General features: G+C 39.6%; 1 protein-coding gene across 11 annotated transcripts; it reads left to right on the plus strand.

Annotated features, from left to right (window-relative positions):
- The first annotated feature begins 58,339 nt into the window (after nucleotides 1–58,339).
- COBL (cordon-bleu WH2 repeat protein) lies at nucleotides 58,340–242,181 on the plus strand. Of its 11 annotated transcripts, none has more exons than XM_063399241.1 (16): nucleotides 58,340–58,438; nucleotides 76,622–76,866; nucleotides 125,962–126,168; nucleotides 135,163–135,373; nucleotides 136,076–136,304; nucleotides 140,774–140,868; nucleotides 144,217–144,300; nucleotides 167,710–167,904; nucleotides 189,469–189,607; nucleotides 192,605–192,775; nucleotides 216,097–216,406; nucleotides 228,905–229,008; nucleotides 230,257–232,265; nucleotides 232,881–233,000; nucleotides 235,274–235,525; nucleotides 240,896–242,181. In XM_063399241.1, the coding sequence occupies exons 3-16, from the start codon at nucleotides 126,095–126,097 to the stop codon at nucleotides 240,911–240,913; spliced, it is 4,011 nt and encodes a 1,336-aa protein (XP_063255311.1). In that variant the 5' UTR covers nucleotides 58,340–58,438; nucleotides 76,622–76,866; nucleotides 125,962–126,094; the 3' UTR covers nucleotides 240,914–242,181. The 11 variants fall into 11 exon arrangements, with proteins under 11 accessions (XP_063255311.1, XP_063255328.1, XP_063255253.1 ...); XM_063399258.1 differs by lacking the exons at nucleotides 58,340–58,438; nucleotides 76,622–76,866 and adding exons at nucleotides 83,687–83,934; nucleotides 84,190–84,252; XM_063399183.1 differs by lacking the exons at nucleotides 58,340–58,438; nucleotides 76,622–76,866 and adding an exon at nucleotides 83,946–84,252.
- The last annotated feature ends 46,177 nt before the right edge of the window (nucleotides 242,182–288,358 follow it).

A 288,358-nucleotide genomic window follows, 5' to 3' on the forward strand; every position in this document is an offset into this window, starting at 1 on the left:
TTTATTTTGTAAATACTACTTAAAAATTGTACAGTTTGGCAGGTACATTTTTCTTTTACCCTTTTCTTCTGTTGGCACTAACTTATGACAACAAATTTTATCAAGGTGTCAGTTCATAGTAGGCCTGATTTTTACCCCTGTAAATATTTTAGTCACCAAAATTCTGTTTTGATTCCAAGCTCTTTCATTCACACATTCAATAGGACATAATTTGAAATCTGGGCAAATTGGAGGAAAAAGACCCCATTATTCCAATTGTTTCTAGTTAAAAGACTAAATTATGGGAGACACCTCAATGCTGGAGAATTCCCTTCCTCTACTGAAAAGCCCTTGAAACCCAGGACTGGTTTCAGCTAGAAATCCGAGCAGGTAATAAGACATCATGGGACATATCTAACACAATTGGAAAGATGTCAGACTCCTCTACCTTCTAGTAAATCCTTTGCTCTTTGAATTGTCTTTTCTCATGAGTCATTTTTCCAGTATGCTGAGTTGACAAGTGGAGCAAGAGGTCAGAGATATACTCTGTGTTGTTTTGCTGATGCTGTCTTATATTTCAAATATATATATATATATAAAAAAATTGCTCAAGGTGATAGTCCGTGAAGTATCTTAACCCTCTGGGCTAAGAAGTCTTTTTTAACTCACTCTATTCTCACAAATTGTCCTTTGCTACATTTCTTTCTGTGTAATGTTAACCAAGTTTTAAAAATATTTAAAATTTATTTGGTATTTTAATATTATATTTTCAATTAATTGTAGAATAACAAAGGTGATTTTTTCATAGAGATTTGAACAAAATTACTCAAACTGGCCTAAAAACTGTGTTGAAAAGCATACCAAAGATTCTCAGTGCTGAACACTGAATCAGGGAAGCATGACACAAAACACAAGATATCCACAACAGTCACATTTTGTTATATCTCATTACATGGTCTGGCCACACACTGAGGAACAAGGATGTGTAATACTGGTAGGCAAGTACAAGACAGTGCACAGATATCCCAGCTCCTGGGCAGAAAGATGGGGAAACAATTTTTCTTAGGTGATAGGAGAACACAAATGTCAGTCATGTAACCACAGGACCCATTTGCCAAATCCAAAAGAGATGACAGATCTGCACTCATCTCTTTGTCAGTGCTTTAAAATCATGGGTTCTTTCAGCTGCAGTATCTGTGTGTGATTTGTCAAGGTGTTTTTTTTAAAAACATGGCTGAAGGTCAGTCTCCACAAATCCATTATCACATCAAAATGACGGATTGCTTTGAAGCTGGCCTGATTCAGGAGTCAGCAATGAGCTGCATTTATCATGACAAGGTGTGTGTGTGTAAGATGTGCGGAACCAATAACATGGAATGTAAACTCAAAAGTGTGTATGGGCTTCAAACTGTGACAAACACTTTTTTGCCAATTGAGAAAATACACTTAACTCTCTACAGGCCAATTGATTTCATAACACAATCAAGCATGGAGACATTCAAAAGGCTCCTTAGTAGTTGCAGAAAGAGATAATATATGATAGCCAGAAAACAGGAATATCCAATTACTTTCTGCATATTTTGAGGAACAAGCCCTCTGAAGAAAAGCGAGGAGAAACCTGCTGGTTTAGATCTTGACACAGCTAGATGTAATATCATTCTTCTGCAAGTTCCATTTAAGAATTTTGTAACTATAATATCCATATTTGGAATTTGTAGCCAACTTTTATTGTCTATTTACCTTAATCCAACTTGCGCTGCAAATGATTTCAAGGTCCCAGCAACATGACAGTGTCCATTCTGGCAGGTCACTGATCCTTGTATCAAGACACTGGACAGGACGGCAATGCTGTAGAGCACTCCCAACAGATCCAACAGACAGCTCCTCCCTGGTGGATCAGGGAGATGGTAAACATGGAGTCTGATGTGGTAGAAATGACTTGTGGCACTTCTGGAGTCAGCCTGGTGAACATAGAATAAGCAAAAGTGTTGGGAATTATGAAATAGGAAAGCCTTATAAATATGATTGCTTGGCAAAAGATTTTAAGAATGTGAAACCTATAAGCGAAGTAGAAATGAAAGCTAACTTTAAGATGTAAGATGCCAAGCTATTAGTTACTGAACAACTGGAAAACAATGGTTTAGCCAGCTGAAGGAGAATCTCTCTTGATTGAACAAAAACCCTTGCCAAATAAAGGGATGCCAAGAGTCCAAACGTTGGGGAGACCCTGCCAATGTGGCAGGGAAGAAAAAAGGGGTCTAGAAACTAGCTTTTAGAGTTTAAAATGTAACACAATATGGTAATATAGTAAGTCTTATAGGCTGTAGGTAAATTCTATAAGATTTTTGTCTTTTACTGGTTGGATGATTGTAAATTAGCATATTCAAGACAAAAAGAGATGTAATGTAATAAGAACTTGCTGCTCCTCTGTCTTCACCTCTTAGCCCTTTCTTGCTCTGTTTCTCTCTTACTCTTGCTCTGTCTCTCCTAGGCATGCTCCTAGCTGTGGCTGGCAGCTTTAAGCAGAGCTCTTGTACTCATGACCCTATGCAGTAAACCGCACGTTTCAAGAGCTGCCCACACTCCAGAGATATCTTGTGACCATCCCCGAATCTCCTACACAATAGGACAGTAGTCCAGGTGTCCTTGGATCCCAGCTACCCTTGTGAGTTCACTTCACTGGGGAAGTGTGTGAAACAGCTGCTTTATAAATTAAAGCAGTAGAGGGTTTTTAAAAGTTATAGTACTTCTAACTACCACCATTTTAGAGTTAGATGTCCTTTCAAAAAGTTTTAAGAGTATGTTGGGCAATTTCTCCTTGAACTCCTCTCCTTTTAGATTAATATTAATCCAAGTATTTTAAAATAATCCATCCATTATTATCTATCACTTATGAAAGTCCAAAATATAAAGATAAATCTTCAGCAATTGCTTATATACAAATGGATTAAGACAGAGGTAAGATTTGTGCTGCACACAAAGGGCCTGAACATATCAGTGAAGAACAGTTATGAGACACAGCATAATCCCACACTTTCTCTCTTTACTGGAGAAAGGCATGTGATGTGACCTTTGAGACCTATCCACACTGTTAAGTAAAGATTGAATGTGTGCCCTTTTATTTCCTTATTTTGAACCTCCCATCATCTTAGTTGCTTCACACACAACAGCTTCAGAGATTATAACCTAGGAATTGTCAGAGAAAAAAAAAAAAGTCATGCGGCAGAGAAGCTGTGTGCTTGTACTACAAACCTGACTCTCATCAATCACTACTTATATATGTATGCATATGTGCATATAAATGAGTATGTAAGATAGAGGAGGAATTAAAAAATTGTATTTACTACAGTTTTAAGTACCATACTTTAAAATAAAATCCCATCCTTAAATATCATATCATATCATATCATATCATATCATATCATATCATATCATATTATATCATATCTCATATCTCATATCTCATGTATCATATATCATATATATCATATATCATATCTCATATCTCATATCTCATATATCATATATCATATATCATATATCATATATCATATATCATATATCATATATCATATATCATATATCATATATCATATATCATATATCATATCATATTAATGTAATTAATATAATTAATATAATTAATATATATATGTTTTACTCTGCTCCTCTGGTTAGTATATTCTGAAATTAGAGGGCTGAGTCTTTTGAAAGATCAAAGGAGGGTGAATAGGTGGTTTTATTTATTTTCTACATCTAACAGAGATTTGTTTTTCAAAAAACAAGCTACAATTATTTCAATTATTTATTCTCCCTCTGAAAGCTGTTAACCACTTATCTTACTACTTAAGCAGGAACTGCTTGCCATTTTTATTTACTCTCATCAGTAATTATAGCAAACTCTCTATTCAGTGCAATACCCCCATTTCACTAGCCTGCCTTCTGCTTTGTATGGTTCTGTTCTTTGTAATATTTGTGTATCAAAAGGAATTTTCTTTTACATTGCACCTGAACTTCCTATAATTTTTGTTGTTGTTGTTGTTGTTGTTGTCTCATAACTATCCTCACAAGGGGAAAGTTGTCACAAAAGGTTAAGGTCTTCACAGTAAAAATCCTAGATTTAGGTGCACACAAGGAAAAAGCATCCATTTGCAATCATCCATCTTCAGTAATTGGCCATTTAAAGGAAAACCAACCCTTAAATGATAGATCCAAGTGTTTCTGATACTTGACTGAGCCCACAAGTTTACTTCTAAAATATTCTTTCTCATGTTAAAATCGTAATGCTACCAAGAAACTGTTTTCAGTATCTATACCACAGATATTGTATTCTTCTTTCTTTTTCTTTCCTTTCTTGCTTTCTTGCTCTCTTGCTTTCTTCTTCCTTCTCTTCTCTTCTCTTCTCTTCTCTTCTCTTCTCTTCTCTTCTCTTCTCTTCTCTTCTCTTCTCTTCTCTTCTCTTCTCTTCTCTTCTCTTCTCTTCTCTTCTCTTCTCTTCTCTTCTCTTCTCTTCTCTTCTCTTCTCTTCTCTTCTCTTCTCTTCTTCTCTTCTCTTCTCTTCTCTTCTCTTCTCTTCTCTTCTCTTCTCTTCTCTTCTCTTCTCTTCTCTTCTCTTCTCTTCTCTTCTCTTCTCTTCTCTTCTCAAATCTCCTCAAATCTCCTCAAATCTCCTCTCCTCAAATCTCCTCAAATCTCCTCTCCTCTCCTCTCCTCTTCTCTTCTCTTCCCAGAACTTCCCTTCTCTCTACTTTTTCTCTCACTTTTTTTTCATTCTCTCTCTCTCTCTCTTTTTTTTCTTTTTTTTTCTTTTTTTTTTTTTTCCAAGAACAAGCACAGAATTTGGATTTTGGATGGTTAAAGACCATTAATAGGACAATACCTGCATTCAGAGGGTCACGTAAGTGCAGTGATTTTTTAGTGGCAGTAGTGATAGAACCTTTATTAGGTTCCTGTGACAAAAGTTATAGCAGTAAAGATGGATTGCAGGCACTGATGATATTGGAACAGGATTTCAGATAGAATAAATCAAAGCAGCTGAACTGAGGACCTAGTCCATTATTTCAAAAAGCCTGTGTTCATTTTCTGTACCTTTGGTCTATTGCCAAATGCACTTAAGATTACATTGATAACTGTTTAAATTCAGCTGAACAGCAACACAATACCAAAGCACAACAGGTGATATAGAAGAGACAAATAAGAATATCTGTAGAGTACATATGTGTGTCTACAAAGTATGAATCTACCTATAAAATATCAAATGTAGTTGCTATCAGGATGTTACAAGCAAGCATGTGATGATGTGTGTGCTCAATCACAGTGTGTAAAAACCCGGAAGCAGCAGGTTTCCTAAAACACATCTTTAGTTGCTTTAATAAGTGGGAGCTCACAGAATTACCAGAGAGGAATGTGAACAAGAGCATAAAATACTCTTTTTCAGTGTAGATGTGCTGTTATGGATTCCTCGTTTCCCCTTTTCTCTGGGCACATCCTCATCTGCTAGCAACCACAACACAATGATAATAACACAAACATTTTACATGCAGTGATGTTGTAAATAAAAGTTATTGTTTTGCTAAGTTGAAAATGCTTAGATACCATAGTGAGTCTACAAACTGAAGAGAGTTTCATATCACTGAAATGAATAGAGCCTGTATATCCAAAATTTCTCTAAAAGCTTCAGCTTTGTTTTCAAATATGTGTTTATGACCTATACACTTACTAGGAGTAATATTTATTTTTTAAATATTAATGTAAGCATTAATATACATTATTCTTTGATTACTGAATTTTCATATACAGAGGCTAACAAATAATAATAAATTCTCTGGAACATATGGCTTAGATATTCTACAGGTATTTGTGATACTGCATTGAATTGATTGAATATTTTTATCTCAAAAAAGATATTCCATCATAGAAAACAACCTCAGAGGGAGATGTGTGAAAACTTCAGAAAGCCTTGGTGATTGTGTTCAACGGGGGAGGAAAAGAGAGGGATGCAGAGAGAATTGAATGGCAGTATTAGGAAGGCTCAGCTCAGACTTATTCCATGAAACTTGTTACATTTTTCCAACAAGGCCACAAAATACATTATAGAAGAATGTGATTAGTATAAGGAATTAAACCTGTTATAAGAGCAAGCATTTCTGAGTAACCAGAGAGGAGTGTGCTCCAGTGCACATTTAAATGCTGGTATTAAGCTCTGCAACATCAGGACAGGGAAAAAGAATGCAGGGGGTTAATCAGAACAAAATACTGCACTGGTTTTCTCTTATTCCCCATGTTCCAGTGTCTGTGTGCCAAGGCTACTTCTCTGTTCACTTTTTCTTCCTTGTTGCTTCCAACAAGAAAATATTTGAGAATATTTGTTTTACCAACTGGTTAAGAGGAGCAGATCAACTGTCCTTTATAAACTGCTTTGCAGATCAATCAATAATACATGCAGTTAGCATCCCAGTAACTAAAAGGAAGTAATCATTTTTGCTTCAGTGACAATTAGAGGCAAAAGCACCATATCTGCAGCAATTAAATATTTATTAGTAAGTAACCATGCTCATGTAAGTCCATTTTTCAGACTAAATACTTGTTCATTGTGCGTATACATACAGACATCAATACATACAATGTAGGATGAAATAACCATCCTAAGTCCTGTCAGTGTTCTTATAGCAGCACATGACATATTTATGAAGCAATTTCAGCAAGGCTAAACTAAAAAATGACCACTCGGACTACGATTTTATTATGATTGCAAAGTCATTATTGCAAACCATGGGCCCAACCCTTCTGTTACACCAAGACTATCAAACATGTCCATGATAGCTGCTCCACGCTAACAGTGATGTACCTGTCAGACAAATGAGAGCCTCTTTTTCTCTGACAAGCTCCTGTACTACACCATGGTATGCCAAAACCCAGTAACTGCTATGAGCTCAGAGCAGCGGCAGTGATGCAAATGAGGAGATGCACAGCTCTGCAGCCTCTGATGTATGACAGCTTAAAATCATATTGATTGCTCCAGGGTAGTAACAACTTGAAAGCATAGCTCTATTCCCCTCTACCCCTCTTACTGTATATCTTTGCCTGGATTTTAAAAGCTAAAACTGGCTCTTTATAGGACCTGATTCTCATTGAGGCATTGAATTCAACTATAATATAAATATCTAGTAGAAGTAATTTTAAAACCTCTATGAGAAAAACTTACAGTAGGTACAACACACATTTAACTAAATCCTTCATATAATTCTGTAGTCAGTGAAGAATTTTACTGGCACTCAGTTTAAAGTCTAATGAAGAGACATAGTTCAGCTTCATCTTGGCCTTTCATACCTGTGAGATTTCAAGCAAACTGCAGACTATCAGCAGCAGAATCTTGAAGCTCATTAATCAAGGTGTTAGCATATTCCAAAAGGTTGTTCACAAAGCAGAGGCTGAAATATACAAACCATCACTAGAAAGGAGAGATTTCAGCATACTTATGTTCTGCAAATGCTAAATAGCACTCAGAAAGCAATTGAAGATCTCGGACATAATCCACACATCTTGTTCTAGTATTAGATGTGAATTGTGGTGAATCTTCATCTCGGGAACAGGCTGATTAGGATTTTGTTGCTAAAAATGAAAGACTCATCACCTGTTGCAGTTGTCTTATGCTTATTTGGCAGCTGCTAATCCTTTATATAAATTTCAAGTGAAAGGAATTTAGCAGTCAGAGAGGGTCTGTGCAGCTGAGTCTGGTGGAAATGTTTATTAAAGACACTCCAGAAGGTTTCCAGCTGTTTCTTCCACCTGCTTTACTCTAAAGCCTGGTGCAGAATAATGGAAACAGCTGAGTCCAGATGCCCATTCTGGGATTCATTTCACTTTGGATCAGCACAAAAGCTCCTTGGAAACAGGAAAACTATGTGCCCATTGTAAGGGAACTGCCAGTAACTCATTTGTGTCCTTCAGATGGCACATTCTGATGGCAGGGAACAATAAATGGAAATCTTAGCTGCTGGTACCAAAATCTTCACTATATTGACCTACTTCAATGTAGTCTTGATATTGCAGATTAATACCCTCCTAGTGTAGTCTGGAGGGTAAACTTTGTTTCCCAATATGATGAGAACAAGAATGTCAGTGGCATGTAATCTTTTTAAGGAAAGAAGTAAATAGATGGTCCTAAGGAATACGCAACCTGCAGAATAGAGAAGGAGCCAAAGAGTGTACGCCACCCCTCAGAGTTGGTTACAAAGCCATGAGTTCAGAGTGAGGTTCTCACTAACGAAAACTGTCAAGAGTAGCTGAACTTAAAAGGGCTCACCTGGGTGCAGAGATCTCTCCCTTGAAGTTAAACTACCTGAAAGTGACACCCATGCAGTATAAGGAAAAGTGGCGGCGTCCTTAGTTCAGCAGTCTAGATTGTGTGGCTCTTCTCTCTCCAGAAAATCAAGTCAATTAGTGAAACTTAGAATGGCTATTGGCATGGGCTATGTCATAATCAGGTTGCTGCAGAAAACAATCACAATTGCCTAATCTAAGGGGAATTATTAAAACAGATGTGTAACATCTGGAGCTTCTTGGGAGGAGAAAACCCACAATACAGGAGATTAGAAATATGGAAAAGAGAGCAAAACAATGGTTTTCATCTGACAGAAATTGTTTTTCATGATGTCATCACAGGTATATATCTTATTAAAGAAAAAAAGGAAAAAGTGATCCTTGCACTCTTGTCATGGTTTAACCCAGCTGGCAACTACCACTCTCACTTCCCCGCCAGCAGCCAACTTTCCTAAACCACAACAATTTATCTTTCCTATCAGCACGAAAAATACCTCATTGCTACCACCAGTAGAGCATGGCAAAAGTTTTCCTTTTTCCTAGGAATGAAGAGACTCTCCCTCAGATCTACTCTCTCCTGCTTTACAATTTCTTTCTCTAGGTTTGTTATTTTCCTTCTAACTTTGCTTTTGACTCTCCATAATTAGCTGTTTGTTGAAGTTTCCTTTTTTTATTATCAGTCTTCTGTTCCACTGCCTAGTATTTTCAACTCTCCTGTTGACTCAGCATCTTTGTCTTTGATTTTGCTTTCTTATCTCAGTCTTCTCTCCAGTGCAAAGTAATCCTTTCTATACATAATGAAAGAGGGCTTTAAACTCAAGTTGCTGGAGGAGGGAAACCACATTCCAATCCACTCTTACCACTTTGATGCTATTGTCAGAAAGAGATTCCCAGAGCATGGAGAGGGATCACATGTCAGGGGGAGAGCACTTGAGAAACAACACGAAGGAATTCCAGCCTAGGTCAGCCTGGGGGGAGGACCAATTCAAATGCCTCTACGTAAACACATGCAGAATGGAGGATAAACATGAGAAATTTAGAGACATGCACACACCCACAGGGCTATGATCTCATTGACATTGGGAAGATGCGGTGGGAGGACTCCTATGATTGAAGTGTTGGAATGGAAGGATGCAGGCTCTTTAGGGAGGACAGGCTGGCCAGACAAGGAGAGGGTGTCAGTGACCAATTGGGTGAATAGGGAGATGAGAAGCTGGCTGAGAACTTAGGGGTGAGGGACAGGTGACTTATACTGGGGCTCTGCTACAGGTCACCCAGGAAAACTGAGTAGATGACAGATATAGACAGATAGGAGAAGCTTCACATTCACAAGTCCTGATCCACATGGGTGAGTTCAACCACCCCGAAATCTGTTGAAAGAACAATCCATGAGGTTCCTGGAATTCCCTGGTGTTAACTTTCTTCTGCAAGTGAGAGGAGCCAATGAGAAGAGGTGCTGTTCTGGGCCTTCTTCTCACCAACAGGGAGAGTCTGGTGACAAATGTGAAGCTCAAGGATAGCCTGGTCTGCAGTGGCCATGACATGATGGAGTTCGAGATCCTAAGAGCAGCAAGGATGGCACTCACCAAGCTCCCTACCCTGGACTTCAGAAGAGTAGACTCTTCAGAGATTTGCCTGGTAGACTACCATGGAGTATAGCCTCCACTCCTATGGAGGAAAGAGAGGTCCAAGAAAACAGGTTAATATTCAAGGATCATCTCCAAGCTCAGAAGCAATGACAACAAAGAGGAAGTCAGGCAAAAATGCCAAAAGGCCTGTGTAAATGAACAAGGAGATCCTGGACAAACTCAAACATGAGAAAGGATCCTACAGAGGGCAGAAGCAAAGACAGGTAGGAATATAGGTAAATTGTCCAAGAAGCCAATGATGAGGTTAGGAAAGCTAAAGCATATATTGAATTGAATACAGCCAGGCATGTCAAGGGCAACATGAAAATATTCTATAGGTACATTGCTGATAAAAGGAAGGCTAAGGAAATTGTGGGTCCTCTCTAAAACGGAGCAGGACTCCTGAATATAGAGAAGAATATAATCCATAATATAGAGAAGGCTGAGGTACTCAAAGACATTTTTGTCTGTCTTGTCTGGAAAGTATTCCAGCCTCACCATTGAAGACACAGAAGGCAAGGGCAGGGACTGAGAGAATTTCCAGCTGTAAGAAAAAATCAGTTCCAAGTCTATTTAGGGAACCTGAAGGTGCACAGGTCCATGGAATCTGATGAGATGCATCCATGAGTCCTGACAGAAATTATGGATGAAGTGGCTAAACCACTGTCCATTACATTTGAGAAGTCATGGCAATCTGGTGAAGTTCCCAATGATTGGAAAAGGGGAAACACAACCCCCATTTTTTAAAAAGGGAAAAAATAGAAAGAACCAGGAAACTATAGGCTGGTCCACCTCGCCTCAGTGCACATCCAGGTCATGAAGTAGATGCTACTAAAAACTACTTTCAGGGATATGGAAAATAAAGAGATTTGTGACAGCCAAGAGTGATTTCGCTAAGTTACAATAAAGACAGGCTGAGAGAGTTTGAGCTGTTCAGCCTGGAGAAGGGCAGGGTCTGGGGAGTCCTTACTGCAGACTTCCAGTAATTAAAGGGGGCCTACACAAGAGCTGGAGAGCACTGCAAGGACCTGTAGTGATGGACAAAGAAAAATGGTTTTTAAGTGAAAGTGGATGGGTTCAGATTAAGTTTCAGAAAGGCATTCTTTACCATGAGGGTGAGGAGACACTGGAACTGGTTGTCCAAGGAAGCTGTGGATGCCCCATCTCTGGGAGTGTTCAAGGCCAGTTTGGATGAAGCCCCCGTCTAGTGGAAGATGTCCCTACCCTGGAGGGTTGGAAGAAGATGAACTGTAAGGTCTCTTCCAACCCAAATCATTCTATGAGTCTATGGCAACCACTCCCCAACTTCTAAATATTGTTTCTTATTCCCTCTCATTTCCTTTGTCTCTTATATTATTTTTAATGTTTTCTTCTCATTGTAACATACTCTTTCCCTAGTATCCTCCACACTACCCTGAGCTCTTTGTATCTAGGGCATTTACTTTAACCTTACCATGGGAAAGGGTTGTCCAAAACTTACTAATTTTTACTTGCGAGTAAAACTTTGTTAATTGCTTGTTTTATTTAAGAACAAGGTGCAACAAGACTGCAGATGTAATGAAAATGCAGATATTCTAGTAGGCATAGCAATTTTATTAAATAATATGCTGTCTTCCCACTCCTTTAAATATTTAAAATCATTTTGCAATTCTTTCCACATAGTACACAAGCAGAAAGCAATTGGGCAAAAATAGCAGTCATTAACTTTGTAGATGCACTAAGCACAGCAGGTAGTATATAGGATTCAAATTCAAACCACCACTTCTCAGAAGCAAAGTCTGGAGGGGTTCTGCTTTCTGCAGTAGACAGAGGGAGTATCATCTGAATGCTCATTAAAATAAAACATAAGGACTGATCCTTATATCTTTATTGATATGAGCTTTAAAATTTATTTGGAACTCAGGACAATTTTGCATAAGAGGTGAAAAAATCCATAAACAAAACCTATGAAAAAAATTCTAGATTAATGAAATAAACAAAGTATTAGTTAACTTTGTACAGACTCTAAAGGATGGAAACCTGACTTTTGGAAATGTGTGAGTATGGTAGGTAGAAGTCCATAAAAGTTATCTGGTACTTTTCAGTATGCAGAAGTGCAGTATGTAGTAATCCAATATTGCCTTTAATGTGTTTGATATCTCTTTGGGGAAAAGGTACATAGGTCATATTTGTAACAGAACATAAAGAAAAGTATGCTATTGATTGGTCTTGCTGGCTGCGTACTCTGCTTTTGCCATGTTAATTACAGCCACCTTCCTTTTCCACCTTCTCCATGAAGGTTAAAAGTTAAATTCCTGTCCAACTGTTGACAACTGCAAATAGAGCCCATTGACAACTAATAAATAATCTTCTGTGGAGGCTAAGTTCAAGTCTCTTGTACCAGCAGGTGGGACCACAGTGCAGATCACCAAACCTGCGCCCAGACACCACAGGATTTTTGGCATGAGTAGAGTGACTCCACATAGTTGCAGATTCAGTAGTGCCATTAATCTCTCTGCGACATCCAGGACACAGAAACTCCCAAGTTTCCTGGGTTTTTTCTTCACTGAATGAGAAAACCAACCAGGTTTTACTGCATTTCATATCACTTAATCTCATGTGATTTCTATATTATTAAATTTAAAAGCAACTATCATTGAAAATTTGTATCCACTGTGAAAGTAATCATGGCAATGTTAATGCGACCGTACAGACTGGACCACAGGCATAGGTCAATGCTTACAGAGGTGTACATGCCACTCAGAAGAGATTTTTGCATAGCATTTAAAGACTTCTCCTTTGGGTATGTGAGTCCCTCCTGTCCCCAGGCACAGAAAGAATGTGTTTTTTGTAGTGCTAATTCAACTGGTCAAAAGATTGTCTACTACCCTGGGCTGAAATAAAATGTGGGAAAGGGCAGGTTATCTTAAAGCTGCTTGCTATCCAGGGAGCTAAAAAAATGTGTTGACTATCAATCTTTGGAAACCTTCCTGCTAACAAGCCCTTTGTAGTGTCCTCTGTTATACATGAAGAGTTGCTGGTTTCCGTCTCCAGCTTTGTAGACAGCTTTCACAAGGAACAAAAAACCAACACAAAACTACTTCACTTGGTTGCAGCCTTAATAAAAGGGCAAGGATTAAAGATGGAAAAACAGAACTAACCTTCTTGTTGCAATGGTGCCATGGCTACATATGGGCAAAAGGATGATAGGCAGTGGGAAAAAGTTCACTCATTCTTATCCCATATCTGCAGAAATAATCATCTCAAGACTGAAGGACTTCCATGTGTAGGGACTTCAATCATTCCTCTTTCATGAGCACTTCATTTTCCCTAGTGAGTTTTGTAATTAAGTAGCAACATGCCATTAGCTAGGCATCATGCAGTAGCCTTCCCCAAGTCAGGTCTTTCCATCTGTATCAAGCAGGTTAATATATTTCAAAGTCAAAAGGAAAACGCATTAGGTAACATCATGGCAACTGTAACCCTTCTGAATATATTGCACCATAAATACTAGAAACCACTACAGTAGAGCTTTTATCAAATCCTGGCCCTGAATGTAAGAGACTGAGGCTTCTACAAATCAGAAAAACAATAAAATAAATCAATCTTCCTGATGTCATATTATTGCAAGCTGCCATTCCTAAAGAACACAAGACAGTCAATAGTTGGTGTGACAAATGGATGGGCCACTGCTGCAGCTTTGAGACATACAGTGATCTCAGGCTAATCAATGTGAAGGGAATAAAATACTCAATTCTTTGATCTTGTTATTCAAAGCTCATATTTGGCAGAGTACTAAAATATATATGGCTACTCTGGAATTCAGATAGCCTTCACCAGCAGCCCTTCTGTGCTTAAAAGTAGGCACATAGTAAAATGCCTTACAAAAATGGAACTTAAAGGAGAAATGGGCTAATAAAGATTTAGGAATCTGAGCTGACAACCCAACCAATTTTAAATTCACTCAGGGATGGTGCTTTTCATGTTAGAAGAAGGAAGGCACCTACTGTTAGTGTTTGTTACTTTGTAAACAATCACACTTGCTCAGTTGACACTGGCATCCCATAATTATTTCCCTTATCCAATTAAGGCTGCAGCTGAAATTCCCCTCATAAATCTTCCTTCCTCAAACAATTCAATTGGTTTTACTTACCTCCACTATGATTAGCTGAGTGTGCATTTTCAGATTCTGTTTCTTCCCCCCATTTAAATGTGGGGTCACGTGCTGACTTCGAAATTGATTTTCAAGGAAAACATTCCTTACTGAGCACCTCAGCTTCCATCAACAGGTGGGACAGGAGGTGTGGCAAAGCCTGTCATGAAGGTCACAGAATGGTAGTGATATGACTAAAAAAAGCAAGAGGGAGAGCTAACATCTCCTCCTACGTGAGCACTGTGTGGCAATAACTGGCTGCCTCCTCCATGGCCAGAGATGAACTTACTACTGAAGAAGGCTTAGAAATGACTGTTGTATGTACATGTATGTTGCCTGAAACAGAATTGCCTCTGCAGATGTGCAGGCTATATATAATAATAAATAAATAAATAAACATTGGCCTAGAAGCTGAGAACCATCATCTTCATCTAACCATATCTAAATTCATAGCAGCTGTTGTACATCTGACCTACCACTCTTCAAATTGCTGGTGTAATACCAAAATGTGATCCAAAGCACACTGAACCTAGTCTGTTATTTTGCTGCAGAACTGAGAAAAAACTACAACTTCATCACAAACATCACTTAGCAAAAATTCCAAAGACAATGCTTTTGGGAAAGTCCAAGTGAAGTTTTGTTTAATATAAAGCAAACTTTGAAATTGCAGGAGTCTATGAAAAAGTAAAAACCATTCTGTTTTATTTATAGGAGCCAGATAGAATTGAGAGGGAGGAAGAAATAACATTTGTAAATTTATATTTAGAACACAAACAATTTTATAGAGTAAAAAAATGCATGAGGTGAGATGGTATTGATTTAAGTGCTTTTAAAAGCAGACCCCAGCTAAGAGACAGATTATGTAAAGGGACATATACCTCACCACAAAAATTTTATATATGTTGTTGTACAAAATGTAGTATCACTGGCTGATTTTTCTGAATTTAATGATAGAGTAAGAACATGCCTGCTTGAAATAGTCTTCAACTCAGCAAAGAAAATGAAGGGGTGCTGAGACAAACACAGAATCCTGTGTTTCACTGACAGCTCCTCCTGGTTTCAGGCACCACCACAGCTGTGCTGACACTAGCCCCTACAAATAGAAAGATTTTGATATTTTTCACCCTGTTTCAAGTAGGGAAAGTTAGATAAAGAGAGAATCTTATTATACCTTAAAAAAAAAAAAAAAAAAAGAGGGAGACATTTCTGCTTTGTTTCAAAATATGAGGTAAACTAAAGAGTTTTTTAAAGGAATGATACTAATTCTAAATAAGCTTTACAAAATATGTTCTTTTTCAAAACACAGCTGGAAAAATAGCTGTTGCTAGCAGTAATTCCCACTTCATTATGTTCCCACTGATGTAGAGTCATCTTTACCTGGAGTGAGGTAATGCTCTCATTGAAGAATAAGGAAGGATTGACTAGAGAGCAGTGTGCTTTGTGTTGGGCTACAGCATAGTCTTCAATTCTTTCAGCATTTTGCTCCAGTGGCTATACTTTCTTGCTATTTATGTGTGCTTTGCTCCTATTTTGAATTGACCAGTCTTTAACTTCCTTTTTTATCCATTATTCATTGGTTAAAAAGAAAAAACTAAGTCAAATGGTTCTGTCTTTGAATAGTTCTTTTGTTAACCTGTAGTTCTGAAAATAATTGTTTTATTAATAAGGGGCATTATGCTGTTTGAATATCTCAAGCAACTACATATGTTTTGTAAACATATGCAATTATTTGTATTTTTATCAGTGACTGCTCTTTTTAAAATTACTTTAAAAGCTAGTCAAGTATTTTATGGGTTAATGCCAAAGTACCTTTCCTCTGACAAAAGCAATTTTGTCAACATTGAAATGCCTGGGGATTTTCAAGTCTGATACAACCAAGCCTTTAAGTATTCATTGAGGCTGAATGTTGTAATAGGGAAAAGAAGTGAATGTATTCCCTGAAAGATCACAGGAGCACAGAACAGGAGAGGAAAAGGTTACACTAGCAACTCTAAAGATTTCTCTGTGACCATGGCAGAAATCTTGTCTCTGGTTTTGGAGTCCACAGTTCAAGAAAGATTTTTAGGAAAAAAAAATAAACGATGATACATATTGTACGAGTTGGTAAATTGATCCATATTAAAAAATTCAAGTGGTCAAATATCAGATGCAAGTGGGAAAATTTAGATAGTGAAACAAGCAAAGTCCAAAAGGAGAACATAAAAGTGGTAGCTCAAGGGGACAGAAAGAAAGACCATATGTAGTGTAACTCGATAAACATACAGGTTATAATAATTAATCTTAAATTAAATATTTTTGAGATTGTAGTGAATGCTTTGACTGTCAGTTTTTCCCACCAAGGTTGTAAGTGTTAACTATAACTTCTGTTCTTTGTGCAGTGTCCTCTGGCTCTTTGTGGTATCTGTTGTTTCAAATAGTGTTCCTTAAATACATGTGTTTCAAAAATCCTGAAATGGAAGTATTTAAGGCAAACTGGTTTTTAGTAAATGTTTTTCTAGAAATCTCTGTGTTCTTGACTCGAATTCTTTGTATTTACAAAGTAAAATCGCTGAAAATGTTCAACTTCCTGTGAAAACAGAGTGTTGGCTTCCCTAGTTTTGATAAGCCCTTTGAAGGAAATATCCATTAAAAGCTGTATACTGAAGACATTTTGAAATACAGATTTTTAGAACCCAAGTGAAGCAGTCATGCACTAAATATTCAAAGAATGTATCCTCTCTTCACTTGTGTTGTATTTATTGGTGCTCTAACACTTGCAAGAGTAATTTCAAGTATGTTTGCACTATACCTACAGCTTTATGATGCTTGATCTACTGGACTTCAATGATATTCTTCTAATTTATTCATGATATAACCTCATTCATATCTGTTGTATTTGCAAGGATTAGTGGAGGGAAGCCTATTTGAAGGATTAGGATTATCAGTCCCCAATACATTCAAATACACAATACATAATCTCAGGCCATAATTATTGTGGGTAATTTCCTTTCTAGGGGGTTCTCTCTTACTTCACCATAGAAATCTTGGCACTTTCCCTTTTGCTTATTTTAGAGATTTCTATCATGTCAGCAGGTTCTGTGATTTTCTAAAAAAATTAATTGATCATTTTTAGATTTCTGCCAACCTCATTCCTTTATGTGCTCCCTAGTTTGTGTGCTGGAGTTCAGAGGCTTACTCCATATTTGTTGTTCATACAACTACTACATCTTACCAGTCTGTGTTGCTTCTTGTTAAAATAGTTTCTCTTTTCCACAGCAAGGTATGCACCCACAGTAACACCACCCCAGATTCATCTGAACTCTTGATTTTTATCTGATTCCCAGATCCAGATGCTCTTTGGAGAAAATTTAGGCTAGGTTCTGCACAGTTGAGTTTGGTTATATTTAGGTTTCAAGTTCAATTTATAAAAGCAGTTTATATTCCAAATAATATTTGAGTCTTGTTAGATTTTACACTGATTTGCCTGCTACTCCCTTTACAGTAATTCAGGTGCAAATATCTGTTGGTTTGCCTGTTTAGGGCAGAATTTAACAGAAGGGGCAAAACAGCTGTTCCCTGTCAATTACTTGCTATCCAAGTAGAAGTGTAAAAGTCTTTGAATGAACTGGTAGAGAAGCCTTCTGGAAAAGAGATCTGTGCCCTCTCTGAGATGTACAGAAATACTCCCTTAGCTTTATATGGGTTTTGATTTAAGCACTCACAGCTATGGAGGTTCCTGGAGCTTTGTGAGTTAGCTAGGGGTTGCAACTTTCTCAGCAGCAGTGCTGAAAACTGAAATATGCGTACAAGAGGAAAATGGAATTAAATGAAAGGGGCTCAGAGAAACCACAGCTGACTCTTCTGGAGCAATTTGTTAGAATATGGAGTATTAGGCTGTCTTTAGCTCTGAATCAGGATGTTATGCAACATAAAACAGGATACAAAGAGGGCAGAAAACTCATTGTCCAGTTTTAAAAATGAGCAACAGTGCTACACTGTGGTGTTGCAGTAACTGAATGGGCTTCTTTGCCACTGATGTAAGGAAGGAACAGGATCTGGTTACAATACTGCTAGCTCCAAATCCTTCAGGAATGAGACACAGGCTGTTACTAGTGTATCGACTGGAATTCTAGAAAGACTACCAATATGAGAAGAGATTCTTCTTTTTTTGAGCACGATTTCAAGGTTATGAAATTAATTTCATTCCAATTAAATTTTAAATTCTGAAATGAAAAAAAAAATCAAAAGTGTTACATCCCCCTGGGGAAATGGTTTCTTCTCCCTCAGGGACCCCTGGAACTCCTGTCATGTAGTCTGACCCTTCCTTCCCCTTCTGACCCCATTGGCTGTGTGCCAGCTAGCCCCTCCCTCAGAGACCCTAAGATAAAGGGTCCCCTGTCCCCCGGGAGCGCTCTCTCTCCCGGGACATCAACCTGGAATAAAGGACTTGCAGCTAAAAGGGTAAGAGAGCCTCTTTTGAATCCTTGTCCTGTCTTTCTTGATATAATCCTGTTAGGCCTGAGAAGGGCTGAGCTAGCTGAGACCCTTGGAGGGATACAGGATTGCGTCGGTTGGCGCCCAAGTGGGTTTAATTCTAGAAACCCATGCGGAGCTGGAGACTTTTATGGTCTTGAAAGCTCTTTGGGAAGTTCAATTACCCTAGGCACTTTGGCCACATGTTGTTGCTATAGGTGGGTAGGGATAAGCTCGTAGCTTGTGGTTGCCCAGTCACGAGTGAGCTAAAGACAGGACCTTCAGTTGCTTCTGACTCAGCATATGATACCACGGACCAGGTAAAGTCCTCCGTTTGATCGGTACCGCAAACTGGGAGGGCGGAATTTTACCTTTGCTAGTAGCAGCGGGTGGGTTTTAGGACCCTGCTGCGGCGATTTTTTTTTCTTTTTTTTTCTTTCGTTTCTGATTGCCGCAGCCCGCGGACCCGTGGGGCGGCTCCGCACAAGGAGCCCTGCTTTTCGGGGAAACCCCGGCCCGGGTACGTATCCCATCGGCCAAGCAAGGCGGCGGGGACCCCCCCGGTGCCACCGGGGCTGGAGAAACGGCGCGGACGCGTGACCGCAGCCCCGGAGTTTTCCCCGCCTGTTCTCTCTGGTTATAGGAGACACAGGAGTTACATACAGCTGACTTTAGCAGCTGGAGGCTGGATTTTGAGCTAATAGCTTTCAATAATATCGAATCATGGGCATGCAGCTATCAGCTCCTCAAAAGAGTATATTAAAACAACTCCAGGACCTTTTAATTAACGTTAAAATTTCCAAAAGGCTGCAAAAACGTTTTGTTCGCTGGTTAGAACATGAATTTACTGAAGCTGAATTACTGCAGATAGATACTGTTTCATTTTGGGATTACGTGGGTACGGTAATCACAGATAAAGTCCAAAATAATGATCACGCCGCTTCTGTATTTATCCCAATATTTTTGCAAGCTCGTAACCATCTGTTAGAGTTAAACAAACCCAGCCAGGAGCAAAAACTTACCCCATGTAATCCCCCCTCTGATCCACCTTTATACCCGGGTTTACCTTTGTCCCGGGATCCTTTTAACAAAGCCAGTTTCTCTCCTCAGGATCACGGCGGGGGGGCAGGGGCGGCCCGGGACTTCTGCGAGGCGGCAGGGTCCCTTAGGGACCCCCTCCACGTGGCTGATAACAATGGCGGCTGCCATGTGCCCCGACCCTCCCCCCACGACCCCTTCCCCTCCCAACCCCCTCCCTCTGCCCCCGCCCCCATCCCATACCCCTGTGCCAACCCCTGCTGGCCTCCGGCAGCCCCACCCCACCCCTCCTCCCCATGCCTCCTTCCCGGCTGCTGCGGCGGCTCAGGGGGGGCCGGCTCCTCCTCCTCCTGCCTCCCCGGCTGCAGGGAGAGGGCCGCCCCCCCCACCCTGCACGGCCACAGCGGGGGGTATGATTGCCACACGGCGGGGGGAGGGGGACAGCCTGGGCTGCCCAGCCAGCACGGACAGAGCACGCTTTTCCTTCCCCACCCACAAGGGACTGATAACACTGTAACCCCGGTATCCCCAGACACGGGGGGTCCGGCAGCAGCTTCCAGACCCTTGGCAAATGCAGATGAACCCATTTTCTCTGTAGCTCCAGTAGCATATGTAGGCAAAAGGCAGGGTTCTCGGCAATACCAGCCACTCTCCTACCAAGACAAGAAAGAACTATGTAAAGTACAACGTGAGTTTGGCAGGGACACCCCCATCTTTAAAGGGATGTTTAGAGCCACATTTGATTCTAATGAAATGGTCCCTAATGATATTAAGGACTTATTCAGGTGTCTGTTATCTCCCTCAGAGTATGATCTGTGGGACAATATGTGGAAAAGAGCTTTAAGAACACTTTTACAGGAGATTCAGCAAAACCCTAATATGGCTAAAGACACTGAGAATAATGATATTACATTTGAACATCTTTGTGGTGAAGGTGTCTGGGCTTGCCCCGAAAAACAAACCCGAGTATTATCCAAACAAATTTTACTTAGGATTAGCAATGTTGCAGAGAAAATGTTTTATCAGCTACCATCAAGGGAAGGGAAAGGAAGTTATGTTAATGTTAAACAATTTCCTACGGAGAATTTCTTACAGTTTGTTGATCGTCTGAGGACACAGGTGGAACACCAAATACCAGATCCCGTGGTGCAGGCAGAGCTGATCAAAGAGATGGCTCAAAGAAATGCTAATGAGACCTGTCGTAGAATTATCCTCACTCTCCCCTTGGACCCACCACCTACTCTGTCCCAGATGATAGAAGCTTGTTCCAGACGGGCAGAACTGTTCTGCACTTCTGAAAGACACCCTGGAACAACACACCCACAACATACAGCCCCTGCTGGACCACACCCCAGCAGGCAGCAGATGCCACCAGACCAGCTGCAGCGCATCATCTGCCTCCGCTGCAAGAAACCAGGACACTTCGCCAGATCCTGCCCCCAGACGCAGAAGCAGAAGAAATCCAACAAACAAAAAAACTGAATTTACAGCGCGTGCCCGCGGTTGATACTACAACGCGCAAAGATACAAATGTAGCGGGACTCACATTGGCAAAAGCTTCTCTCTTAAAGAAAAAGGGGGGGGAGGGCAGGTCACGGGGTGTGGGGGTGCAGAAAAATGTAAATGTTAAATGCTCAACTAACAAGGTTTGGCAGCCACTTGGCCGTTTTAGACTTGTAACTACCAAAGGTTTCCATTTCAGATCTACTGAGTGGATGGTTATAACAGTTGACCTGTCTAACATCTCACAGGACCTGACGGTTTACCACATGGGATTGGACAGTGAGTATTTTGTTATTGGGGACACAGCACACACACCCTTGGAAATTGAGATAGCTCCCATGACCATAAAGGGAAAAATAATAGGCCTCATGTTGTTGGCTCGTTGTTTGCACCCACCCTTTTATCTGATAGCGGGGCAAATTCTTGCCCAAGCCATTCCGGTTCCAGCAGAGATCACAGCAGACGGTAAATCACCAGAGGTCTACTGGACAGAGGTGGTGGGGGAACCTAAACCCTCTATGATGTGCAACATTACTTGTGGATCAGAGCGCCTCCAAGTGGCGGGAGTACTCGACACAGGAGCTCAGGTCACCGTATTGCCACAAAGCATGTGGCCTTCAAACTGGGAATTAGAGCCGGTGGCAGGCAAACTTCAGGGCATAGGAGGAATCTCAATGGCAAGGATTTCGAAAAACGTGGTGCAAATTGAGGGACCTGATGGAAAGGTGGCGAATGTCCGTCCTTTCGTAGCAGATTATAACGCCCCACTGTGGGGGAGGGACACCATGTCTCAGTGGGGAGTCCGATTGGTCATTCCTAAAACACCCCAGGATTTTTGCAAGTAGCCACTGTGGAGCGCCCTACCCAAAAGTTAAAGTGGTTAGAAAACACCCCCAGATGGGTAGCACAGTGGCCTTTGAGTAAAGAAAAGCTCAAGGCGCTGGAAAAACTCGTGGAAGAGCAATTGGCTCAGGGACATATTGTGGAGACAACTAGCCCCTGGAATTTCCCGATCTTTGTGATAAAGAAACCGGGAAAGGATAAGTGGAGGTTGCTCCATGATCTAAGAGAAATTAACAAAATAGTAGAAGACATGGGACCCCTCCAACCAGGGATGCCCACTCCAACAATGCTCCCCCGAGATTGGAAATTGGCTGTCTTAGACATCAAGGACTGTTTTTTCCAAATTCCATTGCACCCTGAAGATGCCCCTAGGTTTGCCTTCTCAGTTCCCACTGTCAATAGACAGGCCCCAATGAAGCGTTATCACTGGAGGGTCCTTCCCCAGGGTCTCAAATCGAGTCCTTTTATATGCCAACAATATGTAGCCTCATTACTGTCTCCAATACGCGCACAGAGGAAAGAAGCCATCATCCTTCACTACATGGATGATGTGCTAGTGTGTGGCCCCAATGACTCTATACTCCAACACACGCTTGACCTAGTGGTTAAAGTTTTAACCTCTGCTGGATTTCAATTACAGGAGGACAAGGTTCAAAGGATGCCACCTTGGAAATACCTGGGCTTGCAAATCAGTGCAAGGACTGTTGTTCCACAGAGCTTAGAAATTGGTTGCAATCCAAAAACTCTAGCAGATCTCCACTCCCTGTGTGGGTCCTTGAATTGGGTAAGACCCTGGCTAGGCCTCACAAATCAAGATCTAGAACCCCTCTTCAATTTATTGAAGGGGGAGAAGGAGCTGACGTCTCCCAGGGAGCTGACCCCAGAGGCGAAGACAGCAATCGAAAAGGTACAAAAAGCCTTGTCAGAGAGACAGGCTCACCGGTGTGAGCCAAAGGTGCCTTTCCAGTTTATTGTTCTAGGAAAACTGCCACACCTGCATGGCTTGATCTTTCAGTGGATCGAGGAAGAGAGAGATTCACTGTTGATAACAGAGTGGGTTTTCCTCTCCCACCAAAGATCCAAGACCATCACAGAGCCACAGGAGCTGATAGCACAGCTGATTCGGAAGGCCAGGGTAAGATTGTGTGAATTGGCAGGTTGTGACTTTGCATGCATTCACCTCCCGGTCAGACTTTCAGAGGAGGGAAAGAACTCTCCTGAGAGATTGACCAAAGAGATGTTTGAGCATTTGCTGCAGAGCAATGCCAGTCTCCAACTATCTCTGGACAGCTACAGGGGACAAATATCAGTCCATGCCCCGTCCCACAAGTTGTTCAATGAGGAATTCCACCTTATTCCTCATGAGAAAAGGAGTCGGAGACCACTCAAAGCTCTCACAGTCTTCACCGACGCATCGGGTACTTCCAACAAGTCCGTCATGACTTGGAGGAACCCACGGACTCAGCATTGGGAAGCTGATGTTGAGTTTGTGGAGGGATCCCCCCAAGTGGCTGAACTGGCCGCAGTGGTAAGAGCTTTTGAGAAGTTCTCAGAACCAATCAATTTGGTAACCGACTCTGCCTATGTGGCGGGAGTAGTGTCCAGAGCGGAGCAGGCTGTGCTCAAAGAAATAGAGAATGAACATCTCTTCAGGTTGCTTTCAAAGCTAATCTATTTGGTTTCTCATCGACAGCACCCGTTTTACGTGATGCATGTGAGGTCACACACTGATTTGCCAGGTGAGATCGCAGAGGGGAATCGCCAGGCAGACTCCCTTGCTGCCCCAGTTGAAAAGGCACATCTCCCTGATGTCTTCCAGCAGGCAAAACTGAGTCACCAACATTACCATCAAAATGTGCCAGCCCTGATCCGACAATTCCAACTAACACGGAGCCAGGCTCGAGCCATTGTAGGTACCTGTCCGAACTGCCAGCTCCAGGTCATGCCATCGATGGGCATGGGGGTTAACCCCAGAGGCCTGGGCAGCTGTGAGGTATGGCAAACAGACATCACACACATTCCTAGTTTTGGTCGCCTCAAATATGTTCATGTGAGCATTGACACATATTCAGGTGCAGTGTATGCCTCTGCCCACGCAGGAGAAAAGTCCATACATGCCAAGCAGCACCTAGTGCAAGCCTTTGCAGTGTTGGGAATTCCAAAAACAATCAAAACTGATAACGGCCCAGGGTATGTGTCCAAGGAGTTCCTAGAATTTGTCCAGCAGTGGGGAGTGGAGCATAAAACTGGCATCCCTCACTCCCCCACAGGTCAAGCTGTGATCGAGCGCGCACACCAAACGCTCAAACAGGTTCTGGCTAGGCAGAACTGCTCGGCTTCGTGGATGACACCACAGCAGAAGCTCTGCAAAGCCATGTTCACCATCAATTTTCTAAACTGTTCATTTGAAAACATGAGTCCACCTGTGGTACGTCATTTTAACAGTGGTGATCAGTTTAAATTGTCTCAGCGTCCACCGGTTTTGATTAGGGATCCTGAAACTTGGGAAACCAGAGGTCCCTATGAGCTTGTGACCTGGGGTCGTGGCTATGCATGTGTGGCTACTCCCTCAGGCCCTCGGTGGATTCCCCAGAAGTGGGTGAAACCTTTTGTCCCCAAAAATCCAGCTCCAGCAGAAGGGGACGAGAAGCAAGTGACTGATGCTTCGAAGAGAAGACGCCGCCGGATGGAAGAGAAAGATCCTCCTTAGAGGTGGATTCCTTCTGGCAGAAACAGGAACTTTTAACATGTTTTAAAAATGTTTATTTTTCCCTTCCAGAGAAAACCTACCTCCCACTCAACCCTATGATGAACCCCATCCAAGTTGTCATCCTGCTAATGCTGAACAGTCTGGCAGCTGCATGGATCATCCCTCAGCCACGTCAGAACGTCTGGGTAACCCTGGCACAGACACTTCAGCAAGAAAACATATGTTTGTCCACTGCAGCAGCTAAGAATCCTATGTCTACCTGTCTGGTAGGAATTCCTTTGCAGGCTGGAGAATTTCCAGCAGGCTTGGACAAATACAGGTCCAACGAAATTCCAGAGGCACACACCCCACAACCACACCAAGATCAGCAAAAGCAAGGTGTGTTCACCATGAACCCCTTAGCGGAATGGGTGCAGGGTTTGCCCAGGGTAGCTCATGAACCCCAGGAGTTAGAACTATTGGGTTCCTCCCCTGCCACATACTGCATCCATTTCTCTGTCATCCCAAAACCCTCTAGCACTGACGAGTACCACCTTATAAAGCAGTTCCGGGGAGAATTTACTGCAAAGAGGTGGTGTCATAATATAAGCCACATTGCATCAGACAACCCATCCCACTCCAAACCCAGGAGCCTCCCTAGAGGATTGTTCTTGGTTTGTGGGGATCGAGCATGGGCAGGAATTCCATCCCGGCTTTTCGGAGGGCCATGTACCATAGGGCGATTATCCGTGTTGACACCCAACCAAACTTTAATTCGTGAATGGACACACAAAAACAAATCGGCTGACAAAATTCAAAAAAGGAGTGCTGACAATTTGGACCCAAATTGTAATTCAGACATTTTTCATTGGGCAAAGTCAAAAAGAGTTGCTGTATCCCTGTTTCTTCCGTGGGTAGCAGCAGCCAAAGCTCTAGGTGAATTGGGCCACCTAGAGTGCTGGGTGGTCAAGCAGGCTAATTTAACATCTATCGCCATCAGCTCCCTCCTAGAAGACGAGGAGATTACCAGACAGGCCACGATCCAGAACCGTGCCGCTATCGATTATCTTTTGCTATTGCATGGACATGAATGCCAGGAATTTGAAGGACTCTGTTGCATGAATTTGTCCTCAAAGGCTCCAAACATCCATGCTGCCCTCCGAAGCATGAACAACATGATCGGACAAGTGAAGCAAGAATCAGAAGATTGGATCAAGGAACTGTTCAAGGGCTGGGGACTCACTGGGTGGTGGACTTCTGTAGTCAAAACAATTTTGTTACTTTTTGTTATCCTTTTCCTTGTAACCATAGCATTCGGAATCCTACGCTGTTTGATTTTCAAGGCTATTAATGGCCTCATATCTTCTACCTCAGAAGTCAACCATATAGAGTTGGCAAACCTAAAGCGGACCGGTCTCCCTACCAACCATAAGTGGTGGGAAACCCACACTCCGTGTTAAACAGAATGTGAGAACTTCTCTCTGTATCTTTTTAAACAAAAAAAGGAGGAGATGTTACATCCCCCTGGGGAAATGGTTTCTTCTCCCTCAGGGACCCCTGGAACTCCTGTCATGTAGTCTGACCCTTCCTTCCCCTTCTGACCCCATTGGCTGTGTGCCAGCTAGCCCCTCCCTCAGAGACCCTAAGATAAAGGGTCCCCTGTCCCCCGGGAGCGCTCTCTCTCCCGGGACATCAACCTGGAATAAAGGACTTGCAGCTAAAAGGGTAAGAGAGCCTCTTTTGAATCCTTGTCCTGTCTTTCTTGATATAATCCTGTTAGGCCTGAGAAGGGCTGAGCTAGCTGAGACCCTTGGAGGGATACAGGATTGCGTCGCAAAAGAAGGGTCTAAAATGAGAAATTTAGAGGTGGAGGTCAGGAAAAGTGTTACTGCTTTTTCCTTAATTATACCTATGGCATCATCAAGGGACTTTAAATACCCCATGATCATGAAGCAGTGCTGTTGTAATGCATTTATATACAACACTTTAAATTGACAATTAATGTTTTTTCTTAGTATGTCTTTTCTGGCATGTGTGTTATGTGCAAGAAGTCCATTGAGTGGGTGAAACTATAACTACAGCCTGGCTTGGTTCAAACTACCACTGTAATTGCAGATTTTGCTTTCAGTTTGCAGGATCAGCCCCCATTCTCTGGAAAGTGTTCAAATTATGCCTTTAAAAATCAGAGTCCATAAATGGAAACAACAATACCACATATCACAGAATCACAGAATTACAAGGTTGGAAGAGACCTTCAAGATCATCAAGTCCAACCCATGCCCTAAGACCTCAAATAAACCATGCACTGAGTGCCACATCCAGTCTTTTTTTAAACACCTCTAGGGATGGTGACTCTACCACCTCCAGGGGCAGGCCATTCCAGTACTTTATCACTCTTTTTGTGAAAAACTTTTTCCTAATATCCAACCTATATCTCCCTTGATGCAGCTTGAGACTGTGTCCTCTTGTTCTGTCAGTTGTTGCCTGGAGAAAGATATCTTTGGGGGTTTTACATTTTCATTTAGTTTTGTTCAGAACTTCTATCCTTTTTTCAAAATATTTGTGTCCTAGTGAGCTGATAATCTGAAAAGGATTGCAAACTTCAAGAAAGAGCAAATTATTCCAGTTAATATAAACATCTTTTTTTTTCTCTCATTGTATTCAAAAAACTGTCCTGATGATTTATTACAAAATAATATTTTATCTTTTCTAAGCTGCCAGAAAAATAAGCCAGTGTAAAGAAATTAGATATTTCAAAGATATCATTTTGCAAGCAAAGTAGAAAGGTTTCCTTGGAACTTGTGATACTAATAACAAATGGTGTTTCTTGAACAGCAATTAAGTATTTTCCCAGTGAAAATACTGCAACTACTCAGAGCTGTTGCAGATTATTTTTAGTTCTCTCAGACCTCTGTAAATATCTATAACATCAAAAGGCAGTCAAGCAGTGACACCCAGTGGTTTCAGAATTCTGTTTTCAGACTGTTACCAGTCTCTATTGCAGAGAAATCTTTTCTTTAGCTCTCGGTTTCAAATCCAGTGTTACTCAAAATGGGTAAATAATTTCCTGTTGAAGAGTTAGTCAGAATCCAGTAGTGATCCATGGTAATCCAGACTTCTCCATCTCACTAGGCAACTCTAGAGTAAATTATTTAACTAGTATGGATATTAGTCAGCTCCATGTATTCAATGAGTTACTCAAGAAATGCATAGAAATAAAGCAATTAAGTTAGCCTTTGAATAATCAAGGGTACAAAATTCTGTGCTTAAACTTGTTTAACTGTCAGAAAAAGAGCATTTTTATTAATTTTTAAGCCCTTGAAATTAATGAATGGAAAACAAAGTTCTATTGAAAAATTCTATTAATATTTATGATAATAAGAAAAATAAGACATGATATTAGTACTGGCTTTGGGATGAAAGCTTGACATTCTCAAAGTTGCCTGGAATTTAAACTGCAAATTAAATCAAAATTCTGCCAAAAGAAGTTTTCCTATCAAACATGACTGAACTACAATTTCCTCAGAGGCATATGTTGAAAAGAAATTGTCTGCCCAACATAAGGAGTGAATGCAAGAAGTCTCATTTTCTGACCACTGTCTCAGAGATAAACAAATATGACATTTTTGAGTTTTAAATCAATAACTTTGCCTGATCAAAACAAGCAAAACATCTTAGTCACAGAGTAGTGATGGCCATAAAAACAAATCAGATCACCCAGCCTTTTAAAATGTTCCAACAGCCATTCTCAGGCTCTGAGAATGTCTCTGCCAGTCGTGCCAAGACGCTGTAGAAGAACCCTAGCAGAATTCCTTGTTTTGCTTCTCTACCAGTTCAGTTTAACCAGCTGGGTGTATGCCAACAAAGAGAGTGTAGAAATGCATTACAGCTATTTCATCATAACAGCTCTAAGATTTAACCTAAATTTTATTAACTGAGCTCAGGAAGAAGATATGGAAGTCCACGTCCATCACTCTCATGCATCTCAGCATTCCCTCAAGTTGTGGCTGACTGTCCACTGCAGAAGATGGTGCAAGACAGGTATGTACCACAGGATTCCAGAAAATATTGACGCATGTATATTTTAGTGGGAATTCTGCAAGCAGCAGTTATGATTGATAGTCTGTACTCCCACAGCAATGGGAAGGTGTAATGGCACCTACTTAGAAATTCATAACAACTCCCAAGCCAAGGTGTTGCTGGAGATCCAGCCAGACCCTACGTAGCAGTCCATGAGAAACAGCGACAGATGAAGATAGGAAGTGAGGGAGAGCTGTCCATCTGGAAAAGTAGGAGACTGCAGTTCTGCCAGGAAGAGCTGCCCTTCAGTACCAAAGTCCCTCCCTATAACTGCTTCATTCAGAGTTCTTTTCAAAACTGGACAATAAACAATTGAGTAGGAGCACTCAGGGGCTTGTTAGATAACAGCTCCAAGGTTAGAGATGTTTCAGGCTAAAGACACTGCTTGCTGACTGCGCTCTTCAGCTTTCTCCTTTACTCTCTTCTCATAGCTAAAGGCCAAGGGAACTGGGCCTGTTTAGTGTGGAGAAGACTGAGGGAGAACCTTATCAATGTATCTAAGTATAAGAAAGGAGGGAGTTAGGAGGATGGAGCCAGGCTCTGGTGGTGACAAGCAGTAGGATGAAAGTCAGTGGGCAGAAATGGACAGGAGGTTCCATCTGAATATGAGGAAGAACTTCTTTACTGTGCAGGTAACTGAGCACTGGAACAGATTGCCAAGGAAGGTTGTGGAGTCCCTGTCTCTGGACATGTTCAAAAGCTCTTTGGACACAATCCGGCATAATGTGCTCTAAGGAACCCTGTTGGAGCAGGGGTGTTGCATAGTTGACCTTCAGCAGTCATTTCCAATCTTATCCATTTTTTGATTCTGTGAAATGGCAGAAGAGACTGGATTGTCTTTCTGTAGCAAGGTTTTGGTACCTGGGGAGCTGCAGGTGAGAATATACCAAAAGTTTGCCCCCTGTTGGGCAGACCCAGGACCAACTGGCTCCAAGACAGACCCACCACTGGCCAAAACTGAGCCCAGAAGCAACTTTGGTGGCATACCAAATGGGAGGCAATAGTTACATCTACTTAGAAATTCATTAACAACTCCCAAGACAGAGGTCTGAATAAAAGAGATATTGTTGAGGTTTTTCCCAGGATATTTCACCCAATTTTTTTTCTTTAAAATATACAGTGAAGTATTTCCTTTGGACAACAGATGCTGCTATGGCTTGTTTTATACTGAGGTGCCAGCTCTCCCTTATGTTCCAAAAATTATGCCAAACCTGCTGGCACAGGACTTACTATAGTGTCTTTTATACAATGTTAAGTTGTTCCAAGTGGGCAACTCTTCCTGTTAAAGTTTTCCCTCTTTTTAATAGAGACTAGTTTTTATGCTGTAGGTCACTGCTGCTATCATTACCTGTAGTGACTGGATATTTGGAATAATAAGCCATATGGGAGAACTACAAGTGATGACCAAACAAACCATGGAGCAAAGAGGGAAGTATTTCCATAACTGTATCTACATTTTCAAGTGTATTAATTCTACAAAGGTGGGGATTGTTGTGCAAACACTGCTTTTAGGGAAAATCAGTTTGGCTTAGAGGAAGTGAAAGCTTTTCACCCTGTTCAGCAGTGCTCTTCCACCAGAGCAGTAAGACAGAACTTGTGACCTTGTAAGCAAAGCATCACCTCTGTCTAAATCTTCATGAACAAACATCTTGGAGAAAGACTTCACAGAGACATTTAATTGATCCCATCTCTCATTGCTAACCCACCCCCTGCCTCAATATCATTTATACAACAGGACAATTTGTGAGCTCAGTTATCTAACAGCAAGAGTTTGGGGCCCTTCACAATATATTAGCATGATCCATAATAACTGCCAAGTTACCTGGAACGCTTGAATGTTTATTCACAGTCTGGTCACTCCATGAGAATGTACCTCAAAAGCCTCGTCCTTATCTAGAGGTAGGTAAAAATCTCCCCAAACCAAAGTTCATAATTGTGTCTCTTTTGTGGGAGTTCAAAGCATCTTTATGTGTATGCAGCTGTTCTAGGGAAGACAGCTTTTGTAACATTTTTGGCTCTCAAACTTGTTCCTATCAGACAGTTCATGATATTTCAGGAGTTTCCTGAGTGACTTGCTTTTTCTATTTCCCCATCAAAAAACTTTGCTTTCAAATGGAGAGGATGTATTTTCTCTAGGGATGGCATAAGGGCAGGGAAATACCAGCATAGCAGACACTAATAACTATGAAGTCAATATTACTGGTGCACACTTTTCTATAACACCTGAGCACAAATGTAGGATGAAAATGAAGATGTTTATTTGAACAAAACACAGCCCAGCAAACATATGATCCTGATCTGCACAGCTCTCTAATGGAAATGACTTGGAAATAGTGCTGTGAAAAGACTGTAAATAGACAGCAAGACATGGAATTGGTAAAGTATAAAACTGGCTAAATCACTGGAATTTCTCCTGCTTAAACCTAGGCTGCACTTTACCAATTTTATTTGATATTTTCTCAGATCACAAAATGAAATGCTGTCACTGAAAAGACTCAACTAGCTAAAGATACAGTTAAGACCTTTTATCTGAGGTTTCATGAGAAAGCTTAGATATGACCTGATCGCAGCCTTCCAGTACCTGAAGGGAGCTTACGTAAAAGCCAGAAAGGGACTTTTTACAAGAGCATGTAGGGACAGGACAAAGGGGAATGGATTCAAACTCAGAGTAGCTTTAGATAAGTTATATAGAAGAAATTCTTCACTGTGAGGGTGGTGAGGCACTGGAACAGGTTTCCCAGAGTTTTGGATGCCCCACCCCTGGAAATGTTCAAAGCCAGGTAGGATGGAGCTCTGAGCAACCTGGTCTAGTAGAAGGTGTCCCTGTCCAGGGGCAGGGGGTTGGAATGAGATGATCTTTAAGATCATTCATGATTCATGACCAATAAAATATTCTCCACATTTTCTGCAATATATTTTCTCCTTCCTTTAAATGTGAATATTTGAGCATTGCTGGATCAGTTTAAAATATAACACGTTTATAATTAGGATGATCACTAGCAGTATCCGCTTTCAAGTTAGCATTCATTATTCATACTGACTTTACTTCTGTAAGAAAACTGCACTGACATTCAATTCTTATCTTATTGTATGCTTGCAAGAAAATGGATCAAAACAGAATAAAAGTGCATGTTCTGAAAAGAGACAAACCCCATTATTGTCAGGCAATTCACCATCATTTCTTTACAACTTTGCCTACTTTGCAGTGCTAATGTAAATCTTACAAACCACACATTCCTCTGGGCCACAAAAGACTTCAGGAATTTTTAGGGTCTGTATGGAAACACACACCAACCCTTACCTGAACAATCTCTTCTAGCAACACAGTAGATATATTTAAAAATGCAGCTTTAACATATAAATAGAAATACCGTAAATATGACTTGTTATTTACAATATATTAACAACTTAGCATTTGGTGATGGGAAAGTATTTTTTAAGGTCATGTTTCCTTCTCAAACAGTAAGGTTTTGTGCTTCCTGCAAAATGGAAAGCTGCACAGTAGTATGTGGTTTACTGAGTGACATCTACAACATGAAGAAAGGAATTTTTGGCAGTTAAAATGCTACTGTTTCAAATCTGTGGGCATTGTCAGATGGCTGGAGCAGGCAGCAATCAATCTTTGTTTAAACACACCCCTCAAGTTAATGCTATTAATTAGGACAATTGGCTCTGGCTGGGATAACCAAGATCCTAAGCTCTTTCTGAGCAGCAAACACCAGTCAATATGAATTATGAAGCACCGAAGCAAGTTTGTTTGCTGGTAGATTGTTTAACAAATGAGTCAATAGCTCATGCATTTAAAATCAAGCTTTCTTTGTCATAATAAGTCACAGCCTCAAACACACTGCACCACAGCAGCATAAGCTGAAAGCACAAAGATGTGGCCAAGTGTAAGGAAAGAAAATGCTACAATGGAGAAGAGAAACTTTCACTGGACATTCACAACTATCTTTACAAATTCTAGTATAAGGAATCTAAACTGGTAATAAAACAAAGAGCTAGGTAAAGGAAATAACACATGAAATCTTTTCCAGTTTCTCCAGGCAAATGGTGCTATTGCCTCTGACAAAGAAAGTTATGTTTTGTTAATTTAATGTAAGCTCCACCTTCAAGCCTAAACTGGAATTGCTACATTTAAGTCATGTCCTTATATCACTTGTGTGCCCCAAGAACAGTGCTGCTCAGTATTTTCAGCTATGTATTATGCACATACTTACTAAATTAATGAAGGGCTTTACTTCATCCAATTTCTTCCAAAAAGATATAAAAATAAAATACTAGAACCCTGTTGCCTCTAGTTATAAGGAGCTTTCAGATGAAAACCCTAATGCTTGCTATGACAAGTTTCTCAAACATGTCTGTTATCCACTGTGCTGAATGTGGGTCAAGAGGAACTTTGTTATTACAGAGTTTCTGATACCAAATGCAGAGTTTGGGAAAAGACCATGCAACTGTAAGTAGATTAGAAAGGAAAATACAGTCATATAGGACACTCAGCGCCTGATAGTGAGACCTTTTAGTCTCAGTATATGGGTTTCTGAAGTTCATGTATCATAGCACACAGTGAAAGCTCCACGAATTATCTGGAAAATGATGAGTTTGATTTGAGAAAGGTCTTAGAAATGGGATGTTCTGGAGAAACTTCTTTTTTTGTTCTGTACCACAGTGATTTAAAAGGCTATCATTTAGAGGTAAGAAAATCTCAGTCTTTTATAAAAATAATATTACTTTAAAAATAAGATGTTTTCTTATTTCAATTTTTTTTTGTTAAAAATACATAAAATCATCTAGAAGACCCGTTTGTTCCATCTGAATAGAAAAAAAGAAAAAAAAAAGTCTAATTGGAAAAAAAAAACCCAACACACAAGAGAAGGGCATTTCAGCGAAATCAGCTTAGAGAAAGCACTGAATCTTTGTTCTCAAGTACTTTGTAGGCCAGAGTTTCAGGTGCCTGTTTCCTAATATTAGCTAGAAAATGCTGCATAATAAAACCTAGCTACAGTGCCATTTACTTGTATGGTCTCCCTTGTGGGTAGCATACAGACTTCTTTTTATCTCTTAATTTTTGCTTAATGCAACCCTAAAATCTCTTAGATTAAGTACACGACACAGGCAGTGATTGTTTATAGTATCTCTATTGCTGTTTTTTGAATTGCCTTTGTTCTCTGTAGTGAAAAAATGGTCACGTTTATCTGCGTTCATTTACTTATTTGCCTCTTCATTCTTTTCACTTCTAGCATGTCTAATTGTTCTTGAAATTTCTTTTGTTGATTATTCAGAAACATAACCTCCTGTACCCATTTTAAAACAACTGTTTCCAATGCTTTGTGTTCTTTTATTGGCTATGTTATGAAATCACAGAGATTAAAAAAAAAAAAAGAGAGAGAGAAAAACCAGTTTATATAAACAGCTTGATATTTTTAGTGCATGGGGTCAAGCAGATCAGCTTTTAATTAGAAACAGATTAAACTTTGATCACTCCTGCAGAGCTCTACAGCATTGACTGAAGGTAATCCCCACAAGCTTTGGAATCAGTGTAGTTGAGATATCTTGCCAGTGACTTTGCATTTAAAAACTGAAGGTCAGGAAGTCAAAGCAAAATGCTAAAGCTGGTAGAATTCTAAATCCTACTGGGGCATTGACACAAATGATGAGCTGCTGGGGAACACAAAAGAAGAGCAGTCCAAACTACAAATCAAGTGCTAAAGTGCTCCTAAATTCTCAAGTTCATTGATTTATGGTAATGTATGAATATCTCTTTTCAGCAAAACTTATATAAAAATAGATAGTATTGTAGCTCATAGCTGAGGAAAATAAATAATATTTTTTGTTTTGGAAGGTTTTGGGCACAGAAGCTAATGGTAGCATCAAAATGCAATGGAAAGGCTGATGGGATTTGAGTATATAACCATGGAGCTGTTTATGGCATTTCTATAGTGATCAACTTATTTAGATTGTCACATCCCAAATGTTTAAACATTCTCTGTGCTCATGTAGATGTGCATCTCTTAATATTGCTGACTATTGTGAAATAGTCACCAAAGTTCTCTTCAAAGCAGTGCAGCCCCATGAGCAAGCCAGCAGACTTAGATTCTCTATCCAGCTCTGGAGAATTCATTTGAAAATCCTTTTTGTTTGATTTTACTCACATTTTTACTTTTAGGGCAATATCTTGCCCTATAGGAGTACCATAGGTATTTAACTTATCAGAATGATCTTATTCCTTGCTGGTATACATTACAGTGCCTTATTTGGATCTACATTAAGGGCATAATCATCGGACAGCACAAATGAGCAGAGGCACTGGCAACTGCTGTGACTATCTGGACATCTGCAGGAGAGGCAGTCAGAAATACAGTCAGGGAAGCACTAACATTATGGGAAGCTTTTAACTTACCTCTTCAGACTGCATTGCATTCAAGTATTTGAGATTAAAAGAAATTACTTTTGGAAGAAGCCTACAGTTAATAATTAATTGAAGTTGTGTCTTGTCAAGTTACCATGAGATTTAATAAGGGTACGTGACAACTATCTGTGTACTACAAGAACATACTAAGACTAGTCTAGTTTTCAACTTTTTTCAGTCTAGTGTTGCTGTTTTATGCCTAATTTTTTCCATGCTAAATAGGAGTGAATTTACTTTTTTTTCTTGTGGGGTCATTTTTTTGTTTTGGTTTGGGGTTTTTTTTGACTTCCAAGGTATCAATCTGGGAATGCATAATACATGAGTTAGTGTATTTCCTGGGGAAAGCTTCTCTGTCAAAAATGCAGAAATTAAGACATATTGAAGTATATGAAAACCTTTTCTGGAGGAAAAAATAACTATAACTTTTAAAATTTAATTTTTAAGCATAATGTTCACATTTTTCCTAAGTGATTTGATTGAATGCAGTGAAAATTTGAATTGAACCAAATTGAAACTAAAAATCTTGGACGTCAGGGAAGCCAGATGGCCTGATTATTGAGAACTTTATTTTGCAGGATTCCTCAAACCTGTTTTTTCAGGAAAAGTTGAGACAGCCCAAGCAAAGTAAATGCACTAAGTTCCAACTTAGTTTTTCAGTACACATTATACAAAAAACTTCGGATGAGTAGACGGATGAGCTGAATTTTTTCACGCTTTTGCAGCTCTCGGTTGTCCCTGCTCTTGCTGAAGCTGGTGTGCAATGATGCGCTCTCTGTGCTTTACGTTTTTGGTTTTGGCAGGCTTTCCTGGCCCTAAGGCTTTGCCACCATGGCAGCACCAAGCCTTGATCACGCCCGGTGTGGCGGCAGGTGACTGTCACTAGAGGGCGCTGCACATCCAGAGTTTTAGGAACTTTGTCCCTTCAAAGGAACAGACAGGTAGCACTGCGGGTTGCGGTTCATCCAACACAACTTGCTGCTGCTGTGGCTCTAAATGTTCTGATTAGTTGTTAGATATGTATGATAACGCTGATAGGAAAATACAAGAATTTGGGAAATGGCTAGGAGATCTCTGTCTGGAGTTTTACTGGAGTTTTAGTGAAGATGCTGTGTCATTTTTATGAGTACTTTTCTTGCTGAGATTTGCTTAAATATTTCTTTTCCTGTGGCACCTCTTGGCCTTTTTTTTTTTTTCCTCAAAGCATGCATGGTTCTTTTTTTCTAATTACTTTTTCTTTAAGTTATTGAAACATAAGTGGGTTGATTTTTTAATTACATAAGTTCATACTTTCTTCCAATGAACTCAGAAAATATCTTTTGCACATATCTGACCCGTTGGTAATATGCAGTGGGTGGGCAAAGCAACAACTCATGCTAATTGTAATGATCTGTACATGTAACTTTTGTTACTTAATTGCTATGAACACCTACTGGCACTTTACAGCAAAAGCTGTTGTATCAGAATAACGTGGAGTACAGTGCTGTGAAAAAAACAAGCATCCAGCTAGAAAAACACCAAAACCCCAGCATTGTTTTAGTTCTTTTCTGTCACCTTTTAGAGTGAACATTTGCTCTTGCAAGCACACCTCAGCAGCAGCATGAACATGCCCTGTGCAGCACCATCTTACAAGGACACACAAGTCAACTGTGAAAGGAGCGGGCTAGACAAGACAGGAGCTCCTGATGAACCAATTCTGGAAAATTTTAATGTCATTTCCTATGGCTGGGAAACTTGGCTTCTAGTAAGATTTGTCACTTGTCTACAAGTAGTTTTATTTTGAGAAAAAATTGTCATACTGCAAAGGTAGAAATTGTGGCACTCAGGTTTCCACAGCTGCAGTCTCTTTTTTCATTTTTAGGTTAAACTTCTTGGAAGTTAGGGAGTTATCTGAGTTCGAAATGGTACCCCACTGTCTCAGAGCTTTTGTCATCATTTAAGAATTAAGAGTATGCAGTTATCACAGGATCTTTCAGGAAGTCAGGCAAGGGGTTTATTTCTTTTGTTGCCCATTATCCTAACCAAGGAACTGGAGGGATAGGCCTGCCAAATGTTCAGTTGAGAAGATATACCTTTTCTACCCTCCAGTTCCCCTAAATGGAATGAAGAACCTGTTCCTTTCTAATCTTTAGGGCTTTTCAGAAAAATTTATTTTGATCCCAGTATTAAGAGTCCTTGTTGAAACCTTCTAAATCAGAAAAATAGCAGTGACAAGCTCATAGTTTTCATCCAAGAAAGAGGAGGTTGGATATGTTGGTTTGCTGGTATTTTCTCCCTAAGGTACCATATTGCATCACTAGCTGAGAGATTTGGTGACTTTGTGATGACTGGTGCAATGGGATTCCCAAAGCTCAGATCTTGGTATCCTGCCTTACATTGGACCATTCTGGGGTGCACCATCACTGTGGGGTGTTAGAGAGAAAATACTTGGTTTTTCTCTAGCTTTTTTCTTTTTGAGTATGTTCTTTTCTAAACACTCAGCTTGGCTGGAGAGCCATGTTTGGGGAAAGACCACTTCCAGTATAGTCAGAAAAGATATGTTTCCTTTTTGTATGTACATGAAACGGGCATTTATCCAGTGAACCTAATGCACAATTATTTCACTGATGAAGTACAACCATGTCAAGATGCATCCCTGCTCACCAGTTACTTCTGCCTGGTCCCCCTGACAGGACTGTCTGAGATGAGAGAAAGCTGTTCCTCTAGACAAATGCTTTAAAGTTAATTAGCTCTAATATCAAATAAACAGAGCTCCTTTTTGGTAGGGCCCAGATTCTTCCACCTTCCAAGGGCCTAACATTTTGCATATCTGTTGTGTACCCGCACACAAGCTGTAGGATGTTAGGCCTCTTCCTTTCCACATAAAGAACAATTAAATGCCAGAAGATTTATTGCTTACTTTCTCTTCCTAAACCCCAATATGGAGTCCCTGCTTTATAGCAATTGTTGTATCCTGTTTCCATGAGGTCTGTGATACACAAAGCAGTCAGGTGATGACCTTGAATCTGAGCAGACGTCATAGTACCATGTATTTGTTTCCAGTGCTATTTAACATTTGCTCTTTGCCCTAAGATAGCAAGCTGGCTTTTCTTATGGTAGTTTTTTTTATAAGCTGGCCTGCAAGAAGTTCCAATTTAAACCTGATCTGATGTAAAAAAGTAAGCTAAACCACAGAGAGGTTGCAGATTAAGTGAATTCAGTTTTGGTGCCAAAAGGAGCTTTGACAGGATCTACATACCAAATCTTCTTGTACCCTCATGGCTTGCAGGCAAGAAAATACTTTTTGGTGTTTGACTAAGATTTGTCTTTGAAGAAACACCTCAGAGAAGAGAGTCACCTTGATTTGCTCTTGCAGTATGAATTCTAAGGAGATTATGATCTAATGGTGTATTCTCTGAACACTTGAAACTTAATCAAGGAGGAGAAAAAAGTAGGAACAACTCATGGTATGCACTGTTTTGACACTTGTCTTTGAGCATTCTGTTCTGCGCTAAGGTTCAAGATCTGAATTCTCAGATGCTTTCCCCCCGCCCTGTCAGGTGGGCCTGACACAGCTAATTACATTTTCCCCTGAACCTGGATTTGGGATGGAGTGGTATATGCTGACTACTGCCACAGCTTGTAGTGATATTCACATTTGGGAACAGAGAAATAAACTGAGGTTCAGAAATAAAAATTGAGGAAAATCTCTGATTTGTATGGCTGAAACTGTGGCAGAAAGTCCTTCTTTAAGGTTAGGAGTTTTAACAATTATTGATCTTCATTACTTAAATTTTTCCTCAAATACTTCAGGATATTGGTGATTCTGTCAGTGAAGTTTTAGCTTGGTTGGTTATTGGTTGATTTTTGTTACCCTTAGCATAACAAATTTTGTCTACTTAAGATCCTCTCAAACAGAGGCTTTTAAATCCTAGGCCTCAGATCTCATTCAGCTTTTCCCATCAAGTCCTCTTCTGCTAAGAAAATAAAATTTGAGGAAAGTGACTTTCTTCAATACCCTGTTATAATTGTCACTACTCAGTAAACATCATAACGAACCCACATCTGAGTGGCTGAAGCATTACAACTGCAACAGTGGCATTCCATGATTAGAAACATGAGCTAATACACTGTAGGTCAGGTCAGTCTGCTCTTCAGCTTCAGTTTTCTTACCCAAATATAGCTAATTCTTCTGGTCATTAGGGTACTTGCAGAAATGCAGAAGGAATGGTTTTAAATACTACTGCAATGGACATATTTAAGTGTCAAGCCTATCTTGGCATCTCCCCAGACAGGTAACTTTGGGCCTTTGAATTGAAACCTACTAAGAAAGTGTGTCACATCCATGTCTGGAATTACAAATCCGTACCAAAAAATTCTTCATAAAAAAAAAAATTATCTCACCTAAGAGAAAAAAAAATAGTTGACCAAATGTTCTTGTGACCAATGTAAGCTCACTTACTTTCTTCCACGAGTTTCAATGTATTTTGATGTTCTTTCATTCCATTACTAGGACCATTAAAATATCCAGTCTACAGTAAAATTAAACAATCTCTACCCATTTTTTCTGCTCCGATGTATGGACAAAGAATAATATATGGGAACTATTTATTGGTGTCTTTGTCAAGAATTCGGACTAGTGGTACATGTTTCAAGAACTACCTTTATTTCTTGTGTACTTTGAGTAGTTGGCATTTTCATGATGCCTTATGGCAGCATGTTACCTTACTGACCTCTTTTGGAACAACACACCACAATTCCTTAATTACTTTTAATCTCTTTTTAATGTCATTAGTGCAACTAGCACATTTTCTACTGCCAGTGGAAGTGACCAGTGATAATCTTAAAATAGGTTGGCCTGACTGTGCCCACTGCCTTCTTTTATCATCCATTCTTTTTTGTGGAGCTCTTAAAATTGGGACAGGTAAGTGTCACAAGACCTGTCTGTCAGCTGGCACGGGAAGAGTCGAATTGCTCACAGCTACAAAGAGTGAAATTAGCTGTGCCTTGAGAAATGTCAGCTGCTCTGCGTGTGGTTCATTTTGCAGCTGCACTCTCCAGAGGCAGGGAGTAGTGCCATGTGCATGAGGCAGATGAAGGTTTTTGTTTCACTATATTATTATTAATTTAAAGCTAAGACATAACAAGTTTTGCCAATCTCTAGAAGAAATAAAAAAAAAAGCAGTTAATACTTTTCTGTCATTCAAACTTTACACTTCAGATATTTATTAGGTGTTAGAGCAGGCTTATTTTGACCAAACCCATATAATTTCTTTTAAAGAATACACTGGTACACCTCAGTGAAAGGTGCTTTCTTGTTGGTTTTGGTTTTTTTAATAACAGCTGCTGCTTTCTTGTGGTTTTGGGGTGGTGTACATTTTGTTTCTGTCTTCAAACTGTACCTTTACAAGAATGACAGAGCTGAGACGGTTTGGAGCATCACCAAATCATATCATCAAAAAACCTCAGGATCAATGTTTTAATTATCACCTCTCAAGAGGAGATGGCCAAAATATGCAGTGCCATCACCTTTATTGGTTTGGTTACTGAAGGTTGATGATACAGCAATTTTGCATCATTAGACTAAAAATAACAAAGGGAAACAATCTTCTCAGAGCAATTTACTTTTCAAAAGGAAGACCTCTATCTCTTCTGATGCCTGCTGCATCTCTAAATTTTTAAGATACTTTGGTCTCTTTCTTCATGGTAAGATTGCCTTATAGGGAGGGACTGGGTTAAATTAGACTCTGCTCTACCCACATGTCTCTGTCTTTTTCAGTGTGATAAGCTTTGGTTCAAAGTGATCCCAGCCAAAGTGTAACACAAACCTAAGAGGAGAAAGTGTGGAAATGTCTCAGCAGGAGACCTTGTACTGGGGAAGGACTTGCTTTGCCTGCTTCTGTACACTTCTCTGAAAGGGAAAAATCAAAAATCTGTTGTTCTAGCTCTGGTATCTGAAGCACTGGTGAGGATATTGCCCCCTCTTTTCCCCTTGCTACCCCCCTTCCCCCAGTTTACACATGCATTCATTTATGATAGCACATAACAGCAAGAAAGGAAGCTGTGAAAATGAGATCCTTTTATAAAACGAAACTTGTAAATTCATCTCCTCTAGAAATCCAAAACATGATGTAATTCTGATCACTTTGTTGTCCTGTGAAAAGATGTCTTTGTTCTTCATAGCACTCTGGAAGCCAAAGGGTATAGGCTGAATTGTTCGTATGTTTCTTCTCAGGCTAAATCTTACCCAAGAGATCAACTAGATCCAGGCATTGTGTCAGAAGCCCTTGCCATACAGGATGAGGTCAGCTTGGGAATATGTGAGAAAAGCCATGAGCTAAATGATTCATAGGAGTATGAGAGAAAAAGAAAGATTCTTTTTAGCATCTAAATACTAAATGGCAAGTGGGGCCTGAGTACAGCATAAGTCCTGAGTCTTTAAAGTTCTTTGTGCATTATCTTGTTTATTAGACCAAGCTGGGTTTTTTGTTGTTGTTGTTGTCGGGGTTTTTTTTTGTTTCTGACTGGAATGGCACTTGTGCCATTTAAATTTGTTAGAAATTGCTGCATTACTATTCACTGAAGGGAAGACATAATGATGGGAGTTAGTCACCATCACTTTATTTCTGCTTTCTTTGGGCTTCAGTGCCACACTCAGCCTTTTTAGAAGACACTGTATATGTGTCTAGGTAAATGATCTTCAGGTAAGAAATCTAAGATTTATATTTAGAACTCAGCTGATATTTGAATTCCGATAAGCTGCCTGTACTCATGTGCATGTCTTCAAGGCCAATCTTTATTTCAGGTAGTAGCAAATAAACTTTGAAGGTGAAACTTTGCTTCGTAGCATTTAGTAGTAACTGTTCTTGCATTAAGTGCATCTTTATTTGTATTGTTGTAGAGTCTCAGCATTGGACCAAAATAATAAATTTGCCCCATCCTTTGAAAACATTTTAGTATATTTGACTAGATGATGTTTAAGGCCCCTTCCAGCCCTAACCATTCTATTATTTCTGGAAATGGTCCTTGGGGTAACCCTGTAACTAAGGCACTCTAATTTTCTGCCCATATGGCTTTCTGTCATGAAATAAAAATAAAATCTCTTCTAGAATGTTCAAAATGCATTTAGGGAAAGGTCTTTTACTATCAGAGAAACAGGATACTTGCCAATTGCATCCACCAACCGCTGCTCTGAACTTTTCATGCAGCATTTTCTGAAAATTGTGTGTTAGGTTGTGTAGGACTATGCATTCTGATCCAAATTCTGATTTTCAGAGCCAAAGTAATTGGTGAGATTAAGAGTACTGTTAGCACATAGAGTACCACTCCATTAGCTTGTTATGCAGCCCCTTTGCATTAAGCCTAGAGCTGGAATTCAAAGAAGAATTGAAATTAAAAGGACAGTTTGGAAGAGGTAATGGTTTTATATTTGAATATTTTCCTTTGTCTTGTGAAATTGTATATTATAAGCAGCTTACCTGCATTGAAGCAGCTGCCCACATTGGAGAGAAACTGTGAAGTGGTGTTTCTTGATGGGATTAGCCCCTATCTAAGGAAAAGTGAGTTTGTGAATATATTTTTAAAAAACATGTTTGTATATTATATTTATAGGCCCCAGCTGTCATTTCACTCCCAGAAGTCTAATTGTTAAAAGTTTAGCTGAATTGAATCTGTCTGGAAATTCATTATTCAGCAAGTCCATGTGCTATTGTCATCTGCACCTGAACCTGAATGAAATGCTTACATGCATGAACATCATGAGTTTTGAAAACTGAATCTCTAGCAAAGTTCACAGTCTCACTTTCTCTTAATGAGAGCAAGAGAGCACAAAGCACTCTGAGACCAGCAGGTGTTCAGTGCATTTTCTGGAGTGTCCAGATAACACATAATTACTCAGGGCAGTGGTAAACCAGGGGCTTTTAGTTTGCACTTAGAGGAGAGTTGTACAATGGTCTGGGTTGGAAGGGAGTCTACCTCCCTACACCCCCCATGTCATGGGCAGGAATACCTCCCATTAGAAAAGTTACTCAAAGGGCAACTTGACTTTGAATATTTGCAGGGATTGGGTACCCACAATTTCTCTGGGCAACCTGTTCCAGTACCTCACCAAACTCATAGTAATCGCATTAAAGATCTGCTTCCTAATGTCTAATCTAAATTTGTCCTCTTTCCATTTAAAGCCTTTCCTCCTTGTCTTACCCCTATGTCGCGGTGTGTGACTCTCTCCAGTCCCAGGGCACACAGCGGCCAGGGGTGCGACACCTTCCCCCCGGGGAGCTCTCACCTCCCCACCTAGGGACTCCGATGTTCTCGGCAGTGTCTATTTCGGAAGCAGAGATGGAGTGGAGGCGAGACGGGTCTTGGGGTGAACTGAAGAGGTTTATTAAGGAGATGAGCAACTAAAAGACAACACCCCAAGAAGCCCCGAGCAGGGCTCGGGCAGTGGGTTTTATACAACAGGCTTAGGGGAGGGGTAAAGGGAGCGGTAAATTTGAAGCAACCAATTAGGGTCTGTATGTAGGGTGTTGCATCCGCGAGTAAAACTAACAGAAACCAATCCAGGATGTGTGGGATGGGTTTACACAAGGCGGGAAAGATAATAGACAGATAACTGAAAGTCACATAACATAACAGGTGCACGCATGACTTAAAGCAACTGAAGGAGACAAAGGAATACTAATGAGGGGGATAGGGGTACATAGAACTAAATTAAGGGCACATAAAGAAGGAAAATGGGGTACGCAAAACTGAGTTATTACAACAAATATGAAATCATAATAAACTAAAAATAATGCACTGCCACATCTCCTCCTTTCTTTTTTCAAAAAGAAGAGTGTGTGGTGTCTAAAATCATATTTACTAAGAAAAAGAAATTCAAGGGAACTAACATTCATAGCATCCAGGAACAGTATTTGTCCTTATAAAATACTTTGCACTCTAAAGAGCTTTTCAACTTCAAACTCCAGGCCAATTTAAATGCCAAATTTTCATTTGGTAATTATGGGTTCTTGGATGCTATGCCTTTACAAAGTAAAACTTTTTTATCAAAATGACAATAAATCATTTTTATCAACACAATAACACGATAGAAGTACTAGTCTTGCTGCTTGCTTTGCAATCACTTTCTTTGATTCTCTCTTGGGCGGCTGGAGAGCAACAGGGTTGTTTCAGTCTTTGCAGTCTTCACTGTTAGCTGATTGCAAACTCCTAGAAGTTCTGAGCAGGTGCAAATGCGGCAACATGACTTTCTTTCTATAACACAACTTGACAAATAATTTAGAAATAATCAAAAATATAAGAAACATCCTGGATTGGATACAAGGTAGGAAAAATGAAATTAAAATTATGTGGGTTTAAGGTTTAACTCAGCTTGTATTTCAACTTGGGTTACTTATTCTAAAATACAAATTAAAAATACAAATACAATCTAAAATACAAAATACAAAATCTAAAGTAGAGACTTGAAATAATTCAACATATTACCTCTGCAATAATACTATAATCAAGATATTAAATCGAAAATAAGTTCTATTATATAGAAAATCAAATGACTTTAAATAATATAATATTTAAATTAGCTTTCTATCACTAAACTATGAACATTGACCTTCTGCTGGGCCCTTGCAAGAAGACAATGGACAAGGCTTAGTAAATAGATATATTAACTTATATTTAATCTCATTAAATTAAAAGATATTAATAAAATTGTTATAATAATAATATTAAACACATATGTAATATACATATAAGTAATAAATATAATAAAATATAATAACTAATGTAGTAAACTAGAATATAAGGATAATAGGAAATCAAAAGGAACTTTGGGAAAGGTATGACAAGGAGAATGGATGGGAACTTGTGCAGTTGCTACAAATGAATCATTAAACTTAAAACAATACTAAAGAAATGCACAGCTTATTTTGGCAAAATAATACAGAATTTCTTTTCGTTGGGATGAAAAAATCTTACAGACTGGACAGGCTTTCTCAGAGGTTGCGAAGGATCAAAACTTTGCGGGATGTCATTCCAAAAACTGAACATCAGTGACTGAACGCAAACTAAACGAGGAAAATGCTTTTCAATAAAAGAAGCAAAAGCATTCGAGTTAATGTGTGGAAAGCTAAAAGAGGCAGAAAGGGAATTAGGGATTGGGCAACTGTCACAAGTGATTTGGGGTCCCCGGTAAAGGGGGCGACCTGGGCGCTGCCATCTTCGGGGGAGGCCAGACGACAACCCCGAGTCCGGGTTTCCGGCTCTTCCTCCTCCATCTGAGGAGCAGTGTCCCTCCTTAGAGGAGGGGGCTGTAGGGCTGGAAGAAGGAGTGGGGTTCACGGTTCGGCGTCCCTTCAAAGGAGCTGACCCCTCCTCTCCCGCCCCTGGAAGACCCCTCGAAAGAGGGGTATCAGGGTGACGACGGAAGGGAGGGCGATTGAAGGAAGGCGTGGAACCGGGGACAGATTCAGGGACCGGAAAAGAAGGAGAGGCATGGCAACGTGGGTTCCAAGTGGCGTGCGCATCGCCATCTTGGAGGGGAGAGCCTGCCTGACCCAAGTTAATGGCGGCTGGCTCAGGGGACAGACAAGGGTTGAGGAAAGTCGGAGGGATTGGGGTTACGGGGGGCTTCACAGAAGCCACAGGAGAGTCTATGGGAGAGGGGCCCGACGCAACCGAATTTCGACGCAGTGCGTGGTGGTAAAGGGCCTCCTTAATTATAATACAAACAGCTTTTAACTCATCTTCTAAAATCCAATTTTCCCAAAAATTCCAAAACTCAATTTTAAAGAAATCATCGATTGGGGTCCCTGGGAAAACCCCAAAAATTAAAATTATTATCCTTTTAAAATCCTTTTTCTCAAATTCTCTCCCATAATTTCTTAAAATAAATTTAAACCTAACATAAACGCCTCGCTGTCCACTCAACACTCTCTGCTCCATTATCTTTTTTTCCTTCCACTCTCCCTCCTCCCCCCAAAGATGCGCCGCACGACTTACTCCCAGTTACAGGGGGTGAGAGTGAAAGGAATGGGGTTGGTGAGCCTACTTCCCTCCCCAAAGGCTTTCTCTCAGGTAACTTACTGCAGTTCCCCCATTGGGGCTGAGCAGGGGCAGTGAGGACTCAAAACACTCACTCAAGCTGCTGCTTTATCTGCCGCAGACATCCCGTAAGGCCTGGACAGTAAGCTACCGACAATCCACCCTTTTTTCCTTTGGGAGAAGGATTCCCCACCGGCCTGGCCAGTTCCCAACCGGTAGGGACCTAAAACCTGCGCGCTGCTGGGGTGCGACCCCGGAGCCTTACCCGTTCCAGGCACTCGGTCCTCGCAGCACCTCAGCTCCCCGCAAGCTCAGCTGGTGCTAGTCCCCCCAGGCGCACCGCCCTGGCGCTGGATCTAGCTCTTCTTGGCTCACCACGCCTCCCGCAGCTGATCGGGTCGCAGGTCTCGATGACACGTGCCGAGGGCTCCCTTTCTGTTCTCGGCTCACCTCCCCCATGACTGGATCTCTGCGAGTCACTTACGCCAGAGACCCCAGCCACGGCGCGCCTCTGCGCCTTCCCTCCAAGGCACCGTACCTCGCGAGGGCCTTCTCAGCGAGCTTTCTCCTTCGTCCTCGGGTACACACCCCCACTGGGGGCAGGTACGAAGGAGTCTGGAACCGCTCCTGCCTTTCGGTTCCTCCCCGGAGTCAAAGAGTCCCGTGCCGCCGATGTTCTTTCCTCCCTTCCTCTCCCTCGGCGAGGCGGGCGCCCTCGAATTTGCCCATTTGGTTCCTCAGAAGAGGCAGGGAGGCCCCTCGTTGAGTGCCAGGATGTCGCGGTGTGTGACTCTCTCCAGTCCCAGGGCACACAGCGGCCAGGGGTGTGACACCTTCCCCCCGGGGAGCTCTCACCTCCCCACCTAGGGACTCCGATGTTCTCGGCAGTGTCTATTTCGGAAGCAGAGATGGAGTGGAGGCGAGACGGGTCTTGGGGTGAACTGAAGAGGTTTATTAAGGAGATGAGCAACTAAAAGACAACACCCCAAGAAGCCCCGAGCAGGGCTCGGGCAGTGGGTTTTATACAACAGGCTTAGGGGAGGGGTAAAGGGAGCGGTAAATTTGAAGCAACCAATTAGGGTCTGTATGTAGGGTGTTGCATCCGCGAGTAAAACTAACAGAAACCAATCCAGGATGTGTGGGATGGGTTTACACAAGGCGGGAAAGATAATAGATAACTGAAAGTCACATAACATAACAGGTGCACGCATGACTTAAAGCAACTGAAGGAGACAAAGGAATACTAATGAGGGGGATAGGGGTACATAGAACTAAATTAAGGGCACATAAAGAAGGAAAATGGGGTACGCAAAACTGAGTTATTACAACAAATATGAAATCATAATAAACTAAAAATAATGTACTGCCACACCCCTACATGTCTTTGTGAGTCCCTTTCCAGCTTTCTTGTCCTGCCTTTAAGTACTAGAATGTGCTCTGATAAGGTTTCCCTGGAGCCCTCTTTTTTCTAGGCTGAACAGCCCCAACTTTCTCTGCCTATCTACATTGGTCAGAGGTACTCCAGCCCTCTGACCATTTTTGTGGCCCTCCACTGGCCTAGCTCCAGCAAGTCTATGTCCTTTTTAAGTTGGTATAAATATTAGTAAGGATGATCACAACACAAAGTAAAAGGCACTGTTTGTGCTGCTCTCCAACTCTTAAGCTCCTTGGTTCAAACCTATTAAAAAGATATAGTTTCATTTTCTTTCTTTTGAAGTCTTTTGGTAGGAAAGATATTTGATAAGTGTGATAATTTAAAAAGTCTCTGCAGGTAGCAAGACATGATTATTAAAGTCAGGGAAATAGAAACAAAAACTACACTAAACCATATGAAAAGTCAAAATAGCCTTTGTTTGAGTTTTAGGGTAGAATGGCTTATGATATTAAGCTTCTCAGGCTAGCCTTGTTGGGGTGTATTTTCCATCAGAATCTTGTGCTGTATATACAGCACAGTAAACAAGGTAAGGCTTGAGGCCCAATAGCAGGCTGATGTTTCAATTTGGCAGACTAAATCTGTGTCTCTTATAGTTCTCCTATGCTGTGAGCACAGTGTCACAGTTTCAGGTACCTATATACCTGTGCTTGTTTAGGAATTAAGCTATTTCACCATTTCTATACATAGAAGTGTACAGAAGACACAGCATGAGAGACATGCTGAGAGTACCTCTGTTTTTTTTCACTCCTTTTCTATGAAACAGCTCTTTTACATAGGAAGCTTCCCAGGCTATCAAATGGACCTAGTTTTGAATTACTGTTTCTCAATATTTTCTGGAGTTTTTTAATTTTATTAATTTAATTCTAATGAGTTAAATAAAATTTAATTTTATTAATTTCATTCTAATGAATTAAATATGCTATGGAAAATCAAGCAGAGTCTTCCTTCTTTACCCAGAAGAACACTGTAAGCTTACAAGACTGCTGGCCAGGCAATACATAAATAATATACTGGGCAGTTGTTTGTCAACAGACTTTATTAGCAGTCATGAGTTTTCTTATAAGTCATGAGTTGCTCTGCACTGTAATTTGTTGCTGTTGTATCTTGTTAAGCCTTGGGGCAAGGTATTGTGTCTAGGACAAATACTGCTTTATGCCCTTGCTGATGTCTGTCATTTGACAAACTTACAGTGTTTAATCAGTCTCGGCTTGAAGGACGGGTTCTGGTCAGGTGTTGTGTTCAAACATACAGGCAGAGAGTCCCCTGGAAAGAAGGAGGAAGAGAATGGCAAATTCGTCATTGTTTCTCTCCTGCCAAGAGATACAGGAAAAATACAGAGAATAAAACCCATGTGAAAGTCTTGACCTGTTCTCTGTCACCCTTGCCCCACAGACATTTAAACAAGTCTTTTACTCCCTAAGCACTTGTGCTAGATACTTAATTTCCTTCAAAAGCAAGACTTAAGTTATCTTCCATCCTCAGAAGAGACCAGAGATTTGTTTTCAATATCTTTGCCAAAGCATGCTGGCTGCCAGTTAGTCTTCAGGTACCTGGAATAAGCAGAAAAGCCAAAAGATTATGTGAGCTCATATACCACTTCATGTTGGCTGCAAAGTGTAAAAGGAAACAGGGAGAAGATTCAGAAACAAGTTGTAGAAAAGTGCATATTCAAGTAAGACAGGAAATACACTTGTAATAGATAAATATTCTTTAAAAACAAGTAAACGACAACAAAAAATGCTTCTTTGGGGAATTACTACGGTCTAGCTACCTGGATAAATGTTTTAGAACTTCATATCTGTGATAAGAATGGACTCTGCTTTTTCAGTCGGGAGCTGAGAGCATCTCACTGCAAAGGGGTTGTCCCCCTTGGGTCAGTGCCTGCTCCTGCAGCCTGCCAGCAGTGCTGAACAGCAGCATTGGCCGACTGGTACTCATCGGCCAGGGCCAACCCTGAAAAGTGAATGGACACTTCTTGTCAACAAATTAGATAATGGACCATTCTTGTCAACAAATTAGATAATATCACCACTGAAATTCAGGAAAGACTACCATGTGCCTGCATAAGCTGTCAAAAGGTTTGCATTTAGAGCTCTGGAGTCTTGAAGCAATGACACCACGAGTTAATGGTCTGGGCAAACTCCCAGTTTGCTGTCTAAAGAGACTTTCATCTTTTACTCTGGCTCTGGTGTCCCTTATTTTTTTCCTCATTATTTAACCAATTTCTGTTCTGACAATGCTTAAATAACCAACTATTGAATCATAAATACAGACTGTCATTTTAACAAGTCTTGTTGTTTAGAACAACTATGTCTATAGCCTAAAGGTAAGTACCTACTGAAATAACAAGGTAATGTCTTATTTCAATAAAATTTACACACTTAAAAGAAAAACAACAAAACCTGACTTTGGGGTCGTACTAGTACAGGTAACTTTTATGAAGGGGATTTCCAGGAAGTAGAAGCTAACAAATTAAATGGAAAAAGCTGTCAGTATTTTAAAGGATAACTTTCTATTTGGAGAACCTTGTTTTTGATCCCTGATTGAGACAGTCTTAGGAAAACTGTACTATGAGGAATGTCAAACTGTCAGCATCCAAATGTTTAAGGGAATATGAAAATTCAACAAATCACTAGTTGTTCTTGAAGTATCTATGCATGTAGTGCATGGGCAGGATTTGGAATGACCTGGAGAGTTGGTTGTTTGCACTGCAGTAGGGAAGAAGTGATCCAGATCAGAAAAAAAGCAAAACTGAGACACACATGAAATTGTTAGACATGATGACATCAAAATACCACAAAAATGAAACAAAATATCTTGCTTACTTATAGCTCAGAGTTATGTAAATGGTTAATTATTTGGACTAACATAAGATCATTTATGCAAGATACCACCAAATAACTCATCTTCAGCATTGCTTTTGTACCTGGGAAGTATTGTCACACCTTGTCTTCACAGGACATGCGAAAATAACAGTACATTTCTATGGATACCAGTCAGTATTTCTGAAGGGACATAAGAGGTGGTACAATATAGAAGGAATTTTTATTTCACTAATATAGATTTTTATTTTTAAAGTTTGTTTGTTTGTTTTAAACTCCTGGTCTATTGAGTGCTTTTGTATAAACCAGTAGTCATACACATAGAACCTGGAAAATGAAGACATATGCTTCTCTGTGGATTATACTGTCTTGCCCTGAATTTGTTTGTTTTTTCTTAACACAATATCTTCTGAAGAAATAGAATAATATATGTAGGTGAGGCACTAACAGTAACAAGCTTGCCTCTTGGACTGAAAATGCAGAATACCTTTCACAACTCTCCAAAGCTTATGCTATCAGCCAAATCACTAATCTTCCAATTAAATCTTCTTCAGGAAGAATTTCTTCACTGAGAGGGCAGGCAGGCATTAGAATGTGTTGCCCAGGGAGATGACACATCCCTCGAACTCAAGTAGATGTGGCACTCTGTGATATGGTCTAGTGAGAGTGGTGATGTTTAGTCAAAAGTTGGATTCAATGACTTGGAGGCCTTTTCTAACCCTAATGATTCTATGAAAGCAAAAAGCTACATAGTCTAGCACATTTCACATTCTTGAGACCTTACTTAAAACAATTTAGAAGTTTCTCCACAGTTGCCAGTGCTCAGTGGCCTGAACATGCCAATGTGCTGCAGACAGTGAGGGGAAATGGTGACTCCTCCAACCCTTGCCACTGACCCCATTTTCCCTATCCCAAACTGACCTTCCCTCCTAGGGCCAAAAAAAGTTCTCTAGTTTAGGGATTCTGGGACTGTTTTCCTGTGGACTTTTTGGGTATTGGAGTGTTTTTTTTGGTTTTCTTTTCTTCCAGCAGAGGTAATGCCCCATAATTTCTTCAGTTTGACGCTTGAAGGCAGAGACGCAGTTCTGAGTATCCAGACATAAGGGAGGTGCTGCCTTTGGACACCTAAACTTCATTGTGTTGATGCAGAAGCACACCTTCCTTAAGCCCTATGATGTGAATTGAACAGTTCTTGATTGTAGGACACACAGCCTGACAAATCTTTCCACAAATATCGTTCTGAATACTTGTGGGCTTTGTGCTTAAGTTCTGTTTGTCTTTCCTTTCAGCAAGCATTCAAGCAAGCAGTATTACTTGGAAGTTTTAATTTTAAAGCAGTGATAGGAAAAAGTTCACAGAAAGCAAGACCTGAGCTCAGGAATTTAGCATTTATAAAGAAAAAAAAAATCAACTTGTGCTTGTGTGGATTTTCAAAATACTTGGTATTTTAAGTATGGTTCAGGAAATAATGGCTGGAAAATTATTATACATGATTCTAGTTTAAAAATTACTTATGTAAAAAATCTACGAAGAATTTGACAAGAAAATATTGTTCTGAAATTATCTATATAGTTATGAAATCCCCAGTTTAATGATTTGCTATCTTGAAATATCAATGCCATCTTCCCCATGTGAGGAAAGCTACCTCTGCATAAGCTAAATATCTGTTCTCAGACATTAGCAGCAGTTTGATATAGTTGTAGTTATCATTCCAAGACATCAGTGCAACAAAAGCCACGAGAGGGCAACACTTTTGCATAGCTTGTATAGGAAGCTGGGTTTGGATGATTCCGCACTCAGTGTCCATTCCAAAAACTACAGGGCAGTGCACGTTTCTTTAGGATGAGATTAAACTCCTTCTCCACTAGCAATGCACCTAAAAAGAGTATTTTTTCAGACTGCTCACCTACACTTCAGAACTGTTTACAGTTCCAGGAGCAACCATGAAAATACTGACAGAAGTGTCTAATTGGAGAAATACTCAATTATGACCTAATTTTCAAGGGGAAAATTAGTAAAGTGAGTTCAAATGAACAGTGTGTTCTATTCACACTCCCAGCATGGGAGCAGATTTGGCACAAAAATGAATACATAATTAAAGGTGAGTTCACCATCTGGATTGGTCCAAGTTTGAGCTAATTTTCTGCCTTAAACACTGCTTTAGACCTCTTACTTTTTCTCTTTTTTTAAGTGTTCAGATTCCAAATCACTGCATTTGCTGAAAGGATGTATTGTTTTCAAAGATTTCAGAAGTTAGTCTTATTTTCTACCTGCACATCATTTGGTTGAATTATTTTGAATTGAAGCTGTCAGAAAATAGCCTCAGATCTCAAAAGAAATCTTGAATTTCCACAGGTATCTCACAGGTTTTCATAATTTTTTTCCTTTTCCTGTAAATCTGTAGATGAGGATCCTGGCTCCAGAACGAATCTGACTATGCTTTCTCTTAATGAAAATAATTCAGTTAGCTTTTTGGATTAGGTTTGATTTTGCCTAATCTAGTCATAAGGCCTTTTAAAAAATAACAGTTAAAACTATAGGCCTTTCCATGTTAAGAAGAAACTTTTTCTGATTTCTTTGCATTTAAAAAAGAAAAAAGGTGTCAATTATTTGAACCTTATCTCTAGAATATACTGTGTGGAGGGAGGAAAATAGTGATAGCTTTTTTGTTCTTGGAAAGAAGAGGCTGGGATTTTTCATTTTTCACCTTGGTCAATGAGATGGGGGAGGTGGTGGTGTAACAAATGTTGAGCTTTGTGAAATTGTATCGATTTACAAATCCTAGTACCTGAATGATTTGCATACAGCAAAAGAAGTAATTGCAAACTGTAAGAAATAAAATGGGGTGGGGAAGGATTAGGAGGAATCAGTGGAAAACAAAGACTCTTTGTGGGATCTACAAAAGTCAAACACAGTTTCTTTAAACCAGTTGGGCAAGTTAAATGTAGAGATGCCATGTCTTTCAACAAGAAATCCCCTGGAATTGTCAATTACTCTTCAACCTAGACAGTGTTTCATTGTCCATTGAATAAACCAAGTAAAAAAGCAGTTGTGAACATCATGATAAAAACACCTTTGAGAAAAGTCCAGAGCCATGAGGGCTGAGATCTCAGTGACGAATTGAGATCCACCTCCAGCCTCAGTTTTACAGTAGCTCCCAGTTTGTTCCCAAAAGGGTGCAGGAGTTCTCTTCACAAAGCACGATATTTTAGCATCTACCTGACTAGGGCTGAATCAGCATGCCCTGGGGTGGGGGGGCGGGAAATGACCAGGGGGAATACCTTTTAAATTGAATTGAAGGCTTTAGAATTATTCCAGCTCTTAGTTCACTAACTAGGTTCCTGGTGTTGACTCAGTGAAAACAACTTTTATTGTATATTAGCACAATGGTGCTGAGTGGAAAAAAAATATCTCCAAATGAAATTTCCATCTCAAAAGCAGCCTACTCTTATCTGAACTTAGCTGTTTCCTATTAGTTGATTAGTATTTAAGTCTGGTGATAAAAATGAGATTGAAAGAATGAGCTGTGCCTTAGTAGTCTTGATATAGCTCCTGTTAAGTGTTCTAACTCTGGAAGAATACAGAGTACAGTAACAAATCACTTTAAAACTTCTGCCGCCTCTCAGGTGGAGACTACTTCTTCGCAAAAGGAGGAAATGGTCTTACTCAGGGGCTGGGTTTATTAAGGACACTTAATAGATTACAAACATAAAGGTTATTTTTAGTCCAAATTACACTGTCTCTTTGTAATCTCTACTGATGTAGCTAGAAGAAATGAAAACATTTGTCAAAAGAGCTGTTATACTGGGAAAATAGGAATATGTATACATATTTCCTTGCAAACTTTTCAAAGACTTCTGCTTATTACTTCAACAGAGAAAGTAAAAAAAAATACAAAAAAACCCCAAACCACCACCAACAACAACAAAAAAAAGGAAAAAAAAAAAAAAAAGGCAAAAACCCTCCAAAACCCAAAAAACCTTCTGACTAGACCTGATGCTAGCATAGCATGTGAATTCACCCTTACTTTGAGATGAAATAGTCTTATTGTACATAGAGTTCCTGCCAGTGTTTGAAAGCATCTATTGAAAACAAATTGCTAAATTAATCCAGTGGACAGGCTCTGTGCACATAGCACAAATTTTCCAATAAACAGCCACATTTAGTCAGGACCCATTATCAATGAGGTGATCTTATTCTGGCAAAACTATCAGAAAGGTTTAGGGTGAAAATTGTGACAGGACTGGAAAAGATCAAATTGCTTCCTCTCATGGCAACAGTAAATCATAATGTGCATGGAAGTGCAAATATTGTTGACCAAAATTTCTTAGCAATTACTGGTGTCAAAAAGAATGAAGAAGTATGTAAAATAAGGGAAAATAAGTACTGATGAAATACTCAAAGTTGTGTTGGGAAGCATGACTATTATCGCTTAATTCCCGATTCATCAGTCACCTTGAGAAAAAGAGCTCAGAAACATGCATTTGACCTGTATATTTATTTTTACTTTATAACAAATCCAACTCGGAAGAGAAAGTTGGAGCAGAAGTTTGAGCAGCTACTATATGAGATTTTGCTCAAAGTATGTGATTGGGTTAGTAGAACACTACTTTAATAAATCCTGCCAATGAATAACAGAATAATGGCAATAAAAACTCAGTATGAAAAGCTGCTTCAACCTCCAGACATGTCAGTCTTTTGATGAAATAAACTCCTCTACCCTACCCAAATTGTATAGTGCCATTAAATAATTTAGCTCTTGTTGTGGCTAGGTTTTAAATTATAAAGAGAAGTCTGGAAGACAATATATAAAGACTGAAACAACTCTTTCAGTGTCTTGCTTGGGCACTGCTTACCAGCTGATTTACTTATGCCAAATTATGTAAGTTTATGTTGAAGAGACAGGGATGTTTTTTCTTGGTACTCATGACTGGTTACAAACACACCCAAAAAAGTTTCTTAAGACCCAAAGCTGTATTAGTTTCTCTTTGCAGCTGAGGTGAAGAGCTTTTATTTCTAACAGTAAACTGTTTGAGGGGGATGCAACTTTTTTTGTTTGGTGGAGGCAGAAGAAACTTAATGCTTTAAGATGTTTTCTCCTTGCTTGCAGACTAGCTAACAGAAACCCATACAATACTGACCTCTTTAAAAGTCATCACCTTCAATAGGTGGTATTTTGTTCATACTTGAAGAAAAAAAAAAAGAAATATTTAATATGTGCATACAGGAAGGGACACACACACACACACACAAAACCCTAAAACCTAAAACAAAATCCCAAACTAAAACCACTGTACCCCAAAAAAACCTTTCTGATTTTTTTTCACAATGGCTTGAGAACCTGAGTTCTCCTCTGCTGGCAGCATCAGTAACTGTAACAATTAAAGCAGTACAAATAAAGTAAGTTATTACTTTCTGATGCTGATGCTGGGGAAGACCACAGAACACTCAATCAGATGTTTCCAGGTGCAAGGTTTTTGGGTCAATACTTGAAAGCTTACAAACCTCCCAAGGGTTTAGATGCCAGACTCAGTTAAACCCTAATTTAAGATCATTTACCTTCATTTAAAGCGCTGGCTCAGAAAATCCTAACCAGAGGTAGGATTTTCAGAGGTACATAAGTATGGATGTTGCACGCAGTCAGAATTGGTTCAGTGAAAGCCATCTCTGGCCAATACATAAGAGAAGCATAACAGGGGTCCAAAGACTGATTATGAAAAGGGCAGAACAGCAGCATGTTTGGGTTTCTTCTTTCTGTCTTTGTATTGCTTGAAGTCCACACACTCCTTCATCAGTTCTATTTCAATTTCAGGAAACAAGATATTTACTCCCAGTGCCACTCCTTAAATTGCATTTTTTTCCATTCTTCTGCCACTTCTGTTTGGGAAATGTGCTAATTGCCTGTCCTAAGAGAAACAGCTAAGAATTCATGTTGCCTGATCCCATTTTTGCTGGTATTTCTTTTGGCCTGGGGTGATTAACCTATTTTTGCTGGGTCACTCTCCACTTCTGTAAAATGGGCATAATTCTCAATACCTCTATTATTTCATAAGGGTGTTCTAAAACTTGGGTAAAGGTTTAATTGATTTATAAAGCATATTTAAAGATTTACCAGTGAGGAGTGCTATATTCATGCTAACATTTTGAAGACTATCTGTGCTTACTAAGGTAACAAGCCAGTGAGCTGAAGATTAAAAGCTAGTAACAGAGGTCCCATTGACATGTGTTTGTCTGTAAATGAGTAGGAAGGAATAGAACAACTAAAGAAAACAGATAAAACCGTATTTATCATTCCTTAGTGTTTCACTAGATATCAACATCTACTCACAGCTTCTATTAGGGTAAATTTACAGCAAAAATTATAACATTTTCAAAGTTTGTAGGAAGAATTAAGTTGCTATGAGATGAGATGGATCTTTGCTTCCAAAACTGGATTTCGGTGTGGATGAATAGTAGTTGCCTTCTTGCTGCTTTACCAGGAAATAATTGCTTGCATTTCTGGCAGTTTAAAACTGTTTCTGTTTGTGACCCTGGTTTTTATCCAAAACTTAGTATCTGAGTGCTATTATTCCAATACAGGACTGCCAGTTAAATTTTTATCCCAGGGAATTTTTTTTCTTTCACTCTTTTTTTTTTCACCACTTAAAAACCAATAGCTGGTTTGAAACAGTCACTTCCAGCTGAACAGATGTGACCATCGCATGAAAGCTCTGAGGAATGTTCCATGGCAGCATCTGCTGCTTCACTATAAAGTTCATTTTTAACATGAAATAGTTGTGAGGGTTCATTTGTAGCTGAAATGCTGCCTTCTCAAAGCAATGCAGTTAGGTCTGACCCTTCAGCAGAAGGGGAAAAAAGTATGATGACATGGGATAGAACTGCTGCAGGCAAGCCGGTGACTTTGCTTTGTTATTCATCACATTTATGCAAATCTATGTATCTTATTTGCTAAAATTTCCTTTGCAGTCAGGTTGTGTCATGAGAACTGCATCTTCAGAAACAAATCTTATCAAAAGCTTTGGCAAACTGTTTTTGGGAGTTTTGAAAGTGTTTATTATTCTAGTTTACAATCTCCTTATTGAAGAAAATATTTTGGTTTAATACAAAATTATGTCCTTAATGTTTGTGTGACATCACAGTGTCATTGGAATAATTGCTGTTATTTTTGTGCATAAGACTGATGTCACAATGATAGGTATGATAGCATAAGATGAGTTCCAAGCTTCCAGGAGGCAGAAGGAGGCAATACCAAAGGCTTTTCAGTAGTTTACAGCCCCTGGGGAGTCAGCATGACTGGAGCACTGGGGGAATGAACCACTGGGGCTGCCAGGGTGGCACAGAGATGCTCCTTGCCATGCTCGCTCAGGGTTGTGAGAGAGAGAGGGTCACTTTACTGCCCAGAGCCAAGTGGCAGCTCACATCACTCACAGGGGAATCCTGGATTCTGGCTTACAGCAGTTTTACACTCATTTGGTGGAGTAGGAGAGAGTCTCTTGCCCATTATTTCCAGCTATGCAAAAGGTCTGGCAGGAAACATACTGAAGCAGATGTTTTGTGTTTGAACAGAACTTCAGTGACTCATCTGCATGCCCTTGGGCATTTAATGCACCAGACAGCTTTCTAATGACTGTGGCATCTTGCTCACCATCTAATATTATGCACACGTTCCACATAATAAAACCCCACATCTTCAGCTAGGGAAGGTCCATGGTACTTTGTTAACCCTGGTAAATTTGCTGTGAAGTGGAGGACCTGGCAAAGGAACGCAATACTCAACACAACCTTAATCTGATTTGTTGTTAAGAGCCAGAACCTGACCCTGGCCTGTTAGTGGCGTTGCTGTAGCAATCTTTTGTGACATGAGCATTTGTCATTTTCAGACAGCCCATGCAGACAAAGGGTTTTTGTGAGTTGGCTGGCAGCCTGGGAGATACGTATATGGCCATGTGCTACCTTAATTTTCCCCTTCTTTGTCCTGACATGCCCTTGGGGACTGACTCAAAGTGAATTAAAAGAAAAGAAAGATGTTTCAGCTTTTAACAGCAGCAAGCTCTTTTTCTTCTATGCGTGCAAAAATGAATGTCTTATATAAGGTAAGTCTTGATCTTGTTACACGTGACAATGTGATGTAGCAGCTACTAAGGGCAGCAGGGAAGTTTCTCTTTTCCATCTGTCCTTTTGATACTCACCTGCATGTTCCTTTTCCCCCTAGCAAAAGAAATAAAACCCCATGTGCTGTAGTCTTCAATTAATAGTATCTCATTGATCATTTTCATTGTTGGATTGAAGCAGCAGAGGAGGACATGCATCCAGGTAACAATTTACTTACTGCAAAGTCAAGGAAAATACTTGTGCACAACCATGCACAGCTGATAATGAACAGCCCTGTCTACTTGGTCCCACTCTTCTGGCCTGCCACTAAGCCTGGATGTGAAGTAGTGATTTCTACATCAGCAATAGCAAAGCCAAGCCTCATCTTCATCACCTTCTTGGATGATTGCAAAATGTTTGCACATCTGCTCTGTGTTTCATACACCTGATTACTTGATGTCATGAACTGACATGAAACCATCTCTGGGAATAAAACCTGGGTAAATCAAAACGTGTTGCAGAACTACAAAGAAATGATTTAACAGTGACAACTAGTGTGGGAAATAGAGACATTTATGACACTGTATGTCTAAACTGAATCTTACACTGTTGCAGAGCTGACCTTGGATTAATATAATTTGGAGTTTCTTATAAGCCTGTTTTTTCTGTTCACACAAACAGTTCAATCATTTCCTTTTAAAAGACAAACTAATGTTTTTTCCATTCAGTCTCTCCACTTATTCTGTAAAAATAGTTCTCGTCAAATGTCATTTTTACTTATGATTATCATACCAGATTGTCTAAAGACACTTATGTATGCTATGCTGGAGGGGGAGGGATAACTTTAGAGACTGCTTTGCAAGTGCCGCTGTTTGGTTTTACTCTTTATGGTTTCAAACAATGTATATTGCTTTTTTGACAAAGGTCCATCCTTTTTATCAGTGTACTTATGTACTGCATATAGTTGGTTCATCAGCCTCAAAACTGAGAGTTATTTCAGGTGAATCAAACAGCAGGAGTGTTTCTTCTCCTGAGAAAAAAAGGCCTTTTAGTTTTACCCTTTGATTAATTTCAGAATAATTTTAGTAGATCTTGAGCTTTGAATACACTGTTCTTTGAACTGTGTGAAAACACTGCATTGACTTAGGGCTGCTGAATTTCTGACATTTGATTTCTCAGATTCTCTAATGTCCTGCAGAGAATTCACATTGAATCCTAAACTGATGAAGAAGTGATCTCACTTTCACCTGTGGTGGTATCAGACCTTTTCTCTTTGAAATCTCAACCTACTGCAGCCTGTTCTGAATGGCTTTGACTTGCAAATTCAGTTCCTATATTGGAAACTGAAATCTTGCCATGCAAGAGGCTGGCTTGTCCTGCTATGCATACTTTAACTTGCCTTGTTATCATGGAAAGGCTGAAAAGCGCAAAATCAATGTAAAGAATCTGGCTTCTAGCAATCTAGTTTATTTTTGTTTGGTGAAACCAAAGAAAAATCATGTCATACATACCTGATTCTGCAAAGTTTAATACATCATAACATCTGAGGTTACTTGTATGAATGCACCATGCCAGTGTCCTGTACCAACAGTAATGGGAAATGAATTAATGTGACTCGGTAACAACATTGACAGAAAATGAAGCCTTCATTATTGTTGATCTGCTACAGGAGTGGGAACAACAATTCTTTCTTGCCTCTTGCTTGTGAGTTGTTCTCTGGCTATGAGAAAGAGCATGTGTTCATGTTGTAATTAGGAAGCATGCAGTGTAACTTCTGTGCAGTGTATTCCTTCACCTTCATTCTTTGGTATAGAACTAAAGGAAGTACCAAAGCTCCTACAGAGTGCAGTAAACAAAGGCAATAGAGACAGTGATATACCTGACTATTCAAAACATGGACCTGAATGCACTGGAATGTGACATTAGTCACTGTGGCTGATCAAGGGCTTCATTACATCCCATGCCAGAATTTTAGATACCTTAGCTTATCATAGATGTATTTGAATTCAAGCATTTTGCATTGACAGAAATCTATATAAATTTTTTATTATAACTCTGAAGATAATCAAGAAACTTGGGTTTGCAGGTTTTTGGCTAGAACTTATTTTCTGTTCATTCAAGACATAAATTGCATTTACTCTGAATAGAAGCTTGCTTAGTGAGGTTCTTGAGGACACTGTGGTTATTCATTGAGTAGGGTGATACTTCGAATGTGTAACCCCATCTTTTTCATATCAAATGTGGGTAAAGAGAGTTTGCATCTAGCCCACTAACATCCTTAATCACTGAACTCCTGCTAAAGAAAACTACAGCTGATGGAAACAGGGTCTTTGTTTTGAAAAGAGAACGAAGTGGCCACACAACCACACATGCAAACAAATACTGGACTAGTTCAGCAACTAAAAGATGTATTTGAAGCCTGAGGTATCAACAAAACAGATATGAATGAGGAGAAACTTCCTAAGGCATCTCTTACCTCCTTCTTGCTTAACAGTTATGATACATAAAGTTCACACAACATAGCATGTAAGTACCTCTACCATTTAGGGAACATTCCTCAAAGAAAACTCTCTCAGTAAGTGACATGAAAACATCAATAGGAATAGTAGTGTGCTTTAAGAAGGCTAAGAGAACAATGGAAATATTGTCAAGTTTCAGGAAAATCTGAATGATATAAAGATATTAGTAAATTATGCCCCGTGTTTGAGTTCAAATGTTTTTGTTCACACAATGTTTAGTGGAAAATAACTAATGCAAGATGCACCATGCTGATTTTATCTGTTGCATAAATTACATTATCTATGCAATCTGTTAACAGCATTGCAGTGAATTGCAGGGAAGAATTATATCATCTGCAACATTTATTCTTGGACTGTTAGGAAACTAGCTGTTGCTGGAAAATGTTGACTGGGAAAGAAATTCTGTACTAGTTTTGATACATGAAAATGAAATAGTATCTTGACTGTAGAATGAACTATATAAACTAAACTTGCCATGAAGGGCTGACAAAACCAATGCCAGACAGAATGCAAAAAAACCCACCAACCCAAATCTAGTTATTTGGGAGTGAACAAGTAGACTTGATTTGAGTAGATCTGAGCTTACAATCAAGGTTTCCTACCTTACTGTGCAGCCTTAAGCAATAAGCTGGTAATTTTATGGTGGAATATGTCCCTCTGCTAAGTTTTTCCTTTGAAGTTGGAAAGGATTAAGTTCCTAACTAGTGTAGAACATGATTCAGGCTGGACATTAGGATGAATTTCTTCACTGAGTGACTATTAAACATTGGAATGCACTGTCCAAGAAGGTGGATGAATCACCATCCTTGGAGGTGTTCAAAAAACAACTGGATGTGGCACATAGTGCCATGGTCTAGTTGACAAGGTGGTGGTCAGTCAAAGGCTGGACTTGATCTCAGAGGTCTTTTCCAATCTAAATTATTCTGTGACTCTGACACATGGTGTCTAGAAGCTCCACCTTTGCGAATTTGCATTAGAAATCTCTTTCATTTCTCTTTTTTTCTCCTCCTTGAACATGTTCAATAATTGGTGTACAGACTCTTCTTGTTTTGTATTATTTGAACAGGTATCCTACGATCCCGTAGGTCTGATGTTCTGTGGATCCTAATACTCAACAATAACCAGTTAACTTTGTGGAGAGGCACAAATTTATATTTTGGCGTTCCCTAGCAGAACTTCTGATAGTCATCTTTGAATTAGCACTTGTTGAATTCTTCAGGGAACACTGACATTTGCTAAACAGCAGATTTGGTTAATAATTCTGTTTTCTTCAAGTATTTTAAAACATGATTCTCATATTTATGTGTGATTTATTTGCAAACCAGGCCAGCTGACATAGAGTGTCTTTTGTCAAGAAAACCCACAATGTAAGAGCAAGGAATGCAGTTAGTTGAAAGATGAGAAGTTGAGGTAAAAGACTGCAACATTCAGGTTGTAGGCTTGAAGGCACTTGCTTCTCTTTCTAATGGTCTAAACAATTTTTTTGCCCTTCATTTATCTTGCACTATTTGGATTATCTTCCTTTCCATTTGATATGATTGCAATTCCAAGGACATTTGAAAGTGCTGCATTTTTGGCAAGTGACTTGCCCAGAACTTTTCCCTGCTCTTCACACTCTTCATCAGTATTATGTGGACTAAATTTTATTTGTCAGCTACAAAGAGGTCTTGATGCAGGTTTCTGCCCTGTCTGACATATACTTTCTCAGCTATCAGAATAACATTCCCCTTTATACTTGAGAAAGAAGGAAAGAGGGATTCATATTTCTATACAAATCAAGAAACTGGAGTGCTCTGAACTCAGCTCTCCTGGAGGCAATGTCTAAAGCAAGAGCAGATGAACTCAGATACCCAAGTTAAATGCCTGAAGGTAACAATCCCAGCTGAGAGTATTAACTAGCGCCAAAGAAGCATTCAGGTCTTTGAGAGATAACTCCATCTGCTACTGAATAACCAAGATAACCAGCAACTACCCTACAGCAAACAAAGCAAACAAGACTCAGAGCACTTGTGCTTTACACATATGTAAAATCCTTCTTTGCTATTGCTTTTTTGGGTTACAGGGTTAGGTTACAAGAGAGATGAAGAGGGACTTTTCACAAGAGCATGTAGTGATGGCACAAGGGGGAATGGCTTCAAACTGAGAGTAGGTTCAGAATTGATATTAGGAAGAAATTCTTTACTTTGAGGGTGATAAGGCGGTGGAATAGATTATTCAAAGAAGTTGTGGATATTGCATTCCTGAAAGTCTGCAAAGCCAGGCTGGATGGGACTTTGAGTAACCTGGTCTAATGGAAAGCATCCCTGCCCATGGCCAAGGGGTTGGATTATAGATGATCTTTTAGGCCCTTTTCAATCCAAACTGTTATGTCAATCTATAATTAATCACTGAAAATGAGGTTTAGGGTGATAATGCAAATGATCCCACCCTGGTGTCTGAGAGCTGATCAACAGTTTACCTGTACATGTGATTTCTACATTCAGCATGTGGTCATTTGCCTAGAGGTATACAAGTGATCATTGTTTCTGTGAGCGTGTTACAGAGAGCTGACTGGATTTTTTGTGTTATTTTACTCTTTTCCCCACTATGGGTTTCCCCATGAAGAAAAAAGACAGCTGTCTTATTGTCTATGAGCACAAGAAGCTGCTTCTCCTTGACAGGCAGCAGCTGCCTGCATAGAGATGATAATGCTGGGTTTGAGTTGTAGAGCTTGAAGTGATTCTGTCCTGACAGTATGGGCAGCCTCTCTATTTACTAGGGCAGTACCCTACTGATGTTCTTGAGTTCAGACTTAAGGGTTTGCCTGTGCAGAGAAAAATTGAAGGAGAAAAGGCAGTTGCCGAGAGAGCGTAACTTTTGGACTCAGCTAACATGCCTGGGAACCCAAGGATGAATAATTTCAGAAACAGTATGAGTACTTCAGAGCTAAACATGCAGACATGAGCAGAGTGTGATGTGATGTCTGCACATGATCTTATCTCAATGCTCTTGGAAAGAAAGGGGGATTTTTTTCAGTTGATGGGAATTTGATACCTAAGTCTCATGGGTATTTGTTGGAAATCTTAATGTGAGGCTTATCTGTTTAGGCATGCATTCAACGAAAATTATTTTTGTTTGGGGGGTTTTGAGGTGGGATTTTATCTGAATAAGGATTGGAGAGGGCTAGGTTCCAAGTTTTAAACAGATTTTTTTAAATGTTTTAATAGATTCACTCTACTTACTAGAAAATGTAAAGAAATGCATTTTAATGTACTTTAAATGAACAGCTGCCTCTCTGAAGAATTCTGACACCAATTATAAAAGAAGGCTACTTATCTTGTGGACACCTAAGATATGGGGAAATCATATGGCATGGCCATAGCACCTTTTTTTCTCCCATAATGGACAAAGTTTTATTTTGCCAGGGGGCAAAACATGTAACCTGGTTGCATTAGTCAAACAAAGGAAATGGAAGTATTTCCACTGGACATATAAAATATCTTATATATACTGTATCAAATATGCAGTCCATATTCAAGTCCATATTCATATTCTATAACAAAACCTGAGAGATTGGTACTACTTCTGTGAACACAGTAATACAAAATATTTTGTATTATCTTTGGTTTTCTTCTCCCATTTGCTTCTGGTCCTCTCTTTCTTGTTCAAAGCATAACTTACTGAATTGTGTGTATGTCTTTTTCTACTATATAGAGAATAAAGAGGTAGAGACCCTTGAGCCCCATCCAGCAAACAGCTTTTAGATCCTGAAAGTGAAATAAGGAATTTGTTCTAGCCATGTCTGCAGCTTTTGAATGAGGCAAAAGGACTGCAAAGTGCATAGTAAAAGGAAAGCATCTCACTTTTTCAGTTGCATTGGTTGCCCAGACACCAGACAAGACTGGTGTATGCAAGGCTGTTATGACAAGGCTCCAGTTTAAATTTTGTTCCAGTTTTTTTCAGAGTATTTCTGGTGACTGACAGGACATTTTTCCTTGAAATTTAAATCTCCTGGCTAAATGGGTTCCATTTATCTTTAAGTGCCATGAAACATATGCTGTGAATGTTATCAGTCACAGGAGATTATATTTTTAATTGAACTTAATATTTTCAGGCTGCTTGAGTATTCTGTGATGCTCTCGAGTGCTAATGTTTGTGTAAAGACGTCGTATTAACACATATGCAATGCTCTCCAACCCATCCATCATACCATCAGGGCGTCCATCTGCCTGGTAACCCTTCTCAAAGGAGGCAGCTGAGTAGCAATTAAATTCAGATCTCATTTCTGCCTGAAAACAGACAAGTATAAGATGGTCATGTGCAGGGGTTTTAAAAATGAAATCCTCTTTGCATCAGACTTGCCACCTTTGTGGAGATTCACCTCCTTGCAGAAAATAGTGAGCAGCAGCCTGAACTCTTGTCTGCAGAATGGAAATATCAAGCTGATCAACATTTCCGCATTGCTTGCAAGATAATCCTTCATTTGAGCTGCTTATCTGAAATCTGTCTCATGAATCTGATGGGAGGATTTGCCCTAAGTAGTTAATTATGGTGCTGCTAAATTTCCTCCTCTCTACTTATTCCTTCACTTTAAGAAAAATCATGAAGCTATAAAGACTGTAAACTTCAATTAAAAACAAATGAAACATTATCTAGCTGAAAACTTATAAGGCACCTGAAATTATCATTTTACCTTTCATTCTGATCTTGCTTTTCCAGAGGCTCACTGTAGGTGGATTTTAGCTGGAGCTGATCTGGCTGCTCTGACAAAATTGTGGGGCTTGAGGGTTTTGTTTGATTCGTTGGTCAGTTTTTAGTATGTTTGGAGGATTTTTTTGTTTCCTTGAGTTGTTGAGGTTGTTGTTGTTGATCTGATTTAGAACATTTAAATGGAGAATTCTTCTATGTCAGGCTAAGCCCTGTCTGTTGTCCCAACCTGAACCTGGCTGGGAAGGAATTGCAAAGACAGAATAAAGACATTGCCAGATTAATTCTTTCTAGGGCATGTGAGACTCTTACAATGTTCTAGTCTAACTTATACTGCAGAGAGGAACCATGGTTTTGGTATTTGTACCTAACTGAGATTTATGAGAAAATTTAATACGTTTTGCAATTTAAGTGCCACTTCTGACCCCTGATGTGATGGTGATAAGGGACTGCAAAGACATGTTAATATGGAGGATGAAAAATTACCATGGTAATATGGGAAATTGTTGAGTCATTTCCCACACACAGAACACATTTTGTCTATGAGGAAACATTTTGCTGGTTATTCAGATTTCTCAACCAACCTCTTTAGGAAGATCTATTCAGCTCCTATTTACACACAAAATTTCTTTTCCCTCTGGATGAGGTCAGTATATTTTTCCTGACGCAGACGCTGAATGGAACTGGATGTTGCCTGTGCATGTGGGTCTGCCTTAAGGTGGGATTTGTTATGTGGTTTAGTAAAACATGCATCTGTTGAGACATGTGAGAAAAGGACTTGAATTCAAGTAATAAAAGCTATTTTCCTATCTAGAGAAGAGATACCTGTAAGAGTTAAGTTTTACTCAAAAAGTTATGAAAGTTCTCATTCTCCTTTCACTGAGTTGCTAAACATGACAGCCCTGGATTTCTTGTGGTGCCGCCTTGGCCTCTTGGGAAGCTGCTGGGCACAGCCTTTGTCCTGGAGAGCTCTCCTGCCCAGAGCTGGGTGTGTTGCTTTCTGCAACAACCCAGTCCCTAGAGAAAATGGAGCACAATGTACTTAATTGTTCTTGCCATGAAAAATTACAATCTTGGAGGGAAAAATGGCTCCCATCCAACCTCTTTATGAATTCCTAAAAGAGGCTAAAATTTCTCCCAGGAAAGTTTAAGATTTTGGGGATATTGTCAAATTGCCTTTCATTACCTTTCCATAGCTTAATTGTGGATGCATCCCAGAAGTTCCCACTTAATCCTCAGGAAGTTTTGGTCTCTACTATTTCAACAGCAGGGGCATAAGTGTTTTATGAAGACACCTGCTTAAGCATTTTTATGATTTTTTTTCCTCTTTATATTCCCTTCACACATTGACCAGGACAGGTGTTACCTTACATTTTTCTCATGTTTGTGGCTGTTCAAAAAAAATTTGGAGCCTTTCAGTAAGTGGTCTATTGAAGTTTGTCAAATGTGAACTTATTTGAACAAATAAATGCTTTCTGCTAAATACTCCAACCAGGCATTCACCAGGACATGCTGCAGTGCTACAAGAATTGTGCTTAAACCATGGCCATGAGCTTTTTTCTTCTCCCACATGGATTTTAGGTGTTTTCTTGCACAGCGTGCAAAGAAACTTCATGCAGGTCCTGGTCATTTACATCATTATGTACACATGACCAAGTACTGAATTATAACAGATTCAGTATGAGGCATAGCTTCAAATTTTGTTTTGCACTTAGTTTCTGCTGAGACCTGTGCTCAGAGGTTCTACCAGCCCCGAGGCAGTAGGATTCTCTACATGTGCACAGTATTTTGATGCCCAAAGAAATCATCATGGAAGCCTGTGTAGGACTTCCTTGAAGATACAGTTTTCGAGTCTTTTTTAACTTCTTTAGGCCCTTGCTACACAGAATTGTTTTTTATCGTTACATTTCATAGGAATTTTGTACCTTGAGCAACAGTGCCAGCAAAAAGAATGTGAGGAAACAAAATGACTTTTCTCCTGCTTTCTTGTATTAGGAAGCTATTTCCTAAGGCTATCTACTTAACTGCAGCTGCTGTCTGTGCCTGGAAATGTTAGAAAAAATGGCATTATAGCTCAGAACAGCAGCTTAGTCTGGTTTTGATTTCTTCTGTGTGTACTACCAGACTTACTGGGGCCCTTACACTACTGAGATGGAGTAGATTGTTAAAACCCAGGTGGTGGATGGTTTGTTTCCCCTTGACTGTTTTCATGGTTGGTGGCAGGAAAGTTTCTTGCCACTCCCTTATCTGAGGTTTATGTAATGAATTGATCATAGGCAGTGCTCGCTTTGAACTTGTTCCAGTTTGGCAGAGCTTGGCTGTTCCTGAGTCACTGTGACTCCCAGAGGAATTTTTCCTGACTTTAGATGTAGGTAGGTGATTTATCCCTACCACGGGCATTTTGAAAAATGTCCCCCAATGTGAAATCAGGCTCTTAATGGGATACTGAAATGGCACCATTGTACAGGCACACAGATTTAAGAGTCTAAAAATACAGGCCAGCTTTGACTCCAGGGTCCATGCTGAACTCTCTGCTCTGTGTGTTGTCCTCACTGAAAGAGATACTCCAAGTGCATATTTTTGATACCTCTGCCTACTAGGGTCAATTTGCATCTCGTTACATGAGTGTTTTAACACATGTTGTTATTTCTGCACTCTGTGTATATGTGTGCTTTCTCATGGTCACTGACTTATTTTCCCACAGACAAGATCTAAGTGTATCCCCATTATCCTGGGAAATAACAAATTAAACCTTTCACCAAGAGGTAATGATACCAGATGTAATATTTCCTAACAGATAACTCTGCTTTTCCTGAAAGGCTCTAGATAGTGAACAGAGCAATCCAGAATTATAATGACAAATAGCCAAAGACAGCAAATTGGAAATTTTTCTTAGTGGTCACAACATCAGGTAAGCAAAAAACAGAACATACCATAAAATAGCAAGCAGTAAGTCCTCACAGCTGCTAGAGCTGCTAGAGGATGTTGTACCCTACTGACAGTCTGGTGGGCTCGCTTCACAGGTAATGGGTTTCATTAGCTGAAAAACACTGAAACAGGATGCCCAGAAAAGTGACAGATGCCCCATCCCTGGAAACATTCAAGGCCAGGCTGGATGGGGCTCTGGGCAACCTGATCTAGTTAAAGTGTCCCTGCTTATTGCAGGGAGGTTGGATCAGATGACCTGTAAAGGTCACTTTCAACCCAAACTATTTTATGATTCCATGAAAACACTCTAAGATAGCTTGATCATACTGCAAATCATCCCCACGGCAAAAAAGACTTCACCCAAAAACTCTGCGTATTGTATGTACAATGAGGTGCATTTGCTCAAGCATCTCTCCCAAGCTGTCTCTGTGAGCCAGGCAGAATTGCCTGCTGACATGCAGGCAAATCCTTTTTTTTTTTTTTTTCCCTCGAGTCCTTTTTGGAGTCTCTGTTTCATTTCTTTATTCTCTAAGACACAGAGAAAACCATGTGAAACTGGGACTATTGCTGCAGACTCCCTGGCAAACAGGGGTGTTATGCCCTCTCTCTGTTCTCTCTGCAGAATTTTCCTTTTTCTTTTCCACCAACAGGTGGAGCAGAGACGTCTCACCTCTGCCACTCTCCACAGGAACCTTGAAGTAAAACTAGTACACTTACTTGTTTGTCTCCCCAAAAATTATTCCAAATCTGGATATTATTTCCCTAGACTTTTTTGCCAACTCACTTTTACCACTTGTGTGCCTGTTCTCTTTCACTGTCAGAATGCAAATATACCAGGTGCGACCAACTGGCAAAGTTGCTTTTGCTCTCCTTTTAAATATTCACTGGCTGTAAAACAAACCTGTCTCTTTTACTGAAGTAAATGAAACCAATAAAAATTACTTATTCATTAAGGTATTTATTCCTATATTTTTGTGTAAGAAACTCTCCCAAACCTGTGCTTTGCTCCTAAATTAACTGAAAGTGTCCTTTCCAATTGCTAACAGAGCCAAATAGCATGTGTAAAGGTTGCACAACATACACATAAGAATTAATGTTTAACAATGGAGTGCCACTGCTGAGAAGGTATCTGTAAACAGTGCTTGTTTATATGAGAACCCTTGGCATATCTCTGGCGGTGAAGAGCAGATCTCAAAAAGGTTTGCACCTGAGTGACTGACTTACAGTCATTCAACTCCTCTAATGAAGAAAAAAGCCAGCTTCCTGCAAAATAAGCACGACCTCAGAAATTTTCCCAGGAGACCCTGTGCTCACTGCTCCCCTATTTGTAATTTTTTTAAAGTATTCCAAATGAGGCTGATGCATTTGAGTTGTATTTTGTGTTGTGCAATTACCTTTAAACAAGCAGAGAAGTTCAGCTGTGGCATTGAGGCTGCACTTCAGGAAGAGTGGAATTAGGTGTACACATATGAGCACATACTGTGGCTGCATTTGCTGAGTTCAGCTCGGGCTCTCTGACATAACAACTCCAAAGTATTAATTGATACAAATATCTCATTATAGTATTCAAAGACAAATAGGGATAAAAGGGTGTTGCTATCTTAATGGAACAAACAACTTATATATATATATATATACATGTATATGGAAAAAGAGCCTTTTTTTCCTCCACAGCTAAAATAAACAGCCTATATTTACTTGGACAAGTCACCAGCGGATCAGGGCTGCTGGGCTGTGACCTCTAGAAGTTAATATGTTACACAGCAATAATATAAAACATTATTAACAGTATTAAAGTAGCAAGTGCTGGAATTAGTGCCTGCTCTAGGCATTTCAAGTCCACGTGTCTTGACTGCTGCCCTGTTTCACAGTACTCGAGGTATGTCACTGTACTGTCATCACAGCCTGAAACACCACTGCACCACCCTCCCACCCCACCCCAAACAAGGAAACCTATCTGGCTTAGCAGAAGCTTTCCCTGTCATTCATGGAGTATTTCCTAGTTGTAGTCAGGATGGGTGTAACTTGGATGGATGGGGGCATGGGGAGACTGAAAGTGTGTTTGGGGAGCAGCAGGGTCATCCCTCTGGGCAAGCTGCTTGCCCCAATCCATGCCACACAAATAAAGATGCTCTGTGTGTGAAGGGGTGGGAAGAGAGGAAAAAAGAATAGCTTGGCTGGGGACAGACAGGCAGGCGAGATTCCTCCTTTCATAATCTGTGCCAATTTAGATTAGCTTGAAGTGACTATGAAACTGAAGTCTAAATTAAGTTTCATCCCATGTAACCAGCATTATTCATAATTGCTCAGACGCAAGGAGTCTGTTGAGTCTGTGGTGGTATTTAGTTATTTTAATATACTGTCCTTTTTTCTTGCTGGAATCTCTTTGTTCACTTAATTTTCAAACTAATGAGATAGACTAAATTGCCTTAGTATATCCTCAGACTTCACATCCTCCATACTACATACCAGTGGTAGCAGGGATCCTCTGGAAAAGAAAAGTTTAGTCATTTTATTGAAACACTGCTGCTGTTGTTCCAAAGTAACCCTCCTGCCAGGACATGACTGACAGCAACAAGGTCTGGGTTCAAATTTAAGGGAGTTCCTCCAAATGTGGTGACTTGAGGCCACACCTGGAAAACTGGAAAAATTATACCGAACTGTAGTATTTCAAAAGCAGAGGCTTAAGTAAGAGGCAAACATGAATCAAACAGCTCAAAAAGATTTTATGGGGTTTTTTGTTTTCGGTTGGGTTTATTTGAGGGGTGGTTTTTGTTGGTTTTTTGTTGTTTTTTTTTTTTTTTTTTTTTTTGTAAGAGAGAACAAAAATCTGACCACATAGATAAACAGTGATAGTAACTGACTGTTACAGTTATTCTTTAACTATAACAGTTCATAGTCTCTTTTCTCTAAGTAAGTAATTTCCAGGGTAGAATTTTTCCCATCATCTAAGTGAAAGTAAGTGAAAACTAAGATTTGTTGGGCAATAAACTGCTGTGTGAAGCAATGCTCTGGTAGCTGCTTGGCTCCCTGATGGTTGTGCCTCTGGCTGCTACATCTTCATTCATGGGCCTTGGCAGCTCTGCCAAGAGCCCTTTGCTCTTGGCTGGCTGCTCCCAACCTGGCACAGCCACCTGTACGTCTCCTGCAGCTCCTGGACTTCCAGTGCTCTAATGCTCAGAACTACCCACAGCCAGCCGGCTGAACTGAACCAAATGAGGAACTGGAGATGGATTTCAAGAGGGCAGGGAAATGTTCTTCGCTCCCCCCTATGCATATACAGTCTGGTGCACAAAATCCTGTGAACCCCCTGTCCAAGCTGTCTAAGCATGGCCACTGACCTTCCACTCAAAGCACTGTACCAGCTGTTGCCTTAGGCTTGGACAGCCATTTGCCCGGATACAATTCCCAAATCTTCAAATAAATTTGAACACTATAACTATCATTGTTATAGCTGCAAACTTTTCTCCAGTTTTTAAACTCCATTTCTCAGCAACGCCTCTCCAGCATAGTAACACAATGTACAAAAAAAATGTTTAGGGCATATCTGTTTGGGTGCTCTGTTTACCTCCCTCTCATCCCTCTGAAGGGAAAAAGAATGTCCTCTGGGGGGGTCCAGAGATGTCTAGGGGGAAGGTTGTTCTTAAATTTTCAGGGTAAGCCATCAGGTTCAGGACTCAAAGGGACTGAGTTAAAGATTGTTCTGCTGCCTAAATGTCCTTAATGTCCTTCCTTTTTTTTTTTTTTTTTTTTTTTTTTTTTTTTTTTTTTTTTTAACATAGAATATCTGGGAATACAAAAGATAAAAATACAAGTCCTTCACACTTGGCTGAAATCACTGTCCCATTGATGGTGGGTTTAACCTGACATCTTCAGCTCTTCAGAGCAGCCATGAGCTCAGAAACTCAAAATCCTTTGTGTTATTTTTGTACTTCTCTCTCATCAAAACTGGAAGCTCTGATAACAAATCTACCCAGGGTGTCCTTTCAGCTTCCTGCTGCAGCTTTGCTCTTATGATGATGTTAGCAGGATCTTTCATCATCTACCTCCTAAGAGCATTCCCTTCATGCCCACGCATTTCACTCTCATTTTAAGAAAAAAGTAAAAGCTGTTTGGCTTTGCTTAGAGCATATAGGGATTACAAAAGCAGATATCATGATTAAAATAAAGCCATGTTATTCTCTTTTCCGGGCGGTAGTAATGGCCTATTTCACCACCTTAGGGAAGGAGGTGACCCCTCCTCCTGCAGATGCATAATGGGACTATCAGCCTCAAGTCCCCAGGGAGAAGTGACAGAGGCCTCCCAGCGGAGAGGTGCTGGACACAAACATTTGAAACCCTTATTTTGCAATAAGACCTTGGGGATTTTTTGTTGGTTTGTTTTGGATTTGTTTTCCTGCTGATTCCTCTCTTCCCTTTCTTAATCATTAGACTTTTCCAAGTTTTAATCCAATAATTGAAATGTTATTAACACTTTCATTGGTCATTTTCTTGTAACAGATTGTCACAAGACTGTTGAGAAAACATGCTCATTAAAATTTCCTTCCCCAAGCTTTCCACAGCATGTTTTCTGATCATACTGTTGGATCACTGTGGAACCATTGACTTGATTTTGAGCTTCTACAGTAAAAATTAAACTAGGAATGAGTTTCTATCTGTTTTGTTGGCTTAACTGCTGGATTCTCTTTCCCTTCAAAAAAACTCCATTTAGGCTTCTGAATCCTGGAGTTTCATTATCAGCTGATCTCAAATATCCTTAGCTTGCCAGGGATGAATCCTATATTCTCACTTGAGTCCACTGACACATGTTGTGTTTTAGATTTAAGGGGGGTCCCCGGGGAAAGTTCTCCGGGAGCCCCCCGGGCTCTAGGGTCATGGGTGTTCATGTGCTGGCAGGTAAAGAGACTCCAGATGGCTGCTGAGGTGCTGATGAGATGAGGGTTTATTCAGAGTCTTACCCTGGGAAGGCAGCATGGTCACTGAGGGAGAGGGGAAAGGGAAGGAGAGAGAGGGAAGGGCAGAGAGGGAAAGGGAGCCTCCGGAGACCTCCAGGGGAAAGAGGGGCAAAGAGAGTGAGCCCTCTCCATTTGCACTCTTAACAGGGAGGTTCAAAGTAGACGTGGTAAGATTCCTCAGCCAATAGAGCTACAGATACACGATGCTGCAGGGAGGGTACAGACTTGGGATAAACCATACAATTTCCAGGGGTAAGCCAGAGCATACCATTTCCATAAAATGCAATTCCACAAACACAGACACTTGGGCACTCAAGAATCAAAGAGCAGTTTGGGTTGGGAAGGTCCTTTAAAGATCATCTATAGTCCAACCTCTACAGCATTGGAAAGGACATCTTTAGCTAAACCAGATTACTCTTCCTCCCCAACCAGTCTATGAACATTTCCAATGATGAGGCATCCACTATTTCTCTGGGCAGCCTGTTTCAGCCTCTAAACACTCTCACTGTAAAGAACTTCCTTATGTCCAATTTAATTCTACTCACTTGTAGTTAAAACTGTTACTCTGTTCTTTTATCACTGTATGGCCCTGGTAAAGTCTGTCCACATCTTTCTTATATGCTCCCTTTAAGTATTGAAAGACTGCAGGAACTTTCACTTCTCCAGGCTAAACAACACAAATTCTCTCATAGGGGAGGTGTTGCAGGCCTCTGATGATATTTTGTGGCTCTCCCCTGGACCTACCCCAACAGTTCCATGGCTTTCTTGTGGTGAGGGCCTTGGAGTTGGATGCCGCTCTTCAGGTAGGGTCTCAGAAGATGCCACAGGCATCTGGAGCTTCCAAGTAAGTCAGAATGCAGAAATAAAACCCCAAAACATAAAACCCTATCACAAAGGAAACAAAACTCTAGAATCATACAATCATATATATATGTTACAGTCTATGTTACATCCATCTGAAAATTCCAGGTTTAGCCATTCCTAATGCTCATCCATCAGGAAAGAATGAGGAATTCATAAACCAGTAGGGTAAAAAATGTAATTATCAAGATCAATATTAGACAACAGTTTGGGAATGCAATTGTAATGTATAAATGAAGCATATTTTGTAATTGTATAGGGAATCACCTTAAAATTGAAAACAGGGTAGCAAAGTACTGTTAATTTTCAGTAGCCATGACCCAAGGCTGCTTGGGCGAGGGCCTGGGAGCTTCTGTCTGTGGCATGCCCAAGTGTCTGCAGGTGAGAGGCCACTCCGGTTCCCAGACTGGAGTAGGACGCAAGGGTATCTTCTGTACATGCAAGGACAAGAACAAGCAGGGGCTGCTCACACCAAGCACCCTGAGAAACCTTCATGCAAGTAATGACTTAGGCAGCAGAGGTTGCTGCAAGCCTCCCAGCTGGTTACTCTTGTGTGCACAGTCTGACTCAAGCAGACACTTCCTTCAAGTTCAAGAAGTGTTTGGACAATGCTCTCAGACGCATGATGAGATTCTGCATGTCCAGTGCAGAGCCAGGAGTTTGACTTGATGGTTCTTGTGAGTCCCTTCCAATTCAGCATCTTCTGTGATTCTATGAAACACCGAGGTGATTTGGCACATCAAATACAAAGTACACATGAACAATAACAATGTCACTCTCTGACTTTCAGTTTTCCCATATAAGCCGTAGACAGGTTTCAAAATACATTATCAGTGAAAGTTTGTAAAGATTTCCATGTGCATTTTGGTTCAGCAGTGATCAAGAAAGTTAATGTGGCTTTTGTGACATACTTAAAACACAGGCCAGTGCTGTGAAAGCACCTCCATAGTTATTGCAGATGTTAGTCTAATGCATTTTAAGAGGATTTAAACCTTCATTTGTCACCTTCTAGTAAAAGAAAAAATTGCATGTAAATCTATGCGTTCCTTTAATATTGCATCAGATTATGAACAACTATAAAACCAATCTATTCCTTTAAATCTCAATGGACACATGCTTATTTACTGAAGAGTTTGTGGTCTTTTTCCTAGACCCTTCATGGCCACTAAGACCTTTCTGTGATAGATAGAGAAAAGAGGAATCTCTGTAGCATTATTGTTTTCCTCCCTTTCCTCCTCTGCTGAGAGAGTAGAAGGTGGAGAAAAGGTGGGGCTCTGGCTCGCCACCCACTCTGCTGGAAAGGTAAACTGTGCCAACAGGCTGGGCAGCAAGCAAGTGCTGATCCAGACACCAGCTGCTGCCAGCAGAGCTCTTGCCATGGGGGTAGAGGAGGAACTAAGCACAGATCGTGTCATCACAGTTTGTTTTCTGGGCAGTCCCTGAAGCCACACAGTAGTGAACCACCCTGTGTAGGAAATTCACAGGAAGTCTTGAAATGTTCCTAGTTTGCAACTGTGAACAGCAAGACAGTATTCTCTCTATTTTTAAGTTAGAGGTGCTCCATATTTATTTTTCCTAAGGACAGCTAATGAGCTACTTTTGTATTCTTAATGCCTTGAACCTGAGGTAATTGTCATACTGTACATTTTCTGGATACCTGCAGATGACTCATCTGAAAAAATGTAGTGTCGTTTCATTTTAATTATGTAACACTTTATACCACATCCCTAGACTGAGATTGCAGTGTAAGGAGAGCTGGCAAGCCAGGGGAAGACAGGCAAAAAGATTCCAAAGCCTCATCAACGTCACCATGTACGGTACAGGGTGTTTAAAGGGTGTTGAAAGAATGTGGCAGACTTTTTACCTTCATGTTGTCTTTTAGGAGACAATAAACAGTAGATGCTTGGAAAGATTCACACAGCACCAGTACCACTGGCGAGAGGTAGAATTACAACTTGATTAACATCACATTCAAAAGAAAGAGGGAAACAAATGAGAGAAGAAAAGATCTGTAGAACAGACAGTCATTCCTGCCTGTGTTTGCAAGTGATATGAAAGATTTGGTAAATGCAGTTGGAATCAGTAGAAAACCTCTCAATATCAGTCAGCTTCAGTTCATTACAATAATGTTGTCCAGATAATCCATACTTCCTCCACCCATCTTCGACACTTCAATCCCTTCCTGGATAATTCAAGGACAGTTTTTCTGGTTTCTAATTCTGCATATTGCTCACAGGAGCAAGGTGAGGAAGGTGACCGCAACCCTTCATAAAAAGAGAAGCTCTACCCTGTCTTGTCGCTGCGTGACCACATCAGTTCAGTGATACTGTGGTGAAACAACTGTGTACTTCATCTCAGACCAGGATCTTCTGGATTTGTACCACCAGACATCTTTGAAAGACAGCCCTTCCTCTTCTTTAGCCATACCTACCTAACCCAAATCTTCTGGAACAAGACATAAGCAGCAGGATTGGTCTCAAGGTATGTTAGCAAAAAGAAAAGTATTATTATTTTGTCACTTACTGGTATCAAAGTTGAAATCTAAAATGGGAGAGTTAAGAAGCCTTTGCTGGCTTCAGAGGCTCAGGCGGTGGCAAAGTCACCCTTTACACCACTGATCATATCACGACATGATAGTGACTAGAAAAATTTTATTGTACAAGATGTCAATCTAAATAAGCTCACAGAGAATTCCTCAAGGTAAAGAGGTAAGTTATTTTTTCATTTACCCCCTCGCACTTGTAACCTAAGTCTGAATAAGGTTTTATGTATATCAGAGTTCATCTGCCTTCTTCATATGCTTTCCTGACAATAGCATCTGTTAAGGCTCATTCTTTCAGGGCTGTGAGTCTCATATTAATTCAATTTAGTGATTTCAGCATGTTCATGAGGTCTCTATTTAGGGTAGGAATGAGTAAAAGATAGGCCTTTGGGAGTGCATGTAGTAATTTAACAGGATGCAGCTATTCAGGTTCTGGAGAATTGTAGAAATTATATGATATGTCAAAGGTCTTTTTTCCTAAAGAATTAAGGACTATGGTGATAAAATATTGGTGAGCTTTCTTTTTAAATCTTTGTGTGCTTTGAATTATTGAACTAAGGCAATCACAAATTAGGTAGCTTAATAGAAACTGCAGCAGCACCAAGTCTGCTACTTTTGTATCTTTGCATAAGTAGATACATATTTGTCTTTATCTGTAGTGTATTAGTTTTAACTTAAACACAGAACCAAAACCTGTTTGCATTTATTTTGCTGTCAATCAGGATTAACTGAAAGGTGCATCAGAGGATGCAGGTATGAAATGAGAATTATGTATGTAACTGAGATTCTATAAAATCTGTGTTGTAATTTATCCATCCTGAATCTTGAAAATGAAATCTGGAGATAACAGTACATCCTAACCATGGAAAATTTCTAATGGCTCATGAGAATTGTTTTCTAAAGGCATTTGGGACTAAGTCCAAGAATGACTCCTGGAGTTAGCAGCTGAAGCCCCACCTGATTTTCAGGGTTTAAACGGCAGCGGGTCCTCCTCACTGCCATTGCTCCCAGCTCCAGCCGTGCTGCTGGCTGGAGAGCTGGGTGTGATGCATGGGCGGGGTACAGGCTGCTGCCAGTGCTGAACACGTGATGTTTTGTATGCAGTGTGCTGCACAGGAAACACTGGGAATGTGCCACATCCACAGCTAACAGAGAGGAGTTTTCTGCTTTATTTTGTCACTAGACCATGCATGGAGTGTCCTTTCTGCAGACTTCTTCTCAAACCTGCCTGACTCTACAAAACCTTGGCCTGTCTGTACCCTACTAACTGGAAAAGCATCAGCCAAGTGATGTGTTACAACTTCACAGCACTTCTAAATGAACTGGTTTGGACCTGTGGAAAGTTATTTACACAGGAAGCTCATAAAGTTTCCCTTTCTGATAGTTCTGATGGCTGGATGACCCAAGACCTTTACTTCTGTTTACACAAATTCTGAAACAGAGGATAATTCTAGGAGTACAAATTACTTGCATTACAGGAAGAGGTAAGGATGAAGTGAATTTTAGTGGCACCAGTGTCTGTGAGGCAGTGAGTCGCATCTCTGAAATGCTGCTTTCACAACTTCAGATTCTCTTTGGCATGGCAAACAAAGAGCAAAAAACCTCCCAGAGAAGAATGGCTGTAGCTGGGTCACTCTGACCAGCAGGCCAAGCAGGATTACCCAGCTCAGTACAATTAAGATAATTTGACATAAATTAGCTAGTGTTTTGAATCAAATTTGTTTTGTTAGGTCGCCAAGATTTCCCAAAGGCTTTTTTCAGTCATATAATATGACACAGTCTTGAAAATTGATTTTGAATTTTCTCTGGATAGTACTATTGCCTTCTCTGACACTGCTCAGAGAAGTATGTTCTCACACTTCAGATAAGTATGAGTCATGCAACTATTAATTTTAGGAAGCCACTTATATTATCATGTTGCCTAGGAAGTTTCTCACCACAGCTGGGCCCAAGAACATGAGCTTTGGCCCACTGGATCTGTCCCAGTAAATATATTTTCATTCATGTCAGTTCAATTGTAACTAGGACTCGGGTTTCAAATCTTGAAAAAAAAAAGAGGAATAGTAGAAAAGAGAGGAAACTTGCCCAAAACACACAGACCAAAATGGTAGGGAAAACAAATGTTGGGGGGAAAAAAGGAATACATGGAAGAATAAGCATGAAAACAATACCCAACCTTTAAAACAAAATCCCCAAAGTTGTATGGTTTTTACATGCATGACTGTGTCAGTGTCTTATAGAGATCAGCTTCAGTCTGGATTATGTGGTTGTCTGCTGTGTCCACTTTTAAAATAACCCAGCTTTAATGTTCTGATGGCTGCACTGTCCATGGCAATTCCTCTTGTTCTATTCACATTGTGGGTTTAAATCATTTCCCCACCTCTTTTAATGTACATCATGTTCCTCACCCTGCATATGTGTTCTGAGATACTCTCTTAGGCAAAGGACCCTCCCTTTCCAGAGCATTTTTACGTGGCATGATCGATCTGCCCTGTGGCTCCTGAATGTCGGTGCTGGGCTAGGACTGCATCATGCACCCTCTTGTCTCCAGTGCTGCTCCATCCCTCTCTCCACCACTTTCCAGATCACACCACAGTTTTAAGGCAGGAGTGAAGGGTCAAGCAGGGGTTTCTTCAGCAGCCTTTGCCATGCAGGGGGTGGGCAAGAGCCTCTAGTTTTCTTCACCATACTCATGATGCTTTTTTCTAGGTTTTAATGCCAAAAACCCACAAAACTCTTCACTGACTTCAGTAAGTTTTGGGAGATAAAAGAAAAAAAAATCTCTGAAGTGATCTGTCTTTCAAAACAGAGTGGGTTGAGAGATAGCAAGACAAGGACTAGCTTCAGTATTTCTATATACACAGAAGACAATTACCCAATAACTCAGAAACAGCGTGAACTATCTCAGCAAAATCTGCAAAAACCTGTATCTTTATCAATATCCATGTGCTCTGTCAGATGGCTTGTCATGTTTTCATATGATTAGTATTTTTTTTGGTTCTTTGTGATCTTCAGTTGAGATCACAGACATTTTACATGTAAGTTTCTAAAAGAGGAAGAAGACCAAAATCACTGTTCCAAAACCCCCAGGTTGTCCAGGAGAGGAACTGTCTCTGCTCTCCTGCAGATGCTGTGCAAGTGCAGTTTGGCACTGAGTCTCAAAGGAGGCTTCTCAGCACCACACAAGACAAGTAAGAAGAACAAAAGATGAAGCAGAAACCTGTTGGCAATTTGCTATGTAAGGGCAGATCCAAGCCTCCTTTTTCCTTGTTCCCCCCTGAGTGCTCCACTCATCCAGCCATAGTGCCATTCTGAAGCCAGTTCAGCCTCTTCAGTGGTACGTGATAATGTGTGAGGCTGTTATGGACCAGCAATGACATGACACATGTTCAAAACCAGTAAATGTTTTTATTTCTTATTTTGACTGGTTCTTCTGAAATGCATATCATTTGCTCTCAGCTATTTCAAGTTCCTAACAAAAAACAACAGGATGTATTCCCAAAACAAATTTCTGAAGAATGAGTGCTCTGGGACTTAAGGAAAAGGCCTGAAAATCTAACTTCCTGTCTCTTTTTTCCTTTTCACTCTGGATAGAAAAACAGAAGAGTTTTGTGAGCTTGAGGCTACATAACCCCAATTGCTATAATTATATAGCCAAGAATTTTACGATTGTACAGTAAGTCAAGTCTCTTACAGGGACTAATGCTTAAATTGCAACTCCTAGATTGCTTAAAATGGGAAAAAGACTTCTGTGGTTAAAAAATGTTTGCTATTAACAGAACCTAGCCACAATAACTAACTTCTGTTAAGAATTTCTTCCTGCTATAAATTTGAGGTTGTTATTTTTCCTTTGGTCTTTAGGCTCAAACCTGGTTTTTGATTCTAGGATGGTCCTCAAACAGCTAAATCATAAAAAAAAGATTATGTGTTGGACTAGAAAAGAGGCTTGGTTAACTGGTGCATCTTAGCTAATGCTGAGCTCATTTTAAGCTCTTTTTGCTATATAAACAAACTCTTTGGTATTAGACTTGTCTTACTAGATTCCTTACATGTTCAGTTACGTTTATACTACAAACTCAAATTCCTGAAATATTGCAGGCCAGTTTTAGCAGAAGAAAAATGTAGCCTTAAAGGATTGATTCAGTAATACTACTAGCAGTGAAGAGGAAGAAAAATAGGAATAAGGTTTTGAAAACAGTACGAAGACATAAATGTGAAATCGCACTAGAGAATAATTGATTTTTTATATTTGTAAAGGCCTAAACTAATTTACAGCAAGGATTTTGTCATCTAAGTGAATTGATTTGCTTCAGAAATATATTGAAGAGGCCCATCAAAACAGAGATGAAGCTGTACAAACACAAAAGGGTTAAACAAACTGGGAGCGCTGAACATGCCAATCTCACAATTTTCTGACATTAGCAAATACTTATATAGCCCCTCTCCAAACTAATGCCCTTTGCCTAAACAAAGGAGCATAGCACCCTGATTGTGGGGATTACAATGCACACCAGAAATAGCACCTTTGCCCTTTTTAAGAGCAGCACGCAGTGCCAAGCAGCCTAGAGAAAAACAGATTCCCATGTTGCATCACACAGTGTACTCCTCACATTTCACTCAGCTTTTCCATCAGATATATGTGACTAAAGAATGGGGGACATGGGCACTTGGCCCCACTGGTGCGCTGGAAACGCAAGATCATGAGTTTGGTAATTAATAGGCTTTCACTCTTTTGATATGCTGTACAAAAAGAAGGGAACACAATAAGCAAAATACTAGTTTGATGTTTTGTACTTTACACCTCTGCTTAGGAGTTGCTTAGGCGAGACAAAGGAAGTTCTTTTGGTGTAGTTTGCTAATGATGTAGATGGGGAAACGTTTGGGTGTTTCTGCAGAGGTTTTTGTGCCTGTGCAGCTTTACCAATTGTTCTAGAACAGGGAAGAGTTTATTAAGATTTAGGAGTAAAAGCAGGAGATCTAAAATGATGGAACAGATGATGAACAGAGCTGTGAAATCAAGTTCCCATGATTTAATAGATGACCATTCATTCCTGGAGCTATGGAAACTGACAGCATGCAGTGACTGAACCAATCCACTTGCAAAATAAAGTATGTAGCCTAGCCTATTTATTTTCATAAAGGCGCAAATTAGGATCATGCATGTGGCTCATTACCATGGCATGTGGCTCAGATGACCGGGGTAATTACTGAACAGTGGTGACTCAGTCAAATTCTACCCATGGTAACAGGAAAATTAGAGATCAATGTTTTGCTTCTGCGAATTCGTGGTTTTGTTTCTCTGCATACAGCTAGGACAGGCAGCTGCCTCCCTTTGGCCATCTGCACATGTTGGGTTGGAGAGAAGGGAACCAAAGCCAGCATTCTTAAATCTCTGCTGAGGAGATGGGAATTAAGGGTTTAGGTTGTCAAAGGGAGAGAAGATAAAGCATGACTATAGCACAAGAAGTGTTCTGTTATACACTGGGGTAAATACATAGAAACTGGTATTTTGATTATAATGCACAAGCCTTGTTAGAAAAAGGTGGGCATTCACAGTGACCTTCCACTCATGTAGCACAGAAAAGATGAACGTGTCTTTCACTCCTCTTTTACTTGCAAATTAATCCAATGTCTGAATGTTTCAAAGCGTTTTCAATCTGCCTGGGATAGGGTTTTCTTGCATATGGCAATGCCATTAGCCACACGCAGCTTCTGACCCCTATTTGCCAAGTCTTGCTTGCTGAGGAAGCAGCTCTCACTTTTGGAGCCAGAGAAGCTGCTTGCATCTACTCTGTGTGGTTCCTGCGCTGGACAAGACACTTTCTGATGGGCAGAGTATGCAGAAATACAAGCTCAAGACCAAAGGGATAGAAGGGTTTGGGGAAAGAGGTGACCATTAAGCAGAACCTGTGTGACCATCACCAAGGCAGCCAGGTGAAAAGCCAGCTAAGGCAGCAGCTTAGCTCATTTGAGTTTCTTGCTGTAACTTCACTCAGCCTGCTTGCTCCTGTCTGCTGGTCCCAGTGTTGGCTGCTGGCCTGACCTGTTTGTTGTCTCTGCCATCCTCCCACCGTGCCCGGGAAAGCAAGGTGACACAAATGGAGAGAAGCAGAGAAACTCCTGAAATACCTGGAGAAGCCAGGCTGCCCAACCTGCCTCAGCCTGGAGCGCCGGGCTGAGGACACACACAACAGTGCCGGCCAGGCTCCCCCGCCTCCAGCCTGGTTTTGCTTTCGCACATAGGTGCAGCAATCGATATTCCAGGGAAAAGGCGTGAGGGGGGATATTCCTGAAACAACACACACAGATTTTAACGTGATGCCCACGTTTCCACGAAGACTGTGCCGTTGTGCGCCCCGCGCCGCCGAGGAGTGGGGCTGCCTCCCGAGCTGGGCTCGCTCCGCAGAAGGAAAACCCGGGCAGAAGCTGCCTTGCCGTGCCACGGCCCTCTAGCCCCTTTCCCTGACCACAGGCGCTGCTAATTTTAAAAGTTGTTTGTGCCGCCTCTGAGAGAAGAAAAAAATGTCTGTGTGAACAGAGGTGACGAGAAACAAGCCGTAGGTGGCAGAGCCAGGGCTGGGCCGGGTGTGAGGCTGAGGAAAAGCCTCCGATCCCCGCGGGGCTCAGTCTCGGGCACAGTCGCCTGACAAGCACTGGGTTTGCCAAGCAGCAAAAGAGACGAAGGAGGGTGCTGGGAGCTGGCGCTGGCGGGGGGTTATCGGTTTGTAGCTCCTCTCCCCCGCCTGATACCCCATCCCCTCCTCTCCCACGCCGTGGCGTGGGCGGCCGCCCTGGCAGTGCCCGCGGAGGCGGCCGCCGTGTTTGCGTTGTGCCGGGCAGTCACATGGAAACCGGCCGGCAGCGCCCCCGCGCTGCCCGGGCAGCGGCCGGCCGAGCCCGCCGCGCCGGGAGCTCCGCCGCCTGACTCTCGCCCCGCCGTGCCCGGCTGCGCTCTGGCCGGGCAGCGCGGCTGTCAGGGCACGCGGAGCGGCTTCCCTGCCGGCCCGGTAAGGCGGGCGGGGGCCGCCCGGCAGCGTATCCCCGCCCGCAGCCCAGGGCCGGGCTGGGCAGCCGTGGGCGGCGGCGGCCCGGGCAGTGCCGCCCGACAGCGGGGCGGGGAGCCGGAGGAGGTGGGGGCGAGGGAGGGGGCGAGGGCGGCTCTCACTTCTCTGCTCTCTTCTCTTCCCTCCCTCTCGGTACCCCCGCTTCCGACCTTCACCGCCGCCGGGATCGCGTCTCGCACCGGCCCGTCCTCTGAGAAGTGGCGAGGGGGGCCCGGCCATGGAGACCCTCGTGCGCCCCGGGGCCAGCAAACCGCCCACCGGGTAAGCTCCGCCGGGACCCGGCCCGACCGGCCGCCGCTCCTCTGCAGCGGCGGGAGCGGCTCCGGCCGGCGACAGCGGCCGTGCTGGCCGGCGGGCCCTGGTGCCTTCCCTCCGTCCCGCCTGTCTCGCTTCCCTCTGGAGCGCCGAGCTCGGAGCGGCGCGCAGGTGTCGGCGCCCGGCCCGCTCGGAGCACGGCCCGGGGACGGAGGGGGCACGGCGGGGAGCCGGGGGCGGCAGGGCGGTGAGCTCGGGTGCAGAAATGTCAGGAGCAGGAGAAAGTGCCTGTCTCGCCTATGCCCTGCGGGAGGGGCGTCCCGGCCCGGCTGCCGGCGCTGCCCCTCCGGCTGCGAGAGAGGAGAGCCGGTTCGGTTCGGAACTTGTTCCCCTCAGGGGGTGGTCCGGGGCGGCCCTGCGGGACGAAGGGCAGCCGCTGCTTGCAGCTCCCGACCCGGGCCACCGGGGCTGGAAGGGACGCTGGCGGGGAGGGAGCCGGGGCCGCGGCGGGGCTCGGGGCAGACCCGCCCAGCGGAGGGTCCGGGGAGCCCCCGCGGCCGCAGAGTTCTTGCCCATACGCCCGTCTGCCCGAGCGCCAGGACGCAGCTGCTGAAAGACTTTGAAAGGTTTATTCAGACATGGGTCCAGACGTAGGTCTCAGCCCCACCGCACGGCCGCGGCAGAGGAAGGAAGGGCACTGCCAACCGCGAATTAAAAGTGCCCAAAATTGTCCGAGGTTGGTGGAAGACCGCGGTGGCTACTGCCGGTGCCTCCTCCTTTGGTGACAGGCACCGCTCTCGCAGCACTATTGCTAAGCAGCGGTCAGCCCGAGTGCAAACCGCGGGAGGGTTAGGGGTTTTTCAAGAGAACAGACGAGTAGAAGATATGCCAGCAGTGGAATTTATTAGTCCGTTAATTAAACGAGAGCAGCAGCACGATGAGGTCCTAAGTGATCTCTTTTGTCAGAGCAAAAGCTGGGCAAGTTTTAAGAGCTGTGCTGTCTGCTCGCTGCAATTTACTGCTCTACTTCACACTGTCTGCACAGACTGAAAGAGACTGTGATTACTTCAGCAGCTTTTTTATTTTTAGTTCTAATGTTTATATCATACATTTATTTTCAACAAAGTAGGAAACAGCTCTAAAGTACGTGCTAGTGGGCTACAGTAGTTTTGTTCAGTTTTGTTTCCTTACTTTGTGTTTATTAGGGAACCTTGCAGTTCACAACCTGCAGTACACAGAAAAGTAGTACAGGGAGCAATGAGTGAAGAAAAGATGCCAATGCTAGTGCTGTGGTAATGAAACAGTGTGTGCCATGTTTCTTTGACTTGCAGAGTCTGATATAGCTTGCTGCTCTTTTTGTAAATAGAATGCTTAATTCCAGCTGCAATTGAGCCTGTTTGATCGTGACCTTTTCGGCTAACCTTCCAGGAAGAGTGGTAGATGTAAGGTGCCTCCCCTCTCTGTATTTAGTTGATGTGACAGTATAGCTGCTTTCTAAAATCCTGATGAAGAGATGTATGGTGCCAATTTACATGTGTGCTTTGAAGAGTAATGCAGATGCAGTGCTGATTAAAAATTTGTCTCAATTGCTAGGTATCCAAAGATTCATTTAAAAAATTGTTTTGCAGTGGGAACACATGTCATTGGTGCATCTCAGAGAGGACCACTAGGGCCTGGGGGCTTTTCTGAATAAAACTCCCAAATCCTTTGTAACCAGTTCCATCTATGCAAACTTGTCCACAGCCAGACTTGGATATCACGTACATGAACAGAAGTTACAGTAACTGCATTAACTTCAGTCATATTGCTCCTGACATGGCTCAAGGAGACGAATCCGGTGGTAGGGTGCAGATGCTCTTGTGATATTGTATAACAAAGTGTGTGGGTGCTAATCTGCTCATGTGGAAGCTGATGGCAACACTGTCGTGTGCACCAAGGGGTGACTGCCTGTTTTATCTGAACTCATTTCAGCCTTGAATGACTTTGTGTGGCCATTTCTTGCATGTCAGACCTTCCCAGCCTGGATGTGCCAGTGCTGTTAGCAGGTGACTTCACTGAGTGGTTCACAGTTCCCAGAGTTGCTATCATCCATATTAGACACTGGTGGATGTTTGATCCCTGATCAGATTTTACTCACTCAGTGATGAAATCTGTTAGGGTCAGGAAAGTGTAGCAAGAGCATAGCTTTGTCCTTTTTGGTTTCCATATGAATCCAGACATGAACTGCATCTGTGGAGCGTGGCTGAAGACCTCTGGCTGTTAAGGCTGTTGTGACAGAAGTACATTCCTTTCCTGGCAGAAGATGTGCTACACGCATTTCCAGCTTCTTGACTGGCTTAGCTTGCAGTTATGAAAGGGAGGCTAAAATGACCCTACCTTCACAATTTTTAACAAAATTTAGGCAGAGCTGTTTTGCCTCTATGTAAATCATTAACAGCAACATTGTGACCCTCCCTTGTTAAACAGTGAACAAATTTTAATATACCATTTTGTGCAGGGTAGAGCAGCTCTGCTGTGTGCTTACACAGAGAAATTGACTGTGTGTTCCATGGCACAATTCCTTGAGAATTACACATTTAAATGTAGGATACTGCTGGGGTTTTGTTTTTTTTTTTTTTGTTTTTTAAATGGCAAAGGAAAAACTGCAGTTTGTGCTGGTGTTGCAGGGTTTTCCCACTTTTTCAGTTTCAAAAATAACTGTAGACCTCAGAACCAATGATTTTATTATTACTGATTGCTAGGTATAAGTTTTATTAAAAGCTTTACCAAGTTCATGATGCTTTATTTAATGAACATTTATTTTGGTTTATGAAAGTGAATTTAAGACAATCAGTTACAACAGCAAAAATTACAACTTACTCTGTGATTATGCCATGGATACTAAAAGAAAATACACTTTTTTAGTATCTTTCTGTTTGTATCTGTCCTTGTTTTGTTACGGAGAGCAGAGAGAATCTTCTCTGGGTATTTCAGTTGGTTTCCCTTTTGATCATAGTATGGCATAACAGATATACACTGGTTGTAAATGGCAGTGCAAGCTCAAGGATCAGTTCTGTTCTGCTCTGTTAGGAGCCTTTGAAAGAGCAGAGCATCTTCCCTGGCCACTGAAGGCATCTCCATCTTCCACAGAGCCAGCAGTTTATGGATCCATCTTCATGCCTGTGTCTGAGCACAGAAAAGCTGCCTCTGGAGTCTGGAAAATCTGGGAAAGCCTCTGTATTAAACTGGATGTATGACTGCTTTCTTTAAGTAGGACCTTTATTTTCTGTACTTCAGCTTCCTTCCCTGTCTCACAGGGCCTTTTGGTACTAACAAATACAGGCACATCTTAGCACAACTACTTTGGAGTGACTTCCCTGCTGGATTGAGGTGTCCCTGGAAGTCAGATAAGGATGTGAAACATCAGTAAGGTTTACATGCAGAACCGGGGAAAGCAAACCCCCAGCTACAGAGCAAGTTGCCCATCCCAACTTGTTGCAACCTTTTCTTACTATTTTATAACTACTACACATAGTTAAGTGGGTTACTTCGTGAAACTGCACAACCAGCTTTAAAAAAGTATTATGATTGTGTTTAGGGTTTTATTTTCTTGTCTAGAAAAGCCTGGAGAGCACTGTTGTGCACAGAACATCTACTAGTCTGTGTAACACTAGTTACATTATATTCTAGCTCACCTCCAGGTGTTGCAAAGTTTAGGGTAAAAAGAAACAACGTGTAATTAGTTTCTAATTGAAAGACAGAGCAATTTGTATATGTTTTCTATGTTTTGTACTTATATGAGATTGTGTGTAATGTGCAGACTGGTGGATGGCAAACGGCAATGACTGCAACCAGAAATGTAGAGTAGCAGTGTGGTAAAATCGCAGAGTGGTTTGGGTTGAAAGGAACCATAAATGTCATATCATTCCAGCTCTTCTGCCATAGGCAGGGACACCTTCCACTAGACCAGGTTGCTCAAAGTCCATCCAGTCTGGCCTTGAGCACTGACAGGGATGGGATATGCATAGCTTCTCTGGGCAATGTGTTCCACTGTTTCTCCACATACTAAAACATTTCTTCCTAATATCTCATCTAAATCTCCTCTCTTTTAGCTTAAAGCCATTTCCCTTTGTTCTATCCCTGCATGGTAGCAACTTTCAAGACTGCTGCCTTGACCAGTTACAAAACTGAAACTTGTGCTTTTGGCATGGGCCTTCACATTGTTTCATTATTGGTATCTGCAACACTCCTGTAGAATTCAGTTGATTCACTTCAATTCACTTATGTGTCCACCTGAAACAGGGAGCTTCCCTGTGATGCATTTTTCTGGCACCACAGACAACATTAACCCTGTCTTCCTCTCAGTCTGGGCTCAAAGTATTTATTTCTGTGCCAGTGGAGATAAATCACATTAAATAAAACTCCGGTAGTAATGACAGATGCTTGCTATTGTATAGAATGAATCAGGGCAATTTTTTCTGTGTTTGGCACCTCCATATGAACATAACTGTTGAGCTAATATACTCTAACAGATTTGTATTTTCAGTCATGACTAATATCTCAGGATTGCTGAAGATAAGGATACTAATTGTAAGAGTAAGACAAATGGTAAGATAAATGCAATGCAGTCCAGCCCTGACAGCTGTTCTTTCTGAAGTCCAGGTTCCTATTTCTCATATCTTATTTTTCCGTTTTCTTTTTCCCCTTTTCCTTTCTTTCCGAAATCTGCCAGAGAATGGAGGTGTTATAAAAATCTCTTTTATTTCTGTACGGTCTACAATATTCAGGATTTGTTTTAACTTTCCCAATCTCCCAGTTGTCTCTCATTATTTTTGTCCTATGGATTCTTTTATATTTTTTCATCTTGCTATTTTATGCCACTCCTGCCACTATTAGATGAAATTGAACGTTCTCTTTCTTACTGTCACCTGTCGTAGTTGTTGTTCATGTTCTTTCCCTTGTAGTTTCAGATTAATTTTTCTTCAGGTTTTGCTCTAGTAAATTTACACCTCGGTCAAATTGCTGGTTCTTCATGGAATCATTTCATTGCTCTGCAGGAACATTTTGGGCTGGCTATACCAGTAACAGTCAATTTCGGAAGGCTGCTCTAGAGAAGGGGGCTTTAATTACAGTTTCAAGTGCACTCCTGGGTATACTTTCAGAAGACGCTGACCCTTAAAGAAAAACAACTTCCTAAATATTTATATTGAAGTCAGTTCAATAAATACATGGCTGCTTTGTGTGTAGTTAATCTTGCTGGAGAAGTGGTATATTTCTTTTTGCCAAGTAATTCAAATCCCAATGCATGCTTACACCCAGAATGAAAGAATTTTTTTTCCCTTCAAAGGAATGAGAGTTCTCTTGAGTACATGTATTTATTCTTAATCATCTGTCCTCATGTAGACTTCTGTTGTCACAGACTTGAATTATCTCACAAGCATTTATGAAGACTTCCTAACAATATTCATTTGACTTAAAGAAATACATGTAGACGATTCCAGGCAAAAGTGTGAACACACTTACATGACCAGCTCCAAAAGCATCCAGGAGGCCTGTGACAGAGTTAGGGAAGTACCTCACTTCTCCTGAATCGCAATTCAGTGCCTTAACAAGTGCTCCCCTGTGTCTGGGCTTTAGCTACTCTGTTAGCATCAGCAAACACTTGATTTTCTGGCAACAACTGTGTTCTGTATACTGCAGCTTTTTGTGTTGCTCTGGCATTGAGATTTCCATGAAAATTGACAGTTTTCACACTTTAATGCTGCTTCTAAGAGAATGACAGGCCTTTAGAAATTGTTTTTTTTCCATAGTGGGTTAAGCCAGTTTATGCATGAGAAACTGGGAACTGGAAAAGACCTACAATCCATGTTTCCAGCTAAAATGACGATTTAAGGGTCATTTTAAAATGGTTGCATTTCCAGATCATGGAATTGCATTTATACCTTATTAAGGTATAAATCCTCTTAATACAGAGAGTGTTTCCAGACCTGTTAGTTGTTCAGTGAGTCAGGCTGCTTATCATTAAATAAGTGATGCTTGGAGTAATGTATTGTTATCATAGTTTCAGCATGAGAGTTCCAGCATGAGAGTGATGAGGCAGGGACTTGACCCTGCTAAGGAGCAAATCACAAAGCTGTGTGGCAGGGCTTGCTCTGATGGCACTGATGCAGACCACTTCATACCCACTTTAGTCCCCTCATACCAGAAATTATGTCTTTTCAGTTTCATTAATCCCTCAGCTAATATTAGGTCTTGCCTCAGGTGCTGTGCATTTGTGCAGAGGAGTTGGCATAACCAGAGAAAGGGAAAAAAATGGATTTGGAATGGTTTTTCTATGTTCTTTTGTTCTTACTAGATTCCAGATTCAGAGTGCCTATGGGACCATAAAATGAATTTCTTATTACTGTAAATTCAATGTGATATTTGTTTGTTAAGCTCTGTTTTGTGTATCCCTTGTATGAAAGAGAGTTGTCAAGAATCCTTTATAGTTTCAATGATGAAACGTGAGTTACAAAGCTTTCTCTAGTAATCAAAAAATTATGCAACCTGGGTACACTTATTTTTGGACATGGTGAGCATCATTAAAGCAGGTAGGAAAGGTGGAAATGAAGTGGTGCAGTCTGGCCTGAGGTGTTTGCAGATGTGCAGTCTGTCTACTACTGCATTTTTGGGTTTGGTTCTGTGTTCTCCAGTGTCTTGTTCTTATTGAAGGTGGTTGACCTGTGCATAAGTATTTAAGGCTGGTCTGTGAGCTCTTCTGCCTTCTTCTCTCTTAATGTTGCTGTGGTGTATGCAACATGGAACAGCTCACTAAAGTGTGATGGAGAATCCCTCACCTAAGTAATCATCAACCAGGTAATTAGGGAGCTCTTACACAAAACCCACATTCAAGGATCTACTTGGCAAAGGAAGGGCTGAGGATTAAACTTGCAGTAGCTTTTACTACATCAAATTGCTAGGGCCATCCCACAGCCTGGACTCCTCCTTTTTCCTTTGAGGGAGAAGCCAGACAGACGTGAGCCTCAGTATTCCTGAAGCTGTTGTGTTGTAGTTGGTGTTTCTGTAGCAAGCTCTACTAGTGACTCAAAGGCTAGAGAATATGTGGTCTTCCTCAGCTGTGCTGGTGTTGTGGTGCTGAGAGTGAGAACTTCCTTTGTTCAAAAAAAAAAAAACAACCAAAAAACCAGGTAACCTGCAAAATCATCCCTCTGACATGGAGCTTGAGCAAGAAAACTACATTTTTTAACATCAGTGTTCTAAATATGGTCATACTGTAAGGTTCCAACAGCAAGTACCAATCCAAAAGTACTTATTCAGGTAAGTGTTGCTTTACGTTTTCACCAAGAGTGGCTGACTATCACTGTGATTCTCTGCTGTGCCTACTTTCCTTTCCTGTGTGTTGGGTTCTGTTTAAATAAATGTGTGCTGATCTCATTGACTGTTACTGGGGTGTTATTGGAAGTGGAGCTAAAACTGTTGGTTTTCAGTAATCAGGGGTTAATGACATTGGTTTTTTTGAAGACTGCACAAATAGAGATTTGAAATTGGTAATATTAGTGGTTGATGAGATGCTTTCTGAATTTTCAAATGTTGTTTCAATAAGCATTCTTGTTACTATTCATAGTAGGATGATATAAAACCTCTTTATATTACTGCTTTTTGGTAATATTTCAGTGGTTTAGGTAGATGAAAGAACAGTAAAATTCAAAAGCCTGAGTACAAACACGTCCTTGATGATCAGTTGTTGCCGTTTCCAAAGTCTGATGGTCATTCCTGTTGATCTGCTGGTTCTGGTCCCTTTTCTCTGAAAAGGCAGGGTTCTTGTTTTTTGGTGGGAGGAGGGGCAAATGTTTCTCCTTTTGTAGTTGTGTTACATGATGCCAGGAGATGCTTGGAGGTGGCCTGAGCAGGAGTTTGTCCTCTGAGGTTGTGTGGAGGTCTCCATGCTGAAGTATATGTAAATCCACCAGTTACAGAATCATCTCAGTCAAGGCTGGCATCTCCAGGGACACAAGAGGAAAGCTCTGGTTTAGATTATCTAGATGACTTCTGTTTTAAAAGCTAATTTCTTCCTTCTTGCCCCAAGCATCCCCCAGTGGGCATTCTCCAGTGCTCACCCTGGAGATTTGTCGGGTGCTATGACAGCAGTTTTCTGATGAAAGAGAAAATTAAATAGTAAATTCTCCTCAATGCCCATTAAAACACTCATCTTTTGTTGTGTAGAGTTATTTTGTTTATGATAACAACTTTTTTCCCTGCATTAGCAGGTTCCAAAAGATAAATAAAAACTCCAAGCTACTTTACAAAAAAAATATTATTTCTTTTTTTTTTTTACTTCTGTGCTTAGATGACTTTCCTTTCTGCACTTTTTATGTTTGAAGTCAGTATCTTGCACAGGCAGCAAAAATACCTCCTAGGTAAATACATAAGCATGGCACGTCTGCTTGTACTGTGCACAGGACGTGTATTTTCCCCTCTGTTTTTGTCTCAGTTTGCCAGGAGGGGAGCCTCCAAAATCAATAAACAGTTACATACAAATGGGAAAAAAAAAGGTTTTCTGTGCTTTTTTCTAATATCTGCTCCTGTGGCAGTGCTTTGTAGTGATTCAGGATGTTGAGGAGGCAATATCTTGGTGCAAATCCAGATTCCTTCTGTTTCTTTTTGTGGTTTTGAATTTGGTTTTATTTTTCTGTTGGGTTGGTTTTTGTTTTGTTTTGTTTTTTCTTTTGAATGACTTCTCATGGTACTTCTGGAACCAAGCCTACACTTTTATGGATAATAAATAAATGATTGCTGGTTTCCCTGGGGGTACAGCTCACGTTTCAGTGTCAACACAGCTTTCTGTGCTCTAAGGGGGCTGGTCTAAGGGTGTTGCCTGTGGTCGTTCTGAGGAATGCTTACTTCTAGGAGAGGGCTTTCTTTTTGGGAAGGAAGCCAGCCTTTGGCTTCTGCTGTGTTTAATATCTTGGTACTGTGACACCTTCAGGTGCTCCTAAGCCTGACTCTCCCACTTCATTAAATACTGCCACAATTAGGTCAGATCATGTTGCTTAACTGACCGTGTTGTAATTAACAGTTATTTATTGTGGGTCCTTTTACTTACCTGTTTCTTTTCCTCTGCTGAACTGGAGAGTCACTCAGTCATGTCAAAACAACAGAGCAGCATCCACGTGCTAAAATAATGTTATGTTGTCAGATGTGCATAACCTTGTGCTTTCTGAGACATGCAGTCTTTTTGCTGTCTTATTTTATGACTTCTGAAGGTCTGTTTTGCAGCTTCATTCCCCAGATTGTGCCTTGTTCTGAGGAGGAAAACTGGGACCACTGTTTGCTTAGTGGGTCCCCAGCCCTTCATTTACCCAGGGCAGCTGCAAATTGACCAACACTGGGCTGCGTGTCGGAGTAGACTTGCCTGAGCTCAGGCTGACATAGGGATGATAGGGAGCAACCAGAGTGTGGCAGGAAATCTTTCTCCAGCTCCATCGTATCTCTTGTAAACCATAACATATTTTTGTTCCTGCTCTTACACTAGCAAGTCAAGGATTGCAATCTTCTGATCAAGTTTGTTATTCCTAAATATAATGTGTTAGTGCAGAATTACTTTTTATTATTACACTATCTTCTCTGTTGTGAGACAAACACAGATGTATCCATGTGTGATGAATTGAAGGTCCAGGATCAAACTTAAGATAAAATTCTGTTAGATAATGACTCATGTAAAAGGTGACTTCCTTCAATTTTAAGTTCAGAGATTCGTGGATTTTCCAAATTATCTGTGTAGGTAGGAGGAGGATAAAAATTTACACTGCAGTTTTAAATAAAAAAATTAATTGGCTGTTTTTCTGCCTTCACCTCAAGTCCTGTGGATTGCAGCAACTTTGTAAAACAGTTCAGAAAAGACTACCTAAGCGCACTCCTGTTGATGATTAAACCATGTCATGATGACAGTAAAGTTGCTTTTCTTCCTAATTTCCTAGAAAATAGTTCAGTTCCCCTTCCAACTTTTACATGGATTTGTAAGAAACAAGAGAATATCATCCTGAAAGAGCAATTAGTTACTCTGCAACAAGTATTTAGTCAGTTGTTAACTTCACAGGTATCAGGAAACATTACTCTTCTAGAGAACATTGATTACAGTTGTGTAGAATTTTTTCTGGAGAAGACAAATTGTGAATTTTGGAACTATTTGAGTATCAGTGGGTGCAAGCTCTATTCTTTTCTTTTAGTAGTTCTATTTCACAAATAATAATGTCTCAGGTGGTTTTTAGCACTAGATGCCAGGATCAAAATATGGGGTCCTCCCTCTCCTGGCTCAGATGTAGTATTCTTTTCTATTTTTTGTAATATTTACTGTCTTCCAGCCCCATATAAGACAAACCAGGAATTTAATTTTTTCTTAGAAGCAACTTTTTTTTTCCCCCTTAAATTTTTATTAAGGCTGTCGTGTAGTATTGTACAAAATGACTGCTAAGGACTGAGCAGACTTGGAGTCTATCTGTCCCCACTGTCTACTGGACTCTCTTGGAACAGAGTTGGAGGGTCTGCTTGTACTTGCCAGAGAATGAAGAGCAGCAAAAGCACTGGCCAACTGTTTAATGCAAAATTGGAAATGAGATTTTGATCATGTGCTCTGAAGCAGCATGAATTTATCTGACCTGTTCAGCATGGAGGAGACTGGGCACTGCACAATGCTCCCATTGCCTTAATATTCACATTCTGAGCAAAGGACCCTTTGGATTTGGTCTTGCTCTGCTTCATTTGCCAGGCTGAGGTATGCAGATCCCAAGCAGCTTGGCTGAAATCTCTGGGTCTGCTCCTGCCTCAGATAGGTGTGAGAGGGACCCATGTGGTCTTCAGTTGGGCAGATCAGGAAAATACTTGTGAGTGTACACTGATCTTGGTGCTTTACAGGGGTTCAGGTTTATGTTTTATATTAATGTAACAAAAAAATTGGCATCTCATTATAAAAGGTGGTGGGTGTTTAGGTAAGGATGGGTGATGAGTGTAGTCTGTACATTCCTCTGTGTGTTCCTTCTGTCGCTGATTTTCTTTACACGATGGTAAACTTCAAAGTGCCTTCTTTCCACCAGTATTCTAGAGCTAAAGACCTCTTGGACACTAACAATATATTGTTCATACTGGTTAAGGATACAGAGGTCATTTGTTTCTGTTGCCACTTGTTCTTTTTGCAAGATCAGATATTGCTTAGATTTTTTATAAAGCCTACAGCTTGTCTTGCTATTGCACCAGATTTATTTAAGAGTACTGCTCAAATATATAGTTGTTGTTTATTACTGAGTATTCTCAAATTAGCCATAGTTATTTTGGAATGAAATACCTTTGCATTCAAGTGGTTAAATACCACACTTTCTCCTATTAAAAATGAGATCCAGGTCTACTGGAAAATATTTTACACATATAAAACTGCCTGAAGTATAAAACTTGTTTATACAGATACTATGGATTTCTTGCCATAAAAAGCACCGTAAATTCCCCGTGCTGCTTCATTTTCATAAGGAGTTACTTGAAAAGAAATGTTGCTTGCGGTGAGTTGCCAGTTATTTATATACTAATTTGCTACCTGAGAATAATTTCAGATTTTTAAATTCAGTTTGGTATTGAAGTGATAGAGAGAAAAAAATGTTTGAAACTACTTCATACTTTACAGTAGTATAGAAGTACTAGTATTGTAGAAGTACTTTAGCTTAAATTTGCCTAGAAAGAAACAGACATTGATTTATTAATTTTTACATTTTATTAATTTTATTTTTTTAAGGGAATGAGTTTATGTTTTAATGAAAGTATCTGTGTGCAAAACTTTGGTTCCAGATTTGAATAGGAAGCTGCATACAGTGGCGGGGAGCAGAGAGCTCTGTTCTGCTGTCATTTGACAGGACATGCACGTCAGCCTGCAGTACAGATCAACCTTTCAAGCAAATGATCCAAACACTTAACAAGGGGAAATATATTCTCTTGCTTCTCTTTTAAAGGATACCATTGCTGTGTGTAGGGAAAAAAAAAAAAAAAGGCAGTAAAGAAGTTCAGTGGCATTCAGCTGTACTACAGGGATACACTTTAGAGACTTTAAAATAGTATTGATTTATCTTCCAGCAATGAGATGGTTTTTCTTACAAAATTTGGGGAACTAAGTGAATTTGAGACTTTGTGTTCCTTTTGTGCCTGCTGAGGTACCTCTGATTCATCCCATAATGCTTAACAGAAAATACCTCAATTTTTCAGAATTAAATTGTGTGGGTGTAGAGGAGTCCACGCAGGAAGCTGTTTTGGAGGCTTCTTTGCATGACGTTTGTGAGTAGCACCTGTACAACTGCTTGGGAGTGGTGTAAGGAGGGATTAGGCTGCAGATGCTCCTGCACAGCTCTAGTTTTTGCATGCAGGTGGTCTGGGTAGCAAGCCTTCTTACCCACGGGTAGCACAAGGGAGAGCAAGCATGTGACTTAATGCTTGTAGAAAGAAATAGATCTTTCTTTTATCATACTGGTTTCGTAGGCTCTCTTGGCATTTTAAAGGAAATGTGTGATTATTTTAGGAATCTTTGAAAATGGCAGCTTATCTCTGAATTAATATGTTCGTATTTCTCACTGAGTTGCAGATGGAAGATTCAAAACTGTGGTTTGGGCAACATATGTTGATTAATACTGGAAATAAATGCTACCCTATGGGACCTTGCTTCTGAAGCAAGCATGTCCACTGAGTTGTACAGCTGTGCCATTCCTTCCAGAATCGTTCTGCAATCTATTTACTTTGAACAAATGTTGCAGTCATGGATGGATTTATGAGGATAATGATCTGACAGACCATGCAAGCTTATAGATTATACAGTTTTCTGTACACAGGGAAACCAAGTGTTTGCCAATTAAACTCTCCTTATACAGAGGAGTGGTATTGTTGTGTTCCTCAAAACACATGCAGAAGATGGGAGGTGAGGAATATAATTTTTTATTGCTGCACAGTAGGGTGCAGGCGTGTTGACTCCTGATGCAGACTCAGAATTGCCTGAAATTCTCTATTGGCTTGTATAGCACAGTCAGCATGTTTCTGTGGTTGGCAGTGTTGCCTTCAGATTTCACAAGTGGCAGAGTTCGGGTCTTCATGGATTTTTTTTAAATGTTAGAAAGTATGTGCACGTTCCTGGGAGCTCAGGGTAAATAAATCTCACTCAGAAAAACACTTGGAAAAAATGAAACTGTCCCTTGATAGTGGAGTCTGTTCTTCCTGGCCTTTTTTATTAATTCTCTCTAGCAAGTTTGTAATTCTGTGGCATGACAGAAGAGGAGAACTGCGTCTTTGAATTTGTATCTGGAGTAAAGTTATCGTTGCTTGGGGGTGCGTTATACAAGCATTGGAAGGAGTTTTCTTTGCCATGGCATGTCACCTGACAGCCACATTCTGCTTAGTCTTGTGCTCCTTGGTCCTTTCAGGTCTCGTCTGCAAGCCTGTATCTCTCAGCAAAGCTCTGATTCCCCATAGTTGAAGCAGCTCTTTGGTCTTCTAAAATTGTCCTTACAATGACAGTGAGGCAGCAAGTCACAAACTGAGCAGACCCAGGAGTACGTGTAAAGACACTGCAGGGCGTATGGTAAAGGAAAGTTTTAGAAGTCCAAAGCTACATATATTGCTTTCCTCAAACCACTTGTTTTTTGGTTTTTTTTCCCCTGACACCTTTCAGTTCTCTCTGCTATCTTCTTTCACTGAGCATTACTGTGCCGCAGAAGAAGAAACGGGGAAAATGTTATTCATGAAATAATAAGTTAAATTGTGTAGGCATAGTAATAATCATAAAGGTTTACATGTTTAGATACAAATTTTATAACCAGTGAAACAGCTAAACCCCATTGATTTATAGGTATCCTACCTATAAATAGGCAGGAACAGAATTACTATTTTTCTCACTTAATCTAATTCCAGCTATTTTCAAGCTCAGACAATACCACTGTATTGTCTACTGTATACCTTTGTAATTACATAAAACTTATAACAAGATGTATGACCTCTGCATACAGATCTAAATATTGCCATCAAATCATTTATTATGTCTGATTATGTCTCTGTGCTTAGATCAGTCTGTAATTCATAATGTGCCATATTTATGACTTTTTACATAAGGAAATGTATTGTAATAGAACAGTACGTCAATGAACACTTAAATGAGAGTACTGAGTATGTGATAATGGACTTATTTTTTACAGTGAAAATGTATTCCTTTTTCAATAGCATTTATTACTTCATTCCATTATTTCTATCACAATGTGAAATTTGCATGTGCATTCTCAAAATGTGACGAAATATGTATGTACAGATTGAGTAGACAGAGTTCTATTGATATAGCACTTCACTATATTACCTTTTTCACCCCATCTCAAAACTTCCTAATAATCAAAACAAGTGAATGTTGTGTAACTTTATGATATGGTTATATAAATCAGGAAGTTTAGTTTTAATAACGAAATTAAATGCAATATGCAAACAGCCGGGACCTTTTTATCTACAAAATCGACTCAGTCTTGAGTGAAAGTTCAGAACTTTACTGCTGGCAGTTTACTTTCAGCTTTGCTGGAAAATTAATGTTTTAATGACTGAATTCAGTTTTGAAAAAAGTACCCTTGTGAAAATATGAGATTTTTCACTTTATACAACAAAAATACCTATCATACCTTTAAAGTTTTGGCTTCTTAGGGGAAAAAATCTAGTTAAAATAAAGTGCAGCAAGTTGTCTTTTAGGGAAGGGGGAGGGTAAAAAAACCCTTTTTTCTTACAGATAAAGCTTTATAGCTTTTTTCCCTCCTTCAAATTTTCCCTGAAATGACCAAATCAAAAAGACTTTTGTTTTATGAAACCTGCTTTTGATTAAGTTGATTGGGTTTTATTTACCTTCTTAATCTGAACCATGCTTCTTCCTTATCGTGTAAAGTCGCTTACTGTTGCTAAATATACCCGTGTATTTTAAAGAAGCAAAGCTGTGCGTGAGTACGACCCATTCAGAGCAGGGTTGGAGGGTAGGGAGGGACCTGCTGGTAACCTGAGAGCAAGAGCAGATGCTAAATTAGCAGCTGGATCGTTAGTAACGAGTCCACAAGTGTCTGCTGGGAAATGATCTTCTTTGGGCGCATGTAGCGTGGGTGTGTGGGTTATTCAGAGTTTCTAGCATCTAGTTGCTCTTTACCCATGACTCAAAGGAAAGTCATGGAGCCATAAGGATTTTTATTTGTGAAGTGACTGGCTACTTGTTTTTATTGAAAGTACAGGCTGCATCTATAAATTGTCATTATTGTGCAGCATTTTCTATTATGAAATGCAATTGGAAAATGATTGGAAAGGCAAGGAGATTGCTTGCTGGCAGTATTTAGTTACAGAGTTAAGTGAAAATCACAAAAGATCTGTGGAAAAGCAAATCCCAGGGTTACATTCATTTTCACCATTAATATAAATAGAATTAGTTGAGATTACAACTGGATGGGACTCTAAAATGTGACCAGGGACTGTCAGATGATGTGATTTAAGTGGTAGCCAAGCAGAAAAATCCAAATAAAAGATCTTGAAAAAACAAGGTAATTAAGAGAGTTGTAGGAAAAGTGCTGAGGAGTCTGGCTTTACTTCATATTGAAAATGAGTGTATTTCTTTACATCCTAAGCTAATAATTATGTAAATATGTGCTTTGCAGGTCACCATTTCTCTATAAGAGCATGTTTGGATTGTTTTTTTTAAGCTTATCAGTTTGGTGAGGATGATTCAATTTTGTAGTATAAACAGACACAAAAATGATACAGGCAGATAGAAACCATGATATATGCATACCATGGTCCTAATGTCACCAAAAGGTTTTGTGATTTGTTTTGTTGTTGTTGTTGATTGGGGGGAAAAAGCCTTATTATGGAAGGGAAACAAGCCTTCCAGCTGACAAGTGTGATTCTGCATAACAGCAACAGCCTTATCATGCACACAGAGTGAGTCTGTGGTGTTTTGAGGCAGTGACTATGATCTAACCCCCCCAAAAAAAACCAAACCAAAAAATCTCCACATGGACCCCTTCCAGACTCACGTCTAGACGCCCACGCAGCAGTGATTTAACGTATGAAGGTGCTGTATCCTACTCAGTTATCCTCCTCTGGTAATTCCACTCCAGTACCAGGTCTGACTGAAGGTCAGTCAAAAGTTAAGGCTTTGGGGCTGGCAGTGAGGTTTTCAGTTAGGTGTCAAGAAGAATTGGAAAGATGATTCTAGAAGGCCCCCTCTAGACACAAACATCTTGACTATTTCAGAGAGGGATGCACAGGGCAGGTTTACAAGCTCTGACTTTCTTTTTCTGGGAAAAGACGAAGAAGAAACATTCAAACAACTGTTTTTATTTGAGAATCCTTTTCTGCTCAACAACCCAGCAACTAGACTAGATCTTTCCTCCTTTTTTTTCTGAAGAGTTAAGCATCTGTGTGAAAGATAGGGAACAAGTTACTGTCAGTGCGGTTTTGTGCGAGTAGAGAAGTACCCTCCCCCAGCCCCCAAAAAAGCATAGCCAGTTTTGGATTGTGTAGTGGCTATCTGTATTAACCTAAATATGGAAAAATGTTGACTTCATGTAACTTTTCAGAAAAAGGCAGACATATTGCTTCTACTTGCATGCATATATGTATATAGATGTTATATTATGAAGTTTTGATTGACATGTTAATGCCTTGGTAGAATAGTGCATATGTGTGAAGACCATATAATGTTACTCTGTTCCAAGTACAAGCATGGGGGTGGGTTTATTTCGGGAAAAGGAAAAACAGAGGTTACCCTCTGGTAGCTTTTTTTCAGGGAAATTAAGGAGTGTGATTCTTTAGTTGCCTTTTGGCAAGGAATTGCTTTTCCATCTTTGTACACAACTGTATTTAGCATTAATGGAGAAACAGAGTAGTTTGGTGTAAATCCTCCAGACAGTACATCCCATTCTGGTAGGGATTTAAAAATGTTCTGCTGCATAGCTGATGTGTTGGTTGAGACTGCTGTTACATAGCAGCTGGGATGGAAAAGGAAGAGGGGCAATTCTTTGTGATCACCAGACAAAGAGCAGCTACAAGTTTGATGTTTGGGATAATTTTGTTAAAAAATCTTTTATGTAGTGTAACATATTTTTAAAATAAATTAGTGTCTCCCCTATACAGCAGTTTACTCTGAACCTTTGTCACTGGCAAAGTCACTAGCTTGTCTAACAATTATGTTCTCTTTGTAAACAGGACTTAGATATTTGGGACTTATTTGTCTAATTCTCCTCAACTTGTTTGTATCAGTGTGCCTCATTTTGTAGTGCTTCCTGATCGTGTGGGTGATGTGTGGTAAGGACAACGTGAATGATCTGCAAAGCTACAGATCACTCTCCTGTAATTTTGTGGCAGAGTCCTGTCCATAGCATATATAGGGAAGAAAGCAATCATAAGCTTCACTCTTTGCTAATTGGAGTATTTCAGTCTAAATTGCTGATTTTTGAGATAAGTAGCCACTGTTTTTTGTGAGATGTGAACCTTTAATACTGCATTTTAATATAAATTATATAGTAATTAAAAAAACCTATTAATACAGAGAAAATGTTTATAATTTATGGTAACTTAATATCTGTGTGGGGATTGTGGGAGCTAGCGTGGAAGGGCTAACCTGTCTGAGGCTTTGGTCTCCAACCCTGAGCTGGCGTTGTGTACAAGAGCCAGTGAGGTCAGTTGAGGAGTCTGCAGAACAGACCTTTTATCATGTAGACATGACCTTAAACAGCATTTGGGATTAAACTGTTATTTAGGTGTATGCATATTCTGTCAAATTTTATGTCCTTTGGAACCGTGGTTAAAACAGGCTCCTCCTCTGAAGTTGCTGATTTAAGTAAAGTATCTCTTTGGATTTCTATGTAAAGACCTGGAGGTTGCTTCAGTGCAGCATCTTCTGGGAGAGAAGCACCCCAGAAGTCATTGCAAATGTGTGGTTTGAGGCCTCCTATATCCTTATTCTAGTTCCTTTGCTGCTGCAGAAGCTGAAATACCTTGGGTACAAGTTAGAGGAGCCTTTTGAAAAATTTAATTTGTACATCCAAACTTTATATATATATATCAATCTTCTTTATTTTTTTTCAGCAAACCATTTATGTTGTATTTGCAGTGAGAAATATCTTCCCTTAGTGTATGGCCCAACATATCTTTATAAAACTTCTTTGCAGAGCAGAATTACTACACTCAGAAGTGCAGTCAGTTCGTCTCCCTGTGACAGGTAAATTCTGCAAACAGAGGTGTAACTGCAAATGTCCCAACTGGGTGAAGTCAGGTCCTGCAGACAACACCTTCCTCTCTCTGAGTTGCATCTTGCTGGTTGTGGATAGGGCATGGGTGATGCAGTCACACAGTTCTGTAACTGCAAGGCTAAATTAAAATACAACAATACCAAGCACAATTCAGTCCAGTCCACCCCTGCTACTAAAAAAAAGGAGAAACAGTTTCCCACTGCATGTCTTTTGGTAATATATTCCTTTTATTACAGTATTGTCCTGGACCCTGAGCACACAGTAGGCATTGGTAACAGATGAGCAAAGTTGATGTTTTGTGACATTGACAGTGGATTTTTCCAACAGATCCAGCTGTTGGAAAATATGGTTTAAGCATTCAGACAAAATCCTTTTGTTTTTTTAACTCACGTGAATGGAGGTATTGAAGACTGAAGTAAAAAACTGGAGGGTTTATGCTATTTCTGAGTTTGAGTTCTGATTTGGTTTTCATGGCATAGGACAAAGAGCCTTGGTGAGGTGGAAGGATATAAAGAAATGCTTGTGAAAAGGTGTTGTACACCTTCGATCTGTAAGGGGGCCCTGCCGATAGCCCCTGCCTAACAGTGTTCCACTGCGTGTTTTAACCCAGATCAGGTACCACGGAGCCTTTCTCCTCTTCCCCTGCTCCCGCCAATGCGTTTCATACACTGTCAAGTCTGCCTTTCCCTCTTTTCTCCTGCTGGCTACACCTACCTCTCAAGGCTCTGTCCTGCTTGTGCTGAGCTGTGTCTGTCAGGCTGCACCCTGCCAAGTCACTGCTGTGACTCGGCTGCCCTATAGGAAAGCCCACTGCTGCTGGCTCCAGACCGCTGGGCCAGGTTACATGTGTGTCTGTGCTGAGCAGGCAGGTGCAAAAAGAGGCTGATTCTGAGTGCTGGATTATTCTTGGCCAAAGTGTTTCAAAGATAACATAGGTGTTCCCATTTACATACCCACTTCAGAGGGAAGGACGTGAGCAGGTTTAAAAGAAACGGCATAAGCAAGGCAAATCCTGAGCATTTCTGTGGCGTTGGGATCCCATGAAACCTGACCAAAAATGAAGCATTGATTCGTGTTATGTAAACTGAGGTTTGGCTCCAAGAGAGAATTCCTTTTTCCTTTTTTTCTTTTATTTTTCTGGGCGGGGAGGGTGGGAAAGGTAGCAGTGGGGGCATTTTCTTTTCATATCCTTGCCGAATGCATAAAGAGGACCTGTTGTAATTTAGCTACCAGGACTCACTGATGATCAGCTGCAAATATAAATCCAGGATCAAGAAAAACAAAACAGGGCTCTGGTCCCTCTACAGAAATTGTTTCTCCTTTATTGCTTTAGGAGGGTAAATGAAGGTGGCAGGACACTTAGCAGTTTGAATTAAGGTGCTGTTTGGAGTGATTTCACACAAAACTCTCCCTAGGCAGATCACATGGTGTACTATGACTATCTGAAAATGCAAATACTGTTACAGAGTGAGTGTCATAAATATACAACTTCATATAGGTTGTTTCAGAAGAGAAATGTGGCATAACTGTCTGGATTTTATATTTGAAGAAACATGTAATGATACACCCAAGGTAACAAGAGAAAGAAATCTATCTTCCTACTTTTTCACTCACAGTTTAGTTGTGATTTTTGGCTTTCAGATTCTTACCACTTTTTGTGCCAGTTTCTGTGGCAGATAGGTCGGTGCAGATGCTGGAACTTGCAGGTTCGTGTTGAAATAAAGTGAAGGCATGAAGGGAGGGGTTCAAAAGCAGGCTGCTGCTTGTAACAGTACATGTGCCTTATACCTCTTAGATCTCGAAGTATGTGGAATTTTGATTTGATCCTCTGACTGGAAAGGATAGTTAAAAGCAGAGACTTTACAGATGGGGTCACTTGACAGTTTGATTTGATGGGAAAGCAGATAGTTAGCACTAGAGACCATACACTACCACAAAACAGAGAGATAATTTTTGTCCAGTCTCTTGGTGACACTGTGATGAAAAGCTAGGGATTTTATTTTTTGGTGTTGAATCTTTGTATGAGGCAACATAAATACCTTTCTTTTACATTTTTTAGATATGAGTTGTTTCTGCTTTGAAAAAACAAAGTATATGTTCTGTGTGTTTAATAATGTATGATACTGAGTTGTCTGTCCTTAATGCCAAATTTTCATCATGAAATACCAAATTACAGATTATCTTTGCGATTATGACAACTGGGGACTCTAAACTTTATTCAGAAATACAAACTTTAGGAGCATTTCAAAAGTGGCAGTTTTCTCTGTTTAGTCTTGAGACCAAACTGATAATGGAATGGAATGTGGAGCTAATTTCCAAGGATTAAATCAGACTAATAGGAGCAAGGTTACTGTGCCCATAGGAGAGTATCAGTGTCTATTCTGTAGTAAATTTATAATGATATAATGTATATTAAAAATATACTTCAGTGAGACTCCTTTTTAGCTCTCAGCAACAGCTCATTATTACCTCATTATGATCTGGGAATCCTTTTAGCATATGGTGTCCTTAGGTGCTTGCATGTGCTTCACTTGCTATGTGTTTTCTTGGTGAATTTACAATCCAACAGTTGTTACTATGAAAAAGCAATTACTGCCTTTTATTTTTAAAGAATACTGCAACATGCCAACAAGGTTCTTGAGTTTTCGAGAACATTGTCTCATCTTGGACAGATGTCAGATCTCTTTCCTTCTATTAAAAAAAAATTCATCCCCTCTGCTAGTGCAACATCTTAAGTTTTCTTAAGAGGTCTGATTGCAAGAGCTAACATTAGAATAGGAAAGAGTAGTTTGTTTTAGAATATTCCTGAATGCAGAAAGTATTAATGTGCATGCTTTTTTCTTCTCCTTTGAAGCTCATATTCAAACTTGAGTGTTCACTTAGTTTTTTGTCATAGTAGTTGGCATCAGATAGAGAGATTGTGAGAAATCATGGAATGTAATACTGATTGACTTCAGGTCAACCACTGGCACTGCCAGGATGTTTTGCTTGTCTAGAACAGAACAGAGAAGGAGTTCAGGATATCTAGTCAAGAATTAAACAAGGATGAGTAAATTGATGTGACCAAAAAAATTTCTTTTCTAAAACAACTTACATGAAGTTGTATATTTATGACACTTATTCTATAAAAGTATTTTCATTTTCAGATAGATATAGTACACCATGGGATCCACTTAGGGAGGGGTTTGTGTGAAATCCCTCCAAACTGCAGCTTAATTCAAATTGATGTGACAAAAAACTAATGTGAGGAAAACAGCCACTGCTTTGAGAACTCTGGATCAAACTACAGAATGATTGATGTAATAGTATTTTTTCTGTCAGGAAGTTGAATATGCCTAAGGCATCTGGTTTTATTCCATGAATTTATTATTTTCTGCAACGTGATGCATAATCCCACTATCACGACTGTAAAAAACCTGCTTCCACTTCTCTTTCTGGCTCCAGAATGGGGTACTGTAGCTCCAAAATGGGGTACTGTAGAAAATTGACTGTAAATGCGACAGGAGTAGAGACAGTGGTCTTTTTTCTTTTTTCTTTTTTTTTTTTCCTTTTTTTTTTTTTTTTTTTTTTTTTTATGCGGACAATGCCTTACTTGTGATACTGAAGATTAGCTTTCAAGAGATTACTGGAAAAAAAAGAACAGATACACTGGGTATGTGGCAGTACTAGATTTCTCTGCAGACCCTTTTCAGCTGGAAAGCATGGGCCTTTGGACAGCCTTTGGATAAGTCTGGGTAGAGTGTTACTGCTATTTTAAAAAAATAAATTAAAACGTTAGTGAGTTGTTTTAAACTGTGGGCTGAGTTGCAGAATGGCAGATTTCTCAGTATTAACTAACAAAAATATCTATAGATTCAGAAAACCCCAGCTCTGAATCCCTCTGTGTGCACAAAGCAGCAAATCTAGTAGTTCATACATCTAATTCTTCCAGCAGCCTTGATGCTGCTTTTTGGAGGGAGTAGGCATTTGCTCTCTGCTCCTCTCGATTTCTAAACAACTTCCATACATGGAGAAGTTGTTAATGGTTGTGAATTTTTCTGAAAATGTAAAATGTCATTCCTTATTATGACACATTAATTAATAGAAGTAAAGTGTGGTGGTTCAGGAGGAATGGGTAGTGTAAAATAAAGACCTTTTTCAGAAGAAGGGGTGTATATCCTCTTCCTTGTTTCCCAACTGGATTTAGACTTTTTCATCCTTTTATTAGTGTTTTAGCTCTGTAGTACTCCAGTTTTTAAGCATATGTTCTTACCAACAGTTGCCAAGATAGGATGTATGTGGCAGGCCACGTCCTTCTCCTTTTGTCTTCTTTATTTTTCTTTGTTTTATTTCTACAAGTTATTTTTCTGTTTTTTTTTTCCAGTTTGTACAAATATGGCTTTCACATTTGTTCTTTTTCTCCTGATGCCTTCCTTCCTGAAGATGCAATAACTGTGCTACTATTCTGTCCCAGGCAAAATTTTAGAAGGATTAACATTACTGCTGTTGTTTCTTGGATTTACTGTAAAATCAGGAAATGATTGTGAGAAATCATCTACACATTTCCATTTTCTAAGTCAAAATAAAACACTCTAAGTACTTGTAATACATATTTGCTTACATTTTAAAAGTTTTAGCTCGGCGTAATGGCAAGTAGAAACAGTTTAAAATCTCCATGCCTTGGCCATGGGTTTTGGTTTTTTTTTTTTTTTTGTTTTTGTTTTTTTTTTTTTTTTTGTTTTTTTTTTTTTTTTTTGTTTTGTTTTTGGTTTTTTGGGGGTTTTTTGTTTTTTTGTTTTTTTTTTGTAAATTCTGTGTGAACTTTTTAATAGAAAAATATAAAAGTTCTCAGTTTCACTGATAGTAGCAACATCACACAGACGTTGCTCAAAAATGAACTTTGGTAATATCATATGTATGTTAAAAACGTCTTGGAAGAAGGTTGTTTCATTGGTTAAGGGTTATCCCTTTAATGGAATAGACAATGCTGATTCGCACACCAAGGGAATTAAGCATTTATCAGTTTTATTTCTCTAAGGATTGTTACAAAATCAGCCAGACAGTTGTTCCCCCAGGCCCACAGTTAGCCCAGACGTCTTTTGTGATTCGATTAAGTTCATTCTCTAATGATGGCGTAATTAGCGCAGTTTTGCCAGAGGAAAGGGGATTTCTCTTTTGGCTCCCGTGTTTGTTTTCCATCGTGAACAATAAGAAGGCAAGCGCTAAAAATAGCGGTTAAAAGCACTATTTTAAAAAGTAGTCGGAGCGTTGCCCTCCGACACGCCGGAGTAGCGCGGGGAGAGGGCAGCAGCTGCCCGGCTGGGCGCAGGTTGAGGGAGGGAAGGGAGGAGGAGAAGGAGGAGGAGGAGAAGGAGGAGGAGGAGGAGGAGGAGGGAGGCTCCGACAGCCGCAGGAGTCAGGGCTCCCCCGGGCGGTGCCTGGGTGTCTCCGCTCCCGCGCTGAGGGCAAAGACCCGCCCTTGTTCATTCTTTAAAAACACCGGCATCGGCAAACAGGTGTTTGGGATCGATACGGAAAAGGACCTTGTTTTTTCCTCGCGCTCTGCTTTTCTTCCTTCCCAAGAGAAACGTAACAGTTCTAAAGATCCGGAAACAGAAGCGATGCTGTAAACTGAGCATTAAAGAAGGCTGGAGCGCCTCCCCTGTGAAGACCCGGCAGAGACACTTGGGGTTGTTTAGCCAGGGAGGCCTTACAGCAGCTTCAGTGCCTAAAGAGGGTTAAGGAGATCTGGAGAGGGACTTTTTACGAGGGCATGTAGTCATAGTACAAGGAGGAATGGATTCAAACTGAAAAAGAGTAGGTTTAGATTGGATATTAGGAAAAATTCTTTGCTGTGGGAGTGGTGAAGCGCTGGAACAGGTTGCGCAAAGAAGTTATGAATGCCCCAACCCTGAAAGTGCACAAGGCAAGGCTGGATGGAATTCTGAGCAACCTGATTTAGTGGGAAGTGTTCCTGCCCATGGCAGGAGACCTTCAAGCTCAGTCAGTCCAACTGCCCATCCAGTCCTATCACCGTGACCCCCAAACCACAGCACTCAGCACCAGATCCACACACTTCTTGACCACCTGCAGGGATGGGGGTCTCCACCACCTCTCTGGGCAACCTATTCCAATACCTGACCATTCTAACAGTGAATTTTCAATTTTAATCTCTTCTGCATCATCTTAAGGCCATTTTCTCTTTTCTTTTTCCCATAGTCATGGCAGAAGGTAAGAAGACTGTCTTTAAGGTCCCTTCCAACTCTAAACCATTTTAAATTTCTACATGTGAATCATTTAAATAGATACATATTTCTTGATGACATTTTACACACCCATTTTGCCAACAGGTGACCACAGCAAATGGCCAGGAAGCTCTTGAACTCAAAGTTGTGTTCGCACCACTGTAGTTCTCAAAAAAGGGTGTCAAGGTGTGAGCAGAAGAAAGTCTGAAACAGTGCAGATGCCTTGCTAACAGTGACAGGTATCTCTATGACATGAGTCGCTTTTTTTGCCTTTTTTTTGAAAGTGTTAGGTTTTTGAAAATCCTGTGTTTACTAGGACTATTAGAATTTGGCTAATTTGGCTCTTTGTTTTTAAGGCCATTGCTGCTAATGTAATCTGTGTGAAAAGCTAGTATTTTAATGATTGCAATCCTTGCCTTACTGGCATGTATTGAGTAACAAGACAATTGAAAACCTGAAGTAAAAATGCAGGAATGGAGTTTTATGTTTCAGACAGTACACAGAGCTTGTCTGCCACCATCCATATGTGTTGCTGCATTCCAGTGTGGTGATACTGTAAGAAGAAGCTGCAGAAGGTTTGCTTCATCATTTGACATTGAAGGAGGATTCCCTGAGCTGGATTTAAGAAACTGCTGTTTATTTCTTTAAACATTTGATTTTACTGGATGTTTGTGTGGCTTATTTTATCTTTGTATTAATGGAATTTTTGTGAGTTCATTTTAATTAAATAAGAGGTCTAGCTTGTTTAAATGGTAGACTTTCAAAGTTTGATTGAGGTTTCTTCTGGTGTACTGCCAGCCAAAGCTGCAGGACAAAGGTAAGACTGAAGCCCTCTTGCCAAATCCTGAGGCAGCACGTGATCCCGTGTTGCTGGCCTCATGGCAAGGAATTCTGCCATCTCTGTGCTGCAGGTGAAGCTTCTCACTGGCCTTCATCATTTTCTTGTGTAGTTTCATGAAGCACATACTGTGTTTGACATGGGGTGAAGGCGACCTGGGTGGCTCAGGGCAGGGAGACATGTATTAGCCTGAGAGTTTTTCATTGTTTTTATTACGTAGCCTTTCTGGGTCTGGCATGAACCTGCAGTTTAGTGAGATCTGCCGATGTTGGCTTCCACACTCGGTTGCTTGGTGTTCTGTAGTAGAAGCTGTATTTTCTCACACACGGCTTCTTGCACTCAGCCTGATGCTTAAGTCACTTCTGGGTCTTGGACAGCCCAGGTCAACTGGGCATGTTGTAAAGACACTTCGTCTCTTCCGTGGTGTCTTCTACATGCTGTAGTATGTGTGTTTCCAGAGAAGGGCAAACTGGATGAGCTTGAAGAGGTGGAGGGATCTGTCTGGGTTGTAGAGGAATAAATGGAACCTTCCAGTTGCACAGCCTCTGTTTGTGCCTCAGGTGCGGATTCCCTGGCAGTGGTCCTAAACTGAAGAAGTAGAACGTGAAGTTATGTTTCTTCTCAGCATCTTCGCTTTTGTTGGTGTTTTTGATTTTTAACTGTATTGTGCATCACTGGCAGGTGGTGGGGCAGCCCCAGTGAGGAGTGACACAGCCTTTCCATTTGGCTCCACTGCAGAGCATGACTGAGCCCCTGTGCAGGACTGGGATGAACCCAGCTGGCTGCTGCTAGTTGGGCACTTGGGGGAACATCCACCTTTCTTGTTAGATGTGCTGCACACCTGTATACCTGTCCTTTAAATAGTCTTTCTCTTGTCTCATCTCCCTCCCCCCTTCCCCAGTTTATATCAAGAGACTGTCTAGGTAAATACTTGGAAGCACATAGCTGTGTTTGGGCCCTGTATGTCTGTGGCTTTTCTTCCCACTACCTGAAGAAAAGACTGCAAAGTGATAGAAATAATAACCTGGAAAAGTTAGTTAATACCAGTGAAGGCAGAATAAGATTTCTTTTAATATCACTTGTTTCTTCTTTCAACAATGACAATGTTTAGGGATTGAGAGAAATTTCTTTTTGTATATACACATAAAGAAAATGCAAAACCACATTGCATGTCTACTTGACAGCAGTTATTTGTGGGTGTAAGTTTGTTGATCCAAGGGAGAAACTGCTAAGTGAGGTTAGGGTTAGACTACTTAATTTTTATTATGTGTTTTTTCTATTCTTGCTAGCACTAATTCTTCAATATTAATATCACATATAGATGGGCTTTTTCATCCTAAGTCTGTTCCATCCTGCTCTGCAGCAGAAATGAAAATCAGTATTATGCAACATTCTATTTTCTCATCAATATCACTAATATAGCAAGATTTTCCTTTTCTTCTTCGGCTATTTTTTTCCTTTCTGTTTCAAATTTCTTCTGAATCTTCAGATTCCTTTCCATCATTTCATGCCACCTACTTCTACCAACTATGCAGACTGAGTGCACAGCAAGGGTGTGTGGAATTCATAAGCCCAACCCAGATATTTTCAATTATTCAGACTCTTCCAAGTTTAAAAATAAGTGGTTAAACTTGTTATGTGACACCATTCATATATGTTTAATTCAGCTGTCATTTGCCAAGACTATCAACATGCCAGGTATTCATTCAGTCAAAGATTAAACTTTTAAGTCATTATTTGCTTTGAGAGAAGAAGCAGTAGTGAAATGAAATTCTCACTGTTCCTACCCTGTCTCTCTGGACCTAATCCTGTGGTCAAGGACATGTGTAATAAAGCACAGCTTGCTTTTAACAACAGCATGGTCAGGATAATTTGAATAAGGCTGATGCATTAATAAGTCTTTGGATATTAACAGGGAAATGAGACTGCATGCAGAGAGTACTTTCTTTAATGCCTGTATGCATGGCTTGAGTACATGGAAGGGTTTGATTCACTCAAAGTTGACTTTTTGCTGCTTATGTCAAGCTTATGTCAGGAGGCATCTGCTTCTGGGCATTCATTTGATGCTTCATTATAAGTACAAAGGATATGTGATTTTTTATATCAGTGAGCATGGTTTTTGACACATGCCAGGCAAAACCTTCAGTGTACTTTCTGCTTCTGGACCTAGCAGACTAACTGCTCTGTCAAATCTAGGGCATCCTCATGTGAGGATGTGATATTTATATTATAGCCAACAAATGACACCATCAGAATCACAGAATGAACTAGGTTGGAAAAGACCTTGGAAATCATCAAGTCCAACCTAAGGCCTTGGATACCACCTTATCAACTAAACCATGATGCTGAGAGCCACATCCAGTCATTTTTTAAACACCTCCAGGGACAGTGACTCCACCACCTCCCTGAGCAGCCCATTCGAATGTCCAGCCATTGCAATGAGCTTCTCTCTGTGAAGAATGTTTTCTAATGTCTAGCTTGAACTTCCCCTGGCACAGCTTAAGACCATGGTGCACAAATGCCTCCATGTCTGGGTGCATGAATGCCTCCATGTCTGTTTCTCTGGCCCTGAATGTGGTCGTGATAATTCACAAGTGGTTACGATCTCTCATGTCTTCCATTATTGCTTGGTAATATTTCTGTCATATAATTTTGTCACCCCCTACTCAGAGTGGGGAAAAAAAAGGTTTGGTCAAGCAGTTTCCCAAACACATTCATCTTTTGCTGGCTGATCTGTTCCCAGATGCTGTGAGATTGAACTTTGCTTTCTAGGAGGCCTGGGGTGGCTGCAATCTGAGTTGGAAAGGCACTTGCTTTGGAGTCAGCATTTGGTGGCTTCCTTTTGTAGAGCAACAGAGTGATCAACCAGATCTGCTTGTGCCTGTGTCAGTAGATGTCCATAATAATTTCTTTATTCGTGTTGTTGTAGAGGAAGTTGATAGAAGGTAAAGCAATGCTGCACAGAAGCATCTGAATCTAAACAGTGAATATAATTTATATACTGTTAAGTCACACTTCTCATATATTACTGGCTCAGAAGCAGAAACGATGGCATATAGCTTGATAGCATTCTCTCTACATCAGATATATATGCATGATATGCACTTGGGTAAGGGGAGAACAATCTTTACATTCCATATGGCATGTGAAGGTGTGAAGCAGGACTGCTTTTGTCAATTATGATGTGCAGCAGCTGTGGCTGTGGAAATGCTTTTGTGTTCCTGGCAGGAGAGTGCCCTCTTTCTTACCATGCTGTTGTGAGTAGTCTGTACTAATTCAGCAGCATTTATCCTGAAGTGCAGGGGTCAGGTAAGCTTGCAGGAATTGCTTGGATTGCACCACTGTTGTTTCTTCAGGGCAAGAATTAGAACACAAGGGAGACAAGTCCCTTCCACTTTTGTTTTGGTAGGTGTAACTCTGGGTTTTGCCTGCCTTGTTGCTTTGCAATTTATATTGGGTTCAGAAGCGAATTATTTGGAGGAACATGACTCTAATCGCAGGTAGGATTTTCCTTTCTGGGAAGTCAAATAAGCAACAGAGGTGATGCTAGGTCTGCTTGCTAGCATTTGAGAGTTCTCATCTCTCTTTGGGAAGCACAGTGCCAACATATGTCAAGTGAGCAACTGTGAGGCCTGGCTCAGGGAGTGCTCTTTCTATGCTGGTTATTTCACCAATTATCACTATGCTACTGGCCTTCCTATTTCAGAGGAGGTGACCAGAGAAATTGTGGTGTGTCAGTCTGACTTCATCTGGTGTCCTCAGATTTCCTTGACCTCTCTAACTCATTTTAGAATCAGAAATGGTAAAAAGTTTGGGTGGTAATACACGAAGATAGCCTTGTTTGCTTTTTAATTGATTTTTTCCCTCACTCCCCTTTTATTTTTTGACACATTAATTGTATTTTTCTGGTTTTCTGTAAGATGTGGTAAGAACATTTAAGAGAACTGTGCCTTTGCGTAGCTGAAAGGCAGCTGGTTGAATGCCCAGGGCACTGCCATATATTTGCTCTTCACTTCCCAAACCTGCTAGTGATGCTCCATGGTCTCCTGGTATCTGCAAGTTGCATTCTCCCTGGGGGAGCCAGCAAGTGGGGCTGTCAGCACAGAGGTAAAACTGAGCTCTGATGAGGTTCTACCAGAATGAAAACCTGTCTTTCTGAAACATCAGTGGCAAAAGTACCACGGGACATCACTGAGTCCAGGATATCATTGTTCTGGTTTTCATTCAGTTGTGAGGAGGAAACTCTGTAGTCAAACATTTCCAAACTCATGTTTTCATTCATCATTGCCAGGTAGGTTTCAGATGGGACAGACATCCTTATTTCAGCAGAGTCTGCCAACAGCTTGTGTGGCCATGCAGTGCTAAATATAAGATGAAGTTTATTTCATGATGCACTATGCCTGTATTTTTTTTGAAAAATATTTATTTTTCAGTGGTTAGTTTTGTTTCAGTTAAATTGATGAGAAAGAAGAGCCTAGTGTACTGGCTTTTTATAAGTGTCTGGAAAATTGGTGGTTGGTAGGGAGTAGAGGCCTTGTAACCACCTTGAAACCAGTGAGGTGACAGCTGCAGGATAAGATCCGGAGTTGAAGGCAGTCATTAAGTGCTCCAGCACTGAAAAGAGCTTGTGAGTCTTGTCACCCTTTCTGATATGAAAAGCAGGTCAGACAAGACAAGGAACCTGGAGGAAATTGGATGTCATTAATGCTGCTGTTTCTTTGTTTTTGACAAGGAGATGGAAGTTTTTTCTTTTGGTTAAAAGACCAGCTCCAAATCACCGGTTTTTTGTTGCTTCCATTTGAAGTGTTTGTACCTCTTGCCACTTCTAGTAGAACTATGGCAGTTCATGTTATAAGGTAGTCTGCTATATCCTATTTCTTCCTGTGTGGCTGTTGTAGGCTCTGCAGAGTGTGCAGCTGGCTCGGGCATGTCTACGAAATCTTGCAATCACTGCCGTAATGCCCCACCAGTACTTATAGGGCAGCCTCAAGCATGTTTGCATTGAGTTATCTTTTGAGCAGCATTTAAAGCTCCTCAGCTGCAGATGTCTTCAGTTTCTTGGTGATTTTTTCTCATGGATAACATGTGGTTTTACTCTGTAAAGTCCATAATGGTCCTGCCTGTTTCCTGTGTCCTGAGCCAGTGCCACCATTTTTACCATTTACATCAGTAAAATGCCCACATTAATCATCCCTGATTTGAATGTGTGTGATAAAGAGGGAGGGTATTTGGCTGCTTCCTCTCTCATTTGATTCTGTCTGGGTGTGTTGACATGCCTGATTTATCAAGATTTTCGTCATTATGTGCTCTAGTTTGCACTGCATGAGGCCTCTATCCTTTTTGGTTTTGAGAGATTTAAAATCCATTAAGTAATGCATATGCCAACAGGATATATTAAACAGAATTTTTTTTTTCCAGAAATGGAAAGTAACTAAAAAACAGGGTTTTCTGGCATATAAAAATCATTTAAACACTTCTTTTCTTACTTAATAAATCAGGATTACACTTCAAAGTCCTCCTGTTTGGTGTTGTAAGTGTGCTAACATCTGCAGGGTTCTTTTCAGTCAGACTTTCTGGTTTTTATATTAACGTAGGTCTTTCACCTCCATAGTAGAATTGGAGTGGCATTTCTTATTTAAATTTACGATTTGCTTTTAATAAACCAAAATACTTGAATCTTAATTTTAACCAAGAAGTACCTGATTCCTGTGTCGTTTCAAAAGAAGACACTATCATGAAAATGAAAGTGAAATACTTGTGGTTCTAATAAGAAATTTAATTAAGCAAATCAGCACCAGAAAAATACACAGAAAGTCAGCTGAAGCTGTGAGATTTCCTGATAAAAGCACATGTGGCATTCCAGAAGTACAGGGTCTGACAACAGTTTAGACTGGTTGTGTCAAAGTTGGATTTTTCTTTATCTCTTTGACACTGCATTTTTGCCTCATTAGCCTTCATTTCATATACGTTAACCTTCATTTATTATATTAAATATCACATACAAGCATGTGATTCCTTGCTGTGTGATGGAGTGTGTATTAAGACTGAATTATAAATGCTAATGAAGGTGATTAGGGAGGGTAAGGAATGTCCTGGCATCTCTGATTCTTTTTCTCAGTGAGTGAATGTAAACTGCATCTCACAAAAATGCATTGTTAGATCTTTTAGGGGATTTTATTCTTGCCCTAAAGAGAAGGTTAACAGCCTTGTAGTTCAGGTGCTGGCTTCTTGTATGATATGTAGTTTTCTACAGTTAGAATTTACAAAATAACTGTAGGTGAAAAAAAATAGGGTAGATTCATGCTTTTTGTCTTTTAGATCAGGCAATCCAAAGTAAGTTGTCTTCTTGTTTATCTTCCAATATGTCAGCAGATGTGGACTTTTGAATATCTAGGGAACAGTGGACACTGGACTTGGATACAGCTTTCCCTTCTCTGCCCCAGGAAATTTGATGTAAAGTCAGGCATGATAAGATCATGAGTGCTTCTCCAAGGGCAAGTGAAGTTGAGAGGAAGCACAGAGGAACTTCACCTTTTAGGAAGGCTCTGTGCAGCTGGAAAATAAATGGCTTTTGTAGTCCTGCCTGCTGTGTTTTGTGTCTCTCCTGCCCGGGTCCTTGTAGCTGAAGAAGTTAAGCAGATTTCAGGAGCACAGACACCTTCTAGCCTGCAGCCTGTAAAGACATTGGGGTAGTTGCTATTGATTAATTTAATTTCTAATTAATAGAAGTACAATTAATAGAAGTACATCTTTCTAGTGTTTTGAGCAGCCTTTTGGGTCCAAGGGGTGCTTTGGAACTGGGCCATGATGACTCTTTACTGTGGGCAGAGCTGTTAACTTTTTGTCTGTGTCCTTTCCTTTGGTATGTTAAAATTTTCTGAGGTACCTGTGGTCTTGTTGCCATTTGCAGACAGATGAGTGGAGGTAGATTGAATAACATAGGTGTCATTCTGCAAATTCTCCCTTAACGACCATTGCCTGCCTGTTTTTGTGGGATCTGTTGGTGTCAGGGTGAAGAGGTGAAATGAGCTTAGGTGTTGTCACTGAACAAGGAATGATGATCTGTCAGCTCACAGTAACAGGTGTTAGTTTTCACCACTCATGAACTTATTTAAGCAGGTAATCATGCTAAACAATTCTTCCCCATCTGCACCTCAGATGGACACTGCTCTAAGGCTGTTTCTAGTTGAAACAGGTATTGGTAGGAATAATATTCTATAGTAATGTTAGTGGTTTTCCACTGAATTGCTGACTGGCTACTAAGCATATTATAAAACTTAGGAATTAGCCAACACAGTAAGTCACATCAGAATTTCATTAATTATATATATTGTTTTTCCTTGGTTTTTTCGAAACTATTCCATCTTCTGTGGGAATAAAGCCTTCAGGCTTTATTAGAGTCTTCAGGACTCTAGAGAGTGATTCTCAGTGAGTGGTAGTGAGGTTAAAAGCTTGTGGGCACAAAAAATAGAGCGTAATCTGGGATACCTTTGCTCAACAATACAGTGCAAGTGCACCTTGAATATGCATGTTAGTTGACAGTACAAGCCATTACAGGAGACTTTATAAATCAGTGTTGCTAAGCAGTAAATTTTTATTGAAGGTGATTGTTGATAAGAGCTTGAGAAAGGACAACCACACTGAAATCTAAGCAGCACCTATCATTTCAGGGGACATAACATGCAGTACAGGTGTTTCTGAGGTAGCCTCAGGCTTGAAAAGTCATTCCTTTAATCATTGACCCCTCCAAAAACAAATCATCTGCTCATCGTGGTCATGATTCACTGTTAATAAACATGATGAAGACTATTGTGTGTTAATAAAACCTATTAGAACTGGCAAGGAACCTTTCTAGACCTAGAAAGCTTGTCATGGAGTTGTGGCATCCTCACAAAACCACAGCTGACAGGTAGCACACTGAGTGCATCTGAAGGAAGCCCATTTGCCCACAACATGCAGAAGGCCACCAGTGCTTCCAGCCTGCTTGTAAATAATCTTGCCTTGTCTCATGACAGTGTTTTCCACAGGTGAACATGGTTAGTAAGAGTCTCAGTTAGCCAACATGAACCTGACTATAACTTCATGAATAATGCTGAGAAATCTCATTACTTGTCTCGCCAGAGATTTTAACCTCGTGATTTTCACAGTTCAGCCATAGTGTTTGCCGTCTGCAGACAATTCAGCATGCAGGTGGCTTGTCTGTGTGGTTGTAGCGTGCTATCTGCTTAACTTTAACAGTTCAGTGATTTGAGAGCACAGAAAACAGAATGGAGTGCCCTGGCAACAGGGCTTGGGCATTTTACAGTATAAGCATCCATATTTTGGTTTTTCTAAGTACATTTGGGACATTAGCATGGATGGCTTTGCCATTTTGTTTGTTTGGTGTATTTTTTTAACTAACCAGTGCCATTATGCTTATGTCTCAATAACATAAAAGTAGTAGATTTCTCCTTTCCCATTGAAGCGTGCCATGCAAAGCAACCTGATTTAGTCACAGATGAAGGAACTGGATAGTATTTCAGCTGAGCACAAGCAACGTAATGTTTTCCTTAAGCGTTTTCTTTATTTTAATATTATTGTTGCTTGGCATGGAATGAGACTAATAGCTCAGTACTTGATAAATGGGGAAAAACATTGTGACTTTGTGGGTAAGGAAGGAAGAAGTCAAAAATACTGGTGAGGATAGGATTGGATGGCTGTTCACTGAATGCTTTGCACTACTGCATCACTGTTTTCTCTGAAAGCCAGTTTAACAACAATCTTTTGATGTTGGTCAGCATGAAACTGGCAGGCAGTTTTAGCTGAGATGATGATGGTTAAACATATTTGAGTCCCAAAGCCTAAATGTTTAGGCTGTTTAGGCTGTTCATGTTTTAGTTCATCTGCAGCTTCTCTTCTGGCAGATGTCATTGTGAAAAGAGCAAGGCTTCACCATCCCTACCTAGAGTGCTGTTTTACTACTTGGCTTTTCCAGACCACATTTTTTTGAAGGTGAAGCTTCTTACCCATCCTCCAGCATGAACTGTTGGTGGCATTTTGTTTGGATCACATCTCTCAAGCTAAAGAGTTTAAACTATTTGTGTATCTCTGACTGAGAGATGTGGTATCACTGTAGTTTAGATTGCAGAATTTTGGCTTTCCAAAATAGAACTTATCTGTGCTTTCTTGCCTCTAGCCTCCGAAGACTCCTGTTTTTGTTCAGCATGTGATTCAGCAGATTAGGTAAATAATTAAATTACATTAACTGCTCTCCCATTTCATTTCTCTGTACTGATATGCAACCCAGTGGAGTTGTACAGCGTGGCACCAGCTCGTAGTGTGGTCTTTGCCACACACTGAACGTGTGGGTGGTATCTGAAAAGTCCTATGATATGGCTATTAGTGATACAGACCTTACAGTGCTTATTCAGGCAGTGTTTTCATTAACTGCAGCGGGCATGTACCCAAGTCTTGGGATTTGGCTGCTTTTTAAAAGATTTTCTTCAGGGCTTGTCTTCTGCTTTGTTTTGGGCACTGATACAGGTAGATCTATCAGGCTCCCTAGCATGGCTGTGGTTACTAAGTCTAGAAGCATTTGTAGGCTCCAGTGTTACTCCGTGATCAGTTAAAGCCCCTGCCATGTTCAGGTCCATCCCTGCTTTCACTGGGAGAGAGGCTTTCTAAAGTAGCAGTGGGGAGCACTGCATGGCCCATGCACGACAGGAGGTAAGGTTAGAGGGCCTCTGGGTTCTTCTGGCCCTAAAAATGGCTCTTGTGAAACTGGTATGTCAACTGCTCTGTACCGGATCTTGAGGGAATGCCTTAGTGACTGGAAGGAGAATTAGGCTTTTGTTGGAAGACAGTACACTATGATTCTTTATCAAAAATGTGGGTGATGTATAAAAATACAATTATTTAGGGATACCAGCCACAGGCTAACAAATCATTTGGCCTTCCTGTCAGAGGGTGCACACTCAGTAGTTCAGCCACCTTGTGCCAGTGCAGGAGTCTGAGTCCAGGCTGGGCAGAAGCCTGTTTTCTCATCTTTGGCAGATTTGCAATATTTCCCGAGGACCAGAGCGGCCAGGTCTGTGCTGGGTGTTGGAACACATTTCAGCCTCTCATGAAATGGGTCCTATATGGGGAGATGTCCCTGGTAGCAAATTTTAAACAGTTATTCACTGGCACATCCAAGACCAGGAAAGTGCAGCCCAACACTTTAAAATGATTGCTTGGGTAAGTTTGTGAGAAGTTTGAAATTAGATGATACTAGGAAATCTCACCTTGACTTCTGTTTATATTTCTTTAACTTCACCCTTGGGCAACCATGATTGTATACTTCCATCTCTGCTTCCTCTTTTACAAATGTGCTTCTTCTATTTGCTTCTGGTTATTTCTTTTTCTTTTCTTCTGGCATAGAAACTTTATTTTTAAAATACATGAAGCTGTAGGGTTTCTCATCAGTAGAATCAAATGGAAGATCAAAAATATAATTAAATAACTTTCATTTCTTTGCCAGAAACAAATTACTTTTTCTTGTCTATTTTGGGTGACTTTATCATGCCCGCAAGGAAAAAAATTTCGTTGTGTCTGTCAGTGTGTTCCTGCTTTAAAAATGGACTGATCTTTTACAAATACTATGAAATTCAAATAAATCTTTGAAAATATAAAAGCATAAAATAATTACACTATACTAGCCATGGAATTCAGAGTAAAGACTGCTAAAACAAAGCAGCAACTTATTTAAAAAAATAAAGTGGAGAACCAATTTTTGCCTGAGCCATATCCACTAGTAATCTAGTTCATTCCATCTAAGTGTCTGCTGAAGATTTCAGCTCTTTAGAAAGTGTAATATTTGTGTAATATTATTAATTTTACCAAAGTAATGTAAAATAATATTGGAAACAAGTTACTACAGCAGTAATGCATGTTAGACCTGTAACCTGTGGGAGAAATTAAAACGTTGTTGCACATAATTGTAACAAATTGGTATATTTAGTCTGTGATAGAGTAAACTTGAGAATGTTCTTTGATATTTTTGTTTTGTTTTTAATTTATCTGGTCAATTTAAATGTTATAGATGGCAAAGTGGAATGGAGTTCTAGCTTATGTTGTAACGCCGTCTGAATGAATTTGTGCCTCTAGTAGTTATGGATGCTACCACACTGTCCTCATATCTGCTCTCAATCTCTCTGAGATTCGTCTGACTTTTGGTTTCCATATCCAGAATTCTTGAGGTGCCTTTATCTTGCGGCTGATCTGTTTGTATTTCCTTTACATTTGTGTTGTTTTACAATTTTTTTTTGAGCTGCTGCATCAGAAGCTGAAGGGATTTACTTACGAAGAGGAAGCTTAGTGTGCTTATTCTGATATAATGGTTTTCTCTTTCCTAGCCAGTGATCTGGGTTTTCTTTGCTTTGTCATAAGCCACAAGCAAAGAATGAAAAGGAAATGTTCTCTGAAAGATATCTCCTTCACAAGTTAGGTCACTGAGCATGAATGACTTCTACTCTGCTGTGTCTTGGTGGTTTGGAATATGAGGCGTATGCCTCAGGGCTGGGCTTCTGGCTTTGCTGTGCAAGTTGCCAGGGGAAAGGGAGCCAGTGAATGAACATACTCATCTGCATGGGTTTTTTTCTTGCCTATGTCAGATTTCTGCTCAAAAGACTGTAGGAGTCCAATCACCTGAAAATCAAGAATATTTATTCTCATGTTTCCTGGTTTTCACCCAAGGGATGTTGTGTCTCTATTTGCTCATCACTGAGCACTCGCATGTTGGTTTATTTCTCCTAATTATGAGATGGGGTGTACAAACTGTCACAGAAAAGCCCTTTGCACCTGTTTGAGCTTTTTGATCAGACTGCAAATTGATCAGACTGCATGAGTTGGCCATTACATTAAAAAAATTATTGTAAAAAATAATTCTGCTATGATCAGGGATGGTTGAGTTTTTGTTTTGTTTTGAATTGGATTTTTCTTGGTTTTGTTATTGGGTGGGGCTTTTAAGGTTTCTTGGTGGGGTTTTTTTTCTCCTTTTTTTATATACTCTACATTTTTTCCTGCAGTTTGCATGTTTGTGTGTGTGTGTGTCTGTGTTTGTGCTTTTGTTATTGTTCTTGTTTGTTTAAAATGAATGGTTAGAGAGAGACTTGGTATAGAAAGGACCAGATTCTACTAACTCATGAATCACAGAGCACTTGCAAAAGTCCTGCTGACATGCATGGAATAAAGTCTGTTCTGTACCTGTTAAGTTACCTTTGTTTTACAAGGCAGAGAGGATTATTTATTGGGAATGATAGAAATAGGTGTAGCATTTCACTGTTTCTGGTTTTTTTTTGTGTGTGTGTATGTGTGTTAGGCCTTATGTGAAGAAAGGCAGTCTCTGCATAGCTTTGCCATGGGCTTGGAAGTCCCAGGACCTGTGCTGCTCAAAAGAGAGATCACGTTTTTCTAGGATGGGATTGTAAAGTCCAGGTTACATCGTGTTGCTTGGTAGTTATATATTAATAAATTGTAGGTCGAAAGGGCTTGTGTTACCTTGTCTTGGAGTTCATAATCTGATGAAACTTCATTTCTCTTGCATTTCCTCTGTGCTGAACTACAGAAACACTGATCTTATTGGTCAGTTGTCTTGTTTTTCTTTTTCCATCTTGAGAAACCTGGTGCTTTTACTGAAAACAGTGCTGCTGGTAGGTGATTTATATATTCTGCCTAATTATTTCATGACTATATGTTTTTTTCCCATTTGCAGTTAAGTGAGAATAAGTAGCTCAGGCCTCAGTAAAAGCCACCGTACATGTGTGTATTAGATTCAGCTGCTTGTTTTCACTGGATCTGTACCAAGGACTGGATGGAAGCATTCATGTAACCATGAGTTAAATCTGATCATAGATCTGAAGTGTTCCCACTTGTAACTCCTTCTGCAGACTAGCAAGAGGTACAGGGTCTTAAAAGGTGTCAGTGGAAGATGTTTGTGGAGAGAAGATGGCTGTTGAATTAAGTTTAGGTGGAGTTTATCTCACACTGAAGAATGGTATGCAACTTTTTTATAGTATGTTATGGTTGTAGCATGGAAAGTACCCTTGCTTCCCATGCTTAAAACAGGCTTTTAAATCACTCACTTTCTTTGTGCATTATTTTAGTGGGTTGACAATAAGGCTTTTATTACAGAGTGCTTTTGTATTGTCCTTTATAACCATTGTTGCTCTGACAGAGAGAGATGAATTCTTTTTCTCATTCACATTCAATAGTATGAACAGCCTTCTAGGCACCTTCTGACTGCAGTTGCTGGAGCCTGTCAGAAAAAGCAGCTGCTCATGTCAGACCTAAGGTAGAGCTAGATCTGTGGATTTCAGTCTGCGATTCATGGAGCTACATTCTACTACAGAGATATTTCAGAAAGTTGGCTAGAAAATGCAAATCTGAGCCACGTATCACTCCACAAATGTGAACTGCAGAGGGATCTGCTTCCACTGAAATAGTTTGAGATCTGTTGTTTGGAAAATGTTGAAAACCAGGAATTTCAAGCAGTCACAGTGAGAATATGTAAGTCACTATTGTGGAAAAGTTCGTATGAGGTCACCTGAACTGTTGCTAGGTTAGATAGACTGCAGTGGGAATGTTTTCCCTTTTTCTTTCTTTGATGTCCCTGAAGGAAACAGACTTGCCCTGTCCGTTCTGCACAAAAGAAAAGGAGGATTGTAGTATCTAAAAGGCCCTGTCTGCATAATGCCAAAAAGAATATGCATTGTTAGATGTTATATGGAATTAAAGTGATCATCGCTGGTCAGTGTATGGCTGCTGCTTTTGTTGGTGTGATGCCTGATTTGCTGACACACTGCTCACACTGCTCCCTGCTCACCCCTGGCCTCGAGCAGTTTTATACAAGATCTGTAACTGCAGAATTGACTGAGGAGTACTTAAAAAATTTTAAAAATATCTAGTAAAAAGATAAAAATCAGACTCTCATTAAGGTGTCTGACCTTGCTTGTTCTCATGGAAAACCTCAGGCACGTTTATGTTATCACCAGGGAACAGACAGAGACCTTGTGTAGCATAGTTCTGATTTATTTCCAGCTCCTTCACTAGCTTCAAAACTCAGTCTTTCTTTGCTTCTTCCCTGAAGTTTCAAGCATCTACAGCTTCAGCTGATTTCAGTTTCATGATTGTTTTATTACCATTGCTTTATTTCTTTTACCTTTGTTCACTTTGAGATCTGGAATTTATAAGGTAAATCATAATTGCAACTAGTTCTGCCAGGCTCAGAACACTTGCCTGCTTCTTTTCTTCCCAGCCCTTTTGGTACTTTGTCAGGAACACTGTGTTGGAATTATCTCCCAAATTATAGAACAAGCTTCAAAAACAACAAAAAAATACAAGCTTGTTTTATGGAACAGGTTAAACTCTATAGCCACTTCTGTTGATGTAGTTGATATTATGAAGGGCAAGAATTACATGATTTGTAAATTGATGTGAAGTCCTTAAACTGCGTGATTGTAAGGGTGTGTTGGCATGAATCTGGATGTATGCAAAATTCCCATGTCTCTCACCACCTGCTTACAAATAACAACTGTAGCTAAATGTAAAGGGATCTGAGCAGAAGATGAATCCAAATTTTTTTTTTTTCTTCAGCAGGCAAATAAATTCAGTGTTTGGTTTATGGAGAGTCAAGGTAGTTAATTACTTGTCAATGCTTTGAACTTAGCATCACCTCACTGGGGAGGAGCGTAGGAGCTGCAAGTCAGTGACTGATGACTTCATGCCTCATTCATATAGGAGAAAATGAATGTTCAAGGAAATATCTGATGGAAGAAAAATTTGTCTGTACTAGTAAATAAGGCAGTACGTCTCCCTGCATGTCTGTAGAGAATGCTATTTGTTAAGCACACAGGGAAGGAAAGGCAGTATCTTCATCACTGCTGATTTAAAACTGCCTTGCTGAGGTCTCACTGAAATTAGCATTTTTGAGGAAGTGTAAAGGATTTTTGCAAGTTGAGAAGTGTCACAGAGATTGCTGGTCAAGTGCAAATACTGATTACAAAATATGGAGGGTTTGGGTTGCTTCTGAACACTTTTTTATTTTGTTGGTCGGTTGGTTTGGGTTGAGGTTTTTGTTAATGTGATAAAGTTACTACTTTTTTCTTCTACAAGGAGCTTACAGTGATAATCCAAACTCTATATTTAGTCTTTTTATCTGTGAGAATAGAGGTTATCTCTTATTAAAGAAGAGTTTGATTTGGTATTTCAGTTCAGTGTTTATTTTTTTTCCCCTAAACACAGTTTTGCCCTTGGCTGATTTGACCACTAAGCTTTTCCGGCTTTTAAGGGTTAGAATGCTTTTTCTGTGTTCTTCCTTTCTGGACCTCAGTTCATGTTGCTTGCAGGGTGAAAATCGTGTGAAGAATCATAATCTCTTCCTGCACCCTAAAAACAGGCAGATTAAAAGATACAGGCAGTAGGCCTCCATAATAATTTCTGAGTAAATATTTTACTGCTTTTTTAATCTGTTACACTAAAATCTGACTTAAACTAAGCATAAATCTAGTCAGAAGAGGTCACTAGAGTATTAATCATCAGAGTTAATCCTCTTAGACATGTGTTTGGTATGAGGCCAGCTATTCAGAAATTTAACAGCACACATATGTTGCTTATCTGTCTGGAAGCTTGCCAAAGAAGTAAACTTCAAGTCTGTGGTGGGTTTATATCTCTGTAAAGTATGCTGCTTGTTTGGCGCAAGCTGATGCAGCTTTTCTGTATATCACACATGGTGCATAGCCTGCTACTGAAGAATGAGTTCCTTTCAGGGTGCTTTCAAAGAGCTGTAGTGTTGGTGTTGCATGGTAAGAAGCGATATCTTTCACAGTTGACCTTTTCATGGTGCTTCCCTATGAAGTACGATGAGCCAGATTAAATACTACTAACTTGGAGCAGAGGAAGAGACGATATTTCAAGTAGAGTAATACTGTGGAACCCAAATATAGCTGAATGAAACCTCACCCTGCTTCCACTGCTGCCATTCTGACTTGGAGGAAACATTCGTGTACATAAATACAACTCTTTCTTGAGTCAGGTCTGGACTAGACCCAGCATTTCTGTTTCTCACTTCATTGCAGTATGCTTTATACTCGACAGAAAAACGATTATATCATATCCTAATTATGGAACTGATTCATCCCCTGGGGCATGGAAAGCAAACAGTAGGAGTGAGTGCATCATTAAAAAATTAGCGTATTTTTAGAGAGGAGGTAAAAATAAAAGTGCATCTCCGCTGAAAAGGTTAATGATGAAGGAAAAAAGTATTTGCATTAAAGGAACTTTTTAAAACAATCTGAGATAATTGCCAAAGGAACATATGCAACATGTTTGGATTTTCTTGCAAGAAATTATTAATTTTCTTCTTGCCTTTTTTCTCAAGGAAAAGAGTGAAAGCTCGTGCTCCCCCTCCACCAAATCAACCTTCTGCAGCAAGTAGAATTCACAGTGAGCACAAGTCACCTGCAGAGACCGCTGTAATTTCTGATCAGAACCTTGTGAGTGTGAAGGAGAACATGATAAACAGACTGGTGGACTTCACAGTCATTTTACCCAGCGGGGTGGAGCAAAAGTGCACAGTGCAAGGAAGGTAAGGCCTTGATTAGCTCCCACTTTTTGGAGCCTTTTGTTCCCTGTGGGTTACTTGATGATGCTGTCTTTCTGAGTTTATGGGGCTTCTCTGTCATGCATTTTAAGCAGCTGTTGCACAAGAGTCCTGAGCGCCACGTAGAAAGGACCCTCTCTTCTGGGGCAGGAAGGATTTAGCAGCTATTGGGTCACTGTTTTCCCCATGGATCAGCCTGTGTATGGATCTGTCCCTTTCATGTAGTGTCACTGTGCTTAGGTTGCATCACATCTCATAATCCAGAATGGGCTCGCTGCAGTGGAAGTAGGTGCTGCTGGCACACAGTCCTGACAGTATGAGTGCCTGGAGGCGTGCCAGGAAGCAGGCACGGAAGATGGATGATTCATCACATTCAGAGATCCCGCCTTCACAAATACGGTGCACTTGTGTGGACAGCAAAGCATCTGCTGTTATTTAGGAAGCCTTTTATATATAAAAGTGTATTTTTTTTTTTTTTTGCATGGAAAGAGACAAGGATTTTCCTTGTTACTTACCAGGTACAATCAAGAGCAAATTGTATTGGAAAGGTAATTTTGAGATAATTCTCTTCACTGTGGGAGCTCTTTTTATCCTCATTCTTTCTGTGTAAGTTGTTTTGAAAGAGGGAGACATTACTTTAGGAAATAATATGGAGAAGTTTCAAAAATTGATGAAACCATAGCAAACAATGTTTTGGTCAAGAGTAGTCAAGAAACTGTAGAAAGTGTAACGCCACATTCAAAAGGTATGTAGGTGCCTGTTGATAAGTCAGATTCTGTGTTTATTTTACATTTGATATTTTCAGTAGTTAGTCTGTGTTCCAGCAGAACTACTTTCTGGTCTGATATATTAGTCTGTGCTGACTGTTCCCCTCGTAGTGCATTTTGATGGCCAAGGAGGATGTGTAAACTGCTGTTTGGTGTCTGGGACCTCTTTCTTCCCCCTATTTTTCTCATAGAAACTAACATTCACTTATCCACTCCCGGGAGACGAGTGCAGCTTGTGGGTGTCCACCCCAAAGCCAGCGTGATGTTAAAGGTTTGAAAGGAAAGCAGTGCTTATCAGAGCTCTGAGATACGACCTGTAGGGATAGAGTTCCAATAGGGAGATTTGGACTTAATGAGAGGAAGAAGAGAACAGGCCTGGTAAGTGGAACAGGACATGAAACTCACTGGCCTTTGGATCCCAAAGAAAGGTGGTATTTCATTGGCAAATACAAGCCGTGTGGGAGCTGACAAGAGGTTAATATTCATGCAGAATTTTGTATTGAGACATAGATAATTGCCATGTGGTTAGAAATTTCTTTTTCCTTTGAAAGCAAGCAATCCTAGAGCACTACAAGAGTGGTCTTCTAGTGTGACTTTTTGAAGAACATAAAAGGTACAGGAGCAAAGAACAGGTAGAAAGTCCCTGTATAGTAAATATTTTGTGTCTCACACAGGTGTTTATCATTATGCATCACATACACTGAGACTTTTGTTTAATGGAGTCTTTAGTCTGTGGACAAAAACCTGAAAGAAATGGAAAATCTGAAACTTCACTTGAAAATCATTTGCATTAAGCATTCTAAACAAACAAAATGTTCTCTTTGTTGACTGTGAAAGTGTTCATTTCTCTCCAGGGTCTGTATGACAGGTCTAGGCCTCTGATTTAGGTGGCAATTAAATTCCTGCTTCTGTTAGAGTGCTAATCTGCACATCACTGGTGCCTAACCTAGACAGTGGCTGTTCTCCCTCAGTGCCATCTTGAAGACTTGGAGTGAAGAAGTCAGTGACACTGATAGCCAGCTGGGGGAAGTGGAAGATGATGGAAATTGTGGAAAATTAATCATCCTAACAAGCTACGAAATAAGAAAAGGATAGTCTGTAATAAGCCCTGTATTACAGTGGCATCAGTCTGTGGAAAAACCTCAAGTGCGCTGCTGTTCCTTCTAATCACTGGAAGATGCCATTTTCTGGACGTTAGCCCAGGTTATGATTTTAGGTATGTGGAATAGTGAGAAATAATACTGTCAAGATTATCTGAGACTTTTGGGGATAAACTGTCCTAAGTCTCCAGGTTTGGGTGAAAGCCCAGGTCTTTTCAACTTTTTGCATTGTTTTGATATTGTGAACTAAACAGCTATGAAATACAGTGATACTCAGGGGTAAACATTAAATGATGAAGTTACTGGATTTTTAAAAATGTGATGTTTTTGGCTATGTTGGGTGTTTTTGGTTGGTTTTTTTGGTTTTTTTTTTTTTTTTGGTGGTTTTTTTGTTGTTGTTGTTTTTGTTTTTGTTTTTTTTTGTTGCTGTTGTTGTCGTTAGTTTAATTTTTTGTGTGGTTTTTCTTGGTTTTTTTTTTTAGTTTGAGGCAAGTGTAAGAGCCAGTGCAGGTAATGAATTATTTTCACTTTTCACTCTTTTTATCTGTGATGATATCATGGAAGGACATTTCAGAAAAATCTGCTGTTGTTTGTAGTGCTGTAAATCTTCAGTATTTTTGTTGCCATCATTAAAATGTATTCTGCAAAATCTCCTTTTGGCTACCCTGGGGAAATTGCTTTTCTGTTTCAAAAAAAATTTGCAAATCCTTGCCGTGGGCATATTTATAATGAAAAATGATTCTGTAATTTCAGGAAAGCAGTTCACAGAACAGTGAAGTACACTAGATTATATTTGAAAATATAAATACGGTAGTTAATTAGTATCACTTAAGATTATTACAAATGAACTAAAAGTAAAAATTACATCTTTCAATTTGTTCATTGTATGTAAGCAAAGCAACATGTTTTAATTTAACTTTGTTCCATATGTAAAAAGTTTCTGGAAATACCAGCAAGAGGGCAGAAAATTCTCATTAAATTTTCTTGAAAGACACTTTTAAGAAAAAAAGTGTGTGCTATTTAAAGATATTTTATTGGAAACTGAAACCTTGAAATTGTTTTATTTCTAAAAGTTAACTCAAGCTGACAGTCTGTCTAAGAGTTTATTGCCATCTTGTAACACACAATTTGTTTGAGAATTTGGAAATATGTAGTGCAGATTTTAGTACAAAGCTGAGTCCTTAGGGAGTGTGTGCAACAATAGAATCGTATTAACAAACAGTTATCTTTTTGAAAGAATTGCTCCCTGGGAGCTCTACTGTAAAACAAGTAGAGGTATTCATGAAAAACTGTTAGCCTACTTCCCCTTGAAAAGGAGGGAAACACTATTTTCTGTTTGTACTTGTGTGTGAGCACTAAATGATGTGCTGAAAGGATAGGTAAAGTGTTGGCCACTTACACATTTTATGCATGTAGATCTGTAGCACATCCACACAAGCTGTTAACAGGTCTGAGAGCATTGATGGGTAGACATTTAGATGGAAAACAAGTGGAAAAGGTCCCAAGTTATCAGTTTTCTGTTTGTGATTCTCAGAGGTAACACATCAATGGGTAAATAAAGGGATCATGCATCTGTCTCTGTCCACACTGGGTGGCACTGAGGCAGACTTCCTGATTAGCATAGATAGACATTAAATGTCTGCAGCTTGGAACTCAGTAGTATTTGAAATGCATTGCAGAAAAATGGGAATGTTTGAAGCTAAGTGAGGTTTGGTTTGGAGTTGTCAACACATGGGTGACCAATATGCAGAAAAGTAAACTGAACAGTTGTTGCTCCTGCTGTTATCTTACATCACAAATTCTCTCATACATATAATGCTCAGAGAGCAGGACACGAGAAGAAATAATAAACTAGCCAGAGCTGTAGTCTGATTCTGCAAATATTAGAGGACAGAGTTCAGTACAGCATATGCATTATGTGGAGCATAAAGCTAATGCCATACAGGAAGAACATTCTCACATGTTCTCAGTAATAGACTCTTTATTGTGGGCGTTTAGCTCAGCATGCAGAACAGTGTCTCAGGAAAGACTGAAGGTGTGAAATCAGCCCAGGTTGGTGAAACATTAAAGAGGTGTTGTTAGAAGAAGATAAACAGGGCACATGGCGGAAGGATTAAAAATCAGTTTAACTAAATACTGAATAAGAGTCATGTCAAAACTACAGTAGTTCAGTGTAGGCTAAGGGAAAAAAGAAAGGTTGTACTAGAATTTACGTTGGAAGGGGCCACTGGAACACAGTCTCTAGGCAAGTTTGAGTACCTTCAGGAGGTTTCTGGATTTCTCTGCACCTCTTTTCCAGGGCTGGAACCATCTTTATGGAGACAATATATTTATTTGTACCTAAATGGAATTTCCTATTCAGCACTTGTCTCTTGCCACTTGTCCTCTTGCTGTTCACTGACAGGAAGAGTCTTGTCTCTGTAACCCTACAGTTCATGCTTACAGACAGTAGCAAGGTCTCTCTTCACTTTTCTTATCCTAAGGCTAAAAAAGCACAGTCCTCTGTCTCCTCTTGTGTGTCATCTTGGTGTTTCTTCTGTGGACTAGTATGGAAAATAAGAGCCAAATACAGGAGCAAGCTAAGAAAAGAAACAGAAAACATTTATGAGTGTATTTTTTGTCATACTTCCTGAACTTTTTTGGATACAGCTTGCTACTTAGTGTGTACATTTTTGTTTGTGTATAAAAAGTTGTAATCATTTCATGAAGTACCTGCTATCTTTTGGAGCATGAGAAGATAATGACTGATGCTATTTTCTGGTTTAAATGCAAATAGTGAAAGAATTAGAGACTTTGGGTCATCCACCCCCTTTACACTTTTATGTTTCTTTTCCAGTCAATTGCTACTGTAGATTCTTACTGTGTATTTGACATTGACCTAAATGAAGAAGAGTCTTTCCTCCAGTTTGAGATTTTTTTAAGTTTTTTTGTTAATCTTGGAATCACAGGATAGTTTGGTTTGGAAAGGACCTTAAAGACTATCTAGTTCAAATCCCCCTACCATGCACCAGGGACTTGCTTAGAGCCCCACCCAATCTGGCCTCTCATGCTTCCAGAGACGGGGCATCCACAGCTTCTCTGGACCCAGTTCCTGTGCTTCACCACCCCCACAGTGAAGAATTTCTTCCTAATATCTAATTTAAGCCTGCTCTCAGTTTGAAGCTATTACCCCTTGTTCTATCAACACATGCTCTTGTGAAAAGCCCCTCTCCAGCTTTCTTGTAGACCCTTTTGGGTACAGGAAGGCATTTGTAGCATGAAAGTAGAAGGTTAAAAAGAAAGTTGGTTTCATTTTGTAGAATATGACTTTACCCTGCACATTTATTTTTAGATATACAAGGCTGTATTTTAAAATGGATTTCTCTGTGTGATCCAAGGAGGTTAAACCAACCACACCCAAAACATCTTAGTTTTTTTATACTTCCTGTATAGGAAAAAACCATAGGCTTCTGCCGCATCTTACTGGAGAACAGCAAGAAACAAGCAGTCTGCTCAGACTTGATCAGAACTTCAGCCTGATTAAGTATTGCTGACAAAGTAGTTATTCCTTACTCTCCAGAATTGGCATAAATGTCAAACAGCTGAGTAACAGAATGCCAAAACAGAGCCAAAGTACTTTCCTTTGCTAAGAACAGTCATATGGACCTTCTTGTCTGAGTCTTAATTTGTGCTCACTCTCCATTTTTGCTTCTGTTCTCTAGTATTTGCTTGTCAGTCATTAACCTTTGGTATCTATTATGTAGTGTTTGATCACTTACCAAAAATTCCAGCAACATCTTACCAAAATGGAAAAGTAAGATGTTTCTTAGCTGAGTAGTTGAAAAGGCGGGATATATTTAACTTCATTTCAGCTTTAGATGTAAGACCTGCCTGAATTTTAAAACAGGGTATGTTCTGTACCACATATCCAAGCAGGTAAGTAGAAAATGGAGATCAGTGTGGATTGAAACAGAAGCAAAGGAAGGATTGACTTTACATCTTCCAAGAGCCATATTCAGCCCAAGGCTGTAAAGAAAAGTTGGTTTAGATTAGTTGGATTTAGATTATCATTCTCTTGCTGTGTTTAGTGACTGTCTTCCATGTATAGTATATACATGAAGTTACTTGAAATAAAACTCCCCTTTAAAATCAAACTGAACTGTGTTATGGTTTAGAAGGAAATTTTTTCAACTTGGTGCCATTGAAATCTGGTATAAGAGTTGCAGGGATTTCCCAGCTCTCTTACTTCGCTTGGAACACAAGTATTTTGAACTTTGTGGAATTCCCTCCTTTCCTCTTTTCTTCCTTTCCCTCTTCCCTTTTCTTTTTCTTTACACTTCAGAAGTTTTGTGAAAAATTTTTCCCAAATTTACATTTTTTAAAGAGTGTATGATTTGCTTTGAAGCTTTTTCAAAAGCTCCAGCTGTACTTTCAAATGGTACAGATGAAGGCCGGGGGTGCTTTTCGTGGAACAGTTGTGTATTCTGAGTAGCATGGCACAGGTTGGGATGTTGCAGACTTCCTAAGTGTTATATTTAATGCATGCCTGTTTGTAATAAGCAATAAGGTGAAACCTCAGATTTGGCTGGATTTTTGAATTGTCCGTTTTCCAGACAAATTTGTTCAAGTTGCATGGTTATCTGTAACTTATTGTCTCTGATGGGTGGTGTGGATTCTGATCTTGTTTATGTTGCTGCTGAATATATTTTATCATTTCAGTGGTATATGTGTGGAATCATAAACTGTTATTTTGATGAACTATCTTCTCTTTACAAATACATTTTTTTACAAAAGCGACCTCTGCCAAAGGTCCCTGAGGTCAGTACTCTGTTGGGCTAAAATGATGTCCTGAAACATCATTCCATCAGGAGGCAAGATAACTGTCCAAATTTGAATGAATTATGACAGTATGATGCATTACAGAAATATATTACTGTTCCACTGGAAATATAAATGTCACACACATAGGACACCATGTATTGTGATTCTGCCAGGTTATTTACTTTTCTCTGAAACACTAGTAAGAAGGCTGAGGGAAAAAAAACACATGGAAATTTTAGTTAAAAGAAATATGTCTATAAACAGACAAGTTGAGATCTGTATCAGGAGAACTGATAAGCACTTTTTCAAAATGTGCACTGCTGCAGTTTAATGAATATTCATGTAAATACTGGTGTAGGTGGGGGATTCTCTTGTAGTTTGAACTTAGTAGCTGTAAATGTCTGTTGATTTGTGGTGTATAGCATATGAATCGAACATGATTGTGAAACACAGCTGTTTTCAACTTGGGGACAGCATCAGAATGAGTCATCATGAAATGACCTGACACAGTTTTGATTTGGGTGCTACACTTTGTATTTGTGCTATGTTAGCAGTTGAAATAGTGTACTCTGTTCTGAAGCCTCCTATAGATATTAATGACATCTGTTTTCCTTATTTGATCTTCAGTCATCATCTTCTGAGTTCTTCCCTTTTCAGTGAGATCATGTATTTCAAATTTTCTACACTTGCCACTTTTGCAGCTCACACTGTGTAGCTCAGTTACACTTAAATAAGATCATTGTGAAGAAGGTCCTTCCTCTTCTCTTGCATGGGAAGACCTGTCACTACCAGGTAATAAGGAATTGCTCTAGTTTTCCATTTTTGTTGTCTTTGCCATTAGCCCTGCAGGGTTCTTCACCAACTTCTTGAGCAGTTATTGGCCAACAATGTACCTGTAGAAAGAAGATTGGTAGCCCTCCACACAGGAGTTTCCCAAATGCCAACAGCTTGCAGTTTAAAGGGTAAATCTTGAGCTACAGATGTAATGCTGGCTAACAGCCTGTGGAGAAGTTTAATTTCTTTGAATTTGCTTGTATTTTGAATCTGTATACAGTTTTTCCTGTTAAACATTAAAAGCAGCGTCAGTTCTTTTGGCAAATTTGCTGTCTCTGCATTTATTTTCACTTCTGCAGGAAGACAGATATCCCACTATATATGACAGGTTCCAGCTACAGCTGGTAAATTTCTTTTTTAGCTTACATTGTTTTATTGGAGGCAGACACTGGTTTATGAAACCAAAACTTTTTAGAAAATTGGCCAGTTTTAATAAACCTATTTTCTCTGATCCTGTATGGAATATTTTTGTGGGGGAAGGATGGGAAAATAAAAGAACCCTTCATTACCATGGTGGAGGAGAGTCTCTAGAGTATAGAAGAGCACAGTTCATATCTGCTGTAGTAGGCAGTATCAAGCTCCAGTGAATATTGAGTTCTTGACACAGAATGGAATACCTCTGTGCAGAGGCATGAAATGAGAGTGACAGTTACTGACTCTATTAAAACCTCATGTTTTAAGAATCACAGTGCAGTAAGAGTTGCTGATAATGGGGACACTCAAAACCAGATGGTTTTGTACAGGGTTAATATCTTCACTAAAATAAATATGGACAGGATCTCTTGTACTGGAAAATATTACTGGTGTCAAATGGATGTGGAGAATTCAAAGTTGTAAACTGGATAAATAAGCCCTATCTACCATTTGTTCCAGATTTAAGCACACCATTTTGGGTTATGTGATTGTTCAAATCTAGGTGGAGGTTACCAGACTGTGAGTTCATAATTTACTCATATCTTGTCTTCATGCTAAAGAACACAATTTCAAGTGGAGAATTTAATGTATGGATTTAGTACATTATGACCCTCACTTGGTCAGTGCATGCTGCAAATAACACCAAGGTTGTGGGTTCAATCCCCATGTAGGCCTTTCATTTAAGAGTTGGACTTGTTGGATCCTTGTCACTTTCAACTCAGAATATTCTGTGATCTGTGGTCTGGAAATAAATAAGATGCATTTCCTCTGCTCTTGGCTTATGTTTGATAGTGCTATGATTTGCACTGCTGTCTGCCTGATACTGAATAGTTAGTTGTGAGCTCATAAACAGACACTGAAGTGTGAATATATTTAATTCCTATCATATCATCTGGTCTGTTTAACATTTCAAAGCACTAGCACTGTTCTCTCCCAGAGATGGTTAACTAGTGGCACATCCACAGCTTGTGTTGTCTTTTATCCCCCATCTTAAATTTGAGGTAAATTTTCTAGCAATATTGGGTTTTTTTCTCATGCTAACAGTGAATTCTTCTTCCTTGTAGTAAAGCTGTGATGGATGTATTGGTTGATTTATGCAGCCAGTATCACTTAAATCCATCCCAACATAGTCTTGAACTAAAGTCTTCAGGAACTCAACAAGTTCTGAGTTACAAGCCAAACACTTTGATAGGAGCACTGGATGTACAGACTGTACTTCTGAAAGAGAAGATTCCTGAAGAGAAGGCAAAGCGACCTCTGCCAAGGGTCCCTGAGGTCAGTACTCTGTTGGGCTAAACTGATGTCCTGAAACATCATTCCATTCCTATGATTTCAGTTCTTCCAATCTTTCCATCTTTAAAATAGATAGGAAAGACTTGGGATTGACTATAGCCTGCTTTACTAGCTTAACTGTTTTGCATGTAGATTGGCAGAGGCTAGTCCAAACATTTAAACAAAATGGTATGTTGCCTGTGATTGGATAGATGGAAATCTGAAGATCAGGGCAATTGAAAATTTCAGTATTGGCTGAAATAAGTGGAGTTGTATGGAGATAGTGTTTTGGTGATGTTTTGTGTACCATCTTCATTGAAGATATGGAAGAAGGCTGATCATTAATAAATGTATTTCACAATACAGTGAAGATTAAGAAGTAGTCGTTTTCCAAATGTTTGCTGAAAATTTTTATTATTCCAGTAACTATATCTAATTATACTCTCCCACCTTTCAGAGTGGGACTTGTAAACATTCACATTACATCTGCCTCTGATTCCTTTTCCTTCTTTGCATGTTCTTGTGAATGTCTTCTTAGTGGAAAGGGAGGTCTGAGATTTTATTCTTTCAAATAGTATTTTTTGCAATGTGGAGTAAGTTTGCCTAGGAATAGTAAAGACAATATGGAATCACCATGCTTTTCTCATTGTAGGAAAGCCTATCCATCACAGAAGGGAGACTGAGAGTTTGTGTTTGTTTCTGCAGAAATCTGTGAGGCTGGTAGTGAACTACCTGAAGACACAGAAGGCTGTGGTTCGAGTTAGTCCAGAGGTGCCTCTCCACAACATCATCCCAGCTATTTGTGAGAAGTGTGAAGTCAGTCAAGAACACATTGTTCTTCTACGGGATGGCATAACTGGGGAAGAGCTGGAGCTTACCAAGTCCTTGGAGGAGCTAGGGATAAAGGAGCTGTATGCCTGGGACAGAAAAAAAGGTGAGCCCTGACTGAAAGAGGTCACTGCAGGGTTACATGGTGTGGCAACAATATTATGGGCAATTAAAAACACTCGTGCTGCCATTCTCTTGGGGTCCAGCTGAAACAGGAGTGAGATCTCAGTCCGGAGAGAGCACAGGTTTGTTCAGTGAGCTGTGCCCAGAGTAGCGGCCAGGTCAGCAACGTGCCCAGCCATCCTTGGTTACTCTTAGGCCCTGTGCCAGGCTGGGCCGGACTCTGGCAGGTTGGCCTGGGGCAGGGCAAAAGGAGGAGCTTTGCCGTGTCCCAGAGCTGCTGTCGGTAGAGGTGTGTGTAATACAAGAGGCCTCATCCAGGCAGAGTCTGTCACCTACCAGTGCTGTGGCTTGGAGAGAAGGAAGGAAGAGACATGCCATAGGCATGGCAGCTGTGAAAGCTGAGAGGCAGACCAGGGCTTATGAGAAACAGACTGGAAGGATCAGAGACAGTTCCTCCAAAGAGCAAAGTTATTGACGGTTTAGTGAAGAGGAGCTAAGAGGTATTTGTATTTAAAATTTTGTTCTCATGTTTACCTATCCTCACTTTCTGTTCTCATAGACAAAATTGTAGTAGCAGCTTCTTGGAGTTGAGTTTTATCAGCTTGACTATGTATTCAAATAACATAATTCTGTGATGTGCTTTAAAATATTCCTACTTTAAAAATACACATTGACAAGCACTTCTTCCTCAGAGATCAGAAAGTGATATTCCTTAAAATTGTCTCCTGCAGTTTTTCTCAATCGCTATCACTTCCAGCACAGTAAATGTCCTTATTTATTGTTTAGATAACGTCATTCTTGTAGGTGCTGAGCTGTAGGCTTATTTTTTATTTATAAAATTATTTATTTATGTTGGCATTCTGTCTCTTCTTTCCAAGTCTTTGATAAGTGACAGTTCTACCTCTGTGCGAATCAAATTTCAGTGAGCTTAGACTTCTAAGTAAACTAAATATCTCCTTTTCTTTTGAATTGCTGGGATGTTCCAAAAAAAAGATTGACAACATGTCATAACTCAATTGCATGTTTGTTTTTTTCAAGACATGTTTACTGTATTTAAGCTAACCATTTTGGAGCAACATATTGAACATGGAATGTATTCAACAAGATTCATTCAACATACTTCAGGGACAACTTAGAGAGTATTTATCGTAAGCTTTCAGTAAAGCCTTTCCTTTACAATGAAAGTGGTGGTGTGTATGCTGATGCAGTGTTGGTCCTCGAATTTGGTTATAGCCTATACAGTCAAAATGAAGACTTTACTATAGGGCTGGGATTATAGCAGAAAATTATTATAGAATCACAGAATATATTGAGTTGAAAGGACCCACAAAGATCTACACATCACAGTGTGCTGCTCTCTACATCAGCTTTTTTTTAATATTCTATTCTTATTTAACCTTTCCGTATTCCTCTCCTTTCATTATGATAAAATCTCCTTGATCCTGGGTATAATTCAGTCTTTTATGCTTTCTTCTTACTCTGCACCATGGTGTCTGGGAAAACCAGTAAATGCACATAACATTACAAGAATTTTTGCTTTGTTTCAGCAAATTTCTTCTTCAATGTTCTCATTTGTAATCTCCATGAAGAATAAACCTATTGGTTTCAGTAGCAGTTGGTCTGTGACTTGTGCACTGAGTGGGTATCTAGCTTGTTTACTTAACAGAAAACAGATTTTTTAAACACATTCTCACTAACAAGTAAGGTGTCACAGGTGCTGAAAGCCATAGGCTGTGCTTGTAAGAGCAGATTCTAGCAAAATCTCCTGACTCTTCCCTTGCCTGAAACAGAAAACATCAAGAGCTGAAGGATTTTTAAAAGAGAAGCTCTGCTGCCACCTGCTTACTTAATTCTATTTAGCAGTTGAAGCAGCTTCATGACTGAATCAGGAATTAATATAAGTGCAGCTAAACTGCTTCAGTAGCAGCTCTGCATGTCTGTTGTCGGTCAACATTCTTTTCTGCAGTGCCTAGGAAAAGTGGTACTAGGGCTAATTAATGAATATTGTGCTTTACAGGGCTATAATAGAATTTTAATGAGTTTTCTCTTATCCTTTCATTGCCTGACTTTTCCAGTTCCTCCGTCAAAAACTCAGTCTGAACCTTCTCTGAACTATAGAGGTACTGTACAATGCTGCTGAGGGGAAGCTTCACTCCGTGTTTAACTCTCTCACTTCTTTCTATGTTTAATGTGGGTTTGCTAGATAGATCTTTAAGAATTTCAAGTAAAATGCTGTAGAGAAACAAGCTATTTTTGATCTGTTTTGTCTTTCCAAAGTGTTGCTTAAATGTCTTATGCTAAGAACAAACACATTCTATGCCTACTGTCTCTTCAGTAACAGCCATTAAAACACCAGCAGGTACAAATTCTGCTATTTAATTGTTTTTTAATGTGCTGCATCTCTGTAGATTCCAAGCCTGTTCAGTTTACCTAAATCATGATTAGGTAAATTTCAGAATTTCTAACATTTCCGAGGTCTCTTGGGTTCAAAATTTATTTAGTAGCAAAGGAAGAAGGTTTTGATGTCCGAGAGATCTTCCACTGATTTCAATTTACATGCAACAAAGCACTTTAATATCAAATGTATACATACATATTGGGTAACTGAATAGATACTGACTTCTGAATTGATACAGTAGCTGGGGTTGGATTAGATTATGTTGGTGCTTCTGTTTCCAGTCAAATAGAAAATGTGGGTAGTATGTCGTTTTACCTATTGAGTCTGTTTTAATATGTTGTTTAAATTAATTATCCTCAAGAAAGGTATAGTTGATTTCTAATGAGCTTTGCTTCTTTACATGATTAGTACATGCAATATAACCAAAGTAAAACTGGATTACTTACTTAAATTTTTATAGAAGAAAGTCCCCCTCTAGTAGGTGACAGCCATTGAGCAGATTTTAGCTCATGGCGCCTTGGCTTCACTAATGGCAGCACTATTCCCCCTAATCCTCTGTCATTATTTGATGTGGCTTCCTCTTACATGGAGATCAATACTAGATGAAATATCTACTGTCTTTATTTAAGAAAACATCATAGAGATTAATAAAGACTCATTCTTTTGATATTATATACATTACTTAAATCCTAATTTATTTGGATTACACAATGTTCAATGACAGCTGCTGATGATCAGCTGCTACATTAACCTTTCTATTGCATTGTTTACAGTTGAAGACTGTGCAAGTAAAGGAATCATAATCCATATCTAGTTGCAGCCCAAGCCCCAAGCAAGAAACTACCATAGGTAGTGCTTAGTTTTTAAGAAAAGCATTAATTCATTACTGTATTTGTTTGCAGTGTAGTTGCAGCCTTTCTTAAGGATAGTTTCTCCCTGTTGTCCTTTGTGTTCATTGTATATGTTTAACACCCTCTGACACATGAGATTGTTTACATGCAAAAGTGATCTGTCTGAAAATCACTTTGTATGTTATGCAAATAAGTTTACAAGAGTTCTGGGATAAGGTTGCTTTGGTGAAGTAAATCTTTATTTCATGTCAACAAGTAAGTAATTTTAAATTTGATTTTTAATTGTTATTAAGCAAATATTTACAAGAGAAAGGTGGGGTTTTTTCCCCTGTGAACTAAACTTTTTGAATACTACTGGAATAATCTGAGGTACTTGGAATCAGGAGGAAAGATTTATAGCATTATGCAGAGTTCATTTTAAAAAGTGAGAGTGCCTCATTATCTGTGTATTAAATGGATAATGTTGATTCCTGTACTGCATGAGTGTGTCATTTTGTTCATCCAGTTTGTGGGTGAGAACTGAAGGGGGAAATTGAAGGATACTAAATGATATTAGAACTCATATTGTTTCTTAAGCAGGTTCCAGGAAGAGCTCTTACAGCCTGAAATACCTATAAACTATCCTCTTTTCCCACCTGAAGTAAAAGCACCAAGATAAGAAAGATGACCACCACCAGCTAGTTTAAGTTCTAAGGAAAGCCATGTTTCCAAGGGGAAGGTCTTTTTCCTCTTTGTAGCGCTTTATCTAAATTACACATTGAGAATGTCTCGTTTAAGTTCACAGTATTAAGTCAGACTATGAATTGTTAAAGATACTCACCAGTATAGCTTTTTTAGGTGTTTGGGATTTTTTAGCATTACAGTACTCTATGAGATTTAAGTGATACATCTAACAAGCATTTCTGAAGTGATAAGCAATTTGCTCGTATTTTGCCTTTTAATAAGTGCTGCTGGATTGTGATTGAAAACCTAGTGCACTTTATTAAATGATTCCATTTGCTTTCATTGGATTTTGGAATATACTCAGAACACATGAAATTTTGATGACAAAGTAAGCACAGGATCTGACTGTTACTTAGATAATCCAGTCTATAGCATCTTCAGCTCATAAGAATCCATCATTAATCCAGGACGTTTTAAAGCACTCACCTTGTGAATCTTTATTTCAAAAATGTAACAGTTATTCCATTAAAATTTTTTCAGAACCAAATCGAAAGGCTTCAGTAAGCAGTGATGCAATAGAGAAAGAAAAGACAAGACTTTTGGGATTGTTTAATGCTGATAGGAGAAGCAGCAAGGTAAGTGTTCAGCAGTGTATTACTCACTAAAGAGAATTTATTTCTTTCCAGATCTGTTGTGTCTGTGGGTGGTGGCATTTGTTTGGCCTGCCTTCCTTTTCCTTACAGAAAGTAATCTGTTAATGGTTGCATAAACCATGTGCAATCAGTGCAGCCTGATGGAGATATCATCTACTTATTGAAGGAGTCAGGCATTTTGACCATTTATTTTTAAATTTTTTTCAATGCTGTGAGTTCAGTAGATGTTAAAAAAGGGCAGTACTTTCAAGGAACTTGTATCTGCTTATTAGGAGTACCCACATTATAAAACGCATGTATGAAAGCAGTGATGCGATACAGAACAATTTAGTTATCAAGAAGATGTATCTTATGACCTCTTCTGTGCATGGGTGATAATCTCTTTTAAAGCATTTATACCTGTCAGAAGCCCTGTGCAGTCACGTCATTGCCATCCCCAATTCTGTAAAGCTGATAAATCAGATGGAGAAGAAATAACTTCCAATACTGAACTGAAGTGTCTGCTGGGTTGCATGTTAGCCTTTTTAACTTTATAAGTATTTTTGAACTGAAAAATTTAGGAAAGAAACTTTGTATAAAATAATTCCATTGAGATGCATTTATGAAGAACATTTCATTTATCACAGGAATAAAATACAGAAGAACTTTCTCACTTAAGAACATAGAAAAAATAGTGGGCTTTAAACTTCATACTTCTTGCATTCTTTACTAAAAATATTAGTGCTAAATTATTTTGGATGTAAAGTGTTTAATACTCTAGGATGTCAGAGGAAAAAGGGAATTTTCTTTTTTGTAGTTTAAACCCTCCAAGGGTTTTGGAGTGGAATTACAAAATGTGTATCTGATTAACTGGCAGAAAGAAGAATTTACTTGTTAATGGACTGGTGGTTTACTTACCCAGTCTTCTCAGTTGTATTCTCAAAACTGTGAAGACTTCTCAAAATCTCTCACAATTGTCTACCTTTTTGTTCATGATGAAATTTGTGGTGCTTTTGCTAAGGAATAGACTCCATTATGGATATTGCGAATTACTATATTGGTAAACCTTACTTCTGTCATAGATGCTAAACTATTCTTAATATCTTATAAGGGACACACGGGAACTATTTTATGAGATAAGAAGGCAGTTTCATTTCACTCACTTTCAGAGTGTTTTTCCACTGTAAGAAAATACTTCCTATATAGAAAGGAAAAAGCTATAACTGAAGCAATAATGCTGTATCTGCTCAGAAGGATCCAGTAAAGAAGGAAGCTCAGCCAGCCTGAGCCTCTAGAGCACGCTGTGGGGCTGTAATTCCCCTGGAAGAACCTAACATATTACAGCATGCAGTTTCTGCGTCATACTTTGTCCTCTCATTCCATTTTAGTGAATTTGGGTGTGAAATCTGTGTTCTTGCAGTTCTAACTCCTGAAGCAGATCAGTTTTAACTTTTAAAGTATTAATGTTTACAACCTGAGCAAAAGTTCTTTTGAAGCATCTCAATTCAGTGGTTACTGCAGTGAGTTTCTCCAGCAGAGTTGGAAATCTGTTCAGAGATTGCAAACTCCTCTCCTTTTTTCTGTTCTCTTTCTCTTGCTTGTTAATCAAAGCATAGGAGGTGGTACTCTGAGTTTTTTAAAATGCAAATTTTAAAAATTGCTAAGGATATTGAGGGTGAATTAAGCTCAGAATCGTATTTGACCTGCGAGAAAGTAGGAACTGAACAAACAAGTATGAGAAACAGCTTCTAAATCTGAGGAAAAGGTCTAAGTCTTTCTTGCTGGTAGTTATGACAAGTTAGTTGATTTTTGTTGTTCATTTCTTTACTGGACACCTACTTTCAAGTGGCAGTTACTCTGTAGGAAAAGAAACTAAATCAGTCATTTTTGTTTAGTCAAGCAAGGAAGTCACTGTTGTCTTCACAAAACCCTGGGAATTTAAACACAATAGATGGAAGAATTACTGAAAACTGAAGAATTGCACAGCACACAGGAGCAAGCAGGTGTTAATTAGGCATAATATATCTGACTTGCTATTGTGAAAGCTTTCTAACCAAAACAGCAGTGAAACTGCTGAACAGACTTAGCAGAATGAGGACAAAATAATAAAGTTCTTTTAATAAAGGATTTGGTAGGTTTAGCAAGGGATTAGATAATGAGATGCCTTGTGATTTCAGGGAACTGGAATGAAATCCCCAGGGTGCCTAAACTCTGCTCTTTTTGGCTTTTTTTTTTACATTTTTACTCCCCCACAATGCTTAAGTTGGTTCTGTGTATTTTTTGTTTGTTTGTTTGCATTATGATTTGCAGTGGTGAGGTGTGCACATATGTGGTCATGCATAGTCTCTATTTTAGAACTACTTGATAGGAATAATTGTTCAGAATGCAGCACAGTAGTAGGACTGCAGATTTGCAGGCATTTGCAAGGGGAAGGCAATTTCTTTTGCAAGGGAGGAAGACTGTTAGCCTGTGTTGCAAACTGTCCTGGATCAGGTGTCACTGCACACTACAGGCCTATGCTCAGATTTCCATGCCCACGCACATGCTTTCTTTTCTCAGCTGGCTCACTGAGAGCAGTAATTGTGGTATGACAATACACCAGATCCAACTTTTCTAAAAAAAGCTTTCTGTTATATTGAAAACACTGTGGCATAGAATGAAAGCAAAGCCCTATTCTCATGGCTGGTACAAATTTGTTAAAAGTATTTCTTTAGTTAACTTTGTACTGGCAGGCTTAATGCCAGATCAGGTATCATCTTGTTCTCTCTATTCTAATTTTATGCTGGATCAGTTACCCTCTCTTCTCCTGCAGCTGGCATAAAAACCGTAAAGGTGGCATGAACTCCATTTCTTTTTGATGTTAAATGTAGTCATTTGCCTGAGGTTAAATCTAGATCAAATTGGCACTGCTAAACAATCCAGTAGAGCAGAGGTGCTATGCAGACAATCATGGGATCTAGGCTTAAGTAAGTTACATGGTAGCACACAGAAACAGTTCCTTCACCGAGAAATGGCAAGGAAGGAGCTCCCTGCTTGATTCATTGTGTCTGTGGGTATAGCAGACACTAGCAGTCTGGTCCCTGATATTACAGGAATTAGCTACTCCCTTGTTTTTTCCTTGCCTAAGAGTTTTGTCTTTGTATTTTTAAATCTTTTTGCTGATGGCTTTCTTAGCTCCTTGCCTACATCAGAGAATTTCTCAGGCTGCTTCAGAGTTTCCCAGTGATCAGGTCCAGCACTACTGAGACAGTTTGTCTTGGTTCCATGATGAGGGTTGGTATTTTGCTCTGGCATTTTTTGCAGTTTTGTTTCCTTTGCTGCTGCTGTGTAGGACACTTGTTTGTGTTGCAGACAGAAGAATACTTGAGGATGAACAGAGATTGTGGTGAGGAGGATGTTTTTAGTTCTGCATCTACAAGTGAAGGAAGCTTGGATGTAAGTACTAACACAGCTTGTAGATGCTATTGCATTCTTATTAGATCCTGCAGTTTGAATTAACCAGATACCACTGCTGTTCCTGATGCTTAGCCAAGTAGAAGTAGAAATAGCTTATGCTTTAGCAGGCTTTGTTACGTGAGTTCACAGTTTGCATATGTTCATGAAGTTAAAATGTAATGCACTGTCTTCAAATAAAACTTGCTAGCTGGACTATGAATGAAGTTTCTTTCAATGTTAAATTCTAAGCAGTTCTGAGAAAGAAGAACATAGGTATTGTGACATATAATGACAGTCCTGCATGATGCAGGAAAACATTTACCTTACCAATGCTGTAAGGGGACTTTTCTTATAAAACCACACCTTTCTTTTCATCCCTGTGTCTGACTTCTGCAGCATGGCAGCATGCTATTTGTTTCATAAGGAGCTTGATGGTGAAGAGTAAACACTGGAAAAAACAGACAGGATTTTTGTTAAGTAACTCAGTAGGGTTTGGGGTACTAAAAGCCTATGAACTACATTTACAAACATTTTTAAGTGATTGACAGCCTACTAGTTTTTGAGGATCTAAATAGGAAGGTATCAGATTAGAAAGTGTGAATCCTAAATATTTTCTGAGACAGTTCTAGCGGTATAGTAATTATCATAAATAATAATAAATGTTACTATTATTACATAATAATAATCTGGCACATCTTTTTTATTATTGCTTTAAATTACTTGAATTCTTGTTATCATCTTTTCAAAACCTGGAGAAGACTCTGATTATGTGATAGAACTTTGAAATGTGAGGTTCAACTCTGAATCCCACTTTCATAAACAAATTTGTGGAAAAGGAATGTGAATCTGCAAAACATAGAACTCACTACCCACAGAGAAGGGTGACAGGAAATTTTGGAAAAAGTGAAGGACTAAGAGAACAAATCCCAGATGAAAAGAGTAATATAAAAGGGGTCCAGAAGGAGAAATAAATAGAAATTTGATTTGCTGTAAAGTGTAAAAACACCAAACTCTGAAGTCTGTGAAGACTTCATAATTAAAGGTTACTGAAATGGAAAAGCTGCTTGTGATACTAAAAATTTGGGCAACACTATAAAGATGAACAGATTAATAGACCTCTCTTACTAAAAGAAAGTTCTAGAAGAGGATGATCATGTTTAATTGAAATAGACTAAGTAAAACACAGAAAATGCACCACAAACTCTGCCAAAATAAAATAATTTTGTGGTTTGAATTAATTGCCATTTTCAATTAATCTCAATATCTTGTTACCCAAGTACTAGAAAAGAATGAGGAGGAAGATTAGGAATTACAAGTAACAGATGGTAAAGGTGTGTGGTGCTTTCCCCAGAAGAGAGACATCACCTTATTTCACAAGAGAATTTTATAGGGCAAATTGTAAATTATTATTTTTTTCCCTCTGACATTGATGAAAAAAGTTTTCAAAACAGTTTTGAACATGTAAATATCTTCTAAAGGTGCCAGTTTACAGGAATGAAAAGGCTCTTGAAGAGGTGAAAATGTTTTCTTTTTATTTAGTTAAAGGAGTATGTCAGGGATTTAACTTTTTCCCACTTTCTTATTAAGAGGAATTAATCTTAAAGAACAATATAGCCCTTGTTCATATTTTTATGTCTTCACTTCTGGTTTGCCACATTTGTGTGAGCACCGATCCTGCTAAGACATGAGCACATAAAGAAGTATGTTGACCTTGTTGCATTGAATTTGGTAGTATTCTGTTCAAGCTTGTAGAAGGTTTATTAAATAAGTTTAACAGATACACTCAGCAGCACAGAAGGTCCATCTTTTCAAGAGGCTAGATTGGACTTCAAGTTCAACAATTGTGTTGCTTTGGGTGAAAAATTCAAAAATGTTGCAAACTTGGCACAGATAGTTGGCATAGATAACTTGTATTAAGATAAAATTCAAATGGAAACACTACCAAAAGCAGTGCATAATTTTAAAAGTTCAGCTTAGCAGTTCCATATGGACTAGATTTGAGACCCTCAATCATTCTGAGTAATTTGTTATTCTGCTTGTTTAGAAAGATACCTCATTTACTTCAGTGGAGCTAAGTATCCCTATTCCAACTAAGTGGTATATTACATAGCCATATATGTGAAATATGTATTCAGAGATCATTATATATTAGTTTCATTGCTGAGATAGGACTCTCAGTAAAATGTCATCCAGTAGAGCCTTCCTCTTTTGCAGTTACCTCAGGTCTGTTTCTAGTACTGTTTTGGGTCATCTGAAAGTATTTTGTTTTTTGCTGTGTGGGAACCGAAGGCAGTTTCAGTTTTATTTCTGGAAGAAAAATATCTTGCCATTGCTTTTGCAAGGGAAAAACTAGAAGTTACTCTGACTGGATCAAGAAAATTTTTCTTGCCTATAAAGAAATAGTTAACTCATGAAGTACTACCAAGATAAAGGCATGAACTTTCATATGCTTAGTTTAAAACCTTTCCTCACTATTACATGGTGGTTATGTGTACTGAACTGTAGGAAACAAAATGTAATGATTCTATTCTGGATATTGATTCGGAGTTGGTTTGTTTCTTTGCTTAAACTGGGCAATAGGAAGTAATGAAATAAACGTACAAGAAATAAGAGACCCTTAGGTGTTTATTCAAGCACAAGTTATATTCACTTCTTAACCACCAAACCATTCTCAGTGCAATATTTATCTAATTATTGTTTTAATTATTAATGCCTCTAAAAATACCTTGAGTTGTTGATGAAGAAGCAGATTTTCAAAGTCAAGATGGCAAAGTCAACACTTATGCTTGAAGTGATAGGACACCTTTTCACAGCAACAGCTAAATTAAAGGTGAAAAGAATTTGTTAACAGCTTAGAGAGAGGGTGTATAAATGCAAGAAAAAACTTCTCCCCGAAAATCTTCAAAGTGCAGCAGTTCATTACACTACACACCAGTAAAGGACATGAAATCCAACACTGTATTGTAAATGAAGCAGAAATCCTTTCCCTTAATCTGTGAGGAAAAACAAATCAGTTTTGTGCTAAGCAGATGAGTTTCATATCCAGGTGAACTTTTCACAAAACAAATACTATTGAAATACACAACGTACAGGTGAAGCAGTTGGAAGTTGCAGCCCAGTTAGCTGTATTCAGCTCTTTCTGTGTCAAAGGCAGACTGTCAGAGCTGGAGTTTAGAACAGCTGGGAAAAAAAGGGAACTTGAGTCGTCTCTGCCGCTTGGTGTCACTGTCCTCATATAAACAGCTGATCAAGATAAAACACAGTATTGGAACAGAGTACTAAAATTAGCTGGTTTTATTTTTGGGGCCATCATGTTTTCATAAATCAAGAGTGAAAAAACACATCCCAAGTGCTGAACGATGTGTAGCTCTGATGTGGACTTTGTTTATGTAATATATCAGCCTGGGAACAAATATTTAGAAGTACAGCCAGGAACACTTATCAGAGGTTTTGAAACTTCAGCACAAAGTCTTATCACACAAGGTTTCTCTAGTTCAAACAGGGTTGCAGCAGTGCAATGTTGGAGGATCTTCATCAGCACTTCATCAGCACCATTTTTAAAATGGTCTTCAGTGTATGTTAGAATGTAAGTTTTGCCCATAATAGAATCAATTAATTAAATGACTCAAATAGTCCAGTAGTTCTCTGCTTGACGAGTCTGTCATGCTATGATCATATATGTTCATATGCAAAACTACAAGAGGAAAAGAAACATGTAATTTAAAATATCAGTTATCAGATATTTTCAGGATATGTGTGGGGGATTTTGGTTTTGTTTTTATTTCATAGTACCTGATTAATTGCAAGATTGTTCTCCAGAAGAAAACTTCTGTGCTAATAATATTTGATAAAAGTCATCAAGAATTTTGGTGCATTAGTAGTCTTGACAATCACTTCTGGAGTGGCAGCAGCAGCTCTTTACCATATATAGTCTTTTAACATACATGGTTTACCTTTTCAGAGCCTTGTACTCTAACTAACTTCTATGCCCTCTTTGATGGCAGGAGTTAAACTGTTCATGATACAATTTGTCAGTTCAGAATGGGTGGAAAGAAGAATCAGGTACAGTTAAATGAATGTTATTTCTCTTCAGCCGTGTCAGGTCCCAGGTGATCGGGTAATACCTTTCCTGCCAAAGATGTCATGTCACATAGGCAGGTACTGTTCAGGGCAATAGGAATGAGAACACTGCCCATGTCATAAGTTAAGAGCCCTCCACTTTTAGTATTTCCTTGTGATTGATAATCACTTTTGCTTTGAATTCCTGATTTGATGTTCTCCCTTCTTGGTCTCCTGACAAAAGTTAGAGTGTGTTTATTTGTTATTAGCAGGGACAAATCCTGGGATAATTATGTTGCATTTTGTAGAGTTAAAGCTATCTATGCATGGACCAAGATGTAGGTTGTTGTTCACTGGCCTTGAAACAATGTTTCCTAGTGTGATTTTGTTTGCAACCTATGAAACTCAAGAGCTTGAGTATGGAAAGTTGTCTAAATACTGCAGCAGATCTGTTTGCCCCAGTCTTTCCTTAAAGGGTGCCTGTAAGCCAGTTATTAGATGCCAGAGGATGACACTGGGGAAGATATAATTATAAATATTTTCATTTGTGCAGCTGTTTACATAATTAGAAGAAAAAGAGATCTAATAAATACCATATATCTCAGCATAAGGTTCACCATCACAATAGTTTTATTTTGATAGCCTGTGATATACAGTGGGGGAAAAAAAAAAGTTACTGTTAACTTGCCTTGGTAAAACAAAAGGTTAGCTAAGGCCTGAGCTGGCATTGAGAGAATTTCAGTAGGTACTAAAGACTCCAGTAATCAACTTTATTTGTCCTTATCTATGGAGGGTAGGACAGGAAGCAATGTGCTTTATATATGGCAATAGAAATTTAACTTGGATATGAAGGGAGAAAAATTTGACTGCATGGAAATTTTACAAGGGAGCATGCTATTAAAATGAAAGCTAATTCCTTATCATCCCCTAATCTGCAAAACCTCCAAAAATGTCTGGAGGATGAGCCAGATGTGCTTTATTCTGTCTCAGAGCAGAGTTATAGATTAAGCAGACCATGGAGGTGCCTTTCAGCCAGACTATGGCTGCTGGAGAGATGCAGCTGTACCCACCTCCTTTTGTGGTGTGCACTTACAGGATATTAACTGTCTTCACTCATGTGAATCATAGGTGGTTTTGCTTATTATAGTATCTTTAGAGTTTTTTTACAGTATGTCATAGCAGAAGGCAAGATCTTGAAGCAGTGGCTGCCTGCCACCACCAGACTTCAAGTTTTTGCTCCATAATGTGATGTTACTAGACCTCTTCAAAGAAAAGGTCCTTGGAGTTAGTGCAAAAAAAAAGAAAAAATCATCTCAGAACCAGCTGAACTACTCTGGCTAAAAAAAAAAAAAAAAAAAAAAAAAAAGATAGCCTGAGGCAGACACCTGGAATTGAAAGTCTCAGCATCCAAGGTGAAGTTACAAGCTATTAAAAACAGTATCTGGTGAAGAGACATGTGGGCTGACCCCTGTTCTGTCTGTGCTGCTTAGCTTGTGCTTGCCAACTTCATGCATTCAAAAATCACTTGTCAGCTCTTGCCCTCACCACACAAAAGTGGCTTAAGATCATGAGATTTGAAAAGAAATCATTAAGGGTGGACTTCCCTCCATTTGACTTCTGACTATTAGGTTTGTAAAAGTTGCATTTAAGCTTCTTTTTTGTGACCATGAAGGTTTTATTAAAAAAAAATATTATCAGGTAGTCAGTGGTTGCCAGAACCTATATCTTTATTTAGAACTGCGTGGTTCAGAGTGAAATCATCACAACTCATGGTATTCATGTTGCTGCTTTTAAAAAGGTGGCTCGTAATCTTCAGTTCCTGCAGTGGTTTTAGCAGGACATTTTGAAGGAAATGTCAAGAAATGCTCTGAGATGAACACAGAGAAATGGATTAGGTTTAATCCAAAGGCCTTGAGTAGTGTCATATCTGCAAAAGGAATTCAGTACAACTATGTCTGGCAGTGGCTGTTTTAAATACCTGAAAGTGTGGGTGTCTGGACTCTGAATCCAAGCAGCCGAGAGTCAGATTTCCCAAGTTTTGAATCCACTGAAATCTTCACAGCAGGAGTTGCTTGTTAAACTCTGCCCATCTGTGTCTGTTACCTGCCTCTGCTAAGATTCAAATCTCAAATCAGCTGTTAGATTCAGGTATTTAAAGCTTTTCCTCTGGAGCATTACCACCTACCACTGATATCCAAAATGTGAGTGAACTAAGTTCTCTTTTTTGCCTTCAGAGATATCAGCATCAGAGAATTATTTCCTCCTTTGCAAAAAAAAATCCAAAATACTTACTGGGCTGGAGACTGCCTGGAACAAAGCTGTGAGGTATTCTTGATGTGGGCAGCACCCTTTTGTAAAAAATACCCAAATAGTCAGTGACTCAGAGAGCAAGAGCAAGCTTAGCTGTTCAGACCAGTAATGAACTAACTTAAGTGAGGTGGCAGATCTGGGTTCCAGTGCCAGCACCAGAGATGTTTTTTCTGTGTTTTATGCTAAGCAGATGTTACATCCAGCAAGTAAGTAGTCACTACAGCTAGAACTGGAGGAGCCAAATGGCTTCCTGCCCGGATAAATGCCCTAATCTCAAGTCTCTTTTTAGCTAAACTCATGTTCTTGTCCTTGAACAGAAAATAGTCTTGCTCTCTTCACAGGAGGGGAAAGTTTGTTATTTCTCAACTAGATAATGGTTTTGGACTTGGATTTACCATACTGATACTGAATCATTGAACTTGGGGCAAGGGTTTGGATAGGACAAGAGGAAAATACTATAGCCGCCTTTTTAGAAAGTTGTGATTTTGTGAAGCCCGGTTGTTTGGTTGTGCTTTAAACATACCTATTGGATCAGGCCCCTTGGCTGACAAAGAAGGAGATTTTGCACGTATAATGGATCCTGTTGGAATTTAGGCAGGAGGTTAGAAGCAGAGTTTCTCCACAGTTTCTATGCTCAGCATGCCCAGAAGCAGAATTCAGGCACCAAAATGGAAGTAAGCACATCAGAGGGATATGTGTCAGGCTTATTGATGGGAAAGTGCAAACCATTGTGATTTAGGGAGGCATAACCTAACAGGAGCACACTAAGTTAGGCTTGCGTGTGGCAATTCCAGACCTGGGCTGTGTGGCATCACTCTCTACATGGTGATGTACCCAGTCAGTCTGGCATAAGTTGGCTCAGATATCTCCCTCGGATGTTTAATTAAGACATGGTGACACACCCTTAACCACCCAAATCCTTTTATGTCTGATTCATCTTTTGTTACTGATTTCACTGAAAAGTTCTGAAGTTAACTCACTGAAAAAAAAAAAATAGAATAAAGCAGCAGCTAATAAGACCAATGGCTTTTAATTTGCATTAATAAAAGCACATTAAAAAATACCCAAAGACAAAATTCCATTTGAGATTTTTCTAGTGACATGTCAACCACTCGGGCTTTGCTTTCTTGGTAATTAATATTACCAGAACCCCTTAATAGTCTGTAATAGCCTTGTAATTCACATTTGGTCATAACCCATTCAGCATATTGTTCATAGTGGCAAGCATGCAGTGGTCTGGAAAATACCACCTTTAAACAAAAGTATATACCAGGATCAGACTTTTCACAATTGGAATTTCTTTTCAGGCTTTTCAGTGGTAACTACTGTAGTGAAAGGATTTGTGTGTGTTTATACCAGCGCCCTTTACTAGATGAAATCAGAAATGACTAATAGTATGTCATTGATTCCATATTTCTAGCATACAATGAAAAATTTTTAAGACAGAAAAACCTGTTTTGTAGTGGCATAATCTGAATCCCATGTAACCATAGATTCATTATATTAGTCTAAAATATTCTATTAGCATATGTAGATTTTAGATACAGCAAAAATTTTCAGCACCAGTTAAGGTATAATTTCTTTTCTTTTGCAAACAATTTCTGAGGCATGAGCTTTAATAGGATTTGGTTTATTTCCAGTCTCCTCTGTGGACAGTGAAGACTCAATTTCATTAAAAGTAGTGGCATACAATAACATTTCTTTTAATTAGATGATCTCATGATTTCCACACATATTTGTTCTGTGCATTATTGTTCGTTGGCAAAACTGAGCTGCTTGGTAGCGTGTGAAACCATATGTCTCAATAACATCTTATGGCAGGTGAGGGAGGATTTGCAAAACACTTGCTGACAGGACACAATGCATTTTACTTTGATGGGTAAATTTTCCTAAGTGAACTTTATGGCTTAGTTCTCTCATGCAAAGTCAGACCTACATGAGGCTTAGTGTCCCTTACAGGTCTTCCTTTAACTAAAAGAGTTGCCTGTATGAAGCAGAGACTGTATAGCACTGAGTGTGCTTCTCCAACTGCTTCTCAGTTGTTCATCACTACAAAAAGAGACCATCTAACACCTGTAGTCTTTGTAGCTGTTTTGTATTCTTTCTTCTTTTTTTAATAGACAACTGTTGAATTGGGTTTTGTAAGTCTTTTACGTGCAGCTGCAGTACTGTTCCTCCCCTTTGAGCTTAGCAGAAAGGACTACAAATAATTTCAGCCATTGCTTTTTCTCTTCACCTGTTTAGAGCGTATAATACTTAATTTGAATTCTAAGAAACATTTTGGGATGCAACCTGAAGCAGGAAAAGAGTGTGACAAATAGTGGTTAGTCTTTTTAAGGGCTTTTCAACAGTATGAAGTAGTCAGTTCCACTTTCTTGAATTATTTTTTTCAGTGTCATTTGCACTTTAGAGCTGATCTCACAACACTTGGGTGAACTAAAGAAAATATTTCTGGTTTTGGAAGTGGTTAGCTGGTAGGACAGAAGAAAAAGCAGATCAAGGCAAATAGCAAGATGTAGCCCTACAGAGGTCCTTAATAGGAAAGTAGCTGTAGGCATTTGCCCCACTGACTTTTTCAGTGCCATACCAAGCACCTGTTTAGGTGTTTTACTGGTTCAGTGCCTCAGTGACCTTCTGTGAGCCAGGTGTGACCAGTGTGTAGGTTATGAATTGTGCAGGCAGTCTCTGAATGCACTGACATAGTGAGATGGAGAGATTGCCAATAGATTTATGTTGTTACTGTTAAATTCCCCACACCCCCCTTCTCTGATGGTAACATTTTCTTCTCTACATCCCAGCAAATGCTCAGGTATGTATCTTGATTTCTGTGCTGAAACTCTCCCAGTTTCAGCACAGAGATGGTGTGATTTCATTGACTCTAAATGGAGCTTGTTCTGATTTACAGTTGTTTGCACAGGACAAGAGTCAGGCCAGTAAACGGCACTGTGGAGGTTTGCCTTGTAAAAACCTAATGGCAATGGATTTGACAGAAGGGGGAGGGGAAGAAGGAACATTTAAGACTATTTATTAATCAAGAATTCCAGCAGGGAGGCTTTTCTTGCCTTCATTCTGGCAAATGTACAGATGAGAGATACTGTGCAGAGACTGTTTTTGCACAAACAGAGAAAGCCCTTCAGATGTAAACATTTGAGCAGCTGGCATGGGAGATTAGTGCAGCAGCAGTGGGAGGAGGGTAATAGTGGATAGTGGTGCTGTCTAAATTTAACAAATGTTAAACAAGGTTCTTGTTCTAGTTTAAGGGTTACAGGTCAGAAAGACAATACCAACTAAAAATACTGGCAGTTGTACAGGTCAGAAAAAGTTATTAACTAGTATTTAATTAAAAGCAACTTGCCTATCCAAAGTTCTCACACCTTCTTCCCCACTCGCCCAAAATGGGGGGAAGAAAGGGAGCTGGGAAAATATATCCTATGTAACTTCTTTGAGTTAGGAAAAAAAAGCCCACTTTATCCTCTGTCTATGGAAAGGCAATAGTTTAAGACTTCTTAGTGTTTTTGGTTTTGATTGTGAACCTATTATATTGTTCTGCTTTTAATTTCCTGTGGCTGAAAATTACATCAAAGAACGCATCATGCTAAGGGTGAAAGTAGTGATCTTTTAGCTTTGTAGACATGTTCATATGCTGTTTAACATCACGTGTTTTGATTTTTTAAACACTTGCCACACAACTAATTGCATATCAGTGTAAGGTATCTGATCATGCATTGGGTTCTATGGATTTTGGTTTTTAATCTGTTTTGATCATGCTTTTAAAACAACTCCTTGCCTATTTCTTGTGATCCAGTTCACATCTGTTTTGTTGGAGGTCCTTTACTTTCTTCATTTCTTTAACAGAAGAGATTGAAATATGCAGATCTGGGACCAAATTTTATGTTTAAAAAATCAGAGCTATGTTTTCTTGGCTGGCTTTTTTATGATTTTCATTGAGCTTGAAAGTATACTGAACAAAAAGATTTTGTGGAGAAATGACAGTGCCGCATAATTTAGAGTATTGTTTTCTTTCGGAATCATACACTAAGATTGATAATTGGAGACTCAATGCAGAACTCACTAGAGCCAATGGGACAATTCCTGCTGCCTTTTACTGGCTTTGGACCATGTTCTTTATAAGTTGCTAGCCATTATCTACATTAGTCCATTTTAGAATTGTTTTTTCTTGTCCTACTTCAAGTTCTCAGAAGTCTTCTGACACTTTCACTGTAATCTCTTAAAACGTAAGACCTTCATTCCGTTTTGATGGGCAGTTGGCGCAGATAAACCCCTTGAAGCTGCTTAGTTTATAGAGAGTTTTCTCACTGGGGAAGGAGAAAACCCCAAAGTAAACATGTTAAGTCTTGTAGAAGATGAATTGCAAACAGTGGCAAAGGAAGGGAGTGGCTTTCACCAACCAATAATTTGTTGCAAAAGCAGGTTTTTCTTTGTTATCTGAAGCAATGCATACCAACAAGTGAGCAGAATTCCCAGCTCTGGTTGCGCTATTTAAGCTGTAATTGTGCCAGTTGAAGTCTAAGTGTCAGTATATGTTGTATCTATTTTACGGGTTTTTAACTTCTGTGTCGGTTAAATTTGGGACTGTGCTTGAAAAGTTTCTGCCAGAACTGAGCAGTGGGGTGTTCACTCCAGTGGATTGGAGTACATCAGTCTGTGGAAATAAACAGATTGGATAGATGTGATTTCTTAATATTACACACTAAATTCACAAAGAAACAATGCTATACACAGTAGGAAAATCAGTTTCTTGTGAATAATAAACATTCACAAGTCAAGCTCTGGTTTCTTAAGGATATATCACTTATTTTTTTGACTTGGAGAAACCTCACAGGCTACAGTATACTGCAAAGGAATTTATATATATGTATATACAAAGTTGGAAAAGGCTGAAGTAGCCCAGTCTCCAGCACATCTGTACTTCCAGTCTCTTTGCAGTATCCTATATTTTCACTTCACGTTTATTTGGAAAATGGAGTGACCTAGACAAAGTTAGAGTTCAAAGAAAAGCAAAAAATGTTCACAATAGGAAAAGACTTAAAGGCCAAGGATGTTAAAATAGCGTTCAAGCATTGCTTCAAAGAAAATTCAAAAGGAGAGTCTGCTTCTTTATTCCTGGCCTGTTCCTCTAAACCCAGTTAATGAACTTGCATGATTTTTGCTAGCATGATCAGGGTATTGATTTTTCTCCAAGAGGATAGTCTTTGGAGCATCCTTCAGGATGTAGAGGAACCTTGGATTTGAATTTCATGGTCTTGGAAGATTCAGTTCCTGAAATTAATTCATTTGATTTCTTCAAAGTATAAGCATATGTATTTTTCTATCCAAATTGATCATCTCCTTTAATGATACAAGCTTAATTCCTGCAGGTATCAATATGTAGGTGTTATGAAACAGAAGGTGGCTGTGTACCACACCTGACCTGGATGTGCTCTATCCATTGCCCAGCAGGAGAGTGTTGTATTTAAGCCTTCTCCTCACCCCTGTACTCTCACATGATGTCCTCCTGACTCCTTCTCTTTGTTCCTGACCACTGATGCTGATCTGGGACTAAATATTCAGCTGTTATAATTCAAAGTGGTTTGTTACCATCAGTACCTGACCATCAAGCTGTAAGCACGATGTGAGTTTGTCTTTTGATTTTGTCTTTTGCTGAATGCTGTCATGTCATTAAACGGTTGGTCTGCTCCAGTGCTGTAGTTTGCAGTCAGAAGTTGTCATGAAACTCTTGAAACTCCTGAAACTCCTGAAACTCCTGAAACATGCAGAGAGTTAGGGAGCTTACTTAGGCCAGCCCTTAGGGCTTCAGACTCAGCTTATTGTACTCATGTACTCAGTGTGTAGTAGGTATGCGTGCATTGAGGCACAAACAGGTGTTCAGGTATCAGGAGGAGCCCACTGAAGTGGTAAGCTGTGTGTGCAGACATCCCTGTGTTTGCATGTAGATCCACATACGTATGCACAGAGGTTATGTTGCATGCACACCTGCACATCCAGACATCTGAAAGGGCTAATTGAAACTGTAAAGTTTCTGGCTGCAGACTTCTGATTCATGTTGCTAGAATCATCCTAGTGACTCTGTAATTAGGATTTGTTTTAAGATTTGCACTAATTTTAGAGTTCAAAGGCTTATTTGTTCTTCTAATTTAAGTTTTAAAGTCTTCAGAGGTTATATTGGTTTTCAGTAATATCTTTGGCAGTGTTTTATCATTACTAAGTGTAAATTTTCCTTGTTGAAAATTTGCTTTGACAGTTGGATGACTGTATTTGTCTCCCTCTAGCTAACCACCTAAAGTCACCACATGCTTCAAAGGGAAAAGTTGTTGCAGGAATGCATTCTAAGTTAATAAAGTATTTGGGTCAGAATTGGGTTATAAGGACTGGAGCTGGAAGCCAGATCCTTGAGTTTGAGTAGAGATCAGAGCAACACTTTTGACTTTAGAGAAATTCTGCAGATCTTGGTGAAAATTTGCCTTTGAATCTAAGAAGATTTTCTTCATTCATCAACAGCTATAATAAGTCAAGATTTTCAGAGGCCAGTAGTCTTATGTGTCAGAATTTCATCAGACACTGAAAGTTTTTGAGGATCGATTATTTATGTTTCATGCCTCCGGAAAACTTGCATAAGGACAACACTTCCATTAAAATGTAGAGAAAACACTTTCTAATTCAAGTGGAATAAAAATACTTTCAGTAAAACACAGAAATTATTTCTCCAAAACCAAACAAATACACACCCAAAAACCTCATGCCAGGAACTATTCCATTCATAATTCTGGTCACCATAAAAATTGACTGTGCAGACGTTAAAGCAGTTTTTTTTAAAATTGCATGTTTTATGTAAAGTTTCCATCTCCTCCTCCAGTATAAATTGGCATACCTACAATGAAAATATATTGAAGATAATCAACTCTAGTGGTTTAATAGTTTCTATACGCAAAAAGAATTTGCAAAGAAGAACTTCTTCTGCAGTAGTTTTTAAAATATTTTGAATTTCAGGAGGACATATATTGCAGATGTAACAACTCCTGTCTTCCATGAACTAAAAGCATTGGCTGATTGATTTAAAAGAATTAATAATTCTAGAGAAAATGAAGAAAATCAATGCATATTGCAATGATAAATTCATTTTGCTTGAGACTTCTGATCCATTTTGTGGTTATTTATGATTGATGAATGCTAAAAACCAGTGGAAAAATGTCTTTTTTTTTTTTTTCTATTGTCGGTCTTTGGCCTTTTGAACTCCCTGTTTCCTGAAGTCTGTTGCCAGACCATTAGTAAAGGCAGATTTTGATTTTTGGCTTGGTTGTTCAACACTGTTGGATTGAGCTAATCTATTTTCATGTAGTGCAAAAGTATAAGTGAAAGGAGAAACCAACGTTTTCAAGCTTACAAAAATGTGGCTTTTTCCATCCTCAGTCTTCCAAGATGGCTCTCACTCTATCTGCTAATGCCCTTCCAAGACAAAGTGTAAAGAGCCTGTTTTCTAATGTTCTTCCCTTGTTTTCCTTCTGGCTTAGTATCTTCGTATCTTCTTTCTATACTGGGATTGAATTAAAATTTGGAGTCCATAAGAATTTTCCTCTGTAATTCTTTCTTCAGGTTCCTTTAAAATGTGTTTTTCTATTTGAGTCTGTCATTGGCTTTTGGACATTTCTTTGTAGGTTTCAAAATGTTTCTTCTGTTATTTTCTTCCTTTCTGCCTCATTTCCATGTCTTGGTATGTATTAAATCCCTACCAAAGAAATATTTATCACACATCCATGAATATGTGTGTGTGTGTGTCCATCCCATTCTCTTTATGTGCTAAACCTTTCCTGATTCGAGTTCTGCTCATTTGACTTTGCTCCCACTACCTTTATGACAAATGAACATGAACATCACCATTTTGCTGGGCCAGTATATAGACAGTCATGGAGTTTTCTTACAAAATGTGATTTCTGTCATGCACAGTCTCCTTAGTTCATTGTTCCTTCCCCAGGGTATAAGGTAGTACTCTTGCTATCGCAATCACTGAACTCTTGTGCTTTTTTTTCTCCTCTCCTTTTCCAAACTTTCATCTCTGAATTTCTTCAAGGACTTCTTTCTGGTCAAATCCCATGAATGATCGCTTCATTTTTTGCCACAATTACTGTTTTTGTTCCCATCCTCACTTCATGTGTTCTTTCCTCCTTTCACGTCTGCTTTTATTCCACTTGGACAAATACCCAGAAAGAGACTTGTAATGTTTTCCACATTTTTTCTTATTTCCTTTTATGATTCACCATTTCTTTTATAATTCCCTGCACATCTCTCATTACAAGCACGTAGCTATCAAAAAAAAAAGTTATGTGAGTAGCTGAATTTGCTGACTCTCTATCTTTTATTGGATATTCCTTTCTGGGGATCTTTTGATATTATTATTTCTTCAAAAAGTGACTTTACATACTAGGATTTTTGACAGTTATGAAAAATCTATTTTAAAAATACGTTGGTTTTTTATAGGCTGACATATTCTGACAGTGCATTGTGACAAAAACTGTTGTACTTGTGGAAGATAAGTTTTTAGCAGTCTAGACAGAAAGATGTAAATCAGGCCCAAGAGGGTGCATTTTAGATGTAAATTGATTCTGGTATTTTCCCAAAATTATATTAAAAGAAGAAAAAGAAAACGATAGAACTTTTTTTCAAATAAGACACAAAGTTGTCCATACACTTCTGAAAGTCAAGATAAATCATTATATACTTGTATAGAATGTGAACAAACCCTAAGCATCTGGTTTGTCACCAGACTGTCACCCTCAGTTCAGCTTGATTTTGGAATTCACTTCAAATTGTGCCTGCAGCCTGCACTCCCTACCTCCCACCTGAGTGATGGGTAGCAATGTTTCCTTTAAACTGCCAAGGAGCATAGGAACATTTGACCCCAAAATGTTTTCCATGCTGTGTTAATGATGTTTTCTTCTCACTAGGGTTTACATACAGAAAACAAAAGCAAAAATATTTGCATTTTAGGGGTTTTTAAAATATGTCTCACATCCAGAAATTTAGAAAAGAACCCACATGCTTTGTGTGCTGTCACTCAGCCTGATGGTCTCGGCTGCAGAGCACCCTAAGGGCAGAAAGGAGATTGGCATGTTTTGGAAGCTTGTGCATATATGTCCATGTTTTTTCTCTGTAACATGTATGGCACTGTAAAGTGGCATTTTAAAGGACTAGACACATGTCTCTTTTTTTAATACGCATGCTGGTTTTAGGAAATCTTACAAAGATACCTGTAATGGACACCTGCTGAAGCCTGTGACTGTTTCATGAATGTCCTTGGATTTATACCAATGTTAAAGTATCTCCCAATAATTTGGTGTCTTATCTTTAGCTGGATTTTTGTAAATTAAGAATCTGATGAGTAGTGGAATATTAAGTGTAAAATATGTCAGTTTGTGTGATGTTGAGCTGAGGTTTGCTGTTTTGAACATACCATTCCTTGGTTTGCTGTTTACATTCATTCAGAAAAAATTGTTTAGCAGCCTAAGTTTCTTTCATTTGTGGCTAAATATCTTCAGATTTGAGCAAAATAGATTTTTACTTTTTCACAGAACACACAGTGACAGAAATTAAATCAATTATGCATTACGAAGATTTGTAGCGTGTTTTTGCTACATCCAGTTGAGAGTGACTTGTCAGTGCTAACAGCTCTTAATCAAAGAAATTATGTTTCTCTTCTTTTAAATAAGTTGCTCAGCTGTGATTCACAAGAGCCACAGGATACCAGCTTGCTGGTTACAGCAATGAGTTCAGTGTGCACATTGATAGGAGAGAACACAAAGCATTTATATGTATGTGCCTTCCAAACACCCATTTATACAGTTGGGTCTTCCCATTAGTACCAGGCAGCATTTTGATCCCACCTTCTGAATTGTTGAGACATGGCTACCCTCTTCTGTCAAGAAATGCTACTTTTTGCTAATTCTGTTCCCATGCTACTTTTTTTAAAAATTATGAATTTGTTTGAAACATGCTTTCCCTTACAGAAGACATGGTGCAAAGGCAAAAATGTAGATCAAGTTAGCTTGTCTTCCCTTTTTTGCATCTGTTGCTGCAATGGAAAATAATTGTGTTCATTCCTCTTGATACTGATTGACTTCTTCAGACTGACATGAATGAATTTGGGTAGCAATAATAGACAAAGGTTTTATTAAGCATGGCAAGTATTCTGACTTGAGAAAATCTGAAAAGTAAAACAGGAAACTGGAAAATTTATTTGGAGGAAATACAATGAATTTTAAATCACAAGAAGTGGTTTAAAAGCTTCAGTTCTCAAAGCATTGAGGAATTCTCAAAACATTGATCTGTCATAAAATATTAAAAAAATATAGCTGACTTGACAGTCTTTGAGTTGCTTGATTAATACACATTGTTGAATTCCTAGACTTGTATTCCACTGCTTTGTATGTGTCATGGTATCTCCTTTGGTTTTGGAGAACTCAGATTAAATTTGTGATCTCAGACTGGCAGAATACTGAAGGAGGTGGTAGTAGTGGGTGATACTGCATCTGTTTCTTTATATTTGCAAGAGTTTACAGACATGTTTATGTTTAGGTGGAGTTCATGTATTCCCAATCCATGTTTTCTAACCTCCTAATGATTTGAGTAAAATATTTCTATTCCTAACCTAAACTTCAAAATATAATATTTGACAGTTTATCAAAAAAAGTAAGCAGCTTATGTGTGGGTTCTTACTTGTGTGTTTTGCCATATTCATTCTGTATCCATGTGATTTTCAAATGGAAAATAAGTTTTGAATATTGCTTCACTTCTTTTATGTACAGGAGGCACAAGAAGTATAACAAGAACTGAAGAAGTCTTGGAAACTCACTGTGCTTGTGCACCCTTGTTGTCCTCAGTGTAGTAGAAGCAGCCAGAATTAATGCCCATACTTGTTCCCTACTGAGAAATTGACAGTGAATCTAAGCCCCTTGGTGTGTCTTGGAAAACCTTTTTCCTGGAGGCTTCCATTTTCCTAGTTCCTTTCCTTGGGTGTTTTGTTTTTTCAGCTTTTCTGCTGGAAGAGAAGTTGGATGTCACAGGAGTTGCTAAGTGAACATAAACCAGTTGGAGCTGGAAACCAAGGCTGAACTCTTAGCTGTGAAGATACTTTCTATCACATGAGCTTACCTAAGTGAAGATGAGAAGTAATCAGATAAGCTTCTAGGAAGGGAAGATATGGTTAAGGTACAAAGGAAAAAACTAATGATAAAAACAATTAAGAAGAAAAACAGCATAATTGTAGATGGTGTGGACCTATGTCATAGGAAAATTTTAGTAACCGCTGCAGTGACAGGTTGGCAGATTGGCCACTTTAGCACTAGGAGATAAAATAGATGATTTTGTATGGGAAGTGACTACCTTGCACCTGGCACTGCTAGGATTTCTGATCAAAAAACTCTGTACTAAAACAAGAGGAGCGTGGTCAGCCACGTTGAGGGAGAATTGGCAAGGGCGCAGGAGACAGAATGTTCTCAGACATCTCTGGTTCTGGCTGTGTAAGTTCTGGTGTCTACCAAATGGGCCCTGACCATGAGATCTGGAACTGCTATCTAGATGCTGTGATAGACTCATACAAGTGTAAGGTAGCAGTAGTTGTACGGCTTCAAATTATAACTCAAAACTTTTACAGTAAGAACTTAAGAGCCTGCTTGCCAGGCATATAAAATCAACACAGTACAGCCTGTGTAAATAACTATTGTGGAAACAAAGTAGTTGCTTCTCTTATATTATTGTGATGTGTGACCAGATAATATCCTACCAACAGCAAAATTCAGTGAGATAATAAAGCAGTATAAAGTAAATAACATTAATATGCCTTTTTTATTATTTTTTCAGTTCAGAACAGGAAAAGGTTAACTTTTTTTTCCTTCTGACTGCAGACTGTCAGCACAAGTGCTTCAGGGAGTACAAAAAAATAAACTGTATTCAGTGTGGCTGGTAAGAAAGGAAAATCTGAGTAGTTGCAAGTTTTTTGTTTTGTTTTGTTGGTCTTTTTTAACTGTGTCTCCCAGCAATCTCATGACTGCAGTATAATGCTTTAGTTTTGAAGCAGGAACTTGGATTAATTCAGTTTCTGTGTTGTCAGTTCTAGTGTAAATTTAGTGTGAGTAGTATCAGTGTCATGTCAGGGAAAGCAGCCTCTAAGTTCACTTTGTGCAGTAATTCTGACATAACCTTGTCTGGAATTTTATATGGCCAGTTGTAACCAGTTGTGGTATCACTCAGCTAATCAATAAAAGTTTGCATTAATGGAGTTTAAATGTCTAAAAGGCATAAATATTCTTGCTGTCATTGAATAGATGGATTTGTTTGCTGCTATAAATCTTACCTTTTGTATTTACCCATAGTGCACTTGCAAAAAAAAATTATATCTTTTATGATACTTTTTTTTTTTGTCTCTATTTTGGAAAAATAAAGCCCTTACTTTTCGCTAATACATCTGGTACTTTGAGTGCTTAAAAACAGCTGAATTGATTACTTCTGATTTAAAAACTTCTGAGAAGGAAGTTGCATAACAAGACTGGGAGCCCAAATATGTGAGTTTTGGCAAAGAGCTGCGGAAGAAAGGCTTGTCTGTAGCAACCTCGCAAGAAAAGAACTTGACATTTTGAAAAATTTTTATTGACCGGTGTGAACAGGGAACGGGAAGTCAAATCACTCTCACAGGCAATCTGCAGCCTCTTCCTTGCTGACCTTTAAATGCCACTTAGTGTCATCAGAAAGTCAAGGAAATGCTAATAACAGGGGTTTGGGTAAAAAAGTTGTATATAAGGGACATCTTTAAAAAGCAATCATAATCTGATTTCCATTTTTATACACATCTGTTTTTGTAAAGCAGAATTCTCACAGCAGTACCGTTATATTTTTATTAGATTACTCTTATCTTTATTTAAATATGACTTTAGAATTTTGAAACTATCCATAAGATACTAGAACTTCTGTTTATTCTAGAAAAGGAGGTAGTTTGAAAAAGGTATTTTACAATTGCATTCTAGGTTGATGACTTTGGAACAGGGACTAGCCTCAGCTTTAGGCTCTTGATCCATCTTGTGTTGAGTTCAGCAGACTGTGGGAGTTTAGAAGTCTTGTAGAAAGCTGACTGCTTGGTGTCTTTGGAAAATGAGAGTGGTATGCATACCTCACCAGGTTACTCTTAGCTTTCATACTTCTGTGATTTTAGCAGTCCCTATCTGCCCTTGAAAATAGGGACTCAAATGCCCTTGATAGCTAAATTTCAATTAGAAGAACTAGTTAGAAAAAAAATCTTAAAATTAAATTACTAAACCCCAAAGAAAGCACCTGATATACATTAGGAAAAAAATAGGAAGTTCCTTGGATTTCAGAAGTTTAACAAGAGGGAAAAAACTAGCTGGCAAGTTTAACATCAAATGATGTCGACACGCGATGGCACCATAGGTTGGTACAGCAGTTGTTTCTTGCCTCCATCCAATATCTGCTGGAATTGAAATGGGCTCTAATCTGTGGCTGTGCTTCAGGACATATTCCAAACCTGTGCTCAGCCAGTGTCTAACCTGACTGCTGACCTATGCTGCTCTATCTGGTTTTGTATTGGGTTTGCTTTAATTCAGGGGGAAAAAAACAACCCCAAACCAGACTGTTTCTTTTTCTTGCTAGTTTGCATTCATTAACTGCTGTTTGAACTGGTAGCAAAGTGCTTGAACACTAGTGGCTTAACAAAGACTGTGATTTTGCAAGTTGAGAAACACTTTCAAAAGCTCTTTATATAATTAGTTTCCATGATATTTTTTTTATTAGATGATTTTTCTTCTTTTTTCCTTTTATTTCTTTTCCTTATGAAACACATGGATTCTATGAACTGACTTGGATTCTCAGCAGAGTATTCCTGCTAACCTGTTTGTCAAATGAAACAGAGGATAAGGGCCGACTTTTTTTAGCCAGCAACATTGGCTTCAATTCCCAACCTTGGCTTTCCTCACTTACACTGCTGTAATTTGAGTAATTCAATTGGTTCTTTGATAACAAAATTAGAAAAACAAGAAATGAGAGATGGTTGGAGTATTTGGCACATAGATATCGTGTCCCTGCAATTTTGCTTGATTAATGTTGTATGCTCTTAATAGTTGCCTTGCTAAACTGCCTGAAAAACAAGCCTCCAAAATCCCGTGATTTGGAAAGAAATTGCATTGCATCTAACCCAACATAAAATATAAAAGCTGGGTTAGGTGTTGTCTCTCTGTATTAGTTTTACAACAAAAGACGAGTCATGCCAAAATCACTTGTGTCAGTGGTTTGTGTCCAGGGTTGGTTTTTTTTCTCTCTTAAAGCTAATGAAAATGACTACACACGTGGGAGAATTCGAAGGTCTGCCTCCAGTTAGGCAAAGCTCTGCTTGCCGCAAGAGAGGGCTTTCAAAACTAGTTCAAAACTGTCCTCATTCCGTTCCTCTGAAGCTGTGGCGAGTTTTTGTTTTAGGGCAAGTGTATTTACATGAGCATTCTTGAAATGCTCAGTAAGGGAATAATGGGCTTGATATAAACGTTGGACTTGGAAAAGAAAACATAGATGAATGTGCAAGGTTAGGGGGGGGTTTTTATCATTCAACTATTTTTTAGTAAAAACTATAATGCCACGGAAGTATTATCTTTTTCCCCATTATCTTCTGTTAGGAAATCCAAGCTTAAAAACAGAACAAACCAGCTTTAAACTGTTTAGTTGTTCACTGCTGTGTTCCTTCCCAATGACCTGTAGCTTGGAAAAGTATTCTGATAGCTCTTCAGCCACAAGATCTTGAGATAAAGTTGAATATTCATTTTAAACTGGTTATGGCTTATCATGTTACCAGTGCTCTGTATTTGTAGTGCTAGGAGGGAGGTCTTCGGGCTTTTTTATTATTTTCATACATCTCTGTCTAAAATTTCTCCACTCTTTTATCTAGAAGGCTAAAGAATTAATAGAGTCAAAACATACCTGCAGAATCCACTTTGAAATTGTTTTGTTCAGTTGTTTTGTAAATGTGTGAAAAGAAGAAACTACTTTGTATTTCACTCTGTGAACCCATCATTTCTGTAGGAGTAAACAAGCCTTATTTGATAGGACCTTGTACAGTATGCACTTATAATGGCTTAAAACTTTTAGCTTACAGATGAGATCATTATTTGTTTTCACTGCCCAGGATACAGGGCCAAGACAAAACTACTTCTCTATAAGATTATACCTAAGCTTTTAAACAACGCCTCTACTTCAAACTTTTTTCTTCATTTCCTGGATGGGTAAAGATGCTATTGATGGCACTCAATTCAGAGAAATTCGTGATGAAAAAGATGCGGCAAACGCTGCTTTCAGTCAGAGAAGACTGGTATCATGCTTCACTCATGCTAAATACATTATTTCAAGATTAAGCGTGCTGTGCAGTGCACAACATAAAAGTTAACAAAAGCGTTTAGGTCAGTAATCGGTATCACATGCACAGTAAATGCAGGACAAAGGCACAAATCTGTTGGCATCTCAGTTGCTTTCACAGGAATCTACAGAACATGGAACTTTACCAGGCAGTAGAGGAGTCTGTATTAAATATATTTTCACATTGCTCTATTTCGCATCCCTTTATGCTTTATCAGTGCTTCCTCAATGGTCCTAAAACTAAATGAATTGTGTTTTCAAGCATGCTGCCTGTGTTTTTAATTTTTACCTAAGTACATTTGGCACTTATGGAAAGAATTCTTTTTTTTTTTCTTTTTTTTTCTTTTTTTTTAAGTAATGGCACTTGGAGTGGCCTTTAAGTTTCCTGCCAGTATGTATTCTGTGGTTTTGGACAAAATTCCACCAGAGAGCTTTATGTCCTCAATGGGAGAGTTTTGCAATTGTGGTAGCATGTTCTGTTGTGATAAGAGCAGAATTATCAACCATGCTCATCAGCCTATGTTTCCAGAAGAGCTATTCAGCTCCAGGTCATGGTGAAGTGGTATCGGTGGTGATTCCACAGAAGATATTTCTGGGAAGAAGTTACAGTCAAATAACTTAATTAAGAAGTAAAATCTTCAGTTTAATATGGAAGGTTCTCTTAATTAAAAAAAACGGAGAAGGTGACTCCAGTTTTGAGGGGAAAGTTTTGGCAAGATTTTTATTAGCATAAAAAAAGAAATATTAGAGTAAAAAAAGAAGTATTAAATTTAAGAGTAAAAACTGAAGTTAAAATTAAATCCTCATTCTAATCTTTCATATTTGTAGATTTGCTACTACGTGACTACATAAGTTTCTCTTTGTATATTAATATAAAAATGTGTTAAGATTCTGAAATCCATTAAACTTTTCCTATTGATTTTATTAAGTTTTCAATGAGAATGAAAGTAATTTTTAAGTAAGGAATTAGTAAAATAGTTTTCTGTTTCTCCTTTAATATGGGCATGTTAGAATCCAGAGTGGTGCCTGTCAGCAGGACTTCTTTTCACCAAGGTTGTTTTCAGCATGTTTTAAGTGATTAAGCTTGATTGTGCATGTAAATTGGAAACAGTTTATAGGTAGCAGAATTTCTCTTATGTAAATCTGTGGAGAAGCTCAGGTAAATCAGGCAGATTGATAAGAAAATAGACAAGCCTGAGACACTGACAACATTTTATTAATACAGTGTTCTCATATAAGAGTAAATCTTGCTTCAGAAATGTGTAACCCTTGTAATTTAAATGCAACCGCAATTGCATTTGGATAACCGTAATTATATGTCTTGATGTGAACTTTATATTTTAAATAGCAAGCAGCAGCAGTGTTCCCATCAATACTACTGTTAAACCGCAGTAGGTGCTTATCGTGCCTCCTGTCTTATTAATACTGCCTGTGAGCTTTGTTCCAGTTGACCTTTGGAAGTTTCCAAAAGTTAGAGTTTGCAATTCAGCAGGTTTGGCAGAGGAACATCCATGATTATTCATATCATTGTTTAAACGGTAACCAGATGTGTCTTGTTTTTCTTCTTTCTTTCCCATTGTTTTTAAAGAGTGATGTTAATCCAAGATGTTAATCCATTTACAGGGTTTTTCCACAGCACCAAATTCTCCCTCGGTGAATTCTCGTTCCAGTAGCCTGGGTTCATCACTGTCCCTTGGTAATATCTCTGGAATGACAGCAAACCCAGAAGTGAAAAAGCGCAGAGCACCTCCTCCACCAGTAGCGACACCCGTATTGCCGAACGCGGAGGTGCGGGGACAAGAGAGGACGGCAGCACAGGTAACAGTGACACCACTGAAGGGGCTCCTTTGGTTGGGCTGGGCACCAGCCATGCATTCAGCAGTCCTAGAGCCATTCACAGGTATTTTAGTTAGTCGTTAGCTACAGCTGACCAAAACTCCATCTTACAAGATAAAATTACCAAAGTTTTTTTGTACACATTCACTGAGCTCCGTTGAGACTGCCCCAAGCTTTCTGCCCTGTCAAGAATCATTCTAAATCAAAAAAGTTTTGTGAAGCAATATGCTAAGAGAAGGAGGGTAAAGAAAAAGTAAGGCACAAAAGCTGGAAGTTGCATAAGGTATCCTTACTGACCAGGGCAGTCCTGGAAAACGGGTAGAAGTTCTAATGGGAGACAAAAAACTTCAACGCACTGTTTTGTCCAAATACTTGTCAGGCTATCACCTGTATCCCTGTTTCCAGTGCTACCATGGGATACCAGAATATCTGCTCTGTTTTCTGAGTTGTGCCATGTAACCTTTTAAAGCAGTGCTCTGGTTTTGCTTTTATAAAAGGTCACTGTTCCGCAGTATGTTATTGGGAACTAAACAGAAATGGGGGGAAACCTTTCAGAGGACCTAAGCCTTTGAAAAGAATAGAGCTAAGGGAAGAGGAAATTTCTCTTCCTTTTATAATGAATCTCAGGTGTGTGTAACTAAACCTGCACAAGCACATGAAGTCTTCTAGTTCCACCAGCAACTAATAGTATTATGGTCTAAATGTAAACTGTAGGAATCAGCTTGTAAAATTATATATGGATGCCAAAGAAGAGTGCAGGGAACCAATATCACCAAAGCTTGTGTAATGTGGACTGACTCTTACCTGCTTAGGGCTTGTCACCTCTACAGCAGACTGATCTTTGGAAAGCAAACTGTCCTAGTGCAAAATGGAGTCAGAGAGGGATCCTTGAGTTCACTACAGAGGAAGAGGAGGAGGAGCCTGGTGCTCAGTCTCACTCCCTGTTACTCTCTTATTTATCTGTATTAAGACATATGTTAAATGCCTTCTCAAGTGAAGCATTCTGTAAGAAAAGTTGTTGCACTCTTGGTAAAGGATTGCAGATTTTTATTTTCCCATTTTTAGGTTATCTAAGTGTGATTGCTGGAACATAGTAGTGTTTCATCTTTCAAAATCGGAATAGATGCCTTTGAAATAGCACTCATTTATAGACACAGCTGAAGAGAAATAACAGCATTTTTCTAGCAACATTTGTGCACTTTTTCCCTTAAAATTTCCTTTTGAAATTCCTATGTAAATATTTTTATGAGGTTTCTTGTGTCCCCCAAAGCTAATGTGTGTAAGGTAAACAGATCTTATTGTACAACAATACTATGGCATTATAACTCCTAAGTCTATACAAGTATGGTAATCACAGACTACATTATTCTGTCATTCTCTTTGGCTGATCTCCCTACAGTATGGCATTGAGATTCTAAATTATGATGTACAATAACACTGCAAATCTAAACTCTCCTTAAACATACTAACATTTCTATTTTCAGCATTGTTGCAAATAGGTTAAAATGCTGGTTTTCTGAAGCCATTGGTAGAAAAGTCAGTATTTCATTTTTTGCAAGTAGTATGCAGTACTGTATTAACTTCGAATTCTCTTAGTCTGAAGGAAAATTTATGTTGAAGAAGGGAAGCAGATGAAGGATTTTCTGTAACAAAGTTCATTTTGGCAAAAGAAATGTCCTATGTAGCTAACAAAGTGAATAAAGATGACAGTAGAGGTGCTAGAGTATATTTGGCTTTATTTGTTGAGTAAAGAACATCTTTCTGGAAATTATGGCATAGGTCAAAATGTTAGAAAGTTGTGATATGTTTCTGAACCTCCCAGGCTGAATGTTGTTCAAAGGCTGACATGTACTTTTAACAGAAATGGAGTAGAATTGAAGTAAACCACAAGCTCCATGAAGAAATCAAAAACTGAGGGAAGAAATTAATTATTCAGTATTATGGGGCAAAATAGCAACAGAGATATTGTTTGTAAGAAAACTCAAATAATTCCATTTTATCTACGTGCAGACAAGCCACTTTGCTGTGAAAATAGAGTAAAAAATCTCATGGTGTAAGTTTATTTCTTTAGTTTATGGGAAAGAATTAGCACTGATTTTTTTTTCAAGGAAGGACGTCAATTCCTTATTAATGGACTTCCTTCCATAAAAAGATAAGATGTTTGTTTAGAAAGCTTTATTTATGTGCAACTGTTACTAACAGGAAGATCCTGCAAAAGGGGAACATGTTTATTTCCAGTGAAGCTAGCACACTAATAGAAAATGAAAAGTTGGTATTCTGAACTTTCAGAAGATTTTTTCTTTTCTAGATGTCTAGTTCCATAAAGTTGTGTAGGAAATGAAGTACTGTTGCTGTTAGGAACACCTGTAATTTTCCAACCCGGTCAGCCTGTTATTTTTAACCTATTGTTATGTTCCAGGCATAGATGATTCTTTAGGGTGATATATATATCTCATCTCCCTGCCTAGTGGTCCCAAACAGAAATTTCCATGTGTATGAAGACTGGGGTGGTTTAGTTTATGCTGTACATTTAGATTTTCTCCACTCACTTTTCTGCATGAGTTACTTACTGCAATATAATTTTACAGTCTTACAGCTTTTGTTCAATAGGGCTTAGGATAATTTATCTCCATGTGGATAAGGCCCCTGCAGTAACTTTATTTCCTTTTTCAGTGCAACAACTTCGGTTTTCCATGTCTATTTAAAGGTAGCATTCCCTTCGTAACTGCTTTAAATCTACCCTAGAAAATACTCATATCTGTTCAGAGTGTGCTGAACACGCACTAAGTAGTTTGCAAAGGAATGCAGAGTCAAAGAAAGGAGTCTACAGATTTCTTCTCTGGAAACTTCACCCCTCTTTGTCTTAAACATCTTCCATATGATGCTATTTAGAATAGCAAGAGATGTCATTTGAATAAATAATCTTCAAAAGGTATGGGTATATAACAATTCCAGAACAAAATCCAGGAGATATGATGCTTACAAAGCAAGGAGGTTCTCTCCTTTCTTAAGCTGCAACACAGAGTCCACACAATCCAAACAGTAGAGCAGAGCAATGTAGTAGAACACCCTGTGCAGTCTCTGTTGTCTGTCACAGCACTACAGAAGATGTGTTAGCAGAATTTCTGCCCCCCCAACCCCCAAAAAAGCATGCACCATATTGACAAAATATAGGAGAAGACCTGTATGAGTATGACATTGTAGACAGAGTACACAGAGAAAAAAACATACGTGAAATCTGACAGAATTACAGGCATGTCCTTAGAGGCTTATTCAGTGCTCTCTCCCTAAAAGAAATGTGTAAAAGAAGTGTGCTTTTCTTGGAAAAATACCTTTTTGGAAGAACCTGAAAGAATTGTGAAATTGAGTTGAGTCTCTAGGAAGTCAAGAGTATTGTGCACTGGCGTATTAGTTTATGGGAACAATATTTTGTTGTTTTTTAACACATATGGGGAAATACAGAAACTGGAGTGAGGGATGTGATAGTTAGCCTTGGGCTTTTCTTCAAGAGTTTTGTCTATAAAATGCAATGGTTTCTTCAGAAGAAGATCATGGGGTTTTTTGGAGACAGCATAGAGTTAGATGGGACTCTTCAGTGCCTTCATGAGTATAAAAGCTCTGGTATCAACTTCAAATGTCAGAAATGCAACTTGTAGACTGTGATAAAGGAGCTGTGTGTTATTTCAGCTGCTACCATTTCCAGAACAGATGCACTATAAACGTAACAGGAGGCATCAGGGATTTTTTTACTAGCCAGTCAAATTCCTGTACTAATAGAACAATAGAATGATACTCTACCATTTGTGTCACAGATTTTAATTTTAGTTGCTATATGGCAAGGTACTGGGTTTAAATTAAAAATGTATTAATGTTTGTAGTGCTGGTGAAGAACTGGACTCACACTTTTAGAAGGTTGTGTTATAAACCAACACAACTTCTAGGTTTATTTACGTGTTTTTGTAGTCTCCTGTATGTTGCTATAGACAAACGAATGTATATAGCATACTGTGGGGTTTTGCCCTGTTTCTTACATTCCTCTTCTCCATTTAGATCTCAAAACTGGCTTGCTGAGGACAGTTGTTGATTCTGAATTTTGGTCAAGACCATACTTTAGAGCAGAGTACTTGCACCCAGTGTTTGATCAAGGCTGGTATTTTCTTGCCAGTTATAACTTATGCATTGAAGAGTCTTACTCTCCTGAACAAAAAAGCAGGAGAGCCAAAAGAGAACCACAGGCTTACCCTCATTTCTGGCAGTTTTCTTTCCCATGGTCCATAGTTAAAATAAACCTATTCTATGCCTAAATGAGAAGTTTGGCTTTAAGAGGTTTATTATAATGGGAACAAGAGTAAAAGAGATTTTCGTATCTTTCCTGAGGAAAATAAGATACACTAAAAATTTTCCCAATGTTTTGCTTATGTAGAAGATATTTTCAGTAATTGCTATGTTTTTTGGATCTTAGTTGATGAACTCTTATACTGATCACCACACAGGGTGGTCTTTCCCCTTTCCCATTTCCCCTTTTCCCTTTTTTTTCCCTTTTCCCTTTTCCCTTATCTCTTTCCTTATCTCCCTTTCCTGTTGGACATAGCAGCCTCCTGCAAATTATGCTGCCAGTGCACTTTGCACTTGAAAGAGTGGCAATTCTGCTGGCAGTCATTGATAGGAATGCTGCAGAGCTGGCAGGACCGTGGGTTAGGCATCCTGTCCATTTAGTAGCATTTTCAGGCTTTTAGTAGAGTTGCCTTTCTCGCATCAGAATTCATGTCACAGTACTATTTACTGTTGTTTTATATGTAAACCAATATAAATAGAATACACAAGGGATTGAAACCTTAGGTCCTCCCTGTTTGGTTGAGCATATTAGCAAGAAGGAAAAATACTCCAGTGAAATGTCCTCTCTGGACGCCATTGAATTTGTACCCATCTATAGGTCACCCTGAAACACTTGAAATGACAGTGCAAATGAGCACACCCTATAGCGAAAACATACCTGGAATTCATTCTGCCAGAAAGAACTACAGAATAATCTTATGAAGCAAAAATAAAGGAGAGGCGGTAAAGGAAATGTATGACTAATGTTGAAATCATAATTGACGTACTAATTTTTTTCAAATTGGTATTAAACTGTAGACTCATCCAAATTTTTAGAATCAGTCCCTGAATTTTCAGTTTTTAAATTTCTCGTGTATATGTGTATGCTACAGGTATGGATTTGGAAGCTACTTGGAACTGTGACTCATAATCTTCCTTAAAAGTAAGATGTATTTTAAAGCAGTGGCAAAGATTTTTAGAAATGGTTAGCTCAGCTGTCCATAATTAGGAAGCTGATTTTGGAACTTGATGTTTTCTGAACTTTTAAGATGTCAGAAGCTACGTCTGGTTGCTCAGCAACTCAGTATCTGGCCACTGTGATTTTAATATCATATTATTTTTCAGTGTGCCACCTTCTGTCACCAAAGGAGTTTAAATTGAGGTTGTTAATACAAAAATCTGAGCAAAGCAAACATTTCTTCCACTACTGTCCCCCTGGCACTGCAGGGTTTTTTGCACAGTTATCTTTCATGCATGTTTGCACAAAGTGGTAACCACTCATCCACCTTACTTCTTTATAATCCAATGCCACGGATTTGTAGTTAGCTGGCTGCAAGGCTAATCTTGATTGATATGAAATCACACTGTTACTGTTGTTTTCCTCAGGTTTTCAAAATGATATATTTCCCTGTGGCTGCAAATTAGGCCTTAAAGCCATGAACACACATCCTGTGGAACAGTGTAGAGTAAGTTCTTGCCATGTACATCTGTGTCAGTATGGATGCCACCAGTAGAGCTCTCTGTCTGTGTGCCTTGTGAGTCTTGAATCTGCTTTGTCCCTGGGTATTTCTATGATGTTGGCAGGCACTGCAGTTGTGGAAAGTTGAAGGGCAGAAGAATCACAGCAGAATGAGAACAGCTACCACAGCTTCTTACAGAACTGAGATTTATTGTAGCTAGCTAAACCCCACTTAATTAACATCACCTCTAGAAGCACAGTACTCATACCAGCTTCTTTTCTTCTTCTTTTGTGCATCTGTTGTAATTTATTGTTGTCTAAATTTCACTCTGATCTGAGTCCTGTGTCCCAAGAGGAAAAGGTTCAAGTAAGCTGAGATTTACCTGGTTGGTAGGTCCTGTTTTTGGAGAAAGAATTGCAGTCATACTTGAAGGAGGGGCTTGTTTTCTGTCCTGCAGCAGGATACGTTTATGCTATAGGTATGTTCTTCCCTTCTACCTTGTACTTTATTTTACTGCTTCTGTATAGAGTGCAAGGTAATGGGCAGTTCATGGGGGACATGTGACAGATGTATTCCATTTTAATAAGAAGTCCAGAATCCAACAAAAGGGTGGATGGCTTCAGATTACTTATCTCCCTTTCATAGGTTACACCTAAGCCAGAAATGTCTATAGAAGTCAACAAGATATGAATGCATGCTTTTTTTATCATCTTTTAGAGAGGAAGGGAGGTTTCTCTTGACTGAAAGGTCTTCTGGGTGAGGTCTTCTCAACCTTTTTCTTATGACACATTTCCTTTCTCTCTTAAGTGTTCTGTGAATGTATTTTCATTTGGCTTTGTGGTTTGTTTTTGGGTTTTTTTCTGTGGAGCATCCAGAAGCCTCCTTTGAGATAACAGAAACATTTTTTCACATTCTGAGGAAGGATGCAATGAATCAGATTTTGCTGTAGGAAAAAGCTGTTTTTCAAAATGTGTCTTTTATTTCTACAACCTACTGTATCTTCTAGGTCACTTCTCACGTTTTTATCCCTGAGGATATGAAAGCAGGATTTATTTAGAAGGAGGAGGGAGAACACTTGACTGACTTTTAAATTTGTTTAAAATGTTGATTGAAAGTTGATTAATGACTGGGTTTATATGTCTTTTCAATTGTTCTGTTTTAGATTTTCTTTTTGTGCACAAAGGCCCTGAAATATGAATACTGCATGTTATTTTTAGAAGTGTCTTTGCCTTTGTTCATTAACTGAGGATGTCATGAGTGTTAGCTGTGATCTTCTCCAATCTTTCTGGCAGACTTGTTAGAATTCTCAGGCAATATGTGATATCTCCCAACAGCGTTTTTTTGATCAGGGCAGGCATATTGAATCTTTATTAAAGATGCTCTTTCTCTGGAACACTGTTCAAATGCCTGAGTTACGTAAGCCTTAAAGAAGGAAGGTGGTTTTTGTATTAGAGTTTGCATATTGGGTACTGGAGTGCACATTTTACTGCTGTATGATGCTAAATTAAGAGGCTAAGGACTTCTTAGACAATTGGCATGGGGCAGTATTTTGATAAGGTCAAAGAGTAGCTGTATGAGCTCTCTCTGTTGATACAGATAAATAATTATTGCTAAACCAATTAAGAATGGGGAATATATTTGTTTTGTTTCTGTGTTTCACATCAAATTAATGTAGCAACCGCTTGTTTTGGATGGACCAGGCTGTAAATACTGCATGGTAATTGCAAAAATTTTCCATTAGCGTTTTAGGGGTTTTTTGGGGGTTTTTTGGTACTTTTTTGTACTTTTCTTCCAGTCATTCTGCCTGACATTTTAGTTAGAAACTAATTTATTTCATTTATGCATTTCTATAGATGTTGAGAGTTTATGGGTATGATGGGGTCTTTTTTCCTCTGTTCATAGAACCATATAGAAATAATTTATTTTGTCTTGCTCTTTGGCCTATTATTCTGGGATGGTAAAACAAATAAACTTCGCTTTACATTTTTCACAGGTTAAGGTTGCTGGCACAGGCAGGTAATAACCATTAAACTTGTCCAATAACAGAGATAAGGAGTGCACTTCAGTTCTTTGTCTAAGGAGTATGCTGTAGCTCCTTTGTCTGAGCAGCAGCTGTGCCAAGTATTCTCAAGATGATGTGCCAGAGACTGCACTGCTATCTGAAATAGGAAAGACTGTATAAAATAACTGGCTCTGTAGTAAGTATCTTTCTTCTATGTGGAGCAAAGAAATAGAGAAAAAAAATACTGAATAATACTGCTGAATGCTGCCAATGCCACATTCTAGGTTTCCATGAAGAAATTCAGGGAAAATAGGTGGAAGATACACTTGCTGTTTGGAATGTGTAAGAGAAACTAAAAAAAACCCGGGCCTCCTTAGGTGGTTTATATACTGGAAAAATTACTAGAAATACAATAGAGAATTTAACCAGTTGGTGTCTTTGTAAAGATAGAGAATAGGGTAAATGTAGCTTTAGTAAAAAAGAAACCCTGCTTTACAGTGTAAAGTGTAACTCCCTTGCAGTGCTCTTGAGGCTTTGAGCAAACAGATGGGTGTGATCTGGTTGATACAGTCTGTCTGGGTTTCCACAAAGCTTCCAAGTTCCCTCATCAAGAATTTCAGGAGGAAACCAAGTCTCAGTTCCATAATAAATACCTGCTCATCTAGTGGTGAAATGTTGCGGCAGCCTTGGAGTATTTGACCATCCATGTTGATCATATTAGGAAGTGACCTGAAAAAGAAACAGTAAAGTGAGAAATTTTGTTGTACCTGCTTGAGTTATCTGCATAGCAAGGACCAAGGCTGAGTGTTAAGAGCAACAACTGAAAAATCTGACGAGACTGAGTGCTGGGAGCACTTGCAGATGAAAGTAGTTAAATTCAGTGTGGGAAAGGGTGAAGTGGTATACATGAGAAAAGGCCACTCTGAATTTTCCCTAAGACCTTGTAAGATACTGATCGCTCAGCTGGCAGTAACTGATTAGGAAGATCTTAGAAGCAGAAGAAATATTTATTTGAAAAAAGTAATCTCAAAGTTCAATAGCAATAAAAAAGCAGATCAGATTGGAAACATTTTAGGAGAGGAAAAATGGGTAAAAGATTGTTTTATTACACCACTACATCGTGAGCTTCTTTATGCCATCTTAAATACTATAACAGTGTTCCCCTTGTTTCAGAAGGATAGTACAGAATAGGGTGAGACTCATGGAAGTACATTAAGGGTGATCAAAGCTGTGGAGTAGTTTAGTACAGGGTCAATGATTCAACTTAAGTAAATCATGATTGTTAATCTTGAAACAGTAGCTGAAGACTATGGATAAGGATTTGATGTTTCAGCGAGCCATTACAGGAGCATTTGGAGCTAATAGGAAGCAGGAAAACTCCCAAAATCAAAGCAGGTGGGTCTTCATGGAATTGGTCACCAAGATTGTTATGGACACTAAAAGTTTATATGGGCTTAAGAGGAGACTGAACAAATGCTGCACGCATGACAAATCCATTATGAATTTTGAAAGATAAATCACACTATAAAGTCCCTAAAATGAAGATGGTTGGTGGCTACAAAAGTATTTGGGAGAAGGTAGTATTGAACATACCTTTTCTCTTCTTCTACTGTCCTGTGGGTACCTGCCACGGTCTTATAAAGAAGCCTGAGCAGAACCTTTGATGTAACACATTTAGCTATTTTTGGAGAATACTGAAGAGAGCCGTACCCAAATAATTGTCTCATATGATCTGATATCACTCCAGAAAAGTCACTGGCAGTATTCACAATTACTTCACTAGGTCTTCTTATCATGGTAATTTGATGACTAGAAAAACAGAAACAGCTGCCTCTGATTGCTATTCCCAGTGATCAGTCTCTTTGTTTTGTGCTCCTAAGTGCAAAACTGCATTTGCAGAATGAAGCTGGAAGTTTTGCCAGTAAATCATAGGACCAATGAGAATTTTGCACCATGAACCCTAAAGCAACTTGCCTGATATGCATTTTATGACTTGATAGTGTAACTGCAGTATCAAAGAGCCCCACAGGACTCTGAGGGTCATATTTGCAGGCCCCTTGGGCTGCATCTCCAAATACTGAGATGTACTTATACAGCTCATATTACAAGTTGCTGGGAGCTATATGGGTGATGAGTCCAGTGGACTCTACAGGACATGTGCCTTTCACTGACAAAATAAAAAGCAGCATGAAAGATGTGATCCCCTTGCATTTCAAATCAGTATCAGATCCAGTGCATGCCAGATACATTCTCTAGGTTGCAGGTCCTCTGAGGAAGGAACTGTTGAGACACTTTTGTCTTATGCAGTGACTGGGCTATTGTTTTACTTAGAAATGGATGATATTTCTACCTTTCAGGGAATAGAAAGTCAATCACTTTGGGTGTTCCCTCCATCTATCCCCTTTTGCTTGGAGGATCAGGCAGTATATTTTTTAAGAGTGTATAAAGCTCGAGCTTTTCTTAATGCCTTTCACTTAATGGCTGTGTTAAAAAAGCCATGTACAAACTGTTCTACAAACTGTTGCCCTTCACAGACAAAAAATCTGATGACACACATTAAATTTTATAGAAAAAATAGTCTCTGTAACTAATCATAAACCTGAAAATTTCACATATTTCATATTTCCACTGGAGCTGAACGTGGCTAGAGCTATCCTATTGTAGATACCATTATTAATGTGTACTAATTAGTAGAAACAAGAGTAAATAGTAAAAGAAATTTGTGGTCTTTAAAGTGCCCTGTACCATGGTAAATTACTAAGAAATTAAAACTAAACAATTAATTTCCACTTTTAAGGTGTTCTGTTCATTTTTTAAAGAGCTTTAAACATGACATTCAGTTATCTGAATGAGAAATATCCAGACTTGTTCATGTCTTACAAAACAATAATCAGATGGCAAACATGAAGCCAGCTGACAGCACATCAGATAATGTTTGCTGTGCAGTTTGGATGTTTAATTTAGCTAACAGCTGCACTTTGGTTTGGATGAATGATGCAGGCACAAATTAAAAGAAAAGAGTAAAGTGCAATGATGGCTGAAGGCTTATCTTGCTGTCATGTAAAGCATGAAATTTAGGAAGGCTGAAAAATGCTGCTAGAGAAAGGGAGTAATTTGTACTTCTTTTTATGATAGAAACAGCTCCAAAAATTAATTCTAGTGTATGCACACTTAAACACATTAGTTCTTTTAAAGTAGTTATTAAAAACTACAGCTTAAATGATACAAGCAGTGTAGTGACTTCTCAACATCAGTTAACGGTATGTTGTATTTTAATACTGTATTACAGAATTTTCTTTGCTGTACCTCTGAAGAAATTCTGTTGTTTCAGGCCAAATTGCTACCCATCCTCTTTATTGTTCCTAATGCTCAACTTCATGTTGCTGCACATTTATTTACTAACAGCATGTGTCTCATTAAAAAAAAAAAGTGGCAGAAAACATTTTAGTAAGTTTTGGCAACTCTTTTTTTAGGCAGCCAACTTATTTTCCAGCTGATTTTTTGTCCCTCCTTTTCTTTCAATTTTTTTTCCCTTTAATTTTAACTAGAGTAAGGTGTCACAGTGTGATGAACTATTTAAAAGAAGTCCAAGCTTTCACAGTCAAGAAGCCATTAACTACAGTTAGTTATATTTTTTTCCTGAAGCTTGGCCAGTAGGAATTAGGATGTTAATTCAGAATTACAGTAGAGGTTTTTGAGTTAGCAAGAAGGTACAGCCTCTCAAAAGTGCAGTTGGAGACAAGACTCATTTTGCAACACCCCTTTGAGAATATCTTTACTCAGATAATGTTCACAGTCAATAGGTTTTTCACCAGAAAAATCGAGAATTTTGAGGTCTGCTTTAAAATCACCTCTTTTTACATTGTAAAAGGAATCCACTGTGTGGCTTTTTTGCAGTTTTAGAAATAGGTTTTTTGTAACTTTGTTGGGAAAGAGACGCAATGTCAGTTCAGTGGTGATTTAAATTGTTGCCTCTTTAACTGAAGGCTGGACTTTGTGAAATGCTGAGTGCTTCCCAATTTGACTTGGATAGGCTGTTACTTTAGGGGGGTTGGAAAATGTCATTACAAAATTTTGTAAGGTTCCTCCATGGTCTACTTTCCTCTTGTTTTTTGAAAAGTAGTCCAGGCCTTGCACTCTAACCTGTGTAGAGGTATAAACCTCTGGGTTGACATCAAAGTTGGAGTGACCCAGTGGTGGTTAATATATATGCAAGAACACAAGCAAGGTGAGCTTACAGTGTCTTTATATTACAATTTAACATACATAACATAATAATCATGCAAAAATACAAGATTTGTTCGGCAGGAGGACTTTGATTTTTTTTTTTCAAGAAAACATATGTCTTGAGAGTTGAATCCTTGAATCATGTGCAAGAAGAATTCTTGGAATAGTCTTTTTGCCAGCATCAATAGCGTTCTTGATCTTTTGCAATAATCCAGTTGCTTCTGGCTGTGAGTTCGTGGTTCACCTGCCAACTGTTTCTGAACAGACTATACTACCTGCCTTGGGAATGATACCACAACTTACCATCTGGTGAGATCATGATAGCATCACTTGACCTCCACATGTGGTCCCTGTCAAGCACTTCATTGAAAACTGGCAAGACATTAGGGCCGGAACATACTGTTCTATGCAGCCCTGAATTTTGGCAGGGTTGCAATGCTCAGTAAGTAAACTTCATCTGGCTTGCAAGTCTCAGACAAATAGAACAGGCTGATGTCATCATCAGCTTTAACTCTCATTAAAGAAGAAAGTATGTGTCAAGTAATTATGAGGCTTTGTTGGGCACAGTATTGAGGGGAAGTTAATAGACAAAGATCATTTTGAGCAGCGAGACTTCTGAAGAGCTGACATTCAATGAGCAATGAAAAATGACCCCAGCACTATGCTTAATTTAGAAACTGGGTTTGCATCACTTTCAGACTTTGCTTCTTACTCCACCTTACATAGATCCTAAATTAAAAAGGTTAAAAAATTACAGAATAGAAAAATTAACAAAGTAAATGTGTGCTGTGTCAATCTGGTTTAATTTTATGGTTTAATAGCATAGCCGTTGTTTAGCCAAATAAGTAAATAAGGGAAAACATCACGGGTATATTAAAAAAAAAATGTTCTCTGCTACTTCAAGCTATTTTTCACAGAGTCGTGGAGTTCTTAGGGATGGAAGAGACATCTGGAGATCATCAAGTCCAACCCCCCTCCCAACCCTAGAGCAGGTAACACAGGAACACGTCCAGAGGGGTTCTGTCCCAGACAGGGAAACTCCACAACCTCCCTGGACAATCTGTTCCAGTGCTCTGCCACTCTCAAGGTAAAGAAGTTCTTGCTCATGTGGAGGTGCAACTTTGTGTGTTTCAGTTTATGGCTATTGCTCCTCATCCTGTCACAAGGCACCAAAGTAAAGAATCTGGCCATCCTCTTTAAAGTTGCCATAGGTCACTTGGAGAAATAGGCACCTCATTTTGTTTGCAGTATGTCTGTCTTAATGAGAATATTATTTCTCACCTCCTGAGACCCAGTAGGCAACCCCTGAGTCGTGCTCAGCTCTGTGCTGCTGAGACTTCCTGATGCAGCTAGCAAGCGGTGTGCCATGATGGGTTCCTCAAACAAGTCTTCATAGCAGAATCTGTTTGTGATTTTGGATAAAAAATTTTACAATTTTGGGGGTAGCTTGATGTAGAGCCATGCTATGCTACAGTCCTAGTAAAATATCTAATTGATACTGTGGTACCACTTTGCTATTCTCCCCTCTCCGTGCTTTTAGATTGTGGAAATACAGGGGCTTTTGGCTGGCATTCATAAGTGCTGGAAAGAAGTAGACTTAAATGGGAATTTGAAGGGGGCATTGGGAAGGCATGGCACAAATGAGGTGATCATCAAGGGTCCCTTCAAACCCAAACCATTCTATGGACCCATCAATCAGAGAAGAATCAGGAACTATCTCTTGGCTTACTGCCTAAACCGTGGTTCCCAGCAACTCTACATACCTGTGGAAGGAGAAGACTGGTTGAAGGGGGGTAGAACACTGGAGATAATCAGATATGTTTTTCTCTAAATTGAGAAGACTGTCCAGGTGATTTCCTAGGACTTAGTGCTAAGCACTAGAAATTTAACTTGGCTATCTCCACAGAAGAAAAGTCTAAGTCTAGATGAAAACCTAAAAGCTCCAGGGAAGTATGTCACTTATTGGAAGTAGGAAGAATTCTGTTCTTCTTGCTCCTTGTCATATGTTTGTGTGAATTCCCTTCCATGTTCTAGCCCTAACAGATTTTAGGATACAGCACATCCTTTTGGCAAAAAACTGGAAAAATATGCAAGACAACTTTTGCAAATCTTCATGATATCTCTGAGATTTTTAAGGACAGACAAGCAGATCAGCTAATCATCCAGCCTATAATCCAGGATGTGAGACTGAGAAAGAAAAGATAATATATGAAATTCTTAGCCTAGTGCCTTTCCAAAAGGCATTCACTTAAGATGATGACATTGATCATATCAAATTCATTGACAAAGTTTTCAGAAGAAATATGAACTGCACTGCTACTATGCATCTTACATCATTACTAATGTTCATTTTTTCTGTTAATTGTATAGTTCTGACTAAAAAAATGTGCACAAATATGAGATTAAAATCTGGAGGTTGATTTTGCCTTTTTTGTTTAACTTCTCTAGAGGAGAAATGAATATTGGTAGCAAATCAGTTTGGGATGGTTTTAAAATGTGATTTTTAAGTGTTTGAGGGAGGTTTGTTGGTTTCTCCCCCCCCGAATGCAGACATAAATGAGGAGAATTACATTGTATTCTGAGAAACGGAGGAAGTTCAATTCTTTGCCAAAGCAAACATCCGCAGACTTGTGTAGTCTACATGTTTCAATGCATGTGAAAATATTTGGTGTTGTAGAGTGATTTCCTTGAGTGGAAATAATACTGCATCTAGAAAAGAGATTTTGCAAAGAAGGAAATCACAGCTATCTTAGTAATTTAACATCTCAGATTTGTTTATGGATAGTTTCCTGCCTGACACATTTAACTGAACAAGTTAAAGGGTTTAAAGATTAGAATGACATTAATTTTTAACTGTCCTTGCCTGTGACATTTCACAAAGGGTGTGTTCTATAAAAACAGATGGAAAAATGAGCTTGCCCCTTCACCTTGTACTGGCTTTCTTGTGTTAACTGATTTAGCTTTCTGTCACCCATCAGCCAATTATTCAAAGACATACTCGCCTTTTGTCATCTTCATTTTGTGAATAAAATAGCACAAGAACATAGCAATTTCTGTTAAATCCAGTAATACTAAGCTTTTATCTGTTACTGAGACCAAGGGGCTTTTTGCAGTCAGAGCCTGATTTTTGATAATCAACATTAAATTCTGTTATAAAATTCTGTTTAACACCAAAGTTATATAATTAAAAAACTCTGAAATTAGGCATTATGTGATTAAAATGTTAATGGTAGGGGTATTTTCAAAAGGCAGATGCAGTTTGCAGTCTAGCTCTAAGACAGATTTCCCGCAGTGCCTGAGCCGTTCCAGCAGCAAAGCAGCTTGGAAGCTGAGGCAGGGAGCAGAGCTGATGGTACAGGATCAGAGCTGGGGTGCAGCCATCAGGTGAGGCAGACACCTGCACACAGGGAAGCATGGTACAGAGCTTCAAAGTCGGGAGGAAGCACCCTAATAGAGAGTGGTGTTGTCAGGACTGAAACATAGTTACGCTGTTGCAAGAGTTGCTTGCTATTATTGTGGACTTAAACCCAAGTTGGCAGTAGTTTGGGAGAATCCCATCTAAATCTGTTCCCCGGGAGAGTGGTGTGTCCAGAGTTACACAAGCTGTCATGACTGGTTGGTCCAAATATCAGTCCTGCTGTCCCAGCATACTAATTAAGCCTTTTATTATTCATTTTATTGCTAGGCTTGTGAGATGCAACACATCAACATGTACAGAAGTAAAATGACCAATGCAGAGAAACTGTTTGCTGATTTCTAAGGTGTAGTTAGTTCTATGCATTTTACCAAAATGACAAGTTTTCCAAATAATACCTTCTTTAAAAAGTGTTTCAGTGTGCTAGATTTTTTATTATCTCTGTGTCTGTTGTTTTGGTAATATGTTGTTGTATTGCATGGTATCCTAGTAAGTATTTTAAATAACCCACACAAGTGCATTCTGCAACATAAGGACACACTTCTGGCAGACATCAGGCTGCTGTCTTTGAATGCAGTTTCTAATACACTTTTGTTTTAGCGCCTTTGTGTACTTATGGATTAAGCATTCATCTTTTAATCAAATGAATCAGGATACTACCCCATAAGGAAAGAAGGTAGAGAAATTCACTGCTAAATATACAATTTTCTTCAGTGTAGCTTACTGTGGTCAGCCTCATGAGTTGCTCATACACCCAATTTTGAGAGCTCACTGAATTTTCCTTTGTCATTATATGCCAGTGGAAACACTAATGATGTATGACCTGTTCAAGGTATATAAGGCACATGAGTAAATGTTGTATAAGACACATTAATGTTCAGTTGGGACTTCTTGTGGTTTCTGGTGCTAGGCATGTTGAAGCATCTGTTGCTCTGTGAAAATGCAGAATCAGCTGGGCAGAATAGCTTTTATATCATCAAGTTTAGTGGACAGATTTATGTCTCCATTCCACAGCTGAAAGATTTATCTGTCTGATTTTCCTAGAACGACTCCTCTTGGATCAAAATATTTTCTTCTCAACTGCTTTAAGTTATGTCATAGGAATATGTCTTTAAATCTAAACTCATAAATCTTACTTACATACAAATCTACCACTTGTCTTTCATTGAATATTGTAAGGGATTAGTGCAGTTATAGTTGTATCAAGAGTTTAAAGCTGATTAATGAAATGTGTCTTTTTTCTTTTAGAACTTCTTGTAAAATGATTCTTAATTATTTCAAGATTTCTTAAAAATTTTTGCAAGGGGAAGCTTTGAGATAGTCCCACACACTGTTTGGGATGATGCTATTGTTTGTTCAGTTACAGGTTAGCTCTGGGGTTTTTTTCCTTTGGATTGCATTTAAACATTGTTGAAATTCAATAGACATTCTGACCCCACACGATATCATCACCAGCAGGTGTATCAGAATCTGGCTTGTTTAAATCAGAGTGTGTGTCTAGTCAGTGTGGGATGATGGAACCACTTTGTAATGAGGGTATGCTGATGATTGAATCCATGTGTCCTTTCTCCAATCCTTTTTCTTTACTTCTAAAAATATTTTACATAGTCATTCACTCTTTCCATGAGTAAGACAATTTGTATACAAATTAGCCAATTTTTCTGTAAAACAATACAAGGTCCTGGCATGTAACATTGCATAAAAAGGAGAAAGAAGCAAGAGAGTATAAGGACTTTCTTCACACAGTTTATATCATGCTATACAATTTTTCATTTGCATATGCTCAACAATCATCTGACATCCCTTAAACGCAATCCTTATTCCAAACACGATTCTGTTGCTGATATATCTGTATCATCTGTAGCTATGTTGTTTGAGCAGGAGGAAAATTGCTTTAAGGAGAATTTTGCTAAATATCGAGACTGGAAAATTCTTAAGTTTTCAAGATTTTTCCTTTTCTATGGCAAAATGATAGGAGTGATAGTAAAAGGGAAAAATCTGTTGCCATAAGACAAATGTTTCTTGCAATGTTTATAAAAATACTGGAAAGACTGGTTTCCATTTTGAAACACAAACTATGCAAATTAGTGGTACAGTTTCTGGCTTACAGAAGGAGGCTCAGTTTTGGGAGCCATTAACCTGCAATGAATTTGAGCCTAGTTGGGTCTGTGGATAAAAGAAAGTCGGCATTTACCAGATGACTTAGTACTTTTATAAATAAACATTTCTGTTAGAAAGTTTAAAAGGGAAGAGCTGAGAAATAAAAAAACAGTCTCTGGCTTGTAAATAGAGGACAGGCAAGGCACTCACACTGGAAATCTATCTGAGAACCTCCTTGTCTTTGAATTCTTGATGAATTTTCACTAGTGATGACTTCTGTTTCCTTGGGCCTCCTTTAATATTTTTCATTACTTTATATTCATTGCAACCTGACCCAAAGAAAATACTGGATTTTTACACATAAGGAAACTTAGACTCACTTTACACATGAACTCTTACAGTGTCCACAGATCGTTTGCAAGTAGGGTGACTGTGAAATGCTACTGATTGAAAATTTCAAGCATTGGCCTTGTAGGATTCTTTTCCACACAATTTTGACAACTAACCTCATCATGATGTTGTTGTTGTGCTCTAAATATATTCTCAAATCTTACCTAGAACCCTAAAATTTTGGTAAGTATGTTGAGCTTTCACAGTAGGAAAAGACAATTCAGCACATTGCTCAGATATTTTGTCTGCAATACTGGAAGCATTTTTCAAAGAGCATGTGAGCCCTGAATGTGGTGGAATTTTTATTATTAGGAGTAGTAGTATTGTACATGGTCTTATCAGTAGTGGAAGAGAAATTACACTATTTTTCAGGTTTGGGTCCTTTTGACTTCTTTTATTCATTTCTAGTTCAGTTCATGGTATTAATTATAGTCATACTTAGTGACCATTGTTTCAAATTATGAATTTGTTGTAACAAGAGCTGATCTAGTAATTTCTTGTTGATAAATATAGGTGAAGCACAAGTGCTGAGACTAGGAAATACTCTATTAGACTCAGAGAGGGCTCCTGTAACAAAGTTTCAATGGGAAATTACTCCAAATAATGTTGGAAATGCTTGATTTCTTTATAAAAGAAGCAGCCAGCCATAACAAATTATTTTCAAGTTCTATTGGTTTTGTATATACAATTTGAAGAAAGAAACAGAATGTTCTTTGTGCTTTTTCCATTTATGTTTAGCCTAATAGGTTTACCGAAATTGGGATTAAAGAAAAGATACTTTTAACAATTTTTATGACCCATTCTTGAACTAGACACTTCTTATATACATTGTAGCATGACTGGCTTTAAACAAGATTTTCATTTTCTTTATGGTGTTTGTGAGGAATACTGCACTTAGCTGACAGTATAATAAAAGCATTTTTGTGTGTGTATTTCACTCAACTTTCATTATTGCAGTCGTGCAATAGCTATTTCCTAGCTTATTCTTTAACTGTAGCAGAGTGATAGATACATCTATCTAAAGTTCCTCAAAAGATTCGACTAAGTAAGAATACATGAAGCTGAAAAGGATAAGCTGACTTCTGAAAAGGAGCTTTTCTTCATAGGAAAGCAGCTATGTGTCTTTTTGGGATTTGACTATACCAAGCTAACATCCCTCATCATCTCTCTCATCTGGTAGTAGGAGAAGGAGGATTAGTGATCTGTTGTTTTAAATGGGAAGACACAGTTCCTTACTTTCTGCCTTGATTCTCAAGATTTTCTAGCTTTATCTTTTAAATCACCAGTTCAACCATTTTTTGCCCTAAAATAAAATGACCTTTCTGTCTAGGGAGGGAGGAGTGAAGGTGGAAGCTGCAAAATGCCATTAAAGAACTGCAAAAGTCAAGGTTGTACTTGTGAAGTGTTGGGAAAGTTCAAATTGTGCCTGTCTGCCAGATGATTCAAGTTCTCCATAGCTGCTGAATTTTGCAATCTTTGTAGTAATCAAAGTCTCCACTTTTTTTTTTTTTTTTTTTTTTTTTTTTTTTTTTTTTTTTTTTTTTTGGTAAGGTAGTAGCCTGAAGAATCAAGATACAGTATGAGGTGCCTATATGTTGTTAGTTATTTAAAATGCAAGGCAGAAGAATGTTTTAGGTTTTTTTTTCAAAGTGTGTATTTGCCAATTTCTTCAGTGAAGAAGAATGCAGCATTAGGTGGCTGTCCTTGGTGTAATTCCCCTCGAAACCAAGGCCTGATGAGACTGTTTCACGGAATGGAATCTCCCATGTTCAATACCGGGCATTCTGTTTCAACTTCAGTTAGTTGTGGTTAGCTCCTAATCACTACAGGCAGTTTCTTTGTCAGGGCAATTGTGTCCCATCTTAATATGGAGCAACACTATAACATTGGGCAAAAGTTTCTCAGTGGAACACTAAAATTTTGCTGTATCCATTTTGAGCATTTGGTGTAGTGCTCTTTTCTGCATATAAGTCCAATGTTTTTTAAATTCTGTGAAGTTTGGTGACCAAAATTTAAGTCCACAAAATCACTAGTTACTCCTAACATTATTGCCCTTTTACCACGCTTAACTTGTCTAGATTGGCCTCCCTGGCTTTAGTCATGCACTGTATCTGGTGGGAGTTTTATATAAAATGCTGACATAATCCATGATAGTAGGAATTAGGACCAGGACACCTTTCTTTCTCACTCTTGTTAGGTGTGAAGCTGCAGCTCGTCCTGGCTGCTGTGCTCTGTGTCCAATGTAGTTATTACCAAGTTGCTCCCATGCAGGATGCAAGTTCACCACAGGACAGAGAGTGTCCAATTGTCATGTGGCATGGTGGTTAAAACATAATCTTCAAAGATGGGAACTAAAGGGGGTTTTTTTGAAATGTAAGACCCTCCAGAGTGCTTTTAAAAAGGAAGACTAAGAGAAGGAAACTCTTTTCATATCCTAATCTTTGTAAAATTAATTTATTCTCAGGTTTTTTTTTTACTCAACATAGGAAAGGAAGCCTGTAAATGAGTGCCTTTCCTCTGAACTGTGGTGGTAGATTTAAGCAGTGTGAATCTACTATTTTTTAATGAAATGTCTCACAGCAATTGTATTTTAAGAGTCCATTAAACCTCTGGATTAACGAAAATATGATGAAAATTATTGTTGTTATTTTTATTTTTGTTAGTTAGGCCTTTGAAATAGTAGAAAACTACCTGCGGTTCTTTATATTAGATACAGAAGTATTGGGACAGACAGAGCAGTTAAATCAAAAAAGTGAAGACTTATTTTGAGGAATGCCAGGAGCATGTTATATGTGGGCAGCCACCATTACTCTGCCTCAGCAAAGCTTGGTACTGACTAGTGTTGTCGGTACCTTTCAAATATAAAAATTCCATAGATTTTCCTACATGATTTTATTATTTTTTTTTTACAGAAAAAGGAAGTAGAGCTAAGTTCCAACAAGCTGCAAAAAATATTATGCAACCCAGTGAAACCCAAGTCATTTGTAATAACATTTTTCGTATTTTTTAAGCAGTATAAACAGTAATGAAGTCTTGGCATATCAACCAGCTTGTTGCAATTATTGGAAGCCAAGGTGTTACAGATCTTCAAAAGCATGTCTGTGAAGTCCAGTAGGCATGAATAGAGTACAGTGTGATCTCATATCATTATGCAAAAAAACAGTCAATTCCAATTCTTCTCTCAGAAGTCCTTAGACAAGAGTTGGAGAGGAAAATAAAAGAAATGAGAAAGAGTTTATTCACTATACATGCCAATTGGAGTATTTAACCATCATTAAAGGTTTGAAGAAACCAATGGAAAAAGACGATCATGTCATGGCTCAAGCGTAACAACACACATAGTGTCATGCCCTGCTTTGCTGAGTGTTGGGCTCTCTAGTTCACTTTTTCCAGAACCATCAAATGCCTACCAGACTGATATTTCTACTCTGACACTCACCTGCAGTTCTTGTCTCTTTCCTTTTCTAAGTGTAATATTACTGTAATTCTTTAATCTCTGTTGTCACTATGAATGCTCATTATAAATATACTGTGCTGAGAAATTTAGTCATATGGCAAACACTTTTTATTTGGTTATTGAAAATTTGCAACATCAACAAAATACGTCCTTCGGTGTTCTTATTTTTCAACTTTGTTAGATATCACAAGGAGCATCCCTGAATGATTTAAGGAAAAAGAAGAGGCGTGCCCCTCTTCCACCAACTGCATCTGCTCCACCCACTCCCGCCATGCCAAACAGGACAGAAGACAGGGAAGACAAGAGGAAGAGCACAATGGGTGAGAGGCGCTCTTTTCTCCTGAATAACCCTATTCATGTGCTTTCAATGCTCACCATTTGAAGTTGCCTTAATTCTGTTATGCTGTGAGTTTGGAAACTTTCATAACTTGGGGTAAAAAACTTCATTTCTCTGCAGAATGAAAGTCTGGAAATGAGTGTTTGTATAGTACCTCTTTTTTTTTTTTTTTTTTTTTTTTTTTTTTAAATGGCACCATTCAGAGAACTACAGGGTAGTAAAATGTAGATAACACTCATCAGATGATGGGAATATTTGGCACAAAGTTTATAATCAAAAGCACTAGCCCTGGGCCTATTCTGGGCCTTGAAGGTCATGATTGGTTTGCTAGTAAATGAAAATACAGAAATAGTAAATGGAAATGCTGATAAACAGAGATAGACCAGACAATACTGAATGCATCTTGAAGCCATGAGGTTCTGCTAGAACCAGAGTACAGTGAACTTGGTTCCGTGTTCCCTCATGTTTATAAAGCCTGAAGACATTTGATTTTCATATGGTCCTCCAACAGTTTGACATCAACTGCTCATAAAAAGTTGTTGGGTTTTTTTTAATTGTCCTCACTTTTATCACAAGTCAGTATCTGATGATTCTTTAGCTAATCAGTAGAAGAAATGCTGATGCTCTCAAAGGAATGCCATACGTACCTAGACTCAACAAAAGAAACTGTAGCTTCAGCTGCATGTGGTACCACATTTGCTCACACAGGAAAACTGAAAAACATTCTCTTGGACCTCTGTATTTATCTGCCTGGTAGCTTGTTCAGATTGGTGAGAGCTTTGCCTGAGTGAGGACACCAGGATTATGCTCCTAGCAAGCAAAGTGATTTTATAATGGATCAAATTATGAGATAATGACCCCGCATATTGGAACTCATTTTTCAGTACATTAAGAGAATCATTCTTCAAGTGCCATAATGCACTCAGTGCACTTCAGTTCATGCCTTTGACCTCATGTTTCATAAAATGCCTAAGACATACAGATATGACATTCTGTCATACATAATTGCTTACATTACAAATGCCTCACAGTTTAGAAAGAAACCTCTTGGCTTTATTCCAACATTTATTTTCAGTAAATGCTTCACATTTAATGCCTCAGCATTTATGTAGCAGCAGGAGTCCATTATCATGTGACATATTCAACTCCACTGACATCTCTTATTTAAACGCTCTAAGGGCAGTGTTATTGCTGAGCCATGTAACACAGGAGTTTTCAGAAAATGGGCTTACTTTTAATCACTACAGATGTCAAACTCTACCACTTCTCACACTTTTCCCTACTACTAGTCACTTTTTGATGACATTTGTTGCTTTAACTTTTTACAAGTGTTCTTCCTTTTTTTTTGTATTGGTGTTTAAATGTTACAGATGAGATACAGCAGAGCAGAACTTCTAGTCTGTTCAGTAGGGTGTACATAAGTGCTTGCTGGCCAGACTCTGCTCATGAGGGATTCTGTAGTATCGTTTGCTTTAATGGAGCCTTATTATTTTACACTGACAAAGAACTCGTCCCACAGTAGCCCTGTCTTCAGTGCTTTTTGTTTCCTGCTACTTTCTTGAATGAATGTGTTCATTAACAAGAAAAAATGTTACAGCCAGAGAGGGTTGGTAAAACAGCCTCTCTTCAGGGCCCTTGCAGGGAAACAATGAAAAAGCACAGATGGCTCTGAAAGCATGAGAGAAAAGCTGTGAAAAAAAGCAAGACTCTAGTGAGGGGAAAAAACGTGCTGCAAGAAATAGTCAGCCACATGATCGAAAAAGTATTAAAGATACCTGTGTAGCTCTCAAGTTAGCCATGAAAATCAAAGCAAATATCCTATCAAAAATATTCTCAAACTGATAAATTCCCTATAGTATTCAATACTGAATCATTTATTGTGACACCATAGTATTGTGCCAAATTCCCTCAAAGCAGTAAAAAAGGGTTTGCCAGCATTAAATTGTGTCTCTGGAAGATATTCCTCTGGAAGCTAGTGATTCCTGAGTAAAAAATCATGATGGTTGAATCTTTTTTCTTCCCTGTTGGTGCTGCTTCCCTCCTCAGCAGCCCCAAAGCACAAGCTGGAGAGAGTAGGAATGGATCAGACCAAACATCTGTCTCTGCTGGCATCCATCTTCAGCAGTGACCACAGCACATGCTTGAGGCAGGGTATGAAAGCAGAATGAGCAGGCAGTGATGGTTCCTCAGAGCACTTTCAACCTCCAAGGACTTTCCAAATAACAGTAGCTCAAGTTCTGCACACTACAAACTGGCAGCAGCTTTTTTAACATTGAAAGTGGTTCACAGAGTACAGTGCAAAAATGCATGTATTTGTTTAGTTATTGCACAGTGTTGAAATAATCCCCCAGACAAAGTTATGGGCATTTCCTTTGATAGCTTCAAACACTATTTTGCAAAAAAAAAAAAAAAAAAAAAAAAAAAAAAAAAAAAAAAAAAAAAAAAAAAAATTTAATCATCTGCTTCTCCACAATGTCAAAATAATGAAAACTGACTCAAAAAGAAAAACCGAAAACCTGTAAGATACCTACTTCAAAATAGTGACCTAAGGCATCTTCCTCTTTCTCTCAGGAAGAGTCAGAAAAAAACCACATAAATTATCTGAGAGGTCAACAAATTCAGGCAGTTTGACACTTTAGAAGATAAAATAGAACAATTTTTTCCCATTTTCTTACACAACTCCTTTTAATTATTTTACTTAACTATTTTTTTCCATCCCTATGCCTGCCAAAACCAGTGATTTTAAGTGTTCTTTGTAATGTCTCTGTATGTGCTGGGCTCAATTCTGGTCCCACTGGTGTTGGTTTAAGACCCACCTTTTCCTTCTCTCTTAATTATTTGGATGTAAATAAGAGCAGAATTAGATCCAGAGAGACTTTGGATGTGGGTAAGGGAAAATCAATGTGTTTTTTAAAAATAACAGTGAACAGAACGATCATGATCTTGCAATGAAGTAACAAGTCAATTGATCCCCCTGTAGGTGATGGACGGCAGGTGCCACAAAAGCCTCCTAGGGGCACCACTCGTGGTCCCCCCCAGTTAGTGATCCCCCCACCCCCACCTTACCCTCCTCCTGGCAGTGACATTGTGGATCCAACAGTGTGTTACAGAGAAGCAGATGTTACAGCACCAACACAGCTGGTACCTAAACGTATGTTTGAAAATATATGTATTTTCATTTCCATTCTTTTGATGATTACTCTCAGGGGTAGCTTTTCCAGACTTTCCTCTCTGCTCTTTAGACATCCATGTCTTTTTTTCCCCCTTTTTCCAGCCTGTTGTCTTTCAAAATGTCCAATGCAGTGTAACTAATTAATATAAAGTAAACAAAAAACTTGTTTGAAGACAGTTTTGCATGTGATACCTAGTCACTGTACAGATGCATTTCAAAGTAACCATGAAGCTTTGTTGCTTTGGGCGACTGAAAAAAAAACAAACTATTGTCTTGTATTAATTCCCCAAGTTTGGTTTTCTGTACTAACAATATTTTTGTCTCCCCAGAGACGAGTTCCTTTGAGGGTCAATGGGTCTATCAGTCTAGGTTAAGAACTACAGTGTCTTCCTTAAGAAAATTAAACCATTTAAAGGATCTGTAAACTGTTAAAGGCCTTCCTGTCCTAATGGGTACATCTTTCTTGGCATCTCTGGGTAGTCCTTTGTGTGCTCTTCACCTTGGGGCATAACAGTTATCAGACAAAGTACAGTATTTTTCACATTGTCGTGTACTTGTGAAAAGCATGTTTTCACGCTGCTTTTTCATGCTTATCCATCAGCTGCCTTTAAATCTTTGTACACAATCCAAGTCTTTGATCATGTATTACGTTCCCTGTGGGCTTGCCCTGCACACCCATGTAGAGCTGGTAAAAGCAGCGAAGCTCTGCACGTTATGACATCTCATGGAAGCACTTCCTTTGAAGACTAGGAGGCTGCTTACTAACCATGGGATAGAGAAATGTCTCCATTAGCTATAAATTGACAGAAGGTCTCTTTCCAGGACCTTATGTTTACCAAAAGTGCTCTGCAGGTCTCAGTTACTCTGATATATTAATACAGGTGTGTTTGCTGTTGATTACCAGCTAAATCTAAAACATTATTTTTCAAATCTGTGGTGAGGAAATACAAATTGTTAAGTTTTATTGGAGCTAACGATGGAAATTAAGGAGATTATACTAACAGAAAACCTGAATCTTATTGAGGATTAACCCTAAGACATCTTTACCAACTTATGCACAGAAATCATATCATACTTAAAATCTTTTTGTTCTAGATACCATCAGCTTGCCTACAACATTTTCATTATTAAAATTCCATTATGGCCTTCCTTGCATTAATATTTCTGCTTCATTTAAGTTTCTATCAGTTATTTTGCAATGCTTTACTGATCTACCTTGGTGATCAAATATCCTTGAATCAATGCAGCCCTGATGTAATCAGTGTGATCATTTGCTCTTAAACAAACACAGTATCTCAGCCAAAAGGATTTGATTAAGCTTGTACATAGAAACATAATATGAATTTTTATTGTCCTCAATTTACTGAGAGCAAGAGCTTAGTGGGTGCTTATTTTAGAATTAAAGCATCAGTGTTGGAGAGGGACAAGTTTTAGCTCTGTAATTATGCTGTCCTACCTAGATGAAGATAAGTGTGTAGATTAACATAAGAGAGGCATGTATAGGTGTACCCATGAGAGACAGCAGCACGTAGGACAGATGCTAATTAAATTGCCTAATGCCATTCTGAAAGGTGCTTAGATACCATAGCAATTGAGCTGTGTAAGAACAACGTTTTGCAACAATGTGTTTTATTGCCTGAGAATGCCTCGAGCAGTGCAAATAAGATTTGGGCGGTAGATTCAAAGAACAACAAAATTTTCAATCTTCCTAACTCTAAACTCAGAAAATGTGTTTTCTCGTAGAGTAAGGTGCGGAGAAAGATAAACTGCTGATGCCAGCTGTTGATAAAAGACATGTTTTTTTCTGAAGTCACTCTCAAAACAGCTTTCCCTGATAAAAAATTGTGGTCTTCCTTTGCTGGGTGGGTGACTGTCAACAGCAGTAGGTGTTCCATGAGAAAAATATCCCATTTAGAAGTTAAAATTCTCTGATCATATGGAGTTTAAATGCTCACTCCTTATGATCTGCCACTGTCTGTGAAGGACTGTCCTTCCTTCCTTCCTTCCTTCCTTCCTTCCTTCCTTCCTTCCTTCCTTCCTTCCTTCCTTCCTTCCTTCCTTCCTTCCTTCCTTCCTTCCTTCCTTCCTTCCTTCCTTCCTTCCTTCCTTCCTTCCTTCCTTCCTTCCTTCCTTCCTTCCTTCCTTCCTTCCTTCCTTCCTTCCTTCCTTCCTTCCTTCCTTCCTTCCTTCCTTCCTTCCTTCCTTCCTTCCTTCCTTCCTTCCTTCCTTCCTTCCTTCCTTCCTTCCTTCCTTCCTTCCTTCCTTCCTTCCTTCCTTCCTTCCTTCCTTCCTTCCCTCCTTCCTTCCTTCCTTCCCTCCTTCCTTCCTTCCTTCCCTCCTTCCTTCCTTCCTTCCCTCCTTCCTTCCTTCCTTCCCTCCTTCCCTCCTTCCCTCCTTCCCTCCTTCCTTCTTTCCCAGCAAACACACAATTGTCTCTTTGTTCTCTGGGAGATAGAAGTTGAGGTAGTTTCATTTTATACAGAGTGGTGGAAGTAACTGTTCATTGAGTTTTCCAAATTTATGCAGAGTGTAAATAATTCACGAGTAATGCCTTTAGTAAGATACTTGAACTTTTCTGTATCAAATGGTAAGAATCTCTTCTACCAACAAGGGTACAAAAGTTTCTCACAGTTTTTGCTCTTGAATATTTTTACTCTAATTATGTGACCCTTTTCTCTAACGTTTAGTCTGGTAGAACCTTAGCTGCATGTGGTGTGCATGTTTAAATTGATGTGTTTATGGGAGTCTTTCTCCTGCCTTATCTTACTAATCAGATTGTTCATGGACTTAAGATTGACTGTACTTTGGGAATGCAGAGATGGAGATCGTTGCATGGTATTTGGTTGTGTCACATTGCTTGTGAAGTTCCAAATGTGTGAGTTGATGGTAAGCTCTGTGCCACTTACCTGGGGTAAAGAATGTACATAGTGGAAGACTGCTGCACCTAGACAAGCAACAAAACATGTTGCCTTGAAATGTCAGCCAGCTCATTGGAGTAAATTCAGTATTCCTGTGAAACTCCACGCTAGCTCTTTATTTGGCTAGTTATGAACTGTCATTAAGATATGCAGTAAGAAATTAAAAGCTCTATGGGAAAGAATATACAATTCACCTTCCTGCAGAATGAGATCCTGAAGTTAAGTTTTTCACTCTAGCAGTGGGTAAAGTACTAGTGAATTCAGGGCTCACACTGGGTAAGGGCTTGACCACTGATTGATTTGTAAATTCCAGAAAGTGCTCTGTCACTGAAGAAATGAAATCATGATTTGAACCTGTCCTTGTTTTTATCTATAGATCAAAAGAGTCAAACATCACTTAATTAGGAGGTTTTTAAGGGGTGAAGGAGTGGGTACACTTTTTTATTTTCTGTAGATGACATGCATACTACTGGTTGATGAATAAAACCAAGTTAATTTTAAGGTGCTATGAGAACAGTAAAGATCTTGTCCCTATATCTATTCTTTTTTTTCATTATATTTCTGATATATGGACAGGTAATACAAGCCAGTTGACAAAGGCAATGACAGTTTCACAAACTGTACAGTCATATTTCTTCAGTCACCTCAGATACATATCTAGTCTTTCACAGGGCTAGATTCTAAGAGTTGGGTTTTGTTAGCTTGAAGCAAAAATGAGTAGAAACACAGAGGAACCTTCACTCTCTTACACATGGCTCTAAATCAGCAGAACTGAGGCTGCTGTTCAGGGAGTTTTGCTGGCTTGTCATGGTACGCTGCTTCATAAGGCATGTGTCAAGCGACCCAGCCTTTTCTTTCTCAGAGGTGGTCTTTAAAGCAAGAATGCCTGCAGGTGTGCCTTAGGAGGCTTTTATTGCCATCACTACTCTTACTCATTCAGGCCATCTGAGGCTAAAGAATGAAGTTGAATTTCCAATATCATCTATCTTGCTTCTTCTGGAGAATTAAAATTCAGGCCAGGTAAAGCAGAATTCATAGACATACTGTGTATCAGTAAGTATTGTGCTGTTAGGATTGAGTTAGCTTGTGCATGAACCCAGGGGGTTAGTCTCAGGCATCTGCAGGATTCCAAATTTTAATACATGTGCCCATGCACCTACACCTCCTTTGGGCATCTGATTCTTTAATGTTACTGAGCATGCTAGCCATTCTGCTGACTGACCTACACAATACTTATAATTTTATCCTTTTACTTTTCTCCCCCAACAGTTTACTGTTGTGCATCATTCCCTTCATACTCCAAGCGTGTCTGACAGGCCTCTTCCTATGACCTTCATACTTCTGAACTCCTGTTGCCTCTGCTACCCTGATTCTTCTGTTGCTTTCCTTCCTCCCCTGCTGGGAAAAAAAAAACCCTTTATTTTTGACTGAGATATTGCCTTCTTTTCTTTTTAAAGTCGCACATTTTCTTTAATTACTATTGATTATTTTTGGCTGTGGTTCATACTCATTTGTGACATGTGTGCTCCAGAACTGATTGGTGTGTTATATAAATCTATATTTCAGCCTCAGAAAGATTATCTGTCATTCTTTTCCTAAAGATTCTTTTTATTTTGAGCCATGATTCGATCTGATTTGGTGTTGCAGAAGAGTATGTTCTTGGGACAGGGTGCCTTACTTTCCATATTTTTCAAAGTTTTAATGAAAAGTTTATAAAAACCTTTTCTTTGTTTTTTCTTTCTGTTACTCTAGGTATAAAATTTTGTGCTCTCTATTTGTTCTATTTGTCTTTTCTTGAATCTATTTTGTTCCTTTGGAGCAAAACTAGAACTGGGCATGGCCAAGCCAAGTTGAAGTGCAAGATTCTTTCTGTATCTTGGCTATTAATCAAGCTGTCAAGAAAAAAAAAGAAACAGGAAGATCTGTTGCATCTATAAGAGGCTTAAAAGGAGTACCAAGAACCAATACTAAATGCACTGATTCATATTCTTTACTTCTGCTTTCATCCTGATGCTTAATATGAGTAATTTTATCTTGCTGGAGACATGCTGTGGAAATCAAGGTGTGTGTTCTATTTCTGTAACAAAAGATGCAAACACTGTTTGCTCAAGATACATCTCGCTCCACAGGTCTCCTTTTTGCACTTGTACTAGGAATAGTCAGTGAGTTCTAATTAAAATGTCATCTATAGGTTTGTACTTAGCAAAAACTTCTTTGTGCTAAAGGAAGTTCTTCATGAGAACGGCCCATAAGACATGTATTTTTAATAATCCTGAACTACAAACATTCACTTTATGAGTTGTAATGTAATGGTGCACACACCCAGAACTATTCTGACCTCACATGTACTGTGCTTTAAGACATTCATGTTATTTAAATGAGTGACTTGCAATACATGACTCTAATTTAAATGATGAAAAATTATTGTTTTACCCTCAAGCAAATAATCATGTTAATCTTGGCTCCTTTCCAGGTAGGCAAAATGGAGAATAAGAAAGCAAAGCATTCCTAGACATAATATGAAATATGACTAAAATGGGGTTTGACAGTTTTTAATACAAATATGATGTGTAGTTGGTAAGTTTTAAGTGATTCTTTAGAAAGTATACTTAGTACCCTAAGGGTCATCTAATAAAAGTGGAATAGATTTGAACTCTGTGATCTGTCAGGTACTTTGTAATACCTTCTTAAGACAGGAAAATGGTTTAATTGTAAGTCTTCTCTCAAACTAAGAAAAAACCAAACCAAAACAAAACAAAAAAAAAACCCCACCAAACCGAGCAGATGTTTACAATGTAAAGATTAAGAACATAATTTACCCATTCTCATTACTCTTATCTGCATTCTGTTTGTAGCTCCACAGAGTTACATGGCCCATAGAATTCAAGCTAGTGTAAAATAATGAAGTGGTTGAAACAAAGTGTTTTGTATTGACTACAAAGTGCTGTGCATTGTCAAAGCAGTTCTTTCCGTTGACACCATTTTCACTGAAAGGTAGTTCTGTTTTCAACAAAATCACATTTTTAATGAAGAAATCTCCTTGCTTTGAAAGGATACAGGTATGGCCTCTCTCGACATTTTTGGCATGTTTCCTACAATTAGCTGTCTCCTTTCAGGTAGCCTCCTCAAGCTCTTAAAAGCTGTAGGTGAAATCTCAAAAAGTTCACTATTTACATTAAATTCACCTTTTCTTTAATTAAAATGCAAAATTTACCTCTAAAATATGTTCAGGAGAATTAACAGTTTTTGTGAAATTCCTAGGTTAAATATTTTAAAGAACAGCTTAAGCTAGTCAGCTCTGCCTTTCAGGATTTTAAAAGGATCACTGCTTATGTTCACTCATATTTGTTTATTATGATTTCATAAGTTACAGATACATATATACTATTAAATGTAACTTACAAAAAAAAAATAGAAGAAAGATTTCTGTGTCTTTACAAGAAATCATCCTAGTTATAAGAAATTATACTATGATATTAGTATAGTTTGAAACCACCCAGTACTGTACGCGGTGTCAGAAAAAACTTCCAGTGACACTCATGAAATCCAAATCTGTTGTGTGGAATTGCACAGATACTCTGTCTCAGAACTGTTAATTCACAATAGCATGTGTGCACAGAGAAGTTTAAGCAAAGCATGATTGCAGGACTGGGAATTCACTGGAAGTTTGGTTCATAGCACCAGCTCAGCCCTGAGGCACTGTCGGGGAATTCGTTTTTGTTCCAAGCTTCAGCTCAGGATTTGTAACAGCTCCTCAACTTGGCTTCTGAAATAAAATGGGTTTTTCTGTCATTTTCAATAACAGGAAGAAATATCAGTTTAGGTCTCTTTGATGGAGTCTCAGGTCAGCAGTGATGTGAAAGGACATCGGCTTGGTTTTACTCCTTTTATTTTAACTTTGGAGATGTTGGAAATGTAGTGAGAATGACATGGAAAAGTTAATAGCAAGTAGACCACTATAATAAGTTTTTCACCGAAATGCTATTACCAGCGTTAGTAAGAAACACATTTAGTATACTCAGGATTTGCCTGCACTACCAAACAGCCTTGTTCAAATGCTGTTCTTCATATTAAGATATCTAGAGTAAAAATCAAATAAGCAATTAAAAAAAAAAATCATTGAGCCCTTTCTGGAGAACAAATATATGTCTTGATAATTTATAAATCAAAACAAATTCCTGTCTTACAGCTCCAATGTTAGTGACATTCAGTGCTCTTAGGGAATAAGGACAGAGGTATAATTTATGATTAAACGTATTCTGATTAATGTTCTCAACACATACGAAATCCAGTGAATTAGAAAGAGATTAAGCTTCGTGGGGCACAAGATTTTACTGAAATCCTTTTGTACTTTGGCCACCAGAGGGAGCCGGTGTTGTCCCAGATTCACAGTAGGAGAGCAACAAAGGATAACACTAGAAGTGCATTTCAATCTGATAGATCTCACACAAAGTTTTTCAGGTTTTAGTTTTGAAGTCTTTTTTTCCCTACAACATAAAACAAATAATAATTTTTTTCTAGATTTTCTTAAAATAAGTTTCATCACAAATAAGAAAGTGAAGATAAAATTATATTTTGAGGTGATGCCACTGTGATGGTGTCTTCCAGTTTCAAGCTCAAATTTTTGCTCTAAGCTGTCTCAAAGTGTGGTGGTATATTGGGTTGGCTATTATATTGCATAGATATTGCCTATGTATCTATAGCAAGTGTGTCCAAAGTGTGGTAATTAATGCATATGGTTGGTATAGGTGCTTAAAACGTGTGTAAGTGCATGGGAGTAGGTCAGGTTTAGTGCCAGCATAGAAAGACTGCGTTCTGCTAGGTGGATCTTATCATCTTGAGTCTTAGAATTTTAAAATCATGACCAGATCAGTTTAGTATCCATCTTCTTTCACAGACAAATTACTTCATTACCAGCAAGTCAGTCACTTAGAGACTAAAATCTCTGATTTTCAAAACATCCTTAAATTTCTTTTCTACATATAATACTTTAAGGTTTTTTCCTTACAGTTGGAATCTTTGAGAATCAAAATGAATGTTGTCTTTCTTACTGGGCAGATGTATTTTTTTTTTCCTTTTCTAGTAACAAGGCTGTAGAATAATTCTAAACTTTGAACTCATTCCATTTTTATCTTCAGAAAATGTGCTACTGGTCCAGCACTGAAAATTATTCTGGGCAGGTAAAATATGGAGATAAATAGTCTAAATATTTGAATGGGAAAAGGAAATATTTCTCTTCTTGTTGTTTTTCAACTGGCATTATTTAAAGCTGTCTATAGTATCAAGAGTGCTTTAGTAAGTGCCAAGAGAGAATAGTAGAGAAATCATCCAGTTTGAGTTGTATGATGAGTTGCAAAGGCTTGTGATGCATTTGTTCATTAAACATATGGCCATCCAATCTATCATATGCCCTTCATCTGTCCCTGTATTCTGCTTTTTTAAAGTAGACTCTGTGGTCATGATTCTCATACCCTCATCATTTATGTTCACAGCCAGTTTAAGCCCTCCTTATTGTTCTGTCCCAGTATAAAAGTGCCTCTTTTTGAGAGCTGGGCTCTGTGTGTGTATGTATGACAGCAGTTCTGTCTTCTGAGCTTGGCTTCCAGTCACTACCATGACTCTCAATATATATTTAGTACATGCAGTAGGCACCATTTAACGTTCCATACAAAAATACATGTTATTTTAGAAGACAGAATGGAACTTATTCCATCCCTCGAAAATTACAGCCATGTTGTTTTCTGATGTCATTGTAAAACTATTGACTCCCTCCTCAAGGACAGTGAAACAAAATTGATATCTCTGTTTACACTTCTTATTCACAAGCTTCTGCTATAGCAGCTCTGTGGCTAGAGAAGTCCACTATTAAAATTCATAAGAAGTTGACAAAACAAAAGGTGACGTAATTAGTTCTTTGTTTATCCAGAAGAGCTTATAGGTAATTCTGATTTTTGCTGAGGTGCATAAGGGGAAAGGTGATCCTGTATATTTCCCTGGAAGAATCCCCTGCTATATTCTTTTTTTATTGCATATTCTTGTGTGGTGCTCTGGCACCATTTGCTAGTGGTAAATGTCTGTTGAAAGCATCAAATCCAAAGAAAGAATTGATGACTCTAGAAGCTGGCAACATACTGCATGAGTATCAACTACTGAGTCCTTTATATTCCTTGAATGTACCCTGAACAGGAAAGATTTTTCTTTCTGTTCACTTCTAATAAGAAAACAGTAAATTTGAGTCACCAGATCTGCTTCATTTTCTTATGCATTGAGAAAGTTCAAAGGAAGGAGACTGAGTCCTGGGTACAAACACTAGTTGGAAAGTGGGGGTAATTTCATATGCTCTTACATTCCCCTACACTATGATGCCTGCCTGTATTGGAAATAAAAGATATGATTTTGTAGACTTTAAGCCAGAAGTCAGTCTGACTGTAAGGGAGCACCATCAATTTGAATAATCAAAGAAAATATTTTCTGATTATATAAGTATGGGACTGGAGACTGGACCCCACTGAATCAAATAGTCTTTCTAGACTCATTTCCTAGTATCTAGATTTTTAACTGGCTGCTTACCTATTTATGTAGTGTGGAATAAACCTGAGCCTCCCTTTTCCCATCCTGACTAAATGTCAAGACATCTCTCCTCGTAATTCCCTTGCAGACCATCTTTGCAATCCAAGTGATCTGTGGATAAACTGGGAATGTATCTTCCAAGTGAAACCAAATTCCTTGTTGTCCTCTTCCTTCGTCAAAAGAAGGGCAGTTTTAACTTCAGGAGCTCTACATTTAATAACTGAGTGGCATCTTAGACATACTCTGCTGCCCGTGAATGGTGGAATGTGAAGGGTGAAAGTTGTCATGGTCACACACACAGAACAACCAAACAACTTACACTTTATCAGTAACAAGCGGCACTAAGCATCTGTGTTCAACCAAGTACATGCATGTGGTGCAAGTGTGTGTGTGAGTACTTTCGTCCTGGGTGTGAATTTGAAGTTATGCCTGGTTTTCACATAAGGTGTGGGCCAAATCAAGCTGGAAGATTGGTGCTTTAAGTGGCACTTGCAGTGCAAGATCCTGCTGATTCAAATGCAGGCTGTGCTCATGGAGCTGCAGTAAACAAACTGTTGAAAAATTTTCTCTGTTCCAGGTAGGTGATGATTCTAATACCAAAGTGCTTTTCCATTTTTAGAGATGCTCATATTCAGCTTTTCGTACTACCACTTCTAAGTCAGTAAACACTGACTAAAATGCCTGCCTATTTTCTTCTAAGAAATCGAGAATTCTGGCCATGCACGTTCACTTCTGGGTTTTCAGGCATGATGGAGCAAAAGACTGAGAACAGAGACAGCTTCTCTTTTGTCAGCTCCTTTTGTGGATTCCATAATTGGCTCCTGGCATGGATAAAATAATTACTTTCTAACCTACCACCATAAGCAAAGGTAGGGTGTAATGGAGGACAAAGACCTAAAAAGAAAGAAGATGGAAGAAAGAATGAGAAAGGAGGATTATGACAGACAATTTTTTTTTCTTTTAAGACTATAGTGATTAAAAGGTGAAAATAAAGTTGCTAAATATATGGTGCCCTCCTATAAACAGTGAGACTGGTAGGGGATTATTTGCTACTTGTTAGAGCAAAAAAAACCAACTAATTTTTCCACTTAAAGCATCTAACAAAAATTATTATTGTTTTCTGATTTTTAAAACATGTACAGAAGCATTTTTCTTTTCTCTCTTTTTTTCTCAATTTTTTCACTTGACCAAAAGGTAAAAACTAAAAGGAAAATATTATTACAGTTTGTAAAAGCACAAAACTTAATGAGGAAATAGTTTCAACATTTTTTTCTAAACTATGTGGAAACATGCAAGAGATCTGTTTTTAAGGTGTGTCTATGGATGAAACAGTCAAGATTTGAATAAATATACTTCTTAAAACATTAAAGAATTATCACAAATTATGTAATTTGTGTAAGAAAAAATAATTACTGGCTTTAAGTTCAGTATAAGAGCTTTGTTTATTTAACTTTTATTCATAAAAGATGGAGCATTTTGTAAGGCAAACAAGCTCTTACAGATTTGTTCTCCAGGAAGCCTCACAGTGGACTGCAGGACTGTAGAAGGGCCACCCTATATAACTTCCTGCTGTTGTTGGAAGTAGATGACACTTTGGGGTCCACTTCATGAATGTATTGGTATCTTGGTTTTCGTCTGAAACCCTTTTAGGGTACTACCAGCCTCAGACTGTTAAATCAATGCTTAGGAGTGATACAATTATTTTTTACCAAGTAAAACTTATGCCACTGTTCCCCCCAAAAATAAGAAATGTCTTTTTTTTTTTCCCAGAAGAGATCCTATTCCAATTAAATACAGTGTGCATGAATATTTTATTGATTACTTATAGTTTAAAACTCTATTTTTTCACTTCTAAAACCCTTCTCTGCTTGCCTGCAGAGAATTAGAACAATATGCTGATTAAATGACCAGTCAGTTAAAGAAACTTAGAGGTTTAAGTGTCCACGTTTTCCGAATGAAAACATTCAGGTTTAAAAAAAAAAAAATTTAAAAAAAGGCATGCATATACTGTAATTTGCTTGTTTGCTCCACTCCCTTGTGGACATGCCCAGCTTCCTCTGTACCTGGCAGCTTTCCTGTTCTGTGTTCATCATGCTAATCAATGGGATTCAGATGTTTCTGAAATAAAATCATTTGTCTTCAGTCTGCTCTTACAAAGGACACAGACTGTACTAGAAAGTCTTTTCTTCACTTTCAGAGTACATTAAATACATGCCACTGTTCATAATACAAGGTTTTGGCAATGTATCGATTGCTTTCTTTTACACAAAAAATCCTTGCACAGGGAAACTCCTTGTGGTTTTTTCCACAGACTTAAATTAGTGCCTGTGAGAAAATTAGCAGGCTGAAAGCAATTGAGACAGAAGTCTTTAAACTTTCATGCTGTAATGGGAAGAGTAACAACAAACCACCAGCTTGATTCTGTACTGGTTTGATAGGGGCCACTCTAAGGTGAGTGGTGAGTTTTATAATACCCTGCTGAAATTATGAGCAATCAGGAGAATTAAGGTAATATTTGAGCATTACTGTACAAACTGTACTGTACAAAGTGCAACGGTGGCCAGTCACACCTGCTAAATTTTTTTCCAAACACAATTCTTGGGTAACGGTTTTAGGAAAAAAATTAACTGGTTCTTTGGACTTTAAAAGAGAGGATCCTTTTTTATTTTAATAGTCTTTTTGTCTTTTTAATTAGAGATAAGAACAGGAAAGATAATAATAATGAATAAAAAGGGTGAAAAATAGATGGCAATTAAAATCCCAGGACCTTGAGGTTCTTGCTTTTCAAAACCAAAAATTTTGAGAATTTTTCCTTTCTTTTTTTCCTCTTTGTTTTCTTATTTTCTTACCCCAGACCTCATCAAGTAATTCCTTAAGCATTTCTTTCGAACTTGTGTATTAATGACTGAATTCTCTGACATCTAAACCCCATCACACTTGGGGTTGAAGTTTTGCTATGGTTCGTAGCATCCTTTCCTCAGTATCCCGGGTAGATAACAGAAAATGAGCTTTTATGTCAACACATATATGAAGAAAGTCTCTGCGCTCCGTCCTTCTACCTCTTCATTAAACTTCTGTAACTGAACTTCCGATTGTTATCCTACCTGACTCATTTAGGAGAAGCTGGTAGCCAGTTTAGAAGTTACTGGAGAGTTTCATAGACAAGCTTAAAACCTACAATAAGGTGACCTTCTCAGCCTAATTTGAAGAGGAACTGATATTAAAAAGAAAGAAACTCAAAAGGCTTTTCCAAATTTCTCCCTTTTGTGCTGATCCTATTTAAGCCTATTAACTTAGGTGAAAAATTCCCCAAACTACCTTGCCTGTTTGGAGGGTATGATCATAGCAAACCTTCAAATTCTAGAAATGGCCCTGCTCCAGCAAAGCACTTAAGCATGCTTAATCAGGTACCCCATTATACAGCATGCACATTATTATTGAATGAACTGTGTAAATGAAAGCCTTAAAATGCTTCACATGAATAAAAATGCAGACAAATTTTCCCTGTGGGGATTCATCCCATGCAGGAGATATCTGCAGCTTTGCATTTTAATCAGTGAACGGTCTGATCCTGCTGCCATTGAAGTCAGGGGCAGAACCTGACTGCCGCAGCGGAAGCAGGATCTGATACTAACAGCGCGTAGTATGGAAGGGGAAAATCTTTTCCAAGTGGGTGTTCAGATGATGACCCATTTCTTGCATCAGGCTATTGTTCACCAGAGCACCAGAGATGGCACTGCCATTAACATTTTACTATCCACGAATCAGTACAAAGCGTAACAACCAGTTACCGCTCTTGCATGTTTGCATTTCTTCAAGTTAATAGGGAAAGAGAGCTCCAGGGCAAAGCATGATTGATGAGATAATTGTCTTCACACAAGGACTGTGGAAGAGCAGGCCAAATTCAGTTCTGACTTAAGTATTTCTATCTTTGCTTATGTCTGAAATAATCTGATGTAGTCCATCTGCTGCCAAAGAGGAGTGGTGGCATGAAAGCAGTGCTCTTCTGTGAACACTTTGTTCTCTACTTTTCCAGTATTCCCCTTCTTTCTAGGCTCCCGGGGAGAGCTTCAGTGTGCAGTGCTGGAAAAGATAACTTCATGGATACTGTGTGGAGGTCATAGTATCAAAGAACCATAAAATGGTTTGAATTGGAAGGGACCTTAAAGATCATCTGTAGTCTTAACACCCCTGCTGTGGGCAGGGAAACATTCCATTAGACCAGGTTGCTCAAAGCCTCATTCAACCTGATGTTGAATGCTTCCAGGGATGGGGCATCCATAACTCCTCTGGACAACCTGCTGCAATATCAAAATGAAGAATTTCTTCCCAATGTCTGACCTAAACCCACCCTCTTCCAGTTTAAACTCATTCCGCTTTGTCCTATCACTACATGCCCTTGTGAAAAATCCCTCTCCAGTGCTCAGCAAGGAGCTGAAAGGTGCTATGAGGTTTCCCCAGAGCCTTCTCTGCTCCAGGCTGAACAAACACAGCTCTTTCAGCCTGTCTCCACTGTAGAGAATCATTTTCATGTCCTCTGGACTCACCCTCCCTGCATTTGATTCTTGTCCCGTGCTGTGGTTGCTTGGCTATGTCTTTGTCACTGAAAAAGAAGTCTGTCTTTGCTGTAATTCCAAAGAACCAATTGCCCTTATGGGCCTCTGCAGCCTGTGTGTGCCTATTTCCTGCTAGTGTAGATCCAGGGGTGCCTGGCAGTGTTTTAGGTGGAGAGTGTGATTGGCATGCACTCTCCTGGGCCTCACTGCTCTTGGTTTGCCCTCATCCCAGCACGGGAGTCTGGTCTTCAAAGGGCCTTGGAAACGTTCTTTGAAAATGATACGATGCCCTTGTGGAGAGTATCACACAAGAACCTCAGGGAGATACTTCATGTACTCCAACCCTCATTTTCTTCCCTGCAAGAATAAATTTTTCTTTGCTGGGCAGTTTCAGAAGGCAGCCTGCTTTAGTGACAAGAAGTGTCCACTGCTCAAAGTAGTGTCTCACTGGGTATATGCTTTTACTGACATAATTGGATGTCTTACAGCTCTGAGAAGTACAGTAGCAGAGTAATCTGGTGCGTATGTGCAGTAAAATGTGTTATAACTCAGAAAAGAAAGATGCTCTTCTAGGTTAAAATATTTCTGGAAATATAATTGCCAAAGTAAACCACCAACCCAAGTGTATTAAAAAGCCTCTTGGAGACAGAAGCACATATTCCACTGATCAGGAGGTCCAAGAGCAGTCAGTTAGCTTTGTGTCTTTATACTATGGAGGTGTTTGAAAATGTTTTCATATCTAGATTTGGAGCTAGCTGTAGAAAATCTGTGCAATTATTTACGTTATTGGTGGTTTGGCTGAAGTATGTCTTGGCCAATTAAATGGAGTCTTTTTGTGCCATTGTAAGGTAGGTAGTTTGTCCACAAAACAATTTTCTCAGGGCTCTGTCTGACTTCAGGTTATACTAGGGTACTATTCTGTAAAAAGAGAAAGAGATGTAAGGGAAAATGATGGATGCACTGATGAGGGAACTGGAGGGTTCTGCAAGAGTGATGAAGTCCCATTTTGTTAATCATCACTCCAGCCTGGTTTTTTTGCCACTACTTCCTAGTAAATCTATGTTGATAGAAATTTTTTTTTCTCAGTTGTGTGGCAGTAGTAGAAATGCTTCTGACAAAGTATACTTTGTCCCCAAAACTAGAAGGCAGCTGTTCAAATTTTTTTTATTTGTATGTGTGTAATACTAATGGTTTCAGTACAGTGATTATTACAGGTTGACCTGGTTCTCTTTCACTCTTCCTAACTTTTAAATCACTTTTAATTAGAAATAAATACACAGCTGTGAGTGGAGTGGTGTCCCTGTACTATGGAAAGAGTTCTTAAATCCCACAAGAGTGCCTGCACATATGTGTACGTGTGCTCATTTTAAGGTTGGGGTTTTGTGTCTCTTTGCTGAGTTTGCTGGCAGACAGTTGCTGGGCAAGGAAAGGATAATTGCAATGCAAAAGTGTTTTATGTTTTTCTCCTGTGGATGATGCTGTTAGTACAAAACTGCAGTAGAGATTTTACGGAATTGTTAACAAACTAAGGAAAAGAATGAATTGATGCAGAGTGCACAAGGGGAAGAAGATATCGAAGTTCAAAAAGAAAAGTTGAGCAAATGGCCTTTTTTCTGTGGTCCTAAGAATCACCTAATAAAACATTGTTTTATTGCATAGGTACACTAATAATTTCTGGTTTTAATAATGACACTGCATATGCTTTTCAAGCAGTTTTATAGAGTGTGTTCTCTAAGGTGGCTCATGAAAATCACCTTCACAGTCCATTTGTTTAGATGCTGCAGGGTGCTTGAGTGAAAGCCGACCACCTCTGAAAAGGACGCGAATTGCCAAAATCTAATACTTAAGCCTGATAATTCCCAGCAAAAGGGGGGAGTGGGTTATTTCTTCACCAGGCTCATTATACTGGGCAGTCTCTGGTTTTAGATCTATATTTTCCTGTCCTGCAAACACCTCCAAAGAGCCCTGTTATTTAACACAGCATGTTGCCAGTGTTACACGTGGTGTTATGAAGTGCAAGTTTGAAGTTATCTATAATTGCTCTTAAATATATTTCTGTGTTATTTCCTTCCTCTAATTATCTGTTTGTTGGTAGTCCTTTTGAACTATATGGATTAGGCATTCTAACCTCCCCTCACCTAAAGTAAGGGACCATCTAGAGCCCTGAAATCACTTTGTGATTTCATTCTAGCTTGCTGTTCACCTCAGAAAGTGATAAAAAGAGATGAACAACTCACACTACTGATTCATTTTCCAAAATCTGTCCTTCCCAAAGTCAAGTGACAGTGTTCTCTGGTTAATCAAGGAAAGATCTACTTTGACACATGATCCTTTTCCTGTCAAAGAGCATTTTACTCTTTGCGTTGCTTTTATGACATCTGATCCCTTTGAATAAGGAAGGCTAGTTACTGGCTATAGTGTAGACTTGTCAGAGAGTCCAAACAAGGCTTTTATAAAAGCAAGGAGCTAGTAGGTTCAAGAGGGTGCCAAAAAGGAGAGGATGAAAAGCAGTTCAGCAATAGCAGCAGCATTCTAGGTCAAATGGGCTTTGCAGGGGTCAGAGAGTCTTTTTCAGTCACTGAAGAAAGGATTGTGGGAAAGAAACAGGAATAATAAAGTCCAATATGTTGATTTTCCCCTGTCTGAAAATCTGTGCTGCATTGGTTCAGAAATTTTTCTTTGCTTGTTTGGCAGGTGGCAAAAATAAAGGTCTGAAATGGGAGAGGGCAGCAGACACTTACTTGCAGGGGTAGCTTCCTCTGGGTCTTCCAAGAGCCAGCAGACATTTTAGGTAGTGTTGTTTTGCGAGAGAGAGACTTGACAATTGTTTTCAGTATATGTTTGAAAGGAAAAGCAAACATTAGTGCACAGGTCTTCACAGCTGCTTGTACATGGGAAAAACAATGGAGGGACTGGAACACTCTTCAGCTCTCATTCCCTGGCTTGATCCTATCTTGTATTGCCTTTGGTGTAGGAAACTCCATTGCCAAAAAAAACTTTTTTGAAAGTTACAATACTTTTCTGTTGTGGTATCAACTAACAACAGACAAGTTTAACCCCAAGGGAAGTGCTTAACTACCCAAATTCATAAGGCAGGTTAAATGAGTCCACACTGCATTTATTTTTCTACCATAGAAGAGTTGACTTAGGTAGCTGAGTTAACTGTCATTAGTTTGGGATTGACTATGGAAATGCTGAAGATCCACAGGGTGTAACTAATAACATTCCATTTGTATCTTTCTGTCTGATGAGACATGTCCTTTGTGAGTCTTTCGTTTTTTGTTATTGGCTAACATGTAAAGGGATGGATTTACTTCTGTTTGCGGGTTTGCAGTGAGAATGACTTCAATTAAAGAGCCTATTGGAAAACATGAGGATGGGGCATAAGACTAGGAAGAAGACTGAAAATATCTCATTATGTGAGACTGGAAGTCGCATGCAGGGCTGTGTGAGTCAGCAACGTGCCCTTGCAGTGATGAAGCAGTAACCACAGGCTGGGTTACACTAGCAAGAGCGCAGCCAGAAGATCACAGGAAATTATTATTCCCCTTTACTTGGCTACCATGAAGCCACATGTGAGTCCATTGTCCAAAAGTGAGTCCAGTTTTGAGTTCTGTGTAACAAGATACACCAGACACACCAGAGCAGAGGCAACAGAGTCTGGCATCAAGGATATACATTAAGGTGCTGAGACATCAGGGCTTGCTCTGCCCTCCCCTGCAGAAGGGAAGGGTAAAGAGGGTTTAAATGCTGTCATGCATCTAAAGGAAGACGAAGGACTGAGACAGATTCTTCTCTGAGATTCGCTCAAAAACATACGACTGCAACAGTGACAAGTTGCAGCAAGAATTCTTTTAGGTTGACATTAAAATAACGTTCTTAAGTGGGAGAAGCATGAGACGCTGCCCAGGAAATGATTCATGATTTTTTCCAGAGAGGCTATTGGGTCTTCATACTTGGAGATTTTCAAAGCTAAGCTGTTCAAGGCCCTGAGCTACTTTGTCAAAGCTGGAAGATAGCCTTGCTTTGAGGAGGACATTGAACTAGGTGACCTCCAGCGGTTCTTTCCAAATGAAACTGTTCTGTGATTCTGTGACCTAAATAAACTAAGCCAACATTAAGCTGCTCTATATCCTTATTTTGGAGAAGGGCTGGCGCTGCAGAGCATGGTACCTCAGGTCAGTGTTTCCTGGCCTCTTTCTGAGTTTCTACAAGGCTGTTCCAGAAGTTGGGAGAAGAGTGCTTTGGAACTGATCCATTCCTCCACTCCTCTAATACTACTGTCAAAGTAGAACAGTGGTCGTTTGTTTTCTTTTTGTTTCTTTTAATTTTTTTAAAGAAGAAAGTGTGCATGTAGGCTCAAATATGCTAAGAAGCATGCTGAATTTAAATAATTTTAATTATGATGAGGAGAAGACTACCCATTCTGTTTACTGCTTTATCTACTCACTGAGTGATCTTTTAACACTTGTCTCTACATACAGATTTTTATCCATGAGCAAAATGAGTAAAATGTAGCAAGAACACATTGTACCTGTGTGAAAACTCTGAAGCTAATCCTGTGTTCTCCGTTTTCGTAATCTCTGTAAATAATTGCCATAACAAATGTTTTCCTGATTCTTCCAACAGCCTTCTTCCAAGGGTATGAAAAAAATGCACAGTTTTTTAGTACTGGTCTTTTGTGATGGTCTTAACTTTTTACTGCCAGGACGAATAATTAAAGCAGTGTTTCTTTCTCCTGCTAGAAGCTTTAAGTTCTGTCAGTGAAAGAATTATGTTCTAATTTGGGGATCATTATAAGAATTAATATTCTTTAACATCATGAAGTTTGTGGTAATTTTTTACAACTTCATTATAATAGACCACTTGAACTACAGCAAAGCAATTTTAGTCCATGAAAAGAAAGTTCTTTGGCAATGGAACAAATGATGAAAGAAGTTGTAAAACAATTACCAAGCTCTTAGCAAGAGTCAGATGAGTTAGAGAAACTCTGCATCTCTAAAACAATTGTGAAGGTTACTCATCATGTAAGGGTTGAATCAACTGTTATGTCTTCTGTCTGTCTTTGTTGAATGTAGTAACAAAACATCAGCAGTGCTTTAAAACCAGAAGGTCACAGCACTTCCTGAACAATTACACCCTGTGCCCATTGGACTCAGAAGGAGTGATGACGGGCTTTGGTGACTGATTTTTTAAGTCCAAATGGGATAAGCATCTTTTGAACACTTATGTCCAATTCTAATCTAATTCAAATTCGATGGTGGTTATTTTCATAGTAGTAATCAAAGTGAGTATTTTACCCATGGAAGTCTTCACATATTGAATTAAATCTTCATTTTTGAAAGTGCTGATACACGTTGAAGCCAAGTGAGGTTTATCTGTCTCCCCATCATTGGCATTCGGGATGAGTAATGTGTACATATATGCGATATCAAACTGCACGAGTGCAGATACAACTCCTCTAAACTCAGAGTTCAGTGCTTTCCTAATTACTTACAGGCTATTGAGATTAAAGCAACAAGATCTCTTTTGTGTTAAACAAGAAGCTCACATTCTTTACTTATGAGCTACTCTCCTCTTTCCCTCTTGATGATCACGGGTAACATTCCTGCAAACAGACGTCCCCATCCATCCCTCTCTGCAAGAAAGCCTTTGTAACTTGTGGTTGACCTAATTGTGCAGCGACAGCACTGCTGCTGCAAATCTGGGGAGATCCCTGGTACAGCACTCATGTGGGCTTAGCAGTGTCTGCAGCCTGCCCAGGACATAGGTAAGCAGCAATGCAAGACTTTGAAAGACTCTCTTCAGTTTCATGTGGGGGTGAGATGTTCCATAGAGATTTTAGAATAGCTTGGAGACCATGGACTGACTTCTACAGGCTTTTCAATATCACACACCACCTGATGCCAGTGAATGGGGTCACATTACTGAAAATTGTTATGTATTCGAAAACTCAGCCTTCTGTATAGAAATCTTTCAATACTATGTTATCTATGGAAGTTGTTATTTGTGTGTTCAGTCCTGAAGTACTCTCTGAATACTCTTTCTTAACCTGGATATATCTGCATGTGGTCCTGAGGCTCAGAGCCTGAATTTGTCTTAGTGTTATGACAGAGGAAAAAGAAGAAAATCCTGGGATTTTTCTTTATTCGACCAACAAAAATCCTCACTAGCACCATCACTGTGTTAGTGTAAGGTAGTTTTCTGCATGTGCATTCCCTTTGAGGAAAAAAATGCAAAACTTGCAAGGTAAAAGAATCACATCTACTACTAAATGTTATCCTGTTCTCCTTGGAGAATTAGAAAGTGTAACAAAGTATCTTCTGTCTCCTGAAGACAAGACCACTCAGTAATGTTGAGGTAGGCTTTCTTCATGTCATGTGTCATTACCTAGTAATGCCCATCCCATCTTCAGTTTGCACCAGTGAAGACTTAATCAAGCATGTAGGAGGAAGAATTGTTCTTACTTAATCCATCTAAGAATGGCCCACATTTGAAACAGGGGTGTTTGAGTGCTGCTCCTAGCTGAAACAAGGTTGTTAACATGACACAGAACCATCACAGTCGTGTTTTATATGTGTGCTTTCACGTTCAGACAAGTAGTGGCAATCAAAATGGTTTGTCTCAGCTAATAGCTCTGTTCAGTGCCGTGTGTTAACTGTGTTAAAAATTCATGAATCTTCTTGGTGAAGATAAAAAATAGGGAAGCACTTTGTCAAACTGATAGGCTTGAAGAAAGGGGAACACTTTAGTTTTGCTTGAGCTTTGGGAATTTAATCACTGAGTAGAAAGATGTCTATTTGTATTTCCATACTTTAGGATAAACTGATATTGAATGAGGAGGTTCTTACTCTGGCCTGGATGATTCAGCTGCCAAGATCCAGACATAACAGAGATCAATTTGCCTGTGGACTGTGATAATAAGAGATTGGTTTTAATTTTGTTTGTCAACATGTGGGGACAGTGGGCTGGGCCTGGGGATCCTCCTGCAAAGCAGGGAGAGACTTGAGTGTTGTTATTACTGCAGTAGGCAAGTAGGGTTCGGGGACCAAAAGGATCTGAATCCTTGAAGAGAAAGATGCAGGAAATAGTTGCAGGCAGGCAAGAAGAGGATGAGGAAATGCAAGAGACAGCGAAGGAGGAAAAGGCTGCCGCCCTCATGTCAGGATCTGGGAGTAGGTACTTGGCTGTAAATTGCTGTGCCAGCTATAGGATGGAGGTCATTTATGACATCCATGTGACAATAGATTTGTCATGTATTACAGAGAGATCTCTTTGCATCAAGGTATATATACTGCATTGTGCATTACTTCAAAATCTTCCCATGTGCTTTCACTCTTCAACTTCCACTCTATAAATTGATTTCTTTGTTGTCCTGCTTTGTCCTAATTTTAACATATTGTAACTTTACTAATGCTTGTTACTGGGCCTTTTTTTTGTTTGTCTAAAAGCCAAAAAGCCATAAACTCATACCAGTTTGTTCACTGTCGGTTTTTGTGGGGTTTTAATATTTGATGTTCAATGTCAAAATACTCATATTTATCCCTCATGTTAGTTTTTTCCTAACTGTAGTTCTATGATAAGCATACAACAATCCATTCAGTGACATACACTTTATTCCTGTAATTACCATTTTAAAATGGAACAATCTCTGAGACTATATCCAGAATTTAGAACTAATGTTACAGAAAATAAGGTCAAAGAAATCAAAGAACCTTGCTTCCAAAGTTGCAATAGAGTCTTTGGATCATCTTCCATCATTAATATCAATGCTTGACAGCACTTAAAAGTTTAATCATGATTTGTAACCCTCTGAATTTTATTGGTTCTGCTGTCGGAAATCAATTTCAGTACTTAATGGCATCTTGTAACCTCAGTCAAGGAGAATGTTGGCTTGATTTTTGTACTAGTTTTGTTCAAAACTTCACTGCTATATCCTGACAAAATTGTTCCTGTGACATTCTTTGACACAGTTGTTTTCAGTTTTCTGACTTAAAGAAAATACTTCTGTGTATACAACATAATTCAGAAGTATTTCTCTCTGTTGATCATTTTTATTGAGCTATAGCTTCATGTATTCTTCAAAAAGTTGTTGATTCTGAGCCTAAAATACAGTGATGTGTATGTTTAATCTTATTCACGTATTGCAGACCTGGGACTTCTCATGTAATTAACATCCACCACAGGTGTCTGGAAGATCAGACCATAAACTATTGTTTAATCTTCCTGTTGCTTACTGAGATTCAAGAAGAGAATGGAGCACACTTATAATTCCAAATTAAACATTTAGATTAGTCTTTACTGATTTCTTTTGATCAGGAAAATTGTGTTCGGGCATGATTCTGTGTTTCGTCACTCAGTAATTTCAGTCGTTGAAATTATTGACCTGGTTGGGAGCTCTCCTTTAATGGCCTAATTATGGGATGAAATTGAGTACATTTCTTAAGAGAAATTGGAATTGTGTTTTTTACCAAAAAACACAAGAAGGGGTAGCTCAAAGGAACCAACTAAAACAGGCTACAAAAAATTACACTCCGTCTAATCTCTTCTCAAAATTTGCAGCTTTTAATAGAATTAAACATGCAAAGGGTGTATCCCTTGATGTCCTTTATAAATAACTAAGCATTGGAGAAGTTTCTGTTTAAAGTATGGTACTGTCTACTTTTCTGTACACTTATTAGGAGATTTTTGTATGCTTTGAAAAATAGAAAAATTGAAGGGTCATAAAATCAGTGACACCCACTGGGCCAGCAGTAAATCTATTTTATCAATTAAGTGTCCTGACTGGACATTCCCCAGTCAGGACACTTAATTGGTAAAAAAGGTGCCCATTTTTTTTACCACAGACTTATTATTGGAAATGTCCTCTGTTTGGCATAGAATAGAAGAGAAATAATGAGATTACATTGCCATAAGGAGTAACAGGAGTGATTTCTTGAACCACGTCATTTAAACTTTAGTCTAATTCCTGAAAAAATTGTCCCTGGAAAATTGTTTCTTCAGAGAATTAAGGAAACTGATTTGCTATGGAAGTTGTAAGACCCAAACCCTACAGGACCAGCATAGCAAACCACATCTCTAAAAGCAAAGTACATAATTTTTGTCACTTTTCAAATCGTTTTGATCTTATATACAAATATTGAGCGTCCTCCCTCACATTTCTAATGCATTTCATGTGGGTTCTTCCAATTCCAAAGGGACTCTGATTTATGTACTGATGACTTCCAGCTAACTTTCCTTGTTATATTTCATTTAGAGAGCCTGCTGTCTACACACGATAATGTTTATGTAGTGGATGACACAGTTCTCGAGCTATCGGAGGTGGAGGAGACAGCATCAGAAAGCAGCTGTTTTGCATCAGAGGACACCACGGAGGACTCGGGTGTTGTGAGCTCGCCATCTGACATTGTGTCTCTGGATTCACAAAATGACAGTATGAAGCTGAGAGACATCAGGCTGGTCAATGGCTACATGGACCCAGCTGAGGCAGATGCAGTGTGTGGCACAGAGCGCCCTGTGCAGAGCGCTCACGGCGACAGCGTGGGACCTGACAGTGCTCCACTGAGGTAAATATTTACTTGCCACCAGCGCTTGTCCTGGTAGGGACTCATTTAAGAAAACCAACTTATACTTTCTTCTACTCTTTCATAAACCAATGCCAATGCCAATGCCAAGTGACTCCTCCCAGTGAAAAGCTCACTGCCAAATCCCCTCGAGCGACATACTTGTAGCAACAAGCAAAGGTCACTTTTTTGTTTGAACTTGTAGTTATATTTCTTGCAAAAGGCTGCTGCCCTCCAGAGTTGATTTCTTCAAGGAGTCTGAAATAATTCTGTTACAGTTTGGTTTATTTTCTACTTCTGATAGCACCTGAAGTTTTAAAAAATGTTACCATATATTGATCCGGAAAAATGACATGCAGGTCATATAAAGGAAAATTCAAACCACCTAAAGCCAGGTGGAAAAGGACTGTATGCAGTGAACTTTGGAGATTTATATATATATTATATATATACAAATAAATATATATAAATTTATATGTGTATATATATCTGTTCACCTAATGCTAACCTCCACTGGTGTTACACTTCTAGATGGGCAGGTTTTCAGCTTATTTCCTTTCCCCCCCCCCTTTTTTTTTTACCATAAACAAACATTTTTCTGCAGTTTTTGCAAGAAAATACGAGAACCTGGAGTTTAACTAGAAACTGCCTTCAAGCACAAATGACTCTGACACTGTTTGTTTGCCAAAACTCACATAGTTGGTGGCAGGGCTGCAAAGGGAACCCAAAATTTATAGGACTTTGCAAATACAAACTGGCCAAATAGGAAGCTGTGCCTCCAGCAAGGAGGGTGGCCTGGTAATACTGACAGGGATCCGCTCTGTGTGATGCTGCAGAGTCATGGGACAGCAGCCAAAAATTCCTCTGAATTCTCAGTTGACACAAAGTCTCCGCTTTCTGGTCTCTCTCCATTCAGCTGCTAATCTGTACCCACTTCATAAAAGCATGTATCATGACCTAGTTATTTCCATCCGCCTATTTCTGAGTGAGAACTTCATCTTGGATCATCCAGTGGGTGATAACTTAGGGATTAATTAGACCAAAGTAAGTATTTAACCTGCTGGAATGATCTTGGGGTTTTTCTTTATCCAATATCAATGGGGACAAGGTCAAGCCTCACTTACTTACTCAACAATACTTTTTTCTTGTGATTTTTCCTTTCGCAGTGTCTTAGGTCCTGATGTAGTTTCTATTGGAAGGATTAGATAGGCTGGTATAGTAACTGCAATTAACATTCCAGACCTGATCCAAAAAAGCAACCCATTAATTTCAGTAGGCTTAGATTGGTCCTTTTGAGGTAAATAGGCTATCCCAACTTTCTTCAAATGCAGGATCTAAAGTGGTTTGAAAAACACACATGCATGTTCAGTGAGGGAGGAAGAAGTTAGCATTTTGTTGACCAAAGACATCAAAGCAAAGCCCTGTTATAACAATACTAATCAGCTACAATTTGAGGGCAACTTTATCTGGTTTTTTAATCAATAAAAGATTAACCACAGGTCATTGTGACAGACTCCCTCTTGAAAGTCAGTATTCCCTCCATCCTTCACCTCAGCCAAAGATATATATTCTGTCCATGACATTTAGATTTACCTTTCCCCACAAACCCACACAATTTTCACTATTTGGAAAGACTGCGCAGAGAAGAGACAGTGGGATGTTTCATAAGTTAAGAGAGAGACTGGAAAACTTGAAAGGGTCCAGTGGAGGGCACTGAGGGGGCTGGGGCACGTGAGGTATGAGCAGAACGGTTGTTCACTTTGGGAAAGCGATATTGGTAAGGAGAGACCTGGTTGCAGTCTTTCCCTAACAAAAGGAGGACTAGGAGGCTTCTCAGTCATACACTGTGAAAGCACAAGAAGCAACTGTCACCAGCTGCTCTAAAAGAAATAAAAATTAAATATGAGGGAATTCCTCAAAATGGAAATGATTAAGCAGTGGAAGAGGCTCCCCAGAGAAGCTGAAGAATCTCCATGTCTGGAGATTCTCAGAAGTCAGCCAGACAAAGCCTTGAGCAGCATGTTCTGGCTTTGAAATTAGCCCTGCTTGGAGCAGGACATTGGGCTAGGCTTCCAACTGGCTTTTTTAATTGTGATTTTATAATGCTAAATATTCTGTATTCATCTAATATATCTGTAATTTAAAAACAGCGGTTTGTGACTGAAATAGGAGAAAGTTGTTGTTGTTTGGGGAATGCAGTTATTTTTCATAAATACTATTTATTTTTTGCTGGGACAGCAAAATTGCTCCAGATCAGCTTAGGGATATAGCAAAAACTAACATTTATGATGTATTTTAATCCTATGTCAGCAACTACATAAACTGACACAACAGTGATGCTGAGAGTAATATCTTTTAAAATGTTATACTATGAATGTGCCAGTAATATTTGAAGCTAAATCTGATTCCACTCATAAACTACCTTTGTAAACAAAACAGCTTTGAAAATTGTGCTCCTCTAAATTCTTTTGAGGTCAAGCCGCTAAGTTCTTAAAAGTTACTTCCTAAGTGTAGAGGAAAGGCAACAAAAAGCAGGTTTTTTAATTATTTGCATGAAATTCTTGTTTTAATCATAAATAGATGAATTCTTAGTACAATTTTGAGTACAGCCAAATTTGGAAATCATCAATTTCTGTTTTCATTGTCAGAACAACTTCCACCCCACTAGTAAAATGTGCTGGGAACTCAGAAATTCTACATAATTCTTTGATGACTAGGCTACTTTCAACACCAAACCAGTCTCTTCAATCCCCAGACAAATCAAAATGCACTTCGTGTGAACAACCAATACCAAGCTATACGGACTTCTAAGTACATTTCATAAGCTACAAAATATAAAGGAAAATTTTATGGAGAGTTTGCTCATTCCTTTCTATATTCTACTTTGTATACTAGCGATCTAAACTCAATTCTAAAAGGAAGATAAGAAAGAAATTGGAAGAACGTGTTGCTATTGTAAAGTAGTAGGGGTTAGCAGCAGTGAGATTGAGTTCTCCTTGAGCCTGAGCTCTGCTGAAGCCAGAAATTTTATTTAGTGACTAATTTGGCTAAGGCTTGGGGAAAAGGGTTAATAAGAATAATGGAAATATTTTGTTTGTCATTTTCAATTGTAAAGCTGACTAAAAATTGGGCTTTTCACCCAGTGAAATAACAAGATTACTAGGAATTAATAGTGCTATGTACTGAAATAATTTTATACTCTGTAGATTGTGAAAAGTACCCTAAAGTGGAAGCAAATTATATTTGGAGTGTGAAGGGCTGCAAAAATGTCCGGGTAGTGTTTCACCCATACACTGTGAAGAACTGCAGTGAAGTGCAGAATCAAGTCCACAATTCCTACCTGGGTTTGCTCCAAAGAGTTAGGATGTGCTTCAGGAGATCAAGAATATTTTGCCATGTTGCTTCCTTTAATTAGTTGTATGTTTTGTTTTAAAATAATTTTTTCTTAGGGTTTCTGGAATTGTTTACAGTATGTCCTGGGTGGTCTCTGTGTGTCTGTAATGCCTGATAGCATTAGAATATCACAGCTGGGTCTTCATCTGCTGCTGAAGTCGAGGAAACTTGTGAGCATTTAAGGGTTCAGTCTCTGACGTGGGTTATGTTTGTCAGCACATAGCAGGGTAAGATTGTGGCCAGGTCAGAAATTACACCAACCACGGGCTTTGCACAAACAAATATGACAGCACAGCAGAGCTCCGATCTACTTCAGTTCCCAGAGCACAGAAATGGAAATTTCTAAAAGAAGGTACATGGATTCCAGCGTTTCCAAGCTGGGGTCTTTCCTCTGTGGTTTTAAATATCTGTTCATAGTAGCAACTTGCAAATGCACTCTTTTTTGTTTGGTTTGGGGATTCTTATTCAAGCAATCGTAATCTAAATACACATACTAATTAGCAATTAGAATATCGAAACAAATGTCAAAACACTCTAGTTCTACTCTTAGCTCTGCCCCTAGCCTGTTAAACCATCTTGGTCTCTCCGCCTGTGAGATCCCCTTCTGACACTGACTGGTTTTTATGGTAAAAACATTAACACGGTTATCATGTCTCACGATACATTTGTACAGTGACTGGTGGAGCAGAATCCAGACCTCAGCTGCAGGTGCCAAGGGCTAAACCCGTATAAATAATTGACTACATGCAACGTTTGCCTGTGAATGTTTTAATATTAACTGCTGAGTCTGAACATTGTACTACATAGTTCTCTTTATTCATATCCTTTCTTACGGTTGATGTCTTTGTGTTATGTATCTGTTCACCAAATTTTAATATATAGTGTTAAATGAGTAACAAGAAAACCACAGAGAAGCTGAAATGTTGCTTATGTAGCAGTAAGTACATCTCATGATCTCACAGTGTTGCAACCCTGTCCTCCCATACCCCCTCTTTTCCCATCCCTTGTGTGGTGTCATCACGCAAGTTCCTAGGGGCAGGGATCAGACAATTCTATACGCCTGTAAAGCAGCATGCACACCTACTGTCTGGAGCTTTATAAATAATTATACATTAAAAATTATGTTAATATTATTAGGGATGCTAGGTCATGCGCTCGACTCAAAGTTAGGTAACTTCAATATTAAGGCTCCGTGTGTAATCTTAGATTTTCCCTTTTTAACGTCAGTTCCCCCCCTTTTGTACAGTATGATAACATCTCTGGTTACAGTGGTGGAACTCAATTTTATTTTCTAAGTTTCAATACTCAGTTAATAAAACAGATATAGCACTGTTCACTCAGTTCAAATTCTCTTCTGGAGACGGACTATTTCATTTTCTTTGGCTCTTTTTATCTTACTCATTGCACTGGTATTCACATGCTATGCAGATTTTAATTCATTTCTCTGCACAGCGCTCATGTGATATGAAGAGGTAGCATTTTCCTGTTTTAGGGAAGGAGAGCTGATGGGCAGAGAGTCAAGGCAGAGTAGTGAACAGATAGAACATGCCAGGAGCACCGTTTTTTCAGAGGGCTGAGTATTAAATACAATTTCATGTATCAGAATGCAGCTCTCCTTTTCCTCCAAACTCTATTATTGGAAAAAATTTAAACATTTTGGTTGAAATAAAATAATAGTATGATTATGGGCATGATATAAATTGCCATGTGGACTGTCACCTCACAGAAGTGTGTAGTTTTTCAACTTTATAAGCAACTGAAATCAGTGTTTTAGTGGGAGTCACTCTTAAGAGTGGTTCTGCTGGCCTGTCTCAGAGAAGAAAAAACACTTTAAAACACCAGACTTTTTTGGGTTTTTTTTTGGGGGGGGTTTTTTTGGTTGTTTGGTTTGGTTTGGTTTGGGGTTTTTTTTGGTTTTTTTTCTTTTTTTTTGTTGTTTTTTTTTTTTTTTTTGCGTGTGTGTTTTTTGTTTTTGTTTTTTTTACATTCTGTAAAGATTTTAAATGTATTGAAATGTTTAAGAAATAAAGGCATTTTAAAATGTGAAGGCAACTTTATAGTTACCAAGATATAAATAAATACAGGCTTGTGTGTGGAAAAGAGACAAAATACCAAAATACCTTCTAATATCTGAAAGGGATTTTCCCCTCCCTCGAGTGTCTGCTCCAGTAGCCATGAGAGAGGAATATTTTTTCACGTACAGCTAGTAGAAGACATAGGGTGGGGGTGGGGGAACCCTCCAGAGATCAGTTCGTGCTGTGGGCCTGGACGGAGATAATCCCATTTCCTCCCTTTCTCTTGGAAGAATTTGTTACCTTTGGCTCTGGTCAGGGTAGCTGAAGCTGCTGGGAGGACAGTGCTGTTAGTTACCAACCTGAAAAGTACTTGCTGTTTGCTACTAAACTGTTTTGGTTTTGAAAAGTTAGTTTAAAACAAAAGCTTGAAACAATAGGGGTGGGTGAACCTGTTCTGCTTAATTTTCAGTCCATTCACATTCAAATGTTAGAGGGTTTTGTATTCCACTTGGGAAGGACAGGACAGAAGGAGAAGTCAGGAGCTGGAGAGGTTTCAGCGTGGAAGCTGGTCAGAAGAAATAAAAATAGTGAGTGGCAGAAGGCAGGAAGGAAAGAGAAAAACTGCAGTGAAAAATAGTGTATGTATGTATTATATATACCTCTGTGCACAAACACATTCTGTATAATTACTTGTCACTTGTAACACTGTCTCTGAGAAACAGGAGAAACTTTAGTTCTGTTATTTCTCTATAGGATAGGTTTTATTTTAACTGGGTAGGGCTGTTTTATGTTTTTGAAAACAGTTTCAAGGGGTAAGAAAGTAGAGAAAGGGTTAAAGTGACAGGGAGAACCTCAGGGAAGAAAAATTATTTAATTAAGACCCAGATGTCTGACAGATTTGCAAGCCTCTGCTTCTTGCATAGTTTTCCTTCCTTATCTCTGGCTTTCCCTTTCCCCTTGTTCCAGAAAACTCTTCAAATTTGGAAACTTCAGTGCACTTTTTTGCTGGCAGATCTTCATGGAGGAAAGATATTATGGATATTATGGTTAAGTAATAGATACTCACAGTCATTTTAGAGCAAGAATACTTGATTAGCCTTTCTGTTAAACTCATCCACTGGAAAGTACTGTACGCTTTGGAGCTGTAGAATATTTTAAATATTAGGGAGCAGCTTGGGTTGCTAAAGGCCTGGTGTTAGCTTACAGGAGAGGAAGGCTCTGGTCCTTTTCTGTTTCTATTTTTCTGTTTAAATCAAGAGAAGTTATTTGACTGTACCATCTTTTAACTTGCAGTGTTACATTGCCCAGGTGATGTGGTTCTATTAAGATCTAAATCATGCTAGTCTACTTTTCTGGCGATTTCTGGCAATTCTGTCTGCCTCCTGGCTTTCCTGTTGAGAAGCTGTTGCCAGAAGAGGGGCAGTCGGGGTGTATCCAGCTGTATAGCTGTATAAGCTGCTGCTTATGCAGCAGGACCCTGGAACTGACATATGTTGGGTACTCTGGAAGCTTAAATCACCCTGGTATGTAATGAGCTTAGAGATTTCTAGCATTAGAACACAAAATGATACTATGCAAAAGCATATTTGTTTGCTTTCTGTTTAGATTCTTGACCAGTAACCATGGAGGAAAGTTGTAAAAGGACCATAAACCCAGCTGCTGTTGAAAAGCTGCTTCATTTTCCTCCTCACCTCTGTTTTCACGTTCTTATTGTTAATTGGGTGGCAGTATATCTGAAGACACTACTGGACCTGTGTATTACAGGATTGAAAAATAGTTAAATTCAATCTCTGATGACTTTTATTCAGCACAGATATAAATGCAGTGTAAAGACCGTTGTTTGATGTAGTCCCACAGAACTAGGAACAGAACACAAACTAAAAATGGAATCGAAGTGATACCTGTACCTTGCTCTCAAAAATATGTGCAGCTTTTTTTTATTGCCTATCTAAGAACATAAAAAGAAGGTTATCTGTTATTCAACAGAATATGACCATATGCTTTTTCCCTTTGCTAATTGTCTTCCAATTTCAGAAATCTTCCGTCAAACACAAACAATGACTTTGCTGTCTAACCAATCCTGAATTAGTTGTTTAGTCTACAAGTTTTGAATTTTAACAGGCTTTGGTTAAAAATTCATTCTCAAGTTCACAGGAGGCAGTAGAAATGGAAGATATCACTGGTAAGGTCATGGCTTAGGTGACTAGAAAGTCCAGCACTTAGAGTAGCTGCTCCCCTGCTGCAGTTATAATACTTCCCTGAAAAGAAATGGAAAAAAGGTATCTAGCCTAAGAAATGCAAAGAATGGATAAATGGTGTCTAAGATTGTGGAAACCATTGGTTAATCCAGAAAACAGTTACCTCCACTTTTGAAGAGTACTTTGCTGCATTACTCACAAAAATGAATATGCAAAAACCCTGAGTTTACTTAATGCCATCTTTCTGGCCTGATTGAATAGCAAATTGTTTTCAAAAAGCTTCAGCCATACTTCCTACAACTTAAAATCCTTCAGCATCAATCTCTTCTTTAGCGCCCACCACAAAGTAGAAGCATTTCTCTTTGCAGCATTTGCGTAAGAGGTGACTATCATGGATTCATTTTAAAGAGGACAAATTCAGATACATAGATATGGGTTAATGCAATTCCCCAGGACCAGACTGGGACGACTGTGAGATCTGGTAGGGGAGCCCGAATGTTCCAAAGTCCAATCTTTGGAACTGGAATAACCATGTCAGTTTTCCATGAAGGTCAGTCCCTCTTAGCTGCCCAAGGCTCATGTGAGAAGCAGAATGCTCTCAATGTGCCTTACAGTTGTCACTACATCCCTGCATGTCCTACTGCGCACTGTGCCTGTATGGATTTGACTTATTTGCAATGGCTCTGTCTTCCCACCCCACCTGGTAACAGGTTCACAGGAGCCATGTTCTCAAGTCTTTCAGTATAGAAAATATTGTGCAAAATGAGTGAGATTGCAAATCCCATTCAGTTAACCTGAGATACATCTACTACTAGGTTTCTTCTTTCCTGCTGGCATTCAGGTAGGACACAAGTTTCCATGTCTTCCATATTAAGTCTAGGAGGCCCAGACAGATGTCTTGAATATCCTACAGCATTAAAAATGGCACCAAGTATTTGCATTTGGATAACTGAATGCCTTCTCTGTCCCTTCTCTGCAGTTTACATAGGTCTGTGTTGTATTCAAGCAGTTATGGTGGGAGGTGTGGTCTCTACCTCTGGTGCCGTACATGAGGCTCACCAGAACTATCAAGAAGTGCTTGGAGAAACTTGGGTCAGATTTATCATTTATGGACTTATGGTAAAGCTACTTTGACTATAATAAAATGGCAGCTTCTCTCATTGCAAATCCCTTGTCTTACCACCAGTTTGGGGTTTTTTTAATGCAGTATTTTCAGCTAGTTTTACCAGAGAAATGTCTCTCTTTCTTAGAATGTAAACCTTCTCATAAATGTATGTCTCCCATGGCACTAATTTGATAAAATGCTGCTGTAAGTTTCATTTTGTCTCCAACTGTGCAAATGACTTCCAAGGAGTAATTAGGCGTTGTAGCCTGAGCTCAGTGGAACATTAAATGCTGTAGTTTAGTAGTCACTTTGCTGCGTTCTGTGCTCTTGCACAAATCTCTGCTAATCTGCATAAGTAATATGTGCGCAGGCTTCCAGGAACCATGCGCATTTGCCATTTCGAGCTTGGGATAAATGCTCACCAGTGCTCTATTTTTAGCACCTCATGTTTTAACCAGGGAGGCAGCGTAAAGGTTATCAAGTTCTTCCCTAAGACAAAAAAAAAAAAAAAAAAAAAAAAAAAAAGCAGCGCATGTATGAGAAAATACCACTGGTAACATTTATCCAGAATGTAAAACATGGTATCAAAATAACTCATATTTTTCTTGGCATCTGGCCAGAACAACTGTCAACAAAAGAAAAGTGTGTAGGGTTAGGAGGGAAGAAGGCTATGGAAAAAAAAATTGAGGCCCTTTTGTTTTCCTTTTCCTGTGAGAAAGAGTTTTGTTAGGCATATTTGTAAGTCATGTGAGCTGCTGGAAACTACCAGACCTTCACCTCACAAAACACATAGCCCATTCTAAATTTCCAGTGGTAAGAGTTTTAAGAAAAGCCCTTGTGATTAATCTATACCTTCTGGCTTACTTTGTAGGTAAGTTTGGAATTGCCTCGAACAGTAGCTCTTTTAGAGATTTAGAAATGCAAAATAAAAGATCTGCTTTTTCTGAAGCTCCCTCTGTAGCAGCAAATAAGAATCCTTTCATTTTCAATGCATTGTTCTCTTTCCTTCAGAAAGATTCTGTGAATTGGATAATATTATCCCAGTTGTCTAAGTAAAGAGATTGAAGCAGAGATTGAGAGGCAAATTATGTATAGTCACTGCATAAGTGCACAGAGGATAATGAAAGAGACCACTGCTCACTGTTGTGCCCGGCAAGGAGCGGATAATTTTGCTATGAGGAGTCATTGAAAGATTCCCACGGATAGACATGAGAAAAGAACTGGTCAGTGCAGTGCAATGGACCTATACTCTGTGTTTGATGCCCAGGAATGCTTATTCCCATCCCAAATGTGTTTTTTGAGATAAATTTCCCATAAAATTCTCAACCCTATTTTTTCCTGTAGAAGTTCCAACATAGACAACCTTGGTAATACAGATTTTGCCTGTACTGTGGAAGAGTCAGGCAATAGACAGGAAAATATAATCAGGTCCCAAAAGGATTGTGAGCTGGCACAGCCTTCATGAAATTAGGTCTCATGAGTTTACAGATTTTTCTTCCAAGGCTTTGGAAACAACTTCTCCACAGCTGGCCAGAGAATGAGTCTCAGTGTGTGTCACTTACTTGCCTCCAGCTGCGTGCAGCTATTCTGCAAGACCAGCTTTGTAAGGAAGAAAGTGGTATTTGCTTTCTGTGATGGATAGACCAGTTGCTTAGCTGGTGCACAGTTTGAATGTTTCTCCCGTAGGAAGTGCTCTCTCTGAGCATGCAAATATATTGTTTTAAAATGCACTCAGAGGAGAGTATTTTTTAATAATTTTCTGAAACTTTCCACTGTGAGAACAATGTGAAATTCAGTAAGTTCATTCTTTCTGCCATCTTCACATTGAGAGTTTTGTTTGCCAGTCTTCTCTCCCAGTTCGAATGATGCAATAAGTGTAAGTCTTTTTGTCAGATTGCTCGGATGAGTAATCTCATTGATTTATGGATGTGTGTGTGTGTCTCCGTGTGTGTGTGTGTGTACGCGTGCGCCTCAGGGTACAGAGGGACTGCTGTCCTACAGCACTGGACTGTAGGTGCCTGCACTGGAGACTTCAACTGATTTGTTCCACTATCCTTGTAATCTGTCAGGGAAAATTCAGTTCCCCATGAATCTTGCAGTGTGGATGTAGAGCCTGAGCATCATTAGACCACACTGGCTTGTGGGGATGTTCAGGGCCTGTCAAAGCTCAGGTCAGTGGCACATGTTGGAAGAAATTTTATTGCACTTGCAGACCATCCTGTCTCTTCCTCTATATTTAAAACGACCAATTCTGCTTTGTGTCTTAGGTTGCAGTTTAGGAAACCTCTTAGTCATATATCAAGCCTTGTTGTCTTGAATTGATCCCATCTGTGCATTCGGATGCACAAGAATGTGTGCATGACAGTTTTGGAAGGCTCCCTTGGAGGTGTGTGTTGTTGTTTTCATTGATGCCACATACATGAAGTCAGCTTTGTAAGTGCCAGGCTGTTCAGGTAAGAGTAGAAGGATCAGGCTGCAGGACTACTACAAAAGATATAAAGGACAGGTGAATGGTAGATACATAATGAAGAAAAATAAAATAAAATATCTGATGCTTCAACATGTCCTTTCATTTGCTCCTGGTATGAGCAAGGGAAAAATCAAACAACAAAGTAGCAAAAAATGAAGGTACATTGTCGGACAAAATTTAAATCAATGTCAGGAAACACCCCTGAATTTTTATTCACATTACTATCCTAAAGGGAAGAAGAAAAATGGCATTTTCAGGTAGTGTTCAGTAAACTAACAAAAAAATCTGTCATCTGTTACTGTATCTTTGCAATTAAGGGTATGATCTTGAAAAGGGCAAATCTGCTTCACCCAGCTAGAGTTAGCTTAAGTGTGGCTAGAATGGAAAGCTACTCTTTCAATAAGCTAATCACAATGGGAAATCTTAGATAGAGTGTCACAAACCACAGCATCTTAAATTTGTGTCAGGTAACTGAAAGAAATAAATTGTCCAATGTGAAGTTATAGTTTCAATTATTTAGATAAAAATGTTCTGCTGATCAAGATTTTCCTCTAAAAAAAAGGAGGACTTTGTGTACCAGGTTGTCATACAGGTGTTTTTTTGTTGTTGGTTTGTTGATGGTTGGTTTTGTATTTTAATTTTAGTTTGGGGTTTTTTTTAGGGGGGGTTTTTTGTTTAATTTTCTTTTTCTTCTCTTCTTTTAATAACACAAATGAACACTTGGCACTCATCCTGATTTCAGACATCTCTTAGGTCATTGTAGAGTTTCATCAGTTTTCTGGCAAAATCAGGTCACTTGATATGTTTCATTAGAAATTGCTTTCACTCCCTCCCACACCTCAAGATGCAGAGTGATTGTCTAACAGTACTTTGAGTATATTTATTTTTCATTACCATACAATTTTTATTTAATTAAGGTGCACATATATTGTTATGGCGGGTGCATAGGATGGTTAGTGGTCTGCCTTAAAATTATATGGATATGCAAAACATTTGTCTTGGCATATGCTGTGCTTCTGCAGTCTAGCTGAAGTGTGTACTTCACACTGAAGCCAGACCATTTCTTTGCAGGCTTTATTAATCATAATCTTTTGATTACCAGCACGCTGGGTATGCTCAAGCACCACCGAGATCCTTCCTACATGTGGATGTTTCACTATGGTGGTTTGTGTGTAAGGCTACACATTTTTCATACTTGAGGGAATGAGTTTCAGAACCCCAGTGGGAGCAAAGGGGATGAAATTAGAGTGTGTTTCAGAGCAACAGTGCAAAGTGAAAAGAAAGGGGAGAGACCCAATGATTTTCTCCTCTTTCCTTTAGCAGGCAAGATGAAGCAATGGCTTTGGCCAAGCATGAGAGTGAAGATACATTCATTGCAGCACAGCTCCAGCAGACTTTGGCTGACCTGGATGAAGATTTAGAAGGTAGGAAAGGTTGTGTTACCTCCAAAGCACAAAAGACAGAGACACAGCCAGTGGATGCAAAATTAAGCTGTATTCTTGAGATATCCCTATATGTTTCTCTCTGAGTTCATGGGGAACAACTGATGAGTGTGAGGTAGAATGTGGTCCTCCCAAAGTGGCTCCTTCGCTTCAGGAGCAGACACCCTTTATAGGCTCCCACTGAATATTTTTCAAACTGCATGTCAGATTGTCCTTGTATTTCAGTGTCTTCTACCACAAAGAGATGAACAGCAGTCAGTGGACACATTTTATAAGCCAAATTTGGTATAATTTCATTGACTTCAGTGAAGCTAAATCAGTTGCGAATTTAGCTCTGTGTTTAATGAAGAATCCCTCTGTTTTTATTTTATCATGATGAAGTGGAAAAGGATGGATCATTTTTGTACCCAGTGTCTCCTCTGTGTTAACAGGCACATTTAAAAGTTAAAAATGGAAAAACATGAAAGAGTGGGAAGAGATAAAATGTCATATTATGCTCCTCTTTTTCCTACTGTGAATTAAAAATACTTCTCTATTATTGGTCTGTCAACAAATGACATTGAATACTTTTTTAAGTTCCCATCTTCATTTTAATACTTCTGCAATGGATATGAGTCTGATTTGATTTCTTGTGAGTTCTCAGACACAGCCGTTCCTTAGCTTGTGTTGTAACCTTTGATTTATACCAGCAAATTGGAGAGGATATATAGCCCTCTTGCACAATGAGGCTTCTGGAGTCACTGGTAATAAAGGGTGAGAAGAATGGAGAAAAAATAAAAGTACTGTTTCTTTGTTTGCTTGCTCAAGGAAATCCTTCAGCTGGGCTGTTATTACTAACCAGGTCTGGGAAACATAATTTGGAGTTGCTTACTGTTTCTTAGAAATGTTTCTCCTTTGGAGTCATGTGGTGAAATGTTTATCACTTAGATAAGTTAGTCAAAGATAAGGTATGAACAATAGATGAAATTCTGCTTTCAGCTACATTTGTGTGTTTCCCACTGGCTGAAGCAGGAGGACTGCAGGAATATTTTGCTGATCCTAATCAGCAAGCAGACAATCTGAAGGACCCAGACGTCTCCTTTTTTTGCAATACAGGCATAGAAAAAAGCCTGTTACTTTAAGTGTAACTAAAATACCTGGTTTGCTTAAACCTGTACTGGCTGTTTGTGTAATTTATACTCATATTGCCTAGATACTGTCTATATGTAACATTGTATGTGTATTTTGCAGCAGTAGATGAAGTCAGTAACTCTGACTCCGACTACACCAGTGAAGCCTTGAACCCACATATAAGAAAAGTTGAGGTCACCCAAGATGATTCCATTTCTGTTCCAGTAACAATCATAGATGATGCTCCAGAAGTTACCACCTCTAAATCAGATGAAAATCAAGAGATGGAGATTAGGGTTTCACATAATATCTCAGCAGACTCCATTAATGCAAGTAATTTCACAAATAAAAACAACAATGCAGGTTCCTTTGATAAGGGACACACAGATGGTGGAGCTATATGCAAGGACCTAATATATCAGCAACCATCTGAAACTGAATTCATTCACTTGCCTGTGGAACAGAGGAGAGATATGTTTGAATCTCTCTCATCCTCCTTTGAAAAAAGAAATGAAAGGAACTTAAGACTGGAACTCTCTCCTAAACATGGTGTGAAGTCTGAGGAATGTAAATCCAAGCTGAGTCCATCTCACTCCAAAGCCACTACTGAAATCAGTACAGCAAAAGAGAAGCTGAATCCAGTTAATGAATGCAGTAGCAGGGAGAGATCTCTGAGAAAAAGTAAATCAGAGTTAGAATTTAAGTGGCCACCAGCAAAAAAAACAGAAGTAGAAGTCCCATCAACACCCACATGGTGTCATCGAGCCCAGAATTCCGGATCAAGCTACGAACCTAAAATGGGTTTGACAACCTTTAAAGTTGTCCCTCCCAAACCTGAAGTAAGACATTTTGATAGAGGAGTTTCACTCTCCACTGGTGCCATCAAGATTGATGAACTAGGCAATCTTGTAGGCCCAAGCCCAAGTATTAGTAAACATGTACAAGGTTCTCCTTCTGATGAAAATGAGGAAATTCATATTGGGAGAGTGAAGGCATTCTGGAGGTCAAGTTCTATGGAAAAACAAAGTGATGACACTGCTGAGCATTTTCCTAAAAAGTCAGCAGTCACCACAAACTCTAAGCCCTTTGCTATAAAACATGAACACAAACCTGTCTGTCTTGCAGCTCCAAAACCTGAAGCATCACAAACTGTTACTGCCCAGGTAGCTGAGAGACAGTCTGAGAATGAAAGGACCAAACCAGCTCTTTCAGTTACCCAGTCCCAGGTAACACCATCAGCAGCCCCAGCTGTTAGTAAGGACAAGCTGGAACTCCCATTCGTGAAGCCACACAGGAGAACTTCAAGTCAGTATGTTGCCTCTGCCATTGCAAGACACATCAGTGCAACTACCTTTAAATCTGACACTATGGAATATAATGAGAAAGATGAAAGCAAGCAAGGGGCAGGAGAGGTTAAGAATGAAGCAGAAGTTTCACCAAAAAGATGTATTATTGTGGCCAAATATAGCCCTGTGGAAACAGAATCAGCAGAAACAAGAGAAACACTTTCAAGTATTTTTGCTTGCAGTCAGAAAGCATCCCACAGATTTACACCTGGTGATAATTCTGGCATGGAAAACAAAGTAGTTAATATCAGGGCACCAAATCAAGCAACTCCTGTGAGTTTCTATAAAAAGAATGCCAGTGTCTCACTTACTAAATCCTCTACAAAGGATAACAACAGTGCAGAAGATGATCATGGTTTAAACAGCAAACAAAGTGTAGCAGAGAAAAAGACTGTGTTTGACCAGAAATGTGAGACTTTGACCCATACTAATTCAGCCTCATCTCTCAAGTCTCCTGATCTCCAAGGAGTCCCATCCTCTTTCAGCTCATCTTTGCGAGTCACTAAATGGCGTCCTGCTAATGGTGTACAAGTTAGTTCACTTAAAGTTTCACCTGAGCTAAATGGTGCAGCAGCAAATGCAGAGTCAGAACAGGAGGAGAAACCTGACGATTCAGATGTTAATACTGTTGGTGAACTGGATGTTAATGTGCAGACCAATATTTTTGGACCAAAGAAGAAGTTCAAGCCTGTCATCCAAAAGCCAGTTCCAAAAGACACATCATTGCACAGTGCCCTAATGGAAGCCATTCAAACAGGAGGGGGAAAGGAGAAACTCAGAAAGGTAAAGTGGAAACCTTTTTCAAGCTGATCAGACTGCAGAGCCCTATATTCACCCTGTCAGACACCAGAGGTTTGGTAACTTGTGCATTTGCTGGTGAGCCGGAGAACACAAGGCATTTGAAAAATTTATAATGGCAAAATGCAGACCAAGCTGGTGCTTATTCTGCACATCCTGTGTATTATGCAACATCATGGCTGCTGCACTAGCTGGAGGAGGCTGAGGGTGCATAGACACAGATAAAGGAAAGGTAATTGAGGTTAGTCCAAGAGCCAAACCCTCATTTCAGTGTGTTATGTAAAAACAGGAACACGCAGCATGGAGAAGACTTGTAAATACCTGCAGTGAAAGAAAATTGCATTTTGTTTTACTAGGGGATAACAGTACGACACTGACTTCATGCTCAGGGGATATGGACTGCATCTCTGAGTATAGCATTACTATCTACACATACCCTTACTGTTCAGCGTGAATAAGGTTTTACAAGCAGGCCCAAAAAAAGACAAACTGATTTGTCTTCATAGTTTGCATTCTGATACAAGTGCTAAAAAGTGTTTCCAAGCTATGTCTAAGAAAATATCTAATAACAATGTGAGGTTTATTCCCTTCATATTCTAGGTTTCAAACAGTGCATTAAATGGCAATCACAGGAAACCCTCATACACGGAGCCAGAGAATGAGCGCTCAGCCCTACTAGCAGCAATTAGAGGCCACAGTGGCACGTCAAAGCTAAAAAAGGTGAGGAATCAAGATGGTAAGTGATCTTTGAAGTGCAGTCTTTTCCATCTGAGTATTTTGAATAAACCCAAATATCCCACAAATGAAACATTGTGCTGCAAAGAGAGAAGTTGAGGGGGTGACCATATCCCAGAAGACAAGATCTGACTTAGGCAGAGAGTGTAGCAGGTTCAATCCTATTCCCTGCTATAAAATTTAGAAGTCTTTCAAATAGTGTGCTTTTAGCTTGGAAAGAAGCATGTAGAAATCCAAACCAATTACAGGGAGTGTACATAGAAGACATCAAATGTTCGTCATTTTCACATTTAGGTGGGGTCTTTTTATAGAACGGTTTTGGTTGGAAAGGGCTTAAGCATTATCTAGTTCCAGTGCTCTGCTTCGGGCAGGGCCATCTCTCATTAGACCAGGTTGCTCAAGGCCCCATCCAACCAGGCCTTGAACACCAGCAGGGATGGGGCATCCACAGCTTCTCCACACAGAGAAGCTGTACTTCCGGAGTTTGCAGTTGGATTAATGTATTTGCATTACCTACAATATATATCCAATCCCAGTTTCCTGAAAACACACTAGGGCTTCATGCTACATGCTGCTTATCTGCTAATGTGGTGCAAGTTGTATGCAAGTAATCAATGTTGATGTTTCATCAGCATTCACCACAGCAGGATGATTCCTACTCTCTGAAAGATTTATCTAATCATTAAAGCATCTCTTATTCCTAATAGCCAAAACCTGCATTGTTCTAGCCTTAGTTTTCACTCAGCTGACTAATCCGGCCAAAGATGTGTCCTTGGCAAGGAGGTTCCCATTTCCCTTGAGCAATGACTCAGTTCATTAGCACATATCCAGATAGCTGGCATGAGATAGAAAAATTCTCTTGCCTGTGTTAGGGAATTACTTCACCCCTCAAATATCCTACTGCCCTTGCTGCAGGTAGGGCACAGCTTCCTCTGAGCCTGTGAGCAGGATGTGCTAAGCAGCAGCAATCTTCACACATACTTAACTGCATTCTGCATTCATTAGGAATAAGTAGCAATTTGTGCAAAAGAGGCTCTGACAATGAAGTCATCACCAAGACTTTTTGAAATACTTTCCTCTGGCAGAGAAGTTTTTGCCATGATTTTAAAGGAAGTTGCCTAGAAACCGTATGCTTTTTCACACCATGTCACCTGTGCTAGTTAAATCAGTGTGTTTGTGTATGCACAGGGTTCAATACAGATGTGCCTTTCATGTTGTCTCAAATGTTCACCTTTTATCTAACATGACATGATGTTCATATATATATTGTGTGTATATGTATGTATAGGGAGGGAATTCAGGAGCTCTCTGTGGATTATTTTAGGGGAAATGAATACTTTAATTTTTCATCACAGAAGCTCTGTGCTGCAGTTTGTCTGAGAAATGAACTATAATTGATCTGCTTGGAAACATTTGGCCCATAGTACTGAACTTGGCCCATAGTACTGAATTTCCTAATAATTGCTGAATTGTTGTAATTTCTAACAATTCATCATGATTATTACTAGTAATGATATTAATGGCAAAACTATCTGTTGACACAGTTGATGGAAAAGTTGGCTTAGTCTGAAAGACTATCTTCTTCGCCTGCATGCATTTAAAGTAGAATGAGTTTCCAAGCTGGTAATTTGTGCAGAAATTTTAGTTTCTGAAATTCCACAGAAACACACTTGGATGAATAATCAATTGATTTCATTCTCAGTGTTTTCACGTGGCTCTCTCTGGTCTTTTTTTCTTTTTTTTTTTTTAAAGTATGGCTGGAAACTTTAGGTTTAATGGCTTTTTTTTTTTAGTGAAGTTATGTCTGAGAGCTCAGATCTGGAAGAGCTTCCCTGTCATCTGAGATTATTTCTGTGCAGCCGAGACTGCAAAAAGTAATCATATTCCTGGGTGGCTACTGCAGCCATAATATATCTTCCTTGATTCCAAAACCCTTGTGGTTGTTTCCAAATTAATACCAAGTCCAACTTTCTCTCTTACCTTACATGCCAAGAAGAGTTACAGGATGCTGAAGCTCACAGTAAATAAAGATTGAGTTTCTGAGACAGACTCAATGCCAAGTCCTCGATGCTGGTAATCAGCCCAGCTGAGTGATGTGAGTGAGTAGTAACAGATGTTCAACCCCATGAGCAAACAAAAGTTCTGTGGGTTTTACATCGTCCAAGAAAAGTGAAATTGGGGTACTGAAAGTGCGTCAAATAATTACAGTTTAACCATGCTTGATATTAACCACCTTCTTTCAACTGCATGATGACCAGATCTCCTCACTGGCCTCCCAAGAGCTGCAGCATTTTAGGGATGCAGAAAGGTCCTTGCAGAAGGCAGAAGACCTTCAGGAAGAGCAGCTGTGTATCCCACCTGCCCCTGCCCAGCCACCACCACCACCTCCCATTCAGCTGTCAGCAGCAGCTCCTAAATCCTCTGCCACAGCTCCAGGTAATCCAATGGAGGCAAGGCAGGCCCTGTTGGAGGCCATTCGCTCTGGTGCTGGAGCAGCAAAGTTAAGAAAGGTAAATATACTTTTATATTTTACTGCGGAAGAAATAACCTATGCTTGCTGCGTTTTCAGAACCATTTTTAAGCTCTTCTAGGCGCAAATTTCTTTCTTCCATCAGAAGAAGGTACATGCACTATTTCCTCTAACTGAATCAACGATCAGGAATGTTTTTGATACCTCTGAACAGCTAATGAAACACACCCATGCACGTGTGCAGTCACATGAATAGACAATGTGTTTTATTAAAGAGACCATCAAGAGCATAATTTCAGAAGGCATTTTCATGACCTTTTTATTCTGTATTATCCGAGATAATACTGGATGTCCTTTATACAAGATGAGCCTAAGAAAGATCAGATATGAGACCCTGAAGTTAGCATAAATAAATATTCTCTCCTAATTTCAGTAGTGTGTCCTAGACCTCAATTCCCAACACTTAAACCTTGATCACATGTGCTGAGAGCTGTTAGTAAAACTGTGGGGTCAATTTAATGTCTGCCTGAACTTTATTAATTGAATGATGTGTGTTTCACTTTTGTGGTTGGGTGAGAATTGGTCAGCTCCCAGATGGCTGAATGCTCAGTTGCCTGTGTGTGATTTTTGGAGTAACTTCACTTATCTCTTTGATCAGAGTTTGTTCTTCCCAATCTCAAGTTACGCTGTGCTTCTTGGTAAAGAGAAGCAGATCAATTGTCCTGAGTGGAGGCATCCCAATATTACACTGCAGTATCCAAGAACAGACTTTGATCCAAGGACTTAAGGGAATGTAGAAAAGCAGATGTAGTTTTCTCAACACATGAGTTAGCTGATGCCAGCCATAAATGTGTAAATAGACTTTAACCTTGCTCACTGGTCCTTTTTTAAATAATTTTAAAATGCACTCAAATTTTAACATTCAAAAATTATCAAAAAATCCGGTTCCTGATAAACCAGAAATTCCACAGAATCATACAAATGGCACAAACAAGTCAGTGTTTCAGGGAAATTTACATCAGCATGTTCTGATTACATCAGTAATCTGGATGTGCAGTTAATTTTTCATGTGAAAAATTACATCTATGTTATGCATACAATTATGAGGAGCAACTGAGTTCACACTTGGTTTGTTCATCTTGGTGAAGGCTGAGGAGCAACCTCATTTCAGTCAGTGCCTTCCTTGAGGAGGGCAGCTCTCAGAGGGGCAGGCACAGTCTCCTCTCTGTGTTGGCCAGCAATAGATCCCAAGGGAGTGGAATGCACCTGTGTCAGGGGAAGTTCATACGACAGTAGGAAAAGGTTCTTCACTAAGAGGGTGGTCAGTCACTGAAACAGGCTCCCCAGGGAAGTGGTCACAGCACCAAGCCTGACAGAGGTGAAGGAGCAGCTGGACAATGCTCCTAGTCATATGGTTTAGTTTTAGGCAGTCCTGGGAGGAGCAGGGAGTTGGATTCAGTGATCCTTATGGGTTCCTTCCAATTTGAGAAATTCCGTGATTCTAAGACTACAGATTATGAAGAAGTCAGGCCTTTATTTCTCCACTTCACCAACTGACAGAAAAAAATGAGACTTGGACAATCAAGGGTACATCATGAAGTTGTTTTCTAGGTACTTCCAAAATTCTTATTCTTCCAACTGCATTGCTCTTGCAGAAGTCTCTGAGGGGATCCATAGCTCTACTCATGAAAACAAGTCTTTATCATATCTTTGGGGATTTATTTCAAAACACTTGGATAACCAGTGCAGGTCATGAAAGTACACCAGATAGACTGATGTATTCTGCTAAATACTGTGCCTGTCTTGTATCATTTCCAAGACAGAATAATTTTTGCTACTTTTGACATTGAAAAAACAGAAGAGTACATCTCATTATATAGGTCTCTTATGAAAATAAAGGAGAGCAGTGTTTTGTCCAAGACAGAGTATGATTTTCTTATTACTGTGGTGTCCTTCCAGATATTGGATATGCAAGCTAGTCTTATGTATGCCAAAGTCATCATGACACTTTGACATCTGAGATCTCATGCCCTTGATAACTGATTAAAGTAAAAATGTTGTCAGATTTCTGAAAACACTTTCTACCCAATGTGTTTTAATATATCTTCTAGTTTTATGCATTATATTGAGAGCCAAATTCAGATCCTTCCCTGCAGTTGGACAACTTGTGACAGCAAAATTTGAATCCATAGATGAGAGAGAATACATAATAGCTGAATATCAGGGGTTTCATCCTTTACCCTTGTCTAAGGAACACTGTGATTTTTGTAGGCAGTGGCTGACAGTTTGCTTTGCGCCAGGGCTGAAGCAAACTTTTTTCTTTGTTTTGCCTCCTCTGTCAAAGTTCTATGATGTTACGATTTGGAGATATGAGCACAGCGCTGTTTTTGGCTTTGGTTTCTGGAAGATTTTGGTTGCAGCAACTAGAGAGCAAAGTAGGTAGTTCAGTTCAATAATGGCATCTGTTTCTCTTCCACTGTCTTCTCAAAGTCTTCTGGGACAAAGGCTTTTGACAGCAAAGTCATTTATTTAGCTAATATTGTGGAGAACTGGGAAAAATCTGTGTTGCTGACAGCAAAGTCATTTATTTAGCTAGTATTGTGGAGAACTGGGAAGAATCTGTGTTGCATAATTATGTGTGACTTGGTGCTTATTTATGTGGGGTTAGTTGCAATGGAAGTAGATCAAACATAGCTGTCAGGGAAAGCAAATGTAAAAAGCAACCAATTGCCTAGATAAGGAGCATCCCAACAAACATTTGAGCTCAAGTAATATCTGTGAAAAGGCAGCTCCTCCACTCCTCCCTTGATTACACAGCTGTTTGCTAAAGTCATGAACTTTAAGGTTAAAAGATTCGCTATGCAGGAAATGAGGAGAGAAGTTGCTGCAGGCTGACCTTGCTTAGCTGAGAGTCAGGGTCTGCACAGCACAATCTCTAATTGGGTCAGCCAAAAGAAACCAGAGCAGAAATAGATGCTTGAGGGAAATGCCAAGTAAAGGTAAGACAGTATATGCATAGCTCTCCTCACTCTTCCTTAATCCATTTTTTGGAGTACTGTGCCTGTTTTGGCAAATAAATCACTCATTGTTTTGAAGAAATGGTTCATCCCCAGTGCAGGGCAGTTCAGGGACCTGCCAGAAAGTGGTTATACTACAGATCCTACCCAAAAGAAAGGGAGACACAAATGTCTTACAGGAATGGGATGAATTTACCAACCTGGAGAAGACCTGACAATGTGCAAGGAAGTAGCCCTTTTTTTCAGTTTTTGAAATGGTCTGTCAAGGAACCTGACAGGTGTCCAACACATCCAGAGTATAACAGCAAGTCAGGGAGGTTGCATCAAGTAAAGCAAAGCCACCAGCCATGATGGGTTCCCTGGTGCCTTTGGTGGTTACTTAACCAGAAATGAACATGTCTCACTAGCCAGGAGGCTGTCCAAGCCATGGGGTCTGCCGTACATGCAAAGCAGAATCAGTTGATCTAGGAAGTAAACAGCTCATCTGAGACCAAATTTTGGTTAATTCTGTTGGACAAAACACAGGCCATAGAGCTGTACCATTTAACATCCTTATTTTAGAAGTGAACTAGTGTGTTCCTTAAATTGTGTCAAACAGTGTCATATAGTTAAGATCTATATGTGCAGTTTTTAACTTCCTATTTGCGATCTCATAAAATGCAAAATTAACATAGCTAGATGTCTGAAATTCTCTATATCAATGCATGTGTGTTTTTGTGTTTATGTAATTTGCCTTGGGATTTACCATGATTATTTGTGGAAAAAACTCATAACTACACATGCAAATAACCCGTTAAATGTCTAGCTGTAGGTATAGTTGCAGCACAAGTCCATGCAGGAATAAAGATCTTCTTCAACAAAGGGAAACTGTAAAAGTTACTTTAGCTTATATGCCATACACTCATTTTAGGAAGAGGTGAACCCAGGGATTTGGTAGAAATATTGCAGGGAAATGCATCTGCACGTGGTGGGGAAAGCAAGTTATATCTCTGAAGAACAGGCTGTTGCACTTGGTAAAGTGATTGCTTTAAACCACTTTTTAATGGTATGTGCAAGGGAGATTCTGCAGATTCCATGCATTTCCAATAAATATCGGAGCCCTTTCTATTTGTTCACTGAGTTTTTAAAAATTAATTTGATTCTATCAAAGTTCCCGCAAGCATTCATGGTGATGTTTGGCATCAGTTAGGTCATGTCAGCTCTTGATACGTGCAGTGTATCATTCTGTTGGCAATCAAAGGAGCCAGGTAAGATAATTACTGCACCAATTGCAATGAGTCTCTGTGTTCTCTGGGATAATTTGGAGTTGGTTGTCAACAAGTAACGCGTCAATCAGAGTTATGGCATGTTGAGTGTCTTCTAGGAAGCATGGCCTAGTTCCATACCTTTGTGTCAAGCAGTGGACTATTTCTCACATAAGCAGAGACGTATAATTGTGAATGAACAAATGCTGTTTCTTATCATCTTTATCTGTGGGTGCAATGAAAGAAATTACAGACTCAAAGCCACCGTTTATGCAGGCTTTGGTAGGCTGGAAATGCGGCAGGAGGCCGCAGGATAAGGTTGGCCAAGCTTGATTTACAGGTAGTCAAATGAACCTATAAAGTGATTCTAGTTCCCATGCACAGTGAGAGGCAGGAATTTGCATGCTGTTACTCTGTTTGAATTGGAAGATAAAACATAATTTGAACTCTTCACCTTGCTAATAATTTATACCATGACCTATTTTTTTTCCTCAAGAGTAAGGGTCAAAATGGAAAACTTAGACTTGGTCAAATGTATTATTCCTGTTCAGCTTTTGTGGGGACCTTTATGTATATCTCTCTGATAGAATCAAAGCTCAGTAACTTTGAATTTGGAAGAGCACCTTAGCATATGTATTTAAAATTAAGTATATGCTTAGATGACCTGAGGACTGGGAAGGAAGATAAGCATTTGTTTAAGTGTTTTCCTGAATCAAAGCCACTGGGAGTTTCCTTCATTCAATCAGGAAGCAAAGTACTCATCAATTGATTTTTATGGCCAGTGACAGCTAACCAATACAGAACAGATTTTAACTGACACATGTTGCATACTTGCATCCTGGGCTTCTGTTCATTCCACAAAATGAAGGAATTTCACAGGAAAATGCACCACCTATGCTCCAGAAATAACACAATTGCAAACATAATACCTAAGAATGTGTGAGGTGTGGGTTTTTAGGGAAGGATAGCACTTTTCATTAGACCAAGCGATATAGCTGGAAAACAAAGCAGATAAGCTTAAGTAGTCTCAAGGAGCAGATGAAGAGACCAAGCTTGAGAACAGCCCCGTGAGAGAATGTTTGATTAACCATGTCAACAGTTGGAGGTTTAAAAATATCTTGAATGATCATGTGCTTTTCTTTGTTACAGGTCCCTCTGCTTGTTTGAATCCTATAAAAAGAATAGGTAACTGGAAAATCTAACCCCGTATGCACCCATAATCATCATTCAAAGTCTGAAGTGGCAAAAAACATCAAGAAGTTTAGTTTATTCTCTTGACTACAAGCCAAAATAAGTTGTAGTTAATTTTCTCTGTGTTCCTGCATAATGGTTCTAAGGGGAAAATATGTTGCTCTGCTGTAAAGCTTCTGTGCCAAGGAATTGTGTTTTGCCTCTGAATATTTAAGGTTGCCAATAAACTATTCTTGTTGGCAGGTTAATAAGAATATAAACACTGTGCAGTCCTGTGTTAATACTTAATTGTGTTTATGGGCAAAACAAAAAAGCTTTGCTAGCTATCTGAAAAGTAATACTCATTTCCAGCTGTTAAAAATATGTAACTATTTCAAACTATTTACTTGCTTCTTTTTTTTATTTCAAGAAGGGCTGTAATCGATTATGGTGAAAACCAGAGTAAAGATCTATACAAACCAATCACAAGAAAAAAGTTATGATACCTAAATTGTCATGTGCTGGGGTCATTGGGTTTTAAAATTAAATTTTGTATCTCTGCTGGAGCTCTGAGAGAGCAGGCAATCAATAATGAATGTGAGACAGTGTCTACTGAAAAGTTACTTATGGGATATGACGTATAGAATGCTAATGTGCAGAGATGTGCTGAACCCTGGTAACAAACATGGCACTTCAAAAATATTGAGCCACCTTAAAGGATCTCTATTTGCAACAGACTGTGAAGGTTAGAAATAAGATTCAGAGTATAGAGGTCCAAGATGTAGAATTCATTCTGCACTGTAAAATGAAGTGAAGCTGGTTTATATCAGTATCCGGGACTTCTGTGGTCTATATTTCAGGTCATGCATAAGTTGGCCCTTGGTTTCTAATTCATATGGCTGTTGTATGTTGTCTCACAAGTATTTATAGCAGCATCTTTTTCAAACGCTAACTACTTTGGTATTTGTTGTTGTACATATCTTGAAAATATTTCATTAAATTGATTAACTTAAAAAGGACAGATTTTCACATTTCCTATATTGTAATGAAACTAAAGAAGAGGAAGTTTGTACATTTACATTTTTATAATCACAGACTACTGTGGTGGAAGATCTTTTCTTTAAGCTGGAATTTAAAATGTATAGCTATGGACTGTTGAAAGCACGAGAATATTTAGCCATCTGCATTTAATGTGACTATATATTATATATTGTAAAATATTGATGTCTGTTAGTGCCACAAATAAAAACAAAATCGAAACCTGACATGATTTTAAAGGCTCTTTTTTTGGTCAGATATTTTCCATTTACTGAAAGAAATTAGAACTAGAAATGGACTTTAGCAACCAGTATGGTGTGCTTCGTATCTCAAGTCTAACGTAAAATATCTCAAGCCAGGAAAGTGCCAACAACTAACAACAGTTTAGGAGAGCAGTAAAAATCACCAGCTAGGATCAATATGTGAGTTATATACATTTTAACAATGATGGAGTACTTTTAATGTTCCATTTCCTCATTAGGAAAGCTTATATATTCAGAATTAAGGTGTTCTGATGCACCCTAGGATAAATAAGATCACCTCTATTGATTGTGATTATCCTTTTTTTTCCTTTAAAGTCTTCTCAATATGCTGGAGATCAGAAGCATTAACACTGAAAATGCCATCACATGAAAGGGTTCAGTCACTCCTAAGTTTGATGCTGTAGATATTCCCCACAACAGCAAATACTCGTTTGGCTGGCTGCTGCAAGGCAAATTTCAGTGCATCTCTCCTTCTTCTTGTTCTTAGTGTTGCCTGAAGGCCCTGGGTGCACAGCCCTTCTTCCTAACACCCTTTTAGTGTAGTAAGTTATATGAGTACTTACTTCAGTGTAAGGGATTCAGAACTGGATTTTATGACAATGACATCCTCTGGGCTGCAGAATGCAAAGGTTCTGGTTCTGGGTGCTGGCATTATATAGAACTAAAGTTTCTAAGCTTTATTCATAGATAAACTTCTGAATAAAAGCTATAAAAACAACTACAAGATAAGATGTCATCCTCACTTTGCCAGCCAGAAAAAAAAAACCCCACAAAATCTCTGATGGCTCAGTCACAACTCAAACTAAAAATGGAGGGGTAGTTCAGCTACCTACAGTAGGAAGCATAGGCTGGGTGTTCATTCCCTTCTCATGTTAATGGGAGTTGTGTCTGCTCTTAAACTGTCATCCAGGTGCTGTTGAACTCTTGGTAGGAGCTCAATTTAACCCCAGGTGAATGCAGATTTATAATGTAAACCCATTTATAATGAAGTCTAGTTATGGGTATGACCTTGCCATATAGTAACTTTCTGTTCATGCTTTTAGTAGTAATAATGGTTAGCTCATCCTGAATTAAAAGAAAAATCCTGAAATGTGTCGGTAAAGACATGGCCTTCTCAGCACCAAGTATTGTCATCTGTATGGCTGATCTTACTGTCCCACACTGTTTGCTGGTGCAGACACAGCCAGTGTCTAGAGATGTACATGTTGCCCAGGTTACACCCTGACATGTCTCATCATGGCACAGTCTGCAAGCTTCTTTCTTTTTTGAAGGACTGCAGGAAGGACAGGGGAGCTCCCCTTTTCCTCAGTCTAGACTGTCCCCACACGCTCTTGCCTCAGTTCAATCAGAGGAACGAGTTGGATACATGCCCGATTCATTCAGCCTTTCATATTTTCTTTTTTAGTAAGAGATTGAAATTAAGTGGGAAAATGGTATCACCACAGAATGGAGAATTTGGATTTGATATGTTTATTTATTGTACAGATATAATTCAATGTTCAGGGCTTAATGAAATCTAATTTCATGTCTCAAATAAAAAATTCTACTTCTTCCTTCTCCTTTTTTTGCATGTTTTTATTTTTTTAAGTTGAGTTTAGATTGTTACTCAACCATTAAGTCAGCATTAAATCTCTCTGATTAGATATTTAATTATGAACAATACTGGTTGTCTGCACAAGGTATTTGACTTAGAAGAGTTCATTGTAGTTTCTTTTTTTTTTTCTGTAAAGACATCCTGTTAACATTAGTCATGCAAAGTATTGGACCAAAAGACCTCTTGACATGCACATCAATCTACAGAGTTTCAAACATGGCAGGGTTCAACTTCCCCAGCTCATACAAGTGATTTGCACTATTTATGCTACATTTGCCACAGCCAAAAATTGGCATTTCATCAGTGTGTAAAAGAAAGAGAACAAGAGATGCATTTATGAAACAATGGAAAATGACACCCCGAGATTGGTTTTCTCTCTAACCTTTCCAGAAAAGAAAGAAGCAGTTCTATTGTTGAGTGCTGCTTAGCATTAAGTACAAGGTTTAATTTGAATCCAAAGATTTGCACAAATCTTGATTTGAATCAGTTTGTCTGATTGAAATGTTTATAAATCGGTTCTTTGTTAGTGCAATATGAAAAATAGTTGTCTTCTGCAACTGTTAATTAGCAACTTTTACACATGTAAAGTATTTATTTGCGTGTTTTGTTTCTCATGTCTAATCCCCTACTGGATTACATATGCATTATATGCTTTGCCTGTGAGACTTCTGTTAAGATTTATTAGACTATTCCCATTGTTACTCCATTTATTGCTGCTGAGCACACACAATAAAATACTCCATGCCCCTCCATAGCTTAAGCTGTCATAATGGTTGCATTTCCCCACTTGCAGAAAATGACTTTTGCAATGGTAAAGTTCTTTTCTAGACATAAAATGAAATAAGTTCCTGATTTTTCAGTGATATTCTCATGGATTTTGTGCATCACTGGGGTTTTTTGTGTTTTTTTGCTGAGTATGGCGTGGAGCTTGGTTCATAGCTGCTGGCTTCCTTCAGCTGGAGAAAGCTTCCCTGTAGTTGCATTCTCCGGGTTGTTCATCAAAGTATGGTAAGATGGATGACCCTTTCTAAGAGAAAAAGGGTACCTTTTTTGTTGTTGTTATTGTTACCAAATATAATTAATTGTTAAATAAGTGTAATTTGCCTAAATTCTAGCAGGTTACATGATGCTACACCAGATATCAAAGTCCCACTATCCTCTGTTTGTCTACCAACTTTTTGTTCTTATTTAAACAGTTTCTGATTTATTGCAGTATTGAAGACTTCAAAAAGAGAGAGAAAATAGAACTACTTAACAGGAATATTGTGTTTTTCACACTTTAGGAGTTTAGGAACAAGCTCACTTCCATAGTCTGTTCCCTCCCATCACTCATTCCATATGTACAGGAGCACGCGCGCACAGTCTCCTTCGTCATTTCAGAAGGTCAGGAATAGTTAAAAAAGCATCTTTACCACGGGATCCTTTTCCATTTTTAACAGTAGCTTTTTTTGTCCTGTAAAATAGGAACTTCCAGAAAGTCAAGAACTAAGTTTTAGCACAGTCACAGCAGCTATACACAGTCACTGCTGGAAGCAATGTCAAATCCAGCTCCATATAATGCTATCTTCAACCAATTTCTTTTCCTTTGGGTTTTTTTTTTTCTTATTTCCTTTTTTGTCTGTAAACTGATAAAGACATGTATGTGCCATGTCTCTTTTCTGAGGTCATTATTGTGCTTGAAGCTCTAAAAGGTTTTCTCCTGAACAAAGCATAGTGGTGTTGCAGTTGAACACCAGACTGAAAGAGGACATTTATTCATACACAAACACCACTGTCCAGTTTTCAAGTCAGGAGCTGGAAAAGGAAACCTTATTGAAAGAACAAGACTGTGGAACATCATTGTCTTCTACATCAGAACCTGTGTTTACTGTAACAGGAACAAAGCAAACACAGTGCAAGTAGGTGTGGGCTTCCTTTGTCTGGTTCCATGCATTCAACAGAGGAGTTTCTGTCACAAGCACTGGCATCTGTCCCTAGTAGTGCTTGGCACGGGTGAGTGGGTCACAACTTAAGGGTACTGATTTGGGTGGCACCACTGACGGGTTGTGTCACTGGTTTGGGCTTTTTTTGCCTTGTGATAAACCAAAACGTGGTTTGATTTAGCCAGAAATCAAGACTGCAAACCAAGTGCCCGTGCTGTGGCAATGAGCAAAGGCTCCATGCAGGGACCACTGTTGAGGTGGAGAGTGATCCATGATCCAGTGTGTGCCAACTACAGCACCCAGATGCCAGCAGCCAGTGCAAGCTCATCTTCTTAAGCCAGAGGTAACGATAGTGGTGAAGGGAGAGGGAAATGGATGCATCTGCCTTCTGACAGAATCTAGGAATAAGCCACATTAATTCAAAGAGCTGCAATCCTCCCTGCCCCAGCAATGTTTACCAGTGCAAAGGACATGCAGGAAGTGTCTCAGTAAGCAGAGGTCCCTCAAAATTACTGATAGATCTACAGTTTACTGACAGGATCTTAAAACTGCACATTATCTCTGCTGATACAGCTACCTGGTGGGTTAACATGCTCAAAACCAGACTAAAACTCTCCCCAGTATAGACCTTTTGCTGATAAAATCCAGCCCTCAGTCCTTCAGTCAGCTCAGGAGGTGGGTGTACCTGGCATGTTCCCAACCAGCAGCACCACAGAGCAGTGGTTTGGCTGCCTGCACAGTGCATGCTTCCTCATTCATTAGCCTCATTGCTAATGTTCCAAACTTCCCAACTTATGGAAGGAACTGTCAGAGGCAATTTGCAGGCAGCCAGTGCTGCAGAACTGCAAAGAGTTATATTTTTATGTGTTGATGAATAATTTAGCAACAATTCTGTGTTATGTAAAATTGCTGCTTTACTGCTACTGGGGCCAATGTTCGTACAAAGTGTTCTAAGCCCAGTTATACAAGTTAAAGCTTGCTAGTTTTATCCTATGCATCTGTCATTAGAGATAATTTTTCCAGGTTCAAACTGGGAAGCAGTTTTTCATTCCAGGAGAGGGAAGTTCCACATCCTCATTCTCCTTTATAGTCCTGATCATCCTACCTATTTCTAAATGGTCAGTTTGCACTGGGTTGTGCAGTAGTGCTGGTTTTCCCCACAGAAGAGGACGCTATGTAATACATTTCCATATAAACACGATGGAAATCATCAGTCCTCCAGATCTTTGCTTTATATTACAGGGAAACCTAAGACATATTTTCATGCAGTGTGGCCACAGGTTTCGTCCCTCTTCCCTTGTGAGTGAAGCCTGTGCACTTGATGTGGGCAGGAAACATAGAATATGGGCAGATGTAGATATATCTGTTTTTTGTTTCAGGTTGGAAATTCTTCCTTTGAGATTACACCTATTCTGTCCTCGGAGTAAGATTAAAAGTATAGGGAAAGAAAAGAGTATTATTGCCACCCAAAAGCACGCTTGTAAGGGTAAAGTAAGATTGAAAACCTACAGTAACTCAATATGGTCCACATCCAGAAATGGAGAAACTCACAGCTTGCTTAGGACTCTGCATCTCAGCAACTGCTTCTGCCATATTCTACAAGTGTTGCCAAGAGATGCTTAGTTGCAAATGCAAATATGTTCAGGGCTGAAGGATCAAAGAGCAATTAAATTAAAAACTGCTGACAGGTCAATCTTAGTAGTCATTTCCATGCTGAAATAAGTCAATAATTCTTAGCATGCAATAAATCTTACCACATAAAGGTGGGCTTGCATAACAGGAAAATGTAGTAAAATATAGCAATATATTTTATGCAAATGCTTTTTAAAAGTAATGAGTAGCATGTTTTATTCATCTTGTCCTGGCATCAAAGCGGTCAAGAAGACATTGGACTTCTGGAATGGGTTAATCCTCTGCAGCAGCGGTGTGCTGAGCAGGCAGAATGCCTTCTATTTATATTACTATTTACTTATATTTGTAAATACAAGCCTTAATTGAGCTCCTGAGTCCTGCTGTGTTTGGTACTGTGCAATCACCATGTAAGTGACTGTCCCTGCCCCAAAGACCTTTACAAACTAGAAAAGTCAGAAGTGGAGGATGGGAACAAAGCAGTTGTGTGACTTGCCTGAGGTCACCCAAGTTGTTAGTGGCAGAGGCAGAATTGGAGCCTGGGATTCCTGTGCCATTCTTTGGTCCTGTTTTCCAAGTCATGCAGCTTCCTGGCCTATATACTACATACAGTACGTTTGGTTCCTATAAGAAACAAACTCAACCTCTCTTGGTATCGTTCAAGCTTTGGAGAGGCAGAGAAAACAGCTATTCCCCTGGCTTTTATACCAGGCACCTTAACATGCCCTTGTGTTTTTATCTGTTTTCTTAAATGCATTAAGTACGAAATATTAGATAATGCTCCTAGGTACTTGTGTCTATAATGAGACACATCTCTTACAAACACATAATACCAGAGGGAATCCAGCTGCTACATTTTAAACAGATTTTCTGTGTGATAGAAGTTCCCTGATAGTTTAATAGCCAATATGTCCATCACAGCTTGCTGCCCACCTGTAGCTGTACTGCCCACTATCCCCAAGGGAAGATCCAACTGGAGAAGGTTCCTGAAACTGCTGCTTCAGCAGTGCCCGAGTGCCTTAACAAGGATCTTTCTATTAGCCCCTGTGTAAACACAGGATGGCAGCCCAGGCAGGCAACACCGGGTGGAGGGAGCACGGGTCGTTTTAAATCATTTGCACGTTCTAAATCACCGGGCACGATCTGTGAAGAGTGGATCTTGTGTTACACGCTACACTTGGGAGGCAATGGAGACTATTTCCATCTAATAAAATCGGCAACAAATGATCCCGCACAGGAGAAGTCCTGTTCTCAAGGAAAAGCCTTACATCAGCACAGGCTCACAACTTGCCCTTCTTTTTGCAGTGGAAAGACTGAAGATTTGAATCCCAATTCTAAAACAAGTCAGAACTTGGTAAGGACAGTAATTGCACAGACAAAAATAAAGGGGTTGGGGACAACCTCTACATCCCTTCATCCCCCCCTTTTTTTGCCTTGATTCAGAAGAGGTGCTCTTAGGCTTATGAGGTCTATGGCAAGACCTAATTTCCAGAGTGCTTTTCCTGGCACTAACTGAGAGCATGAAGCCCAACCCAGTGCAATAACACGCTCCATGATCCCAAAACTGTGAACAAAAGGTGAAGATTTCTTGTTTTCCTCAGAATGCAGGGATCATGTTACATGTCTAAAGATGCAACGTGAATGAGATTTCAGAACTAATTTCAACAAGTTCCCTTCTTATACCTTTTACCAGAAGAAACCTTTCCACTGTTACCAAAAATGGCAAAAATGCCCTTTTGCCTCATATGCTCAGGACAGTAAATTGTCACCAATAATCAAAGGTAGCATTAGAAAAAATGGGTTTAATGTGACAAGAGAAGTTTCTCCCAAGTGCAGGCAACATTATTCTCCAAAAGCAAACCAGTCCAGCTCTGAAGTCTTCCAGTGAAATACCAAATGGAAGACGTAAATCGGGTTTTATAAAAAATATGTCCCAGCTCAACCTGACCTGTGCCTAAGAGCAGATTTTCAGTGTGTGAGGCAGAATTTTTAGAGATGAAGAATGATGAGTCAGACTCACAAAATCATGAGACCAGTATCCAGTGTGATGAGGGTTGCATTTTTCTGTTTTTAAAGGAACAGGTTCTGCCATGTGGTTTGGTCTGCCTGATTTCTGAAACTCCTTTGTCAGTTGTGGGGTGTGGGTAGAGCTGTCAGCACCATCCTCTCCTACTTTGTCCCCCCAGCTGTGCTGTGGGGTCAGTCAGGGAAACCCAAAGTGGTCCCAAAGGCATGAGCAGTTCCAGGAGAAGGGATGTTGAGTCAGCACAGTGCTCAGGCAGCCTTAGTGAGCACAGCTTTTCACTCAGCCCCTGTCCACACCAGTAGCTCTACACAGGGCATTAATTGCTGCTGAGAAAGGAAAAGAATGAGAATAAGAAGGATTAAAGTACAGTATTCTCTGCAAACACTGTCATTCATGCTGTCTAACTACTGAAATATTTGACCCACATTTGCCAGTGAGTACTGAAAGGTAGTTCAAGCCAATGTCCAAAAAGTATCCAACCAGATTACTTATTAAGACAGTTTTTATAGTATTGAGGAAAAAAAGAGACTGTCTTTAAAGTTTTTGCTCAGGCTTGTTCAACTCAGGTTTTGTACTGGTACAGCTATTTCCATTGGAGGTGTGACATTTTTTACTGAAATAGATAAACCAATAGAACCACTAGCTGGGGACACTTGTACTGGCACAACGGTGCTTTATACTAGCACAGCTTATTCGCCTGCTTGTATGGAAATAGAAATTTAAGCATAAATAAGCTTCTTTATACTGGTATGACTGTTTCTACCCTAGGGAAATTAAACCATTTTTACTATACTAGTGTAGGTACAATTTTGTGTGTAGCCAAGCCTTTGCAGTAGTACACCTTCTGTGTGGAAAAGCCCTCATGGCGGCTGGTGCCTCACTGTGCCAAAAAGCTGCAGAAAGTCAATGAGATTATTCAGGTATTAGTTATTTCACTGGATCAGGCTATCAAAATCTGGTGGAGGAGGAGGAATGCTTCCATGTACTTTAGTTGCCTGCTAAAATAGTCCATGTATTTGGCATGGTTTTGCTGATATCTAGAGGCAGCAGACAACAGATATGAGAGTCAATTCTTTGTAACACGTTGCAGCAGGAAGAGTTACTTTACAAAATCTTCGTAAAATGGTTTTACAGGAGAGGAATAAAGCTTTAGTAGCAGAAGCCTGTCACTGTGAATCTCTCTGCTTTGGAAATGTACATCCTTCCCTTGCTCACACCTGGGTATCGCCAATTTAACTCAGCACGGTGTAGGAGCAGAAAGCCATTATCCTGTGAGATAATAGCCTATTCAGTTGTCATCGCTTACAGACAGTGTATGTTAAGCAAAAAAAGAAGAAATACAACTTTTAAGGGTAGTCAGCAATTATGTGAAGCTTTTCACCTTAGAATGCCTTGCAAACTCTAGTTATATTTAAACTCACATCGCTGGAGTATGTCTATCTGTGTGGGTGCTCTGTCCTTTTTTATATGCTCTATGTAAACATACCAGGAAGACAGGCAACACTCACAGGTCAGCGTCTGTAACAGGAAAATGCTTGAGCTGTGCATAGCAGGGGGGAAGGGAAGGGAAGGGAAGGGAAGGGAAGGGAAGGGAAGGGAAGGGAAGGGAAGGGAAGGGAAGGGAAGGGAAGGGAAGGGAAGGGAAGGGAAGGGAAGGGAAGGGAAGGGAAGGGAAGGGAAGGGAAGGGAAGGGAAGGGAAGGGAAGGGAAGGGAAGGGAAGGGAAGGGAAGGGAAGGGAAGGGAAGGGAAGGGAAGGGAAGGGAAGGGAAGGGAAGGGAAGGGAAGGGAAGGGAAGGGAAGGGAAGGGAAGGGAAGGGAAGGGAAGGGAAGGGAAGGGAAGGGAAGGGAAGGGAAGGGAAGGGAAGGGAAGGGAAGGGAAGGGAAGGGAAGGGAAGGGAAGGGAAGGGAAGGACATGGTTTTTCACAGCCTCTAGTTGTGCTCAGAAATTGAGTCAGCCTCTCCATTTGGGTAATAAGAAAAGTAACTTAAAGAATGGGGTGGCACTAATTTTTAAATACCTGCTGACAGTATGATTACTTACGGCATTATAGATAGAGTATGCAAGTTGGTGACCCAAGTCTTTTTCCACTAAATATGAATTCACAGTCTTCCTCTCTTTGACTGTAATAATTTAGAGGTCATTTTGGCAGTGTGAAAAATGGGTTAATTCACCTGCTATCCTGATGGCCATTATGGGAGAATCACAAAGTCAGGGAAGTGCCTTGATTTTTACGACTGAGGTCCTCTGCAGACACAAGTCTATTATTCAGCTGCAGAGCTCTGTGGCCCTTGAAGCTGAGTTGCAAGGGTGAAGGTCACTGCTCTGCCAGTAATCACATTGCCATTACATGAAGTTTTAATCAGTGAGTACTGGGCAGATACATCTCTGGTACCATACTGTTAAATACAATGGAATTTGCCCCACAGGTGACTGTAGGTCCTTGTTGTTGCCTGTTTACTTTTCAGCTGCAGATTAAACATATGAAATGTGCCATAATCCAGTTTTTCCCACATCAGAGGCTTGAAGAAACCACTCTCCTGTAGCATTGCATATAAAGAGGTAACGTTTCTTCATTTGCCTCACATATCAAGATTCAAAGTAATCAGTCATTCATTCTACATCATAAATAATACATGTACCCAACCAAACACAAAAGGCTGTACTTCTGTCTGTTTCCCCTCCACACTTTAATAAGATCCTCTGAATTTCAACATGAAATGTGCAGTCTCATATTTAAATCATTAGGTCCCTGTGTGGTATTTTGTCTCATTTTTGCAAGGTCAGGGTGCCCAATGTGGTCAAAGAAAGAAAGAAAAATAATGACTTTATCAGCAGAACAAAAAACTGATTCAGGGTGAGGAGGAAATAGGGGATCCATAGAGGGTAAAGGCTTGCTGGGGATTTGCAAGGGAGCTGTAAATCAGTTTCAGACTACAGTGAGATGCACCTTCCCTGTGGTACAGTGTCCTGCTGTAATGAGCCCTCAGCTCCTCTGTCAGCCCTTTCCCAGGCTTGGATGTGTTTTGCTGAAAGGGTAGCAGTCCAGCTTTCAAAATGCTTGTGGCAATTTCAGGGAAACTGGAACAGTCACCCAAACAAACCAGAATTTCACAATATCAGTATGTGTCCAGTAGCTAAAACTTCCTGGTTTCTGTGCAGTTTCTGGCCTCTGTTTGAAACAGATAGTCCTGAGACCCAGTAAGCCTGGGTTACATTTTTGCCTCCTCACAGACTTCCTCTGTGACCCTGGGCAAATCACTCCATTCTTGCATGTCCCGATTTCCAGGCCTGTGTTCATACAGGATATCCTCTCTGCTGGGCTCCCCTGTCCTGTCTGCTACAAAGGAAACCTGCCAGAGGATGAAGAGGGGGCTGAATTGTTGTGCATGTGTTAAGCACTGGGAAGGTCCAAATCATAGGCAGCAGTTGTGGTCCCCCTAACATGTGACTATCATAATAATGTGATTATTTAACCCATCTAGCTTCCCTGGCTGCTGAACTGCAGATATTTATGCCTCAGAAAGGTGCTGTGGGTAATGTTTGTGAGGCACTGCTTAGGTTAAAGGTGCTAAGTTGTCTTTACTGCCAGGTCCCAACAAGTGCTCATATGAATGCATTGGGCACAGAAGTACCAAAATAAATGCTACAACTCTTACTAGTTTTAGCACAAGCAGAAGCAGGACCTCAATCACAATCCAATAAAGAGTGAGACAAAAATTTGTCAGGCAAAGTGCACGATATTCTCATGTAATCTTTAAATACCCTTTTACTGAAAAAAAGCTCATCTATAAATCCAGATAGAGAGACAGGTGATTGAACTCCAAAGCTAGTTTATAAAAAGGTTTCCAAAACCTACATGCTTGTGTGTTATCTTAGACCACGATAACCTGGGCAACACCAGGACGCCTCTTGGCAGTGACAATGTAGGCACAAAATAGCTACATACACAAGTGCATGATTCAATGTAGAGTGTTGAATGAGTAACATTCATATTACACATCAAGTGTCATGCCTTGCCCCCTAGTTATACCCCTGGTAAATTTTGTCCAGCTAATGAAGTCTTCTGTGATGCTCAAAGCTGCTCTCCCTTTTCTGTGGTGCCCCTTACAGGATCTTTCAGTAAGAAGTGAGGAGATCACATAGGACCTTTACAGGTAATTAACTAAGCTGTGGGGGTGGTCCAGCAAGTGCAACCACATGACAACTCTAACAGTAGTAAACTCGCGCAGTCATGGTCCAATTTGGGCTAGTTGTGCTCTTTGGCAGGCTGCTCCTCCCAGCAGGACAGCTGTCCCAGGCACCCACTGCAGCCCTCAGCTCTGGCATAGCACGCTTTGATCCCACCATTTCCCAGGCCCAGCTCCCAGCTGGGGGCAAGAGCAGACCTTGGCAGCTGGGATGGAGCTCATGGCATCACTGCTTGGCAAAGATGTCAGAGATTTTCAGAATCCAGAATCTCCTCACAGCCAGCACAGCCAGGCCATAGTGGTCAACAAATGGCTGACCACAGAGCAGTCATAGACCCAAGTTGAAGATTATTCATGAGAGGAATAGATTGTTTCCCCCTTCAATTATCTTTTTACTGCTGAAAGAAAAGAAAAGAAAAAACCCTCCTTTAATTATATGGGGTTTCTTTTGAAGTCCAAGGGCTCAGGATAAACTAGCAGGCTTAAGAAAGAAAATGTCCATACAGGAAAAAACGAAGAATTCTGACTATTCAAAATACATATCCTTTCCTAATGATTTTCCTCCCTTCTCTCAGATGCTGAAAGAAGATGGGCTGCTAGACGTGTTCCTGAACAACCCTTTGTACATGACGTATCTAGAAATTGAAATACATACAATGAGTTATACTGACTGCCTTGTACTTAAATTAATCACAACTCAGACGGAATGCAAAAGCTTTTACACACACACATATACACACATGCAGGTGTCTTACCTCCTGAGGAGGTTAAAAAGGAAACCTGTAAAGTGATGGGTGAAAAAATAAGAGTCCTCCCTATCTTTGTTTAAATATGCATCCTCTGCAGTGCTTATCTAAACCCAGAGCTCTTAGAGATGCTGATAAGCATGGCAGACCTATTAAAGCTTCATTTGAAAATCTCCAGAACATGCACCCAGCCCCATGATGACTGAAACCCTGCTGTCCTCAGAGCCCCCAGGCTCATGCAGAAATATTAGTGATGTCTAAAAAAGCATGGTGTGTTTCATTCTCTGTGCCTCATCACTTCCAGGCATAACTGGTAAAAGTCCACAGATCCCCTCTCTCTGAGGCAAATGCTGCTCAAGCATCAATAATTATTTTGTCTTCAGGTCCTGACTCACAGACCAACTTTGTCCCTGGGTCCTGTGCCACACATTTTAAGCCAAAGACTGAGGTTTTCCTTAGAAACTCCCTTTCTAGCTTCCATTGCTCCTCCTGTCAAGCAACCAGCTCAGCTGCTAGGATAACCCTGGCTCCTCCTGAAAAACAGTAGCCTGAGCTTGGCTTTGTTCCTCCCAGAGGGCGCAGGTTTTTCAGTAGCCGAGATGGCTCAGGCTACCTAGAGGGATTTTTCTGATGCACAAGAAAATCTTATGGGGGGAAGAAGAAGTCACAAAGAGGGCAGGGAGCCCCCTTTCAGAGGCAGCCAGGTGCAGTGTGCCTCCCGGCGTGTAGCAGGGACTCAGCGAATGAATTCACTTGTGATGGCCTTAGGCCCTTTTTACACATGGAGTCCTAGACATGGAATCTGGACCAGTTTCTGGAGTAATTATGGTTGTATGGGGTCATTTGACTGAAGACAGTCAAAGGTGCACAGCAAGAACTGGCTCATACTTGGTTTCATTTAAGCGCAGTCCCAGTAGATGGGCGTTAGTGAAGGAATGACTGTAAGTGCTCTCCATGTCTTGAGGCCTCCCTTTTCCAACCCCACCAAAAGCTATTGAGTTAGAACTCCACCATGACTGATTTGTCTCACAAATCTGCTCCCCCAAGCATGTAAATCTTGCCCTCAGATCATAAACAAAAGTTTTTCAGTGACACAGCTCAAATTTTTCCTCAGCTCTATGGATGGCTTATGAGCCATCACTCCCTTTTCTGGGTCTTGTCTATGTGATTTTCATTAACTTGTGGACTTCCTAAAGCAAAATTTCCCATGGGGATATAGAGCTAGAAGTGGTCTTTTTGCTCTGCTGATCCACGCTACACTTATCCCCTCTACAGATCATCAAACTTCCAACTCCAGGGTTTGGAGCCTTAATTGCAGCTGACAGGCAATTGCAGTCCCTCTGTCCCTTATTTAAGCCTAGCCAACATGTGTTCCTGAGCAGTTTATAGTTCTTCTTCTCTTGGAAATGTTGGAGAAATGCTGTAAAACTTGTGAGTTGAAAAAAAAGGCTAAGCATTGACTTTCATTGACTTCATGTTCAACCACAGCGAGCTCTTAGGTGTAGTCCTGCCTCTGTCTCCTCTGCAAGTCCAAACTACATCCCCATGTGTCAGGCAGCTGCTGTTGAGGGACCACAAAGGTGTTTTCTCCCTTCTGCTGAGATAGGAGCTTTCTTACAGCCAGGCAGCTGAAGAGTGTATTTGCACAGCAGAATAGCTGGTAGCTATTGTGGTAGAAATGGGCTCTGTAGCCTGCTCAGCCTTACAGGTAAGTACCTGCCTGCTTAACAAGTTGTTGTTTTGGGGCAATTTTTAGGATCATCTTGTATTACATTAGCCCAAGCTTAAAAGCTTTGATGTCTCTGCGATAGCAACTTCTGTTTAAGACAAGTTTTTCCTCTGTTATTGCTCTAAAAGCGCACGAAGAAATCCTAAAGTGTTTGCTTAATTCTTTTGACCTGTAGGGTCAAATTTCTGATAGCCTTGTTCACGCCCATTGAGAGGACTAATGAAGTGGATTGTGAGATTTCTCTACTATTTGCTGAAGAGACAAGGTCATATGATTTTTGAGAAACTATCTCTGCTGCTGGGAGTGCAATGTGTAGAAGCAAAGAGCTGAGCACATTTGGGTTCACTTGCAGGGTTGCTTTGCTAGTGGTAGTGGTACTCCACAGGCTCTCCTGCCACAAGGCACAGGTGGATGACTTTCTCCAAGTCCTCAGGCTCACATCAAGTATGACAGCCAGAGGCATGCCTGAAAGTCTGAGCTGCAAGAAGAGAAAAAAAGAGAGAGAAAGAACCTGAATTTCTGAGCTAAAGTTTAAAGAAAATACAGCTTTCCTATAAATAAATAAACAGCTTTCCTATCTTTTATGAGATGAGAGAAGCGGTCAGGCAGGTAGACTGGACTTTTTGTAATGGTTGTCTTTAAGACCTTAAAGGAGTTGAATAAAAGCCACCATCTCATATCTTTCTTTTCTACAGATGCTGAATATAATATGTGGTTTTACCTGATTAGAGAAAGAAAATACTGACAGAAGGGAAAAAGATGTATCATTTTCTGAGGGTATGCTTCCTGCTGGTTTTTGTTGCCCCTGGGCCAGGCTGCAAGCCTTTGGACGTGATAAACTCTGTGACCCCCTCATGGGAATGAAAGATGGTTTGATTCTTTTGCCACTTTCTTTTCTTTCCCTTTTTTTTTTTCTTTACTTCTCGAAGTAATGTGCAGCTTGGCTGGAGACATTAAAGGACATCAAATTACTTGGTTTCCAGAGCTCACTTTCCTGTTTGGAAGGACTGCTTCTCTTTTTTTTGGCTTGATAATTTGATGGTGCTCTCTGGAAAAAGGTCAGGCTGGCTGTCATTGTACAAAATTTCTGGGTATTTTCTTAGATGAGAAAAGGCAAATGCTGTCACCCTGCATGCTGTATAGGTCCTGTCTTGCACTGAATATTGCAAAAACGTCTCACAATTTCATTAATAGAATTGAGGTGCATTTTTAGGGAAATATTACTCTGTAGAGCATTTGCATGGGTGATTTCTGTATCAAATAGAGATGGCATCTAATTACTGGTTGTGAACAAATCCTCTCCTTCTAGAGCAAAGGCAGCTCCTGCTGAGTCAGTGCTCATAGCTCTCCTGGCCTGAGACTGAATGCGATGGTCTGAGCTTCTCTTACTGATATACTCCTCAATTATAAATGTGACATCAGCTAAGCTCAAGTAGGAGCTCCTTCTAGGTGGAAGGAGTGGTGGGGTCCTTTCCTTCTAACACTGAACAAAGAATTGTATCAGGAGAAGGAAAACTGTGACATCCCCAAACTCACTGTTTCCCTGCAGCACTAAAGGACCAGAGCTTTCCTGGATTTTCCCTGGGTATCTTTTACACTATTTTATAACTCATATCTCCAAAACAGGCCTTTGAACATATATTCAGCACGCCCTCCCATCCATGGCTGTGCTGGTTATAGGAAAGGACTTCTTGGAGCATGATGGGTTTTATCCACAAGCTCTTGGGCCAGCCCAGCAAAGCCCTGGCAGCTCTCTCTCTCACCCAGCTGACCCAAGTGGTGCAGCACTGCCCACTGCTCCATGAAGCAGCTCTGTAAACAGAGCTCGGCCTCCCGCCAAGCCCCAGTGTCTGTAGCTGCCTTGCTGGACCCACTCACAGGGGGATGTTGTTGGAGGCACAGCTAGCTGGGGTTTAGAAAGGTGAGGAGAGAGGATGCTTCTCGAGAGAGCTTGAGGAAGAGGCAGAAATTAGATCCAGGTGCTCCAGTGCCTATCTCCACTGTAGCTTACATGCACCCCAAGAGACTGTCAGGTGTTTGTTCAAGGGAGCTGTAGGATGTCTGAAGGCCAGCAGATGCTGCTGACAGGGCTGAGCTGGGCAGGGCTGTTAGGACTGCCATGGTTTGCTGTGCCCTTTCCAGCCTGAGCCAGCACCATTGGATGACCTATCAGTCCCATGGCTCTGGGGAGATCACACAGTCCAAACAGGTATTTGCCCAACACAACACTAATTTTCAGCTTAGGAGATGTGGCCCAGTGAGGGAAGAGCTGTCTAGCTCTGTACCTCTTGTCTTGTACTTCCAAACTGCCTTCAGATGCCACATCACTTCTTGCAGTCATCTCACTCTTTTGTCTAGGGTATACTGACTCTTTCTACCCCTTCCTTCAGACAGTGTCCCCCACTCTGCCCTCCTTCCCACCTCGGCAACCTGTGTCTGCTGTTCTGTAAAACCCTGCTCCAGTCCTCCCCTGTCAGCCAAACCAACAGGGATACCTGCCCCGTGCAGTAATAAAACCTCCCTGTTTAAAGAACATATCAAAACCTCCTGGCTTCTTCCTGCAGTCTCTGGCACCTAGCTGCAATGAAAGGGGCTTTTGCCATTTTTTCCTTCCACCCATACTCTAGGAAAAGTGCTCCCCTGTGTGTCCTCTTGCACTGAGAGGCATGTTCCCTTGCAAGGCCACAGTTCCTGCCACACACACATGTACAGGAACATGCAAACACACATCTCATGCACAGCCACCCTCTGCTCTCTGTCCTTCCTTCTCCGTTTGAGTTCCAAGGTCTGTCGCAGGGGTCTGCCCTTGACTCCACCCACATCTCCTGCCTGTGACACATCTGGTGGCTGGGTCACTTCAGCTCACCCTTGTACCCTGATTCCTACTATCTCCCTTTTCCCAGGACTACTGTACAGGATTTCCAGTCAAGTTGGATGAATACTCATATTTCTTGCAGGATTCAGTCACATCAGTAAAATACCTGAGCTTCTGAAATGAGATTGAGATGTACAGATCATCTCACCAGCCCAAGTAAATAAAAAGCACATTTGGATTTTTTTTACCAAATTAATAAGTTTAATTTAAACCTCTGTAAAATAAATACTTTAGATTCTTTGTTTCTTTTTTGATCTTAGAGTCTTTTCAGTGCCATTGGGAAGACTCAGAACTACTATTTCAAAAATGACTGTCAGCCTTCAAATGATATCACTACATCCAGGCAACAGGCTGAGAACAGAAAAAGAAAAAGAGAACTAACATAATGCAAAACTTGCGATGAGATCCCGAGCTGTCAACATCAAATACTTCAAGATAATTAGAAGACCAGACATGACTTGCCCAAATGGATGTTTGATTTGCTGCATACCACCACAAATATATGCTCGTGGGTCATTTAATCCCTGCTTCTGAAGCAAGGTAGAGACAGCAGCAACTGCAGGCAAAGATGTTATAGTGCTGGGGATGGGGTTGGGAACTCCATCTCTTTGTTGACTTCCAAGAGAGAAACCACTGGGAGCACAATGGAAATCAGGAAATCTTGTTCCTGTCATCTTTCAGTGGCACTTCTCAAATCTTTGGTAACCAGATAACCGTGTTTTGCAGCTAAAGCAGTTTGGGTGTGTCTTGGTGTTGTTGCCTGTGCCTTGGGACAAGAAATGATGGTTGCTCTGGAGTTCTGTTACATGGAGCATCTGCCCAGAATTACTTCTTGTGGCAGAGCCACACTGCTTAAAAGCAGCAATGGAAAAAGTCACCACTCAAGAAACACAGTGCTCTGTGGCATCCCAGCTCTGCTCTACTGCCCCTTCTTCAAGACCACAAAAAGAGGGGAGATGCTCTGGGGCAGGTGAGGCATTTCTGCATCAGGAGGAGGTTGGAGGCATGGGCTGGGGCTGGGCATTCAGTGTGTGAGAGGGCTTGCGGTCAGGCACAGGGGTTAAATGCAGTAGGAAGAAGGTTTTCCACCTCCTAAGACATTTAAGTGAGAAATTAAACTCCCATGTGAGATAAGGAAGAGCAGAGTGATTCTGGGATAGGGCAGGACTGTGAGGTCACTGATGGTGCATTGTGATTGTCACTCAGCCCTGAGTGAACCCCCTTTCTCCCCTGGGGAAATGCAGGGAGAGGGGAGGAAATGGATTGGCAGTGTTGGCACTGGGTCCCAGGGACACCAGCCCTCTGGCCCTGCTGGTAGTGCCTGTGGGGAAGCAGACAGGAGCCCTGGCCCAAGGGGGAGGGCTGCGGGAGGCAGTGGGAGAAGAGACACCCCAGCGAGAGCCATGGAAGGAGGCAAACCCTGGCAAAGCACTATTTTCAGTCCGTACTGCTAAGCAGGGTTTGTTCAGGGACGATATATTTCCCCATTGTGACAGCTCTGGCAGACAGTTGCAAGGGTGGCTGGTCCAAAGTTCTGCTCAGGGGCTCACTTCCTAATTAGGAAGAGAATTTGGGAAGGATTCCCGAATTTGTGCTGTTGTTTACCAACATCCTGTTGGTCACCCTGCTAGGTCAAAGCAATTCTGCAGCCTGGAGATACTTGGTAAAACCTGCCAGAAGACAGCTGATGGAGAAAGTATTTATGGTACAAATGGTCACACAAAGGTTCTGTCTGCACAGAAAGGGATGCACAGGCTTGGAGCTGACAAAGAAGAAAAATGAACAATGATTTTTGAGGATGTATTTAAAGCAGGATAATGAACCTTATAGAAGCAGGTTTTTATAGTCAGAGTGCAGGAATAGGAGAGGATCAAGCAAATTAAGAGGCAAATGTAAGTAAAATACAATTTTTTTAAGGAAGGGCCTTTATACACAACCAATAATTAACTTGTGAAACTTACTGCCCCAGCTGCTATTATTGAGGTCAGCAAAGAAATAAGATTTAAAAAGGCCCATGAATAATAAAAAACACCAAGCGTTGCACTCAGTAGAATAACAAATTACAAGGGATATAAATCACCATGCTTTAGATCTTAAATAATAATAAATTGCCCAGTGATTAGAAGGCAACTTTTGCTAAGGGCAGATTCCTTGGTAATTGCTCATTTTAGCACTTCTTGCCCTTTTTTTTTATCCTGAATGTGTGGTGCTGGCCATTGAGTTTTGATGACAAGCAGACATTTTCTCTGCATAGTGTATTATAGGGAAGAATTTCAGCTTCTTCTCTTGAATAAGAATAACCTAAAAGGGAAATTCCCTTATATAAACAGTACAATAGCAGCAGAAGAACTGCAGTGTGCCATTGTATTCTGCAATGTTGGGAAAAAAGCTTAAAATAAATAAATTTTAAATTATTTTAGTATTTTTAGCTTTCCCGGACCAGTTCTTAGTTTTTGTCATAGTTTTATTGTCTTATTTGTTTTGGGCTTTTTTATGGAGGTCATAAAAAAATTCAAGATAAACATTTTGTTTAGACTATTGTATTTTTGTGGCACCTACTTTTAGCTGGTCTGCCAGACAAACTGATTTAAAGATTGGATAAATGCATGTTGCTTCAGTTGACACACCAGAAAGCCTAGGTTCGAGCTATTTAGACTCCAGTCCTTCCTAATAGAGATTAATACAGTTCTCTGAGTTAACATTTAATTTCTGGGCTGCCAAAAAGAAAGTAATTTGAAGCAGCTAAGAGACAGTCATGGAGCTGAGCTGGGTACAAATTGAATCATGGCTTTCAGAGCTCCTCTCACTGAGGCAATTCTCCCTGGCTTGCTTCCTAGCAGGATGCAGGGCAGTGTTACTGGCACAGACGCTCTACAAAGACATTTTGTGCTGCTTTCCCATCCTGAGGTTTTCCATATGTTTTCTCCTTACTCAGTAATTAAGCAGGGCTCAGGCAGCACCACCTCACTGCCCTTGGGATGAGGAACATGTGCTTAGGTAAGAGGTTTTGTAGTTTAGCTCTGTCTGCACAGACCAGTGGTTATTCTAGTACCACTCAGCTCTGCTGGGCATCTCCGTGGGCTTTCAACAGGCATAGTCCTTTATACTAATAGAGTTTTTTTCTTGTGACAATTCAGAAAAATTGAATTGCCTTCATTTTTGAAGAAAAGACAGTTGCATTACCTTTCTGTTTCCCCTCACCACAGCACCTCCTGAAATGCAACACCCACCTCACCCTTCTGAGTACCCCTAACCCTTCTCTCAAGCTCAGTTTGCCACCACAGCAGGATACAGCTGGCTGAAACCAAGTTTGGTCATCTTCCCTTCTCCGGGCAGTCGCATTGTTGGTACAGTAAAACCAGACCCCTGAATGACACCAAAGCTGCTCCTAACCCACATCTGCCCCTTCTCTCCATGGGAAAGCATGATCAGTCCTGCCCCAGAGAGAGAGAGACACTAATAATACAGTCTCCCCTCTTTTGGACCAGCTGCTTCCCTAAAATTAAATGCATTGGAGTGCCTGGCGTTTCTTGTGAGGAAGTGTTTATAAATGTTAGGCAGGGACTTTACACCACTGGTTATCACTTTGCAGGATGTGCTAATAAGGCAATGCTCGATGGAACACAGACATCACCCACACTGCACAAGCAAAAGTGGTGGCAACATTCATTTCCTCAGAGGGAAACAAGGGAACAACCTGCTGGGTTTAGATTCAGAGGGCAAAAAACTAGAAAAGGTGTATTTGCATGAAAGGTAGCCTATATGTTAACTCTGTACTGAGGACAGGTTTCAGGTTTTCCAAAAGATTTTTCACACCTGCTGTATTTTACATACACAAACAACACACACACACATGCATATTTACTGTTTGGAAAAATGGGATAGTCACAATTCTTAAACAACTCTTTGCAAATCAGGCCAGTGTGGGAGAGTACTCTCCTGGCACAGCCCTGGCCAAGGTCAGCAGCTGGCCCCCATGGTCTCAGTGGGAAGGGGACACCAAGGGGAATGGCCACGCTCAGCACCTGAGCTCCTGGTGCCACCTTATGAATGGACAGGCTGTGGCCACACAATATTTACCTGTGAACACAAATGTTTAGCAAGAGCCTTTGGTTTGTTTTGCGTCATGTTTCTGTCCCACCACAGGGCGCTTATCATCGTTTTCTGATTATTTAGTGTCAAATGGTTCTGCTAGCTTTATTCAGCTGGGTTCTTCTCAGGGAAGGACGGCTGTTCCCATCCACTGAGTCCTTGATGGAGCAGTTAAGTCAGCATGATCCAGCCTATTTTCTGGGCCTCCAGACAGAGAGAAAGTAGATGAAAAATCATAGAGCCTTGAGACCAAAGGGATAAGACAATTATTGAGGTTAATAATGTCTCGGATTGAATCAACACAATTCTGACTGATCTTAGAAGGAATTTATGGTACTCAGAGATGAGACTCTGCACCCACATAGACAACTGGGCATTCCTCCCACGACCGTATTATCTGGCCTGCTGCGTGCAGCACATAAATCTGCTGCTGGTATTCTGTGCAAGGAATCCCAGGACTAAAAGGGCTTGTGGTGGTCATTTTCCTGTCCTGCTCCTCCTCCTCTGGGGTGCTCAGCTTTTGGTGGCATTGGCAAAGCACTTGGCTCCATGGTGTGCACACAGGCCTGTGTGTGCAAGCATGCATGGGCACATGGGAGAAGGAGTGCATGGAGAGCTTCTGTCCCAGATATTTCCTGGGGACTCTTCCCTTCTCTGCCACTGCATTTCACTGCAGCTCAGGAAAACCTGCTTTTGCACTGTTGGCTGAAAGTTATTAGGAATATTAGCAATGACAGTTACTGTGAAAAGGAGTTTCTTTTCACTTCCTCTACAGCACTGCAAAACCAGCTTAGAGAACATATAAATACAAAAAACCCTTCTAAAGTAAAGTAAAGGAGATGATTCAAAATAATACAATTAAGTACTTTTTTTTCATCCTGTTTTAAAATCACTTTTTCTTTGTGACAGAGTTCTGCTGGAAAAAATACTCGCTTCAGCTATTGATTGCAAACAATTACCCAAAAATGCTCACTTGTTTGTTTGCTTGCAGATAGAACCTCATTCTTCACCCTAGAGAACAGGTAAAATGGCAAGCCACTCACCATGACTATTTGCTCATCCTCATTTAAGGCCGGTAATTGATACACTAAATGACGTGATATGTTTCCATACCCTTGGTGCTGTGATTAGATGAGTGGATCTCTTTTAAACAGAAGAATAGTGAAATAATGACTAGTGAATAATAAATCTTTGTTTCCATGCTAATACTCTCTGGAATATCAGGTGTGGTATAAAAAGTGGCTATCCCCCAAACAATTTGCTCAAACAAAACCCTTGTTCTGAATTCAAACACTGTTTCTGCCATATCCAGTCATCTGTAGCCAGAGGCTTTGCAGAGAAAGTGTTTCAAGGAATGATTTAAATGAAAATGGGCGGCTACTTGGATCATAAAAGAGGGAAGGAGTTCCAAGAATGAGAAACTGCAGAAAAGGGGCCAAAATCATAAAATGTAAATTTGTGCTTTAAGGAATTGTTCACTACCTTTCAGACTAAGGGAACCACTTACCCTCCCCTCCCTGAGAGCTTGTCTCCAGCTCTGGGATAAGGGGAGGCTGTGAGTTTGATCGGAAGACAATGGATGTCTTAAAGAAGCAGCTCCAACCCCGGCATGTGCTGCTTTGTCATTGCTCAACTCCAGCTATGCCCGAGGCCCCAGGCTGCTGGCAGGCCAAGGAGAGGCTCCAGGGCAAGGCCAAGGGCCTCTGCTTCTTGAGGGGAAGGGCACGAGTTCTGCACCAGCTTCTGCAAGGATTTCACACTGATATCATCACAGAGATCAAGGAAGAGCATGGCTTTTAAGAAGCATTACAGGATATGTACACATGCACAAGCACCGTGCATACAGGTAGCAGATATGATGGAATGCCCATGGAATGTGGGGGTGTGTGTGTGCACACGTGTGCATAAAGCATCAGATTGAAAATTGGAGTTGGTTTCTTAGAAACAGTTTGCTTCTAACACAGTTTGGGGGGCTGTGATAAGCCCGACTGCTTGCTGAGGCTGAAGAGTTAAAACTATCGCATGCTGTGCAAAGGATTTTTATATTGATATACTAATCTTAAATTAATTTTAATAGTTTTATTAGATTTACTTAGGTATCTGCTTTGTTTGCTTCATTGGATTACCCATTATGAGGGCTAGATTTCCCTCAAACATAGTTATATGCATGTTGCTATAGCTACCCCAGTTCTGGCTATTTTTTCCACAAAGCCAGAGTTCTGAACAGTCTTCCTGTTCCAGCATCTGAAACAGTTCATCTATAGTTTTTGTATTCATATGTATCTTGCATTTAAGACCACAGAAGCTTCTGTTTCATTCTCCTCTTGTGAAACAGTAAGAACCTTTACCTGAGGTCAATTAAGCTTCCTCATGTACAGGAGGGAACAAAATGACTTTGAAGAACACCTTTGAAATTAAGAATTTATAGTGAGGAAATCTTGGAGAGATAAAAGCCCTCCTCTGCAAGAATTAACTAGCAGGAAACTAAAGAAGAAAGGCCAAAAACTAGAACACATCCTAGAGATGAAGAAAACATGCACAGCTTTCTTGTGTGTGCTCTTCTGCTGATGGAGGACACCACTGGAACTTGCTTCCTGCCAGGGGCAGGGGAGAACTCTGGCCTGGGACTCAATTTCTCCATGCAAAGTCTCACAGGAAAGAATACTCTTGAGAACAAATACCATCTGTGGAGAGAGGTCCAGGGGCACAGTGCAGTCCACATTCACAAACAACCCTCTGACACTTGTGTTCAGGTGAGACTCAAAGGAGGAATGGAGGGACATGCAGGCAGGTGGGTGAATTCAGATGTGAGACAGATGGCTTTTTGTGCAGACAGGACAGAAGAAATTTTATTGCCTTGGCAACTACCATATATCCTATCTGACAAAAATTACATCTCAGCAATCCTTCTTACATGGCTCCTGAAACTGCTTCACCTAGAAGCAAACTCAATTTATAGCTCAGAGTGTCTTATGCAATGTTCATACCAACAGGCTAACTGAGAAATAGTGTAGAGTTAGTGGCATGAATGCAGAGCATGGGGTCAGGGGGTGCACCAGAATTTCCCTATTTGTGCTTGACAAGCTGTGTAGACATAGCCTAGAATTATCACCATCCTCTACTCCATTGACATCTCTGGTATTTCCTCCAGGCCTTGCAACTGGCAGCACTGGATTCTTATTTTACCTGGCATCTGTTGTTTCCTTCAGACCAAATGGTAGCCAGTGTGTCTCATACACTTTAATATCATATTAGCAAATCCCAAAATATGTTTGAACACTGGGAATGTGGTTTCCTAAGGTTACACATTGTCAACTATTTTAAAGTGCAATTCAAGGGTTTTGAATGGGGTAAACAAATTAGGGGAGAGACGCTTTTACCCAAGTAGTTTTTAGCTTTCAGTTTGCCTGAAAATCATTGAAGTTGGTTCAAAAAATAGGGAAGAAATGGTTGGTTCTGTGAGGCATCCCTACGTCCTTGCAGTGACTGATTGCCTCACCTCGACCAGCCCCAAGTGTTTGGACTGAAGAACTGGCATTTAACCTCGATTTCATATTTTCATTGAATGCCAAGTCCAAAGGCTTTTATTATTCAACAGTTCATCGAAGCAGAAGGGTGTGACTCTTTGCAGAAACTGAGATTTCAGACTTGATGAGTATCAAGCTACACCCTTATCACATGTTGAATTACTTTATGATTTCTAACAGCATAGGATAGACTGTCCAGGATGTACTGTAGGACCTTGCCATTCATCAGCAAATACTATAAATGTGATCTTGTGTTCCTCGAATGAGCTTGTAGATCCAGTTCACATTTCCCTGGCCCCAGCTCTCTCCTATCTCCCCTCTCCTGAGACCTCTCCTAGCTCCTAAATGCACCCTTTCCATGAAGTCAGGGCTCTTCATTTCTTTCTTGGTGTAGTGAACTAATGTCTCCTTACTTCAATCTGCAGGCTGTACCTTCATGCCAGCAGAGCACAATGCCCTTTACATGCTGTGGGACCTCCATCCGAAATCAAATTCGTGCCTTGGGGGTGCATAATTCAGCTGGTGAACTGAGCCCTGGTTACTCTTTGGGCTCAGCTCCTCTGCACGCCAGTTTTTGCAAGCAAGAATTTCCTCTCTTCCCTGTTCCAGGAATTAGGCCCTGAGCAGACTGCTGTCTTTCAACTGCTCTCCTCTAAACTCTGGCAAACAACCCTGTTGCTGGGCTGAGAAGCACAGACTGAGGAGTCACCTTGAGACTGTAAATGTGTTCAAGGGGATGCTGCTTGATTAGGGCACTGTTTTGATCTTTCCTGAACCTTTTTTTAGCCACCACTCATGATCTAATGTTAATCATTTAGATAAGGGTAGTCTGCAAAACAGACTCACCGAGGTTATATGATATGCAGCTAAGTAATACATATTAAAGCTCAAACTTTGTGCTAAGAAGCTAATGATCAAGTTATCCACGTCAAGGACACCTTGACCTGATAACCTGAACAGAGACAGCTTCCCTTTTACTGTGGGCAGATGCAGAGGGCTGTGCATATATGATGGTGACTAATAATATTAAAGCAGTGTTTTGTCCAGAGATCTCTATTTTTCCTTCACCTCCTGAAGCACAATCTTGGTCATCACCCACCACTGTAGCAGTCAAATGCCTTCTGGGTATCAAGATTCAAAGTATACAGAATGTGCAAAAATAGTCCATGTCCAGACAAAATGTAGCAGATACTAACCTCCCTAATCTCTCAACGTGTTTGAAAATCAAAGGCAAGAAGGAAGCGGTGCCTTTCCCAACCTCTGAAGAACTTTTGTCATGACAGCTATTGCCTTCCCTTCTTTACCCATGATAATTTCAAGTTCACTGCTCTCCCACTTTCATCCTTCACTGGAATAATTTTCTTTGAAATCAGTTGATTTTGCTGTTACCTTCCTCTTTTTTTTAAGGTTTTTTTAAAGGTTTTTTAAACGTTTTTTAATTTTTTCTTGTACACACAATCTTCTAGTACAGAGAAACTTACCTCTCTTTTATGTTTAGGAGAGAATCCTTGAGTAAGAAAGGATTAAAAAGCTTGACCTTCCATTTCTCCAGCTCCATGGATTTTAATCTGTTTATACTCATGGTGTGTCCAGCACAACATATCTGCTATCTGCTGACTTTGCTCATCTGGGTTTTTGCTTTGTAATTTGTGTTTGGAGAACTAGCATTTTGCCATTTTCAAGAAACTATGCTAAAGTAGGCAAATATGACTTATTTTGAACTTCAACAGAATGAGATATTCATCACTAAACCATGTAGGAGTAAATTTGTTTACCTTAAGTTTTAGAAACAAAGAAAGCTGTTCTTCATGTTTTCTTGAAGTAGCCCATTCTGCAATTCAATTAACTGCACCAAAATAGCACAGTAATAGCATTAAATTACACTGGGATACCCTAAACTCCCAGCACATTTATTTAATCAAAAGTAAATGTTGTACCTATAGAAAATTTTTAACAATGTGTTATGACTACAGCATGTTTTATAATATGTTATTAAACACAATAAAGAAAGTAATATAAAAACATCTGTTTTGAGGAACACTGGTATTTTAATGCAAATATCTGTCTATATTACCAGGCTGCTACAGATAATAAAAACTATACTAAATATGACTGAATTATCTAATGTTTTATCTCCTTATTTTCAAGTTTGGCTTGGGCATCTTTCAGTTTTCAACTACTCAGCCTGGTATTTAAGTTACCCAGAGACATATTATATAATTTATTTATATAATTGTTTCCAGCAATATGCTGAGTGTTGTTTGAAGCACAGTGATAAAAACAGCTCTCACTGCAAATTATTTACAGTCTAGAGGGAGAGGCATGGTCCAATTCCCTGGCAGTTTAAACGCTCAGGACACAAACATCTTTTTAAAATGTTAAGGATTGCAATAGTTTCCAGAAATTTCTCTCAACAGTAGCGAGCTGACCGTGCACCTTTTGCTCAAAGTGTTCTCTGTTGTGGCTGGCAGTGTCACATGGGGTTACCTTCCACTCCATCTGGAATCTTCAGGCACCCTCAGCCTGTTGCTGATGGGCTCCGGAACTGGACAAAAGTGATTTTGGTTGTGATTTGCCTTGTCTCCAGTTCTCACATGTTGGACTGCTGGAGTTTGCCAGCTCAGTAACAAGACAAAGGACTTTCTCTGCTCATTACACCAGTGAGGAAAAACGTGGTAAATCATAAAGGGAAAGGATGGTCCCTGTCTCGGAAAAGGAATCTTCTGTTAAAGCACTGTGAATCATATTAAATGGAGTAAGATGATGGTTGTTAATTAAACCATCATATAAAAAGGGGCTGCTTTAGCAATTTACTTGCATCAGGCATTTCTAAAATATATGCTGTCCCACCCAGATTTTTCATGAGCTGTGATCTGAGGACATGGCTCTATTCCCAGCTGTGCAGGGGAGATCGCATTTGTCATGCAGTGAATCAGGGCCAGATGAGACAGAGCTGATTCCTGCAAGGCAGCTTAAGCAGGTTACAGCACCTCACACAGCACCACCAGCAAGCCTAACCACAAGAGCTTTGCTGAAAGCAAAGCTTAAGGACTGCTGCTGCTTTATTTTTACATGAACCAGGTATCAGCCAGCACTCACCAACTCTCTCTGTCTCTCCAAACCATGTTTAATTTATTGAATCATTTCATTTATCACAACCACAAGGGTGCTTTAAGACTTGAAATGTATTACGTTACTAAGAAACGCATGCTCAGAGAGGGTGAACTGTCCTGCCATTACTGCCATTACTATGGTCATTAAATAGAAGTCATTGAGAGTTTTAATTGTTCTCCTAATCATTGCATCATATCTTGTTTGTTTTTGGGCAAAAGGTTTTACAGGCTAGTCACAGTTCCAAAAAGGGACAGAAATTACTCACCCACTGTCTCATTGTGGTCTGGGGATGCTGACTCAAAGCAAAAAAAAAAAACAAAAACAAAAAAAAACCAAAACAAAACAAAAAAAAACCCACAAAACAAACAAACAAACAACAAAAAAACCCCACAACAAACCAAATCACCTCTCCATCAACACCCTTGGCTGCTGAGCAGTGCAGCTCTGATTCCCCAAGTGCTGGTAGGAGTGGTGGGCTTGGCACCCTGGCATTCCTAAGAAAAGACATAAACATAATAGGAATACACAAAACATAAAAACACAATCCCAACAAATGTCTGTTGCCCTCTGCCCATCAGGAAAAGGGGGTGCAACAGAAAGAGGAGCCAAAGAGGAGGCTGGTTTCCCTGAGGGCACTGCCCTAGAGCTGAAGATGAGACCACATTGTTTTTAGATGGTAGCTTTCCAGGGGGAGTCAGCATGGCTTTCATCTGGCCAACTGCCTCAAAATGAGTTGCTCTAAATCAGTCCCCTGGAATCCAGGCAATGTAAACCTTTCCTGTCCCCAGCACATGCCAGCATTCACAGCTGCTGAGATGTGGGCATAGTCCTGCATCCCAAAAATAAATCATGACCAAAGCTGATATACCTAGCCCTGTGCCCGAGGCTGCAACTGTCTTAGAGGCCAGCTGTGGAAAAGGCAAGGCACTTGGATGCTTAGGAAGTGCTGGCTAAAGAAGGGAAGAGAACATGACAAAACACTTTTCATAACTTGTGAGAAGCCAGAGAGACAATAGATGAAAAGCTAAGACAGAGCAAGGTCTGAGGTGGATAAAATGAAGTGGGTTTGAAGGGCAGAAAGCACTGATACATTGATTTATCTCCAAGCCATTGCCCATGTCTTCTCTGGGTGGCTTTGGTGGGACTGTGCTGAAGTCACCACCCAGAGTCTCTGACCCATGGGGTCAGATGGACTGAGAATTTTTGTGTGATAATTTCTTAGTCCTTTTGGGAGCCAAGGGAAGAATGGGAAAGTGGCACCCTGCTGAAGCCAGGCAAAGAGCCAGATAATGTAAAATGCCCACTGGAGGGTCCCATCACCTCTAATATGGTGGACTTTGCTGAGTCACTGAGTCTTAGGAAAAGCTAAGAACAGATGAATAGCAACTTCACATTGACACCACTCAAACTATGAACTGCTTTGTAACTTGAATACTTCAACAGCAGGAAAGAGAAATCGTGACCAAAGCTCAGTATTCAGCCTTTCCTGTCCTTTGATCCTGAGAGATCAGATGAGATGATTGCCAGACTCCTACTTTATACTGGTAAGGGCTGAGGCTGCTCAGCACCTTGCAGAGGCAGATCCTGGAGCTATTTTTGAGGAACATTTGCATGTAGTGACGATTGTAACCATTAGCTGAAAGAACACTGCAGTCTGCCAAAGTCCCAAATGCATCAGCTAAAAGTGGTCGTAGAAGGATATTATTTGCTGCTACTGACTGTGTTTAAATACTTGGTTCTACAATAGAAAATAAATCTCAAAAAAAAAAAAAAAAAAGCTTATAAAAGATATTATATCCTACTAGAATAGCCTAGACACCTTTTGTGAAAGACAAGTGGTTTAATTATAAACTGATGCAGCTCAGAAAATATTCTTCTAGTATTGCTACTGTGATTTTTTGGACCTGCAGTTTATGGTTATTCTTTCTAATTTTAATTTTGGGTTGAAGACAGCTCTGTTTTGAGAGGAAACAGGAAAGAAATGAGGCCAGGAAATTTAAGAGAAGACATCACACAGCAACTCTTCCTATCGGTCATGAAATAATTAAGTACTAGCTCCACAACAGCCAGCATTCACCTTTCAGGGCTGGGAGAGTTACACAGACAAGACCACAGGAAACTCCATCTCCCTATAAAGTAAAGAAAATGATAGGACAGACTTCAAAATGCTGACACAGGCAGTAACTTGCTGCTCATAAAAAGACATGGTCAAAATATGTTGGATAGAGAGCATTGATGAGGTAATTTTTCAGATTATGAACTGCCTGAAATCCAAAGACAGTGTCTGATCATGTGTCCCCTTTCACATGTCTTTTTGTCTGACTTCTCCCAGGCCCATTATCTAACCACACAGAGTATGTGGCTGTTTCTTTCCCCCCACACCTAGCCTTAATAATGGGCAATCAGTAAAAGCTTTCTGAGAAGGTAACCCAAAACTTCAAAACTTTCATTTTCAAGAGGCATAAAAACAATTAAGCATAACTGAGGATGCTGAGAGGAGAATTTAATTTCACTGAATATATTTGATCCAATAGCCAGTTGAAAACCTGACTTTTAACTGCAGAGGTAAAGTTTGAAATTTTTAAAGTGAGAAGCCTCACATCCTAGTATTCTATGTACCAAAAGCCTATGTGGCTACTCGTTAGATTTTTTGTTGGCATATTAAGAGGCTTAGACTTGTCATGACCATCATCATATCAGGAAGATAGGAACCAACTTGGTGAAAGAAAAGCTGACCATGAAAAAAGGCTGGCTTCTTGCACCCGTGGGTCTGCTTGGAGGATGTACAGCTTCTCCTGCTGACCTCACAAAGTGGGCTTGAAATGAGGTTCCTAAATGAGGGACTCATTCAGGGAAACATCTTAGCACCTGAGGGAAACAAGTCAGGCTCTGTGTGACAAGGAGAGAGGAACAAGCGGGTCCCATGGCGCGGGCATGACGCACTGTCTGGGCTGAAACGCACACAGCCGGAGGGCGTGCTCTGAGTCTCATGTTCACATGTGACATGGGATTGTATCACCATAAACTATGATGGCTTTGTTTTTTTATAGTTCTGACAGATATAGATATGAGTACTCAGGACAACAAGGCTCACTGAGTTTCTCTGCATTTGTATGTTGTAGATATCCAGCTCCAAAACGTCCAAAGATTATTTATTTTCTATTACACCATCTGCAAAATCCTAGAACAAATGCAAAAGCCTTTGGGTTAAAACCTAAAATGAAAGCTCATATTCTGCATGAGGAAGAACAAAGAAGACCCTGATCATGGGGTCGAATTTCTAGCACAGATGCTAATTTTGGCTTCATTTCAGGAGGCTTTGAGTGCACCATGCAATTAAGCAAACTCTTTCCCAACATATCCCAGCACTAGAACACTACTGACTTGTGTCACTTGCAGATGATGCTCTGACCCTGCAGTGCAGCAGCCTCCTTCACACTGAACAAAACTGCACACAACTTTTTTTGTTCTTCCTGCTGCAGTTTTAGGAAAGGTAAATTTTGATGTAGGAAAGAGTAAATAACACCATTTCATTCTCACTCTAGATCTTGTAGACACTCTTTGCTTATTTGTTAAGCAGCTGAAGTCCCATAGGATGGTTTCTAAGACATGGAAGATGGTAGCTGCAAACTGGATTGGCAGGAGGCCTGGGGCATGTTGTCCTTTCTTAACTGGGACAACTGTGGAGAATAGGAGAATACAGTAGACATCCTATTTCCCTTAGCAATAATCTCCTTCCCATGCGGGGAAAAACTATTCAGTCCTTCAGCATTCATAGTTTACCCAGTCAGGAAACATATTATTGCCTCATAAAATGGGACACCTGTCTCATTTTCCATTAAATATTAACAGCAGCACCATAGAAATGAACTGTAGTAGTGTTATTATAGTAATGTTCTGGGTAAATCTTATTAAAGTGTACTGTGGATGTCAACAAACAGAAAGAAAGTAGAAAATACATGAAAAATTGCAGACTGATGGGATTTAGACATCTCAGCATCCTTTTTGCACTGGTGTCAAGTGCTTCTTGACCCTTCAGTGCTGCCTAGAGAACTGGTAACACTTATCACTCATGAAGTATCTGTGATATCAGTGGATAGCAAAGCTTTTCCTTAGGACTGCAAAGGGCCTTTGCAGGGTGCTTGTAGCAGAGGAAAGCCAGGTACAACCTCCTGAAGCCGGCTGCACGAGCTGCAAGACAAGCCCTGCAGAAATAGGGCCGGCACCCTGACGCCGCTCCCTGGCACCCTCTCTTATCCACTTAGCGGCACTTGCTATATAAGGGACGCTCTGCCACGACTTATATCCACACAATCTCCTTAGCTCTGCTGCCTGGCTCCTGACCTTTGTGGGCAGAGCGCACCGAGCCGGGGCTCTGAGGGCCTCGCCTTGAAAAGTCACGTACTTCACTCTTCCCTGCTTCAGCCCAGGCAGGAAGCGGCAGTACAGAAATACCTCACCGAAGGCTGTTCCTGCCGCTTTCCAATCCTGACCTTCCCATTCCTGTTCCCTGTGGACAAGTCTCCTGAAGCCCCTGGATTGTGCTGGGAGTCTCCAGGCTTTCTCAGGGGCTTTCCAGTTGTCTCGGGTTTAGCTGAGCTGGGAAATCTGCAAGAATAGCTTTTGTCCTGCCACTGCTGTATTCCTGTTTCCCAGCCTTGTTGAAACAAAAGCAGCACAGGGAAACATTTTCGGTGTTGCAGATGAATAAGATTTTCCTGGAACGAATGAAAAGGTCAGATTTGATTCCCATCACAACTCCTGCGCATTTCTAGCTTGTGGGCCCTCTCTGAAGCTCGGCCATTTTATGCTCAAAAGCCAACCACTGCCTTTAGCCCAGCTTTGGTCCTTTGTACAGCAATTTATTTAAAACACTCAAGCAAATAAATGGTTTATTCTACTTTTGTGCACCTAAATTGGTAACTAATGCTGTAGACATAAAAGACAGAAAACCAATGAAGACTTAGTTTTGACGTTTCCTCATGTTTTTCAAAATTCCCGAAAGTAAAGCTTTTCAGATTAAACCATCCTTATTGTGCCCTGTTCTCACCAATGGTATCCAAGTCATGTAGCCTGAAACACAGTAAAGACTGAGCTGGGAAACTGAGACTTCAATTGAAATTTGTATGGTCATAAGCCAGAAAAAAAATTACAAACTAGCCCAAAAATTAGCAATAGAATCTTAGCTATACAGTACCTTCATACATTCTCTGTGCATTATTTCAAAAGAAAGAAAGAAAGAAAGAAAGAAAGAAAGAAAGAAAGAAAGAAAGAAAGAAAGAAAGAAAGAAAGAAAGAAAGAAAGAAAGAAAGAAAGAAAGAAAGAAAGAAAGAAAGAAAGAAAGAAAGAAAGAAAGAAAGAAAGAAAGAAAGAAAGAAAGAAAGAAAGAAAGAAAGAAAGAAAGAAAGAAAGAAAGAAAGAAAGAAAGAAAGAAAGAAAAGAAAGAAAGTGCTATTTTAGAAATAATTCAGAAATGTCTACTTTATATAAGTTATATTTGTCACATGAATTAGTCTGTGATAAATTCAGACTTCCATCATGCCATGCATCTACCACACATGCCTTGAGGGGGCAAAGAAAAATTGTGGTGGGTAAGTTCTGAATAGACAAAAGCTGCAGTAGGTTTTCCATACATTCTAATAATCCTTAAAGGGAAGGAATGTGAGGAAGAATATGTGCCTGTCTAGTCTCTAATCTTTGCCTTGATAGAGTTTATACCTGGGTATAGTCTCAGAGGAAGCCGTTTGTGGGAACAGAAGGGAAAGAGGGACTTCTACTGTTGGAAAAACAAGTTTTGTAGAGATTTGGAGGGGGAAGTTAACAAGACTTGGTGTTTGAAGCCGATCAGGGCTTGTTTGGCCCAGTTCCAGGACAGACTCTCAGGGACTTTTACAAATATGGGGACATGATAAACACCGTTTTGGACTATCCCAGGAGTCAACTAAATGACGAGAAGAAGATTTATAAATGTATGTGTGAATAAATAATCTTACAGCTACTTGTAGGGCAGCAGCTTTTCTTATCTGGGCTGTTTGTAGTGTCACAATATTTGTTCCTTAAAATATTTATCTGATCTGAAATTGCCAGAGGTTTGCTGGCTTTTGTTTCCGTTTTTTTTTTTTTCTAATTGCTCTTCAACGTTATCCTGTTAAACATTTTCAGCCACCCAGTCCAGGTGCTGCAATTATGATAAAAAGCATGATAAAAAACCAGAGCAAACAACTTGCAGAATAACTAAAGGCAGACCTTCCACTTACCCAAACCAAACTGCAAATTTTTTCAATAAATGATACTTACAGGCAAAAATAGGAAAGATTTCATGACTGGTGAGTAGTCCAGAGAAAAGATAGAATGTCTCAGAAATTTATGCAATGCTGGCTTCAATGATCTTCAGTGATACTTTTCTTCCAATATATGTTATTTATACACTATTTATTGAAGTTGGCCTTAAAGTAGAACAAGAACCCATCAAGTACATTCTTTACCTTATAGAATTTATATGCTGACAATGAAAAATAGTATTAATGGATACAACAGTGTTTTAGATCATAAAGTTCAGTTCTGGATTAATGAGCAGCATGTATTACTGATATTTTATACTCGAATAGAAAAATGTAGAAGGATTTTCTTGCCACACAAGACCAGCATTACATTTAATGCCACAAAGACCTCAGACACTTATCAAAAATTAACTTTGATTTCTGAAAAAGATGTTGCTAAGAAAATTATTTATGCAGAGTTAGAAAGACAAAAAAAGGGAGGCTATGGAGCTGAGTTCTGTGTAACGGCTCTGAGACTGAAAAAATGTAAACAAATAAAAAATAGAAGCAATAATACCGTTCAGTTGTGTCTAATGGCAGATAATGCTGGTGATAAGTACTATAATATGTTCTGCCTTCTTATCTGGAAAGACCACAAATAATGACTAACTACTGATAAAAATAACAATTCCCTTTGCAGACTCGCTTTTTCCCCTCCAAATCTATGTGGACTCTGTGAACAAGAGCCTTGTGATGATGATGACTTCTGTGTAACTTATGTGTTGTCTTGGAATAAATTTTTAATTTATGACTGTGTTGATTACCCTGGCTGAAGTGGGAAAAGCTTGAAGCTCCCAAACCCCCACCTCCTCTGCTTTTTCATCCTCCGATGTTTTATTTTCCCAGAAGTCCAGCTGTACTCTCCTCATACTGTGTGTATTGTTGGGATTATCTTCAGCCATGTGAACTATAAACATGGCTCACTGAAGCCCAGCTAACACAGTGGCAAAGGGCCAAAAAGGAAAATCATCCTCTTCATCTGAGAGGCATCTGGAAAATGGACCCAGAAAGAATTTTTCCCTCTGTCTGTTAGAAGCTGTCTGACACCACAGTGACAAAGAAAAGCCCACAAAATAACAGAGCTGCTGTTTCTAAGTGATGGAATACTCCCAGGTAATCATCATGACAACAAGGATTTTGATTCTGGTTGGGGTTTTTTTCCTTAAGTTTTGAGGGAAAGAAAGACTTGTCCCCATTCCCACCAGAGGCAGGGTTGTTGTCCAACAACACATTTTCAGAGAGTAAAATGCAGAACTTGAGACACACATTTTCCAATCATTGTGAATTTGGGGAATATAATTCCTCTGTGTCTCAGGTCCATCACATATAAACATGGAAAGTAAACCTGCACATTGATTTGTAATGTGTTCTTGTAGCTATAATGTCCAGTGTTGACTTACTGTTACAGAGAATCACTTTATTTTACTAAAGTCTACCTGGAATAAGGATAACAACGACAAAGGTTTGAAATCACTTCACACCACTGGTGGAAAATTAATTCTCTGTAAAACTATTGTGTAGTAGGGGACAAAGTGGAAATTAAGAACATAGAGAGCTCTCTTTATCTGTGTCTGTGGTGATACTGATATAACAAGGCGTACCAGGGCTAGTCCCTAATTAAAAGAGAATAGTTGTCTGATTAATGGGCAGCACCAGATGGCATCAAAGGAGTTGCCTTTTTTAGCTTTACTTAGCCATTCTTCAGAAATTCTTATTTCTGTGATGAAATTTTTTTTCTATAGGGTATCACCTAAAAATTTATGTTCCCTCCGCGAATTCCTCAAGTGCCTGGGAAGCAGCATTCAGAATAAGGCAGCTTATCCCTCTCATCAGGAGGCTTTGTTAATGCTGGAGCCGTATTTTCACTTCCTTGCACCACTTGCACTTTGCATTTGGGTGAAGGAGAAACGAGGACTTCTTCTCCAGCCCTGGCAGCTGATGCAGCCACGCTGATGCTGGAGTCAGCACTGTCAGAGCACGTGTGGAAGCCCTGTCTCCAGCACCCCTCAGCACGTATCTAAACTTCAGATTAAAGGTCAAACTTTGCTTCTGCCTTTTTCTTGACTCAGGGAGCCAATATCCTCAGGCAGGCAAGCTATTTTGTTGTATTTCATCAGTTGGTGGAAAGCAGCTGTACTGCTTAGCATAATTAACGAGGAGGTCAGACAGTAATGCTTTGTATACAGTAGTGTTATATGCAGCAGTAAGGCAAGTAATTACCCATAAAAACAGTTTCTTGTAAAAAGAGTGGGGAAAATCCCCCTCCCCTGAAAAAAAAAAAAATGGGAGCACAGTACTTCCTTCTATTCATCACTAAAAACATTTCCCCTTCAGGTTGTTCAAGGCCAGAAAATCATTTACCAAAATATTCAGGAAGTAATCTACAGCAATACTCATTACTGTTTATTGAAAATTTGCAGCTGACTGTTACAAATATACATGAAAAATAGCCATATAAAAGGAAGGCATTTGCACACCATGCTGTATTTACTACCCCTCCTGGTGTGTCCAAATGTAGTTTTAAAGATATTACAAGATGAAATTCCCAATCGTTTCCTGTATAAGTTCCTTTGTAGACAACTTTTGTTCAGGTCTTTGACTACAGAATAATACATTTCTACAGGCAGGTGGGAAAAAAGCCACTAGTACATGCTCATTCATGATATTTCCTTCCCGACCAAGGCTCAAGCAGGAGGCACATATTCAGAAGTACTGAACAGACTGACTCATTCTTCAGGAAACAGAGTTCTGGAGAAAATGGCAGGGTGAATGGAATCCCTCTTAAGCTAAGATTTTACTGTTTAGAATGAAACAGAACAGACTATTTGGAAGGGATCTACATCACCCACCCAGTCCAACTGCCTGATCAATTCAGGGCTGACCAAGTTAAAGTTCTTTGTTAAGGGCACTGTCCAAATGATTCTAAAGCACTGACAGGCTTTGGACATTAACCACCTCTCTAGGAAGCCTGTTACAGGGTATGACCACTCTCTCAGCAAAGAAATGTCTCCTGATGTCCAGTCTGAACATCCCCTGATGCAGCTTTGTGCTGTTGTCTAATTTGGGTTTGCTCTTTTTTCATAGAAATGCAAAGTGGCTTCTGAAGAACTCAAAGGTGGTAAAACTGAGTGTTCATGAGCAGCCATCTGATTCAATCCACTGAAGGGATGATATTCAGGCCCAATGAAAGGCCTCTGGCTCTGCCCTGAGCATCTTCTCTCTTTACAACTTTTTACAACAGATGATAACACAAAGTGTTTCTCACATGTTCCTTTACTTAAGAAAGCTCTTTCAGTCTTTGCTGTAATCATGACATCTGGACAGTGTGCTGCCAGACTTTCTCATGCTGACTAATAACCTGCACATAAGTACTCAACAGACCTGGAGGATGCCAAGATCACAATATATATTACATAGGTTACACATACATTCAGACCCTCAGTATGGGGCCCTATCCTGTGCCAACACTGTGGACCAGTGCCAGGCAGGACTTTACTCCATTTTCAGGTATCACTAATTTTGGTGAGGGTGATACCAGTGCAATATGGATCAGTGCAGCTGATCTGAAAAGATCTGGTCATGTACAAAAATGTTAGGGACAATGTGCAAAGGCATATTAATATATGGATTCCTCTGGAATCTTCTATTTCAAACATTTTGTTTCAGTTTATCAGATGGTACTACTTGAACATTTACCATGCTGTCTAAAAGTAAGGAATCTAGTCCTAGCTAGTCTGTTGTGGAAGTGACACATGCTCATCGACTATAGGGGTAATTTAGGCAATAATTTTAAATTAGACACCTAACATTTGGGTAGCCAAAGCTGGAAAATATATATGTATGTGTGTATGTGTGTGTGTGTGCATATATATATAGATATATATAGTTTCATATTGTATATGTATTAACAAATCTGTATTATATAAATCTTACACACATGTTTCAGCATTTACTGAAATCCATATAACAAGCCATTTTCCCTGTAGGATATCACTGCAATATACCTGGCAAAACTCGTAACACACTTTTAACGGTGTTCCACATTTTTTTTCTGACTTGTCTTTTGATCTGCAGAAAGTTACCTGGTAACTAGAATTAAAAGAATAAATAAGATAAAGGATAACTAGTGCTAACTGGCTTTACAAAGGGCTGCAGAGATGTTAAGCATGCTTCCCAGGCAGGGCAGGCACTGTCTCCCACTCCTCAGTGTGGGAAAGGTGGCACTTTGTCTTTCACATCTGTTACACAGACTTCTGCTCACCATGGCTGGGACATCAGCTCAAATGGAAAGAGCATCTGGGAGTAAACATGCTTGTTGTGATGTACTCTGTGAATATTTTACCTCAGAAACTCTTTCACATCATGGTGGTTTTGGCATGTCTTGGGGGCTGTAGAATCAAGCTGGAGCTTGGGTTGTGGGCTATTTTTGCTGCTGGAACCTGGAATATTAGGCAAAATACTCAGGAGTGTTTTTCAGTGAATTGAAGAGACACGTTAATATTTCAACCTAAGACACAAAGTTAATAATATCCTAGTGGCTGGCTCTTGGACTCCCTCCTTGCAGAGACAAATGCTACCCACACATTCCTTTGCCCAGTACCCAGACAGTCATAACTTGGCGATTAGCGTGCTTCCAAGGTCTGCTGAGATAAATCACAGAAAAGCACTGCACTGCTTTATATAGACTAATAACTTGAACCAAGTTGGGAATGCAAAGAAAGCTGTAGGAAGGGATGTTTCTAATGAAAAATCCTCTGTCAAAGGTAACAGCAAGGAGAATGAGTGACGGGTAGCACAGCAAAATATGCAGCATAGAAGAACTAGGGAGGAATCTGAACCCCAAACAGTCAAAGATATAAAGGCAGTTTATAAATTCTCAGCCGATTCTGCTGTCTCTGTGACGTGACTAATATGGAGGCAATGACAGTACGTGGATGTCTCAGGGAGAAATAAAATGGTGGTGGGAAGAGAAGCAGTGTTTGTAATTTCTAAACTGAAAACCAGGAGTGTATGTTTCCTTTTTTTAAAATTATCATTATCATAGGAACATTGCTAATTTTAAGAAGTAAATACTCTCTGAGGAATGGTGAAAAATGGTGTTAAATGTGAGCAGCATCTCAACAAAAAAGCACAATTGCAACATAGGAGAAAAGGAAAAATTGGGGCATTCATTCATCCCCTGCAGGATATCTGAATTCATGAAAAGGACAGTTAACTGTCCTTAGGTATAGAATAAAACAGGGTTGTATTTTGGCTTGTCTGCAATAATGCAAGGGTAACAAAAAGAGGGAAATAAAAGTGTTCAAGGTCATACAGTGGTTGCATATTTTGCATGCATCCGTACTGACTCGAGATGTTTTCTACTAGATGTTCCCTTCTCAGAAACAATGACATATAAAAAATATTGCCTGTTGATTTATTCTGGTTGCTGCGTCTTTGATTGTAAAGCTGAAATAATGTACCCTCCAAACCCACTAATATTTCTATTGTGACCAGACTTGTCCAGAGTTTTACAATCCTAATTAGTTTCACAGTTGTCTTGTTGTTTTCCTGTACTCCCCCTCTGTCTGCTCATCACCATCTGCTGTTGTCCACGGTGAGATCTTAAAGGAAGTACCATCTCTTTGTTCTGCCTCTATACAGCACTTCATAGAAATAGCTCATTATGGGAATCCAGGGCTGAAATTCCTAAACACCATGGCAATAAATGTAGTGGACAGAAAGAATAATGAGTCTCAGAAACAGTAGAGAAATGCCCAGCTCCTGGCTTTTGGGTAGTATCTCCTGCTTTTTGACTCTGTCTTTTGTTCCTGTGCCATTTCTGCTAAGCCCATTACAAGAATTGCTGGAAGGAGTTAGATGAGCACATAGAGCTTGGTGACAATGTAGCTATCATTTGGGGAAAAAAGGCAGTGATGGATGTGGGAAAGGGAAAAGTGAACATCAGAACAAATCCTCTTTCAAACTCACACAAGAAAAATAGGGAAACATCACCTTTATAGGTACCTGTACTTCAGACTGTCTGCTTGAGGCTTTTGCTCTGTTTTTATCAAGTTAGAAACATTTAAATGAGGTTCCCGTGTGTCTCAATGGGGAATGGGTGTGGTCAGTATCAGTGACTAAAATGAAGCATTAGCTCTAAGGATCAGCCCTCCTCAGTCTTCAGCAGCTCTTACTCTCTCCAAGAGCAGTCAGTAGCTGTGCATAACCTTCAGTGTATGTTTCCTACTTATTTCACTTCCGTTCCCTATTTCTCACAAGTCCTTTATGTTTGTTATCTGTACATACTAAGAACATAAGATCTTGTTCATTCAGTAACTGAAAGAACCAATGACATACAAACAACAAAATATAAATATCATTTTGTCTGGTAAGTTATCGGTAGCCAGAATAGGGACCTCTGCAACTGAACTCTGTTACAAATTCTTGGGCTTTAGGAGTCAGGGGGTTGCTTAGATTTGTGATGAAGGGTATGGAAAATCTGAAAGAATTGGATATTTTTCACTGTTACTTAATAGAAAAGGGTAACATTTCTGAGGCAGGTTAGTTCAAAGGCCTTACTTGGATTGAATGTGAAATGTGATCAAGTTGCCTCCAAAAATCTGAGGTCTGTGGCTATTAGAAATACAGCAGTTTGGGAGGCAGTGTATTGAACCTCAGTGAGTGGCTTTTGGCATTTGAACAAGTCAACATAAAATGATGAAACTAAATATTCAGGAAGACTGATCTTTCAGAATTCCTGAAGAGACATTCATTTTCATAACCCTTCATCTTATGTTGTGGTCTGTGGTATTCAGTTTCTCATAAAAATCTTTTAAGTAGAACTGCATTTTCCAATTAGACTGAACCTGTTATTTATGGAGGTTTATTAATACTTAATCAAATGTTACAAAGTTCATCAAGTCAGTATGTTGGTTATTCCCACAGTTCATTCCCAGTTTCAGCATTCTGTCATAAAGTATTTACACCACACAGAATATTCATTTATAGAACCATCATGTCAATCCTGTAACATTCTTTCAACTCTAAAAAAAAATTATAAATGCATCAATACTATAAAATATAACCTTGCTAGATACTTATTTTTAATGTTTAGCATATCCACTTTTTAAATGAATGTCCAAATCAGTGCTATTGCTTTAAAATTATATGACCAATTAAGTAAGCCACGTCCCTGTTCTAAAGAAGTAGATATCTCTGCAACACATGCAGTCTGTCTCAGTGTAGGAAATTGCTGGGTGATGAGCAAATGCTAAGGTCATACTAGTTAGTCATTTAAGGTGACTTTAAAAGACTGAAATGACTACTCAAAAGATGACAGTGTTCCCAGGGAAGCCCCTAGCAGGGGTAACACAGCAACCCATTGTGTAGACCAGCAATTAGGAGTGCCAGTGCTGACTGGAATCCTGGGATTCATTGTTCTTCCTGATTTTCAGGTCATTCCACCCAATGGACAGATGCTGGGGAAGTCATAATAGAGATTACTAGTTTGGGGATGCCACTTCAACAGAGGACCATGGGTTAGTGTGGGATTTCCACTTGTGCAGACTCTGCTAGAGGAAATAACTTCTTTTGAGAGGAAAAGCTGACTACAATGAACACAAGTATTTGATGTTGTGTTTGGAGAGATAATTGCCAGTGTGCCTCTGGCACCTTTGGGGAGCCATCCGGGCTCACATTCCTTCCCCTCCAACACCCTGTGATCACTGGGGTAAAGACCATCATTACCTGTTCCCTGCAGAAGCATTCCCAGGATGTACCAGCAGTTGCACCTAAAGCATGTGGACACTTGAAAAACGTCAGAGCAGCAGTAAATGGCCCAGAAAATGCTTACAAGCAGTTTGGCAAGCCAGCTCCAGGCACATCCCAGGGAGCTGAACTGCTTCGATGCCCCCTGTCTGTGCTGGCCGTCCTCAAAGGTCAGCATGGGGCTCTCGGCGGGGTGTGAGAAAGGAGGAATTGGAAGTGAAAGGCCTCCAAGTTCTGCCATGGAGAGACTCATCAGTGAAACTGATCTTTCTCATGAAGTAGGGCCCCAGTGCCAGCCAGTCAGCATACCCTATTGATGAGCTCCTCAGGGAGCCGGTTTTGTTGAGCAGTATCAACATGTTCAGACCATCTTCCTCCACCTGGGATGTTTCACTCTTCCCCTTCCTTCTGTCTTGGACCAGACCACATTAGGTGCACCTGTGTGTTTTCCTTTCCTTCTTCTGTCTTTTTTTTTGGCCCATTTGAGTTGCCATAAGGTTTTCCTGGTAGCAGCACAATGACCATTCCCCATGTGGTCAGTGCAAGGTGCATTTATGCAGAAGAACACATTGGGAGCTGCCTTAGCTTTAGCCTTGACCCTGCATCAGGTTCCTCATGGGGTAAGGCAGCCTGGATAGCAACGTCTGCCCCCACTGCTGAGGGATTAGTCCTGTAGACTGTGGGAATAAAGCAGGCAGATGGCATGAAGGCAGTGTTCCAGAGCATAGTGACATGAGTGAAACCCAGGAGTGGTGGCACACAGCTGACCTGACTGGGTCTCCAAGTGTAGAGAAGGAACGTGGGAGTCCTTAAGGGGATGAACAAGCTGAGGGGCAACTGAGAGAGAGATTCCTGTGGAGGCAATACAAAGACTGCAGCTGAAAGATGGAGGATTTACACTAGAAAAAGGTCATTGAAAAGTTGGGAAAGGTCAAAAAAGGGCAACAAGAAGGGCTGGGAAGGCTTTGGCTTATAGTAAATGACATAAGGATGTTGATCTAACAATTTAGCAGTGAACATAAGCAATTGTTACCACTTTTTACCATGAGGACCATGGTAATCCAAATCACCTGAAGACTTTAAATCAAACTAGCTTCTAAAAAAATACAAGACAGCTGAAAAAAAGGCTTGAAACCACAAAACAGCAAAATGATGTCCCATGCCCTGAGTGTTGGATAATCCAAAGATGTTCATACTGGCATCTCAGAGCCCAAACATGCTCTCCATCTTCATTATGAGCAACATATCATTCTCAGTTAAACTAGTACCTGCGAGTTGAGCAAATTCCTTATGCTTGTAAGAAAATATCTCTAATTTCAAGCCAAAACTTATTTTTTGTCTCTGTGTTTTGCAAAATTTTTCACTTGCTGTACAATAGGTCATGAGGAGGCAGGAAAATTTGTGATCATGATCTTTTATGGGTGTAGAACTGTGCAGTGGTAAAGTATTTACTTGTAGCAGATGGAATGAATATGGGAGAACATCTAATGTGGTAATTGATGCTAAAACCTAAGGCATTAATTAAATGTGTGTTCTACTTAAGGAGTTGAATAAATGATGAGTGACAATTAAAAATGATGTCTTTATAATTATTCCAATTCCTATTTATGAAAGTGGAGTGTGACTGCATATGAAAGTATGATTGAAGGTTTGATGACTCCCTATTCTTTCACAGTTAAAACGTTTGCAATTATTTCTCCGGCAGATTAGAGCAATGCATAGTGATGTAAAGTAAAACAGCGTAGGCTTGATTCTCCAGTCACTTAACACAGGTTTTATACTGGCATATGGTGGCTCGCTTAAGCAGAGCACTCCTCAGTTAGGGTGATTTGAATGGACAATTAAGCTCAGCATGCTAAATACTGCAAATTCAATATGAACATCTGGGGATGCATTTAAGGATCAATGATTCATTTTTAAAATAACAATTTGGTTAGGTTTGGAAAGTCTGGTGCCACTGTAAGAGTGGAGATTTCTCCTTCCTGATGACGCAGTGGGAAAAATCCCTTTCCTTCACAGGGTACAAGATTAGCCTATTCATAGAAGTAAGGGTTCTTTCCCTCAATCTGCATGTGTCTAACATATCTCTCTGCAAATGCTGGATTAGTATAACAGATTCAAACTTTACCAAAGGGCTGCATACTACTGTCTTTAGATTATGTTAACTAGAAGTCATAATTGGTTGCAGAACCAAGAGATGTTCTGAACACAATTCTCCTACACTTCCACAATAATTCTGTAAGGTTTCAGATAGTGGAAAATTCCCTTCTCTCAATAAGTTTAGAAAACTCACAGCTGAAGCCAGAGTTGTTTGGGTTTTTTCTCGCCTATTATGCAACCATTAATGGCTCTCATTTTCATTTATTCTTCAGAAGTTGTACTGCAAATATTTTTATTCATGAACAGAAGTTTGATTTGATATTACACCCAAGAATTATAAGGTAGAGAAGATGAGTCCTTCTTTTATTTGGATTTTATATGTATTTATTTTTATTATGTATATTTTTTCCCCTTCATTCACCTTTTTTTCACCTTCTGTAGTTGTTATGGATATGCTGTGGAACCAGCAGTCCATATCTTTGAGAAGGCAGTAAGCTCAAGGCTACCTGGCAATGCTGTTGATTATTTTTACAGCAGCTCTGAAAAGAAAGAAAACAAAAAGTGTGTGTGTGTATGCACAAGTTTATTTACACACACACACTAAAAATTAATATTCCCTGAAGCTTTAAACCCAATGCCAAGCTGGAGAAGCTGGTTTTTGCACTGGAGCCTTTCCTAGCACCCAAGGCAAAGGGCTCTACCCTTGTGTGCAGAGCAGCAGCACCCTTGCAGCCTCCGCACTTGTGTCTCCCAGGGGTGGAGAAGAGGGTGGCCAAAAGCCTGGTTCATCTGCCTGCTTTTCATCCTCTGGTACTATTACCAAGCCTCCCTTTTCAGCCCCCATGGCTCACTTCACCAATTTATATTTCCTCAGCATTTTGCAATAAAATGCCAGCATTTCCCAGGTTGAGCCTTTTTGCTATGGCCCCACTCTGCTAGGCACCCCTCAAGGTGCATAGCAGAGTGGGGCCACAGCTCCTCAGTCTGCTAGGCACCTTGAGGGGGTGTCTGCTCCTCAGTGCTGCTGCAAAACACCCCCCTCTGCCTGCCCTAACTCTTGCACTCGTACTCTTTCCAGCTGCTATACAAGCATTTCTACATTTTCATTTTTTGTTTCTGTCTGGAAAACATCTTTTCTCTTCCAGTCCATTAGCAGGTCTCAGACATCTCTCTTTTGTGTTGATTCTCCCAGTCTCCTGGTGCATTGTGATACATTAGCTTCTCTGTTTACCTTGTTCAATTAGCTTTTATTTTGCTCTGAATTGGATTTTAGCCACTCATAATTTGTGAGTATTTAGAATTAGATATACTTTTTAAGCCATTTGAAAAACAAGGATATCAAGCTTCCAGATGGCATAAAATACTGGTTTCTGGATTTAGTACTTCTCAAGATAGAACCTGTTAAAATCATGCCTGACTGGAAGGGTGGGAAAAAAATCAAGAGGGCAGTCCAAGTACTGTGCCTCTGGGTTTTGTTTTTCCTCTTTTTGTTTTGCTTCCAAGAGGGCCTGTTGCAGGAGACAATTACTTGTAAATAGGCAGAGAAGAGCAGAGCAGTCAGCTCCAATATGCATAAGATGCATCTAGGAGATGATCAGGATGTGCACAAAAACCTAAGCAGGGGCTCCGAGACTTCTTTCTCCTCTTCATGTTAAACATGATTTAAAAAGATGGTGGAAGTGCTGACACTGTAATTAGCCATACTGGTTTTATTCATGTCATAATGAAAATTCACCATTATAATCTTATTAAAAATAAACAGCTGCATAATTTAGGAATTTTTTTTTTGTTCAGTAAATGTTAATGCTACGAGTTATGCCTAAATCACAAAATAAGGTGATTTTTAAGATCAGCTTTCCACAGCTCATTCGACCCTAAAAAAAGCGTTTTAGTTTTTATTAGTGCCACTACATTTTGATCTTTCTTCACTTCTAGATTCCTTCTTACTTTACAAAGCTAGTGCTCATCACCTTATCTCCCCTGCAAAGCTCCCCAAACCTTTAATCTGTTAAGTCCACTTGTCATGGACTTTCTCTTTTTTTAATAGGTCGAATTCAAATATTCTCACTGGCAGTCTTTATTTCCTTGGGAATATTAGACCCCATCTCAGCTTTCTCCTGATGTAAAGGCTTCCCAAGTTCTGCTCCCTAAAATGTCTTTGACCCAAAACATCTTCAGCAGAACACAGCTAATGAAACAACATGCAAAAGAAAAATCTAATCTGGAAGTTCCTCCCTAGGGAGGGGCAGAGCACTTCTATCACATATGCAGACATCCAGAGGAAGTCAGGGCATGCTAAGAATCAAAGAGAGTAGCGCTGCAGGATTTTGGACACCGCAGAGGGTAAATGCCAGAAGACCATCCCTGGCTGACCTCTCCATGGCTGCGCATGGAGAAGGGAAAGCCACCGACTGGCAATCCCATTGAGCAGATGTCCTAAAAGAGAAAGTCATTCCTGTCATCACCTGCTGTGCCAAAACCTCCTCTGACAGCTCAGCACTGAAAAACCACAGGAAGAATCTCAATT

The sequence above is a fragment of the Prinia subflava genome, chromosome 1 (assembly GCF_021018805.1).
Source record: "Prinia subflava isolate CZ2003 ecotype Zambia chromosome 1, Cam_Psub_1.2, whole genome shotgun sequence".
Taxonomy (NCBI): domain Eukaryota; kingdom Metazoa; phylum Chordata; class Aves; order Passeriformes; family Cisticolidae; genus Prinia; species Prinia subflava.

Excerpts from the sequence above, each read along its gene's own strand:
- COBL (XM_063399258.1), top strand. The coding sequence starts at position 84,209 with ATGGAGACCCTCGTGCGCCCCGGGGCCAGCAAACCGCCCACCGG. Across the intron at positions 189,608-192,604 it reads CAAGAGGAAGAGCACAATGG|GTGATGGACGGCAGGTGCCA; the intron begins GTGAGAGGCGCT and ends ATCCCCCTGTAG. Across the intron at positions 229,009-230,256 it reads CCTGGATGAAGATTTAGAAG|CAGTAGATGAAGTCAGTAAC; the intron begins GTAGGAAAGGTT and ends TGTATTTTGCAG.